The sequence below is a fragment of the Delphinus delphis genome, chromosome 16 (assembly GCF_949987515.2).
Source record: "Delphinus delphis chromosome 16, mDelDel1.2, whole genome shotgun sequence".
Lineage (NCBI taxonomy): Eukaryota > Metazoa > Chordata > Mammalia > Artiodactyla > Delphinidae > Delphinus > Delphinus delphis.
In genome coordinates, this window is record NC_082698.1 from 55,233,361 (window position 1) to 55,518,686 (window position 285,326).

The 285,326-nt window shown below is 49.3% G+C and overlaps 2 protein-coding genes across 19 annotated transcripts in view; both read left to right on the forward strand.

The window, feature by feature from the left end:
- The first annotated feature begins 3,735 nt into the window (after positions 1-3,735).
- Positions 3,736-124,234, forward strand: DLG5 (discs large MAGUK scaffold protein 5). Its single transcript, XM_060034717.1, has 32 exons — positions 3,736-4,365; positions 49,091-49,159; positions 61,511-61,673; positions 63,493-63,636; positions 64,276-64,459; positions 83,026-83,285; positions 84,526-84,838; positions 88,734-88,918; positions 90,596-90,721; positions 93,093-93,225; positions 93,707-93,834; positions 94,831-95,006; positions 95,357-95,460; positions 97,115-97,207; positions 98,611-99,630; positions 100,452-100,575; positions 100,900-101,044; positions 102,345-102,457; positions 103,098-103,187; positions 103,438-103,588; positions 106,537-106,699; positions 106,818-106,951; positions 107,643-107,789; positions 109,187-109,370; positions 109,960-110,108; positions 111,014-111,184; positions 112,094-112,290; positions 118,252-118,395; positions 118,658-118,785; positions 120,084-120,193; positions 120,902-121,011; positions 122,499-124,234. Exons 1-32 carry the CDS (start codon positions 4,062-4,064, stop codon positions 122,600-122,602), a joined length of 5,766 nt encoding a protein of 1,921 aa, XP_059890700.1. The 5' UTR covers positions 3,736-4,061; the 3' UTR covers positions 122,603-124,234.
- Positions 124,235-226,330: 102,096 nt separating this feature from the next.
- The window catches only part of KCNMA1 (potassium calcium-activated channel subfamily M alpha 1), a 739,336-nt gene continuing 680,340 nt past the window's right edge, over positions 226,331-285,326 (forward strand). For all 18 annotated transcript variants that reach the window (XR_009522457.1, XM_060034718.1, XM_060034719.1 and 15 more), the window contains exon 1: positions 226,331-227,041. Coding sequence is in view for 17 of the 18 variants with exons in the window: in XM_060034718.1 (XP_059890701.1) it covers positions 226,670-227,041 (372 nt within the window). In the remaining variant the exon portion in view is untranslated. The remainder of the gene's footprint in view (positions 227,042-285,326) is intronic.

A 285,326-nucleotide genomic window follows, 5' to 3' on the forward strand; every position in this document is an offset into this window, starting at 1 on the left:
ATATGCCTGCCACATACTGGGCATTGAGCGAGGGCTTTGTATAAATCCTATCCCTGAATCCTCCTAGTAACCCCACCAAAGGGTGATGCTTATTCCCAGTGTTGAGATGCAGAAATGGAGGCTCAGAAAAGTTAAGTAACTAGCTCAGGGATACCTAGGGAGTGAGTGTCAGCATTGGGATCTGAGCTCATGTCTGTCCTGCTCCAAAGTGATTACCCTTTAAAAGGGAGGGAGTGTGGGCGGAGAAGAGGGGTGAAGAGCCACTGTGGAGAGGAAGGAGCCAGTGGGGGAGAGAGAAGATGTTCTCAGGGTGGGGTGAAGCAGAGCAGGGTGGAAGACGCTGGAGGAGGTGTGAAGGAAAGGCCTTGAGCTGGCAACAGGAGGTTTAAGGGAGGGGAAAGCAGTTTTCTAGGGGGAGTTGTTTTCGGAAGGCAGATTGCAAAGCACCAACCACGGGCTATGAGGTCCACGAGCATCTGGAGGTTCTGGTGCCAGGCACTGGTTCTTTCCTGAGGACATGAGAGAGGGAAAGGGGGCCTTTGAGAATGGGGAGATGCAGGCCTGTTTTTTGGCAAAGGGGACGGAGGCCTGAGCCATAGCACAGAGGGAGACCGTGTGTGTGTGTGTGTGTGTGTGTGTGTGTGTGTGTGTGTGTGTGTGTGTGTGTGTGTGGCTATGTACATGGAGGGGGTGCAAAGATTCTATCCATAGGACGGAGGGCTGTTCTGAAGGTGGAGAGGTGCTGTTTCTCTAAGATCGGAAGGAGGAAAGGTACGTAAATCTACAGAGAAATTCTTAGGCAATAGAAGAGTGAGGTGACAGGGTGATTCGTAAAATGGGGACACCCGTCTTTGTCCATTGTGACGAGACTGTATTAGTTTCCTGGGGCTACCTTAACAAATTACCACAAACTGGGGCAGCTTAAAATGACAGAAACCTACTAGCTCACAGTTCTGGAGGCTGGAGGTCAGAAATTAGGGTGCTGGCAGAATTGGTTCCTTCTGGGAGGCTCTGTGGGAGAGTCTCTTCCAGGCCTCTTTCCCCAGCTTCTGGAGGTTGCTGGCAGTCCTTGGCGTTTCTTGGCCTGTAGATGCATCATTCCAACTTCTGTGCCTGTCTTCACAGGGTAGTCTCCCCTGTGTGTGTGTCTGTGTCCAAATTCCCCTCTTCTGTAAGGACACTAGATGTTGGATTAGGGCCCACCTAATCCAATATGACCTTGTTTTAATTTGATTGCATCTGCAAAGAACTTATTTCCAAATCAGGTCACGTTCACAGGTGCTGGGAGTCAGGGCTTGAACGTATCTTTTGGCAGGGACGCAATTCAACGTAGAACAGGGCACAAAGGAGATAGTATGAGAAAAGGTGCCCTGAAGGATATAAAATGGTACAGAAACACAAGGTCATATCAAGGTCACTGGCTAAAGGGCACTTAAGGTCGAATATGTTTATAAAGTAAACAATTTCCTCCAGAATTTATGTTTTGCATAAAACCCCAGAGTTTCCAATAAAGAGTTTGCTGAAAGTAGTCATCTATCAATCTGCAGCCCCTGAGAGAAAGCACTCTTAGCAAATGGACTTCCTCACTGCTTCCCAGGAAGGCTTCCCTGGGCAAAACATCCATGCTCCCCACCACTCTTTTAGGGGTCACTGGGAGATGACGCGTTCCTCCTGCCCTCTCCTATCTCAGGCACCATTTGGACCTAGGAGTTAGTCACAATTTGTTTTAACTACAAACCAAATTCGTCTCCAACTTCCCTTCTGTTCCACCTTCCTCCCACCCCTAGATTTCTAGTTAATCCAGTTAAGAACAGAGGTCCAAGTGCGTACTGAAGAGTGGATGCTTTTGTAGGTGATTTAGGATGTAGGGGAACAGGTGGCCAGAAGGGGGAACCAACTCTCAGGGGCAGGAGTGGGAGGGACAGCAAGGGAGCCTATCTAGACCCCTGGCACTGTGCAATAGCCAGCCTTCCCCTCCCCTAGAACCTCACTCAGCCATAGAAGCCCAGACTACCTAAGCAGGGAGATCTCTGAAAAAAGTTGAGTTCCACCATTTTGGAGTCCATTTTGGGTCATGGAGGCCTTAAAGAATTTGATTAAAGCTATGGACTTCCATCCCAGAAAAATACATACATGTCTACAGAAAAGTGCAGATAATTTCAAAAGCTTCACTGACACCCTCGAGCTTATTCATAACCCCTGGTGGAATACACTCTCCCCACCCTATTTTCCTGAGAAAACTGAGAACAGCCAGGGTAATTGATTTGTTCCCACATTGTGTAGCTATTTAAAGGGAAATCCAAACTGAAGTGCAAACTGCTACTTTTGTTCTAACCACTATATATAGAGTTTGTTTCCACTAAATAAAAAAAAGACTCCTCCCCTTACAGAAGCAGACTCCAAGAAAACTTCTTTAGCGGGGAGGACTGGAAGTTGTGGGGTGGGAGTGACAGCAGAAAAAGCACCTGTGGTCCCCAGTGTTTGTAATTGAGCATCATTCAATGGAACACAGACATTTGCAATGGCCTTGGGATTTCCACTCTACACTGGCGAGGTGGGGTTATTGGGAGTCATCAGCTGGGATTCCAGCTTTTAAGGACCTCCTCCTGCAGTCAGGAGGTAAGTGGTTATGTGTCCACAAAGGGCTACAATGGAAGGCAGGAGGCATTCTTGGACTTGGAGCCCAACTGTAGATCCTCATTGAGGGTATCAGGGGAGCAAGCCCATTGATTTACCTTCTCCTGAGACTAGAATCTGGGATGACATCTAGGGAGGAGAGCACTTCTCTTGCCAAAAAAAATGAACTGGCTCCACTGCAGACCCCACGGCTCTCTTCCTCCTCCAGTAACACATCCCCTCCCCCTCTCCCCAACATCCAAGCCTCTTTAGACACTGGGAACCACCCCATCTAAAATGGGGGTGAGGGGAAAGATCCTGATTAATCGAGTCTCGGGATTATACTGGGACATTTTCTATATAATAGCTCCTTGGAGTGGGGAAATCTTACAGATTTGGGGAAGGTCTAAATTTGGAGATGGCCAAGTTTAGGGGACGTCCTCTCTATTGTCTCCAGGCCTGATTTTGGAGTTCTCAGATTAGAAGACCCTGGATGGGGGCGGGGCAGGGTTTTGTTTGAGAGGGTCTCCAATAGCTCGGGGTCTGGCCGTGTGCCTGGCCGAGGGGGCTGGGGGTGCGGGCTGCTTCCCGCGAGGCCCCTGACTCCCAATCCCCCACCGCCGGTTCCGCCTGGGCCTCGGAGACCCGGAGAGCCAGCGCGCGCGATGTCCCCGCCTCCGAGGCGGGCCCGGGGCGGGGAGGTGGGGACCCCTCCCCTTCGCCCATCCCCTCGGGGCCGGCCGCCCGGGCGCTTGAAAGGCCGGCCGGGGGAAGGGAGGGGAGGGGAGAGAGAGGAGAGGAGAAGAGAAGAGGGCGGAGGGACAGACCGGCGGCGGCGACGCCGGGGCGCGGGCGAGGCGGAGCCGGCGGCGGCCGCGGGGCCCCAGTGAGCCGAGCCGGGGCGAGGCGGCTCCCGAGCCGTCGGGGGGCCTGGCGAAGACGGCCGGGCCACTTTCCTTTCCGAGTTGTAATCGTGTTCGGGGGGCGGCGCCGGGGCCGGCGTTTCGGGGAGAGTTTTCTCGCGGGGCGGGCGGGGGAGCGGCGCGCGCCGAGGGGGAGGGGAGGGGGAGCATGCCCGGCTGGAGCCGGGCCTCGGGGCGCGCCCCGGCCGCCGTCCCCACCTCCGCCTCCTCCTTCTCCTCCTCCGTCTCCTCCTCCTCCTCCTCTTCCAGTCCCGCCGCCGCCGCAACCAACATGGCTGCGCTACTGAGCCCGGGAGGCGGCCGCTGCTGAGCGCCGCTCGCCGCCCGGGCCCCCAGCCCGCCCAGGCCCCGGCCCATGGCCCCCGCGGCCTCGCGGCCCCCGGCGCTCTAGGGCTGCCGCCACCGCTCGCCGCCCCGAGGCGCCCGGGGCCCGTCGCCACCCGCCTGCCTGCCCGCCCGCCTGCGCGCCCGCCGGCCTCCGGGAGTCCGGTAGCCGTCCGGCGGGGCGGGGCGGCCGCCACCATGGAGCCCCAGCGCCGGGAGCTGCTCGCTCAGTGTCAGCAGAGCCTGGCCCAGGCCATGACAGAGGTGGAGGCGGTGCTCGGGCTGCTCGAGGCCGCAGGAGCGCTGAGCCCCGGCGAGCGGCGGCAGCTGGACGAGGAGGCGGGAGGCGCTAAGGCGGAGCTGCTGCTCAAGCTGCTCCTGGCCAAGGAGCGGGACCACTTCCAGGACCTGCGGGCGGCGCTGGAGAAGACGCAGCCTCACCTGCTGCCCATTCTCTACCTGAACGGCGTCGTCGGGCCGCCGCAGCCCGCCGAGGGCGCCGGTGAGTGTGAGACCCCCACCCGGCCTTTCGGATCCGCCTTCCACGACTTCTCTCTCCGGTTCTCCGAGGGGGAAGTCGCGAGGGCCATTCATCTACCTGGCGCCTGCCGCGAGGAGAACCTTCCTTCCTTCAGCCTGCCTGGGGAGGGCCCGGTGCGCGGACCCCCACTTCACACCTCCTCCCCCAATCCCACCCTTGCTGTGAACAATGCCCCGCACTGCAGGCCTTGATCCTCCAGGTACCGCGGCAGCGGGGCCCTCCCGAGACCGCCAGGTCTAGCCGCGGGGCGATCTCGGAGGGATGTTCGTCAGCCCCTTTTCTGAGACTCTTAACCATCCACCAGTCCTTTGAGAGCCTCTGCTAGCCTTCAATCAGTGATAAGGTCTAGAAGAATAGAACCTGGGCCAGGGCCGGTACTTCTGAATTTTGGTCCCTGGCACCCCGTTTCGGGACCACTGGTGCCTTTTCACTTTTTGATTTTCTCAGCTCCCTCTGCCCAAAGCTCAGTCTGTTTGTTCGCCCAGGCTTGTGGTTGATTATGCACAATGCCTGCTAGGTTTCTTTGGAAACTGTGGGCCGGGAAAAGTTGGGGAAGTTGCATTGCACCATGGGAAAATCCTGGTAGTAGCTGCTGGGGCTCAGTTCCCTCCCTAAGGGTGCCGAGCTGCCTGAGGAGGGAAGGCTGATGACGGGTTCCCTTGGGTGGTGGTGATGGATTTGTGAGTATTCGTGTGTGTGTGTGTGTGTGTGTGTGTGTGTTTTGGGGGGGGTTACTGCTGGGAGTTTGTGGCAAGTGGTAGGCTTGGTGTGGCCTGGTTGGGGAGTGTGGAAAGCCAGGCTTTTAGACAAGGAAGCTGAAGAAGAAGGCATAGCACTGAGGAAGGAAGAGCCAGCATTTATTGGGCACCTACTGTTGTGGCAGGCACTCTGCTGTATCACGTTCGTTTACCACTCTCTGGGCTATTATTCCTACTTTGCCAGAGAGAAAACTCCAGCTTGGAGTGGTTAAATTGCTCAAAGTATTGGGCACCAGGAGTTTTCAATTATGACCCATTGTTTTATTTAACCCATTTGGAACCAGGGAGCAACAAGTGCTGCTTTTCTATGTCTTGTCCGTGTTTTAAAAGTGAACAGAGAGGGCTGATGAACTGCCTTTAACAACTTGTAGGCCACAGGCTGATGAAACGTGTTTATTTGGCCGTTAAAAGCCTCACTTATTAAGGAGATGGTTTTATAAGCTCTTCCTGGTAACAGCTCCATTGGATATTGGCCACCTTTTTTTTGGTAGTGAAGGCAACTGGCATACAGAGAGACTAAGCTGCTGGCCACACAGCATATCATTTCATTGATGGCCCTTCTGTCTCCACTTTGGGTTTCTGACTCTTCAGCATTTCTGTTCCTCAAACCTACGCTGTCCCCCAGTTATGATCGTGTCTGAGTTGCTGGGCAGCCCGGTCCTCTCCTGGGATGATGCTAAGAGCTGTCAGATGTGCCCTTGAGGATAATGTCAGAGGGAAATCTCTTCGGGGTAACTTTTTTTTCTTCTTAGTTGCCTTTTTGTCTACCTAGCTCTCTGTGCTTGAAGGAGGAGGTTGATCAAGGAAGCGCAGAAGTTGAGTGCAGACTTAAGTCTTCAATGGGATGTGTTTGAATCAGCGCTAGCTTTAATCTCTGGAATAGATAGATGAATTGCCATTAATTAGGGCCCTCCCTTTTCCATGCTTGGTAGAGAAGGTGGGGCCTCACAGAGCTGAAGTTCTGGAAGCTGGTCCTGACATCTAAGGGAAAGATAAAATAGGGTTTGGATTTTATCCTCAAGGGCAGGATTTCAAACCCTAGTTTTACCACAATGCAGAGCTGTGTAGGTTTTCAAGGGAAGTTAAGTTCATTTCAGTTAATACTTTAGGAAAAAATTAGGATAGCATTTGGTCTGGCAAGATGCCATGTAGAGCTTCTGGGGATGAGGGGGTGACACGGTGTGCAAGGGAACCACAGAGCGTTGGGATCTTTTAAAGGATGAATTACTGTGCAGTGGTTGGCAGCCTTTTTTCTGTTAGCCAGGGAGCCCCTTTTATGGCGCAAAGCTCAGTGACTAAAAGGACTGCTCGGGTTGAAGGAATGGAAGCACCCGTTTCATCCCTGAGGAGCCGAAGTCAGGGAAACTCAGCCCTGTGTCCTGGTCTTTGCTCTCCCAGCAGGTTCCACTCCTCACACAGGTGCACACCTCTGCCTGTAAGTCAGCCTTAGTGCAAGCGTCTTGTGGGAGCCCCAGAGAGGAACCGGTTGGCTTCCCAAGGATCCGTAGTCTCAAGGGGAGGCCCCTTTGTCACTGTTTCTACATCGGAGGTGCTGCCATCACCCAGTTAGGGGCTCCTTTGATGGATTCCACATCCCATGTGGGCCCCTGGGCTAGAATGCCCGTCCCATGGCTGGCACTTGTGTGCTGTGGGAGTTTGTTGTGCTGCACGCAGATGATGTCTGGCCGCTCCCCACGTGGGGCCTGGAACTGGGAGGAAACTGGCCTAGGTGGTACGGGGCAGTAAGCAAACCAAGCTCATCTCTTCTGCTCAGGCTCAGTTAGAGCCCCAGACGTTTATAACTCACCATGCTCAGGCCTGGGGTATGAGGGTGAGTAAGAAGACACAGAGTTGTTTTATTTTGGGGGCAGGGGGACTTCTCTACCAGAATTGATAGTACATCGCTATTGAGCCTTTCTATCTTATTGCATACTTGAATGTCTCACTTAGTTCTGCGGCACCTAGTGCCTTTTCTGCGTGACGCTGGGTTCCGTTCCCGCCATCTGTGAGGTCTGAGGACAGGCCAGGAGCTGCAGGGCAGAAAGGAGCTGGAGTCAGGCGAAGTGCAGTGCTCCTGATTCCATGTTGGGGGTGGTTTTTCCTGTTACCTGGTTTGGCCCTCCCATTACAGTTTTAGGCCGTTGCCTGCATTGGGGAACTCTGGAATTTTGTAGCCTTTCCTTGTCCCAATTCATGCATCTGTAGGGAAGGAGTGAGCCCCTTTGTCCCCACTGGTGGTAGAGAGAGGAGAGAACTGTTCTCCTCTGACTGGCTCAGGTCTCTCGAGTTTCTTCCATGGTAGTACCAGGATCTTGTTTGCTCACTCGGATCCCACGAGGTCCTTTGTTTTTTCTCTTTGATTCAGTTGCTGACATCTGGGTTTTCTCACTTGCAGCTCCTCAACCGCCTGCCCCTGGAGTGAGGGGCCCCTTCCTGGCGCTGAGCCTCAGCGTCCTCATCTGTGAGATGGGGCTGGGGGTGCTGCATGGCCTGTCTCAGCCACTGGGAGGCAAAATGAGATTGGGGAGGCCTGAGGTGCCTGGTCCTGTTCTTGGTGCACGTGGGGCCGGGGTGCATAGGATGTAATTCCAGCCTGCAGCTGCCTAGTTGGGGGAATGGGACACTCAGGAGAGTGACATTATGAGACAGATCAATTGAGTGATACAAATACAAACAGGCTTTTTCCTCCTTTTGAAGCGCCACTACATGCTTTCCGCAAATACTCTCATCCACCCCTAGTGGCTCTAATTACCATCTAAGTGTGGAGGGCTCCCCAGACCATTTTCACAACAGGCCTCTCTCGTGGAGCAGAAGTGGCAGAACACGGTGACTGCTGGTGGCACTCTCTACTGCGTGCTCAGAGCTGAGTTTCTCCTCCTCGTCCCCTCTGTGCCTCCTCTTTAGTTTCCTGGAGAGCTGGCTGACTTGGCTTCGCTACAGTTAAGAGGATGGAGACGGTAGTGTTTGCTGGAGAAGCCAAGGAAGGCTTCGAGGAGGGACTGGGGCTTGAGCTGGGTGTTGAAGGGGTACTCTGAGTGTGCAGAGGAAAAGGAGGATGTTCTGCGTGGGAGATGCAAGAACAAACTCCTAGCTATGAGAGGAGCAGTGTGTTTTCAGGTTGCAGAAATTAGACCAGCCTGAGTGAGCAGGGCATTGGCTCTGGGTGGGTGGAGATGCAGAGGTAATCTGAAGGACCGTGATGGCTAGGCGGAGCAAGGGGTTTATACACCACCTGGGGCTGAACTTGTCAGAAGTTAAAGCTGTAGGAATTTTTTAAAAAGAATAACCCCAGGCGTTTCCGGTGGGATGAGTGCAGTTGGCTGCTGATCGTCAGGTGTGGATTATCTATTATTCATTAGAGGTTACCTGGGCCTTTTGTTCTCTCCCTGCTCTCTTCAGGTACCAGCCACCTTTTCTTCATCCACTCTGTCCTTGATGGTCAGAAGTAAAAGCTCCAGCCATTGTGGTTTTTCTTTTGGTTGTTAATTGTGTTGAGAAGGAAGCAGTGGAGGAACTTGAAAGTGATGGTTGAAAAGAGGTTTCTAAGAGAAAGGCAGATTTTATTTATCCCTCTGTGCATTAGTTCAGGCACCCTTATTGCAGGTGACAGAAACTTAGCTCAAACTGTATTAGTCAGAAAAGAGAAACTTATTGTATAATATTCCAAAACCTTGGGATGAATTGGAGTAACTGGCCTTGGGATGATTGATCCTGAATGCCACGGGCTTTTCCCGTGGGCCTGGAACATGACCTCAGGCCCCTCTTGGCTTCATCTCCACAGCCCCTGACCAGAGAATAAAGGGAGCCGTATCCAGAAAACCAGGCAGAAGAATCTCATGGGAGGATTCTGATTGGCCTGACTAGGGTCACACGTCCGTGTGAGACCCAGTCACCGTGGCTGGGGCTAAAGGACTAAGATGGGCCCAGCAGTGGACCCAACCAATAGGGTAGGGTGATTGGCAGCTCGTACCAGTACCATGTGGTTCTTTAGAATGGGGAGAAGCAGTTCTCCAAAAAAAGAAGAGCAGAAACGATGTCGTGCAGGTAAAGCAGCAGGTGAATGTCCAGGATGTGGTCTCATCTTGGTGTGATGATGCAGTTAGCAGATGAGGTCATTGCTGGAGTGGGGTGGTTGAAGGTTGTCAGATTTCACTACGTTTTAGACCTTGAGCAAGGCATTTAACCTTTCTGAACTTATCTCCCTCTCTACAAAATAATGAAAACAGTAACTACTTCACTCTGCTATTTGACAATGCATGGTAGGAGAAAAGGAGCATTTGTTAGTGTGGTGAGTAATGCAGCCTGGAACCAGCCTTAGGACCAGAAGCCTGGGATTCTCCTGGTCTGAGGGTTATGGGAGAGCTCCTGGTAAACTGCTGAACAGATGTCAGGGTTGCTTTTACTGTGGCTGTGGGTCATCAAGAGTAGAATGTAGTCTCCATGAGCCAAATTCGCTGTTGTATTCCCGATGCCTAGAATAGAGCCTGCCCCAACATGGGCGTTCAGTAAATTTCTGTTGGATGGATGACTAGTCAGCTGTGTGGCGAATGAGTGGTGTGTCCCTGCGTAAGTCCAGATTCTCTTCAGAAATAAGTGCAGATTCTTAAGTGGTGACTTCACAGTGACAGAAGGCTGTGGGAGTGCAGGAAGGCTAGGGTGAGTTCCAGCGGCACACACGGATGTCCCCACCCACAGTATGTCTGTGATGGAAGCAGGTGGTGTGACATTGGTGTCTGAAGTCTCCATGGTCACCCCTCAGGTACCAGCATTGTGAGACTGGCTGCCAGGAGCCACGCGGAGCGACCACACTGCCTGTGTAGGATTGGAGAGCCCTTCACTTTTTGCACTTAGAATTTGAAAGTCAGCTTGGTGTCCTCGAAAGAGTTTTGGATGGGGATCTGCTCCTAACTGTACAACATCTTGACCTTGGATGAGCCTCTTAACTACCTGGGGCTTGTTTTTTTCCAAGTAGAAGGCTGGAAGAAGTAAAGCTGGAAGAAGTGCAGTGTTGACTGAGGACTTCCTCAGTCCTGTAGGGTTCTCAGTACTTGCAGGGTGGCCTTAGGTCCAAGGAAGCTTGGTGATGGGGTTGGAGTAGATTTCTAAGACGTTTCTTCCAGGTCTCTACCATGATTACTATTTTTTAAAATGAATTAACTAATTTATTTTGGGCTGCGTTGGGTCTTCGTTGCTACGTGTGGACTTTCTCTTGTTGCGGCGAGCGGGGGCCACTCTTCGTTGCGGTGCGCGGGCTTCTCATTGCGGTGGCTTCTCTTGTTGCGGAGCATGGGCTCTAGGCGCACGGGCTCAGTAGTTGTGGCTCGTGGGCTCTAGAGTGCAGGCTCAGTAGTTGTGGCACACGGGTTTAGTTGCTCTGCGGCACGTGGGATCTTCCCAGAGCAGGGCTCGAACCCGTGTCCCCTGCATTGGTAGGCGGATTCTTAACCACTGCGCCACCAGGTAAGTCATGATTACTATTTTTTGATTTAGTGTTAGTGTTAAGTGATTTTCGTACTCTGGCTTTCTATTTCCTGAAAAAGTAAGCAACGTAGGAGTTGTCTTAATTTTTTGTTCCACCTTATTCCAACCACCTATACATTCTGCAGGCCATTTCGAGGGGGTTCTTTATTAATTTCCTGTAACCTTGGGAAGATGTGAGCCACGGAAATAGTGGGCATAAGGCAAGAGGACTGAACTCCCTATCAGTCTGTGCAGTAGGGATGCCGAACATGTTCAGCAGAGAAGAATTTTAAACGGGATTGAGTTGGGGAGATATTGCATTTTTTTTCACCTTTTCCCTGGGGCAGATTGCATATCTCTGAGTTGTGTGTGTCTGTTGATCTTTTTGAGACAGAGCTCCACGAAAGTGCTACAGAACTATTTTAAATTAAACAGATGTTTGGAGTGTTCCATGTTGGCCGTCCAGTTGTAAACCCTTGGTGGGTAATTGTGAGGTGACTGTTGACCTTGATGTTGCTTTTTTTAATACTGTGGTAAGATATACATAGCATAACATTTACCATTTGAACCATTTTTTTCTATTTTTTTAATTGTGGTAAAATATGCATAACATTACAATTACTGTTTTATTTATTTTTAAGTGTACAGTTCAGTGGTATTAAGTACATTCACATTGTTGTGCAACCATCCCTACTATCCATCTCTAGAACTTTTTCTTTTTTTTTTTTTTTTTTTTTTTTTTTGGCTACGCTGGGTCTTCGTTGCTGCACTCGGGCTTTCTCTAGTTGCGGTGAGCAGGGGCTACTCTTCCTCACAGACCCCAGAGCGCACGGGCTTCAGTAATTGTGGCTCGCAGGCTCTAGAGCTCAGGCTCGGTAGTTGTGGCGCACATGGGCTTAGTTGTCCTGTGGCATGTGGGATCTTCCCGGACCAGGGATCGAACCCGTGTCCCCTGCACTGGCAGGCGGATTCTTAACCACTGGACCACCAGGGAAGTCCCTCTAGAACTTTTTCATCTTTCGAACCTGAAACTCTACCAATTAAACAATAACTCTCCATTTTCCCCTTCTCCCAGCCCCTAGCAACCACCATTCTACTTTCTGTCTCTGTGAATTTGACTGCTCTAGGTATCGCATATAAAAATGGAGTCATATAGTATTTGTTATTTTGTGACTGGCTTGTCTTCACTCGGCATAATGTCTTTATGGTTCATCCATGTTATAGCATGTGTCAAAATTTCCTTCCTTTATTTAAGAATTTTTAATTGTAGTAAAGAACACAAAATATAAAATTCACCATCTTAACCATTTTAAGTGTACAGTTCAGTAGTGCTAAGTATATTCACATTGTTGTGTAAGAGATCTCCAGAACTTTTTCATCTTGTAAAACCAAAACTCTGTCTCCATTAAACAATAACTCCTCATTCCTCCCTCCCCCACCTCTGGGAACCACCATTCTCCTTTCTGTTTCTATGAATTTGTTTACTTTAGATGCCCCGTATAAGTGGAATCACACAGTAGTTGTCTTCTTCTGACTGACTTATTTCACTTAGGGTAATGTCCTCAAGGTTTATCCGTGTTGTGGCATGTGACAGGATTTCTTTCCTTTTTAAGGCTGAATAATATTCCAGTGTATGTATGTACCACATTTTGTTTATCCACTCATCCACCAGTGTACTTTTGGGTTCCTTTCATCTCTTGGCTATTGTGAATAAAACTGCTAGGAACATTGGTGCAGAAATATCTCTTTGAGGCCCTACTTTCAGTTCTTTTGATTATATATCCAGGAGTAGAATTACGGATCGTGTGGTAATCCTGTGTTTATTTTTTGAGGAATTTCCATACTGTTTGCTTTGAGTTTTAATTAAGGAAATCCCTACTGTCCACAGCACCTTGACTCAGGGGTGAGTGGCCTGGCTGGAGTCCTAGTTCAACATTTTATTGTTTTCTTCTAAAAATTGTGTATTTTCCCCCCAGACTCATTTTGGAAAGCCTTAGCACAATTCCTTTGGACCAGAAATGAAGATTTTAGTTTCAGTAGTCATCTGTGGCTCTTTTGAGGGCAGAAGTTGTTGACCATAGAATCCCGGCAGCATTCATATCTGGCAGCCAGGGGGTGTTCACACATTTTCTTCGTGTTTGCAGTAGTACTAGTATCTCCATCCCCAAAGGCCTCCATGTATGTTAGTTATTTCCACTTTGTAGACACTCGCTCCTTACCCCATTCAGGGTTGGTTTGGTTACATAGACTTGAATCCAGGGTTAACTGGCTATCAAGATTTTCTTTAGAAAAACCTAGATCAGCATTTCCCAAGGAAATATCTTCTAAACAGTAGTTTGGTGGGATGTCAATGGTGTTATCTGTAAAAAGGTTCTCTGGTCAAGTACATTTGAGCAGTGTTGGTTTGAGCAGGTCACACAGGCTCCTTTACTGGGAGCCTCTCAAGCACCAGTAAGCCAGTGTGCTTTGGGACTTTACTGGAGGGGTTCACTATGCAGCGTTTCCCAAACTGATTTGACCACAAAACCCTTTTTCACTGAGCATCTTGCAACATCAGGGTTCTGAGAGGTGCGCTCTTGGGAAACTTCAGCATTAGTGCAGGGAACTGGAACATCAATGTATACCGTCGTTTTTCGAATTTTCCCCCAGCTCTTTCATTCAAGGAACCAAAACGTTAAACGTTCCCATTCTTTTGAGTTCTGATACCAGCTGAAATGGGCGTATGTGATTCTGGGGCTAGTAGATTTTTTTGGATATGTTGACAATTCAGATGTGTAGTGGATTCTGGGACCAGTAGATGTTTTTGGTGTGTGATCTTGCAAGATGTTTGCAAGATGTTTGACCTCTGGGCCTCAGTTTCCCCAGTGTGGCTTAACAAGAATGAAGTCTTGTTCGTGATGGTTATTCTTTGAGATGGTTAAACCTCTTGCGGTCTTCTCTAGAGCTGGGCTTTGGTCCACAGTTGGGGTTTCCAGGGGCACCTTGGAAGGATGGATAGAGACCTGTTCAGGGGTTTGGTGACTGCGGGTCCAGGACAGGTTAGCTCTTGGACAGATCTCTTCTGAGCCCTGGGGAGTTGTTGGGCTGGAGAGCTGGAAGATGGCCTGGAGAGTGATAAGTTATTTCTGGGAAGGTAGGTGATACAGATGGACGACCCGGGTGGCCTGAGCATCATCGCTGTGCTTTGGAGCCCGGGAGTAAGGACACAGAGAGACAGCTGAGTGTCATGAACCCAGACTTGGGGACCCCCACAACTTTAAATCTTGGCTCTTTAATCTTAGTCTGTGTGACTGTAACAAGGCACTTAACCTCTCTGGGTTTTCTTTTTCGTTATCTATAAAAGGGCTAATATTCTCCTCCTAGGGCTTTGGTGAGGATCGAGGTGATTAATGTGAGGCGAGGGCAAGCTGTTGCTACTGCTTCTGCTCTTGGGGGTAGCCTGCCCTTGAGTAGAGAGCCAATCCCCTTCTCGTCCTTGGAATCAGGAGGTGTCACAGGGTACAGAGAGATGCTCAAGGGAGAGTCGAGAGTGTGCATGGACCAGGAAGCCCACATTCCTGAGGCTGCTCAGAACACACTTTCACAGTGCTCTGGTCCTGGAGCCTGCCATTAAGGAGGGCACCGCCGTGAGCTGTGAGGAGCTCCGCTCCAGAAGGACCTTGGGAGGAGTTATTTTAAAGGAAAGGAGACTTAGAGGGGCTTGGATGCTTGTTTTCAGATGGACATGGGCAGGTGATGAGACCTGATTCTTTCTGACCCCAGAGAGATGACTGGTAGAAGATACTGGGAGGTAGAATTGAGCTCAAGATAAGGAAGAGGGCTTCCCTGGTGGCGCATGGGTTAAGAATCCGCCTGCCACTGCAGGGGACACGGGTTCGAGCCCTAGTCCGGGAAATTCCCACCTGCCGCGGAGCAGCTAAGCCCGTGCACCACCACTACTGAGCCTGCGCTCTAGAGCCCGCGAGCCACAACTACCGAAGCCCGCGCGCCTAGAGCCCGTGCTCCACAACAGGAGAGGCCACCGCAGTGAGAAGCCCGCGCACCGCAAGAGTAGCCCCCGCTCAATGCAACTAGAGAAAGCCGCGCGCAGCAACAAAGACCCTACGCAGCCAAAAATAAATAAATATATTTAAAAAAAGATAAGGAAGAACCGTTCTCCCTTCCTCCTTGCCTTAATTTTATACTATATATTATAAAAAATTTACACATATGCAGAGATGGAGAGGATAATATAATGAATACCCAGCTCTCCTAATAACTTCTGTTTTCTGTAATTTTTTTAAAAAATTATTTGTTTATTTTTGGCTGCGTTGGGTCTTCGTTGCTGCACGAGCTTTCTCTAGTCGTGGCAAGCGGGACCTAGTCTTCGTTGCGGTGCACGGGCTTCTCATTGCGGTGGCTTCTCGTTGCGGAGCACAGGCTCTAGGCACACAGGCTTCAGCAGTTGTGGCACGCAGGCTCAGGAGTTGTGGCTCGCGGGCTGTAGAGCGCAGGCTCAGTAGTTGTGGCGCACGGGCTTAGTTGCTCTGTGGCATGTGGGATCTTCCCGGACCACGGCTCGAACCCATGTCCCCTGCGTTAGCAGGCAGATTCTTAACCACTGCGCCACCAGGGAAGTCCCATTTTCTGTAATATTTTGAAACAAATCCCAGACAGCCTATCACTTCCTCCATAAATACTTGAGGAGGTATCTCTAAGAGATAAGGCCTTTAGAAAAAAAATATAACCGGAAGACCAGTTTTACACCCAACAATCTTTTTTTTTTTAACATCTTTATTGGAGTATAATTGCTTTACAACGTTGTGTTACTTTCTGCTGTATAACAAAGTGAATCAGCTATACATATACATATATCCCCATATCCCCTCCCTCTTGCCTCTCCCTCCCACCCTTCCTATCCCAACAACCAACAATATTAATAATTTCTTAATGTCATCTCATATCCAGTTGATACTCAGTTTTCCTTGTTGCAGAAATGCCTCTTTATAGATGGTTTGTTCAAATCAGGATTTTCATAAGGTCCACACGTTGCCTTTAGTTGATGCTGCTTTCTGAGTCTCTTTTAGAATCCCCAGCAGCCCCCGCTTCCCTGGGCCTTTTGTTCAATGTAGAACTTGTTTTAATGGTCTGTGCTATCCAGCTATGGAGTGGACTGTTGTAGGTGGTGACGTCCCTTCCCCGAGAGTCCACATAGATGGTGGGTGAGCATGGGATGGTTACGTTAGAGAATGGGTTGTGGAGTCTGATCGTAAACCCCTTTATTTAGCCTCAGTTTTCTCACAGGGCTGTTGGGAACGATTAAATGAAATAACATATGTGAAATGTAACTGTTCTTTATGAGTTAAATTTCTTTATTTTTGCCTTTTTTTTTTTTTTTTTAAGCTGTGGGATTCTTTTCATTAACCGGACTCTTACATGAAAGCCAGATATATAAGATAGACAGTTGCTGTGGTGAACAGGTATGGAGGCCTGGAGCTTGCCCTTTTCCCCATGGACTCCCTGCGGTGCCTCCGCACAGTTCCCTCGGGTTCTCCAGAGTTCTGTGGAACAGGGTTTGAAAACCAGTGTGCTTGGATGCTTTTGTTTTAAGCTGCTCTCCATGAAGAGGGAGGTGAAGAGCTACCCAAAGCCTCACCTTCCTTTGCCTGAGCTGAGCTGGGTTGGTGAGTCACAGCTGGACCCAGAGGCTGCTGCCAGTGGCAGCTGTGCTTCCACCAGATACTCTTGTCTTTGTCTGCTTCCTCTGTTTACCTTTGTAGGTTTCCTTTCAGGATAAACCATGCTGTCAAAAATGACAAGTGACCACAGTGCAGCTAATAAAAAAACCATTCTCTGCTACACAAGACAGTGATTGGGAAGGAGCAGAGTGAAATCCCATCAGATGGGGTCAGGTGGGAAGTGGTTACCTTTTCTGAAAACTTCTTCTATTTTTTTTTTTTTTAATAATATCACTGACTGGCCCTACCCCTACATTGCATAAGAGAATTGTTAGTTGTTGTTGCATAGATAAGCCCCTTCCGATATGCAGCCTGCAGGTGGGATTTGTGGAGCTGCCTGTGTGGGAAGCCAGCAGAGATGATCGCTTGTGACTCTGAGCTGCAGCCTCGGTGGCCGTCTCAAGCCAGGGTGTGTTTTTTCTACCCACAGTGTATTTCTAGGTATGGCCTGTCTCTCCCAGGTGGCTCTCAGGCCTCTTTCTGAGTCAACTTCAGGTTACTTGTCTGGATGGTAACCGTCAGACTCCTTAAGATGGCCTGGGACTCCCAAACGAATATTCTTGTATATCATTTTGACCACTGCAAATCTGCTGTCCAAATGTGGTGAAAAATCTGTCCAGCCAATAGTGAGTGATGGGATAACAAACACATGGGAAGAAACTTAATTGTATTTTTATTTTTATTTTTTTATTTTTTTTATTTTTTTCTTAATTGTATTTTTATATTCTGATGTAAGAAGTCATACTTTAAAGAAGTATAATGACCTTTTCAATACTCACGATAACCTCTATTCGTCTTGCTCAGGGTAACCTCTCTTTCTTCTCATCTGGCCAGAATTTTCATTTCCTGTTTATGTTTCTTAAGCAGCTTAAGATTGTCGAGTATTGGGGCTGGAAGGGATCTGAGAGACCACTTTGCCCAGACTGCTGATTTTATAAATGAGAAATAGCAGAGTCCAAAGACACAAAGGGACTCCACCAGGCTCTCATAGCATGCCTCGGTGCAGCTGGACGCAGGATCCAGGTTTCTTCCCAGGCCGGGGCTCCTTCCAAGGCATCTCCACCAGCCACAGACTGGGCGGGGAGTCTCAGGAGCCTTGACTGGTTTTTCCTGATCCAGGCCTGGCTTTGCAGGCACCAGCCTTTCCAGCATGTAACAGGGCATCGCAGTTCATGGAGTTGTGCTGTAGCTCTCCTTCCTGACCATTGAGAAAAAATCTTTTATCAGACCATGCAGTTGGTATTTATGTTCCACAAATGGGCAGAGTAGGCCAAGAGAGGTTTGTCACCTTGCTCAGGGCCTCCAGCTGCTGAGAGGCTGGGCAGGCTTTGGAGTCTTGGTCAGTTTCTTTACAGAATCTGCATTTGTTCTGTATTCTGGGCCATCCTGTGAAGGTCCCCAGTGACATTTCTGTGTCCTGAGCCTTGGACACCCCTCCTCTTCTTCGTGACAGGGTTCATTCATTGAGCAGACATGTTCTGAGCACCTGTCACACAGGGGGTACTCTCTGAATGCAAACATAGGACGTGACGTCTAAATTTAGTGCTGAGTCAGAGAATGGGTGTGATGTTGGCAGGAGGTACCTCCTTGTCTCATTCTTTTTATGACACAGCAAAAACTTCTAGGACTGACTGTGTGGTTTCTTATTGCTTAGTCACGGGACAGAGTTCAAAAAGCAAAATGACGCCACTGAGCCTCTTGCCCCAGAGGAAAAAACCTTTAATAAAGATAAGAGGGTAAAGGCCCTGTGGACACTGAGCCGGCCACCCCCATGGCCAGCCTCGGTGGGAACTGGATCCAGGAAAAAGCAAGAGAATAACAAACCGAAAATGTGCTGGCTCTGGGTCCTTCTCCTGGAAAAAATATAGCTGAACCTGAAGCAGCTTAGAATTTCGGGCCCGTGTGTGAGAGTTTATTATATACGACCGTCTCCTCCGTAAGATGTTAGGGAAAAACCCGAACGAGCTTTTTGGCCAATCCAACATTAAGACTTCCCATGTGAAAATTCAGCAGAGGTGGTCACTGTCTTCTTGCATGAGATCACTCAGCCTTTAGGGTGGAGACCAGGCTGCGTCAGGTCCAAGTTTTATCTGGCCAACTGCCTGTCCGTCTGCCCATCCATCATCCATCCAGTGTGAACCTGGTCAGTGCTCCGACCAGGCGCTGCTGAGTGCTGAGCACGCAGAGGTGAGAAAGACATTAGCCTCGCTCATGAACGACGCCACAGTCCCGTACTGGGCGCCCCGACTTGGGTTTGCTCTTTTAGATGGAAGGTATATCCTATTCTTCCTCAAAGGTTTTCAGTTTTGGTTGCGCTGCCTATTCTGGAGCTTTTAGAAATGCTGGAAGGTCATCAGCTTAGCTTGTAGACTTGCTTCTCCTCACCTTCCATTTTGTGGTTTATAGCAGATGACAAGTGTATTTGCAGAAATCTGTAAGATTCTCAAAAGGGTGACAAAGAAGATGACTCCTGCCCACCAGGAGTTTATTGTCTCATTGGAAAGCCCAAGCCCGAGGGAGCAGGTGTCCAGCAGAACAGGTCATGCAGCACAGAGGAGGCCATCTAAAGATCAGTGCACTGTGAGCTGGGTGAGGGTGGGCGGCTGGCAGGCTGGGTGGGCGCTGGACGGGGACAAGGAGGAAGGCAGGCCTGATGAGACAGCGTGCAGAGCAGGGGCAGGAGGCTTGGGAGAAAATCCATTCTGTGAATAGTGGGTCTTCACAGGAATTTGGGGCTTCTGTTTAGGGCATGTACTCAGCAGGCCCTGGGAAAATAGGGTGAGGCCAGCCAGCCCCCGGAAGGCACAGGGCAAGCCTGGCTGTTGGCGTCCAGTCATTCTCCCTGCATCGGTTCTCTGTGAGGCTGCTTCAGCCCGAGCCTGCCTAGAGGAATAGGTGGGGTTGGCATGGGCTAGAGGGTGGTCGGTAGAATGTGGGAGAGGGCACTGTGGCCAGAGGAGGGTGGTGTAAGGGGGTGTAGACAGACTAGCCTTCTCGGAATCCCCAGAGGTGCCTCGTTGGCTTTCTGTGAGCCCTTAGATGGATTGGAAGGCCTTCTTTTTTCTCCTAAGTTTCAAGTCTGAGAATTACAGCTGGTGTGTTTAGAAATCAGGGTCCCTGAGTCCTCCAGGGAACTTGAAGCCCATTCCCATCTGCTGGCCTTCTCTTTGGGGAGGAGAAGGGAGCAGTTGAGGAGTGAGGTGGCTGAGGAGAAATAAGTGACCATTGCCCTCTAGCTGTGTCCCCGTGGCCACCTCACGTAGCCTCACCAAGCCTTATCCTTCTCTCTGTGATGGGACCTGTGACGCCACTGCCTTCCGAGCTGGCGTGAAAGTAGGTGGATGGTGCAGGGAGACGGTGCCATGCACGTAGATCGCTGTGCACTGCGCAGATGGTAGGTGTTTTTATTGCACGGGGTACTTTGTCTGTTACTTTTGTATTTCCTCATTTGACCTCAGCAACCCTTTGGGGGTCCTTACTCCACCTTACAGTGAGGGAACAGGTGGGGAGGGGTCAGGTCACTCAGGAATCCGCTTAGTCGAGTGGTTAAGAGCCTGCGTCCGAGTCAAGAACTGGGTTCAAATCTTGGATCTGCTACTTACTGTGACCGTGGGCAAGTCACTCTCCTTCTGTGCCTTGGTTTCCTCATCTGTGAAATGAGAATAATAGTAAGACCTTGTCTTGTAAGGGTTAAAGGAGTTACTAGTTTTGCAGTGTTGAGAGCAGCCCCTGGCACCCAGGGAGCACTGCGGGAGCATCGGCTAATATTCGTATCATCATTACAATGAAGCGCCACCTTACGCTGTGCCTTCCAGGGCAGGGTGGTTGGTTTGTTCCCCGCTCTGTCCCACACTCAGTGTGGTCTACAAACCAGCGCTGGTCTGCAGACTCTGGGCTCCTGATCCGTGATGAAGTTAGCACAGAGACTGGAATCAGCGTTTAGCAATCTTTAGAGCAATTTGACCTTGCTGGGACGCATTGAACAGGTAAAGACTGCTTCAGGTGCTGTCAGATCACATGGGGCGTCACATGTGGTATGAGCTGTGCATAATAGTCCTTGGTGGTGGCGCTGTGTGATTGCACATAAAGAAGCGAAGTCGGCGGAGAGCCCATCGCTGCCCATTCCTGAGCAGTCGGCTTCCTTGGGAGGCTCCTCCACTGACCACAGCAGGTGGGATCCAGGGCATTTTGCAAGGTGGTGCCTGGTGTTTGTGCTCTAGCAGTCTGTGACAGCTCCAGGGAGTGAGGTTTCCCAGTGGAGATTTTTATTAATGAGCAATTGTTTCCATCAGCGCTACTGACGCTTACTGTAGCAGATGCCTTTCTCGCTGCTCTCCTAGGAGGCATGGTTCTGGCAGGTTTGGTAAGAATCCACAGTGAACCCTCTCCTTTCCCACCTCCTAGGCTGGCAGAAACTAGAAAGCTAGATGATGTCCGTGGACAGCGGGGTGTGGGGATGTGGGAACTCACCCCTGCTGGTGCAGTCGTCCTGGAGCCTCTGGCAGGGCAGCCGCCAAGCCCTGACCCTGCAGCCCCTCTCCTGAGTGTGAATGCCCCAGGCTCCCTCACAAGTTCCCGGAGGGAGGTGAAGGTTCACTGCAGTGCTCCGTGGGTGGCATCCATCCCTGGGAGAGCTGACAGTGCAGTGGTTCCAAGTGACTGATGAGACACACACATGGCAATGGGATGGAGCTTAAAGCATGGTGCTCCTTGAAAAAGAAGTAGAGTGAGATGGATACTGCAGCGCTGTTATGTAAATTAACAATACAAAACAATGCCCATTTTTCAAGAACACACACAAAAAGATAGACAAAACAATGGTCGCCTAAGTGCCTGGGGGAGTAGAATTGGAAGGGAAATGGGAATAAAAGGGAATAAATAAGAGAGGGAGGAAAGAAGCATCACTTTTCTGTGGGCTGCTGTCCTTGAGGGAAGGGGCTTCTGCCTGCTCCGGATGGCCGGCTTCTGGTGGTGCGGCGTCTGTGTGTCTTGGCTGAGCTAGCAACCTCAGGCAGATTGCTCACCTGCCAAAAATGGTCTTGGTGAAGAGTTGCCCATGCTGTCGTGGGGCTGTCGCAGTCACCAGCGGGGGAGGGCCAGCTGTAGTGTGTGGAACAGCTGACTCAGTAGGGATGTTTGTAATACTCATCTAGGTGATTGTGGGGGGGTGACCAGCACTCTGTTTAAACATGGCATTGGGAACACGCGTCAGCAGTGCCTGCCAAAACCCGCATTGACATCTTGGCTGTAGTGGGCAGATACGGGTAGTCACCCTTTAAGTCAGTTGATTAGAAAAATAGCTCTGTTCTGTGTATTTATTGCACTTTTGATGTCATGTGCTGCACGAGAGATGGGGATTTTAGCTTCAGGAAGGTAGAGTCGTGCTCAGACTAAGGAGCAACTTTTTAATTGCCAGCAACCACTGCTTTAGGAAAGGAAATGAGCTCCTGACTGCTGGAAGTATTCAAGCAGAACCTCGGCGTGGCAGGGAAGGTGTTCCTTCTGTCACGTTCATGGTTGAACTGGATGCCACCTGCAGTCCTTCCTCCTCCAGTTGAACTGGGCTTCATGCTTTAGATCTGATGCCAGTAATTAAAACAAAATGATTCCTTGGTTTTAACATGTAATTCACCATGCTTATGGTAGAGAGTTTAAAAAATGCAGGCAATCAAAAGAATAAGTTGCAGGTGCCTTTACTAACGGGTGGTAACTACTAGGGAGCGTTTTTTAAAAGAGTGAACCAAGGAATCCCTTTTTATGGGTGTACGGTATTGCCATATCAAGATGTATGTCACCGGGTCCCCTGATTGGAGGTTTAGAAATGTCCCACTTTTCAGTGTAAGTCATGTCGCTCTGAGGATCTGTGTACTTCTTCATCTCCTCGGGATAAATACCTGGAAGTGGGGCTACTGGGTCAAAGGGTATGGACGATTTTAAGGCTGGTGTTACAAACTGGCAGGCAGATGGCTTTGATTCTGAGTCACTCCTAGGTCTCTCCAGGTGTAGTTTTTGGATCCTTGTCTTCAGAATCCCCTGGGAAGCTTCTGAAAAGTGAAGACTCCCCGCCCCCTCCCTAGGTCTCCTGAAACAGAACCTGGGTGTGGGCTGGTCTCATCTGCAGTTTTACCAGCAGCCGGAAGAGCCTTCGACTCGCTGCCTGGTGCTTCCTCAGGGTCCGAGCCTGCCCAGGGAAGGGAAGCAGAGGAGCTTGTCTGTTCTGTCTCACTTGAGGGAGAGCTGTGATGTACTTGCGGGTCAGGGGGGCAGCAGAGTGGGGAGAGCGCTGTTTAGGGACCTACCTCTAGGTGCCGTTTTCCTTGTCTGTGAAGTGGGAGTCTCAGTGGTTGTTTTTTTTTTAGATTTATTTTTTGGCTGTGTTGGGTCTTCGTTGCTGCGCCTGGGCTTTCTCTAGTTGTGGCGAGCGGGGGCTACTCTTCATTGTGGTGTGCGGGCCCCCCATTGCGGTGGCTTCCCCCGTTGCGGAGCACGGGCTTCTAGGCACGCAGGCTTCAGTAGTTGCAGCACGTGGGCTTCAGTAGTTGTGGCTCACGGGCTCTAGAGCGCAGCCTCAGTAGTTGTGGCACATGGGCTTAGTTGCTCCGCGGCGTGTGGGATCTTCCCGGACCAGGGATTGAACCTGTGTCCTCTGCATCGGCAGGCGGATTCTTAACCACTGCGCCACCAGGGAAGCCCCGACTCAGTGGTTTTGATGAGCTGAAAGTCTTCTGTCTATGACTACGTATGTGAGTGTTTCTCTCACTGACGTCACAAGGTGAGAAGGAACTCGCAGGGCCGGGCCGGGTCTGGGAAGGGAGCTCTGGGAAAAGTGGGTCAGGACGGAGAGCTCATCTTTCCTTCTCTTCCCCACGGCGACCCAGGGCTGATAAACTGTTGGAGCGGGGTGCTGTTGGCCGAGGCCCCCTCCAGGCCCAGGCGTCCTTCTGTCCAGGTCAGCAAGAGGCGCTGCTTCTGCCCCTGGATTGCTGCTTCCTGTGTGTAGGAGTGAGCCCTGTGTGGGGCTCCCTGCCAGTGTGGGGGCGTGGAGAAGGCCCAGATGTCCCTCCTCAGCACTGTGGCTCCCAGAAGTCACCGATGCTGCCTTTTGCCACAGCTTCACCGTTTGGATGTGCTGCTTCCTCTGTGGAGTTGGTAGTCCCGACGAACTTGCTCAGGTGTACCCACCCGAGGAGGAGCTCTTTGCCAGGTGTAACCTCCAGGAGGCTACTCTAGGTGGGCTGTTTACCACTTGTCCCTGCAAAGGTCAGGGCTCTGACTATCCTCTGTTTCCTGGTCTGTAAGTCTAGAAGGGACATCATTCATTCACGTATTCAAGCAAACACACTGAGCTGTGGTGGTATCAAGATGAGTGATGTACGTTAGCGAGCAGACAGCAGCGCTGCTGGCTTGGGGACTGGTAAGTCATGCTCTAATGTGGGTAGAGACAAAGTGCCTGGGAAGCACGTCCAAGGAAGGGATTGGTTTTGTCTCATGGAAGGGGGAGCTGGGCTGAGGGTTGGTCTCATGGAGGAGGAAACTTGAGGGCTTTGCGGGTTGAGTAGAAGTCGTCAGGTGATGGGTAGGTAAGTTCCAGGCAGGGGGAGAGAAGCCTGGGGAAGAGCAGCGAGGCAGGAGGCGAGCGTGCTGGGTGACTGTGGGCCCTGTGGTGGCTGGATGGTGGTGTGGTCAGGGAGGGACTGGAGCAGAAGAGCAGGAGAACGAAGCAGGAGCTGGGCCATGGACCTGGCCTCCAGGTCTGCTTTTGGTGCTTCTGAGCCACGTGGCTTAGGCGAGGCTTAATGTTTTGGAACCTCGCCTTCCTCCCCTGTGAGATGCAGTAATAAGACCAGCCTTAGAGGGAGTTTTTAAGAGGTGTAATACATATAAAGTATGTAGCCGAGACCTTGGCACAGAATCGGGTACACAGCAAGCGCTGAGTACCTGATTTCCTTCTTTTCAATGCTGGGGTGAGGCTTTTTGACTTGATCCTAATAGGCCGAAGGGAGCCATGGAAGGTTGTAGAGCATGGAATTGACAAGATTATATCTGTTTGCTCAGGTGTCTGTGTGTTTTTAAGGCAGCTTTGGTGATCTGGTGGGGATACTTTTGGGGGTCTGTGGTGGTGAGGCTAGAGACTTGGGCCAAGACTAGGAGGGGTGAGGAGAATCTTCCCTGTCATGGTCTGTTTCCTGCTGCATTTCTTGTGTGCTGGCTCCACCGGGCTGCTAGGATGGCCTGCCTGAGCTCTGGGCAGAGGTTTGGGGGAGGGGCTAGGGTTTGAAATGTGTCCCCTGAGACAGCTACCCCTAAGGGAGGCTGTAGAACTGGACACTTGCCAAGCGCAAGTCTGGCCTTGAGAAAGTGGGCTGAGTGTCAGGAGAGGGACGGAGCCTGGGCCGGGACAGAGCTTGTGGAAACAGGCCTGCTACAGCAGTGTGGTAGATGGTAGGGATTGCAGATGTTTATTGGCCACTTACAGTGTGTGCCAGGGAGCTTACATGGGTGTCTCATGGGTCATCCCAGCAACCCGAAGGTGAGGGGTTTTTATTTTCCCCATTTTACAGATGAGGGGACTGAGGCCCAGAGAGGGCAAGCTACTTGCCCAGAGTCCCAGCTGATGAGTCAGGATTTCACTTCTGGTGGTTGGGATCCAGAGGGCACACACACTGAGCTGCGGTGGGAAATGGGAGCAGCCTTTGGGGCCGCTAGATTTGTGTGGCGTTTTGGCTGCCAGTTCCTGGTGGCAGATTTCAGTTGCCCACAAGGAAGAGCACTGCGCACGGAGAGCCGGTCCGCGATGGGACGGCTGCCTTAGGAGGTGGTGCGCCCGAGGCTGGGAGGGCCTGCAGGGGTACCTGTCAGGTGCTGCCGGAGCTGGAGGAGACGTGCTGTGTGCCACCCGGCCCTGCCGGCCTTGAGACTTCTTGGCTGGTGCCCAGCGCCCCACATCTTCTCTCCTCACACCCCCGGGAGCTGCGGTTTTGAACTGGGGCTGGAGGTGCGGGTGGGATTTGGATGTTCGCAGAGGCAGGCGCCGATACAGCCCCTGGCGTGGAGGTGGGGACAAGCCCACTGCGTCTCAGAGAACGTTGCTTCTGTATCCTGGGTGACTGCAGGGGCCTCAGACATCAGCCCTGGAGGTGGGCACGTAACTGCAGGCTGGTCCACGCGTCGTCAGAGTGCGCGGCGTGGAGCAGGCCGGCGCTCACTTGCTCACTTGCCTCGCTCATCTGCCCGGCATGCTGTGCTTGCCCAGGGCCACAGAATTCCTCTCGCCCAGAATTCCAGGCAGCCTGCCACAGCCAGTTGAGCTGTTCCTGAGCTGCAAATCTCTTTGCCACATCTGGGTAGAAGGAAGATCCTAGGGTTGCTGCCTCTTCCTGGAATGATGCCAGCCTGCCCAGTGACTTGGGGCCAGTGACTTCCCTTCTCAGGTCTTTGCATTTGGTGATTCTGCCCGGCACGGCAGCTTTCTCCACGTCCTCAGCTGCTGCCTCGCCCTCCTAGGCGTGCGCTGGCCTGTCGGGAGCCAGGCCTCGGTGGGGCAGGGGCCTGCGCTTCCTGGGGATCACAGGGCAAGTCCCAGCCTGAAGGGACAGACCGGGGCCAGCCTCATGACTCGTGTGCCCTCAGAAGCTGCTCCTGTGCTGGTGCCAGATGGTGTCATCCGGGGGTTGGATTAAAAGGTAACTCTGTTGGCAGGAAGAGCGGCCCTTTCCTGGCTTTAGTAAGCAGGCCGGTGGTGGGCTCTGTGCAGGTCTCCTAGCCCCCGCTCTTGGGTGCCTCTGCCTCTCCTCTCGCTCCCCTCCGGTCCTCTTTCTCCCCCTGCCGGGACAGCCCTCCTCAGATGCGCCTGCACCTCTGTCTCCCTCACTTTGTCGCCAGCCTCCCCTCTCTGGACAGGTTTCAGGATCTTAACGAGCAATTCAGCAGGGTTTGCTTTGCCTTTTCTTCCCCGTCTCTGACAACAGGTCACTCCCCGGCGTGGAAGTGTGGTGGGGCAGGGGGAGATCAGGAGACCGAGCCCAGGCCTTTGGGGAGGTCAAGTGGATGTGGGGAGTGCAGGGCCACCTTGGCCGAAGCGTGGGGGCCGGCTGTGAGCCGTGTGTCTTTTAGAACTGATGGAGGGGCCGTTCTGGTGCCTCGAGGAGACACGAGTCCCGGGAAGAAGGTGCTGTTTTGAAGCTGGCGGGGTCATGGGTGTTTTGGGGGTTGGGGGTGGCAGTCCCACACTCCTGGACCTGCGTAGGCAATCACAGGACTTTTGAGGACCTCTGGGGAACCCCAGAGGGCTGTACTATCTGTGGGTAGTGGAGATGGTGGGAGAGCCCTGCCTGAAAGTTCTACCACCATCAGCTGACCCAGAGGCAAGGGGTTCAGAATATTTTGGTAGAATATTTCTCAGACTTCGTCCCCATGTCTCCCTGTCTTCGGACAGGCCCTCGTTTTGGGAATCACATACTTAAAAAAGTTCCTTCTACTGTTAAGAAATGGTACAGTAGACTTTCTCCTTTATTATTCTTTATTTGCCTAAAGTATTAGTTTATTAAGAGACAAAAAATCCTTTTAGAGTATTTTCCCCCTTGGGTAGAATTACAGCATTATATATGCACACATACAGCATCACTCACCTATTTTTAAATCAGCAGCTAAACAGCAATCATTTAGAAAAATTATTTAGGCAGTGGGATTATGAGCCATTTTATCTTTCTTCAAGCTTTTCTGTTTTAAACAAATTTCAAATGGTACTATTTTTTTTTCTGATATTCTGTTTTGTAAATGTTCAGGTATACAAAAAAGTTGAAAGATTAGTACATTAAACATTTGTGTAGTCTTCACCTAGTTTCACCACTGAGTAACAGCCTGGCATGTTTGTTTTCTTTTCATTGTCACTCCATATTTAATTCACAAAATATTTTTCCTGATTCATTTGGAAAAAGTGGTGGATATCGGAAAACTTCACCCCTCAACACTGAAGCGTGCATCACCTGTGAACCAGAACATGCCCCTACATAACTCACCATCATTATCACACCCAGGAATTCAGTGCTGATACAGTAACATTGTCTAAGAGGCAGTGCATTTCAGTCTCCCTGATTGTCCTACATATACTTTTTTTTTTTTTTTTTTTGCGGTACGCGGGCCTCTCACTGTTGTGGCCTCTCCCGTTGCGGAGCATAGGCTCCGGACGCGCAGGCTCGGCGGCCATGGCTCACGGTCCCAGCTGCTCTGCAGCATGTGGAATCTTCCCGGACCGGGGCATGAACCCGTGTCCCGTGCATCAGCAGGCGGATTCTCAACCACTGAGCCACCAGGGAAGCCCCTACATATACTTCTTATAGATTTTTAAATTCTAATAGACATGTGTTTGGTTGTTATGCTCATGCTCTTTAAAAAAAAACTTGGATTATAAGCTTGATTATCAGCGACTGTCACACCTTTGTTAGAACACATTGTTATAATATAGACGAGTGTACACACACTATGATTGATATCCCTTAGGCAATCTTGGAGTTCTTTTATCTTGGGAGGGGCTTGGGAGATCTGTTCTTTTCTCTTTACAGAATCTGTGGTCTGAACAGTTGAGAGACCTTTCCGGTGTCCCAGTGTGGAGGTCTGCATATGTGTTCTGAAGTTCTTTGGTTTATGAAATCTGACACGTCCAAGTCTGGACATTTTAAACTGTCCTGCTAAATTCTTCTAAGTACCCAGGGCTCAAATGTACCGTTGCCTGGGGTGTTGTAGATAATTCGACATAAAACAGAAAAACCAGAGGCATCTTGTACAGAGCTCAAAACCCCCCGTGGGGTCACTGGCGTTCTCAGCTCTGGGCACCCTCAGAAGGTCTGACTGCTGCAGTGGGGCTGCTGAGGACCAAAGCCCAGCCAGCGGAGAGGAAGGAGGAGAGGTGTGAGCAGTGGGAGGCGAAGGGCAGGGGGAGGTGCCGCAGGGGCCAGTGCAGTTCTGCCCCATGGAGCCAGGCCGCTCAGCTGGCCCTGGGGTCTGTTGGCTGAGGGCCTGCCTGTACCTCCCGTGGGAAGCAGCTCTGTATTGGGAATGAGCCCTGGAATGGAGCTGGTCAGATGGGCTTTCATCCAGCTGCAGGACTGGCTCATTACTTCCCGTCCCTGAACCCCTGGCCCACTCGTGGGGTTGGAGTGAGGAACCAAGAAGAGAGGTCTGGCGAGTGCTTTGAAATTGTAGAGCAAGCAGGTGGCCCAGCCCTCAAGGTCGTCCGTCTGGGGGGTTGGCAGGCTTCTCACCACTGGGACTGTCAGATTGGCACGAGGCAGGCTGGCTCTGGGGTGGGCAAGCTCCGGATGGGGAGGGTGAAAGGAAAGGTGATGTTCCCAAGGAGGAAGGTTGCAGTGTGGGCCCACAGGGAGGGCTTCTTGGACGAGGTCAGGCTTGAGTCCTACTGGATGGGCAGGGTGGAGAACAGGCATAGCACAGGTCAGGGAGCAGAAGAGTCTGGGGCCGCTCTGGCCAGTAGGGGTTCCCTGCCCCAAAGGGGATCTCCCATAACAGACCGGCAGTGAGAGGGCTGCTACAGTTCTGCGTGTTTGGAGGAAAGTGTGACTTAGGATACTGATTTGTTCTTCCTACCTTATCTCAAAAAAACAAAAACAAAAACTTTATTCTTTGCTGATAGTAAAGCATGTACATTCATGTAGAATATTCAGTTAATGAAGAAGAAAAAAGAAAAGCACACCAAAAATCCCAGAGGCAACCCTATTAACATTGTGCTGGGGGAAGATGGAGCTTTTATTGTATGCCAAGTATTGTGCCAGATGTTATCTCATTTCATCCTCACAAAAACCCTGGGAGGTGGGTATTTTTATTATCGTTCTTTTATGGGTGAGGCAAGCAAGGCACAGAGAGGTTAAGGAAGGTGCCCTGAGTCACACAGAATGTGTGTGAGCTCGGATTCCCAGCAGGCAGGCGGGCTCCAGAGCTCATACGTTAACGCCTCTGGGATACTGATCGCCCTCGCAGATATCTGACGCGTCTGTGTGCACACAGAGGCTAGGATTCAGCCTCTGAGTGGGAGGTAGAGACCCCAGCCGCCATGCAGTTGGTACGGATAGACGTGGCGGTCCTGCACATCTTCTTCCCCAGAGCTCCCTGTATGAAAGCCGCAGTCAGTGGCCTCGGGTTTAGAAACAGGTTTTGTCTACTTGCTCTGGTTACCTGAGGAATAGAGAGGTCAGCCCATCTGTGGGAGGGACCCAAGATAGCCATGTTGGGAAGAGGAGACAGTGGGGAGTGGAGGACGGGATGTCCCAGCTCAGGTCCAGGGGGGCAGGGGGGGCCTGAAACTGCCCTCCCGCTCCCTCCACCTGCCGTTAACCATGTTTCCTCCAGGGAGAATCGGAAAACTAGGTAATGGTGTCTGTAGTGACTTCTAGGCCGTAGGCTATGGGTATTTTTTTGGTTATTTCTTACTTGGTCATCTGGGCTGCCTTGGACTTCTGTCCAAGGCATGCAACAGTCTACAGCTGATGCTTCCCTGTGGCATCCAGGGACTGGCTGTGGACGTAGCAGGTCACAGACAGGAGTTGCTGCCCAGCTAGATGTGGGATTGGCGGGGGTTGCTGTCTGAGGGGCAGACACTCCTGGAACCCTTTCTTGCCCCCGCCCTGGCCCGGGGCAGTTATCAGAGCCCTAGCGAGCACCTGGGTTTTCAGGGGGCACTGCAAGAGCTGGCACAGCCTCTCGGGACCTTGTTTTCCCATCCGTACGGCGGGGCTGATGGTGTCTGTTCTCTCTGGGGAGAGTAAGTGTTAGGCTTAGGGGAGAATAAGTGGACTGGTGGCTGAGGGAGATGTGGGTTATTGGGGATCTCTGTTCCACTCGTGTGTTGTATTCAGTCCCTTCTTGCTCAGATACTGGCAGGTAGGCAAGGTGAGATTTCTTTGTTCTCCAGCTGATAAGGGCAGAAACCGAGGTTCAGAGAGGGCAGCTCCTGTGGTCACGTGGCCTGCACGCCTGTGTCAGAGGCAGGGCTGAAAACAGGTCTGACCCCCAGGCCGGTATCCTAGCCTGGCAGCGTACAGCATACGGGTCTTGCCATCCTCGTGTTCCTTCACTCAGTTATGCAGCACCGACTGCATTCACTCTGAGAAAAGAGCAGGAAGGTGGCGACACAGGAAGCCAGGGCTCCAGATTCAGCTTTGTTTGCCCTGACTGTGTGGCTTCAGGATGTCTCTGTGGGTCTTTTGTTTGTTCAGCAGTTGTTTATTGAGTACGTATGGTTGCCAGGCCCTGTGAGAGATGCTGGAATTACAGAGGTGGAAGAGGTAACACCGTGGTCTCAGGGAACTCACAGTGGGGTGTGGGAGGTGGCTTGTGAACAGCTAGTGCTAATACAGTGCACAGGTGCAGTGTCCAAGTGGAGCATGGTGGGGCTCTACGAGCTCAGAGGTAGGCAGTCCTGACCCTGCTGGAGCCTCAGTTTCCTCATCTGTCAAATGGGTGTGTTGGATTACTTGATCTTTGGGCTTCCCTTGTGTCTTTTTTTTTTTTTTTAATTGAAGTATAGTTGATTTACAGTGTTTTTAGTTTCTGGTGTACAGCAGTGATTCGGTTATACATATATATATTTTTCATGTTCTTTTTCATTATAGGTTAATACAAGATACTGAATATAGTTCCCTGTGTTATATAGTAGCACCTTATTGTTTATCTGCCTTCTGTCTTTTACATTCTGTGATTCTTCATGAAAACAGTGTTATCTTGAGGGCTAAAACACACCTAGCGTCAACCGAAATTTTATGTTTAAAGTGGTCCCGGGTCAGACGGACAGGGAGGAGTCTGTTGTGTTCTGTATCTGTCTTTTCACAAATGATTATTCGTTCTCTGATGTGTCAGATACGTTTGTATGGCCCGGGAGTGCTTTTCGCACAAGCTGGCTTGGCTTATGGCTGTGTGCCAGTGCCAGCAGGCTTCTTGTGGGTCACGGGGTAGGGGGTGGATTGAGGGCACGTGTCAGATGTGCTCCTGCAGATCTGAGCCAGTACTGAGTGTGAGTCCATTAGCTTGGCGGGGGTGGGGTGGGGTGTGTCCCTTCCCTGAGGAAGTGGCTGCCATCCCTGTTCCCTAAGGCCACGTCTGGCCTGCGGGTGTGTCTGGTGTCTTCCTGAGTCCGGTGGTTGTGGGCACCACAAATACGGACTGTGAGAGCGGGGTAAAGTGGTCACCGCGGGGCCCTAGCCACCCAGCCAGGCTGCAGAAAGGGGCGGGGCTGGAGCCAGGTCTGAAGGAGGGGCAGGGAGGGGGTGGGGAAGGCTGGAGAGGGCCTGTCCACAAGTCCCCCTTTCCGGGCCTCATGGGCAAGGTTGTACAGGCAGTGAGTGGCAGAGCCGGGATGACTCGTGAATCAGTGTCCTGCATCTTAAAGCTCTGCAGGGAGTGAGCTGTTCAGCAAACCCGTGTGTCATTAAGATGCTGCATTTTAAGGACTTTTTTCATGGTGTCCTGTGGAGTGCTGTGTAGTGGGGATGGGAGGGGAGTGTGGGTGTTGGGCATGATCTGAGGTGGATTGCAGCTCCGTGCTCTGTCCTGTGTGTGAGCGTGGTGGTGGTGGGGAAGGAAGGAAGGGAGAAAGGTGAGCCCCTCACATATGGACGAATCGCCCGAGGTGGCAGACACCCCTAGACTCTCATCTCCTTTCCTCCTCCTGTGAGTCCCTGCTGTGTAACAGGCCCCACTGTGCACTGCTGCAGGGAATGCAGAGATAAATAAAAGCCTCTTCCTTGGGGAGTTCTCAGCAGGACTGGATACTTCATGTGCAGCCCAGTGCACAGTGAAAATGCAGGACCCCTGGCTCGTAAATCATTAACAGATTTAAGACGACAACAGCAGAGCATGAAGCCACGCTCAGGGCCTCGTGACTGTGCAAGCCACGCACCTGTGATGGCCAGCCCTGGGCCCCAGTCTCACAGGTACAGCCAGGCCTGCTAGATGTTGGTTAGAACCATAAGGAGGTATAAGCAGGCTGATAGCAGAACAGGTAGTTTCCAGGTGGAGGGATCTGGGAAGGCTCCTTGGAGAGGTCCCACTTAAAGCTGGGCCTGGAGAGATGGCTAGGACCTTGGTACAGGTGGTGGTCATGGTGGAAGTGGGAATGTGTGGGCATAGGCAGGGAGTGATGAGCACATGGCCCATTAGCCTGGCCAGAGGCCTGCATGGTGGGGAGAGCAATGGGAGGGGGGTGCAGACAGGCTGGGCCTAGCCCTTGAGGAACACCCTTGAATGCCAGCCTCAAGGCAGGCTTTCTTCTGTAGCCAGGGATTCCTGGGAGCTTGGAGATGGTGCAGAGCTGGGCCCTGGGAAACGCTCTCGGGAGGTGGTGCTCGCTGGTTTTCCAGTAGCTCGGAATGACTCTGATGTTAAGACGCTTGACATTTGTTATTCACTTAATCCTCCCGAACCATTGTGGGTGAGGAAGCGAGGTACAGAGAGGTATCATGTACCTCCTCCATAGTGGCAGGTGGCAGAGCTGGGACCCTGGAGACTCGAGGTGAGTCGGGAGGTGGAAGAAGCAGTTGAGCTGGGAGAGGTGTCCCCAGGATGGTGGCAGTAGCAAGAAGTGAAGACATCTGTAGTCCTGGTGGGTGGCCATCCTGCTGCAGCTCAGTGTCAGCAGTGATGGGAGCACCCCACTCTAAGAAGCTGCTTGCCTTTTCTATGGGTAAATCCAGCCACTTTGTACCTTTTGGTGTTTTGGCCTTAAACGGTCTCTGAGTTTTCCCTTTTTCTCATCATCACCGTTTGGCCATGTAAAGATGGTAGTCTGTTCCTCCAGACCTTGTACTGCTTCCTTCTTGCAACTCTTGGTTCTTTCCCACCTCCCTCATTTGTTGTGGTTTTCTGCCAAATACCGTGGTTCAGGTATGGTTAGAACAGCCAAGATAGATGGAACCGACTTTCAGCGTGTCTAGTGGATGCTATTGGGTTTTGGATTTTCCTGCACTTTTAAGATGTTCGTTATCTTTGGCCCCCACCCAGTGGCGGTCAGTAGTGCCCCTCCCCATCGTATGTCCACTGAACCATGTTCCCAGATTTACAAATACCTCCTTGGAGGGCTGTCTTCCTGTATCCTGTGCTCTAAGACCTCATGTGACAAGTTCTAAATTCCTTGTGACCACCTTTCTTCTCCCGCCCCCCACCCCCCGGGGTCAGAGGAAACAATGCTTAGTTTCTGTCCCTCCATTTTTCTAGAGGGACAGAAACGGAGATGAATTAGGCTGCAGCTGACCCTGCCTGACCCCTTCCTGGGTCTGCAAGCCGAATCCTACAGTCTCCCAGCCTGGTAGGTGACCTGCCAGAACTTGGTAACTCAACACTACCTTGCTAATTGTCTGCTGAGGTCAGAGCAGCCCTTGTCATCACCCATCCACCAGAACCACAGTCCGCGACTGGGCCAACTGGTTGAGCCACTGTTCTGGGCACTCATGGGAAACAAGTGGCCTTTGTGGTGAGCCAGTGGACAGAGTGGCCATCAGTATGGGGGAGGTGGCTGCACACGCAGGCTACAGGGCTGGGCGGGGCCCTGAGCTGGGAGGCCTACAACAGGCTCCAGTTCTCTTTTTTCTTCTTTTTTTTCTTTTTGCAGTACGCGGGCCTCTCACTGTTGTGGCCTCTCCCGTTGCGGAGCACAGGCTCAGCGGCCATGGCTCTCGGGCCCAGAAGCTCCGTGGCATGTGGGATCTTCCCGGACCGGGGCACGAACCCGTGTCCCCTGCATCAGCAGGCGGACTCTCAACCACTGCGCCATCAGGGTAGCCCGGCTCCAGTTTTCTTGATGGTGCAGGGGGCGGAGTTGCAGGGACTGCTTCTCTCCCTTTCTGGTTGCTGTTAAAGGCGGTGTTTCCTGGTGTTTTTATCGTGCCTGTATCAAGAGCCTTCACTGATTCTTCTGCCTGGCCTAGGCCCAGGCCCAGGAGGTCATGATCCTTGAGGGGTTGTGATCCTTCTTCTTGGCTAGGTTTTCATCCTGTCTCCTTGAGATGCAAACACAGAGGGGAAACGAGACTTTGGAAGATTGAAATATTTCAATTTTGGCAATTCTTCCTCAGTTATCTTGAGGGAATCTCTCCATCACTCCCCACCAAACACAAACCCCAAACACACATCTCAGAGGAACTTGGTCAGTATTAGGTGACTTGGTTTAATGAGGTTTAGTGCATCAAACTTGAGAGGAAGATGATGTAGTAACAGGGGCTGGAATGGTTCTTACGGATGTCCTCGCCTCAGAATTTCATCTGCTTGAAGCACACCGATGGTGTAAAGGTGGATTTGGGCACAAGCCTGTCGTTTGAGAGTATTTAAGGAGGCTCCAGTGAATGATCTCAGAATGAAAAAGCTACTGGCTCTTTAAAGTCGTTCCAGAAGAATCGTTAACTAAAACTGTGTCCAACAGCTTTGCCCATGAGTATTAGTAATACTTTTAACCCACTCATCTGATCCTATTCATATGGGAATATGGGAATTGTGCTTTCACTGTTGGCATAGGGGCCCTCCACTGCACATTTTTTTTTTTTCTTTTGCATATTCTGTCATGTCATTTCCCTCTCCACGACCTTGTAGATCATCTGGAGGGAAACTGCTAACGCTGACTGGGGCATCTACGCAGGAGCTGCAGAAGGGGGGAGCGCTCTTCCCACGTGGACCCAGCCCTGTCATTTGTCTGTGATTGACAGCCAGGGGCAGAGCGAAGAGGCTCTTGCTGCATTTCACCGGCTGGTAATGCAGTTGGCTCTTCCTGCACTTTGTATGTGCTCTGTTATCTGGTGCCCCCGACAGCCCTCCCCACCCGCCTCGCTCATCTTTGATGTTGTTGCCATGGACCAAAAGCTTGGAAAATGAAAGAACAGGTTGTAGACCCAGAATGTTTGCCCCCAAGGAAAGCGCATGTTTGCACAAAATCCTGTCTGACAGTTTCCATTTAAACTAAGAAGTTGGGGGCCCAGCAGGCCCTTGGAAATATGAAAATTGGCACTTTGTTGGGCTGCACGCTGATGGTAGCTCTGTATCTGAGCTCCATCTGTCACTGGAGATTCGCATTTTTCAGATGAAAATCGCTGGCTGGCCACAGGCGACCTCGCCGCTGCTGTAAGCGTGCGTGCTGCGTGTCGCTTCGGAGCCTGCTTGTCTGCCCCTCAAGGTCTCCTCTTTGTTTTTCTGAAATGTGATGAAACGGAACATGCCTTTAAAAATAGATATTTTCTGGAGATGGCCTGACTGGGATTATTGGCCGTGGCGGTCTTATTTCTGCCCCATGAGTCCCTTATCTCATCTTGGCTGATGGGACGCTGGCAAGGGCTGCTTGCATTTTTTTTTTTTCTTTTTATTCTTAATTGTGTTTCCAAAGATATCCCTTTTGATCATTCATTTATTTGTGCACAGGCAAATGAATTCTATAGAATTCATTAACTTAACTTTTAAAGAATTTTTTTTCTGAGTATCAAAGCAGTACTCATTTAAAAAAGAAAAAGAAAGAAAAGATTCCAAAAGTATTCATGGTAGAAAGTGGAGTTCCCTTAAGTATCTGCTGGAGGCCTGAGGGTGGGGAGGAAGGCGGTGGTCTCACACAGTGGTCCTCCGGAGGGGCAGGGACACTCGGGTCATACTGGGGCTGCTGAGTGGGTGGGGGACAGGCAGAGGGAACAGGGTTCGGCTTAGAGGCAGCTCAGGGGGTAGTTAAAGGTCTCAGAGGGCTCAGAGGTCGGTACCTCTGGTTCCAAGTCTGGCTGAATAATCTAGGGCGAGTTCCTTCATCTTTCTGAGCTTCAGGGTCCTTGTCTGTAAATTGAGACTGATAGCAGTACCTCTTTCCTGGAGTGCTGTGAATTTTAAGTAGGATAGCATATTCATTTGACGGTTTTCCACGGCTCTCACTGTGGATGATGTCTGTATTGGAAAGGGCTGTACAGAGCCTGGCACGGTAGCAACTGGATTAGTGTGGTAGGGCTGCCGTAACGAAGTACCACAGACTGGGGCGCTCAACTGACAGCCATCTATTGTCTCACAGTCCTGGAGGCTAGAAGTCCCTGATCAAGGTGTCGGCAGGGTTGGTTTCTCCTGAGACCTGTCTCTCTCCTTGGTTTGTAGATGGCTGTCTTCTCTCTGTGTCCTCACAGGGTCTCTGTGTGTGTGTGCCTGTCTGTGTCCAAATTGGCTCTTCTTAGAAGGATTAGGGCCCACCCTACTGACCTCGTATTAATTTATTAATTACCTCTTTGAAGACCCTTTCTCCAAATACAGTCACATGCTGAGATTCTGGGGGGTTGGGACTTCGACATGTGAATTTTGGAGAGGACACGGTTCAGCCCTTCACAGCAATTATCTCTATTATGCACGGTTCTGTAGTGATGAGGGGCCCTGAAGCTGGCCTTGGCACTGTCTTCAGCTTGCCACGTGACCTGGCTCGGCGTGTCTCCTCTGGACATCTGCAGAACATCAAGGCTGGGCGGTATAGGGGCCCCGTAAGCTCTGAGGAGTCTGGAGTGTAACTGAAAACGGGGATCCAGTACTTACTCTTCAAGCTTTAACTAAGCACGGGCCTTGTGCACGGCAGGTACAGTGATACCGGTGCCGGGGTTTCCTGTGGACGGGAGGACACTGGGCGTGTGCGCTGTCAGGGCTACCTGCAGGTGGCCAGTGCTCCAGGAGCTGGTGCGCTTTGCTTTCGTTTGCTACACTCTGTGATTAGGGATGTGGATTTTATTTATTTTTTCTCCTTGAACAAAATAGTGAACTATCTTCTCTTGTTATCAAGATCAACTTTCTCTCCTGAGGAATGCCTGTGTGTGAAAGATAGCCCGCATTTGTGCATTTGAAATACTTCTCTGATCGTCTCCCGCATTTCCCGGGGCTGAGTGGGGACAATTTGAAGACAGTGTGTGACCAGATTTTGCCTGAGATGGGGTGTGAGGGAGAGCTCTTCTTTCTGCATTTGAGGAAAGAGTGGCCGTAGGCCCGTTTTCTGAGCGGTGGAGTAGACGACTGGTTATGCACTCAAGCTTAAGGTAAGTGTGAGCACTGGATTTGCTGAAAGAATAGGTGTGAAACTGAAACATGGTGGACGGCTCTGTTGTGGGGGGTTTAGCGAGAAGGATGCTGGTGATGTTTCATCTTTATCTGGTGGGGTAGGGTGGCTGGCAAAAGGAACACTCACTGCTTGAGTGTGTTGGTGCAGTGGGTCTGTTGCCCAAGGCCCTCGCTCGTGCTCTGGGTGTGACAGCATTTGATACCTGAGTGGATTTCTGCAGGTGAGTGCGTGCAGCTGTCCTTTCTGTAAAACACTGTAAAAGGTGCCTGTGATTTCAGGAATGGACTCTTTTTCACCGGCTTCTGAAGGTCACCTTTTCAAAATCCACAAAAGCATTGTGTAAATAAGGTTGAACCCTTCTGGTGATGTCACCTTATCCAAGAGGAAGGGTGCATAAAAGTGTCCCAGGGCTCTTCTTGGTTGGGAAAATTATCTGCTTGGGGCTGGGCCTCTGAGAGCCTCCCTGAAGGGCCAAACTCTTCTTTACACTGTCTTTCTCAGGGCCTCAGAAGAAGAATAGATGGGAAGAGATCACTGTCTTTTTATTTTTCGTGAGGGCCCTTCTGGTCCTGCCTGTTTAAAGAATGTTAGAGAAACCGGTTGGGTTTTAGAGTTAGTTCTGATCAGTAATCAGTTACAGTAAGCTTGCCAAGGGCTGGGCGCCGTGAAATAGTGCTTCTGTCCGTGGGCTGGCCCTCAGGAGCCACCCAGACCAGGAGTGATGCATGCCTCCTCGTCTTGCCCTCGGCACACATCGCTGGTCCATCCCGGGCTCCCTTCCTGGTGAGCACAGGTGTGGCCTCACACTCCTTAAACACAGCAGGCAGTTGTCACTAGACATAGCAGTCCATTCATGCTGAACCTCTTTCCTTTCCTGGTCTAATCCAAGCCCTGCAATTCTGGTGGAGAAACGACAGCCAATCAATGGCCTTACTTAATTAGCAGAGCATCACTGACTTTTGCCTTCTGTGTCCTGTTGCAGCATTTGGTGTGGCAGAACAGCCCCTCTGACCACTCTCTACCCCATTGCCTTCTAGAAGACTTAATTCTCTTATTCCTCCTGTCTCCCTGAGTGGGCTTTGTGTGTCTCTTGCTGAAATTCGTATTCCTTCTCCTGTCCTCACAGGTCGCACGTCCTAGGATTTTATCCTGTATATGCTTAGAGCAATACTTACTGCGTGGGTGCTGTTCAGGAAGTCCTAGATCTGGCCCTCCCCTTCCCCTCACCTTTTTCTTACCCATGGGCTTCACATTGCCAGTGAGCCGCTCTGGGCTTGTCACTCACATCCTCCAGGCTCTGTGGGGTGAAGTCCCAAGTGGACTGGGTTAGCCTGAACCTTGCTCCCTAGCTCCAGACTCCAGTTTCCGACCGTCAGCAGGCCACCTGCCCAGAGATATCCTTTAGCACCTTCAGCCTGAGCCTCAGCAGTGTCTCCTAATTTCTCTTCAGCAGCCTTCTTCAGTTCTGCACCTCCTTAACTGCAGTACCTTCCGCACACCCCAACCCAGCATCCTCCTCCCGTCCTCCCCACCCCTGCTGTCTCTTGTGTCACCGCTCAGCTTGCACCCCTGACCACTGGTTCAGGGGAGCCCTTGTGGGAGCATCCCAACTGTTTTCTTTACTTCCAGGTCTTCCCTCTTTCCACCTTTCCTATTCACATGCTGGAGACAGTTCCCTGAAGCTCATGCCTGCTCTCTTATTCCTGTGCTCAAAAATCCCAGGCATTTCTGAGTCCCAGGGCTCAGGAGCTGGGGCTTTACCTGATCAAAGTCGTTGTAGGATTGTGTGAAGCTCGGTGAGGTTTGGATCACTCTGAAGGCCCAAAGATTTTGGATTACTTTAATGGCAAGAGGGAGGGAGATAAAGCCCTTGCCTCTCCTCCCACTGCCCCACTGTTGGGTATTTTTTTCCCTCCCAATTGTTTTTTGTGGTAAAATAAACATAAAATTTACCATCTTAACCTTTTTTTTTTTTTTTTTTTTTAGTCCTGCCACATGGTTTGTGGGATCTTAGTCCCCGACCAGGGATCGAACCCGGGATCTGGCAGTGAAAAAGCTGAGTCCTAACCACTGGACCACCAGGGAAGTCCCAGTCTTAACCATTTTGAGTATACAGTTCAGTGGTTTTAAAAACATTCATAGTGTGCTACCATCACCAGCATCCATCTCCAGAACTCTTTTCATCTTGCAAAACTGAAACTATACCCATTAAATGGTAACTCCCCATCTCCCCTCCCCACTGCAGCTTCTGGCAACCACTCTTCTACTTTCTCTCTCTAGGATTTTGTCTGCTCTAAGTACGTCATGTAAATGGAATCAAACAGTTTTTGTGTCTCTGTGACTGGCTTATTTCACTTAACATAATGTCTTCAAAATTCATCCACGTTATAGATACATGTCCAAATTTCCTACCGTTTTAAGGCTGAATAATATTTTATTGTATGTAGATATCACGTTTTGCTTATCTTTCCATCTATCAGTGGACAGCTGTGTGACTTATACATTTTAGATATTGTGAATGATGCTGCTAAGAACATGGGTATAGGATTATCTCTTTGAGACTCTCCTTTCAGTTTCTTGGGGTATATGCCCAGAAGTGGATGTATTGGATCGTATAGTAATGCTGTTTTTGATTTTTTGAGAAACTGCTGTACTAGTTTCCACGGTGGCTGTACCATTTTACATTCCCACCAGTAGTGCCCAAGGGTTCCAATTTTTCCACGTCCTCACCAACACTTAACTATTTTCTGGCTTTTTGCCAGTAGCCATCCTGCGTGGTATGAGGTAGCATCTTGTGGGTTTTTTTAAATTTAATTTATTTATTTTATTTATTTTATTTTTGGCTGCATTGGGTCTTCATTGCTGTGTGTGGGCTTTCTCTAGTTGTGGAGAGCAGGGGGCTACTTTTTGTTGTGGTGCACGGGCTTCTCATTGCAGTGGCTTCTCTTGTTGTGGAGCATGGGCTCAGTAGTTGTGGCACATGGGCTCAGTAGTTGTGGCTCATGGGCTCTAGAGCACAGGCTCAGTAGTTGTGGCACAAGGGCTTAGTTGCTCTGTGGCATGTGGGATCTTCCCGGACCAGGGCTCGAACCCGTGTCCCCTGCATTGGCAGGCGGATTCTTAACCACTGCGCCACCAGGGAAGTCCAGTTCTGTAGTTATAGCTTTTATCTTTAAGACTTTGATTCCTTTTGAGTTAATTTTTGTATGTGGTGTTAGATAAGTGTCCAAATACATCCTTTTGCATGTGGATATCTGCTTTTCCCAGCACAATTTCTTGAAAAGACTGTTCTTTCCTCATTGGATAGTCTTAGCACCTGTCAAAAATTATTTGGCCATTATGCAAAGGTTTGTTTCTGGGCTCTCTGTTCTGTTCCTTTGGTCTTATGTCTGCCTTTAAGCCAGTACCACACTGTTTTGATTAGTGCAGCTTTGTCACCAGTCAGGAAGTATGAGTCCTCCAGCTTTATTCTTCTTTTCCAAGATTGTTTTGGCTATTTGGAGTTCCTTAGTATGTGGCCAGACGAGGGAGAGCCCAGGCCCATCCAGTTTCTGATCCTGTGCCCTTTCACTGTACAGTCACTTTGTACCTCCCACCCCTTGGCAGGGGTCTTAGTAGGTTTAAACTCGGCACGGATATTGGGGCGGGGGAGGTAAGCGGTTCTCTGTGACCTCAGAGTCCTGGGGACACAGACTGAGTTGCCTTGGTGGTGAGTAATAGTCAGGACACCACACGGACCATGTAAGGGGGCGGTGCTGCTGCTGTTGAGGGAAGAGGGGGCAGAACAGCAGCATATTGCTGATGAAGGCAAGACCTCTCCTTTGCAGTGGCCCTCTTTGGCCTTTGTGGACTGGATGTCCCCGTCCTGTCCAGCCTGGGGTGTCACGTCCTCGCCTACTTTCCGGTCTGACCCCGGTGCCTTTGCACTTGCTGTTTTTCTGCCTGGAACAGTCCTCCTCCAGCACTTTGCTTCCTCCAGACTCCTTCAGGTCTCTCTTCAGATGTGGCCTACCAGAGAGACCTCCCCTGGCCCTTGTAGCACAGTAGCCACCTCTCCACCCCGCCCCACTCACCCTGCATTTTACTCGGCTGTAGTGTTCTTCACAGCACTTACTACCTGATGCATTTTGCATTTGTGTATTGGTTTATTTCTCTCCCACCTGCACTCCTCTGAGCTCCATGAGGGCAGGGACTCTGTCTTGTTCTCTGCTGCATCCCTAGTTTGTTCACTAAGCATTTGGTGGCAGAATGGGCTTTGTGTTCCCAGGGCAGACGTGCCTACCGAGGGGTGGTGTCTTGTGCAGAGCGCTGTCAACTTCATCTTTCTTGAAGGGCTGACCCATGCCCATGTTATGTGCAGGTGGCGGTGAGGGTCATGAGAGGGTTGGGGCGTGGCCTGGTGTTATCCCAGCACACAGTGAGCACTCTGGCTTGTTCTGTTTGAATCAGAGAACAAGAGACCCGGAAGAGAGGTGGGCTGGCTTGGAATTGGCCGTGGCCAGGCAGAATGGTGGAAGGGGAGGGGAGGCCTCCCTATCCTGAGTGGAAGAAAACAAAGGCATAGCAAGGCTGGATTCAGGTATTGGGCAGGGACACTCATGGTTGAGGGTCAGATAACAAGAACAAGAGCTAGCGTTTATGGAGCGCTTGTCCGTGTGCCTGGCTCGGTCCTCATTCAGTCCTCATAGCCCACCCTTCCTATTTCATAGACCAGGAAATGAGGCGCAGAAAGTGGAAGCAACTTGCTCAAGGTCACGCAGCTGTTGGTGGCAGGCCTGAGCCCAGGTGGTGTGGCCCAGAGCCTGCACTGGTACCAACACCTGTGATGGTGGAGGGCAGCACATGCTGCTTGGTCACAGTCCGTGCAGGAGGAGGTAGCCTTTTCTCCCTTTACTGAGTCGTGGAGAGGGAGTCCAGATGGAGAGCAGGAGGGAGCCGGTCTGCTGTGACTCCTGGTGCTGGTCAGAAGTTTATTCCAGGGCACATGCGCCCACCGGGGGATGTCTGGCTGCAGGATTAATGGAAGCGTGGCTGCCTGTGCTGCGCTGTTTCTGTCCCATCTCGGTGTGTCCTCTTTGCTGCTGTGCTTGCGTCATGAGCTCTCGTGAGGGTAGCAGGGCAGTGACACTGCGGCCGGTCCCTCCTGCACTGTCATATGTTTTGGGGGTGCCTGTCAGGTGTGGCTGTGTTCATTGATGATGAACATGCCCCCCTACATCATTGCATATTAGTAGGAGACTCTTGAAGTCTGTCCCAGTCTCCTCCCCACCCTCTAGGGCATACATGACGGCCGCCCAGCCTCCCTCCCGTGGAGCCCTACAGACCCTGCTTCGGGCCACCTCCTGGGCCTTCTAGGGCAGGTGACAACTGTCCCCCAGCCTAGCCAGGAGGCATCAGCCTCCCTGTGCATGTCAGGGGGAGGATGCTTTCCCACCCTGAGGTGGGCGTGTCAGCTGCTTGAAGCAGGCCTTTCTCGACTGACGCAGCAGGCTTCGTGGCTGCTCCATTCCAGGGCCACGGAATTTCACCCCCTGCTTCCTGAGTATCGGGGGGCTTGTCAGCTTCCAACTGTGGGTCTCAGTGTCCACAGTCTGGGGCCATGTTGTTAAAGGGGAGGAAGCTGAGGCCCTAGGGAGGGGCCTGGCTGCACTGAACCGTGATTCTGTAAGAGGGCTTCCCAGCAGCCAAAGGAGCCACCCTCCCAGCACCTCCCGAGATCCGCAGAAGCCGGGGAGGTGAGCTCAGCACATAGCACTTTCCACCCTCTTGCCTCCTTCTCATGTCTGTGGCTCACGGAGTCGAGTGCCTCTGTACCCAGCACGGTCATGGGCGTTGGGGTGGGCAGGAAGTAGCAGCATGTGTCAGGGCCATAACGCCATGGCTCACACCTCTTTCTTTCTTCCCACTTTTAGTCCCCAAGCCCCACTCAGCTCACAGCGTCGGTTGAGTGTCTCGGTGTGGGGAGGAGCACGGGGAGGGGGAAAGCCTATGCTGGGGGCTCCAGGTTGGGAGGCTCTGGGCAGGGGTGGCCCTGCTCTAATACTTCTCACTTGCACAGGTGGATGGGTTCTGCCTACATCTCCTCCAGGCTGATCTGGCTTCTTGGTGCTTGTCCAAGTCCACCATCCTCCAGGGCCAGCTCCAGGCCCCTTCCTCCGTGAAGTCCCCCCGGACTGCTAGACCTTTAGAGCTGGGCAGCAGTGTTGTGTATAGGGTTCAGGAGCACAGGCTTTGGGCTGGACTGCCTGGGTTTGTATCCTGTTCGCCCCCTTAGTGGCTCTACCATGACCTTAAGCAAGTTACTTGATTTTTCTAACCCTTAGTTTCCTCCTCTGCACAACCGGCGTAATGACAGCCTCAGGGTTGGTGTGGGAATTAACTGAGACAACATATGCAGAGTCTAGTACATCCTGGCACTTAGTAGGGCTCAGTGCCTATCAGCTGCTGCTATTATTATTTCTGGTATTGTTGTTGTTAGTGCCATACGGTCTAGCAGTTTGTCATTGTGGACTATGCAGCCTCGTCACTCTGGTGGACAGCTTTCTGAAAGACAGCTTTCAATTTGGGTAACCAAAGGATTGAGGACGGCAGTGTTGGAAGGTCTGGTTTGACTGTAGGAGCAGCAGCTAACACTTTGAGCACTGGCTCTGTCAGGTGCTGTGTCAAGCCCTTTTCGTATTAACTCAGTTGATCCTCCGTGGGGTTAGTACTCCTGTTGTCCCATTTTGCAGATAAGCATATGGAGGCAGGGAGAGGCTGAGTGACTCACCCGAGGGTACACAGCTGCTAAGTGGCAGAGTTGAGAGTTGAACCCAGGCAGGCTGGCAACCTGTTAGTATTCTAGTCACTGCTGCCTCGATTTGCAGACGAGGGCCGTGGGCTCAGAGAGGGAAAGGGACGTCCACAGAGTCTCACAGCAGGTCAGTAGCCTCCTGAGCCCCTGGCTTGTCTTCTTTATACAGCTCGCACGGCTCAGCCACGTGCCAGGACCCCGATGGACACGTGTGGGTGCTAGAGTGACTGGGCACCCTCAGCCGTCCGAGGGTGGTCAGCTCTGAGCTGGAGGATGGTTCCAGGGTGGGACAGGTGGCCTGGTGGTGACTGCTCGCCCCCCCCCCCCCACTGCCCAGGCAGCACCTCCCTGCCCAGTCTCACAGCCCCCACTGCCCAGGCAGCACCTCCCTGCCCAGTCTCACAGCCCCCAGGGAAGAGTGGCTTGCTTCTCCCTCCTTCCCCGGTGCTCGCGGGAGGTGCATGTCCTCCCAGCGCCCAGAGCTGTCTCAGGGCAGCGCCACGGGCTGGAGCACAGAGAGGACTCTGCATGCTGGCTGGAGGCTGGAACAAGCCCCTTGAGCATCGCGGTTTCATGGGGAGGAAGTGTGAGTCACTGGGGCCTTTACAAGCCCAGGTGAATGGAGGGGTGTGTTAGGGGCCCCGCAGCCGCGGGAGGGGGCCTTGGAGGGCTGGGCGTTCTGTTATCGCCTGGGTGATTTTACTGGAAGTTCTTTGAAGTGGTCTCCATGACCCAGTGGGGCTGAGTCACCGAGTAAACACAATTAGCAGGGGGCAGCCTTTTGGGAATAACACAGACAATGCTTGTGGCCCAGGCCAATCCCAGAGAGTCTGCCAGCTCTCTCCCAGGGCTTCTGCCATGACTTCCATGTACATGCCACCTGCTGGCTCGGGTCAGCCTTGGTACCTTGCTTTCAGTCCCTGCTGTGGGCTTGTTGGAAATGCGGAGTCTCAGGCCCCACCCTAATCTGCCTAGTCAGAACCTGCACCTTGACCGGGGCCTCAGGTTATTGCTATGGTGGAGAACCCCCTGTATCATCACTCTGCTTCACATGGCCACGAAGACCTGGGCTCCTGCTCTGCTCTCTTTTTCTTTTTCTTTTTTTTTTTTTCATATTTATTTATTTGGCTGCACTGGGTCTTAGTTGCAGCGTGCGGGATCTTTTTGTTGAGGCACGCGGGACCTAGTTCCCTGACCAGGGATTGAACCCGGGCCCCTTGCATCAGGAGTGTGGAGTCTTAACCACTGGACCACCAGGGAAGTCCCTCTGCCCTCATTTTCTGGAAACGTTTCCCAATCATATGACTTTCTCTGGGTCCTCTCTGGACCTCTGCACAGGCTTGTCTGAGTTTGTGGTGACGGTCCTGAGTGGCAGTACCCTGCTGCCCTGTGGGGCTTGGGGGGAGGCAGTGGGAGCAGAGGAGGTCGGCCCTCGTTCACCCAGGCCTCTGTGTGTGTGATGTGCAGGGTGTGCATTAGGGCCCGGGTCGCAGTGCAGGTGCCTTCAGGGGAGCTCCCACATGGTCAAGGGTGAGGGGCTGTGCGGGGCAGGAGAGCGTGCGCAGTGAGATGGGACCTCTGTCAGGCTCCAGATTGGATTGTGAAATCCCAGGGGTAGATGACGACCGTCCCACCTCTCAGAAGCCATCGCTTTGAAAGGATACTGCGTGACTTCGGAGGAAAGCGACTCCTTTTGCCTTTTCCCGACAGTCCTGACCACACAGGCTTTTTAAGACAACAATAGCTGCAGAGACAAAGCATAACCAAGACAGCCTCGTCTTCGGGGCTTTTTTTCCCCCGAATGACGTCTAAGGCCCTGGGAACATCGTAGAAACTGGGCCTTGTCCAATTTTAACCGTTCCCTGGCACCGCTTCCCCCCCTGGCTCCCAGGAGCCCTGCCAGCCGACTCGGGGGAGGTGATGCCCAGAGATGCGGATAGAGATGTCACACCGCCCCCGGGTCAGGCCCAGAGCCCTGTCAGGATGTGGGGGACAGGGAAGGGGACCAGCACGTGTCAGTTGGCCAGTTGACTCCTCCCAGCCAGGGGGGAGGTGGGAGGAGAGAGAGAAGGGTGTCTGCCAAGTTTAATTAACAGTGGAAACTTGCCGTGGGGGAGGAGAGAGATGATTTGAAGGGGAGGGGCGGTTTACTGGAAGATGGGGCGCTGCTGATGCCAGTAGCGAGAAAGAGGCGAGGCGTTGTGCAGGGAGCATCCGCCAGAGTGCTGGCTGTGGTGTTGCCAGCAGGGCTGGGCTGAGCTCACATCTCAGAGGTGTGAGTGGGACAGTGTATTTGTGCCCACTTTCAAAAACAAGCCACCGACACACCAGCCGGCTAGTCTTCCTTGCCCTCACATAACAACAATGAAAAATTATTAAGAAAATGGCTGTTGAGTTTAGAACATAGGCATTGTGTTACATTCTTGTGTTTTGGAGATACCGATGGATTGGCTGAATTGCACCTGACTTTATTTCATGGATCTTTATGCAGTGCTTAATGTTCATGATATGGGAAGAGAGATGCTTTGAGAAGTTTGTGATGCTCACGGTTGAGACAAAAACACAGAGATGTGGAAGGGGCAGCAAGATGAGTAGCGTGGATTGAACTTAAATACAGGCGATATCTCACTGAACACTGCTTACTTATTTTTTAGTAGGGTCAAGGACTTTAAGGGCTGCACGGGGTTTTCTGGTTCCGTCTCCTTTCAGGTGATGTGCAGGTGCCACCTCTGATATCTCTGCCAGGTGTGCGTGGAGTGAATGCATATGTCGTGGGAGCCCCCCGCCACCCAGGTCTTCTCAGACCAAGGCAGCACTGACCGTTAGGCCCCCTTCCTGACCTGCACCCACCAGCTGTGTCAGGGCTGCTGCCGTAGGCCAGTAGAACAAGTTGCATCCCTTTGGACGGTCCTGCCCACTCCCCGAGCCTTCCTCTTCCATCCACGCCAGACACCCAGAGGTTCTTGGAAAATGTGATAATGAGGCCACTGGCCATTCCTGGCCACTGTCCCACTTCTTGCCATTACCAAAGTCCCTTTTTCTGGTTTTCTTTTTTCTCCTCTCACCTTTCATCTCTCTGCCTGTCTGGTGGGTACACCAGCTAGCTCCCCTGCATGCCGACTCTTATGCCAGGGCTGTGTGTTTCCCTTGCCTCTGTGTGGTCTTCATCTTTCCCCCGACACCTTCCCCTTCCCTTCGGGGTCTCCCCTGTCCCCTGGTGCACTGCTCCCTCCCCCCGTCCATGAGTTTCCCTCCTCCTCTCCCTCTCCCCTGCTTACCCCTTCTCTTTATCTCTTTTCTTTCTTTTTTTCCTTCTGAGGGTGTGCAGGTGTAGGGTAGCTAGTCAAGAGTTGACATTGGAGAGAGCCCCTTAAATTTGACCCCGCATTTCTGGTCCTGGAGCCCAAGGTCTCGTTAGTTCTCGGCTGCTTTCTGACACCAAAGCCCTAAGTCTCATTCAAAGGCTTTATTGCAAAAATCTCATCTCTGGCTCACTCACTCTGCCCAGTACACACACACCTTCATTGTACAGTTCTTTCGGTTCTAAGAGCAAAACATTGCCTTCTTCCCATTGTCTTGTTTTATTTGACCCACCATCTCTGCATGTTGTGCTTTTTTCGACTCCTATTCAGCCTCTGGGTTGGGGTTCGCCTGCCCTCTTAACTTTTGTGTCATCTGTAGTCTTGATAAGCAAAGCACAGCTTTGTTTCCATTAATCATGGAAAATGTCATCTCTGAAATGGGACAGGGGAAAGGACCTTGTAAGCCATCTGGTTGAACCCCTTCATGTTACAGACTGAGAAACAGAGATCCAGAAAACTGAGGCCACTGGCCAGCTACTCGCACGTGGGCGAGAACTGCACTCAGAGCTGGGTTTCTTGACCCAGAGGTTTTTCCTGATGCCGGGCAGGAAACATCCTGGCTTTGAAGATATTTGAATGCAAACCAAACCTGCAAACCAAACCGTGGTGGTTGTGTGGCTGCCACCAGGAGTTAATAACGAGTGTCAACACCTCCCCCACCAAAACAAAACAAAACAAAACGAAACATAGGGCTTCCCTGGTGGCGCAGTGGTTAAGAATCCTCCTGCCAATGCAGGGAACACGGGTTTGATCCCTGGTCCGGGAAGATCCCACATGCCACGGAGCAACAAAGCCCGCGCGCCATTACTACTGGAGCCCGCGCGCCTAGAGCCCGTGCTCTGCAACAAGAGAAGCCACCGCAATGAGAAGCCCACACACCATAACGAAGAGTAGCCCCCGCTCGCTGCAACTAGAGAAAGCCTGCACACAGAAATGAAGACCCAACGCAGCCAAAAATAAATAAATAAATATTTAAAAACGAAAAACAAAACATGTTACTCCCTAGCTTTGGTGACAGTGTGATTGCTTATAATTCTATCAGTAACTTTTAATAAGGGAGCAGCCACTGACTAAATTATTAAGGACTGAGCTTGAATACAGTTAGAACCTAAGAGCAGAACAGCTAGGCACAAGGAACGAAGAGTTCACAGATGTTTAACTTAGGCTCTGTTACCCTCTATATGGAAGCCAGAATCACACTGATACAAATCTGTAGGAAATCCCCAGACCCCTTGTTGCCCTGGGGCATGTTGCTCCCTTGCTGAGCCCTTCCCCAGATGTCCCAATAAGAAGCCAGCTGGCTGACTCCAGGCTCCCCTCTGCCCGTGCGGAGGGGGGCCGAAGGTGAGGCGGAAGCACCAAAGACCAGGCCCTGCTGACAGCACCTCCCCTGCCCAGCCTGTGGTTCTGATGTCTGGTACCCCAGGTGGTGCTGCTTCTCAGCCTGGCGCCGACTGAAGTCATTTGGTCTGACAGTGGTTTGGGGCATAAGATGAGAAATCCCTTTGGGGTTAGTAACAAATGGCCTCTCTTTCTGTCTCCAGGCTCCACGTACAGTGTCTTGTCCATCATGCCCTCAGACTCGGAGAGCAGCAGCTCCCTCAGCAGTGTGGGTGAGTACCACCTTCCTGGGCACCCCTCCTTCCTGGAGGACACCGGCCAGTCGGGGGTCTGGGTATGAGCTGGGGTGGCGCTGGGTGCATGGGGTGGGCAAGTTGGCCCACACCTGTCAGATCATTCATGGAGTCATCTTCTGTTGGTTCCATTCACATTTCCTCTCATCAGCACGTCCTCTTAATGGAGGAGGGCAGAACGCTGTTCGTGGTGTTAGGAGGGAGGTGCATGACACAGAGGCTCCTGTGTCACCATGTTTTCACTTTGTCAGGGCACAGCGCTTCTCAGAGAGCCCTTTGCCTCCAACCCCCAGGCCTCGTAGTACACAGTGACCACTATCCAAGAGACTGGCCCCTTTGGGGGCTGTTGTTTGTGAGCAGGACTGGCCCACTGGGAGTGTTGTCTTGGGCGTAGGAGTGGCCAGTCCATGCCGAATTCGGTGTGTCTCTGGATGTGGGTCCCAGGAGCCCATAGAGGGAGGCTGGCCCTGCTGTCACTTCACTGAAGACGTCCCAGAGGAAGGTTGTCATAGTCTCGCAGTCTTCCCGTGCCTCTGTGGCCCATCTTTTGTGTCACATGCCCTCTATTTAATGCCCTAGTGTAGCTCTGTGTCCTGGTTTGACCTTGATGGATGGGTACACCTTCAGTGGTGTGGTGAGTCCTGGAGTTTTTGAGTTGGAAGGGCTCACAGAGGTCATCTGGTCCAATTCTTCCTGTTTCCTCCAGTAGACAGATGGGGAAATGGACACTCAGAGAAGGTAAGTCTCGTGCCTGAGCTTCTAGAACCTGCCCGGGGCAGGCCTCTTATGCGTTAAGTTGACTCATACGGAACACCTCCAGGGGGCCAGAAGTGGGCTTGTGATATAGTGGTGAATAGGCAGACCTGGTCCCTGTGCTCCTGGATCTTAGGGTCTCCTGGGGAGACAGATGAGTAGATACAGTAAGTGAGGTCAGAGTGGTGAGAGGGGTACCAGTAGGGGGCACTGTATTTGTTTGCTAGGGCTGCCCTAGCAAAGTGCCGTAAACTGAGTGACTTACGCAGTAGAGGTTTATTCTCTCACAGTTCTGGAGGCCAGAGTCTAAGATCATTGTGCCCTGAAGGCACCCAGGAGCGGGTCTTTTCCAGGCCTCTTCTCCTGGTTGTGTGCCGGCAACCTCTGACGTTCCTCGGCTTGTAGGTGCATCACCCCAGTCTCTGCCTTCATTTTCACGTGGTGTTCTCTCTGTGTGTGTCTCCAAATTTCCTTTTTTAAACAGGACACCATTCACATTGGTTTAGGGGCCCGCCCTACTCCAGTATGACCTCATCTTAACTTGATCATCTCTAAAGACCGAATTTCCAAATAAGGTCACATTCACATTTACTGGGGATTAGGACTTCATCGTCTGTTTTGTGGGGCACAATTCAGCCCCTCGCAGGTCCCCTCGTCCCGTCTAGGGTTCAGGGAGGACTCTGATGGGACCACAGTTCACTTTGTCCTGCCTGCTTGGGTTGGTGAGACACAGGGATTGAATGATGGGGCTGCTGGGATTTTGAACACGGGGCTGGCTTTCAGGAAGTGCATGAGCCGGGCAGGCAGTCAGGATGTGTGGAACGGTAATGTGGGGTTTTGTAAAACGGAGCTGGTTGAGCTCTGAGGGCACCTGTCTTGGCCTCACCCTTTTCCGGCTCCATATTCCGCTTGGGAGCGAGGTACAATGATCTGATATCTGACAAACTCATTCACATTGACCCTTCAAGGCTTAAAGTGTTACCTTTCCTAGGAGCATTTGCATTTTAAAAGGAGAGTCTAGAGAAAGATAATTGTTTAAACCACAACAAGTATTGTTAATGGTGGAATTGCAGGCCTGAGTAAGAAGGTATTTTTTTGTGCAGCTGGACCTTCGTATACTTTGGAAGAGCACAGTGTCAGTGACCCACCCTTTGGCCCTTGGGATGAAGGGGTCACCAGTGTCCCCGGATACGTGTTGGCAGGCAGGCTGCGAGCAGAGCTCTACTGTACTTCACTGTCTGGGCCCCTATCTTGGATGCTCAAAGACCTGGTTGCATCCCTTCAGGTCAAAACCTCTCCAGTTCACTGGTAGCCAAGTTTTCCTTCTCTTGCTTTTCTGTGTAGAGTTGACGTTGACCTTGGGGTGAGTAGCCCCATTTTTCTGCAGGCTGACTTGAATATCCCCGTGGCTGTATTGGCCAGAAGGCCTTTGGCTGCAGCAGTAGGGAATACCTACTCATACTGCCTTAGATAGCAGAGGAATGTGTGATCTCACATGGTAACTGTGCTGAGGGTGGGCTGAGTACATCGGGTGTGGCTTTGCGGGCCTCTGTGTGGTGTCTTCCCTTGGGCTGATGGCAGAGGTCAGCCATCACATCTAGACCTGACAGTGTCCAGGGCTACAGTGTTCGTGGTGGGAGCCTCTAGCCACACGTGGCTATTTAAATTCCAGTGAATTAACGTGAAATAAAATTTAAATCACTAGTTTCAGTAGTTACACTAGCCACATTTCAAGTGTTCTGTAGCAGGGGTCCCCAACACCCAGGCCACGGACCAGTACCAGTCCGCGGCCTGTTAGGAACCGGGCCGCACAGCAGGAGGTGAGCAGTGGGCAAGTGAAGCTTCATCTGTATTTACAGCCACTCCCCATTGCTTGCATTACCGCCTGAGCTCCGTCTTCTGTCACATCAGCGGTGGCATTAGATTGTCACAGAAGCGCGAACCCTACTGTGAACTGCGCATGTGCGGGATCTAGGTTGTGCGCTCCTTATGAGAATCTAATGCCTGATCTGAAATGGAGCTGAGGTGGTGATGCTAGTGCTGGGGAGCGGCTGCAAATACAGATTATCGTTAGCAGAGAGGTTTGACTGCACAGAGACCATAGTAAATCAATTGCTTGCAGACTCATATCAGAACCCTAGGGCTTCCCTGGTGGCACAGTGGTTGAGAGTCCGCCTGCCGATGCAGGGGACACGGGTTCATGCCCCGGTCCGGGAAGATCCCACATGCCGCGGAGCGGCTGGGCCCGTGAGCCATGGCCGCTGAGCCTGCGCGTCCGGAGCCTGTGTTCCGCAGCGGGAGAGGCCACAACGGTGAGAGACCTGCGTATCGCAAAAAAAATAAATAAATAAAAATAAAAAAATAAAACCCTATCAGTGGGTCTTCCCTGGTGGCGCAGTGGTTAAGAATCCGCCTGCCAGTGCAGGGTACAGGGGTTCGAGCCCTGGTCCGGGAAGATCCCACATGCCACGGAGCAACTAAGCCCGTGTGCCACAACTACCTAGTCTGTGCAACACAACTACTGAAGCCTGCGCACCTAGAACCCATGCTCTGCAACAAGAGAAGCCACTGCAGTGAGAAGCCTGCGCACCACAATGAAGAGTAGCCCCCGCTCGCCGCAACTAGAGAAAGCCCACGCACAGCAACAAACACCCAACACAGCCATAATTAATAAACAAAACAAAACAAAACAAAAAAACCTCTCAGTGAGTGGCAAGTGAAAACAGGTTCAGGGCTCCCACTAATTCTGCATTATGGTGAGTTGTATAGTTACTTCATTATATATTACAGTGTAATAATAATAGAAATAAAGTGCACAATAAATGTAATGAGCTTGAACCATCCCCGAAACCATTTCCCACCCCCTGCCACCACCGGTCCGTGGAAAAATTGTCCTCCACTAAGCCGGTCCCTGGTGCCAAAAAGGTTGGGGACCACGGTCTGTAGCAGCTGTGGCTAGTGGCTACCATATTGGACAGATCAGATAAAAGAACATCTCCGTCATCACAAATGGTCCAGAGGATGAAGGAGGCTGTCTCCTCTCGTGTCTCCTGATGAGCAAAGAAGCCTTCTCCAGCAGGTCCTCAGCACAGTCCCCAGTCCCCTGTCACTTGTCTGTGCCCAAACCATGGCTCATGCAGTGCGGTCCCTGGACCAGCAGCACCCAGGTACTTGATAGAAATGTAGGTTTCCAGGCTCCAGAAGCTCTGAGGATGGGGCCCAGCATCCATTTTAACAGTCTTCCTGGTTGGAGGTGAGTTGACCTAACCTAGTCCCCGGCAAAAGCACTGGAATGTCTGTGGCTGGCTTGGACCAGCCCCTTGGAGTGGAATGAATGGAGGGTCGTCCATGGCCCACTGCAGCACCTCCTGGAGGAATCCCTCCTGGCTCAGCCTCACCTAATCACGGGCAGAACACTTCTTTTCCTGGCCATCTCAGGCACACCCCCCGACCGAGGGGCTGATGAGTCAGATGGAGACTGGCTGTTTCTGTTGATTAGGTCTTTCTCCATGAACCTAAGGAAAGGCAAGGTCTTATAATAAAAACATCACCTCCACTTTCCCACTTATGTCTCCCTAACCAAGAATGTTTGGCCAAAGAACAGCAAGTTATATTTAGCATAAGAGAAAATTGGTAGGTGGAGCCTTGGGTATGGTATTTTCTCTGCAACAGCTGGTACCTGGTTGCCCCTCCCCTCTTCCCGGCTGGCATTAGGTCCTCAGGTGGTCTGCCCATTTCACCTCTTCAGCCTGACCCTCCTAACAACAGGCCGACAGCCTTAAAGTTTGCTGTGTCTTTCCAGGCAATTTTCATCAGCCAAGCACGTGTGGCTGCTTTGAGGCTTCCCCCCACCCCGTGTGGCCTGTTATTTGAGTAACCTGCCTGTGGGTAGGCACCATGGATCTGCCCAGGGGAGGCACACTCATTTCAGGCAATCGATGTTTTTTTCCTCCCCCGTTCATCCTGATCTAATTGCCCAGGTACCTTTTTTTTTTTCTCAACTTGGATAACTGGGGAAGTTTTAAGAAGAGGAGACATTCTTGGGCAGCATTTATAAAATGAGCCTTAAATTTCATGCAGATTGAAGTAACAGGAGAGCTTTCTTATTAAGGAGAGAGATCTGGTTTTGTTAGCAGAAGGATCTGGAGGGCTTCCTTCCTATCCCAGCAAAGATTCCTTGAAGGTGCAGCTTCTAGTTGTTAGAGGATGGTGGGGTGAATGAGCATGGAGGCAAGGCTGCACCCTGACCCCTTGCCGTCTGACCCTTCCTTCTCTGATCCTTTTGGATCCGGGGCCTGTTTTCTCTCAGTGCATCAGATGGACGGGAGCACCTTGTCCTCTTGGAACCCGTGCTCGGCACTCTTAGGGATCACAGGGGGGCCTGGCTCCAGGCCTTACAGGCTAACCAGGTGTCTTAGTCTGTCCAGGCTGCTATCACAGAACACCACAGACTTGGCAGTTCAGAAACAACACACATTTATTTCTCACAGTTCTGGAAGCTTGGAATTCCAAGATCAAGGCAGCGTCGGTGTCTTGGGGGGCCCGCTTCCTGGTTCATAGATGGTGCCTTCCCGTTGTAACCTCACATGGCAGGAGGGGGAAGAGCTCTCTAGGGTCCCTGTTAGAAGGCCACTGATCCCATTCATGTGGGCTCCACCTTCATGACCTGATCACCTCCCAGAGGCCCCACCTCCTAATTCCACACGGGGTTGGGGGGGTAGGACCTCAACATAGGAATTTGGTGGGGTACACCAACATTCAGACCAGAGCACCAGAGAGAGAAGCGACTGGCCGTTTTGCCTTGTGTAAAACAAGGAGACAGAGGGGAAGGAGCAGCTTTTTCTAACGAGGGGTGTCCAGGAAGCTTCAGGGAGGAGGTGGCCCTCAAGTGGGGTCTTCCAGGAATGGCGCTCTGGATGTAGGAGCAGCTTGGAAGCGACAGGCCATCGTCACCTGTCTTGGTTTGGGTTTCGGCAAACTGACCCTGAGTCAAGGATTCGAGAGCAAGTAGCTTATCTGGAAGGAGATCTGGGAGCTGGGCAAGGCTGCAGCTGCTGCGCTGGAGTCTAACCTCCTTCCAGTCCAAGTCCAGGAGGAGCCCCGCTGCAGTCCTGTGCCGACCAAGTAGGGCATCCCCTGGGCATCAGTGGGCGATGCTTTTAAATGTAGTGGGTATTGGACAGCCGAAAAAACAAGGGATTGATAAGCCACTCTGGCCAGACAGTGCGACTTTGGTCCAGACCAGAGGTTCTCAAACTTTATCAGTGATCAGACTCACCTGGAGGGGAGTGCTGGCTTCTCCCCCAGGGTTCCTGATTCGGTAGGTCTGAGTGGGGCGTGACCTGTGCATTTCCAGTGAAGCTAAGGTGCTTTTGGAAGCACTGGTTCAGGACGTGGGATTGTATCTCCCCCCGATGGCTCTGGCTCTCCTGGGCTGGAGGCGAGGATGGCTTGGTTTTGCTTGCTGCGGCCTGTGATGACCATGTTCTGCTGTTTTGCTTCTCTCCTGACAGCCAGGGCCTGGAGGAGGCCAGGAAGTTTACCTGGGCATCCCTGCTCCACCCACCTGCCCACTTTGGGCCAGTGCCCATTTTCTCCTTGGCCTCTGGTACCACAGGCCCACAGGGCTCTGAAGCAGAGCTGTGACCTCTCTAGCTGTAAATAAGACTTGGTGGGGGAGTGGCCTTCAGGGTCAGCTGGAGTGTGGTGTGACAAGGGGGCTAAGGACAAAGGGCCTTACAGCCAAGAAGACTGCCAAGCTGCCGGGCTCTGGCTGAGCCTCAGTGGTCTACAGGAAGGCTGCACTTGCATCGGCCAGGGTGTCCGGGAGGAGGAGCCAAGACTCGTGATGGCGAAGGGGCTCTGCTCCCCTTGGCTGCAGTTTTCCTCTTACACCAAGGCCCAGAGGAGTGAGAGCTCTTTATCCAAACTCCAGGGCCTGTGCCAGCTCTCCTGGCATCTTCCAGCACTCATTTTGGGGCCATTTTAGTCCAGTCCAAATCCCTTAACCCTGGAATCCCATCCTGAACATAAAAATGAAAAAAAAGAAAATCTTTCTTTTCTTAAGTTTTTCTTTTTATTAACTAATTTATTTATTTATTTATTTATTTGTTTATTTATTTATTTATTTATTTATGGCTGTGCTGCATGGCTTGTGGGATTTCAGTTCCTCAACCAGGGATTGAACCCAGGCCACAGCAATGAAAGTGCTGAATCCTAACCACTGGACCACCAGGGAACTCCCCTGCCTTCTTTTCAAGTGGGTTCCAGATTTGGGAAAGGGAAGGAGTGAAGTGGGGGAGAGTGGAACTCCCCTGCCTTCTTTTCAAGTGGGTTCCAGATTTGGGAAGGGGAAGGAGTGAAGTGGGGGGAGAGTGGACAGTTTTGCATTTGAGTCCCAAAGAACAACTGCACAAAGATAGAATTTGAGGCTTCTGTGGACAACTCACTTGACGTTAGTTTTGATTTTGCTTGTTCTTGAAAAGGTTTACTATAAACACAGTGACTGGTCGGGGGTGACAAGCCACACCTCTTCGTTGGTCACACCTGTCCTGGGATGGTCACTTCAGTTTAGGGCACCACAGTGTTGTTGTTTTTTATTTTTTTTAACTTCAGAATTTTTTAAAAGTCATGTTCCGTGAGGTACGAATTACGTACAGTAACATTTATCCTTTTTGGTGTATAGTTCGATGAGTTTTGATGAGCACATTGGTTATTTAACCACTTCCACAATTAAGGTATAGAGCAAATCCTCCACCCTGAAGAATTCCCGTCTGTGACTTTGTAGTCAGCCTTTCTTCCCTCCACCCACAGGCCCTGGCAACCACGGATCTCTCTTCTGCCTCTGTAGTTTTGCCTTTTCCCAAATGTCGTGTAAATGGAAACATATGGCATGTGGCCTTTTGAGTCTGGTTTCTTGCACTCAGCATAGTGCATTCGCGAGTCCCTGTTCCCCTTGCCCTCGTGTGTACCAGTAGTTTGTATGATAGTGCCTTTTTGTTGCTGAGAAGTATTCCGTTGTATGAATATAACACTGTCGTTTATCCATTCAACAGCTGCTATAAACAGTTGTGTGCTAGCTTTTGTGTGAACGTAAATTTTCATTTCTTTTGTGTAAATATCCAGGAGTGGGATTACTGGGTAGTATGGTAAGTGCATGTTTAACTTTATAAAAGACTGTCAAAGTGTTTTCTGCAGTGGCTGTATGATTTCATATTCCCACCAGTAGTGTTTGAGAATTCCAGTTTCTCTGCATCCTTGCCAGCATTTGGTGTTGTCACTTTTTTTTTACTTTAGGTCTTCTGGTAGTGATAAAGGGACTTGGCAGTTGTCTTCAAATACTTGCATGTCTGTTGTTTAGAAGAAGAATTACAGGTGTACCTTGTGGCCTTTGTTTTTTTGTTGTTGTTTTTTTTTTGGGCTGCGTCGGGTCTTCGTTGCTGCGCTTGGGCTTTCTCTAGTTGTAGTGAGCGGGGGCTACTCTTCGTTGCAGTGTGTGGGCTTCTCATTGCGGTGGCTTCTCATTGTGGATCACGGGCTCTAGGCACGTGGGCTTCACTAGTTGCAGCACGTGGGCTCAGTAGTTGTGGCTCGCAGGCTCAGTAGTTGTGGTGCACGGGCTAAGTTGCTCTGCGGCCTGTGGGATGTTCCGGGATCAGGGATTGAACCTGTGTCCCCTGCTTCGGCAGGCGGATTCTCAACCACTGCACCACCAGGGAAGTCCCTACCTCATGGTCTTGGGTGGGTAGATAGATCTAGGGTCAGTGGGAGAAATACAGATTTTAACTCAGTACGTAGAATAATTACCTGGGGAGAGATGAGATGGGCTCTGCTGTGAAGTAGTGAGCTCCCTCCCTGTGCAGGAGTTCAGACCATCTTGGTAGCTGTTTAGGGGATTCTGGCAACCATTTTCTTGAAAGGACTGCATCATCTTCAAAATGTTTTTCAACCCTGAGATGCAAGTGAAACTTTATTTTTAATTGAATGGGTATGGAAAGGGTTTTCTGCAACACTTGCTGTTATTTTGGAACTTCCTGGCTTAGCACATCTTGGGATTTTTCTTGAGGCCCCCTGTGGCCCTCCTCTGCCCTCTGCCCTCCTTATTGTGAAAGGACAGGGGTATCCAGGCAGCAGTTTCCCTAAGTCAACCTGCTATTTGATGGATTCACAGGCCTGGACGGCCTCACTTTTTGTGTGTTTCGTGTATGCTCAAGCCTTTGGGGCAGGGGAAGGGAAACAGGAGGCCACTCCCGTCGGGAGGCCGTGCAGGGTAGTGGACGAGGCCCTGGGTCTGGAGGTGAAGCCGGATTTGCGTGGGTATCCTCCGGTTTCCCAGCTGTGCAGTTTTGCTAGACGTCAGTTTCTCACTCGGTGATCACAGCACGTACCTGGGAGGGTACTGTGGGTATTGATGAAGCGAGAGCCCAGGTGCGTTTAGCACAGAACCCAGCGCGTAGGCTGTGCTCAGCAAATGACAGCGCTCACGTCCCTGTGTGTGTGATCGGCTGCCCCCAGGTCCTACCAGCTGCAGAGCCAGTGGCCTCATCCTGCTGGAGACAGACAGGGGGCGGTGGCTGTATGTGGTGACAGGTCTGATGACCCCTACTTCTGTCCTGCTGCTGCTTCTCTCTCCAGCCTCCGCGGAAGCCAAGGGCTACATCTTTCTGTTGCTTCATTTTTAAAATGGGGTGGAAATTCTTCATCTCCCTGGAGGCAGATTGCTGGGCCTGGTGGTGCTTTTCAGTTCTGAAATTGAGATCTGATGTTTCTCTGATACTTATTGAACTTGACCGCAGGTCAAGTCGTTCTCAAAGCATGGTCTGGTGTCCCTGAGTTCCTTTCATGGAGCCAGTGAGGTCAGAACTGTTTTCATAATGGTCCTGAGGTGACACTTGCTTTTTGCACTCTCGTCCTCACACAGACTCGGCTGTAGAGTGGAGTTTCCTACAGGTTCCATCCAAGGCGTGTGATGTTGCACGGATGTGAGACTGGCTGTCTTTATTAAGCCCGATGTCAAACAGCATTACGCAGATGCAAAGCCATGCTATTCTTCTCGCTGTGTTTTCTGTTTTGCGGTAGAGAGTGTAGTTAATTTTTCATGAAAAGCCTTAATGTGAATATGTAACGGGTTTGGTTATTTTAAAATTAGTAAATATTTTACAATACCTTTTTAGTTTTAATTTCTAATCTGGTAGATATTGTTAGATATAACCCCTATCAGCAAAAGCTCTTTGGAGTCCTCAGTCCTTTTTAAGAGTGTAAAGAGGCCCTAAAATCAAACCATTTGAAAACTTTTAGGTTGAGGCCTCGGGCACGTGGGGTCAGGCAGAAGGCACTCCATACGCCATGCTGTCATTTACTGGCTTGGTGACCTGGACCCATTATTTAAGCTTGATAAGGTTTTGTTTGCTGATCTGTAAAATGGGGATAGCAGCAGTATCTTCCTTAAGGGGATGGAATGGGATAATGTATGAAAAGCATCTCGTAAACCGCCAGGCATGGAGTGAGTGCTACTCATGGTTGTCTTTGGGAGGCCGCAAGGCACAGCAGCAGAGAGCACGTGCTCCGAATCCGGGTGCCTGGGCTCTCGTCCAGGGCGCCACTTGCTGTCTGTGGAAGTTTAAGTTGATTCCTTAAGCTTGCTGCGCCTCAGTTTTCTCACCTGTAAAATGGAGATGATAATATTCTTACCACCTGTGGGATCGTTGGGAAGGTTAAATTAATGCCCGGGGCGTGTGTGTTGTGTGCTGTTGTGTGGTTGGTTGCGACGTTTACATTGAAATCCTTCTTTTCCGGGTGCTTGTTGGGTCTGTTCATGCCACTGTCTTGGGTTTGTCAGTCCTCCACAGATCGTGTCCCCCCCACCGGGCCCCCCAGGGGCTGGTTAGATGCCGAGTTTTAGTTGTAGGCCTCTCCAGAAGGGGGTGTCAGGCACGTGTCCAGAGGAGGCCCCACATGTCAGACAGCCAGGTAAGTGAGTGCAAATCAGATGGCCGTCGTCGAACTAGAGCTCATAGAAGTGCCTTCATTTGCCAAAGAGGAAGACGTTACACAGCCGCACAGAGCTGTAACCAGCCTGTTTTCCAGAACTCCTGGGGGCAGGGGTAAGGATCCAGGGTCTTTGGGGAAGGGCGAGGGAAGGCTTCTCAGGCTGTGGACTAGAACCCATGGACGGAGGGAGATGCTCAGGGGAAATGGTGATCCTGGGCCTCACCTTAAAGAACATTTTGGCCGCAGAGGTCTGGCCTGAGCATAAGAATCCTGGCTGTTACGGAGGTGCTGGCTTTAAAATAACATGTGTTTCGAGGGGTACTGGATTCAGTGGTTGGCATACCGACATTGGATAACACTGAGCTGGGAGCTCGAGTCTCCTGCCTCAGACCATGGTCTAGCTTGTCACCCACAGTGTCGAATTCTCCATCCTCCCTGCCACTCCTGGAAGATGCAAGGCCACACCTGAGTGCCTGTCTTGGGGGACACTCGGTTTGCACAAGAAAATCAGCCAACAGCGGTCTGCTGGGGGGCAGCGGTCAGGATGACACAGAGTCAGAAGACATTCGTCTTGCCTTTTACACGTTACAGGGCTACTGGGGAGACAGATACTGTGTCCCTGGGGTGAGTCCGCCTCTGGATCACATCCATAAACTGGGATGACTTCTGTGGGTTACTCGGACCCCACTGAGGATCTCTGAGGCTTAGAGGGCTCAGGGGAGCACATGGACGGAGTTAACTATAAAAGCACCATGGATCTGTCTCTTTTTCTGGGACATTTGAGTGAGGTGCATACTTCCTAGAAGCAGATTGGGATCTCGTCAGAGGTGCTGGTGGTGGCCACTGTTCCTTGGTAATAGCATAAGGCATGCGATTCCCTTCAGGACATGTCTAGTCCTAGGGACAAGTGACGAGGGCCTGGTGTGGGCTGGGCAGTCAGAGGTCCTGGGACTTACCTGCACCCCGTCCCACTTACCTTGGCCATGGGCGGCTCTCCCTGTAGCTCCTCCAAGCTGCACACCTGGGCTGGTTGAGCAGGTGCTTTAGGCAGTCGGGCGGCATGGAGGAGGGAACTGTGTCCAGCCCTGATCAGGGGAAGGCAGGACACGGCCCTTGGGCCCGGCTTTGGAGCTGGCTCCCTCTGTCCTCTGCCAGCTTCTCTGGGAAGCTGTAACTGTGTCTTCCTCTTCGGGCCGTGCCTTCCACCTTGCTCAGGCTGGCCTCTCTGTGCCCAGGGGTGGGTGACAGCTGGTGTTAGCAGAGCAGGCAAGGATGCAAAGATCAGGGCCAAAAACAGTTCCATCCTGGAGGTGCCAAAGCTAGGTTGGAGGGAGAGAGGGGGACCTCGCTCAGGGTCCTCAGCCAGGGCCCAGGTAGTGGATGCTGGAGCCAGACCGCCTGGGCTGTGGTCCCAGCTGTGCCTCTTACACTCTGACTTGGCGGTGTCCTCTGGGAAAGGGGGATGTAACAGGACCCACCGGTAGGGTGGTCGTGAGGAGCGAATGCAAGCTGAGAGCCCAGAACAGCGCCCGGCTGCTGGTGGGAGCCGTGTGAACACGAGTTCTCTTTGTCACCGTCCTCCTGCAGGCACCACTGGGAAGGCGCCGTCCCCACCGCCGCTGCTCACTGACCGGCAAGTGAATGAGAAGGTGGAGAACCTCTCCATTCAGCTGCGGCTGATGACCCGGGAGAGGAATGAGCTGCGGAAGCGCCTGGCCTTCGCCACCCACGGGACCACCTTCGACAAGAGGTGGTGACCGTGCCCCTCCCCCACCGGCCCGATGGACAGGGTCACCACCCTGATGCCATGGCACCCCCTGCCCCGAGGCGTACCCTTAGCTCCTGAGAGCCCTGCTGCCTGCCCGAGTGTCCTTCCCGCCACCCGCCCGTGTAGGCCTGGATGCGGGGAGCGGGGCGGAGGCTTGTTATGCTTCCTCCAGTTCAAAATCGGAGTCTGTGGCCTGAATCACACAACTTGGGGATTGAGAAGTGTGCGTGGGTGTGTCCATCCTACACTTGGCTCCTGGCACTGGTGTGCTCTTGCTTGCATGTGTGTGCGCGCGTGTGTGTGTGGACCGGCCTCACCGCCTTTCTACTGGCCTTGCCGATGGTCATTTGGTGGGTGGTCTGGGCAGCAGCTGGAGGCTCCTGGTCCCACTTGGGTGCCTCCTCGCTGGTTGGTTGGATGGCCCTGACCTTGTCACCAGCCCTATCCTAGGCCTCTCTGCCTTCCAGCCCTGGAGACAATATGCTTCTCTCTCTGTCCCCTGTTTGCTGCTGTGTGCAGCCCCTGCCCTAATAGAGATAGTCAGTCACCCTGTTGCTGAGCCTTTGACTGGTCTGTCCGTGGGCAAGGGCACTGCTGTCTCCTGGATACCCCGGCCCACTTCATTGCTGAGTGGATCTTTATGTGGTTTGTAAACACGTTAGTTGTTTCCTGCCACGTGTTTGTTTTAGAAAGAGTTGGTCCCACCTGGCTTTTTTGTTATTTTGAAGAAAACCTTTGACCACTTCTTTTGTTGGGATTGAGAGGTAGACGCCAGGGAAGGGTTGGGGCGGTGCTGGCAGGGGTTCCGAGGGGAGCAGCAGCAGGGCTGGTTTAAGCTTTCCTTCAGGAGCATGGGGGGTGTGCGCCTCATCCTGGGGAGGATTTTTCTGGGGTGATGTGGGGGCTCAAAGCCTGCTCCTAGAGGTTGCTTTTATGAGGATGTGTCTCTCAGACAGACAGCTTGAGGGCAGGGCAAGTGAAGACAGTGTGCGAGTGTGTGCCGTCCACATCTGCTTTCATGCCACCGAGGCAGAGTAGTGGCTGCACAGAGATTGGCCCTTTACAGGGAAAGGTTTCTGATGCCTGCTCTAGGGCAGGGGTTCCCAGGCTTGAGCTCGCACCAGGGTCACCTGCAGGGCTTGTTAGAGCACAGATGGCTGGCCATTCCTCCCTCCCTCCTGAGTGTCCGATTTCGGAGGTTGGGGGCTGGCCTGAGAATTTGCATTTCTAACAAGTTCCCAGGTGACTACGGTGCTGCAGGTCTGGGGACTCCTGGTCCTGGCCACTTTTCTCAATCTTGGCTGCACGTTGGAATCCCTTGGGGAGCTGAAAAATCCCCATGTCTGAGTCCTACCCTGAGGGATGCTGACGTAATTGGTCTGGGCCTTGTCTATTCGTTATGTACCCAAGATTGAGACTCACCGCTCTCAGGAGAGGAGGAGCTTCATCCCAGGGACTGCTGGGCCCCCTGTGCGTGCAGGCCTGGCGTGTGGCCTCCGGGGGGCTCCCAGAGCACAGGAGCACCTTCCCAGCTCTCCCGGCCCACGCAGGGAGTTCAGCAATCAAGGCCCCCCGTCCTGGGGATTCGGATTCTGTTGGTCTGGCTGCGGCCAGGACACCCGGGCTTAGCAGGCATTTGTGGGGGGCGGAGGGGGGGCGTTGGTGTTGGTGGTATGCAGGAGACCAGTGTTCGGGAACTGCTGGGCTGGAGTGACCTAGGACGTGGCTTCCCAGGGAAAGACATTCTTGTCGTTGTGATCCCGGGGCCAGTGTTCACTGGGCTGTTTGCCGTCTGGGCCAGGCCCTACCACAGGCTGAATCCGGACTACGAGAGGCTGAAGATCCAGTGTGTGCGGGCCATGTCAGACCTGCAGAGCCTGCAGAACCAGCACACCAACGCCCTGAAGAGGTGCGAGGAGGTGGCCAAGGAGACCGACTTCTACCAGTGAGTGGGGCCTGCCTGGCCAGGGTTCCCAGCGTGCAAGGAACTGCTGCCTCTTGCCAGTCTTCAGTTGTGGACCTGGAGCCTGGGGTTCTGGTCCCATCCTGCCTCTGCCACATAGCAAGCGGTGGGCCTTAAGCACGTGCGTTTGTGGCTTTGGGCCTCAGTTTTCCATACCATCCATTGCCAGCTTCAGAAGCACGGTTGGTAGGAAAGTGGTCGAATGTGTGAGACAGTAGGCCAGGCAGATCACTGTGGACCTCTGGGTCCCTGCTGGGGCTCTACTGCCGCAGGAGAGGCAGATGGGGCATGTTCCCCTTTGGTCTCCTGGTGCCCCTCTGAGGGCATTTGCCTGCCCACCTGCTGACATTTGCCAGGCCTCGGCACTTGGAGGTGCCAGGTCCATGCCAGGTAGGGGCTTATCTCCTTTCCTTGGCCTTCACATGTGTGCCATTGTGGTGTCAGGCTCTTAAAAAAATAGTTTGGGTCTTTCTGGCATGTGGCTGACAGCAAGCTTTGGCCTGCCTCTGCACGCTGCTGACCTGTCTGGTGTGTTGGGGGTACTAGGACCTGGAGGGGGTGCTGGTGCCTCGGGTGGGAGTTGGAGGCTGGCTGGGCTCACTGTGCCGTGTGGGATTTCAGCACGCTCCACAGCCGGCTCCTGAGCGACCAGACCCAGCTGAAGGATGATGTGGACATGCTGAGGCGGGAGAACGGACAGCTGCTACGGGAACGTAACCTGCTCCAGCAGTCGTGGGAGGACATGAAGCGGCTCCACGAGGAGGACCAGAAGGAGATCGGTGACCTCCGGGCCCAGCAGCAGCAGGTAGAACCGCGCTGGGCGGTGGGGGGCGGACCAGACCCAGGTCAGGCATTCACCCACTCACCATCCATTTACCAACCCCCCGCCCCCCCCAACACACACCTACCATCTCATCTAGCCACCCACCCACCCACCTACCCACTCACCTACCTACCTACCTACCGTCTACCTGCCTACCACCCGCCATCCATCCATGCATCTCTCCCCTTATCCACCTACTCATCTGCCACCCATCCATTCCCCAACCCACTGTCCGTCTACCTGCTGACCTACGCACACCCATCTTATCCACCCACCCGTGTGTCCATGTGATTACTTAGCAAGTATTTTTGGTGTCAGCCTCCTGTGAGGCATCGGGCCATCTGTGAGCAAACACTCAACCCTTGTTTTCCTGGACTCTGCAATCCAAGGGGGGATACAGATGTTAATCAAATAACCACACACATTTTGTATTGTTATGAATATCACAAGGGCTACCAAGGAGGAGGTTCTGTGTGGTATGTGTGCTGTGTCACAGGAATTCGACTTAGTCTGGGAGCTTTGGACATCTGTAGCTTCTTTCCTTTGTATGGATTGTGTGAGATTACAGATGGAAAGAAACTTGCAAATATTAAAATTCTGTGCAAATACAAGATGGTAACAGTTACCATCGTTATTTTGGGGTGAGAGTATGTCCTGCTGCCCTTGCTCCTCTCTGCGTTCGAAGTTAGTTTCTTCACTTTGCTCAGCTCCTGTTTCACAATGACAGTAGTGCATGAGGAGCAGGCCAGTCAGAACACCGCTTCCTGTGAATGATGTAGGCCAGTGCCTCTTCTCTCGTAGCTTATGGTCTGGAACTGCCTGGGCTGCCCAGGGACGTGGCAGGGACTAATGATGCTCTGTGTCCACAGATGGTTGGACGTTTGGGGTTGGAAGACAGTCCCAGGCAGAGGCAGAGTGTCCTGCTAGCATTGCAGCATGGGTCCGATTAAGCAGAGCCCCTTCCCCATCAGAAACATTTATGGTTCCCCAGTTAAAGCAGGACCGTTGGGGCTTGATTGACACAAAGCCAGTATATAACAATCTGAACTCATCTGGTAATTTAGGATGACGTTGCCTTTGTTGCTTTTGTTTTCATTTACAGTTAAAATTTTTTAAATTGTGAGATTATTGCAAACTTACAGAAGAGTTGCAAATACAGTACAAAGAATTTTTCTCCTGTATCACTCAAGAATAAGTTGCCAACCTGGTGCCTCGTCACCCCTGAACATGTAAATGTGTACTTCTTGCAAACAGGGATATTCTCCTGTATAACAGTGACAGTGACACATCAGGAATTAAGGTTGACATGTACTACTGTCTAATCGTCAGACCCGGGTCAGGTTTTGCCAGTTGTCTCAATAATGTCTTTAATAGGAAAAGGATCCCATTCAGAATAACGCACTGCATTTAGTTGTCCAGTCTCTTTGGTCTCCTTCAGTCTGGAACAGTTCCTCAGGCTGTGACCTGCATGACCTTGACGTTTTGGAAGATTACAGGCTAGTTATTTTCTAGGTTGTCCCTCAACCTGGATTTGTTGGATCCCCATGGTTGGGTGAGTTTTTGCATCTTAGGCAGGAATGTCACAGAAGTGATGCTGCCTTTTTCTCATTGCATCCCGTTGATTGAGACTTGGCTGGATACGACTTATTACTGACGATGTTCACTTTGATCATTTGACTAAGGTGGTGTCTCTAGGCTTCTTCTCCAGTGTAGTGATACTTGTTTTCCCTGTATACACCCCCACACATACACACACACTCATGGTTTCCTGTTTCACTCAGTGGGTTGTATACCACTGTGGCCACGGGGAGCCCCTTCAAGCTTGCTTGTCTGTCTTTTTGACATGTCCCCTCATTCTTTGAGCACTTTCTTGATTTCTGGCACAAGAAGATGTTCCAGGTTCATTTGCTAACTTCCCTGCCCTAGTCCTGGAAATCAAACATTTCTCCTAGGAGTCCTCATTCCTTTTAGTGGAAAATGGTATTTAGAAGCATGATCTGAGTGCTGGGTGTAGTTGATGTGCTCATTGCTCCTGGGTGTAATCGCTCCAGGCCCTCTCAGTGGACAGAATAAGGAATATCTGAGTACACCGCCGCCCCCCCCAGCCCCCCCCACCACACACACTCACTCATACCTGTTTCCATGTGTCTCTCTCCCTCTTCCTAGTATATTTATACCTTCAATATGTAATATGTATATTGGAAACCATGAGTTCACACTGACATTTCCGGTTCCAGTCCAGTACTACAATATAACAGGGTTCGTTCTTGTTTTCTTCCTTTGCATTTTTGTAACTGCATTTCCTGGTAGTGAGAAACCTGGTTCTGATTATTCTTAATCTGTTTACTTGGTCCGTCTCCCGGGAGTACCTGCCTGCCTTTCCCTCTGCCACCTCCCTCCCACGCCATCCCTGCTTCTGACCCGTTGTGGGACCCCCATGCGCCTATGCAGGGCCCCTCCTCATCCCATGCAGGCTCCGATGGCCACTCTGGGGCACCCCTTGCCCAATGGAGCCTCCTGCCCTACTCTGCCTTACCAAATGGCTGTAAGGTTAAATAGTTCAAAACGGGGAAGGGCAGCGCTTTCTTCATGTTTTTATACTATTTTTTAAATTGCAAAATTAATATGCATTTTGTGAAGATGGTGGAGTAGAAGGATGTGCTCTCACTCCGTCTTGTGAGAACACCAGAATCACAACTAACTGCTGAACAGTCATCGACAGGAAGATACTGGAACTCACCAAAAAAGATACCCCACATCCAAAGACAAAGGAGAAGCCACAATGAGACTGTAGGAGGGGCGCAGTCACAATAAAATCAAATCAATAACTGCTGGGTGGGTGACTCACAAACTGGAGAACACTTACAGCACAGAAGTCCACCCACTGGAGTGAAGGTTCTGAGCCCCACATCAGGCTTCCGAACCTGGGGATATGGCAACAGGAGGAGGAATTCCTAGAGAATCAGACTTTGAAGGCTAGCGGGATTTGATTGCAGGAGTTTGACAGGACTGGGGGAAACAGAGACTCCGCTCTCGGAGGTCTCACACAAAGTAGTGTGTGCATCGGGGCCCAGGGGAAGGAGCAGTGACCCCAGGGGAGACTGAACCAGACCTACCTGCTAGTGTTGGAGGGTCTCCTGCAGAGGTGGTGGGCGGGGGTGGATGGCTCTGTCTCACCATGAGGACAAGGACACTGGCAGCAGAACTTCTGGGAAGTTCTCCTTGGCCTGAGCCCTCCCAGAGTCTGCCATTAGCCCCCCCCAAAGAGCCCAGGTAGGCGCCATTAGCCGCCCCCAAAGAGCCCAGGTAGGCGCCAGTGTTGGGTTGCCTCAGGCCAAACAACCAACAGGGAGGGAACCCAGCCCCACCCATCAGCAGTCAAGGAGATTAAAGTTTTACTGAGCTCCGCCCACCAGAGCCACAGTCAGCTCTACCCACCACCAGTCCCTCCCATCAAGCCTCTTAGATAGCCTCATCCACCAGAGGGAAGACAGCAGAAGCAAGAGGAGCTACAATCCTGCAGCCCGTGGAACACAAACCACATTCACAGAAAGACAGACAAGATGAAAAGGCAGAGGGCTATGTACCAGATGAAGGAACAAGATAAAACCCCAGAAAAACAACTGAATGAAGTGGAGATAGGCAACCTTCCAGAAAAAGAATTCAGAATAATGCTAGTGAAGATGATCCAGGACCTCGGAAAAAGAATGGAGGCAAAGATAGAGAAGATGCAAGAAATGTTTAGCAGGGCTTCCCTGGTGGCGCAGTGGTTGAGTCTGCCTGCTGATGCACGGGACACGGGTTCATGCCCCGGTCCGGGAAGATCCCACATGCCACGGAGTGGCTGGGCCCATGAGCCATGGCCGCTGAGCCTGCGCGTCTGGAGCCTGTGCTCCGCAACGGGACAGGCCACAGAGGTGAGAGGGCCGTGTACGGCAAAAAAAAAAAAAAGAAAAGAAAAAAAAAAGTTTAACAAAGGCCTAGAAGAATTAAAGAACAAACAGAGATGAACAATACAATAACTGAAATGAAAACTACACTAGAAGGAATCAATAGCAGAATAACTGAGGCAGAAGAACATATAAGTGACCTGGAAGACAGAATGGTGGAATTCACTGCTGCGGAACAGAATAAAGAAAAAAGAATGAAGAGAAATGAAGACAGCCTAAGAGACCTCTGGGACAACATTAATTTCACCAACATTTGCATTATAGGGGTCCCAGCAGGAGAAGAGAGAGAGAAAGGACCCGAGAAAATATTTGAAGAGATTATAGTCGAAAACTTCCCTAACATGGGAAAGGAAATTGCCACCCAAGTCCAGGAAGCACAGAGAGTCCCATACAGGATAAACCCAAGGAGAAACACGCCGAGACACATAGTGATCAAATTGGCAAAAGTTAAAGACAAAAATTATTGAAAGCAGCAAGGGAGAAACGGTAAATAACATACAAGGGAACTCCTATAAGGTTAACAGCTGATTTCTCAGCAGAAACTGTACAAGCCAGAAGGGAGTGGCACCATATACTTAAAGTGATGAAAGGGAAGAACCTACAACCAAGATTACTCTACCTGGCAAGGATCTCATTCAGATTCGATGGAGAAATCAAAAGCTTTACAGACAAGCAAAAGCTAAGAGAATTCAGCACCACCAAACCAGCTCTACAACAAATGCTAAAGGAACTTCTCTAAGTGGGAAAAGGAGCTACAAAAACAAACCCCAAACAATTAAGAAAATGGTCATAGGAACATAACATGTCAATAATTACCTTAAACGTGAATGGATTAAATGCTCCCACCAAAAGACATAGGCTTGCTGAATGGATACAAAAACAAGACCCATATATATGCTGTCTACGAGAGACCCACTTCAGACCTAGGGACACATACAGACTGAAAGTGAGGGGATGGAAAAAGATATTCCATGCAAACGGAAATCAGAAGAAAGCTGAAGTAGCAATACTCATATCAGATAAAATAAACTTTAAAATAAAGACTGTTACAAGAGACAAGGAAGGACACTACAATAATGATCAAGGGATCAATCCAAGAAGAAGATATAACAATTATAAGTATATATGCACCCAACATAGGAGCACCTCAATACATAAGACAAGAGCTAACAGCTATAAAAGAGGAAATGGACAGTAACACAGTGCTAGTGGGGGACTTTTAACACCTCACGTACACCAATGGACAGATCACCCAAACAGAAAATTAGTAAGGAAACACAAGCTTTAAATGACACAATAGACCGATAGATTTAATTGATATTTATAGGATATTCCATCCAAAAACAGCAGATTACACTTTCTTCTCAAGTGCCCAGGGAACATTCTCCAGGATAGATCACATCTTGGGTCACAAATCAAGCCTGAGTAAATTTAAGAAAATTGAAATCATATCAAGCATCTTTTCTGACCACAATGCTATGGGATTAGAAATGAATTACAGGGGAAAAAAACCATAAAGAAACACAAACACATGGAGGCGAAACAATACATTACTAAATAAACAATAGATCACTGAAGAAAGCAAAGAGGAAATCAAAAAATACATAGAGACAAATGACAAAACACGACGATCCAAAACTTAAGGGATGCAGCAAAAGCAGTTCTAAGAGGGAAGTTTACAGCTATACAAGCCTACCTCAAGAAACAAGAAAAATCTCAAACAATCTAACCTTACACCTAAAGGAACTAGAGAAAGAAGAACAAACAAAACCCAAAGTTAGCAGAAGGAAAGAAATCATAAAGATCAGAGCAGAAATAAATGAAACAGAAACAAAGAAAACAGTAGCAAAGATCAATAAAACTAAAAGCTCGTTCTGTGAGAAGGTAAACAAAATTGATAAATCATTAGCCAGACTCGTCAAGAAACAGAGGGAGAGGACTCAAATCAATAAAATTAGAAATGAAAAAAAAGTTATACCAGACACTGCAGAAATACAGAGCATCCTAAGAGACTACTACAAGCAACTCTGTGCCAATAAAATGGACAACCTGGAAGAAATGGACAAATTCTTAGGAAGGTATAACCTTCCACGACTGAACCAGGAAGAAATCGAAAATATGAACAGACCAATCACAAGTAATGAAATTGAAACTGTGATTAAAAATCTTCCAAGAAACAAAAGTCCAGGACCAGGTGGCTTCACAGGTGAATTCTATCAAACATTCAGAGAAGAGCTAACACCCATCCTTCTCAAACTCTTCCAAAGAATTGCAGAGGAAGGAGCACTCCCAAACTCATTCTATGAGGCCACCATCACCCTGATACCAAAACCAGACAAAGATACTAGAAAAAAAGAAAATTACAGACCAATATCATTGATGAATATAGATGCAAAAATCCTCAACAAACTATTAGCAAACAGAATCCTACAACACATTAAAAGGATCATACACCATGATGAAGTGGGATTTACCCCAGGGATGCAAGGATTCTTTAGTATATGCAAATCAATCAATGTGATACACCATATTAACAAACTGAAGGATAAGAACCATACGATCATCTCAATAGATGCAGAAAAAGCTTTTGACAAAATTCAACACCCATTTTATGATAAAATCTCTCCAGAGGGAGAGTTCCCTTCACAGAGGGAACCTACCTTAACATAATAAAGGCCATATATGACAAACCCACAGCCAACGTCGTTGTCAGTGGTGAAAAACTGAAACCATTTCCTCTAAGATCAGGAACAAGAGAAGGATGTCCACTCTCGCCACTATTATTCAACATAGTTTTGGAAGTCCTAGCCATGGCACTCAGAGAAGAAGAAAAAGAAATAAAAGTGATACAAATGGGAAAAGAAGAAGTAAAACTGTTTGCAGGTGACATGATACTATACATACAGAATCCTAAAGATGCTACCAGAAAACTACTAGAGCTAATCAATGAATTTGGTAAAATTGCAGGATACAAAATTAATGCACAGAAATCTCTTGCATTCCTGTATACAAAATGATGAAAAATCTGTAAGCGAAATTAAGGAAACTCCCATTTACCATTGCAACAAAAAGAATAAAATACCTAGTATTAAACCTACTTAGGCAGGTAAAAGACCTTTATGCAGAAAACTGAGACACTGATGGAAGAAATTAAAGATGATACCAACAGTTGGAGAGATACACTGTGTTCTTGGATTGGAAGAATCAATATTGTGCAAATGACTATCTTACCCAAAGCAATCTACAGATTCAGTGCAATCTCTATCAAATTACCAATGACATTTTTGACAGAACTAGAACAAAAAATCTTAAAATTTGTATGGAGACACAAAAGACCCCAAATAGCCAAAGTAGTCTTGAGGGAAAAAAGCAGAGCTGGAGGAATCAGACTCTGTGACTTCAGACTATACTACAAAGCTACAGTAATCAAGACGATGTGGTACTGGCACAAAAACAGAAATACAGATCAATGAAACAGGATAGAAAGCCCAGAGGTAAACCCAGTCACCTATGGTCAACTAATCTATTGACAAAGGAGGCAAAGATATACAATGGAGAAAAGACAGCCTCTTCAGTAAGTGATGCTGGGAAAACTGGACAGCTACATGTAAAAGAATGGAATTAGAACACTCCCTGACACCATACACAGAAATAAATGCAAAATGGATTAGAGACCTAAATGTAAGACCGGACACTATAAAAAAAAAACTCTTAGAGGAAAACATAGGAAGAACACCCTTTGACATAAATCACAGCAATATCTTTTTTGATCCACCTCCTAGAGTAATGGAAATAACAACAAAAATAAACAAATGGGACCAAATGAAACTTAAAAGCTTTTGCACAGCAAAGGAAACCATAAACAAGACGAAAAGACACCCCTCAGAATGGGGGAAACTATTTGCAAACGAATCAATGGACAAGGGATTAATCTCCAAAATATAAACAGCTCTTGCAGCTCAATTTTAAAAAAACCAAACAACCCAATCCAAAAATGGGCAGAAGACCTAAATAGACATTTCTCCAAAGAAGACATACACATGGCCAAGAAACACATGAAAAGCTGCTCAACATCACTAATAATTAGAGAAATGCAAATCAAAACTACAATGAGGTATCACCTCACATGGGTCAGAATGGCCAGCATCAAAAAATCTACAAACAACAAATGCTGGAGAGGGTGTGGAGAAAAGGCAACCCTCTTGTACTGTTGGTGGGAATGTAAATTGATACAGCCCCTATGGAGAACAGTATGGAGGTTCCTTAAAAAACTAAAAGTAGAATTTCCATATGACCCAGCAATCCCACTACTGGGCATATATCTGGAGAAAACCATAATTCAAAAGGACACATGCACCCCCATTGTTCATTGCAGCACTGTTTACAATAGCCAGGTCATGGAAGCAACCTAAATGCAACCTAAATCAACAGACCAATGGATAAAGAAGATGTGGTACATATACACAATGGAATATTACTCAGCCATAAAAAGGAACGGAATTGGGTCATTTGTAGAGACGTGGATGGATCTAGAGACTGTCATACAGAGTGAAGTAAGTCAGAAAGAGAAAAACTAATGTCGTATATTAACGCATATATGTGTAACCTAGAAAAATGGTACAGATGAACCGGTTCATCACAGTGTTTGGCAGAAATTGAGACACAGATGTAGAGAACAAACGTATGGACATCAAGGGGGGAAAGCGGCAGCAGGTGGGGGTGGTGGTGTGATGAATTGGGCGATTGGGATCAACATGTATATACACTGATGTATATAAAATGGCTGAGTAAGAACGTGCTGTATAAAGAAATAAATAAAATTCAAAAATTCAATAAAATTATGCATTTTGTAACACAATAAAAGAATCAAGCAATAGAGACATTTAAAAGATAAAAGAATATTCGTGTAGTCTCACTCCACGGAAATAACTAACCATAGCTATGTTACTTTGAAAAGTTTGAGATTTATATCTGTACACATAGAACCCTTTATATCTTGTTAACGTATTTGAGAAAATGGAATCGCACCGTTCCTTTTGTTGCTAACATTGTTTTTTTGCTGAATGTGTCACATGCATCTTTCTATTTCAATACAGATTCTCCTTCCTTGTTTTTAACGGCTGCAGAGTATTGAGTTACATAGGAGCATCATCATTGATTTAACCAGTCTCTTATTGACTGACCCTTGGACTAGTTTCAGTATTTTCCCATTATAAACTATGTTCTGTTGAAAAATGTGTTTCTGTGCCTTATTTTGTTTCTCTGATATTTGTTGAAGCCTTATGTGGAGTACACAGTCCAGGCTCCGTGCAGTCCGCTAAACTGGATATACTTGGAGATAGCTGGCGTCTTGTCCACAAGCCTCTGAGTAGGGGGTTTGGTTGTGTGGGGGAAGTCTGGTGGTGGGCGTGGGTAGGCCTGGCCCAGCGGTGGTAACGGGAAGGTTCCTGGAAGGGGAGGTGAGTGCAGGCCAGGGCAGCAGGAGTCCAGCTGGGGCAGAAAGCCCCGCAGCACAGCAGGGGCGTCCGCAGCCCACCTGCTGCACCATCTCAGAGAAGCAACTCTCACTCCCCACCTTCCTCTGCTCCGCCCTTTAACCTTCCGGCCCTGGAGGGGGCGGGGCGGGGCGGGGCGGTGCTCTGGGAGCGTTGCTTGAAGGATGAAGTGAGGCACCAAGGAGAAAGTGCTGGACCTGCGTTTCTTCTGGGGGTGGTGGGAATGTTCTGCGGTTAGACAGCGGCAGTTGCCGCACAGCTTTGTGGATTCACGACCTTGTGAATATTCCAAAACCCATAGAATTGTGCACTTTAAAGGGTGAATTATATGGTATGTGATTTATATCTCAAAATAAAAGGCTCCAGTTACCACTTGGTCATAAAAAACCAAAAACCTGCCCTCTTGAGGCATGATGTTTTATTGCCTCCCATTCTCTGACTTCCCTCAGGACCCAAACAGCTCGTATGCGCATCCAGGCCAAGATGATGGCCTCCTGTCCCCCGCTTCCCGTCCCCCGACAAGTGACCTGGGAAGGCTTTCTCCCCGATGCTTCCATCTCACATCACTCCTCTTCTCCTTTTCCTATAGCGCTGACCCTTGGGGGGGGTAGTTGATTACAGTGGTCAGTGACTTTCCCCGGTTCTCTTCAGCTGGACCAGTGCCCCTTAGCAAGTGGCCTGCGGGCCACCTCAGGGCCCCCCCGCCCAGGAGAGGAGGGCCCAGTGCCTCGGGTGGGTGTGAGGGGTGAGGGGTGTGTCTGAGCTGCCAGGCCACCTGCTCTCCCCAGCCAGCGCCGTAGCATTTTCACCAGGTCTAGGACGGGTGCTGGGCTGTGAAAAGCTCAGGTCTTGGATAGGCCAACAGCCGAGAAAGCAGGGCACATGGGGGTGGCCACAGGTCTCCTCCCTGCAGGCCCTGGGGCCAAAGGTTGACCTCACTGGACAAGGCTGGTTTTGTTGCCTGGTTCCTCCCACGCCTTGTTAACTTGAAGAGGCCCTTGCGGGGGTAAATGGTGCTGTTTGACTTGCATGTTTGCTTGAGGGATTTGTGGGCTCCCAGCCTTCTACATGATTTATCTCAGAGGAAATGAGGCAGCTGTGTGGGAGGGCACCATGGGCCTGGGGCCTGGGACCTCTCCCTCTCCAGAGCAGCAGACAGGTGGTTTTTCTCATGTGTTTGCATGTGTGCGAGCATGCGTGCGTGCGTGTGTGTGTGTGTGTGTGTGTGTGGCCAGGGGGAGCACGGTATGGCAGTTCCATCTCCAGGGGACCGCAGTCAGAATGCACCATCTGGATGCCCAAGTGTTCCGGGGCAGAGATGGCCAAGCCTTGGTCGGGGAGCAACGTAGAGGGTAGTTTTGCATCTCCTTTCTTTACAATAATGCATATTCTTTGGTTAAAAAACAACTTCAACGACAGTGAAGTCACCCACCCCCACCTCAGCCCTGGTGTCACTTCCTGGAGGTGACTGACCTCTCTGAACCACTTGGGATATTTCCTTGTGGACATTTGCTATGTCATACTTAACACACAAAGTTTTGTTTTTATTTTCTGCCACCTGCCTTTTTTTTTTTTTTTAACTGTGCAGTATATCATGGGTCTCCTTGTATTTTCTGTAAATTTGGAGCATACAACAAGATATTTCATAGTTTAGTTGTCAGTAATTTATTAACTCCATTCTGTGTGTGTTGGGAACCTTGGTAGTCTGCACTTTTTCCCATTACAAATTACTTTTTGATGGGCACCCTTACATATGTCCTTATGTTCCTTTGTGCATGTTTTTCTGAAGTTTGTTTCTTAAAAGGTACAATTGTCAGGTTCAGAGCAGTGCTTTTCTTTTTTTAAAAAAATAGGTTCTGCCAATTTATTGGGGAAACTTAAGGCTCCAGGAAAGTTCCCTCTCCTCCTTCTGGCCTTGTCAGGTGACAAAAAGAGTAAATATACTCTTTTCTTTGGTGATTCATTTCTTTGGTGATTCATGAAAGTTAACTTCTTTTCTCAGATAACCCAAGAAAGGGGTTTCTTAGTCTTCAAAGAGCTTGGCTCTCAGAGAAGCCCAGAGTGTTTCTGACCAGTGTGGAGCAGGATATAAGGACAGCTGTGTTCTTGGCCTCTCTGAGGGGAGCAGCTCAGGCTGTGGCTGTCTTGGTGTGTGGATGGGACCAAACCCTGGGTTTGTGCCTCCCCTGGGTCACTTTCACCCCCTCCTCACAGGCCGGAGGAGAGTCATCTCTAAAGACTGCTGCCTGCATGAGCTGAGAAGTGTATCACCTTTTTCATTTTAGAATTCTGTCTATTATATTATATATTATATAATAGATATATATATATAATATATATATAATATATATATAAATTATATATATTATATATATAATATATAATATATTATATATTATAACTATTCTGTCTCTCAGAGTACTGTTAGCCTCAGCTGGGAAGCTGAACATTTGACTGTTAGTGTGTGTGCGCCTAACTGTCTACCAAGAACATAATCGTGTAATAGTAAAAAGGAAAAATTGTAGACTGATAGGGGAGTTTTTCAAATCCTCTGGAGTTAACTGTGACTGCGGTTTTCCCAGATTTCTTCAGAGGCTTTTGATTACATTAGCACAGGCGTGATTCTCAGCCCTGCTTGTAGAGAAAAGTTGAGAAGTGTTAGGGGCCCCATGAGCCTCTGAATATCCGGGTGCTGTCGTATGGGAAAGAGACTGTTCTTGTGACTCCAGGGCTACGACGAGAGGTTAGGAGTTGAGGAAAATGGGTAGCTCATAAAAAGCGAGGCCTTCTCATGCAGAGCTTTCACCTGTGGAATGGGCAGCTGAGACAGCACAGGGTATCAGTCTGATCTCCCTAGGGTCGCCTCTCCTGATCCCGGATCCTACTGCGTTAGCAGGGCTGGGTTGGGCATCAGAAAGGATCCCAACCTTTCTGATTTTGTTTCTGGGTTTGTTCTGGGATTTTCTCTGATTGACCCTGTCTCACTGGAAAATTGTGACCCATCCTGGCAGCAGATTCACTCTGCCCTCAGTTGCCTCTGGATTGTCATACAGACCCCATCCAAGCACCTCACGGTTGGGGCATTTGGGGGCTACTTCCCAGTGAAGAGAGGCCAAACCGCAGTGTTGACTGTTGTGGACCAGTACACGTGGGCTCTGCTGGGCCAGTGCCCAGAACAGGGTTTTTCTTTGCATTGTTTCAAGGCAGTCTTTAAAATTAGGTTTTATTTTATTAACATGTGGGGTGATATTTAATTTATATTTTATTAAATTTTTTAAAAAATTGAAGTATAACTGACATGTAACTTTGTATTAGTTTCAGGTGTACTATATTACGATTTGATATTTGTATACATTGTGAAATGATCACCACAGTAAGTCCAGTTAATATACATCAACTTATATAGTTACACATTTTTTTTCTTGTGATGAGAACTAATTTGTTTCTTGTTCTTCTTTTTTCTTCTTTTTTTTTAAAATATTTATTTATTTATTTGGCTGCGCCGGGCCGGGTTTTAGTTGCGGCATGCGGGATCAAACCCAGGCCCCCCTGAACTGGGAGCATGGAGTCTTAACCCCTGGACCACCAGGGAAGTCCCAGAGCTAGTTTGTTCCTTGAATGAAGCTTGGAAGGCTGGACAACTGTGGGAGTGCATTTGGCTGTCTACTCAGGCCTGCTACCTTGTGGGAAACTCTGGGAATGGCAGCAGTGCTTTTGTTCTGTAGTAAACCACAGGGGGCTCTTTTGGAGCCTTGGGCTTCTCACCTGGCTTGGAGATGTTTAGAGAATAAAACATTTGGAGTGATTTTTAATTGGAATGTTTGAGGTACTGCCCACAAGACAGGGCAGTCTGGTCTAGAAGCTGGTTCTTTTCCAGCTGTGACCCTGAAGGCAGGAGAGCTCTCCACTGGCGCTCTGTGTCCTGGGCATGTGTGGGCACGTCCTTGTGGGATGCCCTTCTCATCTCTCAGTGGTGGGCACTGTGTCAGCTGATGTCCTTGCTGTCCTCCAACCCTCATTGTCTGCACCTGGACAAATTCAGTGGTCCTCAGTTTGTACTGCACTTGGGGACCCAGTTCTCCTTTGTCTAGTAATTTATGGAAAAGAATAATGTTGTATCTCTATCTTGCAACATATACAAAAATATATTCCAGTAGTTTAAATAAATAGTTTAAAGATTTAAATGTGAAAAGTAAAACTAACACTTTTTAAGAAAACTAATGAGAGAGAGTATCCTCATGATCTCAAGGTAGGAAAGAAAGAATTTCTTAAGTAAAACAACCAAACCACAAACCATAAAGGAAATGATTGATAGATTTTACCACATTAAAACGTGAAATTTTAGTAAAAAAGGGCACTCAAGAAGATTTAAAAGCCACATACTGGGAAAAGATATTTGTAATGAATATAACTGGAAAAGGATCAGTACCTGGAATTTAGAAATAAGTTCTGCAGAAAGAAAGGAAGGGAGAGGAAGGGGGAGGGGGGGAGGAAGGGGCAGGTGGGGAAGGAAGGAGGAAAGGAAAATAAAGGATATGGACAGGCAATTCATAGAAGAGAAAGTGTGTGTAGTCAATAAACATAAGGAGAGTTGCTCTGTCTTTCTAGTAATCAGGAAAAGCAAGTTTTTAAAAAAAGAGATCTTATTTTTTGTCCGTGAGATTGGCAGTACTTAAAAAAGAAGTCTGATTGTTTCACGATAGCCAAGAGGTGGAAACATCCCAAGTATCCTTTGACGAATGAATGGATGAGCAAAATGCAGTACATATAAACAATGGAATATTTTTCATCTTTAAGAAGGAAGGAAATTCTGTCACATACTGCAGCCTGGATGAACCTTGAGGACATTATGCTAAATGAAGTCAGTCAGTCACAAAAAGATAAATACTGTAGGATTCCTTTTATATGATTCTATTTATAAATACTGTATATACCTCTAGATTAGTTGGATTCATAGAAAACAAAGTAGGAGGCTGGCTGCCAGGGGCTGGGGGAGGGGGAACAGCTAATTGTTTAGTGGGGACAGAGTTTCAGTTTTGCAAGATGAAAAAGTTCTGGAAGTTGGTTGCACAACGATGTGAATACACATCACGCTACAGAAATGTATACTTCAGAGGTTGAAGAAGGCTAAGACGGTTATGTGTATTTTATCACAAGTAAAAACTAAAAGAAGAACCTGACCGTATGAAACCTTGGTGAGGATGTGTTGATGATGGTAACTTTCAGAATTCCTGCCCACAGGTGGTGGGATATAAATTGGGATAGCCACCCTGGAGAGCAATTTGCTATCGTCCAATCAGTGGGGAAAAGTCCGTATTCTGATCCTTAGCTCTACTTCAAGGTGTCCACCCTAGAGGGGAATCTCACCGGTGTGGGAGAGGAGACGTGTACAGGGTTCACAAGAGTGTCATTTATAACAGCAAAAAAAATGGAGATGAGGTAAACGTCTATCCATCAGACTGAGAATGTGTGATGCAGGCATAGAGAACAGACTTGGGGCTGCTAAGGGGGAGGGGGGTGTGGGGGGGGTGGATTGGGAGTTTGGGACTAGCAGATGCAAACTATTACATATGGAATGGATAAACAACAAGGTCCTACTGTGTAGCACAGGGAACTATATTCAGTATCCTGTGATAAACCATAAAGGAAAACAATGTAAAAAAGAATATATATGTATGGCTGAATCACTCTGTTTGTATAGCAGAAGTTAACAGAATGTTGTAAATCAACTAGACTTCAATTTAAAAAGATCTATCCACAATACAAAATAGATAACCAACAACGATCTACTGTATAGCACAGGGAACTATACTCAATATCTTATAATAACCTATAATGGGAAATAATCTAAAAAAGATATATATATATATGTAAAACTGAATCACTTTGCTGTACACCTGAAACTAACACAACATTGTAAATCAAATATATTTCAATAAAATTTTTTTAAAAATCTAAAAAAAAAAACCCGTGTGATGTACTCCTACAGTGAAGCACTACCTGCACCACTGACTGCACCTCAAAAGCAGCATTGACTAGAAGGAAGCACATGGAACACCATTAGGAACTTTCATGAGTACAGAAGTAGTATAGGTAGAATATTGTGCATGGTGATGGTTGACAGCAAATTTAGGAGAGCAATTCTGGAGGGGAGGAGAGGGGTACTAGATAAGAGAAGGGTGTACTGGGGGCTTTGGCTAAGCACTTGTACTATTTTATATCTTTGGAAAGCAATTTGAGACATACGACAAGGTAGAGTCGGCCCTCTATATCCGTGGGTTCCACATCTGAGGATTCAACCAACCAGGAATTGGGAAAAAAAAAAAATCCCAGAAAGTTTGAAAGAGCAAACCTTGAATTTGCCTTGCTGACAGCTATATTTACATAGCGTTTTTGTTGTGTTGGGTATTATAAGTAATCTAGAGATGATTTAATGTATAGGGAGGATGTGCGTAGTTCGTATGTAAATACTACACCATGTTATATGAGGGATGTGAGCATTCATGGATTTTGGTATCCGTGAGGCGTCCTGGAACCAGTCCTTAAGATGAGAGCTAAGTGGTGGGTACTTAAAATTCTGTTACCTTATTTGCTGTGCTTTGCTGTATGTTTGGAAGATACTGCATTGTGTCTTTAAGAAGACTTTAAATGATCGAGTGAGGCTAAGTCAGTGGTTTTCTGACTATTTCTCAGCATGCAGTCCTGATCTGCAACAGTGACACATTTTTATAAAATGGTGAAGATTTTAACCGCCCGAGGAAGCTGTGTACCTATTTTTAAAGTGAGTTTTGTAGTTTGGTGTCCTCGTAAGATTTCCTTTGAAGGAAGGAGTTTTGCTTTAAAAATAAAAAAAAGAAAAGGAAAAAGACTAAAAGCCCTGAATGAGCTGATTTCTGAGATTCCCTTTTTCCCCATTAATCTGTAGTCCTAGGAGCTAATGTCTCAGAGGAATGAACTCACTTTCCTTGCCTCTAAAAGATTCTGACATTTGAATTAGCTCTTTCCTGTTAATCGTATTTATTGAGGGCTCACCCTCCCTCCACAGGGAATATTCAGTAGTTCCAGGTTCTGGTTCTCTGGGCTGCAAAGATCTTCTGATAACTCAGGGTCCATGTTGGATGAGCCAGGTGATTCCTGGACTGTTGGACCTGGAACGGTTAAGCAAGCCTTTCTGGCTCAGTCGTGTCATGGGGTGGGGGGGCTGCGGGGGTGCTCCGGAGATATGAGCCCTCAGCCCAAGGGCTCACTCAGATCCCCTGAGGTGCTTAGCAGAAGTCAGCCGGCCCTGACCACCTCTTAACACATCTTGTATTTTGTTCTGTAGAGCAGCACCCTGGGTGAGCGTTAGTACCCCCTGTAATTCAGAGTAGAAAGCTCTCTTGCTTAAACCCTCCCATGGTTCCCATCTCACTCAGGATACAGTCTTTGCTGTGAGCCTTGAAACTGTGCCGACTTCTCTGGCCTTTTTATTTTTATTTTTTTAAATCTGCACTCTTAATCTTATACTTTTTTTTTTTTTTTTTCCGGTACGCGGGCCTCTCACTGTTGTGGCCTCTCCCGTTGCGGAGCACAAGCTCCGGACGCACAGGCTCAGCGGCCATGGCTCACGGGCCCAGCCGCTCCGCGGCACGTGGGATCTTCCCGGACCGGGGCACGAACCCGTGTCCCATGCATCGGCAGGCGGACTCTCAACCACTGCACCACCAGGGAAGCCCTAACCTTATACGTTTTAAAAAGTATATATTTATTTATTAATTTGGTTGTGCCAGGTCTTAGTTGCGGCAGGCGGGCTCCTTAGTTGCGGCATGCGTGTGGGATCTAATTCCCTGACCAGCGATTGAACCCGGGCCCCCTGCATTGGGAGCGCGGAGCCTTAACCACTGCCTTCTGGCCATTTTTTTGAATCCACTTCTCCTTGTTCACTGGGTTCCAGTCACTCCTCCCTGCCCTCCTGTTTGTGCCTAGGACATGGCTGGTGATTCCTGCCTCAGGGCCTTTGCACTTTCTCACTCTCTGCCTCATGTGCTCTTGGCTGCTGGTCTTCATTTGCACCCAGGCTCGGAAGTCACCTTCTTAGAAAGACCTCCTCAGGCTGTGGACTCTCTCACAAGCTACTCTGCTGCCCAGAAGTCTCTCTCCAGCTCGTTATCCTGTTTTATTTTTTATTTCCTCGACAGCCCTTATTATGCTCTCAAGTTATTTTATTTGAGAACTGATCTCTGTCTACCGATCTCGGTCTCTGTGTGTTTGTATCGGCCCATCAGGATAAGCGGTCCACAGGCCACCGTCACTGTGTCTGTTCGGCATCACCAGCATTTAGAACAGGGCTAGAAGGTATTAGGTACTTGTGTCAGGGATCCTCAGCATCGCCCTCAGGTTTGGTGATTTGCTAGAAGAACTCACAGGACGTAGCGTATAATCCTACTCACAGCTAAAATCTATTTCAGCCAAAGGGCACAAAGCAAAATCAGCAAAGGGAAGATCGGTGCATGGTGTGAAGTCCAGAGGCAATCAGGTGCTAGGTTCCAAGAGTCCTCCCGCTGTGGAGTCTCACAGGACAGACTTAGTTCCCCCAGTACCGAATCGTGACAACACGTGTGAAATGTAGCCAGGGAAGCCCATGAGATGCTCTCTGCCCGGGGCTTTTACTGGGAGCTGGCCACGTAGGAACCCCCTGCTTAGCATGCTCTGAAATTTCAGACTCCCAGAAGAAAGCAGGAGCTGAGCCGGAAGCACACTGTTCGTCCAGTCCAGGCGTGGGGAGCCCTTCCTGTCACTCGGGAAAGTTTTGTATCAGTCCAGGGAACTGCTTACAGTTCACGTTCCCAGACGCCAGCTAAGGGTCAACTTGCAAGCAGGCCTTTCTAAGGATGGAAGTCTCAGGCCTGCTATGGTGACTCTTTCCTGTATACTACTTAAGAAATGTTTGTGAACGAATGAATCAACTCAGCGGGGCCTGTGGAATCAGATCTCAAGACCCCTGAAAGCCAGAGGGTGTGACCTCCCCTCCCTTGTCAACAATCCTTCCCCCAGACAGACGGAGGCGAGTTTGTCCTTCCTCCTGCCCTCAGACCTTTGGTAATCGTGGCTCTGTGGTCCCCAGGTGTTGAAGCACAACGGGTCATCAGAAATTCTCAACAAGCTGTATGACACGGCCATGGACAAGCTGGAGGTGGTTAAGAAGGACTATGACGCCCTGCGGAAGAGGTATAGCGAGAAAGTCGCCGTCCACAGCTCGGACCTGAGCCGCCTGGAGCAGCTAGAGGAGGAGAACCAGCGCCTTCTGAAGCAGACGGAGATGCTGACCCAGCAGAGGGACACGGCCATCCAGCTGCAGCACCAGTGCGCCCTCTCCCTGAGGAGGTAGGAGCCTAGGCCGTCAAGGAGGGGAGCGAGCGAGCTGGCCTGTCTCTTGCACTCAGAGAATGGCCAGAGGGCCGAAGCATCCTCTCTGCCGGGGGCCACTCTCCTCTGTGGGCTTGTGGTTACCTATCTGCAAGGCTCTCCGCCACTTTCTGGGGGGGTAAAAAAAAAAAAAAATAAGCAATTGAACCTTTTCAATCAAAAATTACTTACGTCCAGGAAACATTTTCCTGACACTGTCTTGGCACTTGTGCTCCTTCCTTTCTTCTTCATCTGAGCGACTCGGGCGTGTTCTGACCGTCCTGTTTCTCAGGTCACCCCACAAGCCTCTCCCCTCTGTGTCAGTCACCCACCTGGCAGATAGGAAAGTTAATTGTCCTAGGCATTGTTCTTCTAAAGTTGCACTTTCTGTTAAGGTAGATAATCTGTAGGGATGTGACCCCTGCCCTGCAACAGTGTTTCTTAAGGTACGTTCCTGCAGAATACCTGTTCTCTGGGGTGCTTATCAGGTTTATATGAAAAGCGTTCTCTGGCTTTAAAAGGGTTTGGGAATTGCCGGGTTGCACACAAACAGGTGTCTGTGCTGCAGGACTTCTCAGAACCTTTACTCCGATACTGTGCGCTAGAATCTCCGAAGAGGGAACAGAATGCAGTGTTTTTCCCAAACATCAGTCATCAGAGAGCACACTTTTTTTAAATGGAGCTCTGTGCAGGATTGGTTTCTAAGGAACCCACACTCAGAAATGCTGCTCTAGAGCTGCAGGCTGTAATTTGCAGGGCCGCCTGCATGGCAGGTACTTCCTGGCCTGGAAGGACCGAGCGGTGCTCTCACGCTAACCTGGAGGTGTTGGGCCAGGCACCTGTGTCTCGAGGCCTTATCCCCTGTATCTGTAAAATGAGGTGCTCAGACTCAACGATTGTTCAGGCCACTTTTGTCTTTCATGGGCTGTGATTCTAGCTTTGTTTTGTTCTTATTTTTAAAGGTAACGTAGCCTGACTGTGGAAGAAGTAACACTGTTTTTTCCAGTAGAGCAGAGGGCATGAAATTCTCAGTCCATCTTCCAGTATTTGTAAAAGGCTGAGAAAAATTCCCGGTCCAGGGGTCCTGGTCCTTCATCACTTTTCTCTCTTGGGGGTGTGGAGAATGACCGCGTTCAAAACTTCACGCTCGATTGTCCGGCGCGGCAGAGCTGGCTGGGCAGGTCCCCACGCCCTCGTCCTGGCTGCCTCTCTCCGCCAGGTTCGAGGCCATCCACCACGAGCTGAACAAGGCCACGGCCCAGAACAAGGACCTGCAGTGGGAGATGGAGCTGCTGCAGTCGGAGCTGACGGAGTTGAGGACCACACAGGCGAAAACTGCCAAGGAGTCAGAGAAGTACAAGGAGGAGCGGGATGCGGTGTACAGCGAGTACAAGCTCATCATGAGCGAGCGCGACCAGGTCATCTCCGAGCTGGACAAGCTGCAGACCGAGGTGGAGCTGGCTGAGTCCAAGCTCAAGAGCAGCACGTCTGAGAAGCAGGCGGCCAGCGAGGAGATGGAGGCGCTGCGACAGGTAGGAAGGTGGCGAGGGAAAGAGGGCTGTGACGCCCAGGTGTCCAGAGGAGCAGGGAGCAGCCTTCAGCCTGCTGCTGCCTGGGCTATTGGATGCCTCCTGGGTAACTGCTGAGCTCACACTCGGTGCCGAGCTCTATTCGGGCTGCAGGGGACACAGGTGAGGTTCAGCTGTGGTCCTGGGTGTCCGGAGCTGACAGCTGATGTGATGGTAGATCAGTCTTTTGCTGGAAGTCAGCTCAAGGGCTTGCTCCTTAAGAGGCAAGATCCCAGGGCCACGTTCCCAAAGCCATAGGTACCTTTGGCCTTGTGAGTCCAGAAGGGCACAGTCAGTGTTCCTTCACCCCAACACCTGAGGAGTCTGCTCTTTAGAGGGGTGGTCTGGGCTCCTGGGAAGCTGTTCTACTAGGTTGAGCCCAGTACTCTTCTCAAGCCTTGCTCCCTGGGGGCGGGGGGGGGGGGGCGTGCCTCCAGGGTCAGGGGAGTGGCGCTCAGCAGCATCGGAATTGAGGCACTGAGCTTGGCTCCCGAGTGATCAGTGGGGATTCTCTGCATCTTTCCTACCTGACCAGCCAGGCCTCATCAGTGACGCTGCTTACCCCCAAGACCAGGTGTGCCCTGCTGGGGCTTGGACAGGCCTGTGGACTCCCCTCTTTGAGACTGCCTTCCCATTCGGTTAGTTTGTGTGTGGCTCTGTTTCGAGCTGCTGAACTTGATCAGAGCAGACTTTCTTCCCATCGGAATAGTTCTCTGTTCATACCGCTCCGTTCTACTTGGTGCAGGTCAGTTAGAATGAAGGCTTTAAAACTGGCCTGTGAGAAGTGAAAAGCAAGGTGTTAAAGGTCCGGCAGCTTAGTAAGGGACAGTGTGTGCGTGGATTGTTGAAGCTAGGGCCCTCTGGACCGAGCATGAGGCAGGGCTGATGCCCGAGGGGCGGCCAGGGCCTCGTGGGCCTCTCTGCGGACTGTGATGCTGCCTGATGCCCAGGCCGTGCTGGGGACTGTGTTTGGAGTGTGGACCTCGTCAGCCATGTGACCTCTTACCTCTCCTAGCTCTCTGGGCCTCAGTCTCCTTACCTACAAACTGGAAATGATGACAGCATCTGCTTCACAGTGTGGTCATGATGATCAGATGGTTTAACATTGAAAACACACTTAGGATAATATCTGCATAAAGTAGGAATGATTTGAGTCTTTATTATTAGGATTATTTTTATGCCCATCTGAACCTTCCTACCCTGTTAGGATTAGGGTGCATCCTATAAGATTGTTTTCATAGGCAAAAATGGGCCAAACAGCAATAATTTCATACAAAGGGAGTGAGACTTCTCCAGACCATCAAGGTGAAAGCCATTGTGAAAAGGAATATTTTCTTTGATGCAATTTTTAAAAGACTGGAATGAAGAAATTCTTAATGAGCAAATATAATGCGTTAGGACTTGGTAATTGCCCTGGAGAAAATGTCACCTCACTTTCACATTCTGGTTTGAGAGCTTAATTGTTGGGGAAAATGTTGATACCAAATAACGAAAACAAAATGATGAAGAATAAAACATTAAAAATGCCTGAGTCGGTCAGTAAGCTAAAAAGTCGAGGACAGTGTGTTAAACCCGTAGAAGGTGGTGAGCCTGTGATAGGCCAGCAGCCCCCTGGAGGGGGCTGAGATGATGGATGCCCCCCAGGGAGCAAGGGGGGCAAAGAGCAGTCGTGCTCTTTGTAGGAATGTGGAAGCACAGAGGAGGAGGAAGACCCCCGACTGCCCCGTGGTGCCAGATCTGGTGGCCTGTGTCACCCCCCTCATGTGACATGTGTGCCTCCCGCCTGGAGCCTGGTTCCCGGGCCTCGGCAGGAGTGCCCTGGCAGCGTGTGAAGTCTGCCTGTCAGCTGAGGCAGGAGTCTTCTCTGGGCACCCATCCCAGTCAGCAGGCAAGAGAGGACAGCCCCAGCCCCCCACCCCTGCAGCTTCCAGAACTGAAACCCTCGGCTCCTTCTTTTTTTTTTTTCCCCCCAATTTTTTATTTCTAGAGGAAACTCTACCAACATCAAACCACCTCTGGCCAATATCATCTGCTGATATCATCAGCAAATCGTACTAATATAATTCCTGAATTCCAAGATGTACTTTCTCCGCCAATGCACACACATTTCAACATTTCTGAAACCGGTTGATACCTTCTATCTGACGGGTACATTCCATGTGGTCGCTCTTTTTCCTTTTTTTCCTCGGCTCCTTCTTGAGTTTATCTGGCTTCTGGGGCACGACCACTCCCCGCCTGGCCGGAGTAGGCCAGGCCTGTGACCTGGGCCATCCTGGCTCTGAGGTGTGGGCAGGAGGGTCTGATCTCCCCGTGGCCTGCGAGACCCCTGGGGATTGATCCCGCCCCTCTCCAGCAGCCACTTCTTGGTGGTGGTGGCAGCGGGGGGGGGGGGGGTTGGCTGAGGTGGTCCTTCAGCCAGGCTAGCTTCCTGGTCTCAGAACTGTCCTCGTTCCGCTCAGCCGGGGCGGTGGTTCTTTTTCCCTCTGACCCGTGGTGGCTTCCTACACTGTCCTCCCTTCTCTCTGTACCTCGCTTTTTATTTACCCTCTTTTCTCTGCCACTGCCCTCCCTGTCCCTGCTTCTCCAGAGTGGGTTGTGCAAAGAGGGGGCAGTCGGGGGGGCCTGTCAGGGTCTTTGCCTTACTCTGGACACCAGGTCAGCTCTGACCCCTCTCTTCCCTGCTTCCCACCTTTCCAAGTGGGCACATCTAGGGGCTTCCTTCACAAGGGCCGGTGTCCAGACTCTGACCACGGGCAGGCCAAGTCCACTGAAGGTTCGCCGGCGTCAGGAGGACGTGGTTACCGTCCGGGGCGGCTGGTCCCCCACAGGGAAGCTGTGGGGCGCTGCTGTGTGTCACGGAGGTCCTTCCAGATACCAGGTCGCTTCCCAAGACAGACCCTCTGACAGAGCCGCTGTCCCCTAGAAAGCCCAGCTTGGTCACTTGGACGGGCCGGTCTTTCTGCTGCCCCTGAATGCACTTGCATCTCCTATGCCCAGTCCTGCTTGGGGAGCTGAATTTGCTAGAAAGTGGGGGAGCTCTGTGCGAGGGAGGAAGTACTGCGAGAGGTGGAGGCTGAGCAGAGGCGCGTTCTCGTGTTGCCTGTATTTTGCTTCTTCAGGAAGCCTTTGAGCCGGACTAGGAGTTACTCTTGCAGTAGATGCTCACTTTGTCATTTGTCACATTCTTCATTTTTCTGAGGATTATAGAGGCACAGAGGGAGCTTTCTGTATGAGTGCTTCAAAGAGTTTGATTTGAAATTTTAATGGAGCGTGTAACGCTTTGGGGGGGGTCCAGGTGCAAATCCTTTAGATCTCAGCTTTTTAAAGGAACTGAAACACATGGGACTTCACCAGCAAACGTAGTGGTGTGTTTTCAGATTGAGAAATAACTCCATATGCTGGAGTGTAAAAACTGTATTGTAGACGCAGCGGGTGGGGAGCATGGTGACCAGTGCTGCACCCTTCACTGCAGTGGGGCCTCATGTCACGTTTGTCACGAGAGCTCTTTAGGGAGAGGTAGTGGGCTCTCGGCAAAACGTATACCACGTGAGTGGCAGGGCAGGGTCTGGCAGGAGCCCTCCAGGGGCATTCCACCTGGGCCCTTGGTCCTGGCTCTGTGTGGCGCTGTGAGAGTTTGGGCGGACCCTAATATAGCATCGCTAGGGGTCTGAACGTGGCTGTGGAACACGTAGTCATGGGGGGCGGGGGCCGGTGTCGGAACGGGCTCTGGCTGAGACCCTAGTGTTTCCCTCCGTCCAGCTCCCGAGAGTCCAGCCCCAGCTCCTATACCAGTCGGAGGGCACTTCTGGGCCAGAAGGCCTGGTAACCTTCCCCTCTGCCTGCCCCTCACCCCCGCCAGATCAAAGACACGGTGACAATGGACGTGGGGAGAGCCAACAAGGAGGCTGAAATCCTTCGAAAGCAGTGCAAGGCTCTGTGCCAGGAGCTGAAGGAAGCCCTCCAGGAGGCGGATGTGGCCAAGTGCCGGCGGGACTGGGCCTTCCAGGAGCGGGACAAGATCGTGGCGGAGCGGGACAGCATCCGGTATGGGGCGCCCCGGGGCCGCATGGGCTCAGCTCTCCCCGCGGTGCCCTGGGTCTGTGGGAGGGTCGGAGTCATAACCACTTCCTTCCAGGTAAGGTGGACGTGACCTGGGTCGTCCCTCCTCACCCTAGGTGATGCCCCAGCCTCGCCTCATAGTGAGAATTTTAGCATTTTCCATCATGTCTCGACTTCCCATTTCCCTTAACCCTAGAGGTCCGAGCACATGCTGTGTCCACAGCATGGACCCCCGTGAAGTGGTATGAGGCCAGGCTTTTTTCTTAGGGGGTTTCTGTTGCAACTGACATTTCAAAAATGTGTTCTTTCAGCCAGTATTCATTGGTCACCTACCGTGTGCCAGGATCTTAGGTCCCTTGAGCAAGGAGACCCTGGGAGAGAAACAACCTTTGAGGCTCCTGGGCACGTGTGATGCCCGTGAGGGGCCGGCACCGCGGGGGCTACAGGCAGCTTCGTGGGACAGGGTGGTCGGGGGGAGGGAGGTGCGTGAACAGTGAATTCGTGGGGGCATGAAGGGAACTGGGGGACGGGTAGGGAGGTCTCCCCAGAAAGCATGGCGTTCATGCTAGAACTAAAGCTCGAGTGGCACTTTTCCAGGTGGAGAAGGGGGGATGGGCGTTGCAGCCTGAGGGACCATCATGAACAAAGGTGTATGGTGAGCTCAGGGCAGAGCTGGGACTGGTTGTGGCATGAGTGGGGTGCGCACTTGGTGAGTCACAGGAGAAGCGGCTGGCAGGGCTCCTGAGGGCAGGTGGTGAGGGCCTGTGAAGGGGAGCCCTGGAGTGTAGACTTGGCCCTTGGCCTGGAGTAAAGCCAGGAGAGGCCCTGCTGGTGGTGGTGGTGGTGATGATGATGATGATGGCGATAAGTGAGGACTTGGTCATTGAGAGTTTCTGCAAGATCCCCTGTGGTTGTTTGGAGAGACTGATGTCCACCTGGGCTGGTCAGGAGATGAAGGTTCCGGATTGGAGGAGGTTTGGGGCCATGGAGAAGTGGGGACCAGCCCTCAGGGTCCATCGAGTGGCAGGGTGCCGTTCTGCCGGTGGCACAGAGCACAGCACAGACTCTCCTGCTACCTGGTCACCTGTCCCCACCACCTCTCTGAGTGACTGAGCTGATCCTGGGAGCCCAGAGGCCACACGTCTGTTAGTAGAGAGCTGTTAAGCCTGCACCCCACCTGCACAGGGCTCCGGGCTGCAGAGATGCCTAGGACATGATTTCTGTCCAAGTGGGGGCTCAGTCTAGTTGTGGGGTGGAGGGCATCTCTAGAAAAGCCTGCACGTGGGTAGTGGTGCAGTGTCTGGTCGGTGCTGGGGCACAGGGGCTTGCCAGGTGGGCTGTGCGGGTGGGAGCGTGGTCGTTAACCCCAGACACACTGAGGCTGAACCTGTGGGATGAACACTGTACGTTCAGAAGCGGATGCTCGTTGCCTGGTAACCGTGGGGGTGTCTCCTCTGCCAGGTCCCCAGTGTCCTCTCTGTCCCTGTGTGGGATTGGCCTGGGTAGCCTTGCCTCCAAACTCTCAAGCGCTCCATCTGTGCATCTGGGAGTGAGGCAAGCACCTGGGGTGTTCGGGAGCATGGGCTGCAGGCCTCACTGCAAGCTGTGAGTCCTCTGTCCCCTGCCCCTCACAGTGACCTAGCCCTCTGCCCCCTCTGCCAGGACGCTCTGTGACAACCTGAGGCGGGAGCGGGACCGGGCGGTGAGCGAACTGGCTGAGGCCCTGCGCAGCCTGGATGACACTCGCAAACAGAAGAACGACGTCAGCCGGGAGCTGAAGGAGCTCAAGTACGCTGGGGTGGGCGCCTGCTGGGAGAGCTGGCGCCCGGGAGCGTGGTGTCCACTTCCGTCAGGTCAGGGCAGCCCCATGAGCAGGGCCTGCAGTCTGTCCCTTCACTCTGCCTTACTCGGTCAGTCCGTAAAATGTGTCCGAGTGTGGCCTCTCTGTTGAGAGTTAATTAGAAATCCTTAGATCAGCACAGAGTGTGGCAGCGGCCCTTTGGTGAGCGAGTCGGGGTGGGCAGGCACTGCGTGCCAAGGCTCATCGGAAGGAAGGTCCCTGCGCCGGGCGGTCCACGGGGGGACAGGTAGGCATGTGTCGTCCATTCATTCCCTCCCTCCCTCCCTCCCTCCCTCATTCATTCGGCAACTCCACAAGGATTTGCCAGGTGCCTGCTGCGTGGGGGCCAGGCCCCGGGGGAGGCACAAGCCGCCGGGTCCCTGCCCTGTGGGGCTCATAATACACGGAGACAGACCAAAGGCAGGGCCATCCGAGAGACCAGCACGCAGTCGAACAGAATGATGACAGGTTCTGATGCAGCATTTTTGAAGGCGGTTGTGACTACCGCTCAGCAGTCTGTGCTGTTTGGGGTGTCAGACAGCGTCCCCTCAGTTACAGCGCTGCTCCCAGGGGTGTTACTTCAGACTTGGTGGCCCCTAGCAGTGTACTGAAAATACAGGGATCCAAGCTGAAGAACAGAAATCGGCAGATGCCAATTGGCAGTGCAGTCCAGAGCCAGACCGGGTAGTTGAGAAGCAGCGGCCGTCCGCTTGCTCGTGAGGCTTCCTGAACCGATAGGGTGGTTGGAAGCTGGTGAGCGTGCAAGCCTCGCACACTCGGGGGACGCCTTCCGGAAGTGGGTGACAGCTTCCCCTTCTTCCCCGTTCAACAGAACCTCCTAACGTAAGGCAAAGAGCTTCATTGACTCCGTGAAAACCCAGAAGCCCTGGGGCTTGAGCACTCTAAGAAAATCCCGGGGGTTAAGCGGCAGAGGGACAGCTTCTCTCCAGGCACCCAGTTAGGGTCTGGCAGGTGGTGGAATCAAATTAAGGCAAAGCCTGGCGCCTCGGGGGCTTGAGCACGGGAGGAGGTTTTGCGCGTTAATTGAGCTGGAGTTGCCTGGAACTTCTAAGAAATGTCAAGTTCTGTTTGTTTGTTCATTCAGCATGTTTGTATTTGCACCTTCTCTGAGCTAAGTTCTCTAACCAGTGGGATGCAGGGGAGGGAGTCCTTGCCGCTGCCAGGGAAGCCCCCCGTCTGCAGAAGCAACAGATGTATGTGCCTAGTGGGTGAGAGGTGAGCCGCGTGCGGTGAGCATGAAGTGCAGAGCTGCTTCTCTGTCGGGGAAGAAAGCTTGGAGAAGGACTACCCGTGGGCTGCGTGGCCTCCTAGAGCTGGCCACACATTCTTGAGCACGGTTCAGGCAAAGGTGTGGACATGGGAGCGCGTCCAGTCGAGCAGGAAACAACAGTAGTGAGGGGTGTGCCAGGAACCCACTGGGCAGTGCTGAGGAATTGGAGAGGTCATCTGGGCCCAGGTTCTAGGAAGAAGGATGTTACTGGGGCATGTTAACAGGTTTCTGAGTCTTTTTTTGTCCTCCTCACTGGGTCTTTCTGAGAACTAAAGCTTTTTATTTTGATCGAATCCGATTTGCTGATTTTTATTTTTTTACTTTTAATGGATTGTGTTATGTCTAAGAACCCTTAATCCAGTCCTAGATCTCAAAGATTTTTCTCCTATACTTGCCTTCTAGAAGTTTTTTAGTTTTATATTTAAATCTGTGATAGGTCTTGTGTTAATTTTTATATAAGGTATGGGGTTTAGGTTGAGAGTCTGTTGCCAGGATGTCCTCTTGCTCCAGCATCATTCGTTGAAGACCATCCTTCCTCTACTGAACCACTTCTGCACCTTTTGTACTTTGTGGGGCTATTTCTGGGTCCTCTGCTCTGTTCCGTTGATCCATGTGTCTGTCTTCCTGGCAGTTCCACATGGTCCTGATTTCTGTAGCCGTATAATAAGTCTTGAAATCAAGTAGAATGATTCCTCCCATTTTATTCTTCATTTTCAAAATGGGTTTCACTGTTCTAATTCCTTTGCCTTTCTGTGTATATTTTAGAATAGTCTTATCCCTGTCTACAGAAAGTCTTGCTGGTATTTCTGTAAGAATTGCATTAAACCCCTAGATAAATTAGGGGCAATTTTCTGAGACTTAAAAAAAACTATGAAAACTCACTGGTACCCAAGAAGCCTTGGGTTTATGAGGCAGCTGGTGTGAAGTATGAGGGGGGAGGGGAATGGTCCACCTCATTTCCGAGTGGACTTTGGTGGGATGCTTTGCCTCCCAGAGGGCCGTTGCCATGGCTCTCTCTTTGTTCACAGGGAGCAGATGGAATCCCAGTTGGAAAAGGAGGCCCGGTTCCGGCAGCTGATGGCCCATAGCTCCCACGACTCGGCCATTGACACAGACTCCATGGAGTGGGAAACAGAAGTCGTGGAGTTTGAAAGGGAGACGGTAAACCGCCCTTGTGTCTTCTCTTCCCAGCTCTCCTCAACGTGACGGCTTTGGATGGGGGAGGGAAAGGATGGCCCTCTTGCAGGGCCCCCAACTTCATGGCTGCTAGTTGGGAGGTCAGCTTTTTCTCCCAGGGTGTGGATGCATCCTTTCCCTGCACTTGTCCAAGCCCCATGCAGTAGCAGCTTGGTCTCCTGTGTTACCCGGCGGATGCTTGCAGTGCATGGAAAGCAGAGGCAAGAGCAGAGCGCCAGGGGGCTGAGAGAGAGAGAGAGAGAGAGAGAGAGAGAGGGAGAGAGTGTGTTTCCAGTGGTGGAAAGGGGATCACAGCCGCTCAGAGGTTTTATCTTGGGGACCACGTGTCCCGTCGGGGTGAAGGGACAGCACCCGCCTCGGAGTGAGTGTCTTGGGGGCGGGTGTAAGAGCCAAATGTTTCTCATCACTGCTGTAAAGTGAGCTGTTGCCACTCTTCTTTTGCCAGGAGGATATTGACTTGAAGGCACTTGGTTTCGATATGGCAGAGGGTGTGAATGAGCCTTGTTTGCCGGGGGACTGTGGCATATTTGTCACTAAAGTGGACAAAGGAAGCATCGCTGATGGCCGCTTACGGTGAGTGTAGTGGGCTCCAGGCTTTGGAGGGAAGGTGGCAGTTTCCCTCTGACCTAATGCAGAGGGCCTGGAGAGCCAGGTGGCGTTTAAATGAACGCATCCCAGGACCTGGGGGCCTCACAGAGGCTGTTGAGGCTTTCAGGCTTAACTGCTAACATTGTTCTTAAAGGCTGCTCGGACTCCGAATCGCCTCTGAATCTGATCTTTCTCCCATCACCAGGTGCTGCCTTTTGCTTCTCTGTGTAGTAAGGGGCTCAGGTGAAGTGTGTGAGAGTCTGGAATGTGCATTGCCTGCTCATCCCATGAAATAGTGATGATAATAATTAGCACCTACATAGTGCTTGGTATTTGCTAAGTTTAAGTACTTCATATAATTCATTAATCTTTACAATCCCATGAGGTAGGTGCTTCTGTTGCCCCCATTTTACAAATGAGGGCACTGAGGCCCAGAGGGACTACGTCATGCCGCTAGTAAGTGGTAGAGCTAGGGTTTGAAACCAGGCTCCAACCCTTGCCAGCTTAACCACTCCACCTTCCTAGAAGAGGAAACCTTTTTCTTTTCTTTCTTTCTTTCTTTTTTTTAAAAATAAATTTATTTATTTGTTTGTTTTTATTTTTGGCTGTGCTGGGTCTTCGTTGCTGCGCGCGGGCTTTCTCTAGTTGCCGTGAGCGGGGGCTACTCTTCGTTGCGGAGCACGGGCTCTAGGCGCGCGGGCTTCAGCAGTTGTGGCACGTGGGCTCAGTAGTTGTGGCGCACGGGCTTAGTTGCTCCGCGGCATGTGGGATCTTCCCGGACCAGGGCTCGAACCCGTGTCCCCTGCATTGGCAGGCGGATTCGTAACCACCGTGTACCAGGGAAGCCCCGAGGAAACCTTTCTGAATGTGTTTGTGGGGTACCTGCTTTCTGGTGTTCTGCTCCCCGAATGGGAGCAACAGGGGCCGGCCCCCTGGTCCCAAGGCCTCCGCTGGCAGTGACCTGGCTGTCCCCCTCCTCAGGGTCAATGACTGGCTGTTGAGAATCAACGACGTGGACCTCATCAATAAGGACAAGAAGCAGGCCATGAAGGCGCTCCTCAACGGGGAGGGGGCCATCAACATGGTCGTGCGTCGGAGGAAGTCCCTGGGCGGGAAGGTGGTCACACCGCTGCACATCAACCTGAGCGGGCATAAAGGTAGGGGCTGGGGAGGTGGGCAGGGCACCCTTTTCTCGTACAGAGAGATCGCATGTGTTTTCGGGCACCCCTCATTCCCAGAACTAGGCGTTGATGTGGTTTCAGTGCAGCCCGTGTGCTTCACGCTACGGGGCCGTCTGGGTCCTGGGTCTTGCTTGTCTCTGATTGTTTGATTCGCCAGACCAGACCTGACCCGGTCCCTGGGTGGTGTGACCTGGGCGGGGTGCTGGGATGGACAGGTTGCAGTCTGCCAACATCCTTTTTAAAAGTTTATCTCGTAAAGTCAAGATGAGACAACCAGAGGGCCATGCAACCCGGGCAGGGGTTAACCGGGGACCTCTGGTTTGCAGACAGCGGCATCAGCCTGGAGAATGGAGTGTATGCTGCCGCCGTGGTGCCCGGAAGCCCGGCTGCCAAAGAGGGGTCCCTCGCTGTGGGAGACAGGATTGTGGCTGTAAGTCTCAGGGAACCCTTCCTCTGGTTCTAGACTCCCCATCTCCCAGTTCCCATCCTAAGGGCAACTACTTTTAACAGTTCATTGTGTTTTCTCCCCCAAACGTTCAAAACTTATATCTCCCACTTTTTTTTTTTTTTTTAAACTTAGATGTGATCATAGTATACTGTGCTGCTGCTAACCTTGCTTTCTGTTTCTAACAGCGTGCCTTGAGGTTCTTCCAGATTCACATCTTTAGATCTGTCTGAGTCATTTCAGTAACTGCATGTTCCTTAGTGGCCTTTGGGCCGGTCTCCTGATGGACAGTCAGGACATTTTTTGCCATTGTAATAGTGCTTCATGGCCACTGCTGTGTCCCGCCACGGGATAGAGTCCCGGGTGGGGGAATTGCTGGATCAGAGGGCATAAGCATTCAACACGTGATGTGATGTCCCTCCTTGTGCTTCAGAGAAGTCCCACCTGCCGTGTTTGGGGGAGCTCGTTACTTCACATCTTTGCCAGTGTTTTTCAGATTTGGGGGCGAGCTAGAGTTTGAAAGCAATATGGCCAATACGAAAAACTCTTAAGATGTGGGGAAGTTATAAAGAAAAACAAAACCAACCAAATTAATCTACCACCCCAAGATAATCACTCTGAACATATATATTTTTTTAACTTTCAATTTTGAAATAATTACAGAAATAATTATAATTCAGTTATGATGTTAAACAATATTAAAAAGTGAAGTGGCAAAGATAGTACAGAAAGGTCCTACGTACCCGTCATCCAGTTAACATCTAATGGTTACATCTTACGTAACTATGAAATCTGTTATCACATTTTAGGTTAAAAAACAGGGCTGTCCACCACCACAAAGATCTCCCTCGTGTCACTCCTTTCTGTTAACCCCCGCAGTCCTAAGCATGCCCCCTCCCCGCCATCATAAGCCCTGGCAACTAATCTGTTCCCCAGCTCTATAATTCTGTCATTTGGAGGATATTGTGTAAGTAGAGTCTGCAGTACTTGCCCGTTTGAGATGGCCTTTCCCACCTGGCTTCGTGCTGTGAGCTCCATCACGTGGTTGGATGTGCTGATGCCGTGGTCCTTCTCGAAGCCGGGTAGGACTCCATGGTATGGGTGCACCCCAGTCTCACCGTTCACCTATTGCACATACACTTTTAAAAAGCACTGGAACGTGTCTGAGAGGGGTGCGGACAGAGACTCAGGCGTGAGGGGCTGTAGGAGTCTTTGCGATGATACTTCATGTCACGTGGGTCCAGCCTCCCACATCATGATCTTGTTTTCAGTCTCCTCGCGCCCCTGGGGGGGCGTCCGTGTTTGTTTTCCTTTTTGCTCTTGAAGGAGTTCTGAGCCGTGGTCCAGCATCACGCAGCAGGAAGCGGCGGGTCCGGGATGTCCCTCTGGGACCCGTGGTGTTCTGGTCCCAGTCAGTCAAAGTCACTTCCCCAGAGTGCTTTCAAGGCTGTGTGTTTCATTTGCCTCAGAAGCCCCATAACTGGACTTTGAGGGCCTTAACTGGGGAGGGGCTTTCTCTCCTTTGCCAGCTCCAGACGGGGGCACCTTACAGAACAAGGCCCACTGTCCAGCGTGGGTCAGCAGCTAGGCAGAACCCCTATCCTGGTGGTGGGCCTGACGGGCTCTCTGTTGGCCCTAGATCAATGGCATTGCACTGGACAACAAGTCTCTGAATGAGTGTGAATCTCTGCTGCGGAGCTGCCAGGACTCCCTGACCCTCTCCCTCCTGAAGGTAAGGGCCCCCGCCCTGCACTGGCTCTGCTCTCGCCCTCTTTGGGGCAGGCAGAACCCCAGCTCCTTGTACCCAAGCCACTTCTCCACATCACTGGGATCCTTGGAAAAAAGGTCTTGATTTATAAGTGCAAGGTATGCGTGAACCCTGACTGGATCCTGGTTTCAAAACCAAAACCAAAACCAAAAACCCAGAAACAAAAAAACCTAGCTATGAAGGACATTTTGGAGATGGGGGGTACATTTGGATCTGGACTGGATAATGAGATGATCTTAGGGAATTGTTACTTTTCCTGGGTATAATGATGGTATTGGGGTCATACAGGAGAATGGCCTTATTTGGGAGAAGTGCGTGCTAAAGCTGTTCGGGTGAAATGTCATAATATTTGTAACTTGTTTTCGAATGATCTGCAGTATAAATAGATACAGACAATTGGGCAAAATATTGTTGAATCTAAATGGGTTTAAGGGCGTTTATTGTACTTCTTATCAGCTTTTCCAAGAAGGTTGGAAAAAGGCTCATCTACTTCATTAAGAGATGTTTTTAAAAATTATTTTAAAATTAATAGCCTTTTTGGGGAACAGATTTACGTTTACAGAAAAGTTGAGTTAGTACAGAGTTCTCATATCTTCCGCTCTGTGATATCGATGAGCCAATGTTAATACATTAGTATTAACTAATGTATTAATTAATTAATTAAGTATTAATTAAAGTCTGTAGTTAACGTGAGGATCCACTCTTGGGGTTGTACATTCTACGGGTTTAGACAAATGTATAATGACACGTATCCGCTGTTACAGTATCCTGCAGAGTGATTTCAGTGCCCTGAAGAGCCTCTGGGCTTCACCTGTTCATCCCTTCCTCCCCCTCAGCCCCCGGCAAACGCTGATCTTTTGACTCTCTCTGTAGTTTTGCCTTTTCCAGAACGTCATATAGCTGGACTCACATAGCATGCAGCCTTTTCAGATTGGCTTCTTCCACTTAGTCCTGTGCATTTAAGGTTCCTGCATGTCTTTTCATGGCTTGATAGGTTGTTTCTTTTTATCACTGAATAATATTCCATTGTCTAGGTGTACTGTAAGATGCCTTTAATAGTGAATTTTTTATATTTACATTTAATAATTTTAAAAAATAGGCAGGACACAGTGCAGGTGATTTCAGAAAATGCTCAAAGTCAAGGGAACTTTGTGTCTTTCCTGTGGGTTCCCAGTGGCCTGGCTGTGAGCAAGCGTCACCTGTTGGCGAGGTGTACATGCCTGCACGTCTGTCCATCTGTCCAACTTTGGGGTGTGTGTGGCCCATTCCTGACCATCGCTCTACCTCCAGGGGTGGTTTTTGGTGGCAGCTCCAGGTCGTGCGGTCTCACCGGCTCTCTTCCTCCCTCCTCTGCAACCCCTACTTAGGTGTTCCCTCAGAGCGCGTCGTGGAGCGGCCAGAACATCTTTGAAAACATCAAGGACTCTGATAAGATGCTGAGCTTCCGAGCCCACGGCCCGGAGGTCCAGGCTCAGAATAAACGGAATTTGATGCAGCACAACAACTCCACGCAGACGGACATCTTCTACGCCGACAGGCTGGAGGACAAGAAGGAGTCTGGCCCCCCAGGAGGCAGCAGCTCCTTCCTGCACAAGCCGTTCCCCGGGGGAACCTTCCCCGGCTCCCCCCAGGCCTGTCCCAGCGCCTCCGAGCGTAGCCTGAGCCCCTTTCGCTCGGACGCCTCGGGGGAGCGTGGCTCTGGGCCGGTGGACGTGCGTAGCCGGCGGCCACTGCTGCCCTTCGAGACTGAGGTGGGCCCCTGTGGGGAGGCAGAGGCCCGCCTGGACAAGGCAGAGCCCGAGAATGCCAACAGCGGCGGGACCTGGCCCAAGGCTGTGCTCAGCTCCGCGGCAGGACCCGAGAAGCTCTCCGTTTACAAGAAGCCAAAGCAAAGAAAGTCTATCTTTGACCCAAACACTTTCAAACGCCCCCAGACGCCCCCCAAAATAGACTACCTGCTCCCAGGCCCTGGGCCTGCTTACTCCCCCCTGCCCTCCAAGAGGGTGGGACCTCTGACGCCCCCAAAACCTCCCAGGAGGGGTGACTCTATTAAGTTCCAGCACAAACTGGAAACCAGTTCTGAGTCAGAGGCCACTCTAGTGGGCAGCTCCCCATCCACCAGCCCCCCGAGTGCCCTGCCCCCCGACATGGACCCCGGGGAGCCCATGCACGCCTCGCCCCCTCGCAAGGCCAGGGTCCGCATTGCTTCCAGCTACTACCCTGAAGGGGACGGGGACTCCTCCTACCTGCCGGCCAAGAAGTCCTGTGACGAGGACCTCACCTCCCAGAAGATGGACGAGCTGGGGCAGAAGCGCCGCCGGCCAAAGTCTGCTCCCAGCTTTCGGCCCAAGCTCGCTCCAGTAGTGATCTCTGCTCAGTTCCTGGAGGTAGAGCTCAGCCCTGGAGTGGGTCAGGGGGAGGTGGAGGTGGGGCGGGCCACACAGGGACCTGCGCCCGCCCGCACTGGCATCCCCTAGCTCAGGCTTAGCCCTGGCTCCTTTGCCTCTGCTCTCAGCACCTGCCCGGGAGAAGGGGAGGGGATGGCAGGTGAGTGCCCGCAGGAAGCAGTCTCCCTTTAGGAGATTAGAAAGCAGCCTGGGGTGTGCGTGATAGCGGTAATAGGACACCAAGAGGGCAACGCTTCCTTGGGTCTGGGGTTTGATTTGCTTATTGAGCAAGAAGCTTTTGAACTTGTATTGCAATAAACCCAAGTGGCAAGGACCCACCTCAAAGGATTTAGGGAGTCAAGATAGCACGTGTGAATCTGTTAGCTGGCAGCAGGACAGGCCGGCTTGTTTTTGTGGGTGCTGTGGTCATTTCCAGACGGGAGAGATTGCTGTGAGCAGGAGAACAAATCCCTGCTACTTTCAGCAGACACGGAGCTTCACACGGCTGGGCAGGTTGTGTGGAGTTGCTGCATACGTGTGCCCGATGCACCCATGTGTTCCACCCTCTCTACACACAAAAGCTGTTTATTCGAAAGAACAGATTCTTGCTGTGTGGTTTTCTTCCAAAGTATTTTTGAAGGAAGTTCTTCTCTTCCAGATGTGTAAGGCAACGTGAATGAATAAACGAGTTAACGATCTCTCCCAAATGTCACGTCATGTGTCTGAGTGGGAGAAGCTAGGGCGTAAGGGATAGAAATCGCTTGCAAATGCCTGTGTGTTTCCCTGTTTCCAGCCACTGCCTCTTGCCTTTGGTTCTGCAGGAGCAGAAGAGCGTCCCGGCCAGTGGAGAGCTCTCCCCAGATCTCCAGGAGTGGTCCCCTTACTCGCCAGGGCATTCCAGCCGGCACAGCAACCCCCCCTTCTACCCCAGCAGGGCGTCTGTGGGTGAGCTGGCAGGGCAGGGCCGGGGAGGAGGGTCGATGCGGGCTCCCAGGGCCGCCCAGTCCCAGGGAGAGTGGAGACTGTCATTGCAGGAAGCTGCTGTGCGTCCTCAAAGATCTAGCCACTACTGACCTGTCTGGAGTGTTCAGTCTTCTATCAGTGACATTTTTTAGCTTTTCAGAGTGCTTTCTCCCCATAGCAGCCTGGGAAATGGGAAGCACTGAAGAGGGTTCTCCTGCCTTACAGGTGGAGCAGGGCCAGAAGCTTGCATAGATCTGGGGCTGGCTGGATGCTTTGGGGCCACTGTCTCACCCTGCCCATTTGCAGGCACTGTTCCCCGCAGTATGACCCCGAGCACCACTGTGAGCTCCGTCCTGAGGAACCCCATCTACACCGTGCGCAGCCACAGGGTCGGCCCTTGCAGCTCTCCGCCTGTCCCCAGAGAGGCTGGCCCCCAGGGTTTGCATCCCAGGTATGTGAAGCCACCTGTGCTTCCCTGTACCCCAGCCATCCAAGCCCACCTGGGCATAAGGCCACTGTGTATAGAGGGGTTCCCTTGCCTAGCTGGGAAGAGGCCGGGTAGAGCAGCGCTGGGGCCCCGGGGAAAGGAAACTTTAAGGTCGCTCTCTTTATTTACCAGCGTGGAGCTTGAAAAGGTATTTGTAGGACGATGGTAGAGAAGGCAGCTGATAGCTGAGCGCTCACATGCCAGGTACTGTCCTCAGACCTTTATAAGCGTCATCTCACTTGGTCACCAGAGCCACCCTACTATTACTGTCTCTGGTTGATAGATGAGGAACTGAGCCTTAAGAAAATGAATGGATTGGCTCAAGGTCACTCATTCATTCGATTACTTGACAGGTTTTAATAGAGCACAGACTACATGCCGTGGACTGCTATAGTTCTAGAGGGCTACAGTGAAAAATTAAGTAGACAGACTTCATCTCCTGTGGCATTTGTGTTCAAGTGGCCGGGGCCGAGGTGGGGAGTGGGGAACGACCAAAAAAGAGAACAGAGTGATACCAGATGGTGCTGAATGGCCCTAAAGACCCTAAAGTGTTGACAAGCTAGGCTGTGACTTGGAAGAGGGTGGCAAGTTATATTGGGCGGTGGAGAGGGCCCCGTGCAGGGGGATGCTGCCGTGACTAGAAGGCTGAGAAGAGGCCAGTTGTACGACTTGGGGAGGAGCCTCCAGGAAGGAGGGCTGTAGGTCTGCAGCCCGGGCATCTGAGAATGGTGCAGTGGGCTCCAGGGAGAGAGTAGGGGAGCTTGGCAAAGAGACGGTGAGTCAGGAGGAAGGCCCACGTCATAGGGCACAAACCCAGAGTTTGGGTTTTATTTTGAGTACAGTGAAGACCCCTGGAAGGCCCTAAGCAGGCAAGAGATGTAGTCTCACAGCTAGAAGAGGTCATCGTCGGGCCTGAATGCGGGCCAGCCCGACGTGGGCAACGCGGGCTCCCCGCCCTCAGCTCTCCCGTTTCCAGGGACGGGCTCCTCTAGGGAGAGCCTCGGTGCCGTCCTGCCCCTCCGTGCCCGCCCAGGAGGCAGAGCCTCTGTTCGTCCCTGCAGAAAGCCCTCTGTCCCAGTGAGCTTGGTCCTGGCCTGGCGCTTGCAGGGCCCTCTGAGCGTGGCTGCAGGCAGTCGCCGTCCTCGGCCGACTGGGAGCCGCTTCTGGGCCTCCCTGAGCTGGCAGAGGGCCTCAGGGTGGCCAGCCACTTGTTATCCTGACCTGGTCCTTCTCCCGAGCCCCTCACTTGTCTGCTTTTCGACAGTGTCCAGCACCAGGGCCGCCTGAGCCTGGATCTGAGCCCCAGGGCCTGCAGCGACTGCTCTGAGATGAGAGCCTCCCACGGGTGCAACTCCCTGCCCTCCAGCGCCCGCCTCGGTAACTGAGCCACTGGCGCCTTCTCGCCAGAGCAGGCAGCAGTCTTTCTTCATCTCCACCCGCATCCTCATGCCCAGACCTCCTGGCGGCCCACACACACAGCCCCTCTCCCGAGGCCGGCTCCATGCTGCACCCAGAGCCCTTTCCTGTGGCCTTCCTGCAGCTTCCCACGGTGGCCGTATAGTTGTTCTGGTGACCCCTGGCCCAGGAGCCTTGCTCCCTGACCCTGAGGTCATTCTGGGGGATGTCATGTTGCCGATCACTTACGGAAAACGCACCCCAGAGTCGAGGCTAGCAGTTGTCTCAAAGAGACTCTGGTGGAGCTGCTTCCGGCGTTGTGGACACAAGGCCGGCAGTCGTGCCTGTCGCGTGGGGTGCTGTCTCTGTTCGGGGCTGGAAGCGAGACTTGTGGGATGCTGTTCTGAAGCAGCCTAGCCCTGCACGGTTTATTCACGTACTGGGGCTAGGCCTCTGCTTTCCCTGACTGTTCCACGTTGAGACCCCCTTGGGGATAAATGGCAGGGCCCACTTTCATTCTGTCATAACCGTGTATGTTTCCTGACTGCTAGGATGGTGGTGAGGGAGTGAGGGGTGCTGTTTAATTGCAGGCCTAAAGTTTTGTCCCCTTGTGGAACCACAGGGTCTTCGAGCAACTTGCAGTTTAAGGCAGAACGCATTAAAATCCCATCAACGCCAAGATATCCGCGGTCTGTCATGGGCTCTGACAGAGGTGAGAACTTCTCAGTGGCCCTTCCCCGTGCTGACCCCCTCCGTCCTCAGGGTGGGGTGTCTGGGCACCGCTCACAGTTCACTCCCGGTCTCAGCCATCAGTTATGCTGGCGGGGCCAGGACCCGGGCCCTGGCGGGAGATGCAGGGGGGAGTGTGAGGCACGAGGCACAAGGCACCCGCACGCATGGCCGTGCGTCCGGGCTGCGGGAGCGGAGGTGCAGGCCCGGCCCTCACCCACCCCTCTCGGCAGGCTCGCTGTCCCACTCGGAGTGCAGCACTCCCCCGCAGTCTCCTCTGAATGTCGAAGGCCTGTCCTCCTGTAGCCCATCCCAGACCTCAGCCGCCACATTGCCCAGGATTGCCGTCAACCCCGCGGCCCTCGGGGAGCGCAGAAAGGACAGGTGAGTGGGCACAGGGGAGGATGGCGCGCTGCTGTAGCGGGCCAGCGCTCGGCCGCGCCCTCGGCCCCGGGCGTGGTGCGGTTTGGGGAGTTCCGACAGAGTTGACCTCCGGCGAGGCTGCAGGCGTTTGGGTCGCCTAGCATCCCCTGGTGTCTTGCTCCAGGACGTCACGAGGAAGTCCTGTGGACACGTGATGCAGGAGGAGGGGCGCACGTGGATGGCCAGTTGGAGGAGCAGGGTGAGCTCCTTCCACTGAGTGCCCACGGGAGGAGGGGGGCTCCAGCACGTGATGCTGGGGACGACCTGACAGTGACCGTGATGAAGTGATGCCGTTCACTGCTCCCCAGGCCCTTGCTTAAGCACGTTCCACGTAATAAGTCGTGAAGTCCTCACATAACCCTGTGATCAGCGGCATCGTCATCGGCCCCATTTTAAAGATGAGGAAACTGAGGCCAGAAAGTTGGAGTGGTCTGTCTGTGGTCACATGGTTAGTGACTGGCCTATACTAATTAGAATCAGGACTTTTTTTTTTTTTTTTTTTTTTTTTGAACTTTTGGCTGCACCACGCAACATGCGGGATCTTAGTTCCCCAACCAGGAATCAAACCCCTGCCCCCTGCAGTGGAAGAGTGGAGTCTTAACCACTGGACCACCAGGGAAGTCCCAGGACTCCTTCTTACCCTTTTCTTTTTGGCCCCAGAACACAGCTGTATCGCTTGCTCCCTCCCCCCGCCCCCCAAACTTTTTATTGTGAGATAAAATACACACAGGAAGAGAGTGTGTGAAGCATACATGTACAGCTTAGCCGTTTATTGGTTCATTTTGAAATGCAGGCCGATCTCAGCTGTCAGTCCAGACATGCCTCCTCTCAGGGCTGGTCCCTTCCTGCACAAGCTCTGCACGTTCCTCATCCACCTCTGGTGTTCTTCAGAGTGAGATTTACCAGATCGTATCTATCTATTTAAAGGGTTCTGTCTAGATCCTAGTGGGAGATTGGATTAAACTTGAACTTACCTGTATCTAATCACTTAGGATCTAGGACTAGAGCTACTCTCCTCCACTTACATCCAGAAAGCTGAGGACCCTTGTAGCTGCAAGCCATGGGAGAGACGCTGCTGGTGGGCCCATAGTTAAGAAAATCTCATTTACGATCTGAACCTGTAAGACAGCACACCTGGCAAGTGTAAACTGGAGAACAGAGCGTACCCATAACCGCCAAGGCGCCTGGGCCCCCAGGGGAGTCAGCACAGTTCGCGTGGACGTGTTCATGATGGCCTCACCTGCATCGTGCAGACAGGAGCACAAACCGGCCCTGGGGGTGTGAGGTTTTACCGAACCCCCAGCTCAGGTCACTGAGAGAACAAGACTTTCCCCCCACTGAAGGGGGCTCCTTAGAAGCAGAAGGGGCCTTATCACATGTGGTTCAGACATCCCCTTAGCTTTCTCCGCGGTGCACAGAGAACCGGTGTGTGTGTGTGAGCGAGTGTGTGCGTCAGTGTCGGTGATTCCTGCCTTCACAGCGCTTAGGTGACATAAACTTTAACGTGTGTGACCTGACTGAAGAATGGGTTACTTACTAAAAATAGTCCCTCTTTTGCTCAGTCTCAAGTTAACTATCGTTATAGAAAACTGGGAAAACTAGAAAAGTAGAAAGAAAAAAGTCACATAATCTCATCAACCCGAGGTTCAGTTGCTGTTATTTCACCTTCTGAGGTGTGTGTGTGTATATATACAGTTTAAATACATGCCTTATTTATGTTGTTTTACATACATAAACTTCCTCCTTAATGTTATGTTTTAAGCTGTTTGTAGTGTTAAGTATACTTTATGAACTTCTTTTACAAAGCAGCCTTATTGTTCTGACAAAACTCTTGTGCATATTATAAAAATTTTAAATCATTCGGGAGATTAAAAAGTAAGGATTCCCTCCCAAAGGGCCCCCCTCTGCCTGCCTGCCCTTCAGCACGTGGACCACCCCCCCACCCCCCCACCCCTCCCTGACATGTGCTCTGGAGGAGGGAGCCCTCGGGGGTGGCGCTCTGCTTGTCCCCTCCCCTGGCCTTTGGCTGCAGTCTTGTCCTGAGGAGGAGCTCGGGCAGCATGCAGCGGGGGTCCTGGCGGCTCGGGGTCACTTAACTGTCTGTCTGTCTGTCTGTCTGTCACGTTCCAGGCGTCTGTGGTTGTCTTCCTCCTCCGATCACCCCCGCTCTGCTTTCTAACCTTTTGCACCTTCCAGATGCCTCCACCACCACAGATCCCTCCTGAGACTGCCTGTGGCTGCCAGGCCCAGGTCCTCCTCCCTGAGGAGCGTGAGGTTGGCCCGACAGGAGGTCCCCACCCCAGCCCCCCCGCGCCCCTTATCCCCCGCGGTGCGGTGGGCGGCTCCCCGGGGCCAGTGGGTGCATGGTGCCGCCTTGCTCCCAGCCTCCCCGCTCCCTTTTTAGTGCCTCCGGTTTGCAGCAGCTTAATCTCATGATCATTTTGCATCCTCCTGTGTCCTGGTAAATATAAAAACTGATATTTAATGTTGCCCCTTCTTGGGTGAATATCACCCCAGAAAGCAGTCCTTTTGCCCCAAGGGCGTCTTGAGACCCCATTGGAGGTTTGTACGTTGCACATTGTGAGGCCACTCCTCTCCTGTTAGGGAAACCTGCGTGCCTTTTCCCCGCGCATATCAGTGTTTATAGTTCACACAGACCCTTCTTGGTGTCTTTGGGACTGGGTGCTTCTGTGTCCATCCGCGGGTGGGGGGTCGTGTCTGTATTGCATGGGGTTGTGTATCACCGTCGTACAAAGGTGGACTTCATCGTGTTCCCATCCAGCTGTGTCATCATAGGAGCGTCTGTGCCCCCTGGCCCTTTCTGCGTAGTGATTGCATGCCTGACCTCAGATCTTCCCCAGACCTTTCCTTTGAGCCTGAGTCCCCAAAACTGTTGGCTCTCTTCCAAGGCCCTACGTGGAGGAGCCACGCCATGTGAAGCTGCAGAAGGGCTCGGAGCCGCTGGGCATCTCCATCGTGAGCGGGGAGAAGGGCGGTGTCTACGTCTCCAAGGTGACCGGGGGGAGCATCGCTCACCAGGCCGGCCTTGAGTACGGGGACCAGTTACTTGAGGTGAGCGGGAGCTGCCGTCCTCTCCCTCCTCTCCTCTCCTCTCCTCCCTTCCTGAGTCCCCAGGCCCTCCTCCACGCCCTCCTCTGCCATCACTGAGCCCGCTCCTGGTGTCTCCTAGTTCAATGGCATAAACCTGCGGAGCGCCACGGAGCAGCAGGCCCGGCTCATCATCGGGCAGCAGTGCGACACCATCACCATCCTGGCCCAGTACAACCCACACATGCACCAGCTGAGCGGCCACTCCCGGTCCAGGTGAGGCCCTGGCCTCCTAGGGGGCATGGGGGCCGCAGGGAGAGAGACGGGTGCGGCAGGTGCGTGGCTCGCTGTGGGGAGACCTACGTGCCAGCTGCAAGTTCTGGGGATTCTGCTGCCATGAGAGAGGAGTTGACCAGCCCTGGGTTTTGGAGAAGGGACATATGGAGGGATGGTTTTCCCTCCTGAAATAGGGTGTGGAAACGGGTGGCTGGGTCCCGCGTGCAGCAGGAAGCCCCGGCATGGGTATGTGGAGCAGGCAGGAGCTGCAGCCCCGGGCGGATGCTCCCACAGAGTGGTCTGGCCCCACTCCACGAGCAGACACTGGACACCTGCCCCCGTCTGCCTCTGTGCTGTGGGTGGCAGGACAGGTGAGGAAAGGGTGAGACGTGCCCCTGCCATGCAGCGCCTGTGAAGGGAAGGGCTGAAATGCACATGCAGAGGAAAAGAGAACAGTGAATTCACGGGTCGCCAGGCTGACCCCTTTGCAGAGGATCCCCGAGTTGAGGACAGGCAGATCCTGCAGCTGGGTGACCGAGTCCAGGCTCCTGAGGCGCCTGCTCTCCTCAGGGTTCGGGTCACAGAGCTGCGTGACCTGGTCCTGTTCACGTCCCAGACCTGGTCGCCACCAGAGATGGGGTGGCTCCGGCCGGCTGCATGCTACTCCTCACTCTTCCTGTCCTGTCCCCAGCTCCCACCTGGACCCTGTCAGTCCCCACTCCACTCTCCAGGGCAGCAGTGCCACCACCCCGGAGCATCCCTCTGTCATTGACCCACTGATGGAGCAGGACGAGGGCCCTGGCACACCCCCGGCCAAGCAGAGCACCCCCGGCTCCAGGTCAGCAGATGCATGCCACAAGCCTTCCATCCGTGCACTTGGCTGAGCGGGGTGGGTCCGGGGGGCCATTGTTGGGGCCCAAGCACATCCTCTGGGGGACGTGGGTCCCAGCGCCGCCCTGCGCTGCAGACGGCACACCAGCTTGTCAGAATTTGGGGTGGGGAGCATGCCAGTCCTTTTTTCCTCCCTCCGTCCTGCCCTCTCTCCCTTTTTTTCTCTTCGTTTTCTCACTTGACTTACTCTTAGTTCTGCCTTTTTTCTTTCTCTCCTCCTTTTCTCACTCACTTGTTTTCTGGTTCTGTCCTTAGACAGAATCCCACGGTCATCCCCCAGCCAGGCCCCGGGCTCTGGCCATCAACAGCGGTGTTGCCCCCAAGGAGCTCTAGGTTTCAGGGTGGCAGACCAGTGTCCAGGCATGTGCAGCACGGCCGGAGTGCTGGGAGGGGCGCCAGGGGCCGCAATGGAACAGTCATGAGGAGCATGGCAGGGCAGTGACAGCTAAGTCACAGCTCATCACGGGATGAGCAGGGGTTAGCCGTGCAAAGGGCGGGCGTGAAGAGATGTCCGGAGGAGGGAGCGGCATTAGTGTGGGCAGGAGCTGGCGGGGAGGTGGGGGAGGGTCACACAGGCTGGGTCCTGAGGCAGTCACTCTTCAGTCTTGGACAGAGCCCTTTCTCGGGTTCGACTTTAATGAACTGTTCACAGAAGTTTGAGGCTGGAAGCTGGGACATCTTCAGGGCTTTCCTACTTGTGACCGTTCACTGTGCCCATTATGGCTACACTTACCTGCAGCAAAATTTTCGTCACCAGCTGGCTCCCCCGCTGAGGTCCTGCTCATTCGGTTCTGTTGCTGTCCCGTCTCCTTCACTCAGTTTGTTTGCCAGCCTTTCAGTGTCCCTGTGCTGTGAGTTCCTTGAGGCAAGGGGCCCTGCTTCTTGGTTTAGTGCCATCTGGGCCATAGAAGCTGCTCAGTAAACATTTGCTGGATGAGTTGTGCCCTGGCTGGTGAGCCTGGCTCTGCAGTTCTCTGCAGAAGAATAGAGTTAGGAAAACAAGTGCAGTCCAGGTGGGCAAGACATAGCCCATGGTGTGTGATGGACAGCTGGGCTGGAAAGCAGGGGTGTTGATGTCCACTCTGTTCCCAAGTGGCTTTGTGACCCAGGGTCACGTGTTCACCTCTACCAAACCTCAGCATCCTGCCTACAAACCGGGTCACTAGAACTAGAGGCTGTGTCGGCCCGCCTCCCGGCTCCTGTGGTTCTGAGAGCTCGTGAGACCGTGGCGGGGTTGGGGGGGGGGCAGCAGAAAACAGTTAGGGCGTCACCACTGTTTCATCTTTCTCATGTCTTCCTCCCTCCCTGTGCACAATTGAAGAGCTTCATTTTCCTCCCCATAAGGATGGTGGGAGATGCCACCAAGAAGACCCCAGAACCACGAGTTGTTTTCATCAAGAAGTCCCAGCTGGAGCTTGGCGTGCACTTATGTGGTGGGAACCTGCATGGGGTGTTCGTGGCCGAGGTGGAGGACGACAGTCCTGCCAAGGGCCCCGACGGCCTAGTGCCTGGGGACCTCGTCCTTGAGGTGAGTTCTGCGCCCTCTGAGCAGCAGCCGGGCTGCTCTCCGCCCGCACGTCGGGCTTGCCGCCGTCTCAGTTGGCACAGGAGGTGGAGGAGCACAGCCTCTGCTGGCGACCGCTGTGTGTGGGTGTTGGATGCTGCCCAGACCCCTACTGGGTAGATCATGGGGAAGCGGGCAGGGGGGCCCCGGCTTGGGCACTGGTGTCCGGAGGGGAGATGCTCTGCTGTTGTCAGTGGGAGGACTCAGGACTGGTCTGATGGCGAGGGCCATCTCCCGCTCATTGGGTCTCCTGTTGGGTGGGGGAGGTGGGTCGTAGGTACTCAAAGATAGCAAGGAGCATAAGCAAGGTGAAGGGCTGTGTTTCCAATAAGGCTTACTTGCGGGGGGACTAGAACAGGGTTTCTCCTGGGAGCAGCTGTTGAGGGTAGAGCAGACACTCAACAGAGGACTCAGCCTTACCTGCGGAGGTGGGGCAGATGGATGCCCAGTGAACGGGATGCTGAGTCTCACCCTTACCCTACACCTGGCCTCTCGCGGGTACCCAAGATGCCCAGCTTCTGCCCTCTGACCCCAGTCCTCCGTCTCTGGGTAGTACGGTAGTCTGGACGTGCGCAACAAGACAGTGGAGGAGGTCTATGTGGAGATGCTGAAGCCCAAGGACAGTGTCCGCCTGAAGGTGCAGTACCGCCCTGAGGAGTTCACCAAGGTCAAGGGCCTGCCTGGCGACAGCTTCTATATCAGGTACCAGTGGCCAGGGTTGCCGGGGACTTGGGGCTAGGGGAGGGGCTTTTGGTGAAGGCTGTTCCCTGTGAATGTCCCCATGTTTCTTGCCCCCAAAGGGTGGGGCCGTGAGCATTATTACTTGGGCCCCAAATTGGAAGCTCACGACGAGATGCTTATGACTTAGAAAAACCCTCGAAAGCTCCCAGGGCCAGATGGGCTCCCTCTTTAGGGTTTAGGGCCTGGTGGGGAAGTTTGAGACCACAGAGCCTCACTTTCCTGTGGGCTAGGCTCCTCTCCCGGTCTCCTCTGACCCAGGTCTGCAGATCCCTCTGCAGCATGTGTGGGTGTCAAGGCATCCACGGTACCCCGAAGTACTATATGTAGTGTGTGTCTGAGGCAGGCTTCGGGCGTTTTCCGGGAGGTGCTCAGCTTTCTTCATGTCCCCTAAGATCTGAGGCCACACGAGAATGGAAAGCACTGATCGACCGTGTACCGTGAGGTGGGGGGGGGGGGTCCCTGTCTCTAGGGAACCCCTCCTCAGTTGAGGATGGCATGTTTCCCTTCCGGGAAGTTTCTAGTCTGTAGGAACCGTCAGCCTTGCCTCAGGGGAGGGACGCCAATGGGAAAGGCCCATCTGGAATGGAGATAACGGCCTTGGTCCTTGGCAAGAAGTCTTTTATGTGATGGGCATGAGGCAGCCCTTGTCTCCAGGGAGCCTGGTCTCAGGGGAGGAAAGGGCAGTCTCTGTCCTGTCATGTAGAGCCTGGGCTCCCCTCTTTGGGAACCACTGCTAGGCTGGGGCGAGGCTGGACCTGATCAGCCTCTGGGGTCTGGGGAAAGTTCAGAGCAGGAGAGCGGCTCTAGGAGAATGGCTGCAAAGGGCAGCCAGCGGCCTGACCTGCCCTCTCCACTGCCCGGTCCAGGGCCCTCTATGAGCGGCAGGCAGAGGTGGAGCATGAGCTGAGCTTTAAGAAAGATGACATCCTCTACGTGGATGACACCTTGCCCCAGGGCTCATTTGGGTCCTGGATGGCCTGGCAGCTGGATGAGAATGCCCAGAAGATCCAGCGCGGGCAGATCCCCAGCAAATACGTGTGAGTGTTCTCGAGTCTGGGCCTGGGGCTGGGGCGGGCGGCACCTGCGGGGACGCCCCATGGGATGCGGACTGGGGCTCATGGGGGTTTATACTGATGCCCGTATCAGCTTCTGGTCTGTACGTTTTGCCACGATTGCTTGTCCAAAAAGCAATTTTGGTCCTAGTGTAGGTCAGTGCTGTACTTAAGTCAGTGCTATACAGAAGCACAGGGGCAACTTAGGAGACAGCACTTTTTTGTTTTGAACAGGTTTGTTGAGACATGATTCACATACCATACAATTTACCCAGAGTGTACAGTTCACTGGCTTTTAGTATTTTCACAGATGTGCAGCCATCACCGTAGTCGATTTGAGAACATTTTCGTCACCTCAGGAAGAAGCCCCGTTAGCTGCCCCGCCTTGTCTTTCTGTCTGCCCTGCCCCCTCCTGTCAACCCTGAGCGACCACTGATCCTTCTGTCTCTGTAGACTTCCCTGTCTGGACTTTCACGTGAATGGAGTCATATAGCACGTGGTCTTTTGTGACTGGCTCCTTGTCCTTGGCGTGATGTTTTTCAAGGTTTTTCCTGTGTTACAGTGTCTATCTGTGCTTCGTTCCTCTTGGTGGCAGGAGGCATAACTTGTAGCGGTCACGCGTGAAGGCTGTCTTAGCAGCTCCTTCTGACCCTCGTCTGACTCTAGGAGGTGGCCCTGTATTCTGAGAGCTTGCCCAGCACTGGTGTGTGTGTATCACCCTCACAGCAGTGGCACCATGGCGTCCTCAGTAGCGTGGGTGGTGAAGCGGCCAGGAAACCTGTAGAGAATGTGGGAGGAGCCTGGAGCCCCAGCTCTGGCTCTCCTCGCGGCTGGGCATGCGGGGAGGTGATGGTCCCTGGGCCCTCCGCAGCGCTGCTGTACTCTTGTCCACAGGATGGACCAAGAATTCTCCCGGAGGCTCAGCATGTCTGAAGTCAAGGATGACAACACCACCGCAAAGACGCTCTCGGCGGCTGCACGCAGGTCCTTCTTTCGAAGGAAACATAAGCATAAACGCAGCGGGTCCAAAGATGGGAGAGACCTCCTTGCCTTGGACACCTTTTCCAACGACTCCATTCCACTCTTTGAAGGCAAGTGGCTGGGCTGGCTTTCTCCAGCAGGCTCGCAGGATGACGTGTGCTGTTGACCACAGGAGCCTCACCACAGTGACTTAAACAAGATAGAAGTTTGCTTTGCTTTCACACATAACTGATCCAGGGATGTGTGTCTGGGTTGGGATGGCGGTGCTACTGTCTTCAGAGTGTCTACCACCTGTAGGGTGTGGCTTCCATCCTCAAGGTCTTCCCATGGTCATTGCAGCTTCTGCCATCACGTCCACGTTCAGGCAGCAGGGAGGAGGAAGGGGCACGGCAAAAGTGTGCCTCTTTAAACAGCTTACCTGGAAACCCCACCCTTGGTCTCCCACTTATTCCTCATTGGCCGCTCAGTCTGCGAGGGAGGCTGAGAAGGCAGGACTTTCACTGGTGACCTGCTGGCTTCAGTAATGCAGGTTCTGTTAGTAAGGAATAAAGGAAAGATGGGTATTGGGTGCGCAAAATGCAGTCTCTGCCCAGTGCATTGCTTCCAGTTTGTTTTGGGGTTATTACTGGCTGCTTGCTGGTGACCAAGGGCCACTGTGCAGATCTTTGGCCGTGTTTGGCCTTACTCCTGTGTGTGTCCATTCTTTTTTTCTTATTTTTTTGGCCGTGTTGGGTCTTCGTTGCGGCGCACGGGCTTTCTCTAGTTGCGGCGCGTGGGCTTCTCACGGCGGTGGCTTCTCTTGTTGCGGAGCACAGGCTCTAGGCGTGCAGGCTTCAGTAGTTGCGGTGCGTGGGCTCAGTAGTTGTAGCTTACGGGCTCTTGAGCACAGGCTTGGTAGTTGTGGCGCACGGGCTTAGTTGCTCTGTGGCATGTGGGACCTTCCCGGTCCAGGGATCCGACCTGCGTCCCCTGCATTGGCAGGCAGATACTTAACCACGGCGCCACCAGGGAAGTCCCCTCCTGTGTCCATTCTTCCAAGATCCTCCCAGGGCCAGGTGCTGACCCAGTCCTGGAGTTGCGTATTAGGCAGCATCAGACATCCTTTGGCAGGTTGCCCCGTGGAAGGGTTCATTTGTCCTGTGAAGCAGGAGCCTCCTGTGAATGCTGCTCCGAGGACCCCCGTGTGTGTCCACTGTCCCAGAAGGTGTGCCCTCCCTGCTGGCAGGGTGTGGAGGTGGCAGTGGGCCTCAGAAGGTGGGACAGCTGGTTTCCTCCTCCTCTCCTTCCTTATTTATTGTTTCAGTTAGGGCCTTAGTCACAGTGAGTTGAGTGAGTCCCACCTTTGTTCATGGCCCACAGGTCACTGTCAGTGAGGACAGGGGTTGGCAAGCCATAGCCTGTGGGTCAAGCCTGGCTGTTTTTATATGGCCTTCGAGCTAAGAGTAGGTTTTTACATTTTTAAATGTAAAATAGACTCTTCACCTTTTGGCAGTAATAGTTGCTTGATTCTCCCTTCCCTTTTCTTCCGTAGACACCACCTCTGGTGTATTTGGTGTATGTCTAGTGGATGTCTTTGGAAAACAGCCGTATGTCTAGTCTTCCTTTCAGTTCTGCAGTGGGTGGTTTGTTTTTTTTTTCTTTCATTACGTATTTTGAAGTGGTCTTTAAATTGTTATTTCTAAATTGTTATATCTTACTGTTAACTTGACTCTTATCATTATGTCCTTCTTTGTGTGTAGGAATGTTTCTGGCCTTAAGGTCTATTTTGTTTAAGTGCTGCTAGCCGTCAGCTTTCTCTTGGTTGTGTTGCATGGTTTTTGCCTTTTTCCGTCCTTTATCCTTTCCTGTAGCTTTATATTTACGTGGCTCTGCAGGCAGCATGTGGGGTTTTTTCCACCCACTGTGATACTTCATCTTTTTTTCATTTTATTGAGATATAAATATGTATAGAGAAGCGCACATACATCTACAGAAAAGTGTACATCCCGAGGCGTTTTCACAATTTGAACACATCTGTGACAATCTTTCTCGTTTAATCAGAGTATTTAATCACTGATTAAATCATGACTGATATATTTACCGTCTTCCAGTTTTTTTTCTGTTGTCCTGCCTGTTTTATGTTCCCTTCACTTCCTTTTCTTCCTTTTGGATTAATCAAGCATTTTTATTATTCTGTCCCCCCATCTGTTAGTTTTTAGGTAATCATTTTGTTTTACTGTGTGGTGGTGGCGGGGGGGTAGATTCCAGCAACCCTCATGATATATATCTCTGACCTACTGCTAATATGAATCATTGCTTTGACCGCTTCTCTATTAATTCTAAAACATCAGAGCACTGTGACGACTTCTTTACCTCCCCCCACACCTTTTGCATTATCATTTTCATTTTACGTATATTTTAAATCCAACAGTGTTACTGATTTGCATGTCAGTTATTCACTTATATTTATCCTCTCCATTATTCTTCATTCCTTCCTGCAATTCTCTTTCCTTCTGATCTTTTCTTTCAGCTGAACACTCCCTTCAGCATTTTTTTTCCATCTTAATTGAGATATAACTGGCACATAATATTCTGTGAGTTTAAGGTGTACAGGATGATAATTTGATAGGTGTATATGTTGCAAATGGTTTACCACAATAAGGTTAGTTTAACACATCCTTTACCTCATATAACTACCATTTTCTCGATGTTATGGTGACCTTCAGCATTTCTTGTAATGCAGGTTTGTTGGTGACAAATTCTCTATTTTTTTGTTTTTTTGGTCTATTTTCCCATCATTTTGGAGATTTTTCACTGGATATAGAATTTTAGATCGGTAGATATTTTATTTACGCATTTTAAAGATATAATTCATTGTCTTCTGCTTTCATTGTGTATCTGTTTCCTGGGGCTGCTGTAACAAATGTCACAAGCTTTGTGGTCAGCGCAGCATACATTGATTCTCTCACAGTTCTGGAAGCCAGAAGTCCAAAATCAGTACCACTGGGCCAAGATCAAGGTGCTGGCAGGTCCACACTCCCGTGGAGGCTCTAGGGGGGAATCCGTTAGGTCCGTTGGTCTGTAGTGTTGTTCAAGTGCTGTTTCCTTATTGATCTTCTGTCTGGTTGTGCTATCCATAACTGAAAGTGGGGTATTGAAGTCCCCTGCTAATACTGTGTTGGTGTCTGTTTCTCCCTTCAGTTTCATCAGTGTTCACTTCACTTATCTGGGAAGTCTGATGTTGGGTGCATATATGTTTATGATCGTTATATCTGTCTGGAGAAGTGACCCTTTTATCATGCTATAATGTCCTTCTTTGTCTCTTGTGGCAGTTTTCGTCTTAAAATCTATTTTGTCTGATACAGCTGTGGTCACCCCTGCTCTCTTTAGGTGCCCGTTTGCATGAATTATTTTTTTTCCTGTCCTTTCACTTTTAGCCTATGAATGACCTTAGAGCTTAGGTGAGTCTCTTGTAGACAGCATATAGTTGGATCTTTTTTATTTATGCATTCAGCCAGTCTACGTCATTTAATTGGGGCATTTAATCCACTTATATTTAAAGTAATTACTGATATGGAAGGACTTACTATTGCCATTTTGTTAGTTGTTTTCTCTATGTCTTGTTGCTTTTTTGTCTATCTTTTCCTCCTTGGCTGCCGCCTTCTGTATTTCATTGATTTTTTAAAAATTTTTATAGTGACATGTTTTGATTCCCTTCTCGTTTCCCTTTGTGTATATTTTATAGATACTTTATTTTTGGTTACCACTGCAGTTACATAAAACATCTTAAGGTTATAACAATTCATTGTAAACTGATGGTAACTTAATTTCAATCCTGTATAAAAACTCTACTTTACATCTCTGGGATCCCGACCCCCCCACCCCCTTTATGTTATGGATGATACCAATTACATCCTTTTTACATTATGTGAACATTAGCGTAGTTTTATTATTACCTTTATGCTTTTGGTTTTAATATCTATACCAGTTTTAAAAGCAGTTTTCATAACTACATTAGGTTACTTCCAGATTGTCTATTTGTCTGTGTATTTACCCTTCCCAGGGAGTTTTTTATTTTCTCTGGACCTCTGACTCTTGTTGGATTTAGTGCTTGCGAGATGCTCTGTAGCCCCCCTATGATTCTGTAACTATGAGGACTTCCGACAGAGCAGATTATTCGGGGAGGAAAAGGAATCTTCTAAATTGGTGCCCCTCAGTGTGGAATGTTAATAATCATTAGGGGAGGAGATGATTCTGTTCAAGTTAAGTTGAAGACATAGTGACTTAGTGTCCGTACACAGGGAAATGGATAAATAGGTGCAGGGCATCCATCCCGTAGGGTGTTCAGAAGGAGTTAGGGAGATCAATGTGCATCACCAGGGACGCGGTTCGGAAGCATAAGACTGAGTAGAAGAGGGAGTTGCGGAATGTTGCATGTGTCCTGTATTTTTGCATGTATCATGATACAAAAATGTATCTTGTCATTTTTGTTGAGCACGTGGACCTACATAAACATAGTTTCTAGGTGTTTTGAGCCTGTAAAAGTCAACATGTGAGAATGACACCTGGAAGAGGATGTACTTTATATCCTTATAACCAACTGTGACGGTGGTTATGAGGAAACTGTTGATGACCAGGACTGGAGAAGAGGTGTTGGAGAGGATGCCTGGCTTTATCTGTAATGTTCGAAGTTTTAAAAGACGGGGTGTTTTTAATCTCTTCCTGGAGGAAGTTCTTTGCCCTGGGACTCCACAGAGCCTTCAGTCACAAGTATGCGGGGGGTCTTGGACAGTGAATGTGATCACCAAGCCCTCCCCCTGCTTTAATACGGATCACCTGGTCACCAGGTTGAGAAATGCTGTATAGGAAGCGATATAGACGTGCCTGGATAATCATCAGACCAAAAAAATGTGTGCGCTTCTGCCTGTGAGCTCGGCGTTTGTGGAGCCGAGCACCGCCCTGTGTGTTCACCTCTAAAGCTCTGCCATCTGGTCCGTCTTCCTTCATCTCCTAGTCACGGGCCTTCCGGGCCGGACCTCTCGTTGACCCTTCCTCACAAGCCCACCTCAGGCGACCCTCCCCTCAGCTCTGCCCCTCCTCATTGCCACTCCCACCCCCCGAGGGTGAGGCTTCTTGTCCCGCTGCCTGGAGCTGGCAGGCAACTCTTGTATGGTTGTCTTGTTTCTTACCTGTTGCCGTCGGTGAGCCTGGTTAGAGCATGAGCTCTGCAGTGGCAGGGACTGTGCTTTCTACTCTTTTTAAAAGTGTTTCCGAGATGCCGGCACAGCGATTGGTACAGGGGAGGTGCCAAGAAGATATTTGCTTGCTGGTTTTTAGGAGGTCACTTCCTGCAAGGATTTTTTTATTCATTTGGTGGAAGGGGAGGTTTTTACTACATGTATCAACTAGGATATTGGTTTGACTGCTGTAACTGAGGCCAGACAACAATGGCTGAAGTGTGATAAGAAGCTTATTTCCCTGCCACATAAAAGTCTGAGCTGGTGGGGGGAATCCCTGGGAGGCAGCTCTGTTTTGGGGATCATAAGGGAGCCAGGACCCTTCTGTCCTGTGGCTCTGTCATTTCCTGAGGGTTGTTCTCATCTGCAGGATCAGAGCTGGCTCACTGCACCCGGTCCTGTCCATTTCAGCTCACGGGAAGGGGGAGAGTTTGCTCACCCCACGGGGCAGGCCTGGGTCACATGACCACACCTACCTCAGGGGAGGTTGCCTCTCTAGAGAGCAGAGAATATATACTAGGGGTGAGGGGAGGGTGCATTGGACACACACGGAAGCATTTGAGTGGGATGAAGTGCTGCAGTGTCTTGGGTGTCCGTGGAGCAGGGACACTCTGCTGGACTCCAGGAGCGGCCGGGCCCCGGTGTGCCCAGGGTATGGGACTCTCAGTGCTACAACTGGGCAAGTCCCAGACAAACCAGGGTGAGCTGGGTAGCTGGCTCCGGATTTGTGGAGTGAAGGAGGTGGGCCTCCCTGGGGTAAAAGCAAGGTCAGGGGAGCCGTGGGTCCCCAGCCCCTCCCCTTCCTCCCTCTGCTCCAGGTGGGTGTCCGTGACACTGCTCCCCTCTCTCCCTCAGATTCGGTGAGCCTTGCCTATCAGCGGGTCCAGAAGGTGGACTGCACCTCCCTGAGGCCCGTCTTGATCCTGGGGCCTTTACTGGATGTGGTGAAAGAAATGCTCGTGAACGAGGTGCCCGGCAAGTTCTGCAGATGCCCCCTTGGTAAGGGATGCCCATGTGCCTGCTGGGCTGTGTCTGTCCCTGTGTTTGTGTTCCTCCCCCTGTTCCCGGGCATGGATCCCAGGATGTTTCAGCGTCCCCTGGACTTGGCTCAGATCAGTGTGCAGCCTCTGGTTCTTTGTGCGGGAGCGAGGACAGCAGGGCTGGGTTCCTAAAGTCTCTTCTGCGCAGCGTTCTTCCTGGCACGTGCAGTGACGGCTCATGGTACCAGGGCATTCCTGATTCCTGTGTCTGTGCTTTGCAGAGGTGATGAAGGCCTCCCAGCAGGCCATCGAGCGGGGCGTCAAAGACTGCCTGTTTGTCGACTATAAGCGGAGGAGTGGCCACTTTGATGTGACCACAGTGGCTTCCATAAAGGAGATCACAGAAAAGGTACCTGTTGCTTCAGACCAAGGGATGGGAGCGCCTCTCTGAGTCCGGGGTTTGGACCCCAGTGCGTGTCCGGGCCCTGTACCTTTGCACATCTGCCCTGCATGTCTCTCGGACCTTCATGAGCTCGCCTGTGTCCCGTTAGTCTGAGTTAACCTACAGGGGGCTGGCCCCCGTTGCTTCTTGTGCTTCCGCTTTCGTGAGTAGGAAGCTAGTCCTGGGCAGAAGTCGCCCTGTACGTGTGTCACCTCTCCCTCTCTGAGGGGCTCTGACGAGAGCTTTGAACTCTAGGAAAGGCCCCTCGCAGGGGTTTCTACAACAGGGTCCCAGAATGCCTCTGCTGAGCTTGTGTGCTGAGCTGATGTGCCTCATTCTAGGGACAGGGGCACGGCTTCTGTCAGGGCCACGACCCTGCAAGGATAAGAGCCGTTGCCACGTGCCTTTAGGCTTGTGAACACGCTGGGGTCTGTTTGCCAGGTAGTATGAGGGGAAGTGGGGAAATCTTTTGGAAAAGCGTCCCTCACAAGCCTGAGGATGTGGGCGCTTTCTGGGCTGCATCCTTCCTGGGTGGTCAGTTTACCCCGCCAGGCTCTGGATCCCTCCTGTTACGTGAGGGAGTTGACTTCTTACAGCTGTCAGTGCAGACTGCCCAGTTAAAGTGGACGAGCCCCAGTCAGGGGTGCCCCGGGACGTCAGGAAGCCTGCCAAAGGGTGGACCCCCTCAGTGGAGCTTTCGGGGTGCCCGTGGCCTGCCTTTGGCTCGTACTCTGCCTGGAGGCTCGTACTCTGCCTGGAGGCTCAGGGGATTCATGGGATGCATTTCAGTCACAGCCATGCAAAGACCCACACTCCCCCTCCCCTGCTTCAGCCCCCCGCCGAGTCTCCGCATCTTCTTTTGCCTGGACTGGCGGAAGTGAGGTTTCTGGGGCCAGGTGGGGTAGCGCTTTAGGAAGCGCTTTCCTATATCTGGGTGAAGGCAGGAAAGGGAGTTTGGAGTAGGGTCGTCCAGACCCCGCTTGGCCCTGGTTCCCAGCCTGGACCATCATCACAGCTGACGGCTTGTGGGGAGAGATTTTCCCAGATGAGGTTTCCCCTCCATGTATCATGTGTGGTCTTAACGAAAGACCGGTTTTGCTGCCTCGTTCGTTGGTAGAACCTTGTATGTTCACTTACAGGGCAAGGCAGGGCAGTGTCAGGGGAGGGGTGGGGCCCATCGGTGGCAGAGGAAGGCTGGAGTGTCCAGTGCTCCCGAGGCCCCGGCCACGCACCTGCCCAGGTGTTCACTCTCTCCCTCCCCCCAGAACCGGCACTGTCTCCTGGACGTCGCCCCCCACGCCATTGAGCGGCTGCACCACATGCACATCTACCCCATCGTCATCTTCATCCACTACAAGAGCGCCAAACACATCAAGTAGGTGACAGGCTCCTCGGGGGCTTGGCTTGGGGCCTTGGTGGGGAGGCGCTGCTGGCTCAAAGCCGTGGGGTGGGGGGCCCCTTGGCCTTGAAATAGGCATCCCATGTCGGAGCGGCCTTCCCCCTCGAGCCCCCATCTCACACTGAGCCAGGCATGTGAACCCAGCACAGCCCTCCCTCCACACCACTCTCCGCGCCGTTCGGATGCTGCCGCCGCTCCCTGAGTAGGTCCAGCTTTTCTGTCTCCCCTCCTGACTCCCAGCCCCTTTCCCCTTCTCCTGCCTCTCAGCTGGGCACTCACAACAGCACAGGAACTGGGTGGCCTGGCCTGGGTCCAGCTCTGCCAGGAGCTGCCTCGTGATGTGGACGGGCCTTTGCTCCCACTGGGCTTGAGTTTCTGTGCAGGTTGGGCTAACGGCTTGCCGAGGTCCTCCTCCACTTTGCCTTTCTGTGCTTCCGGGCTTCTGATACCTGCACTCGGGTGCCAGCTGAGGTGTCTGGTCTCTGTGTGCACACACTGGGGTTCCCACCTTGCCCCTCTCTGCCCGGAGCTCCCCGTGGAGCCTGCAGGCTGTGCTTTACCAGGGGGAGCCCATGGGGGCCCTGTGGTGGTGGAGACCCCTGTTACTCTGGGCAGAGAAGCAAAGAGGTGGGAGGGCCGGGGGGAGGTGAGAAGCTCAGCCTGGTTCCCTGGATGTCCCAACAGGGAGCAGAGAGACCCCATCTACCTGAAGGACAAGGTGACTCAGAGGCATTCCAAAGAGCAGTTTGAGACGGCTCAGAAGATTGAGCAGGAGTACAGCAGGTTCTTCACAGGTAGGTGTGCGTCAGGCCTGCAGAGGAGGAGCAGGCGGCGGGGACGGATGCAGGCTTCCCAAGGACGTCTTCCTAGAAGTGGTAACAGCCCGCACTTCCGGGGTGCCCGGTGGATGCTGGCACAGTGAGCACTTTCATCACAGCTGGTCTGATGGCAGGCCCAGGGCAGCTTCAGGAAGTTGCAGGTCCAAAGGTAAAGTGCACTAATTCTGGCCTTGGGTCACAGTCTGGCCCTGTGTGGCGGCTGCACAGGCGCCCTGTAGCACAGCTCCAGCGTTCCCTGGGCGGCTAGCACGGCGGTGGTGGCCGTGACCATCTGTCCCCAGCGCCTTCCAGGTCAGGCCAGTTTTGCAGTGAAGTTTGAAGATAAGCTGCACCTTCACTATCTCTGGTCTTTGAAACAAAGCAAACCAGGAGAAGCAGGGTTCCAGTTGACCAACTGCCATTTCACTTTGTGACTTTCAACCTCTTCCATGAAAGCAGTCATTTGTAGGGGGCATAATAACACCGTGGCCACCGAGAGGTGGAGACAGTGATTTTAATTAACTTGCGGAGAGTGTTGTGATCTAGTTCGGTGCTTCTCATGCAACATTTGGCCTCAAAACCCAGCCTTGGTGCTTCTGTCTACGTATGTGTCATGTGTGTTTGTGTTTTAATTTCCAGTCCATTACAGACCAGTATTTCAGTCAGATACATTAACAAGTACTAGAGGAGAGAACATTAAAAACTCCAAAACTTAACAAAATAAAAGCCTTGACTTTTTGTAAGATTCAACAGATGTAAAATTACTCTGTCACATTTCCATAGCAGTTTCTAAACCCTCGCTGTCCATTTCTGTGGCAAGCAGCCAGCGCTCGGCGCTGTTCCGTGGATCCCGCAGAGAGCCCTGGTCTAGTGTCTGCCGGGCTGTGGTGCTGAAAGCCTGCAGAGCAGGCCTGAGCCAGAGCTGGAGACATTCCATCATCTTTGCTGGGAATCTTCTCTGGGCCATGGGATGCCCAGCTTCCGAGACCCAACCTTGTCACCTGTAGAATCCTGCTGCCGATCGGACCATCACAACACAGCCCAGACTGCCTTCCAGTGTGCTGGGACTCCCCATTGCATGACTAGGCAAAGCAGCCCAGAGCATCATTGCAGTGGGGCCTGGCCATTCATGTGTGTGGTCAGATCCTGTCATCCCTGTTACAGGGACCAGGGCAGCCTGGCAAAATGGGACACCAGCCTTCATTTGAGCGTAAAATTTTAACATCCTATGGAACAGTTGCCGAGAGGGATAGGTAAAAAGCCGAAGTGATTTGCACTCAACTCTTTATTTTTCCTTTTCCAATTTCTCACTGATGGAAGAGAGTGAGAGGCGGGCGTGGGGCAGGAGGGCCAGGTAGCTCAAAACAGGCAGAAGGCCAGGAAGAGTAAAATGCGTTTATTTGCCTTCACCCTGGGGTCTTCCTCTGGGCCAATGACGTGTGTGTTTGGGGGCTCTCTTGCAGGGGTCGTCCAGGGAGGAGCCCTGTCGAGCATTTGCGCTCAGATCTTGGCAATGGTCAACCAAGAGCAGAATAAAGTCCTGTGGATCCCAGCCAGCCCTCTCTAGAACTCGGTGCTGGGGACGGCTGCAGCTTGGCCGCCGGCGTGACTGCCGGGCTCAGCTCTCTTTAGCGACTAAAGATAGACGCCTCTGTATATAAACGCGAAGGGGAAGGATCCATGAAGCAGGACTCCAGAAGCACCTCCTTTGTAGACAGAGGGCCGCAGACTCTGTTCCTCTCACTCGTGCGCTGTAAGACAGAAGACTCTGTAGAGGGGCTCGACACCAACCTTTCTCGTAGCCAGCTCATCAGAGATGCTGCAAAGAGAACCTTTCAGATCACAAGTTTACAAGCCTTTTCTAAGTATTCGGTTGTTTATGTTTACTTGAACGGCTCCATGTTGTCGCTGCCCAGCCCCTGCCCTTTTCCTCACTGTCGCTTTGGTGTTGGTTTTGTGCCTGTTTTCAGCGAGACGACTCTGGAGCCTCGCTGGGGGCCGCTTTGCTTTGGGAGGTTCTTGTCAGTGGGACCAGAGCTTTGACAAACTTCATGCTCCTTGGTGGTACCTCTCCTGGAAGGACCTGCGAGTGCGGATGCTTCGACCGTCGGCGGGCGCGGAACCAGTGCCTTTGTGGGGCAGACTCTCCGGCGGCAGTGTATTCCCCTCCTGCACAGAGGAGGGCGACTTGGGCCCGTCTCGCGGACGCGCCCCTCAGACTTCGTCTCCAGCCCTCTGCGTCCTCTTCTCGTCCACCTGCATCCATGATTCCAGCGTTCTCTCTGGTCCTCGGAGCTTCACGGGTTCACTGTGACACAGCCGGTTCCAGGCAGGGGGTTAGGCTGGGGCTGATGCATGCCACTGGGTCCTCTTTAGGTTCTGTGAACAGTGACAGCCTTTACCAGTGCAGACTTTGCAGGGTAATTCCTAAGCGCTCTAGAGTGGGGCGGGCACATCAGCTCTACTTGATATAAAAACATTCGTGTTTCAGACTTTGAGCAGAGAACCCTTACGGAAGCTTAAGGATTAGTGCAGTCACTGTCAAAACTCAAAAAAAGAGAAACCCGGATCTATCTAGTTTTGGCTCCAGCGCTTACAGCATGAGCAGTGCTCCATGGGGATGGCTTTGTTTGGGGTTTGTGTGGTTTTTTTTTTTTTTTTCTACCGCTTCTGACGCTGGATGTTTCTGGCTGAAGGTTTGATCTGGTTCCTCCTTAAACTGTGCGTCCTCTTAATAATAGGTACTGTACGGGGCTCCGGGTAAGTGTCACTGGGGTAGGACCTCTATTTTAATACTGTTCCTAACATTTCATTTTACTAGCAAGAAATCGCTGATTTCATTTTATTCTTTGTAATTCTAGACACTAGATTATAGTTTAGCCATAGTGACATTTTTTTAAAAAAGGGATATATTTTCTTGCACAGTTGTTCGAAAAGAGACACATTTCAGTCCTCAGTGCTGCCCTTCGTTTCACAGGTACACGCGTTCTGGCTCAGACAACTGGGACCCCCTGCAGGCTGTCGAGGGGTCTCACTGGCGCCCAGCGGGGCTGCTGCTCTGGGCGGCGGGGGTGGGACGGTGATGGTACAGTGTGCACAGGTACTGTTCGGACAGACTGGGATTTTCTGTACTAAAACCTTCCTTTGTATCGAAAGTTAAACAGACTTTAGTACAATAAATAAAGGTCAATTTCTGTAACTTGTTGTGGTGAGGAGACCTGCATTCATTGAGTTTCCACCTTTCCCGCCTCCTGCCCTCTCTCTGTTGCTAAGTTTGAGGCCGCCTTCCTCCCCTGCGGCAGGTGGCTGGAATCGCCGCCACGTGAGGTTCTCGCCAGCTCTCACGATGGCCAGGAGCCCCTCTTAGCTGTGGCCTCAGCCCCTCTGACTCCCTCCTTCCCTCCCATGTGTCCCTCTGTCCAGCAGAGCTGTGGGTAGTGCGTGCGGCCAGGCAGCTGATTTGTGCAAGATTCAGATCCTGCCCTGGGGGCTCCCATTCAGATATGCAGGTTTGGGCTGGGCCGAGAAAAGCAAAGGGGGTTTGAAGGACGCCAGTGTCCCCTCGTGTTCTCAGTCAAGTCCCTGTCTGCCAGGGGGTGAGGCCCAGACCGGGCCCCCGGGGTGAAGAAGGCCGAGCCTGGCCCAGGGGCTGTAGTGCGAGACCACCCACGGCTCTCCTGGGTAGCCACTCTGGGCCTGAAAGTCTGTTCCAGGGTGGCAGGAAGGCTGGGAGAAGTGGCCAGGAGGCCCAGGTCAGAGCAGAGCCCTCCTCCTCTGCTCTGTTTGCTCGGAGGAGCTTGAGGGCAGACTCTCCTGGAAAAGCCTCACGCCGCGCCAGAGGCTGGGCCAGCAGGGGCCGACTCGGCGCCAGTGCCTCCCTGGTCATGGCCCACGGGTGCAGCTCCACTGTGGACCCTGCAGTTCTCACCTGCTGGTCCCTCTGGCCTTGCCTGCAGCCACAGGAGTCGCCGAGCTGCGTCGGACTGTGGCCGTGGAGAGGAGGGGAGGGCCTGTGCAGCCGGCCGGGTCCCAAGCCCGCCGCTCCTCGGCCTGCGTGAAGCCAGCCATAGGGTCGCCTACATCTTCTTGACAAACTCAGCACTGACCTTGGGGGAGGAGGGCGTGCGCCACGGCCTGGATCCTGTGACCCACCCAACAAATGCTCGTTTGAGGACATGGTTTCTTTTAAAAGAGGTCCATGAGGATGCCAAAGCCACGGCAGCCCACACTTGTTGCGTTATGAGTGATTTTTATTTTCTTCTTTAGACTTTTCTGTACTTTCCAAGTTTTCTGCGGGAAACGTGGTTTTCTTTTACAATCGCAGGGTAAAACCGCTACGCCTCTTCAAACGGAGGGCAGTTAGGTCGCTGAGCTCATAGACTGCTTGTTTCTGGATGCACTGAGGCCTTGCAGGGCTGCCCCTGGGACACCGCTGAGTGGCACTGGGTTGGGCGGGTGTGCAGTTGTGTTTGTCTCTAAACCGTGCAGAGCCCAGGCAGGGGCTGGAGGTGCGCAGCCTTTGCCCCCAGTTGGTGTCTGTCGTACACAGGCTCAGATCCTTCTGGAAAGGCACAGCTGACTTTCATCTCCAGCCTTGAGGCCTTGGACAGATCTCGCCTGGGCCTCCAAAGACAGTGCAGACGAGATGACCTCTGAGGCCCCCTCCCATGCTGACACCTGAGTTAGGGGCGCGGAGTGGGACTTCCCTCCTGGCCTTGCAGAGCCTGAGCAAAACCCCAGCTCTGGGAGCCTCGGCACACGTGACTTTCTGAGACTGGAGGAGTCCTTGACGCCTAATGTGCAGGAGCAGAAGCCGAAGGGGTCTGGACCGGGAGCCAAACACTGGCCCAAAGTCCTGGGCCTCTCTGGCCGGAACAAGGCTCTGAGGCTGACCAAAGTGGCTGGACAACTGGAGTTTGGGGCTGGGAAGCTGAGCTGCCGCCCCTCTCGGGGTTGACAGGGCAGAGGGCCACCCGGGTCACGGATGCCAAGGACGGACGGAGAGAAATAACGAGGAATTGCCGGGTGGGGCGCAGAGCAAGCGTGATCTCACAGCTGGGAGTGTGGCTGGCATGGAGGCGATCATCTTCTTGCAGGGGATGGGGCTCCGAGGCCCGAGCCTGGACAGCCAGGCCTTCTCCCCTGCACCCTTCTGCTGCTCTTCTCCCTGTGGCTTTCCTGGACCTTATTTCAATCATGCATGCTCTTTTTTTCATGTGCTCATACCTTCCAGAATGTAGTCTCTGGCTTCTTGATGGTTTTCCCCTTCAGGTCTCCTTGCTATTATGAGTTTATATCATTTTTTTCAACCGTGAAATGTGTCATACATACGGAAGAGCATATACAGTATAAATATACGGTCTAAAGAACAATAAAATGGACAGTGCGTCCACTGTTAAGGAACACTACCACTACTGTAGAAGCCATCTTAACACCCAACAGTAGCTGAATTCTCCACCTTTTCCCCCAAAGTGAGCACTGTACTGACTTGTGGTTTAATGATTTCCTTGCTTTTTTCTATTTTCACCCCCAGTGGAGGTGTTTTGAAACAATGTCGTGTGTGGTTTTGAAAACACTGGGCCTCAAGCACACACTGAGCTGTGAGGGCACAGGGCAGCACTGCCACTGTTTGATGACATTCGCCAGACAATATAATGCGCTCTCTGGGGCAGGGCGAGCCTCCGCTTCCCTGGGAACTTTGAAGAGCCCTTTCCCCTTGGGGAAGTCAGTGAGCAGGGACTTGAATGAGTCCTGGGGCGTGTGGCCGTGCCGTGTCTGGCAGAAATATGGTCAGAGGGCGTGGACCGCTGACTGCAGTTTTCAGGCTCATCACAGCCATCCTCTGGATTTCAGCAGTAAGCCAAAGCTGAGCACGTCTGTGGGAGGAAATGCTGGTTCCTCTTGCTGATCTGGAGAGCAGGAAGGTCTCCAGCGCATGTCGATAAAAGCCTAGGAGAAATAAGACCCGGGGCCGGGATCACCTTAACGTTCTGTTCTTAGCCGAGCCCTATGAAACGAGCAGAGGCTTTGGTGCTAACAGCTCTGGACGTTTCTGTCTTGAGTCCCTGCTCCAGACCAGACTTCTTGTCCTCTTGGTCTGGTGCCAGCCCTCGTCCTGGTACCTCCTCTACTTTCCTGAGAATTTCCTGGGAGTTTGCTTGATTTCTTTCTTTGACTTTCCTCTCCTCTCTTTTGATGGATCTCCTGTTTCTTGTGCTGCTTGTGAGGAGAAAGGATTAACCCCTGATCCGAATTCTTTCTTCAGAGGAAGATGACTCCACTTACCTTCTCTTAGGATTGTTTTCTAGAGAAGTTCTGGATTAAGAAAAAGGCAAGGTCTGTATCCACCATGGCCTGCTGATCGGCGCGTCTGGGTTGGGAGGCCTGAGGGTCAAAGTAAACTGACAGATAAACTTGCTGTCGGGTTTCCTCCTCGTCCTCCCTCCTTTCTGGAGCTTCCATTATTTATACGTTGCACACCCTGGACAGAGTCCCTCAATTTCTGACCTCCTATTGGCATCGTTTCGTCATTTTGCTCTTTTTTGGAGGGGATTCACTCAGCTGTATCTTTCGAGCCTTTCTGTTGAGTTGTTCAGCTTTTGCTATCCGGTTTTTGATTTCCAAGAACTCTTTCTGAATGTCATTTTTTTATATCATTCTATGCTTGTTTCTTGGATATAATATCTTCTGACACCTGAAGACAGATATTTTTTCTTCTCACGTAATTCTAATTCCTCCAAGGTTTAAGGTTTTTTTATTTGCTGGTAGCTTATTTATTTATTTATTTATTTTGTGGTCTGGGGGATACCAGGACTGGGGATACCTTGTCTTGTATATTAGCGCTTTAACCTCAGGTATCAGGTAATCCTTTTGTGTCAGCTAATGATTAATCATGGGCATTTAATTTAATGGTCCAGAACAAATGGGGAGGTGTGTAGTCTGAGTTTCTCTAGAGTGGCCTGGTTGGGCTGCTCACTGGGGAATCCTAGTGATGGTCTCCTTAGGTCTGCCTTCCGATTCCCCACAGGAGTCCTTCCACTCCTGATGGGATGGGTCGGCCTGGCAGCATCCCTGAGCCCACTGGGGAAGAAGGCGGGGAGACTCTGCATTCAGGAGTCAGTACGGCAGCATCCAGTCCCTTAGTCCTTTTCTCTTCAGTATGGTACCAGTTCTCTGATCTGTGCGCGGTGTCCCTAGTCCAGGAATCCTTTCTTACATTCTCCAGGCAAAAAAAACTCCCGGCTTCTTCAGCGTTGAGGGCAATGCGGTAGCCCTGTAGCTTGGATTGAATCATGCCTGCCCAGATTATCCAGGGTGCTCCCTTACTCTCTTCTTTTAAATTTATTTATTTTTTGGCTGTGTTGAGTCTTCGTTGCTGTGCACACGGGCTTTCTCTAGTTGTGGCGAGCGGGGCTACTCTTCGTTGCGGTGCGCAGGCTTCTCATTGCGGTGGCTTCTCTTGTTGCGGAGCACGGGCTGTAGGCACACGGGCTTCAGTAGTTGTGGCACGCGGGCTCAGTAGTTGTGGCTCGTGGGCTCTAGAGCGCAAGCTCAGTAGTTGTGGCACACAGGCTTAGTTGCTCCACGGCATGTGGGATCTTCCCGGACCAGGGCTCCAACCCATGTCCCTTGCATTGCCAGGTGGATTCTTTTTTTTTTTTTTTTTAAAGAAGGTGTTGGGCGTAGAGTTTATTAATTAATTAATTAATTTTTGCTGTGTTGGGTCTTCGTTTCTGTGCGAGGGCTTTCTCTAGTTGTGGCAAGCGGGGGCCACTCTTCATCGCGGTTCACAGGCCTCTCACTGTCGCGGCCTCTCTTGCTGCGGAGCACAGGCTCCAGACGCGCAGGCTCAGTAGTTGTGGCTTACGGGCCCAGTTGCTCCGCGGCATGTGGGATCCTCCCAGGCCAGGGCTTGAACCCGTGTCCCCTGCATTGGCAGGTAGATTCTCAACCATTGCGCCACCAGGGAAGCCCCCAGGCGGATTCTTAATCACTGCGCCACCAGGGAAGCCCAGCCCTTACTCTTAATGTTGACTGATCGGGGCTTTAATCACATCTGCAAAATGCCTTCACGGTAACACACAGCTCAGTGTTTAACTGAATAACAGGACTGTGGCCTTGTCAAACTGACACACCAAAAGAACTGTCCCAGTGGGTTTACCAATAACTTACCTAACCAGTTCCCAACAAATGGGCATTCAGATTAAGTTTACTGTTGTTGTGTTTGTATATAGACTCACTTAACTTGATAGAAGCTTCTCTGTTGGGTTTATGGCTTACAGATAGGACATCAAGGCTTTGGGCAAGTTATAGGAGATTGCCTCAGCCCTTTCTTTTTGCCACGTTGCCTTTGGGATAAAAGCAGACTTGTGCTTAGTTTGGAGATGATCTTAGCTTCTCACAGATGCTACCTGCTCTGAGGAAGTTAACCATCTAAGAAGCTGCTTTATGCCTACTTGTCAAAGATGGACAGAGATGCCCTGAGGACTAAGCGACTGTGGAACTAAGAAGAGGGGCTGGCCGGCCCAGATGCCCACATGCAGACTCGACTGGAGGCTTCTGTGGGGCCAGGCTGCCCCCGAGCACGTCATGGGGTGTGCATCTCAGGACACACAATGATAATGAACAGAATCAAACAAAACCTGCTTTGAGCCCAGCAACGGTGTGTGCTGGTGTTGGTTCTGCATGGAAATAAAAATGATAAATCTAAACTTGCAAGACATTTTGCTAGAAATGACAGTGGCTATTTTTGACCAACAGCTTATTTTTATTAAGATGATCTGCTCATAATTAGAGTGAAGCTAATATATGTTTAATTTGGGCATTTTACAAGTTTACATTTTCCTTGAAGTACAGTAAGTTGTTTTTACATTTTTGTGTTTGAAATACGTTAAATACTTCTGATAACATTTTATGATTTCTAAACAACTCCCTTGTTCCTAAAAACCAGCGTATTTTTTAAAGTTAGCTTTTGTGACATCCTGTGTCATCTCTTGTTTCTGTGTGTTGCAGGGTCTAGACTAAGCGAGTGACTCTCTAGGATGCTACTGCTTGAGGTCATCTTCATTTATGGGAAGTACAATTGATTAAAACCAAAAATCTCAGAGTTGAATCTGAAAGGCGTGTGTCTGTACACGAAGGTCCTTGTTTCAGGTCACAGCCCAGGTAATTGGCCCTTAAAAATGCAGAACATGGGATGGAAGCCCATCAGAAGAGCTTCTCTGGGTCCCTCGCAGGCTGCACACTCGTTTCCCCAACAGTCCAAGGTTGAGGGCCCAGGGATTGGGGAACTCTAGACTATTGGCCTCCGTGCCAGAGCAGGGCTTCATCCTTCAGTCCTGTAATAGCAGGCTTGACCTCCTGTGGGTTATATGGGTTATATGACGCTCTTGACGCTGCTGGTATCCCCAAGAGGTCAGGCATTACTGCTTACTATCCGACGACCCAGTCAGCAAGAGGCGGAGCGACAGCCTTAGCGTCTCATGCCCGTCTCTGGGGTCTGCGCTTTTAGCCGCGGCTCGCGCCCGTCTCTGGAGCTCCGTGAAGCAGCGTTCTTAATCCCCTCTCCTCGCGCACCAGGAAACAAAGAGGGAAGAAAAAGTCTCTTGCTTCTTCGGCAGGTCCAGACTTTTCCCCGGACTCCCTCCCGGCTAGCCGTGGTGCACTAACCCCCTGCTGGCTGTGTTCACGCCGCCAACCCCAGTCCTCTCCTTGCGCTCCGACCGAAGCCGGAGCCTCAACTCCCAGCCCCGCCCGCCCCGGCGGGGGAGCAGACAAGCCTCTCAGGCTGGTGAGTGCCGGTTGGCCCTGATCCTCTGTGTTGGAATCTCTCCGCTTTGCCCTCCGCACCCCTGTTGCTGCGCTCTCCTCCGCGGCTGCGAAGCTCCCCCCTTCCGCCTCCCGCAGTCTCCGCCCGCGAAGGGGCTTCCTAGTGTGTGGACACTTTTCCTCCTTCACAGCTCCCTCCCGCTGGTGCAGGACCCGTCCCTATCCTTTTGTCTCTGTTTATTCTTTTTTCTTTTGCCCTACCCAGGTACGTGGGGAGTTTCTTGCCTTTTGGGAGGTCTGAGGTCTTCTGCCAGCATTCAGTAGGTGTTCTGTAGGAGTTGTTCCACGTGTAGATGTATTTCTGGTGTATCTGTGGGGAAGAAGGTGATCCCCGCGTCTTACTCTTCCGCCATCTTCCCGGAAGTTCCTGTGCTCCTTTTGAGGCCAGGTGCGGGCTTCTTATCCCTTGTCAGCCCTTCCACCCCGAGACAGAAATAAGTGTAGGAGAGGTGAGATCCTTGGTAAGGGCAAGTGAGTCTCTCTGATCTCTAGGTATCCAGTCAGAAGCTCTCCTAGTTGTACGGCACAGCCATGGGCAACTAGATGGATGAAGAGCTAAGATGTCCTGAGGAAGCAGTAATAATAGCAATGAAGGCAGTTATGTGGGCCTTATCATGTGCCAGGTACTTCCCTAAGTAGTTCATATGTATTCACCTCCAACCCTATTTGGTAGGTACTATTATCCCCATTTACAGATGAGGAAACTGAGGAACACAGAAGCTGAGTAACTTGCTTAACTGACCAGTGGCAATGCCAGAGTCTGTGTTCTTAACTTCTCTTTTGGAACACCTGCCAGGCAATTGAGAAGGTGGTCATTCCCAACCCAGACCCGGGTGCCTGGGCCAGGCCCGGGAGGAGGTCCCGAGAAGTAGGTGGTTGTGCTAATCCAGCAAAGGACAAAGCTTGGCCAAGGGAAGTGGGAGCCGGAGGAAACAGCAACCAAGCAGGAGCGGGAGGCTATCCTCAAACTCAGCTGGTCCTGCTCCAAAGTCATGCTTAACTGTGGGGCATGTGATTCCCCGGGGCAGTTCTCTGCTGGCTGGCTGATGCCATGGCTGGAGGCCTGAGATAGCCAGCCTTGCCAATGTCCACCTCCAACATGGAAGCAGGCTCGGCATTGGTCATTAGGGAAGGGCCAGAGAGGCTGTGACCCCATGCCCTGGTCATTGTGGCCCAATCTGCGGACAGAAGTATCTGTTCAGTTAGGACAGTGACACCAGTACTTAAAATGTCATCTCATGAGAGGACCTCAGCTTTTGAAACTTGCCAAGCTTGATGGCCTCTTCCCTCCCACTCCTCTGGCCCTCGCCCCCCGTGGACAATTAGGAAGTAGAGGTGATCCATTTCCAGAGTGGACACCATTGACTGTGAAAGAGGTAGGCTCCTTAAAAATCCTTTTAAGGAATTATTTTCAAGAAATTCTTTTTTTAAGAATTTAACTAGAAGGGACTGCTAGAAATATACCATCAGTTGCCTAGTGGAGTATATGTATTTTTCAAATGTTTTATCAACAAAGCTGCAATTTTCAGGTGACCTGCTACTGCTGTGTGTAGGTGGGAGCCCAAGTTAGGATCTTTGCTTGGGGGAAAACCTCCCAAGAAGCCCCTCTTAGCTGTGTCCATGTGAGATCAGTGGCAGCCTTGCCTCTGTGTGTATAAAAGGTCTCGAACAAAACTTCCAGGCTTCCAGGGACCAGGTGCTTCAATGTGCATTCCTCTGGGGAAGCAAGTTACTTGGATTTGCCCTTAGCCTTAAGCCTCTGCAGCAGAAAGTCACTGTGAAGAAAGGCTCTCCAGGGAGATGATGTCATGATGAGGGCTCTGGCTGGCCCCAAGGACAAGCTGAGGACACGACAGAGCCGCTGAGGGTACATGGGATCTTGGTATCTGCTTGTGACCTTGGTGGAGATCTGAAGCGTCAGGAACACCATCTTATTTGTGGGCAAGAGTGTCTTACTGTTCGGGGTCAGTGGTCAGAGGCAACAGTGTATAGAAGCAGCAGAAGTCATGGAAGCTAAAAATGGCAGCTGATTCCTGATTCTCGCCCCCAGGAGGCTGGGGAAAACAGGCTGAGCAACCTCGGGATTCTTGGGCAACTTTAGGGTGGTAGTTGGAAGAGATCCTGGGCAGGCCTACTAATCTGGAAAGCAAAAGGTCAGGCGTAGGTCTACATAAAAATGCTACAATAAAATGTACTGCCACCCTGATTTCATAGAGCAAGCCAAATGCTCACACAGAGGTAAGAGTCAGGTTCCCCGAGTCCCTGGGCTATCCTCTGAAGACTTTGCACGGTTCAGCCCTACAGCAAACCCTGATGATGAATCCTAAGACTTTTTAGGGAGACATGATGCTGGGCTTCAAACATCTGAAGGACCATTAGAACCGGGCCCAAGGAGAGAAGTTCCCAGAGGGAGAGGAGATTTCTGCTCAGCGTGGGGAAGAGCTTCCCGGCCACCGCACCTGTTTCATGGTGCAGCGCAGCGCTGAGACCCCAGGCCGGGTGATGGCTGGCCTGTGAATCAGCTAGGCCACGTGCTCCCAATACTGCCGGCCTCACCCTGGGCCCATTCCTGGCTGGGTTTTCAGGTTGCCACTCCCAGCCTGTACACAAAAGTAGCCTGGGGAATCACAACAGCTCCAGACCCCATTCCCCAGATGTTCCTCCATGACTCCTTTCAGGTGGAAGGACCCCATGTCCAGGATGACATGGGACCCTTCTGTCTGCTCTCTGGGCTCCCCAGTCCCCAGGGCAGGACTGCTTCCATCAAAGGAAACCCAAGATGAGGCAGACTTCAAATTCTCTTCCTGCATTGACTCTTGGGAATGCATGTTTGGGTCCCTGAAGATAAACCCTGTTGGGAGAGGCTGAGAACACAGCCTAGGATGACCAGTTAGTGCCTACTTCTTAAAAATGACTTAATGAAGTCTTAATGACACTCCTTGGAAGTAAGAGAAAAGCAGCAAAGAGGATTGTTCGTGTGTTTCCACCCGAGGCTGCCTTCTAGAGAGAGATTCAAAGAATGACTGACACCTGCTGTCCTGGCTTCCTTAATAAGCCTGACCAAACTACTCGTATGAAATTAGTGGGAATTCTGACGTAGCTTAAGGTATGTATATTGAGTAAATCATTTGAATTTTCTCTTTTGTATGAAGCATTGAAATATTGCTGAAAACAGACATCCCTCGTAGATGCCAGAACTTACTCTTTCTTTCAAGCCAAGGGAGTTGGTGTTAAAAAGGGTTCTGCCTCTGAATCAGTGTGACCTTGATAAAGTCACCCCAGTTCTTTGGGTCTCGGTTTTCCCATCTGTAAAAATAGAGTTTGGGGAAAGGGAACATGGAAGACTCCCCCTAAGTGAGCAGTCAGCCTCGTGAGGAGTCCTTGACGATGTGGAGTCTGGGGAGGAGCCCGTCGCCAAACTGATGCCGATTGCCTACCGGCTCAGGGGCTGCTCGCCCTTTGGATAGGGTGGCTGGCACTCTGTGTGATGGTAGTGATGCCTGTTGGCCTGGACTGAGATGGGTTGAGTTGGGGTCATGGAGAAAGTCGTTCGGGGTTGAGCTGGGTCTCAGAATAGGGTCTGCCTGTAGCAGCTGCACTCTGACTAGGGCTGGGCCTCCCTCCTGCATCCCCTGTGCTTGGCTCCAGAGTCTTAGAGCAGAGCTGGCACTCCACTCTCTCCCTTCCCAAGGCCTTATTGCAGTAGGGGCGAGTCTTCCACTTCACTGGCTAATTTCCTCCTAAGGTCCAGTGGGCTGAATGAGAGTCTGATTATGACTCCTACACTTTTTCACGACTTAAGACACAATTTTGTGAAAATAAAAGCACTTCCCTGCCCAAGTTATACTGACCGGCAAAAAATTATTTCTGATCCATGATACATTTTGAGTTAAACATTACCCCTCTGAACTTATAACAATATGGCCTGAGTGAGCTTCAATTTCTGATTCTTTTTGAAATTGGATTTTTTTTTAAATCACAGAGATAATATATGCTTACTGTGGAGCATTCAAATAACACAAAAGAGTATAGTGTGAAGAAGCAAAGTCTCCCTTTGTTTCCAGAACCTTCCAGGATGGCTGGGCCCGTGAGCCATGGCCGCTGAGCCTGCACGTCCGGAGCCTGTGCTCCGCAACGGTGAGAGGCCCGTGTACCGGAAAAAAAAAAAAAAAAAAAAAAAGCTTTTATCAGAACGCCGATATAAAAATTATATGTGCCTCCGTTATAGAAAAAAGGAGAAATTGTCATTTAATGGGGTTTTTGCGACATTGCCACTCCATGTCCTAAAGCGCTATGTGATGTTCTTACCATCCCTCTTGATGTCTCCTCTGTACGCCCTGCTGGTTAAGTGCAGAGCCTCCAGGTCTCATTCTCTGATGGCCCGGACCCCGCTTGGAACACCTGTCCCTTCACACTGTTTCCAGAGCACCTCACCCGTTATCTCTGTGATGGCTAGTGATGGTTCAGATCTGTTTGAATTTTTTTATACCATTACTTTAATTTAAAAAAAAGCTTAGGATCCCTAGTTTATATCTTAGTTGAGAATATTTAACAACACCTCATCTGTATAAAGATTCTTTTACCTAGCAACCTCAGTTGTCTGAAACAGTCAAAAAAAGGAAAAGGAAAAAAGCAGTGAAAACAGATGCCAAAAGCCCATGCAGTAAACTTCATGACATTGCATTAAAAAATCCCAAACCCTTCCAGGCAGAAGTGTGTTTGAAATAGGCCTTGACCTGTGGGCATAGCATCTAGTAAAATGACAGGAAATGCGAAGAAGTGTCTGGGGGTGACTGTCAGAAGCCCAGGTCTCTAGACTGTTCCATCTCTTAGACAGCCAGTCTTCACGCTGGGCTGGGTGGACCGGGTTGTTATTCATCGCCTAAATCCGCATTGCCTCTTCCATCCAGAGACCCACTCAGCCCTGGCTGATGGTGCAGATTTGGATTAGAGAATCCTTCCTTGTCATGTCCCACCCTCCCTGGTTCCTAACTGGCCCTTCCAAGTGCCAGTCATTGCTCTTATTCATTGAACACCTGCATGTGCTGGGCACAGGGGAACAAAGGTGAATAAGACATGGTCCCTGTCCCGAGGAGCTCGCAGCCTTGTGGGGAGAGAGGCCTGCCACGCAGCTATGCGTGGATGCCTGAATGCCGTGGTAGAGCTCTGTTGAGGATTGTTCCCATTCAGGGATTTTCTAGCTGTCCTGTTCATGCTGGATATGGGACAAGGGCGGGCCCTAGGGCCACGATGGCTCCTACAGGTAGGATCCCTGAGTGCTTCTGGGCAGAGGTTCTGTCACAAGACGAGTGATAAGCAGGAGATGGGGTGGGCAGCTCCTGGAACCAAGGGCCTGTGAGGCAGTGGGCAAGTGTTGTAGCCCATCTCTGCAGAGAGAGCCCCTCCTTGCCAGCATTATTTGAGGTGCTGGGGGCCATGGTAGTTGAAAGAATACAGAAATGGGGCAGGATGATGGATTGCTTGTCTGGGGAAAGGGATTCCTGTGAGTTGGGTGAGTTTTGGTCAAATATAATGAGCCATTAAGAATAGTAAGAACTCGAGATGAAGAGCCCAAGGGCCCATGCTTAACCCCAACAGACATTCTCTACAGATGAGATCAACTTTCTTGCTCAAAAATGTGCCCGTGCACTTTGGCAGAGATTGGCTGTGGGGTTTGGAGCACATAGCCACATGCATACCACCCCTACAAAGCAGGAAGGTAGTTTAGATGCCAGCATTTGGGGTTGACTCTTGGGTTTTTGTTTTCGTTTTTTTTTGGTTGGCAAACAATATTCTTTTTTTTTTTGGCTGCGTTGGGTCTTCGTTGCTGCGCGCGGGCTTTCTGTAGTTGGGGCGAGCGCGGGCTACTCTTCGTTGCAGTGCGCGGGCTTCTCATTGCGGTGGCTTCTCTTGTTGCGGAGCATGGGCTCTAGGCACGCGGGCTCCAGTAGTTGTGGCGTGTGGGCTCAGCAGTGGTGGCTTGCGGGTTCTAGAGCGCAGGCTCAGTAGTTGTGGAGCACGGGCTTAGTTGCTCTGCGGCATCTTCCTGGACCATGGCTTGAACCTTTGTCCCCTGCATCGGCAGGTGGGTTCTTAACCACTGCGCCACCAGGTAAGGCTGGCAAACAATATTCTAAGGACAAAGAATTGGAATGGCTGTAAGGAAAGGTTTTCTAATAGAAATGTTTGAAAATGGTGCAGGATTCCTTGAGAGGTACTGAGCTTTCTATCCCTGTAGGGATTTAGGTGTAGTCAAACAGTGGATGGGAAGAGTAGGGCAATTAATAAGTTTGAGCTTCCCCACCAAACTTAGATCTAAAATTAAAATCCTATATACAGCCTTGAGAGGACACTCTAATTTCCCTACTGTTAGAAAGGATTCCTTTTCAGGATTAAGCATGGGAAGCAAACACATTGTTGAGATAATAAAGGATTCTCTACCTGACATGCAGGAGACTTCTTGTTCTAGGAGTTACTTCCTAAAATAACCAACTTGGAATATTTGTTCATCTAGTAAAGTAGTATCCTTATCAAATAATATTTATAAATAAAAAGTGCTGTGCTTGCTGTTACATAGAAAGGAATATCTGCCTTCTAGAAGCTTGTGTTTTAAAACAAACTTTTTTGAAGACTGGAAATGTTTTCTTTTTTTTTTCAAGTTCAAATGTGTACCAGAAGGCTACTTTTGGACTTGGGCTTCTGAAAGATTGAGCACGTGGCTCAAACCCCGGTGAGGGTTCTCTCTTCTCCTTCTCCTACCTGCCTGCCTTGAACGTGGACTTACAGAGCTGGGAAACTGAAGGTTATACTGGGCTGGGGGAGCGGGTGTCACTCCACTGCTTCTGGATGGACCTTTCTGTGTTGCCTGGGTAACGCATCATCCAGCTGACATTTTGATGGAGCACCGACTATGCCAGCCTCTCTTCCGAGTACTCAGGAGGCAAGGGCCCTGGCTTTACGATCCTGGAAGCTATCTGAGGCTGGTGATGCCAGAGGGTCCATCACCATACACAGAGTCATGGTGGACACTCAGCCAATCCATGGCATTTTTCTCTTGAGGTTGGGGAAGAGTATCTTCAGATAAAACTCCAGTTTAGGTTGTCTAATCAGGAGATTAGGAGGAGTGCAGAAGACAACTAGATGCCTAGCTGAATGCATCTGCTTTTCTCCTCTAGGTCTGAGACATGTATCAGGAGCTGAATAGGGCCTCAACCCAGATCCAAGTCTTGGGGCAGGATATGGAGCTACTGACATTTGTATAAAAGGACCTGAGATCCAATCTGGGCAAGACCCATCGAAGAGAAGGAGAAATTATAAGGGAAAGGGGGTTGTCTTTTGAGAGTGGAGTTCAGATATCCCTGGCAATGCCCCTGCACCCTAAAGAGTGAGTGGAATAGCATCAGCCAGCAGAGGTCTGGGTACCATCGTGAACAGCAACGTCTGTGAGACTGAAATCCATGGAGAGGGGAAGGAGAGTTTAAGATGGGTAGATGGGACGTCTTCGGGCAGAGGGGGCTTTTAGCTTTCTTTTGCTTTGTACAAGAAAGTCACTTGAGGCACTCAATGAACCTTCACTGAGGGGAGTCGAGGCAACTGGCTTTGTGCTCGGGTGGAAGGAGCTAGGATACAAAGATGAACAAGGCGTAGTCTCTGCCCGAGCCCATTGGTGAGGCAGGCATTACAAAACATGGGAAAATGGCTACACTCGAGCCCTGTGAGAGAGAAACTTGCAGAGAAAGCCTAGCAAAGCCTCACATTTAAGCTCAAACTTAAACACAGTCAAATTGGCCAGGCAGAGTGGGGATGGGCCAGTGGAACAGCTGGTACACAGATCTGTTCTCATGGAGGAGCAAGGTGCCTTGAAGAATTATGTCTAGAGAGCTGGAACCAAGAGCCCAGGAGAGAGGGGAAGAGAGGGGTAGACATAGGGACAAGGTTTGGAAGTGCATTCCATAGGCTATCATTTGGAAAACTATTGCAGTTTTAAAATGAGCATGGCAGGATTAGATTTTTTTTTGGGGGGGGTGTCTTCCCAATGGATTAGAGATGAGTGACGCTGGGTCAGAGGGAGGAACCAGTTAGGAAGCTACTGGTAAGACAAGAATAAATTGAGTGTTCCTAATGATGACACCTCGGTGATGAATCTATTTAGAAATGCAATATCTTATGGATTCGGGGTGGCTGGCAAACTTTTTCTTCCTTCCCTGTGGTTTCCTGGCAGTTCTTCCTTTCTGACCTTTTTTCTTATTTTCTCTTAGTTTTTCCTGATACATAAGCATTAAGAACAAAGATTTTCGGGCTTCCCTGGTGGCGCAGTGGTTGGGGGTCCGCCTGCCAAGGCAGGGGGCACGGGTTGGTGCCCCGGTCCGGGGGGATCCTGCGTGCCACGGGGCGCCTGGCCCCGTGGGCCATGGCCGCTGGGCCTGTGCGTCCGGAGCCTGTGTTCTGCGGTGGGAGAGGCCACGGTGGTGAGAGGCCTGCGTACCGCAAAGGAAAGGAAAAAAGAAAAAAAGGAGGGGAAAGAAACCCCAAAAAACCAAAGAATTTTCCTCTGAGAAATCCTGCTTTCAACCCATTGAAATATATAGTGATTCTACTCTCAGAGTAGTTGCTCATTATAGTCTTGATTTTGTTTGCTGCTTGAGAAGAGACTTTTAGACTTCTGTTTTCTTGTCATGTATCTTGTTTTAGTGTTGTTGAGACTTCAGTTATTTATGACTAGGTCTGTAATTATAGCCTCAAAAGATTGTTGCATTTTGGAATTTGCGATTTTCTGTGGTCTGATATTTAGTTCTTGAGTCCTTTTTAACAGTATTGCGTGCATATGGTCAAAACCCAAACATTCTGAAGAACATCCAGTTCAGATATGCCTCCCTTGCTCACTCTTGGGACTCAGCCCCCAGTCCTGTCCCCTTCCCCACAGGCCGCCATGTCTCAATGAGAACTGCTTATGTTTCCAGGGAATTATTCAAGAGAGAGTACATGCAAGTAGCAACAAGCAGATGTGTGCCCGAATTCCTTGGTTACCTAACTGGCGTTTTTGTTTGTTTCAGTTGCTGATGTCTATCCTGCCTTCACACCTGAGTGGGCCCTCTGGGCCCCGGGCTCCAGGAGGTCAGACAAAGGCAAACTCCTTCCTGGGAGATAGGAAGTGGTGGTTGGAAGAGGTCAGGTAGACTTCCCAGCTAAAGTATGTTTGAAATAGGCCTTGACCTGTGGGCATAGCATCTAGTAAAATGACAGGAAATGCGAAGAAGTGTCTGGGGGCCCAGCTCTCTCTGTTCCATCTCTTAGACAGCCAGTCTTCACGCTGGGCTGGGTGGACCGGGTTGTTATTCATCGCCTAAATCCGCATTGCCTCTTCCATCCAGAGACCCCCTCAGCCCTGGCTGATGGTGCAGATTTGGATTAGAGAATCCTTCCTTGTCATGTCCCACCCTCCCTGGTTCCTAACTGGCCCTTCCAAGTGCCAGTCATTGCTCTTATTCATTGAACACCTGCATGTGCTGGGCACAGGGGAACAAAGGTGAATAAGACATGGTCCCTGTCCCGAGGAGCTCGCAGCCTTGTGGGGAGAGAGGGCTGCCACGCAGCTATGCGTGGATGCCTGAGTGCCGTGGTAGAGCTCTGTTGAGGATTGTTCCCATTCAGGGATTTTCCAGCTGTCCTGTTTATGCTGGATATGGGACAAGGGCGGGCCCTAGGGCCACGATGGCTCCTACAGGCAGGATCCCTGAGTGCTTCTGGGCAGAGGTTCTGTCACAAGATGAGTGACAACCAGGAGATAGGCAGTGGGCAAGTGTTGTAGCCCATCTCTGCAGAGAGAGCCCCTCCTTGCCAGCATTATTTGAGCTGGTGGGGCCCATGGTAGTTGAAAGAAGGTAGAAATGGGGCAAGGTGGTGAATTGCTTGTCTGGGGAAAGGGATTCCTGTGAGTTGAGTGAATTTTGGTCAAAGACACCCCTTTGAGACAGGTAATTCTGCTGTGATGCCCTAGTCGGTGCGGGGGGTGGGGGGTGTCTCCCAAGGGCTCACCGGCCTTATTGGTTTGTGTCTTTTCTTCTCTTTTTAAAAGTCACTTTTGGGACCCCAAAGGACAAGGACCATCAAAAGGGGACACTGACTGTGATGACAGAAAATTACTTCCATCTGACTGAGCCAGTTTTAGAAGTTTTCAGAGGGAAGCTAAAACTTCCTGGATGACAAATGAGACAAGTGAGAAGGGTTTGCTGCACCAACAGTGAGGCTGGGCGGGAGGGGTAGTGAGGGGAGGGCAGTGCAGGTAGAAAGGCCCGGAGGGCCAGGGCGTTGATGGGGTCAGGAAGGAGCCCAGCTTTAAGGATGGTGGGACAAAAGCATGTAGAAGGGAGAAAGTGGGATAATTAACGGTGACAGACAGAAATGTGGCATTTTCCCTAGGAGTCGAAGAATTTCACGGCGATGAGTGAGGGGACTTATACAATCACATTTGTGTTTCAGAAAAGCTCATGCCAGGTTAGAGCTAATGTTTGTCTATTTCAGAACTCAAAATGCTCCTTCCTGGAACTCCCTGCTTCCTCCCTTCTCTTCCTGGCCTCCATATCTGTAAACATTGTTTTGAAAGGCTACGCACAGTGTGCTATTTGGGCTCAAGGGGCCAAGTCCAGCGGCAGGAGGAACATCACTTCAGAGACTCCGCAGGAGACAAGGTATGATAATAACAGAAGAGACGGGGTCTGTGGTGCCCCTTCAAGGTTGGGGTAGCAGCCGGGGCAGGCACTCTGCCATTAGCATTTGGAGTGGGAAGAGGCCTTGAACCCGAGCTGATACCGCCTAGCTGCATTTCAACTCCTTCAGGCTGTCACTTTCTAGAGGCCCTGTGCTCTGGGCTTAGCTCTCCAAGCACATAGCATCATCAGCTCAGTCATGGCAAAAACCTTCATGGAAACCACAGTGGATCAGGGTGGGAAAAGGCTGCATGGGAAAAACAGTTGGTATCATAGGGTAACTTGTAGCTGACAAGTGTGGGGAGAAAACATAAGCCAAGGGGTGGGGACCTGTGAGCCCTGAGAAGGGGTGCTGCCATCAGTGCCATGCCCATTTCGGGGTCTCGGTGGCTGTGGGTAGAGGGTTCAGAGCCTGCCCCATCTCAGGGCTCTCTCTTCTCCTCCTCCCACATGGCTGCCTTGAACGTGGACTTGCAGAGTCGGGGATTTGTAGGTTATGCTGGGCCGGGGGAGCGGCTGTCACTCCATTGCCTCTGGATGGACCCTGCTGTGTTGTCGCCCAGGTCATACATCCTCCAGTTGGCTTTCTGATGGAGCACTGACAGTGTGCCAGGGTCTTTTCTAAGAGCTGAAGATACAAGGGCCCATGAATCAGACACGAGCCTGCCCTTGAGTTGCTGACAGCTCCCTGGTGATCCCGGTGCTAGGAGGGTTCATCACCCTCACACAGAGAGTCACGGGGAGCGCTCAGCCTCTGTCGAGACCGGAATGTGCACTTCATTTAGAGATGAGCTCCCAGCAAAAACAGGCCTTTTCCAGAGCATCACTGTCATCTTCTGTAAGCTTGAGATTGCAGACACATGTATATGTTATTTATGGGATCACTCAGTGTAGGTTAAAATGATGCATGGGAATTAGCAGGGATTTAGTGGTTACTCTCAGGGAGGGAGGGACTAGACTAGGGGAGGGGCACACAGTTCTTAATTCTGCTGCATAACAGGAGCAGTTGGTACCCCACAGCAGGGGCATCTTGTAGCTGAAAAAAGTGGGGGAAGGTATAAGCCAAGGGGTAGATTGTTCCTTTCAGTGTATCACCGCCTGGGCTTGAGCTCATCTTTAACAGGGCTTTATCTGTGGGATCCTTGTGAGGCCTAGCTTGTGGGTGGGTCCTGTACAGAGAGATTTCATTTGCTTCTGCCGGGTAACCTAGGGACATCATCGGCTCAGTGTCAATTTTTTGAGTTCCCCAGATATGAGGGGAGTGGGTATTTCAACTCCAAAGTCTGAGTCCTAGACCTTGGTTAAGAATTCTCTGGGGACTGTCTTCCCGTGTGAACTTTTCTAATTTCCCCTTTATCTGAGAGTAAGTATTGCTTTTAGAGAGTCCCAATTTTCTGTGTCTGTGTGAGGAGGGTCTTGGTCCCAGCACGCCCTGGCAAGGCCAGAGGCTCTGTCTCCTCTCCCTGCATGGGCACTGAAGGTCAAGCTTCCTAAAACAGCCCTTCCTACCACATTCTCCCACCTTAGGCAGCTACATACGGCAGCTGCTCATGGTCAGCGCTCTGGAATTCTGTTCCCTTGGTGCTCCAGCCCCTGGAGGTGTTTCCCTTACCTTCTTGCAAGCTCAGCTATGCATTAAAATTAAGTTTTCTAAATTACACCCAACATTTTCTAGGTGTTTTGTTACAGAAAGCTCTTCTGGTTATCGTGTTTGCCCTCACGCCAGAATAGAAGCCTCATGGGCACCGGCATCTTACTTTAAAAAAAAAAAAAAGATCTGAACCATAAGAGTAAAATAGTTGGGTCTGCTAGAGTTAGGTAGGGGTGTGTGGGCATTCATACTCAGTATTTTTCAGTTTGTTAAAACATTTCCTACTCAGTAAACAAAGGGATCCTACTTCATATCGAAGGCCCCTTTCTGTTTCCAATTAGGAAGAGCTTTAAGTCTGTGAGCAAGCTTCCCCCTGCAGCAGGAACGGTAGGATTCTTTGGTGTGAGCAGTGTTTCAAGGCTCAGGACAAGAAGCTTGGCTTTGTGGATACAGGGCAATAGAAGTTACAGGCAAAGTCACCAGGACCTTAGCCCCTTATCTCTGGCTGAAGGCGTGGGAGCTGATTCAGCACGCATCACCGGGTATACATTCAACTGTCCAAGAAGTAACCAGCTCTTCTTGTCATATGGGCCATCTCTCCATCAATATGGGGTGTGACCATTTGGGGAAATGACGGCAAACCCTCATCCTACTCGCAGCTTCAGCATCAGAGTGTACCCTGGTGGCCAGGTGGGAATAAGTGGCAAAATTAATTTGATTGCTACTTCCTTCCTTCTTCTGATCCCTCCTGTCTTCACTTTATTCAGGGCAGGTAAATAAAACTCCTAAAGAGACTAAAGGCATCCAAGGAGACACAGAGTCAGGATAGTTAGATGTGGCATCTCTGGGAATACTACCATCTCTCAGGTATGTTTGGGAGGTCTGCAGTGAATCACCTTTTTTCTTAAAACTGTGAGGACACACTGCTTGACTAGCAATTAAGAGGCAAATCAAGCCCTGTTGATTCCAGATTGCCCTCTAAGTGGCTGCTTTTAAATGTATGTGTTATACACATTCCCATAAAAAGTTCAGGAAAGGGTATCATGAACAAGGGAAATTGAAACACATACTTCAGTGATAGAAGTTAAAAAAAAAACCATGCAGGAGATCATCTCTATTCATTTTAAATGACTGCAAAAACAGCTCTGGTGAGCTCACTGCTAAGAAAACGTCTTCAAGGTTGAATTTGGGAGTTTCAATTCACTTAAATATCTTGGAATTGTTGCCCATTCCTCCCGGGACCTTGTTGCTCCTGTCTGCCCACCTCTGGTCCTCGTTTCCCCTTCTTCGTTTCCCATGTTTTCTTCTTGGTGAAGCCTTTCCAGACAGAGGGAGCAGCATGTGGAAAGTCAGGAGAGCTTCCCCGTGGTCTCACATCACCTTCCTAGGGGACGTCTTCTGTGTTTTAACACAGCTGCCATTGGGAAGACTGTTTCCTCCTCCTAGTGGCTGAGGTTTGGGGGTTGAAGACGATTTCCCAAATATCAGGTTGCTTTCTAGCAGATGGCAATTGGCACTTATCTCGTAGGGCCAGGTCTGCCCTCCCCCTCCTTCCATTCCACTGAAGCCAGCCCCTCAATCACTTAGGACTCAGATCCAGTCCGACCTTCTCCAGGGTCCAGGAGCATTGCCCCCAGCTGTGGCTCCTCTCATAGGGATTTCACCGTTCTGAGAAGTGGCATCGCTTTTATTGTCTGCACCACTCATTTTACTCAAGGGACCCTTGACCGGAGGACAGTTGTGGCCTCTGGGAACACTGTTCTCTTCAGACAAGTCTGCCATTTGGGGAGGAACATGAGTGGAGTGGAGGAGAAGTAAGGGGATATCCACATGACAGCGAGTCACTCGAGCAGAATACTTTCTAGAGAACAACACAGTGACAAATGTCACAGCCAGCCCCCCACCCGCACCTCCGGGTTGCTCATTTGTAGACACAACAGACCCTGCCTTACTCAACTAGTTTCACCTCTGTCTCTTCTCTCTTGAGATCCTAAATTTAATTCTTCAGAGGGAGGGAACACTTTCATCTTTTACATTCCTTTGACACCTAACACAGGGTTGGGTGTGCCAGAGGTTACCAACAAATGCATCCTGAATGAATGAATGAATGAATGAGAGCTCTGTGTACCAATGAAGACCTGTATTCCTCAATTCCCAGGCATCAGGTGACCATCTCAACATCCATAGTTTTTTTTTTAATCACCTCAAATCCAGGATGTCTCAAATTCTCCTCTTCTGTTTTTCTCCTTCGAATCTGCCCTCCTTCCTGACTTTCCCAGAAGAACCCTCAGTCATTTTGGAATCCTTCCTCTCTTGGTACCTAAATCACCAAAGCGCATCGAGTTGATTATTTTCTTTTGCTTCCATACAGCCACAGCCTAGGCTCAGGCTTTTATCACCCAAGCCCGGACTCTTGTAAAAAGGTTTCTGTTTCATTGCCTTGTACAATTCAACTGGGCTGATCTTCCTAAAACATTTCTTTATGCAAGTTACTCAACCACATTTAAAAAATAAAAACATTGACGGCTCCCATAACCAGCGAAATGCCATTCAGATGCCTAAGCCTGCACTCAAGGCCTCCCCAGTCTGACTAGCTGGTTCCTAGCGTCTCTCTCTCTACCTTTACTTTGCAAAAGTTCCTGTCTGGCTGCACTGGTTTGCTCACTGGCTCCCCCAGCAGGTCTCTGGCATTCTTACATCTCTTTCTTACATCTCATCCTGCCACACCGCCCTTTTTGTTGGGTCTTTCCAAAGGCTGCCCGGGTCAAGGCTCAGCAAGTTCAGGTCCCATCTCTTTAACCCCTTTAGCGCCTACCACTTGCAAAGACCACAGGCTATTTACCCTTGAAGTTTTTGAAGCTTAACCTTCAGGACCCCACACTCCCAAGCTCTGGGCCTTATTTTATATTTGTAATCTTACGTTTTCTTAGAGAAGATCTCCCAATTTTATAAACTTCCAGCCTCCACCAAACCCACACCCATCTCTGCTCCTGACCATGGGAAACTCATTTGCTGTGTAACTGATCACAGCAAATAAGGAACTGTGGGGCTGAGTTTGCTTACAAGTGTCTTATTACAATAGGACTGGAACTTCTGGAAGCTCAGAGCTCACAGTCTCCTATTTCTTTTACTTCCCTTTGGATCAAAGCCCCAAGAGTGTGTTGACATATATTTTGTGCAAAATTTAAGAGCTCCTGGATGGAGCAGAGACATGGACGATTTTGCCCTTGGCAACAAGGGACATATTGTTGGGAAGATTAAGTACACATGATTATGAAAGGAGGAGGGAAGGTAAGTACCATAAGAGAACTACACAGAGTGCACTCCCGGGCCTGGTGTTGTACCCGCAGTATCCTCACACCCCAGCAGGGCATCCTGGATATGCTGGGAGGGGGCAGATCAGCAGCCAGGCCTCAAGACTGACAGTAAGGTAGTCGGGGGAGGCTGAGCTACTTCCTGGTGCTGGGCCCACCACCCTCCAACCCTGGACCCCTCCACAGTAGCTCATGAGGTCCTGTGTCCCTGGCCTTGCCAGCCAGCTCCTTCCTGGCTTCCCCAGCAACTCGTGGTCGAGGTCAAAGTGTTTCCCAGGCTAACTTGCCAACGTGCCGGGCTTTTAGGAGAGCACTTACTGCTTTTGCTTTTGCTTCTCAATCCCGTTCTGTGCCCATGCATCGATTTGGGTTTGTAAAATCAGTGAAACCAAAACACCAAATCTCTACAGTTTTCGTTGGACAGACAGAAAAAGGGGAGAGAACTTGGGGAGAGGCCCTATGTGTGTGGGGTTTTGAAGTTAAGCTTCATTAGCTTCAAGGCTGTAGCCTCTAGTCAACCTCGTTCTTCCTCCTGAGCTAAACTGTTCCTCTTTTTCCTTGATTTGAAACCCCTCACTATCATCTCTTTGAAGAGTTCCCTTTGCTACAGATGCTGAATCCCCATTTCAAGTGGAAAGAAATATAAGGAGAAGCTGTGGCTTGCTGTCTTGCTTGGGAGTCAGGAAATCAGTTTCCTTTCCTGAAAAATTGGTGCTTATGCTGCCTTCTGCTAGGGAAGTGGAAGTCTGATGTCACCCATCAGCTCCTTTCTCTGCTTGCACTGCCAAGAAGCTCAGAGCTGCATTTTGTGCGGTTAGTTAACTCCAGTCCCCTGAGGCTAATTCTTTGGGATTTTACTTCTCTACTCCCTCTCTACCACCTGGCTCCCCCGGCACTGCCCCCCCCCCCATTTTGTGTTAACAGGCTTTGGTTCTGTTATATTTTAATAGGTTTATATAGGTCAGTTTGAAGCTTTTGCTGAATCCTTATTTCACCATTCCCCATGCCTTTTCATATACTCCCTTTATGAGAAACCTGGGCCCACCCCCAGCTGGGGACCCATGGTGGCATAGCTTTCTTCCCTTCAGGACTGAGGAGGGTTTTCTCCTCGGCAGTGGCTTCTCATGGTGGCTCCTTCCATGCCTGACAGCAGCTCTGAGGCCTTCTTCCGACCCAGCTTCTGTAAAACAGCTTTAGGAGGCTTTTGCGTTTGTAGGACCCATGTTAGGCCCTGGCTCCCTAAACCCTTGAAAGGACTGCCTGTTTCCCTTTCTCCCCATCTCCCAGCCTCTTTCCTGCCTTGAGGCGGAGAAGAGCACCGTGAGGGCTTCTTTGTAAGCCCTTCTTCCTTGCCTTCCTCTCTCTACTGGTGACTTGGGCCTGGGAGGCGGGGCCAGTCTCAGCAGGCCTGGTTACCGTGGCAACCTGGGTGGGGCTAAAGCCTACCAATGGTTGAGAGTTATTCAAAAACTTTCAGTTGGTCCGCACCGGTTAGAAAGGTTGCCAGGGCAGCAACTCTAACTGCATTTCACAGATGAGGGGCGTGGCTTGATCAGAGTCGTTCAAGCTGGGATTAAAATGAAGAGAGTGTATCACACTATCTGCCATGATAGCTCCAGTATCACCTCCTGCTGTAAATTGGAAATGCCAGGCCTGAGTAAATCTCAGATTTGCGCTTACCAGATGGCCAAACATGCCCTTATTCTGATCCAGGAGAAAAATCTAATGCCACAGTCCACTTAGGACAAGTCTTCCAAGGTGTGGACTTGAGGTTGCCTGAGTCAGAATTATCTAGAATGCTTGTTTCAAATGTCAAGTCCCAGGCCCCCTACCTACTCCTGGGAATGGGCCTGGGAAGATGAGTTTTTAAACAATCCTCCCAGGTGACTGCTGTTTTGAGGACCACAGATTTGGGGGATGATATATCTGCATATATAGATATGCAGGGATGAACAGAAGATTATAATATTTACAGTTACTTTTTAAAGATCAATTTTATTGAGGTCTGATTTACATACAATAAAATATGACTATTTAAAATGTACAGTTTGAAGGGCTTTGACAGATGTTTCCACTTTTGTAACCAGCATCACAATCCAGGTAGAGGACTTTTCCCTCGTTCAGTCATTCCCCACCATTCACCCCCAGCCCTAGACCCACTGATCTGCTCTCCGGTCCAACGAATTAGCTTTACCCTTTCTAGAGCTTCCTATAAGTAGAATTATGCAGTGTGTCCTCTTTTGTGTCTGACTTCTTTTTTTTTTTTTTGCGGTACGCGGGCCTCTCACTGCTGTGGCCCCTCCCATTGCGGAGCACAGGCTCCGGACGCGCAGGCTCAGCAGCCATGGCACACGTGCCCAGCCGCTCCGCGGCATGTGGGATCTTCCCAGACCAGGGCACGAACCCGCGTCCCCTGCATCGGCAGGCAGACTCTCAACCACTGCGCCACCAGGGAAGCCCGTGTCTAACTTCTTTGCTTAGCATGATGTTTTTGAGATTCATTCTTTTGTTGAATTTGGCAATAGTTTGTTCCTTTTTATGGCTGAGTGATAGTCCATTGTTTGGATATACAAGACTCTGTTTATACATTCACTTGATTTGGTTTGGGTTGTTTCCAAATATTGGCTATTATGAATAGTTGTTATAACCATTCTGCAGTCCATCCAAAGTCAATTTTTGTGTATGGTATGAGGAAAGGATTGAGTTTCCCTTTTTTTCCCCTCAACTAGTAAAGGTGTATAGTTGTTCCTGCACCATTTATTGAAAACACTCTCCTTTCCCCCATTGAAAGTCAATTGACCATATTTGAATGGAGTCCATTTCTGAACTTTATGTTCCGTCAATCACATGACTTACCCTTAAGCCAATCCCCCACATTGTTTTGTATTTTCTTAAATAATTTACTTATTTTTGGCTGCGTTGGGTCTTGGTTGCTGCGTGCGTGCTTTCTCTAGTTGCGGCGAGCGGGGGCAACTCTTCGTTGTGGTGCGCGGGCTTCTCATGACGGGGGTTTCTCTTGTTGCGGAGCACGGGCTCTAGGCGCACGCGCTGGCTCAGTAGTTGTGGCACGTGGGCTCAGTTGCTCCGCAGCACGTGGGATCTTCCCGGACCAGGGCTTGAACCTGTGTTCCCTGCATTGGCAGGCGGATTCTTAACCACTGCGCCACCAGGGAAGTCCACCCCCCACCCCCACCCCCACATTGTTGATTATGTAGCTTTATAATAAAACTTAAAATAAGGTACTGTGAGTCCTTCAAATTCTATTTTAGATTCTTTGCATTTCCATGTAAATTTTAGAGTCAGTTTATCAGTTTCTACAAAAAGGCTGCTGAGATGTTGATAGTGATTACATTGAATCTGTAGATCAATTTGGGGAAAATTGACATTTGGTAATATCAAGTCTTTTAATCCATAAATATGGTATATCTATTTATTCAAGTCTTTTTAAATTTTAGGATTGCTTTGTAGGTTTTCAATGTGCAAATCTTGCGTATATAGTTTTGGCTGTTCTTATATCATTTTCCAGTTGTTTGTTGCTGGTATTAGTATATGGAAATACTATTGATTTTTGTTTATTGACCTTGTATCCTGCGACCTTGCTAAACCCTTATTAATTCCAGTAGCTTTGTGATATTTTGAGACCAATAAAATATCTCCTTTTTTTCATACTTTTAGCATCCATTGAAAGGTTTTGCCAGCAATAATTATTACCATGGTATTTCCCAAATGATTTTCTATTTTCATTTCTTCTACATGTATAAATTGGAATTTTACTGAAAGGAAGAGCTAGCCCTTCTCCTTCATGTATTCATTATAACAGTGTGGACTCATGGATATTTATTTCATTCTATGGGTTATAATCCATTATTACTATTATATTTTGTTATTTAAAATATCCCTGACCTGACCTTTGGGTGCTCCTTTAATTTGCCTCCTGACAACTTGACATGCTCCCATCATATATGTGATTTGGATTTTTCTTTTCACTAACTGATTTTCCCCCTGGTTATGGGTAGCACTTTCTTTCTTCTTCATATGCCTAATTTTTTATTGTGTATGACATTTTAAATCTTGTGTTTAGTAGTGCTTTATTTTGTTGCATTACTTTAAAGAGTGTTTGGTTTTGTTGTAGCAGGCAGTTAAGATGGTTCATATCAATCCTTTTCAAGCTTATTCTTTAAGTTTTAAAGGGCAGGTCTAGATTTTCCTGTACTGTAGGGTTATTTTAGCCACACTATTAGGACATGACACTTATGTGATTTCTACTAAATCCCCTATGTATTCAACAAAGTTCCTCCACCTATTGTAGGAGTTAAAATGATTCCCAGCCTTGTGTGAGGTCTGAGAATTGTTTGGCTTAGAGCTCCCTGGAAAATTGTCTTTCCTTGTTAGTTGTTTTCTACCAACCTCATTGAGTTTTACCCTATGCATGCTCAGATTTGTACTCAGCCAAAGATTTAGACTCCTCTGCAGATTTTTGGAGCTCTTTCTCTGCAAAGCTCTCTCCTCTCCAGGACTCTGCCTTGCAAATTCTAACTGCTTCAGCCTGTCCATGTAGTAAAAGCTCATTATGGTCTTCATTTGCATTTCTTTGATGGCTAATGATGTTCAACATCTTTTTATGTGCTTATTTGTCATCTTTATATGTTCTTTGCTGCAACATTTCTTCATGTCTTTTGCCAATTTTCTAATGGGATTATTTGGCTTTTTTATTGTTGAACTTTGAGCATTCTTTATCTATTTAGAGATGAGTCCTTTGTCAGATATGTGATTTACAAAAGTTTCTCCCAGTCTATAGCTTATCTTTTCATCCCTTTATCAAAAGTTTTTCATTTTGTTAAGTCCTGTTTATGAATTTTTTTCTTTTGTGAATTGTCATGTCTAAGGACTCTTTTTTGGTGTTATGTCTAAGAAGTCTTCACCAAGCTCCAAGTGCTGAAGATTTTCTTCTGTTTTCTTCTAGAAGTCTTATAGTCTTACATTTAAATCTATGACCCATTTTGAGTTACTTTGCACATAAGATGTGAGGTTTAGGTCAAGGTTCATTTTTTTTTTCCTATGGGTGTCTTTTAGTTGCTCCAGCACCATTTGTTGAAAAGACCATCCTTCCTGCATTAGATTGCTTTGACATTGAAAAAAAGCATTTGGCTGTACTTGTATGGAGTTATTTCTGGGAGCTCTATTCTGTTCCATTGATCTTTGTGTCTATTACTCCAACAATATCACACAGTCTTGATTACTGAGCTATGTAATCAGTCTTGAAATTGGGCAGAGTTATTTCTCCCACTTCATTCATCATTTCCAAAACTGTTTTAGCCATTCTAATTCCTTGGCCTTTCCATATACATTTTAGAATAACTTGTCTATATCTGAAAAAAATCTTCCTGAGATCTGGATAGGAATTTCTCTCTATCTATCTATCTATCTATCTCAACACTGTGTTGAATGTACTGATCCATGAACATGCTATGTCTATTTATTTAGAACGTTCTTAATTTTTTTCATCAGCATTTTCTGTTTTATATTCAGTCCTGTATGTTCGTTACAGTTACACTCAAGCATTTAATTTTTTTTTTTTTTTTTTTTTTTTGCGGTACGCGGGCCTCTCTCTGTTGTGGCCTCTCCCGTTGCAGAGCACAGGCTCCGGACGCGCAGGCTCAGTGGCCATGGCTCACAGGCCCAGCCGCTCCGCGACATGTGGGATTTTCCCGGACCAGGGCACGAACCCGTGTCCCCTGCATCGGCAGGCGGACTCTCAACCACTGCGCCACCAGGGAAGCCCTACAATTGATTTTTATAAGTTGAACTTGTATCTTACAATCTTACTATTAGCTCTAGGAGATGGGTGTTGTTTTTTGTTGGTTTTGCTTTGGTATATTGCCTAGGTTTTCTATGTAGATTATTATGTCATCTGCAGATGTTCTGTTTTTCAGCTTTATTACAGTATAATCTCAAATTAAAATTGTATATATTTAAAGTGCATGATGTGATGATTTGACATACTTATACTTTGTGAAATGGTTACCACAATCAAGTCAACACAGCCATTACCTCATATGGTTACCTTTGTTGCTGTTGTGAGAATGCTAAAAGTTTACTCTCTTAGCAGATTTTAAGTACACAGTGTAGTGTTGTTAAATGTATTCACCATGCTGTACCATGCTCAGATCCCTAGAGTTTATTCATCGTATAATGGCAGGCTTGTATCCTTTGACCAGCATCTTTCCATCTGCCCCTGGTAACCACTATTCTACTCTGTTTTTATGAGTGCAACTTTTTTTTAAAGTTTTCATGTATAAGAGAAATCATATGGTATTTGTCTTTCTCTGTCTTACTTATTTCACTTAGCATAGTGCCATTGAGGTTCATCCATGTTGCCACAAATGGCAACATTTCATTCCTTTTTTATGGATGAGTAATTTTCCGTTGTATATGTTATACCACAATTTCTTTATTCACTTATCCATCGATGGACACTTAGGTTGTTTGCATGTCTTGGCTATTGTAAATAATGCTGCAAAGAACATGGGACACGTACATCTTTTCAAGTTAGTATTTTTTTCTCTTTGGATAAATACCCAGAAGTGGAATTGCTGGATTATATGGTAGTAATTCTATTTTAAATTTTTTGAGAAAACTCCATACTGTGTTTCATAGTGGCTGCAGCAGTTTACCTTCCCACCAACAATACTCAAGGTTCCCTTTTCTCCACATCCTCACGAACACTTATGTCATGTCTTTTTGATGATAACCATTGTGACAGGGGTGAGGTGTTATCTCATTGTGGTTTTGAGTTCCCTCATGATTAATGTTGTTGAGCATCTTTTCATGTATTTGTTGGCCATCTGTGTCTTTTTTGGAAGAAAGTCTATTCAGATCTTCTGCCCATTTTAAAATCAGATTGTTTGCTTTTTACGACTGAATTGTATGAGTTCTTTATATATTTTAGATATTAGCTTCGTATCAGATATGTGATTTGCAAATATTTTCTCCCATTCAGTAGGTTGCCTTTTCATTGTATTGATGGATTCCTTTGCTGTGAAGAAGCATTTTAGCTTGATGTAGTCCTACCTGTTTATTTTTGCATTTATTGCTCATGCTTTTGGTGTGACATCCAAAAGATCATTGCCAAGACCATTGTCAAGGAGTTTTGTCCTTATGTTTTCTTCTAGGAGTTTTGTGGTTTCAGTATTATGTTTAAATCTTTAATCCATTTTGAATTAATTCTTGTGAGTAATGTAAGATAGGGGTCCAATTTTATTCTTCAGCATGTGGTTATCCAGTTTTCCCAATGTCATTTATTGAAGAGCTTCTCCTTTCCCCATTGAGTATTCTTGGCTCTCTTGTCAAATATTAGTTGACCATATATGTAAGGGTTTATTTCTGAGCTCTTGATTTTGTTCCATTTGTCTTTGTATCTATTGTGATGCCAGTGCCACACTGTTTTGATTACTATAGCTTTGTAATATAGTTTGAAATTAGAAAGTGTGTTGTTCTTTTTCCTCAAGATATTTTGGTTATTTGTGGTCTTTTGTGATTCCACACAAATTTTTGGATTTTTTTCCATTTCTGTGAAAAATGCCATCGAAATTTTGTTAGGGGTTACATAAATCTATAGATGGCTTTAGGTAGTAGGGAAATTTTAACAATATTAATTCTTCTGATTAATGAACATGGGATATCTTTCCATTTGTTTGTGTCTTCAATTTCTTTCACCAAAGTCTTGTTGTTTTCAGTGTACAGATCTTTTACCTCCTTGGTTGAATTTATTCCTATCTTATTGCTTTTGATATGACTATGAATGGGATTGCTTTCTTTATTTCTTTCTCAGATATTTCATTGTTAGTGTACAGAAATGAAACTGATTTCTGTATGTTGATTTTGTATCCTGCAGCTTTACTGGATTCATGTATTCTTTGTCTTTTTTGGTGGGGTCTTTAGGGTTTTTTATAAATAAGATCATATCACCTGCAAACAGAGACAATTTTACCCCCTTCTTTCTGATTTGGATACATTTTATTTCTTTTTCTTGCCTAATTGTTCTGACTAGGACTTCCAGTACTATGTTGACGTGAAGTGGTAATTGTGGGCATCCTTGTCTTGTTCCTGATCTCGGAGGAAAATCTTTCAACTTTTTGCCATTGAGTGTGATGTTAGCTGTGGACTTGTGATATATGGCCTTTATTATGTTGAGGTATGTTCCTTCCATACCCAATTTGTTGAGGGTTTTTATAATGGAAGGATATTGAATATTGTCAGATGCTTTTTCTGCATCTATTGAGATGATCATATGATTTTACGTATTTTATTAGTTGGTGTATCACATTTATTGATTTGCATGTGTTGAGCCATCCTTGCATCCCAGGGATAAATCCAGCTTGATCATGGCATATGATCCTTTTAATGTGCTATTGAATTTGATTTGTCAATATTTTGTTGAGAACTTTTGTACCTATATTTATCAGGGATGTTGGTCTCTAGTTTTTTTTTTTCTTTGTAGTATCCTTATATGGCTTGGTATCAGATTTCATTCTGGCTTCATAAAATGAGTTTGGGAGTGTTCCCTTCTATTCAGTTTTCTTGGAAGAGTTTGAGAAGCATTGGCATTAATTTTTCTTCAGATGTTTGGTAGAATTTGCCAGTGAAACCATCTGGTCCTGAGCTTTTCTTTGTTGGGAGGTTTGTGATTACTGATTAGATCTTCTAACTCATTATTGGTCTGTTCATATATTCTGTTTCTTCATTATTCACCCTTAGAAGGTTGCATATTTCTGGAAAGTATTCCACCTTTCTAGGTTTTCCAATTCATTGGTATATAATTGTTCATAGTAGTCTTAGGATCATTAGTATTTCCATGGTACCAGTTGTAATGTCTCCTGTTTCATTTCTGATTTTATTTATGTGCATCTTTTCTCTTTTTTCTTAGTCTAGCTAAAGGTTTGTTAATTTTATCATTTCCAAAAAAAAAGCAGCACCCCAGTTCTTTATTAAGAAGTTCCCCTTGGACTTCCCTGGCGCTCCAGTGGTTAAGACTCCCGTGCAGGGGGCACGGGTTCGATCCCTGGTTGGGGAACTAAGATCCTACATGCTGCAGGGCATGGCCAGAAAAAAAAGAAAGGGCTCAATAAATGTTAGCTGTTACTATTTTTTAAAAAACGAAGTTCCGGCGCAGTTGAGAGTCTGCCTGCCGATGCAGGGGACGTGGGTTCATGCCCCGGTCCAGGAAGATCCCACATGCCACGGAGTAGCTAGGTCCGTGAGCCATGGCCGCTGAGCCTGCGTGTCCAGAGCCTGTGCTCCGCAACGGGAGAGGCCACAACAGTGAGAGGCCCGCGTACTGCAAAAAAAAAAAAAAAAAAAAAAATGTTCCCTTCTGTTCTTAGTATTCTGAGAGTTTTTATCATGAATGAGTATTGAATTTTGTCAAATGCTTTTTCTGCACCAGTAGATCTGATCATATAGTTTTTCTTCTTTAGCCTGTCAGTATGGTAGATTGCATTGACTTTCAAATATTGAGCCAGCTTTGCATCCCCGGAATAAACCCTACTTGGTCATGGTGTATAATTTTTTTAACATATTATTGAATTCCCTTTGTTCATATTTTGTTAAGGATTTTTGAAGGATATTGATCTTTTTTTTGGCAATGTGTTTGTTTTGTTTTGGCATCAGAATAATACTAACTTGATAAAATGAAGTTGGATCTTGAAGCGCTATATGCACCCCTCTATTCATTGTAGTATTATTTACAATAGCCAAGATATGGAAACAAACTAAATGTCCATTGTTGGATGAATGGATAAAAAAATTATATTTATATATACAATGGAATATTATTCAGCTATAAAAAAGAAATCCTGCCATTTGCAACAACGTGGATCAGCCTGGAGGATGTTATGCTAAATGAAATCATCCAGACACAAAAAGACAAATATTGCATCATCTCATTTATATGTGGATTTTAAGAAAGTAGAACTAATAGAAGCAGAACGTAGAATGATAGTTGTCAGGGACTGGGGGCTTAAGGAAATGGGGAGATGTTGGTCAGAGGATACAAACTTTCAGTTATGAGATGAAATAAGTTCTGAGGATCTAATGTACAGCACGGTGACCATAGTTAACAATACTCTATTGTATACTTGAAATATGCTAAAAGAGTAGACCTTAAGTGTTCTTACCGACACACACACCAAAGGTAACTGTGTAAGGTGATGGGTGTGTTAATTAAATTGGTTGTGGTAATCATTTCACTGTGTATGCATGTATCAAATTATCATGTTGTACACTTTGAATATATACAATTTTTATTTGTCAATTATACCTTAGTAAAGCTGGAAAAAATGAATTGGCAAGTTTCCTCATCTTCTCTTTTCTGGAAGAGATTGTGTAGAACTGGTGTTAATTCTTAAGTGTTTGGCGGAATTCAGTGGTGAAGCCATCTGTGCCTGGAAATTTGTTTTTGGGAGTTTTAAAATTATGAGTTCAATTTCCTTAATAGTTACAGGGCTATTCAAATTATCTGTACTGTATTGGGTGACTTGTGGTAGTTTGTGCTTTTCAAGGAATTGGTCCATTTCATCTAAGTTGTCAAATTCATGTGTGTAGAGTTGTTTGTAGTATTTCCTTATTATTTTCTGATGTCTGCTGAGTCTGTAGTGATATCGTCTGTTTCATTCCTGATATGGATAATATATGTCTTCTCTCTTTTTTTCTTTGTCAGTATTGCTAGATGTTTGTTGATTTTTATTGAGCTTTTCAAAGAGCCAGGTTTTGTGTCATTGATTTTCTATGTTTTTTGTTTTCAATTTCATTTATTTCTGCTATTATTATTATTATTTTCTTCCTTCTGCTTGCGTTTGGTTTACTTGGCTCTTCTATTTTTAGTTTCTTATTATGGGACATTAAACTATTGATTTGAGGCTTTTCCTAAATGTAGACGTTTTATTTAGTGCTGTAAATTTTTCTATCAGCACCAGTTTAGCTGCATCTCACAAATTTGGGTTATATTGTATTTCCACTGTCATTCAGTCTAGTGTTCATCCTTTGGGCCAAGGGTCAGTAAACCTCAGTATAGGGACAGATAGTAAATACCTTAGGGTTTGTGGGACTATGATCTATGTCACTCCTACTCGTCTTTTTCTTTTCCTTATAACATTTAAAAACATAAACTTATTTTTTAGAGCGGTTTTAGGCTCACAGCAAAGTTGAGAGAAGGGTACAGAGATTTCCCATATACCTCCTGCCCCCACATCATCAACATCCCTGACCAGAGTGGTACATTTGCTACAATTGGTGGGCCTACACTGACACATCATTATCATCCAGAGTTCATAGTTTACAGGAGGGTTCAGTCTTGGCTTTGTATATTCTATGGGCTTGGACAAATGTATAATGACGTGTATTATAGTATTAAACAGAGTAGTTTCACTGCCCTAAAAATCCCCTGTGCTCTACCTACTCTTCGCTCCCTCCCCTCAACCCTGGCAACCATGAATACTTTTATTGTCTCCATAGCATTGCTTCTTCCAGAATGTCATACAGTTAGAATCATATAGTATGTAGCCTTTTCAGATTGGCTTCTTTCACTTGGTAATTAATATATGTTTAAGATACGTCCTTGTCTTTTCGCAGCTTGATAGTCCATTTCTTTTTGGCTGAGTGACATTCAGTTTTCAGATATACCAGGCAGTTTATTTGTCCAGGTACTCAGGGGCAACTTGGTTGCTTCCAGGTTTTAGCAATTATGAATAACGTTTCTATAAACATCTGTGTGCAGGTTTTTGTGTGGACACAAGTATTCAGTTCCTTTCAGTAGGAACATAATTGCTGGATCACGTGGTGAAGTATAATTAGTTTTGTTAGGAACTGCCAAACTGTCTTCCAAGGTGTCTGTCTCATCATTCTACGTTCCCAGCAGCAGTGAATGAGAGTTCCTGTTGCTCCACATCCTCACCAATGTTTGGTGTTGTCAGTGTTCTTGATTTTGGCCATTCTAATAAGTGTATAACGTTTTAAAACTGTAAAACAATTCTTAGCTTGCACACTATACAAAAACTGGCTTGTGGAGCTATAGTTTGCCAGCCTCTGCTTTAGACCCGTTTCCCACCATTCACTTCCTGAGTATGTCTATAGCCTAGAATGCTACATGTCCTGGCTGCGCTTTTTTACTACTACTACTACTACTACTACACACACACACACACACACACACACACACACACACAGTTAATGCCTTACTTGGCTGCGCTTTTTTACTACTACTGCTACTACTACTACACACACACACACACACACACACACAGTTAATGCCTTACTTCTTCCAATTTCTCTACAACTTTCTCTTTTTCCAGGACTCATTTCAATTCTTACCACGGCTTTCATGAAATTTGTTCTGTCTGATTCATTCTACACCTGACTCTCTTTCAGAAAACTTACTGCGTATACTTTTCCTAACATTATTTTATGCTCAGTGCATACTGCCATGATGTAGCACTTTACTGTTCCAGGTATCTTAATTTATTCCTGCAACTAGATTGTAGGTCCCTGGAGAGCTAAGATTTGTCCTAGCAACTGCAATGATAACAATGCTTTGTTTTAAGACAACCCTTTCTGGTTTATAAAGTGTTCTTGTGGCCTTTTTCTTTTTAGTTCATCAGGAGAACCTTATGAAGCAGTCTGGGCAAGGACTTTTATCTCTAGTTGACAAATGAAGAAACTAAGGCTCTGACAGTTGACATTGTCCAAGGCTCACGACTGGTAAATGACAGATGTAGAGTCCAGTGTCGGCCACTTGCTGCGTCAGCACCCTGACACCCAGCAGGGAACGGGCACCCGAGTACCCTTGGCCCAGCCTGTTGAACGAATGCCTGATGCTGAGAGTCTTTGCCCATTTCCCTGGCGGTGTCATCGAGTCCCCCGCATCCATACCTCTACTTCCTCCACGCTTCCCCTGCTCTGTTTTCTGCTACTATTATTTTACAGAGAATTTGGGCTGTCACCCTCTAGGAAGAGATTCTCAAAGTAGGAACCTCGGTCCTTTCATGTTTGGAAAATTTTTCTCCAGAGAAAGAGGATTCAGCCTGAAGCGTGCTCATTACCGGGAACTGTTCTTGGCTAGAGGAAGGCCACATTCCAGGGGAAGCCTTATGCCCCCGGGATGTTTTACAGCTGCCCCGAGGGGAGACCTTCCCCACTGTCACCACGTCCTCCATGGGAGCCTACAGAGGGTGGGGGGCTGGGCCTGTTGGGCTCTGGCACAGGAAACTGCCTCTTTCATAGTATGCTCTCTGCACTAACAGAGGAGATGTTGGTGGAAAAACTAGGGATGGGGTTTTCACAGCGTCAGCAAGCAATTTGGCCAACACGGGAGTGAAGGCAGGCCTGATCACCTCTGCTCTGCAGCAAACACCCTGTACCTGTCCCCACAGTGAGCCCGAATGCCTTACACTTAGAAGAAGGTCTTCAGCTTGCGCCTGGGGTTTCAGAATGACCATTTTCCCTCTGGACGCCCTAAGCCCAGGCCTGGACCTGCCTGGTGAGGGGGCAGCGGCCTTGCTCTTTCCATGCAGGCATGGCTCCCATAGGCTTGCCCACCTCCACCCCAACCCCGGAGCCAGAGGACAGCCTGGGCAAGATAACCGGCCCTGCTGGCTGTAAGTCCAGCTCCCAAAGGTAGGACTTTAAAAGGAGAAGCTTGGGGAGTTCCCTGATGGTCCAGTGGTTAGGACTCGGTACTTTCACTGCCATGGCCCTGGATTCAGTCCCCTGTTGGGGAACTAAGATCCCACAAGCTGCGTGGCGTGGCCAAAAAAAATAAAAGGAGAAGCTTGTCTGGACTCAGGCAAGGAGGCTCCCTGGAGCACATGACAGACATACTCAGGTCCTGGGGGGCCCTTTCTTTGGGGCTCAGCAGTTATATATATATATATATTTTTTAATTTAATTTTTATTTTTGGCTGCATTGGGTCTTCATTGCTGCGTGCGGTCTTTCTCTAGTGGCGAGTGGGGGCTACTCTTCCTTGCGGTGCGAGGGCTTCTCCTTGCGGTGGCTTCTCTTGCTGCAGAGCACGGGCTCTAGGTGCACGGGCTTCAGTAGTTGTGGCATGTGGGCTCAGTAGTTGTGGCTCACGGGCTCTAGAGCGCAGGCTCCGTAGTTGTGGTGCAGGGGCTTCGTTGCTCTGCGGCATGTGGGATCTTCCCGGAGCAGGGCTCGAACCCGTGTCCCCTGCATTGGCAGGCGGACTCCCAACCACTGTGCCACCAGGGAAGTCCTCAGCAGTTATATTAATTCAAAGAGAACACAGCGTCCTGCCTGGAGAAACTCATTTTCCTTTAAGGTCTCTTCCTTTGTTCAATCCTCTACAATCCATTGTTTCACTCATTCGAGTCTTCCTGACTACCTCCTCCTGGAAGTCTCTGAGGGCTGAAGACTTCGGGGGGAATAAATAATAAACGACGCTGCTGAGTGCTGAGTGCAGGCGACACCGTTCTAGGTGCCTACCTCGCATTAACTCAACCCTCACGACAACATCCTGAGGCAGACACTCCACTTAATCTGGAATTTTCGGAGGAGCGCTGCCTGCCTACCAAAGCACGCAGTAGGGCAGGAGCCTGGAGTGGAGCTCAGGCCTGTGCTCCGGACCCCCACCTTCTACCGTGCCTCCAATTTGTATGTCAGTCGGGGAGACTAGGTGCAGATAGAGAAACCAAGCCTGGCTGGGATAATCATCGAATGGATTTCTGAAGGCTAAGGGGGGCTCGTGAAATCTCTGAGAGGGTGGACTCTGGCTGGATCTGATCCCATTTCTGCCCCTAAGCGCTCGGGAAGACAATGTTTCTCAGCCTACCTTTCAGTTAGGCCAGTGGAAGATGGCGGGAAATGATGTACAGCACTTCCAGGCCTGGTCCTAAAAGTTCTCGCCAGATCTTTGGCTTTCACTCTCCTGTGAGAGGGAGTCTGGGACAGGAAGCCACACTGTAGAAGCAGCTGGGCCCTGAGTCACCGCTGGGTCAAGTGCTGCCCCGTGAGCTGCCCAGCCTGCATGGACCTGCATGTGATTGGGAAATAAACTCATTGCGTGAGCTGCTGAGAGGTCAGGGTTTGTTTTCTGGAATGACCTAGCCTATTCTGACCAATAAAGCTAGAAGACTAGGCTTGGGGCCTTCATACTCAGACACAATGCCCTAAATCATATTCCAGAGCTGCTGCCGTGGAGATATCAATGCTACCGCTGCCGGCGTAGATAGACTGACTTACATGACCGTCACTGGGACACCAACCAGTGGACACTGTGGATGGTGCCTCTGCTGGGCCGCGTCTGGAGAGCGGGGGCTGCCCCCCACCTGCTCGAGTAGTGGAGTCTGCACAGCCTAGATGATTATGATGTGGTAGTCCTGCCCTCAAAGGCCTAACTGTCCAGTTGGAGGAGTGAGAACTCATAAAAGGCCACTGTAACAGAAAAGGAGGTGGTGAGTCTGTGAGAGAAGAGAGATGCTGGACTCTGATTCCTGCAAAGAGAGAAGCTTTTAGGTCAGGATGCGTGACATATGTGCTCTTGGGTTTCTGGGATATTGTCTAAATCTGTGTCAAATTAAGTCACTATCTTCTGTAATTTAAGAACCTAAGGAAAAATATTGAAGATAAAAATGGGCACAGGAGTTATATTTATTAACAACAACAGAAAGTCCCTACAGCCCCAAACTCGGTGTGTGTATAGATATGGATGTACGCACTTCACCCTGCTCTCTAAGTTCATCGTTAACTTCCTCCCCTTCCGGACAGCCTTATTTGGCAGAGTGAAGTGAAAGGCAACTTTGTTTGTTGTTGTGACTCATTGCATTTTTTCAGGTCTTTTATTAATGAACCCAAAGTGCTACTCTTTTTCTATCAGTACTTTCATTAATGACACAATAACAACAACATCATCAGTGGCTCTACTACTATTCTTGATCGTCACTTATTGCGTTCAGTGTCTGTTAAGAGTTCTGAAAAAAAAATTCCATGTTGTTAAAATGCTCTTTCAGACAGGTTTAATGGCTAAGACGGAGGGCTGTTAACATTGACTTCCCCACACACATTCTTGTTTTTTCGTACCCACTAATCATTCATTCTGAGGTCTATTTCCCTGGTTAATAACATAAAACATTGCATTCATTAGTAACCATTCAAAATATAATCCCTGACACAATTATCACCATATTAATTTCATACTTTTGTAATATGCTTGTGTTCCCAAATCTTCCTGGGTCCCTTGAAGGTTGCTATTCTGCAGATCTTAAGAAAGCACAGCAAAAGGTTGGAAACCAGTTTTATGGAGCCTAAATAAATTATGGTACATCTCCCAGTGGAATACTACATATTTGTAGAAAATAGTGAGTGGATGGTTCATGTTCTGGTACGGAATGATCTCCAAGATATATTAAGAAAGAGCCAAGCACAGAACAGAGTACAGAGAATGCTCCCATTTCTGGTGTAAAGGAGGTGTTAGAACATGTGTTAGCTTGCAAAAGCATGAAATACCTCTGGGTGGATGCATACAAGAATGAGGAAACATTTATTGCCTGTTGGGGCAGGGGGAACTTGTGTGGCTGAGAGGCTGGGTTGAGGGGGAGAATTTTCAAAGTATCTGCTTTATTTTTACACCCTAAATACTTCAGTGTTTATTTGCTAAGTGTGAGACCTTCTCTTATGTAACCACCATGCAGTGATAAAAATCTGGAAGTTTAGCATGAATATACTATCATCCAATCCACAGTCCATATTTTGGTAATTTCAGCCGTCTCAATAATGACTTAATAGCCATTTTTTCCCGAGTCTAAGACTCAACTCAGGAGCATATGTTGCATTTAATGTCCTTTAATGTGTATGCTAGTTTCCTTTAATTTGGAGGGCTTCCTATGCCATTCTTTTTTGTCAACAGCGGCAGTGGTTAAGCCTCTTTAAGCAGCTTCTCAGGAATGCTGAGACATTGCCTAGATGGAGGCAAGTGGGAGCTAGAATAGCAGAGCCTGAGGGATGGCTGTCAGCGTCAGCCTAGTTTGTGGCCTAATATGTGGAACCCTTTTGAGGACTCCTTGGAATAGTGGAGTTGTTCTGGAGAGGGTGAGAATATGCTCCTGGTGCACAGGGATGGGTGAGTGGGCTTCGGTCCTCATAAATTGGGTCCAAGTGGAAATTTAACCTTATTCTGAGGGCACAGGCTGGTGAGGCTAGGTGACATTCAGATTACATTCTTAGGTACATTTATAAGGGGAGGTTGTCTATACTTCTCATTAGAATATTTTTTAGGCTTTTTATTATGTGACATTTTAAACACATATAAAAGCAGAGAAAACAGCTTAATGAACCCCCACGTACGTACTCATCACCTGGCTTCGACAATTATCCTTCTTCCATTGAGCTCTCCTTCTCCTTTTTTCCCATGAAAAATTTTAAGTAAAATCCCCCATACGTCTTACCTTCTTACCTTCAAATACTTCAGAATATATTTCCAACAGATAAAGGATTTTTTTCAAAACAGGACATGCTACCATTTCATTACCACATCTAGTGAATTAATAATATTGTCTTAATAAAATCTAGTATCAATGCACATTCCATTTACAATCTCTCATGAATGTCTTTTTGCAGTTGGTTTATTTGTACTGAGATCTGAATAAGAAGCCATTCTTATGTGGTCCTACAGGACAGCAGTGGAGGAAAATACTCCCACTGGGTAGAACTTCACCCAGTGCAACTGGCTACTATTTGCCTGAAATGAGAGGTGACCAGAGGTATGGATCTACTCTGATTCATGGGCAGTGGCTAATGGTTCGGCTGGCTGGTCAGGGACTTGGAAAGGACACAGTTAAATGATCACAGTGGGGAGGTTCTGGGGAAGAGGTGTGTGAATAGATATCTTTGAATGACCACAGAATGTGAAGGTCTGTGTCCCCATAGTCGCCTAAGAGTAATTATACAAGAGAAATGCTTTGATAATCAGGTGGATAAAATCATCTGTTCTCTGGATGTTAGTTAGTTTCTTTCCCCAGCAACCTCTGTCCTTACAAAGGCCTCATGATCAAAGTGGCCAAGGCAGCAGTGATGGAGACGACTGTCCACCTCCTAAAGTCTCTGTCTACAGTCACTGCTGAGAGGCCAACCCGCCAACAGCAAAGACCAACACTGAGCCCCCAACATAGCACCATTCTTCGGGTGAATCAGTGAGCAACCTCCTCCATGTAAGGGGTGGTATTTTAATCTCATTGACACAGACACCTACTTTTTTTTTTTTTTTTTGCGGTACGCGGGCCTCTCACTGTTGTGGCCTCTCCCGTTGCGGAGCTCAGGCTCCGGACGCGCAGGCCCAGCGGCCGTGGCTCACGGGCCCAGACGCTCCGCGGCATGTGGGATCCTCGCGGACCGGGGCACGAACCCGCGTCCCCGGCATCGGCTGGCGGACTCCGAACCACTGCACTACCAGGGAAGCCCCAGACACCTACTTTTGATATAGATTTGCTTTTCCTGCCTGCAATATTTTTTTCCCAAACTGGTATCCATGCACTGACAAAATACCTTATTCACCAAGATGTTATTCCACCTTGCATTACTTGTGACCGAGGAACTCATTTTACAGCCAATGAAGTACAGCACTGAGCTCACGTTCATGGAAGTCACTGGTCTACGCATCGTCTTGATTACCGTAGCTTTATAGGAAGACTTGAAAATCTAGGAAGACTTGAAAATCAGGTAGTGTAAGTCGTCCTACTTTGTTCTTCCCTTAAATAGTTTTCTAGCTATTCTAGATTCTTTGCATTTTCTTATAACTTTTAAAATAAACTTGTCAATTTCTACCCAAAAAAACCCTGCTGGGATTTGAATGGGATTATGTTGAATCTGTAGGTGAATTTTGAGCGAACCGACATCTTAACAATACTGAGTCTTCCAACCCATGCACAGGGCATAGCCCTCTATTTATTTGTCGTCTTTACTTTCTCTTAGCAATGTATTGCAGTTTTTTGGTATACAAGGTCTTGTGCACCCATTCTGTTAAATTCATTCCTAATTATTGTATGGTTTGTGATGCTACTGTGGCTTCGGGCTGGGCTTCCAGAAGGGCTATGACTTCTACTTGGACTGATGCTGGGGCTGCTTTGACTCTGGCTCCTGGCCGACTGCCGCTGTGTCCAGGCTCTTTTGCTTCCTCCATCACTTTATTGTTCGGTTCCTTAGACAAGTTTCCTCTCCTCTTACAGATATGTTACTTTCGCCATCGCCTTCAATATAGTCTGGTTCAATAGTAGCTTCATCAGTTTCTCTAGTTAAGTCGGAGGAAGGTCAAGAGGAGTGGCTTAGCTGGGGTTAGGCTGGACAGCATTCCTGCCAATTTGCCCATTACTCTGCACATTTTCAATCTGTGTCTGGTGGGTTAAGAATATGTATTATGTAATGTATTGCTACTTGATTCTTTGTCGTTCCTTGCTTCTAAGATGTGCTTCTCATGATCCTTATAAGGATTTTTATCTACAGATTTTGTCTCTTCACTTGAGCATTTAGTGTCATAAGTGGCTTGTGATCATAAATTTTTTAATTTTTATTTATTTTTTTTTGTTTGCGGTACGCGGGCCTCTCACTGTTGCGGCGGCCCCTCCCGTTGCGGAGCACAGGCGCCAGACGCGCAGGCTCAGCGGCCATGGCTCACGGGCCCAGCCGCTCCGCGGCATGTGGGATCTTCCCGGACCGGGGCACGAACCCGTGTCCCCTGCATCGGCAGGCGGACTCTCAACCACTGCACCACCAGGGAAGCCTGTGATCATGAATTTTTTTTTGTCTCCTGTGGGAATAGAAATACTTTTTGGGGGAATGTTCTATTCTTTTTTAGGCAACTCTTTCTCCTCCCTCAGCTTATTTTTCTGTTGATATGCAGGAGCTATAGGGTTTTGTTCTTTTTTTAATAGATTGAGAAAGTTTCCTTCTATTCCAATATTTTGCTGAGAGTGTTTTTTTAAATCATAAACAGTTGTTTAATTTTGTTAAGTTTTGTTCGTGTCTCTGTTGGTAATCATGATTTTTGTCTTTTATTCTGTTAATTTCTCTTGTTAAATTCTGTTAATTTTTCTCTTTCATTCTGTTTTTCTCCTTTATTCTGTTATTCTGTTTTATTCTGTTAATTACACTGATTTTTTTTCAAATGTTAAGTCAACTCTGGATTCCTGGGATAAACCCCACTAAGTCACGTGTAGTATCCTTGTTATATTTTGCTGGATTCAATTTGCTAATGTTTTGTTAAGGATTTATGGTCATGAGAGATATTAGCCTGGAGTTTACTTTTCTTATAATAACTTTTTTTCTTATCAGGATAATGTTGGCATCATAAAATGGATGTGGGAAGTACACCCTTCACCTCTTTTATGAAAGTGATAGTGTAAGATTGGTGTTATTTCCTTAAATGTTTGATAGATTTCACCAGGGAAGCCATCTGGGCTATTTTTTTTTTTTCCTTTTTCAAAAGAATTCAATTTTTTCGTAGACATAGTATCATTTAGATGCTCTCTCTTAAGTCAGTTTTTATAATTTGCCCCTTTGAAGGAATAGGTAATTTCATTATGTTGATGAATTTGGGGGGCATAAATTTGTTTATATTATTCATTTTTATCATGCTAATGTTTGTAGGACCTGTAGTTTTGACTCCTCTTTAACTTCTGATTTTGGGTTTTTCCTTGGTAAGTCTAGAGGTTTATGAATTTTATCACTTTTTTTTTTTTTTTTTTTGCGGTACGCGGGCCTCTCACTGTTGTGGTCTCTCCCGCTGCAGAGCGCAGGCTCCGGACGTGCAGGCTCAGCGGCCATGGCTTACGGGCCCAGCCGCTCCGCAGTATGTGGGATCCTCCCGGACCGGGGCAGAAACCCGTGTCCCCTGCATAGACAGGCGGACTCTCAACCACTGCGCCACCAGGGAAGCCCTATCACATTTTTTAAAGACCGCTTTTGGTTTAATTGGTTTATGCTACTGATTGTGAATTTTCTATTTCATTATTCTTATTCTTGCCTTCATTTTCTACTTTATTTATTTTGGGCTTAAGCTGCTCTTTTCTTTCTACTCCCTTACTATGGAAGCCTAGATGGTTGCTTTTAGACCTTCTTCCTTCTAAGCACGGCTTCACCTATTCTACAATTTCTTTTTCTTTTACAGTCCTACTTGTGTCTGTTCCTGGGAGGGCACTGAGGAATTTCAAAACCTGAGCAGCTGTAGCCCCCTCCATTGTGTCTCTTCATCAGATGTTAAAAACGGTTTTGTGACCGTAAAGTTTTGGACTATTTAAAACCAATTAAGTGTGGATTTTTAGGTAATTTCTTACTGAATCTACCAATTGTGTCCTTCTCCATAATAAGACCTCGAGCAGTTGACAGTGTTCTGGAGGAAGAAGGTTTGTGTTTCAGATTTTGTCTTCTCTCTCCTGCATCAGAAAAGTTGTTGCTCAAAAGGGCCTCTCATGTCAGCCTCCTTTTTCTCTTCTAGTTTTCTTCATGTGAAATAGCATAAACTCTAGCTGTACCCAGGTTTTTTTGGTGTGCCTTAAGGAAACTATCTCTTCATACTCATCAGTTTTGTTAGAGAAGTGGGCTTCTGGATTTGGTTCCAATTCAGCAGGATTAAGAAGTGGAAATATATTGAAATGAGGATAAAGGGCATTTAAAATGATATCAGAAATCCTATTTGGTGAAATAAGGGCAAATTAGTTTCTTCTCCATTTCCCCCACATCCCATTTTAAAACAGGTGGCCTTTTAAAGACAGATGTTTTTGTGGCAATGGGCATTTGATACATTAGCCTTCCTGGACTTTCTCAGCCGGGATACAAACCTCGCCAAGTGACCTGGGGGTGTTTCCCCTGAGTCAATTTAGCAATTAAATATGGAGAGGAGATGGATAATCTTATAGTCTACAGATGTCAGAGGCTTCCTTCTCACCCTTTCTCTCTGTATTTTCAGTTTACAAGTCTTTTTGAAAAACGTTTGGTCTTCCATTTCCAGGATATAGAAATTTGCAAGAGATCATTACTGTCTTTGTGACAATGCAAGTAATCTGGATGAACTGCAAAATCTTAGTTGTTAAAAATCCACCAGAATTTAAAATGAACTAAACTCCAGAGTGGAAAGAGCCCTTGCTGGGAGAGTGAGACATGAGGCTGCTTACATCAAAGCGGTATGACGGATAGAAGAGCAGACCCACCATAGACAGGGGATTTTTGAATGTGCATTGAGAAACTAGCTGAACAAGCTAAAATTTCCATGAGCTGGCATGATGTATTAAAATCCCACCCCCAAACTTAGATGCTAAATGGCATCTATCTGCCAATCCTTATCTGTAGGGCTTCACTAACTGCATGACTGTGGCCTGGTGAAGGTGAAGGACAGGAAATGAGGGTGGACAGATTTCTTTTGGAGCACTCACCTATTGTCTCCTTCTAAGTCTTCACTGAGTACAAAACAGCAGGGACAGGAAGGAAGATAGGGGGAGAAACCCTCAAGGCACACATGCCCACCAATTCTTTACCAGTGAGCACACAGTCGAAGGTAGAAGACATGTGAAAAAGCAGGAAGATGTGACCCATAATCAAGAGGAAAGAATAGCCAATTGCAACAGAACCAGGAATGACCCAGATGTTGGAATCAGCAGACAAAATCTTCAAGTATTGTAACTGTGTTGAAGTATTTACTGGAAAAGATGGGCAAAATGAATGAAAAAATGGGAAGATTCCACAGAGAATCTGAAGCCCTATAAAAGAATGAAATGGAAATTCTAGAACTGAAATGAAAATTTTAATTGAAGGTCTTACCAGCAGACTAGATACAAAAGAAGAAAAGATCAGAAACTTGAAGACAGGTTTATAAAATTCATCCAAACTAATGCATAAGGAGAGAAAAAGTAAATTGAATTTAAATTAAATTTTAAATTATAGCAGAGTTTCAGAGAACAGTAGGACAACATAAAACACGATAGTATATACATATTTGGAGTCCTTCAAAGAGAGAACAGAGAAAACGGGGCAGAGGGAATATCTGAAGGGATTGTGCTTGAGAATTTTTAAAAATTAATGAGAAATACTAATATATTAATTTGCAGATTTTAGAAGCCCATGAAAACCTAAGTAGAATAAATATAAGGAGGGACTTCCTCGGTGGCTCAGTGGTTAAGAATCTGCCTGCCAATGCAGGGGACACAGGTTCGAGCCCTGGTCCAGGAAGATCCCACATGCCGCGGAGCAACTAAGCCTGTGCAACACAACTACTGAGCCTGCGCACTAGAGCCCACGAGCCACAGCTACTGAGTACACACGCCTATGGCCTGTGCTTCACAGCAAGACAAGCCACCATAAGGAGAAGCCCGTGCATGGCAACGAAGAGTAGCCCCCGCTCAGCCGCAACTAGAGAAAGCCCACGCGCAGCAACAAAGACCCAACGCAGCCAAAAATATAATTAATTAATTAATTAATTAAAAAAAAATAATAAGTATAAGGAAAACCACACCAAGGCTCATCATAGTCAAACTGCTGAAGACCAAAATTAAAGAGAATATCTTTTTTTTTTTTTCTTTTTTTTTTGCGTTACGTGGGCCTCTCACTGTTGTGGTCTCTCCCGTTGCGGAGCACAGGCTCCGGACATGCAGGCCCAGCAGCCATGGCTCGCGGGCCCAGCCGCTCCGTGGCATGTGGGATCTTCCCGGACCGGGGCACGAACCCGTGTCCCCTGCATCGGCAGGCGGACTCTCAACCACTGCGCCACCAGGGAAGCCCAAGAGAATATCTTAAGCACAGAGAAATAGGACACATACATTTAAGAATACAATAATAATCATGGCTGACATCTAATAAAAAAAGCAGTAGAATCCAAGAAGACATTGGAATAGCTTCTTTAAAATGCTGAAAGAAAAAAATCATTCAAAACACATACTTCAGAAATGAAAAAACAGGGTTTCCCTGGTGGCGCAGTGGTTGAGAGTCTGCCTGCCGATGCAGGGGACACGGGTTCGTGCCCCGGTCCGGGAAGATCCCACATGCTGCGGAGCGGCTGGACCCATGAGCCATGGCCACTGAGCCTGCACGCCCGGAGCCTGTGCTCCGCAACGGGAGAGGCCACAGCAGTGAGAGGACCGCGTACCGCACAAAAAAAAAAAAAAATGAAAAAACAGTTAAAGACATTTTCCCACATAAAAAAGCTGAGAGAACTTGGCTGTAGTAGACTTTTATTACAAGAAATCATGAAGTTCTCAGGCTAAAGGGAAATGATTTTTACAGGAAGCACAATTTTTCCTCATTATTACAGTATGATTGGCATCTTTGCATATACTTATTTGTCTGGACTGCTGAATATTTTCCTAGGATTTATACTCTAAAGTGGAATTACTAAGGACAAAGAATATGATTAGAAATGTTATGTTACAATAACAGGAACTACTAGTAAGCTGATCTATCTCTTTGCCAATTTTTCCTCAGTACAGTCAGGGCTAATGTCAGTCTGAACTCACTGTGAGTTATAAGTTTAAGGAAGCTTATAATTGCAAATAAAGTGTATCAGTCTTATTTCCTTTACCACTTCAGAAGAGTCTTCAACTGAGTAGGCAGGTACAGACAACACTTTAAGACAATGGTCCTCAACTCCCTTTGCACATTACCATCTCCTATTTCATAGGAGTATTATTAATTCTTAATACATGAATGTTTTAATGTGAATTAATATGAGTTCAGTTTAATATGAATCCTCAGGGACAGTCATGGGCATCTATATATCTATATTTTAAAAAATTCTCAGCTGGGCTTCCCTGGTGGCGCAGTGGTTGAGAGTCCGCCTGCCGATGCAGGGGACGTGGGTTCGTGCCCTGGTCCGGGAAGATCCCACATGCTGCAGAGCAGCTGGGCCCGTGAACTATGGCCGCTGAGCCTGCGTGTCCGGAGCCTGTGCTCCACAACGGGAGAGGCCACAACAGTGAGAGGCCCGCGTACCACAAAAAAAAAAAAAAAAAAAAAAAAATTGTCAGCTAATTCCAATGTGTAGCCAGGCTTAAAGGACCACTGTTTTAAAATTTTAAAATGTTTGGTCAGTGTCTAGTAGCCAAATGAATTTTAACTGTTGACCTGTTAAGTACCTTTGATCTTTGCTTTCTTAGGACTTGGATTTACTTCTGATCATGGTTATACTTCAAAACTAAGGTTGACGGATAAAATATAAGATGCTCAGTTCAATTTGAATTTCAGATAAACAGCCAATCATTTTTTAGAGAAAGTAAATCCCGTGTATTGCAGGTGATATGCTTATCCTAAAAATTACTGGTTGTTTATCTGAAATGCAAATTTAACTGGATATTTTGTATTTTTATTTGCTAAATCTGGCTGTGCTTATCATAGTTATACTTCAGGATAAAACCTGATTTTCTGTGGCATTCCCCTGCTCTTATCGAGGGCTGGTGTTGGGACTCTCTGTTTTCTGAAGAGGTTTGTGTTTATAATAAGTTTCAGCTTCAGATTCTCTCTGCCCAGGACAGAAAACTACATTCATCAGCCTTCTGAAATCAGTCCACAGAGAAACTTTCCACACACTCCATGAGGCCTTGGCGGCCCCTTGGCTTGGCCTAATGTCTGTGTGGGAAGCTTTTACTTGGTGGAGGAGAGGGTTCCTAATGGCCATTAGGTATGCAATCCCCTCTTTAGACATAGAGAAAGAATCTTCTAGCACTTCTGCCTGCCAGTGAGCAGAACATGTGCTATGGAGTAGGCTTTTGTTCAGACAGCAGTCCCTGGAACCCGTTAGCTAGGAGTAGGTAAGGGGAGCTGATGCCCATTACCCCAGGAAAAGGGTACAACAGGGCATGTTGTTTGTTTTGCTTTGTTTTTGAGTGTGTGTGTGTGTGTTTAGAAAATGCTTCTTTTCCCTCTAGTAGTAAATCGCAGAGGGGGTAGACCAAATTGTACGAGCTGCCCCGGGGTAGGCGGGGGGTGGTGGGGCTCCTGTGTGTAGGGTATTTAGACCTTAAGTTCAGTGGCTCCCTGAAACTTGAAGTTAGGGGGACCTGGTGAGGTCAAATGACACGGTCCTGGCCACGGCATTCTGGTAGGGAGGAACCCCAAGGGATCCAAAAAGAGACCAGCCAGAAAGGAAAGGGGAGTCTGGAAGCCCTGTTGGATTCAGAGGCCCCCACCCCCAGAGTGATTTGATGAATGATATCTAAGTGCGTGGATGAGAGCTACAGAAGTGAAGTCCCAGAGCCCGTAAGAGCACCAGCAGACCCAGCCTTGTAGGATTGACTTTCAATAGCGACACCTTGTGGCGGCCTCTAGCAATGGCAGCAGAGAGCTGAGCTTTTTTCCTTGTCCACCTAGTGCCAGGAAGCAGCACCCAAGGAGTAGGATTCTTAGTGCAGGCGAGGAGGGAGGGCTCCAGAGGGAGAGCCTGGACTTCCGGTAGAGAAGGGTAGGCGGGTGCTTAGGCAGTTATGGCAGGTGGTATACTGGGTCCACATCCTAGTTCTGCCTCTGTGAGGAGTTGGCCAGTTACTGCATCTCTTTCTGCCAGTTTGTTTATCTGCAGAACGAGGATGATAATAGTACCTATCTCCTGAGGTTGCTGTGAGGGTTCAATGAGTTAATGCATTTAACTAATGCTAGAATAGTGCCTGGCACATAGTGAGTGCTCAGGAAATTGTGCAGGCTGATGATATTGTTGTTAGGAGAGATACAAAGAGATGAGATGAAACTGGTGCCCAGGTGAGCTGACGCCATAACAAGGTCAGAGGCAGAAGCCTGGATTCTCACTTCACAGATGATGCAGCTGACGTTCAGAGAACGAAAGTGACTTACTTGTTGAAGAGGCTGTCGCATGATTTGATGGACATGATTTGAACTCTGGTCCTCTGATCTGACCTGTGTTTCCTGAAAGCTTGAAATTACCTACCCTAAACACCAGGTCTCTGCGATTCTTCAGGCATGATTGGAGTCAGATCCAAAGCTATTTTAATGGCAAATGAACCTGAAGCTGAAGTGAACCACACAGAAGAAAAAAAGCCCCATTTATATCACCTCTGATTTTTTTCCCCTTGATCCATTGTTTCTATTCCATCTTCAGTGCTTCTGCCTTAGTGTAACCCTCATCTCTCACCTGGACGCTGTAGTCATCTCCTAACTGGTTTTCCTCCTCCTGGCCCTTCTCCCCTCCACACATCTAGAAGGGTGGTCTTTCTAAACTGTACCCCCCTCTCGAGGCTTCCAGTGTCTGCACACCTCCTCTGAGACTGTCCAGACTGTTGAACTGTGTGCAATCAAACCCCAGTCTCCTCAGCTTCTTTTCCTGCTACTGTCGCAAGAGCAGGTTCTCTTTCTTTCTGTAACCAAAGCATTTGGACCCTTCTACAGTACCACTCACTGTGTTATATTTTCACTGTTGTTTGCGCTCAGTGGTTCCAGGAGACTGTGAATTCATTGATGGCAGAGATCATATGTTATCTGCTGGTGTCCCTCAGTGGCGGGCACGGCACCAGGTTAGGAAGTGTTGATGAACGGGACACGTCACCCTTGGGCTCATTTAGGATACAGAGGTGGCCACTCCTTGAGTTTAGGGTCAAACGCAGCTCTTCAGTGCATCATGAGTAGTATGAAAGGGATGGGAAGAAAATAAGTGACCCTTATATACTATATTGATGTGCCAATTCTGTATATTTTAAGAAACCTAAAACATTGCAGTTCGGTCTATATAAGAGCTCTCTAGTCAACAAGCAAAACAAACAAAAAATCTATCATTGCCAGAATTTACTGAGGTACTTGGTGGTGATATCAGCAACAGTTCAAGTTGGAAAGCTTAGGCAGGTCCCAAATGGCAGTGAGAAGCCAGAACCCTGGGGTACCCTGAGGGTTTCTCTGGGCATGCTGGGGTGCCCGTAGCAACCCAGCAAGTCTGCTAACCAGACTACCTGGCTTCAATCCAAGCTTAGTTGCACCAGCTGTGTGACTTTGGACAACGTCCTCAGCCTCTCTGCGACAATTTACTTAGCTATAAAATGGGGATGATAATAGCACCCCTCTTAGTGTTATTGTGAGGTGTTAACATCTACAAAGTTCTCAGAACAATGTCTGGCAAGTAGTAAGCGCTACACACATGTTAGCTCTTATTACTGCCAGCCCGGGAAGCTCAGTGCTGTTTTTCTGAAAACTGGGTATCGTAAGATCAGACCTGTCCCCTGATGGACTAGTTCATGAGTAAATGTGCCCCCTTTTCTCGGTCTGTCCCTTGCCTCACCACCTTTGCTTCTCGTGGTGTAGCTGAGAGTGCTTTGGGTTTTAAGACAGGAGGGGACCCTGGTTGTCACCGATCAACTGTGTGAACTTGAGCAGTTCTTTCGTCTCTTGGGGCCCAGGGTCTTCTGCTAAATGAGATGGTTGGACTCAGGTGATTGCTAAGGATTTCCAGCTTGGGATTCTTCGATGCTTCAGCTCTTCCCTCCACTGCTGCCTCAGAGCTGACCATTCATCAACCCCTTAAAGAGAGCGGCAGGGGGACCCCCCCATCTGCTGCGGCCGAGGGAGCCTCAAGAGTGCCAGGCTCCACATCACACCGTAGAGATGTGATCCCAGATGCTCAGCCTGTGCGTCCTGCCTCCCAGTGTGGGTTCTGCTGGTGCAGAGGATCCAAGGGTTCCTAATGCGTTAGGTGATGATCGCTCCTCGGGTGTCCAGTGTGGGACTGGGGGATCTCGTCCAGTTGCCAGCTAAGCAACATTTCAGCAAGACTAATGTTGCTTAACTGGTAACTGATGGCAGCCCGTACGGGACTGAGACTGGCCTCTTGCTTGACGTGCGCTCCTCAGATGTATAGCACAGGGCTGGGTGCACTGTAAATGTTCACTAAGTAGTTTTGAATAGTGGTAATAAGCCAGAGGTAGGATGTGGCTGCTGAGAAACCTAGTGTTAATAGAAGCATGTTAATAGAAGCATGTTAAGTAGAATGGGGGAGGTGATAACCTCACTGTTGCATGCTGTAGAGACCTTATCTGTCGAGCTAAGTTTCGTTTTGATTACCCACTAAGGCTGCATGAGAGCTGGTGCTTGCCTTTTTTGCTACTGTGTTGCCAATAAGAACATTGCACCTGTCAGATACCAGGCTTGCAATAAATCTGTTGCCTGCCGGACAGGGGGGACATCTTGTTCTCCTTCAAGATTGCAAGGAGGGTTGCCGGCCTCATGAAGCGCAGCAGAAGTAATTCGTGGACATCTAACCCACCTACACAGCAAACCCTGAGAATCTTCCCCAAATATCCGAATAATGCACATCTGTGTTTTCTCCTGCCTAGCTGACATCCATTCCCCCTTTTAGTCACAGTATCCTGACTTTATTTGGGGAATCCCATTGAGGACAACCCTGTGGGACTAGTTGATTCCGTTGAGTACAGCCTTGGTGGGACCATTTCTCAAGGAGCCCTGGGCTCCCGTCTCAGAGTGACACACAACTCGGGCTAGGGTTTTCCAGAGCGATGGCTCTCACAGCATGGATTCCGGACCAGCAGCACCAGCCCTGCTTAGGAGCTTATTAGACATGCAAAATTCTGGAGTCCTACCTCAGAATCAGACACTTTGGGTGTAGAGCCCAGCAACCTGTGTTTTAGCAAGCCCTGCAGGGCGTTCTGATGTTAAAGTGGGTCTTATCGTTATCTGAGGGTTGACTCTTGATTCCACCCAAACGCTGAAATCAGTTGGCACCACGTTTTCCACCGGTGGGGAGGGGGGTCTAGGGGCTTGGGGGTGTGTGACCCTCAAGACACTGCCCAAAGGCAGAAATAGAGACCCAGATGTGGAGGACAAACGTATGGACACCAAGAGGGGAAAGCGGCGGGGGATGGTGGTGGTGGGATGAACTGGGAGATTGGGATTGACATACATACACTGATGTGGATAAAATGGATGACTAATAAGAACCTGCTGTATAAAAGATAAATTTAAAAAGACACTGCCCAGGGGTTTTTGCTCCTAAGATCTCTGGAACCTGTCCTGTCAGGGACCCAAGTCTTCAGATTTTCTTCAATTCTATGAGCTTCCCCATCACCAAATAAGTTCTTTAATTCCTTTCTTTTTTAACAAAAATGTGCTTCTAGTTAGCTAGAGTCAATTTCTGTTTCTTAGAATCAAAGAGCCCACTGATACTGGATGGGAAAGATTTGGTCAGATGACTCATGGGTCCCTTCCAGCCTGGCACATGCTGAATGAATGAGTCAATAAATGACGGATTGATGGAATTGAACCAGATCTCCTCTAGTCTGAGCTCCAAGAGAAAGTAAAATTAAGGCAGGGGAAAAAAAAAAAAAAAAGAAGGTGAAGAGTGTGACTCGGTACAGATTCCAACCAGAATCAGAAGTGTCTTGCCTAGACCAGGATTTTCGAAAAAGCACTGGGAAACCTGCCCCACCGAGAGCTTGTTTGTTGACTGGCCAGTGACCTTAGGAAAGTCGTGTAACCTCCCTAGGTCCCATTTTTCTCTCTCTGAAGGAGAGGATTATTCTGTGCTCTTTGCTCATCCCTCTTCTGTAGCTAAATTAAAATGCCTGTGTGACTAAGAGCAGCCTTGGGGAGGCCCACGTGGATGCTGCCTGTTGGGCTGTGAGCGATTTGACGAAGCAGCCTCCATCTTGGTAACCAGGGCCAGATGCTTCAGTGCAGACCCTGCTGACTCATGAACAGCCCTACCTTCCCGAGGGCTGGGCTGGGGTCAGCTCTGAGCCAGTACCATCTGCCTTCCCAGAAGCGCCCTGCTGGGGTGGTGCGGTGGAGTGTAGGCAGGAGGAATAGATATTTAGGGAGAGCACACAGGGGTTCTGAAGGATGGGGAGTTTTTGTAGCTGGTGTGAAAATTTATTGGAAGTGAGACTTTTCTAAGGAGAAATTGGATAAATGAGTGTCTACACATGGAATTCAGAAGGGTTGCGAAACTCACAGACATTTGGAACAGGAAGTGTTCAAAAGCGCCAGTTCACGATGTTTTCATGGCTGTTTGGGGGCCGTCTGGGGGCTGGAGAACCAACCAAAGTCAGGAACCTGACAGCACTGGGGTTTGGAAGGATGGGCTAACAGCTCTCCTATCTTTGTGCCCTTTGGTGCTCCGTCCGCCTCTCTCACCTTCTCTTTGCCTCTCTGTCATTCTTCCTGGCCTCCCAGCCTTCCGGTTTCAGCTTCTTGTTTCTGCGTGCTGCCTTCTCTGCAAGAACCCATTTTGGTTGCGAATGACTGACACCCAATCATAACAACTTGGGGACCCAGAGAGGCTTTATTGGCTCTTGGAATCAAGTCCTAAATTTGAACAACCAAATCTTCCAAAGGGGAGGATGCAGCTAGACTTCAGGAATGGCTGGAACCAGGGCTTGAATCTGCTGGCAGTCTCATCGTTGCTTTTCTCTGTGTGATGGTTTCACTGTCTCTCGGCACTGACTAGCTTCTGCCACGTTGTGCATGGGAGATATGGCTGCCAGCAGGGCCCTTGGCTCCTCTTTTGCAGGTCCCACTACTGGAGAGGGGCAACTTTTACTTTCTGGATCCCAAGTTGAATTAAATAGGAAACTCAACTGACTAAAAATCATAGCTTAAAATCATGACTGTCCTAGCTCTGCCAGTGACCGCTGTGTGACCTTGCAAAATTTACTTTGCCTCTCTGAACAGCAGTTTTCTTATCTGAGGAATGGGGATGAACACAGTTCCCAGATCAGAGGCAGTTATCGCCTAGTAGTTGGGAGCAGAGAGGCTCTGGGGCCAGACTGCCCTGCTCCAATCCTAGTTTTCCTACTTAGAAGCAGTGTGACCTTGGGCTGGTCCCTCAACCTCTGGGTGCCCTAGCTTCCTTATCTCTAAATAGGGACAAAAATAGCACTTACTCGTGGGGATGTTTGAGGATTAAATGAGTTCGTGCACCTAAAGAATGTGGAGTAACGAGTGCATCTCCCAAGCCGTCAGTGCTGCCATCTGTTCCTTGCTGCCTCCCTCCCTAGCTCCTGATGACATTTTTGCCGGGTCTTTCCATGGCTGCTGCTTAAGTGGAATAGACGGTGACTGGTGAGCCATCCTCTCCTCCGCTGGTTGCCACTCTACTCCTCTCTCTGCTACTCAAGAACATGAGTAAGAACCAAGATGTTCTTACAGGAATAAATTAGAATCTTCTAATTTACATTTTAAAAGTAATCATTCTTGAGCCTTGGTTCCCTACTATTTTTATTTATTTATTTTTTTGCGGTATGCGGGCCTCTCACCGTTGTGGCCTCTCCCGTTACGGAGCACAGGTTCCGGACGCGCAGGCTCAGCAGCCATGGTTCACGGGCCCAGCCGCTCCGCGGTATGTGGGATCTTCCCGGACCGGGGCACGAACCCGTGTGCCCTGCATCGGCAGGCGGACTCTCAACCACTGCGCCACCAGGGAAGCCCTCCCTATTATTAACGGATTGCTTTTAAGGATGGATTCTGAGCACTGTGTCAAGTGCTCCACATCCATTATTTAATTTAATTGTCACAACAACACAGCAAGGCAGGTGTTCTTAACCCTCTTTTACAGATTCAGAAAATGCACCTCAGAGAAGAACAGTAACTTGCTAGGGGTCACACGTCTGGCTTAACGGAGAAGCTGAGATTCAAACCTCCTTGTCCAGCTCCAAAGCCCATGTGTATGCTCAGCTCCTGTCTTAGACGCACCTTCTGCTGGAGGCTGAGCCAGGCCCTGCCATCAGCCTGTCTCTCCTCTCTACTCTGAGTCGCAGTCCTTGTTTGCACATAAGCTGATCCTCTGCTGGCTGGGGCTTCGTCTTGTTCACCTTTGCCCTCCTTTGGCCTGACAGCTTTCCCCAACTAGATGATAGACGTTGCGTGCCGTACGTTGTGCCTTCAATCTCCATCCCCCTCACATCCCTCCCAGAGGTCAGGGGGCATGGCAAGGGCTCTGAAAAAGCCCCCTGACTCTGGAGACTTGGGTGGAGGAGGCAGATGAAAAGGAGCGTGTCAGTCCCGCTCCCCTCCAGGCGATGGCGCCAGTCTGCAGGCCAGGCCTGGTCCCGGAGCCGCTGTCCCTGGCTTGGAGCGGGCAGCACAGCCCCAAGCCTCCTCAGGGCCCCCATCTGGAGAAGCACCAGTTATTGGCATTATCCGTGGGATGAGCGGCAAGGAGAGAGACCCAGGGGAGCAGCAAGACAGTAGCATGGAGTGCGACCCTTCGTGAGCCCCACCCTGAAGTGCAGCGAGGGCTCAGGGCTCCTGCTTTCTTGGGGACAGCCAGGATGGCTGTGCAGCCCCAGCCCTGCCGTACTCGGGGAGCTGGGCCACTCTGGCCTGGGCGTCAGGACTTTTCTAAGCCTGAGATGCTCTGAGCACAGCCTGCACCCTGAACGCAGATAGTAAGAAACAATAACTGAGGCATATCCCAGCCCGGGGCTGGGGATGTGCAGAGGGTGGGATGGGGGGAGGACCCTTGGACCCAGGCCCCCAATCACAAAGGGCCACAGATTAGGCTTGAGACATAACCTCCAAATCAGAGCATGTGTGCGATGAGGGAGCTCCCCTGACAGGGTACATGACAGGCCAAAACAAGTCCAGTTGTTAAATATGAACACTTACGATGGACCATCATTTTTGTAAGGCAGTTATCACATGTCTTCATGTTTGTGCATGCCAGAGACCTCAGAATGGAAGAGGCCTGGGCCTCCACCTGCCTCTCAAAGCCCAGGGCGCTCAGTGTCCCCTCCCCCGCCTTCGTTCTGCACAGGCAAACCTGAGGCCCTGGGCCCTTGCCCGATTGGTCTTCCCTCACATGGCAGGAGGGAACTATGTAACTCCAAGGTCCCCTGTATCTCTATTTCCTTAAAAAATAAAATGCAGAACCCTTCTCAGAGATGTGGGGCTTCTGAGAGTCACCTAAGTTAGGACTACTATTCATCCATTCACTCATTCGGGAATGACTGGTCACTGCCATGTGCCAGGCCCCCTGTCAGGGGCTGAACCCGACAGATACTGCTTCAGTGAGATCTGAGGTTTAGTGGGGGAAACAGACAATTGAGAAGGCAATCGCCACACGGTATGAGAAGTGCTCCAATGGGGGAAGTACACATGGAATATCAAGGAGAGCTTCCTGGAGGAGGAGGCACCTAAGGTGAGGGGAAATTAGCCAGGCTTGAGAAGTGAGGGGTGGAGTTGGACAGAGGACTTCAGAGCCTCCTTGTTTAGCTGGGGCAAGGCCTGCCTCTTTCTCCTCCCTTCTTGGCCACTCTCATTGCAGGGACCCATGACCTGGGACGGCAGGAAGTCTGTTTCCATCTGTCCATGTCACTGCAGTGTCTTGTGCAGAAGGGTCAAGAATCTTATAAAAGCTGTCGGCCCTCTCCACAGGAAAAATATATCCCTATGAGTCCACCCCCAACTCGGCGCGCACTGCAGGGGTCTGCGGTGCACACGCTATGAAGGTAGGAGATAGTAATAGCTACCAGTAACAACAATAGCTACCAGTAATAACGATAGCTACCGCTTATCAACGCTTGCCATGCCAGCTTGGACTTTCCATACATGAACCATGCACGTGGGTTATATGTGTGAGCCTTTGTGAGCCATCTACATATGGAAGAGCACGTGGCTACTGAGGGGAGGGGACGAACGCTGTCATGGGCTCCCCAGACCTAGCTGAGCCCCAAAGCAACCTCAGGCCTCCTGTGCAACCCTGGACTGAGTTCATGTCCTCTCTGGTCCTCAGTGTTTGTCAGTGAGGAGGCTGGGCCAGACCACCCCTAAGGGTCCATCCAGCGAAACAGTCTGCAGAGATGCAGAGGGCAGAGAAAAAAAGGAGGAGAGCAAGGTTAGTGATGACGGGGGAAGATGGGGACCTGGTCCAAGATCTGACTCCTTAAGGGACCCAAATCCCACTAATCCTCTTCAGCAATGATTCTCAGCCCCAAGGAGAGTGTGGTCCTTAGTGGCAGTGACTCAAAATCACTGAGGGCCTTTTGCAAACGAGCACACTCTCCGCCACTCAATGGTAGGGATGCTCCTTCTTGGGGGGTCAGCCGCAGGTATCACAAACAATAAAGGTGGACTCCAGCCCCAGGCTCTGTGAAATCCTGGAAGGACCCTTAAATCTAATCGAAAACCTTACTGAACACCTTGCCTGCCCAAACCTAGGTCTGGTGACCATTGTTCACTGTTTGCAATGTTATTAATATTCACAAAATGCCCCGCAATCCTCCCCACCCACAATTTCATCTTCCTTCCCTTTGCAATATTTCCCATCTCCTGCCCTTCTCCCCGACCCAAGGCAAGTAAAAATAAGAGCCTTCATTTAATGAGCACCCACTGTGCGCCAGGCACTGTGTTAAGTGCGCATCGTCTCATTGAAGGGCTCTGTGAGGCTGTGTCATCATCATCGCAGTAATCTGAGACACAGGAAGTTTAAGTAGCTGGCCTGAGGTCACACTTAAGGAGTGGCAGAGCCCAGATGCAAAGCCAAGGCTGTGAGACTCTACTGGAGAGATTTCTTTTGGTTTTTACTGTCCCTTGTGTTGATCTGACATGGCTAGTGTTCTGCTTCTGACTTAAGGTTGGTGGTGATGTCTTCCCCAGGAGACTGGATGGTCCACATTTTGTTCCTCTTGCGCTTGCCCTTCTGCCTAATAAAGCTGGGGGAGCCCAAACATCCCCAAGAGAACCACAGGCAAGTCAACTGCTTGTAGCCTCCACCTTTGGCTCAGGGCCAGCCCCTCCCAGGCACAGCAGGACTCAGAAGTTGGGATGAAGGAGACTGAGAACAGTGGGTGGAAATGGACATGTTTCTTCCTGTTGGCATTGTTCCCTGGGTGTGGGGAGGACTGAGGAGGAAAGGTAGGAGGGGAAGGAGTGTGTCCTCCGAGCATCAGACTAGCTCAGCGAACTTGTCTGTGTCTTCTCCAGGCCCATAATGATGGCCCTGTACCTGTCAGACAAGAGAGAAGCCCAGCGACACCCAGGGAGCAGGTGTTCCTGGGTCCATGGAGTCCTTACCTTCCTTTTGGGGATCCTTCCTATCTTGATCAAGACTCGCTCTCCCTGTCTTTTAGGAAGGGAGTGATAACCCATTCACGACACAGAACAAGTGGTAGTCAATGCCTAACAGCTCGCTGCTCCCCAGGGGTGCGGAGGGGCAAGGGGGAGTTGCATTTCAACTCCAAAGTTAAGGGAATGGCCTCCACGGGTGGAATATCAAGTGTCAGTGAGTGGCTTGGGGGAGGGTTATCCTGCGGCTGAACGCTCTTGCTGCTGATGTTCTCAAAATATGTTTATTTAGGGCTTCCCTGGTGGCGCAGTGGTTGAGAGTCCGCCTGCCCATGCAGGGGACGCGGGTTCGTGCCCCGGTCCGGGAAGGTCCCACATGCCGCAGAGCAGCTGGGCCCGTGAGCCATGGCCGCTGAGCCTGCGCGTCCGGAGCCTGTGCTCCGCAACGGGAGAGGCCACAGCAGTGAGAGGCCCGTGTACCGCAAAAAAAAAAAATATATATATATATATGTATATGTATATGTGTGTGTGTGTGTGTGTGTGTGTGTGTGTGTTTATTTAGCTTTTAGGTTTAATTTACAAATGCCTACCTTCAGGCCCGTACTCAGTGGATTCTCACCAGACTCTCCCAATCTCCTTGATCACTGACTTCTGGTATCCCTGTGCTCTGGAAACCCCTCCCTGGCTCCTCCACGGGAGGAGTAAGTAAGTAATGATCTTAGCAAGTAAGATCCCCATCCAAATCTCCATTGTTGGGGGCTTGGTTCTGGGGGCCACCCAGTCCGAGATCCCAGGCCCAACAGGGACAGAGGGGTGTGACTTGGGGAGACCACGACCACTGCCCTTTTCTGATGTCAGCCCCAAAGCCTTGGTTTCATCCCTAGTATGTTGTCTGTAGTATGGACCACCCCTCCAGGTCATCAGAACACCTTCTGCTTGGCAATCCACACAGGCAGTGTGCTCCACTGGAAAGAGCACTGAACTCAGAGTAAGGAAACCTGGGTTTGGGTCTCATCCCTGTCCACCATCTTTCTATCATGTGACCTTGAGCAAGTTCTTTTACATTTTGGACTCTCAATCTCTGCTCTTGACCCACTTTGAGAGAATCAAATGAGATAATAAAAGTAAAAGTACTTTCAAACTGAATAGGGCTTATGTTGGCTAGGATGCTTTCACTGACCAAGTAAAAGAAAGCAAAATTCAAACTGGCTTACATAATAAAGGAGATATATTGGCTCCTATAATTGGGAAGTCCAAAGACTGGGCGGGTGTTGGCACTATGGCTTCTCTGTGCTTCTCTCAGCTCTGTCCTCCCCCTGGTGCTGGCTTCATCCTGAGGCTCGGACTGAGGCGGCTGCAGGAAGCCTTGTTCTCACTACAGCCACAGATAAAGAGATCCTTGAGGAGGGAAAAGTTTCCCCAAGTCATCCACCACCTGCCCTTGTAGATCCCAGGTCTGAATGGGGTCATGTGCCTGTAATGGTCTCTGGGGAGGCCCCCCAGCAAGTAGCACTCCTTATCTCCATCTGAGTCATTCAAATTTTGATATATAAAACAAAAGAGTGGGACTTCCCTGGTGGCGCAGTGGTTAAGAATCCGCCTGCCAATGCAGGGGACACGGGTTCGAGCCCTGGTCCAGGAAGATCCCACATGCTGCGGAGCAGCTAAGTCCATGCGCCACAACTACTGAGCCTGCGCTCTAGAGCCTGTGAGGCACAACTATTGAGCATATGTGCCACAACTACTGAAGCCCACACGCCTGGAGCCCTGCTCTGTAATGAGAAGCCAATGCAATGAGAAACCCGAGCACTGCAATGAAGAGTAGCCCCTGCTCGACATAACTAGAAAAACCCGGCGCGCAACAATGAAGTCCCAACACAGCCATAAGTAAATAAACAAATAAATAAATAAAATAAATCATCCTTCTTAAAAAAAAAAAGAACAAACAAAAAACCCAAAAGAGTAAAATGCTACCTTTAGTCCTATATTCTTGGAGGCTATAACCTAGTGTAAGAGCATAGCGGACCTGCTTCCAGAGCTGCTGTGCCCTTCCCTGGGATTCCCAGGTCATGGCTGAAGCTCCAGTAGCCATATTGTGGCCTTGAGGGTAGAAGCCACCTTCCAAGGATGGCAGAACAGAAGGACTGAAGGAGCCTGAGCCTCTGATCATTTCAAGGAACTGCCACACCAGCTTGAGCTGTCTGTCTCTGACTTCTTTTATGTAGAAGAATAAAACATTAGTCTATTTAAGCCACTGGGCTTAAAAAACTACATACCCCTGGGCACATTTTTAAGTTGACATTCCAGAATTTTTGATACGTTTAAATAGTTGCAAAGGATGTAATTCTGACTTATTGAAACTGTTAACATTCTAAAACTGTCACATCACTTTAAAATGTATTTAAAGACATTAAATTTCATAGTAATCTGATATCATCATCTATTTAAAAATACATGAACAAACTCTATGTATCTTACAGAATTTCTTTCTAACATTTTTTATGCTTGAAAGTCTTATAGATTACATCTTGTGTCTCTGCAATAAAATTAAACACACACACGAATTAAAATATTTTTTATTTCTTGTGATCATATATCTCCAAAGATTGAATATGTGACCTGGATTGAGCCATATTATAAATTTTTAAATTAATTAATTTATGGATGCATTGGGTCTTCATTGCTGCGCGTGGGCTTTCTCTAGCTGCGGCGAGCGGGGGGCTACTCATCGTTGCGGTGCGTGGGCTTCTCATTGCGGTGGCTTCTCTTGTTGCAGAGCACGGACTCTAGGCACGCGGGCTTCAGTAGTTGTTATTACAATTTTAATGAATATACAATTGAGCAAAACAATATTAGTGGGACTTCCCTGGTGGCGCAGTGGTTAAGAATCCGCCTGCCGACGCAAGGGACACGGGTTTGATCCCTGGTCTGGGAAGCTCCCACATGCTGTGGAGCAACTAAGCCCGCGCGCCACACTACTGAGCTTGCGTGCCTCAACTAGAGAGCCTGTGTGCCACAAACTACAGAGCCCATGCGCCCTGAAGCCTGCACGCCACAACCAGAGAGAGAAAACCCGCACACCACAACTAGAGAGAAGCCCACGTGTTGCAAGAAAGATCCCGCATGCCTCAACAAAGATCCCACGTGCCGCAAGTAAGACCTGATGCAGCCAAAAATAAATAAGTTAAATAAATAAATAATAAGTAAATCTTAAAAAAAAGAGGTAAGCACTAGGAAGCTTTGCTCACATAAGCAAGTAAATAGGAATGGACATATTTTATTATAAAGTTGTCATACATATAATTCTTTGAACTTTTTATGAGTTACATGCTTAAAAATCACTTGATAGATCATCAAAAACCATTTTTAACATTACGTCAGCTAATAGTTTGACTAAGTCCTCAAGTTTTGTTGAAAGCGAAGAATTAGGAATCATTGATTTGCAAAGGATTTGCAACCCAATCATTAGAGTAATTCATGTTCTCAATTCCTGGGAATTATATCAAAAAGGCTATGTACCAAGACCTATCAAATGACTATAAATTACCGTCTCATTCCTTTACAGAGGGACATTTGTTTAAACTGATATTCACAAAAAGAGCTGGGAAATATCCAAACATAAGTTTCAGTTTACCTTTATCATCATAATATTTTTGATGAAATGCTTTTGTCTCAGTGAAAGCTTTAAACATATTTTCATCTAAACCTTGGAAAAGGTTCATCAGATATCCTAGGTGGCAAAGCTAGTTCTCATTGCCAAACCAATTAACCAAGTCAAGTTTACTTATTTTGAAATATGACACACATTCAGAGAAGTTCACTACATAAAACTTTATGGGTCAATAAACAACAAACAAGCAAACACACGTAATTATTGCTCTTTGCCATCATCCTGGAAGCCCCCCTCATGCTTCTTCCGACTCACACTGCCCTCCCTTTGTCCTAGTGGATTCCACTATCCTGACTTTATGGTAACCATGCTTTTCTTTTTTATAATTTTTCCATGTACATACTCACCCTTGAACAATACAGTATTGCTTAATTCTGATTTTTTATAAATAGAACCTTACTGTATGTTTTTTAAAAATGTGTGTCTTAACATTATGTTTGAGAAATTCATGCATATATTTATATGCCATGGTGGTCTGCTACATTTTCATTTTGGTATAGTTGTCCATTGTACGAAGTTATCACAATATATTTATCCATTCTGCTGTTAATGAACATTTGAGTAATTTCCATTTGGGGATTACAAGAATCATGTTTCTATGAATAGGCATTTTGTTCCAGCTAGGAATAGGATTGCTGAGTTCTAGCGTATGCCTATCTTCAGTTACAGTATGTAGTGCCAACCTGTTTTCCAGAGTGGTCGCACCAGAATTATACCCCTACTCTCATTATGAGAGTTCCTGTTGCTTCACATCCTCACCCACACTTGGATTCATCAGTTCAAGCCGTACACATTCATACATTTTTGTATCTCTTGTATATTTGTCATTCTTCGTACTTTTGCACTTCTTGTACATTCTGTTGGGTATATAGTGATGTCGCAGTGATTTTAATTTGCATCTCTCTGATATTGAATGGGGCTGAGCTCCTCCTGTGAATTTCTTGTTCAAGACTCTTGCCATTTTTCTACTGGAATGTTTGTTTCTTGCCGTTTTGTAGGAGTTGTTTTTGTATTTTGGATATGATCCTATCATCAGTTGTATGTGTTGCAAAGATCTTCTCCCTCTCGGTGGTTTGCCTTTCCAACTTTTTTTTTTTTTTTTTTTTTGCGGTACGCGGCCCTCTCACTGTTGTGGCCTCTTGCATTGCGGAGCACAGGCTCCGGATGCGCAGGCTCAGCGGCCATGGTTCACGGGCCCAGCCACTCCGCGGCACGTGGGATCTTCCCGGACCGGGGCACGAACCTGTGTCCCCTGCATCGGCAGGCGGACTCTCAATCATTGCGCCACTAGGGAAGCCCCTTTCCAACTTTTAAATGGTGGGTTTTGGTGAAAATGTTCTTAATTTAACGGGGTCTGAATAGCGATCTTTCCCTTATCTGTTACTGCTTTTCGTGCCCCGATAAGGAAATTTTCTCCTACACTGGATCCATGAAGACAGTCTCCCATATTATCTTCTAGAAGCTTTATTGTTTTCTTTTACATTCAGGTATAGAATACATCTGGAGTTGATTTTTGTATGAAGTGTGAAGTAAGTGTTGTTTAACACCCCCCTCCTGTACAGATATCCAATATTCCAGTTTTATTTATCAAAATATTGTCCCTTTCCCACTCTTTTATAGAGCCACATTTGTTAAATTGTGTGTGCGTGTCTCTGTGTGTATGTGTGTGTGTGTGTGCACATTGCAAGGTATATGGATTCTCTGTTCTATTCTTTGGATCTATTTGTTCAAACCTGTGTCAAACACTGTTTTAATTACTGTGCTTTTATAACAAATCTTGATGTTAAGTAGAGTGTGTTCCCCCAACTTCTTCTTGAACATCTTGGCTATTGTGTTAATTTAGGTTCTCCAAGAAGGTATTAAAAATTAATAAATAACTTTTATTAAGGGAAATGTTTATATGAGAGAAAATAGGGAGGGAGCTTGCTAAGGCTGGGAGAACGGTCAGACTATGACACAAGTCTGATTCCAAGCAAAGCGAAGAGAAGATTGGGAGGAATCTTTCTAGGCTACTGTGCAGTCAAAGAAAGTCTTGACCAGATTATTGGGGATTCCTAGAGCCAAAGGTGTGCCTCAGAAGGGTCCTGTGTCTCCCAAGAATAGGTCTGCTTTGGTATCCCTGAATGCATTCACTGATTGGCTGGGACAAGCCCACGAGAGGTGTGGCCTCAGCACAAACTTGGTGATGAATCTCCAAACAGTAGCTGGGGCCTTTGGTCAATTACTCTCCCTATAGTTGGAGGTCTCTAAGATACAGTCATGACTAATACAGTCTACCCTTGTGGTGGGCAGATCTACTTCTCCAGCCGGGTTTAGAAAACAGCTCCTATAAGTTTCCCTATTAAGATTTGATCAAGATTACATTAAATCTGTGGATCAGTTTGGGAAGAATTATCTTTCAAATATAGGTCTCCCAATTCATGAACCTGGTATACAGCTTTGTTGATTTGCATCTTCATATATTTATCTTCGTAGTGTTTCATCGTGTTCTGCAAGGTCTTTTAGTTTGTTAGATTAATTCCTAGATATTTGATTTTTTCCCCTATTTGTTTCTAGTATATACAAATGCAATTGATTCTTGTATATTGATCTTTTATTGAGCAACTTTGCTAACAACTCATTATTAATTCTGACCATTTATTTGCACATTATTTTGGATTTTCTCTGTATACAATCAAATAATCTGTTCCTGTTTTTTTTTATCTCTTCTCTTTTAATCATTATGCCTCTTATTTCTTCTTCTTGCCTTATTGCACTGGCTACTTCCTGTACAGTGTTGAATAGAAATGGACATATTTGTCTTGTTCTGAATCTCAAAAGGCCAACTTTCCACATTTTACTAGTAAATTACATTATGTTGTATACTTTTTGTTTACTTCCCCAGATTCATTCTCCACACTTTTCCCTCTGCATTGTGCCCTGGGAGGCAACTTACAGAGAATCAATGGTCTCCATTGCCCTTTTGCTTTAGATTGGTTGTGGCCAATCTAAAGACACTGATGTGAGATAGGGTAGGGAGGGAGGAGAACTGAATTGTGGTATTTATACCCCATACTACCTCACTTCCATGTCATGTAGATTAGGTGTGTCCTACCAAAGGCCACAGCTTATATCATGTAGCCTTCTCCCTACAGCCACTTTTTCCATTTTATTTATTTATTTATTTTTGCGATACGTGGGCCTCTCACTGTTGTGGCCTCTCCCGTTGCGGAGCACAGGCTCCAGACGCGCAGGCTCAGCGGCCATGGCTCACGGGCCCAGCCGCTCTGCGGCATGTGGGCTCTTTCCGGACCGGGGCACGAACCCATGTCCCCTGAATCGGCAGGCGGACTCTCAACCACTGTGCCACCAGGGAAGTCCCCACTTTTTCCATTTTATAGTAATTGCTCTGTTCTCTTCCCTCTTCAGGTCCTTTCACCCATTTACTAGCCCGGGATGATACATTATCCATTGTTAGTTTGTTTAAATTCTATGCCACCTATGTAAACAGTTACTGTATAAAACACTCTTCAGGACTTCCCTGACGGTCCAGTGGTTAAGATTCTGTGTTTCTGCTGCAGGGTACATGGGTTCAGTCCCTGGTCGGGGAACTGAGATCCTGCATGCCTAGAGGTGTGACCAAAAAAAAAAAAAAAAAAAACACCAACTCTTCAAGTCACCCCATCCAAGGGTGCCGTTTGCTTTCTGCTGGGTGTCCAGAGCAATTGAAGTTTACTGTACATTGTTATGTAGGTTGCCTTTATCAGATAAGGGAGTTTCCTTCTATTTCTTTTTGGTTGAGGTTTTTTTTTATAATGTGTGAATCAATGTTGGATCTTCTCAAATGCTTCTTGTGAATCTATTGAGATGATAACAAGATTTTTATCCTTTTTTTTCTTAATGTAGTATATGGCACAATATTAAATCATCTTCGTATTCTCAGAATAAACTCAATGTGGTCATGGTATATTATCCTTTTTATATACTGTTGAAATTAACTTGCTAATATTTTATTAATGAATGTTGCATTAATATAATATTCAATCTCAAGAACAAGATTTGGCCTGTAGTTTTCCTTTCTCATACTGTTTTTTGGTCAGTTTTGATATCAATATTTTATAGGCCTCATAATATGAGTTAGATTATGTTTCTTTTTTTCTAATATCTGGAAAAATGTGTAAAGATCAGTGTTATTTCTTTCTTTTTAAAAATTTTTATTTTGTTGTTGTTTATTTATTTATTTATTGGCCATGCCATGCAGCTTGTGGGATCTTTTTTTTTTTTTTTTTTTTTTTGTGGTACGCGGGCCTCTCACTGTTGTGGCCTCTCCTGTTGCGGAGCACAGGCTCCGGACGCGCAGGCTCAGCGGCCATGGCTCACGGGCCCAGCCGCTCCGCGGCATGTGGGATCTTCCCGGACTGGGGCACGAACCCGTGTCCCCTGCATCGGCAGGCGGACTCCCAACCACTGCACCACCAGGGAAGCCCAGCTTGTGGGATCTTAGTTCCCTGATCAGGGATGGAACCTGGGCCCTCGGCAGTGAAAGCGCGGAGTCGTAACCACTGGACCACCAGGGAATTCCCCAGCATTATTTCTTTTTAAATCGTTAGTTAAACTCTACGTGGAAGGCAAATGAACCAGAAAACTAAGCAGTTCAAATTTATTTGCACTTAATAACATAGCCTCAGATAAATAAGTTAAAAATTGACAAAAAGGGAAAAAATGACAAAGACATTACTGTATTTCTCTAATAGATATGGACTTTTAAAGAAAAGCATAGCTGTGAAATCATCATACCCAGCTATACTAACCCTAGTTCCTTATTGTCATCTACTACCTTGTCCAATTTAAGCTAATTGTCGTTTGTCTTGGTTTTATCATCATCTGCCTGAACTTTTCACTTGGTTGTTGAACTAAGTAAGAAGGGGCTACAGTGGGTGCAAACGACCCTTAAGGCTCCATCTTAATACCAGTTGCCTAAATTGGCTAAGGTTCCCCTTCACAGGCTGGTCTCAGCCCCTTTTCTTGCCTCTAGACCCTTCACGTGAGTGACACTCCCCCGCAAATGACAACTCTCGTGAGACATAGTAATTCTCACCTGGGGAAGACAGGCACAGCCCAGCAGGGGTGGGAGAGGAAGAGGACCTGGGAGGATCAGACGGGGACCTCCCTCCACCCCCTCCCCACCCCTAGGAAATCACTGCTCGACCCAGCCTTTCCCAGAGTGTGGACTGAGTGACACAGGTAGTACACAAGATGGTTCTAGATGGGACACAGGCATGGCCCTGATAATAGCGTCTCACAGCGCGAGATAGTTATTCCCCTTTCCACTCTCCTCAGTACTTCTGAACACAGTAAGAAGAAAGTCTCATTTGGTGTTTATAAGTTTTCAAAACTGCTCTAACCTTTGTTCATCTCTGTCTCTGGCAAAGAGAAAACTGGGCTTCAGGCAGGCAGTGTCTGGTTAATAATATTTAATAAATTGTTTGATTTTCTTTGTGCTTGTTTTTCCAGTTATCTCCTAAGTAGCAGCTAACACCAACTTACAAGCATTGTTGTGAATTGATCCTCACCAACAACCCTATGAGAGAGGTTCTAGGCCCCCATTTTTCAGTTACAGAAACTGCAGTTCGGAGAATTTTAGTAAATACCCAGAGAGTCACAGGGAGGAAAGGGCCGAGCTTGAATTCAATCCAGAATCCATGTTCTTAGCAGCTACTCCATACCATCTCCTTTGGGACAGTGATGCTGTTCCCTTTAAAAATTCTTCAAGTTAAAGTGAACCAATTTAAATATTAATTCTTAAGTAAAGAGTTAAAAAGTAGAGGTACTAGTTGAATAGGGCAAAAATTGAGACAGAAGTCCTGGGAAGATCCAAGTTTGGGAAACACCAGCTTAGCCCAGGCTCCACCATCCTGTCCCAAGGGCTACAAGTCTCTGGCTCTGGTCTGGGTCACAGCCAGGACTCAGTGCAGAGCTGGCTGGGCTGCAGGGAGAAAGCAGGGGCCCATTCTGGTCCCCATTTAAAAGCTGTTGCAGGGTAGCCCATCCTGGATACGGGCTGGCATATCCTTTTATCTCTTTTGTATTTTTCACCATGAAATTGAATAATATGATGGGATATGATGTGACACTATGTGATAATATAATACAATAACATAAACCAGGGCTTTTCCTAGCAAACCTAGCCTAATGTTGATTGTGAGGCTGAATGAGTTAATACATGTCAAGCATTTAGAACAGGGCCTGGCACTACATATGTGCACTTAGAAGGATGTTTGGCGGGAGGATGGTGAAAGGAGGATGAGAATGGGCTGAGGGCTGGGGACTAGGGGCTCTCTGGGTCCCAGAGGAAGCAAATCCTTAATGAGCTCCTACCGGTGGCAGCTCCACAATTGATCTGTCTGATGTGTTTCAGGACTTGCTTGGTTTCAGGTGGTTGCACAGACCTGCAAGGGCCAGCTGGGGAAATGCCGAAACAGTCTGCCCTGGCGCCTGAAGAAGCAGCGTCTGATGGGGCTGCCACGCACCACCAGAGGCAGGATTCCACCTCCAGAGGAGTGGAACATGAATGGGTTCCTGTATCAACATTCATCAGATGCCTATCCTGTGTTGAGAGCTGCACTAAGCTGGCTGCCCAATCAAGGAGTATGTGTCGTTTCTAGAGATGGGTACCATCCGGCAGAAGTGGTCTCTTAAAGCTGGAAGAGGGACTTCCCTGGTGGCACAGTGGTTAAGAATCTGCCTGGCAATGCAGGGTTCAATCCCTGGTCCGGGAAGATCCCACATGCCGCAGAGCAACTAAGCCCGTGCGCCACAACTACTAAGCCTGGGCTCTAGAGCTGCGCGCCACAACTATTGAGCCCATGAGCCACAACTACTGAGCCCGTGAGCTACAACTACTGAGCCCACGTGCCACAACTACTGAAGCCCGTGCACCTAGAGCCTGTGCTCCGCAACAAGAGAAGCCACTGCAATGAAAAGCCCACGCACCGTGACGAAGAGTAGCCCCCGCTCGCCGCAACTAGAGAAAGCCCGCATGCAGCAACGAAGACCCAACACAACCAAAAATAAAAAGGAAATTAAAAAAAAAAAAAAAAGGCAGGAAGAGATGGATTCTTCTATACCTCTGAATGAGTCAGCCTAAGACCAAGAGGACGGAATTAGGCAGGAGCCCAGGCTGCCCAGTAAGACCAGGTGCTGGGAGGTGGGATGTGTTTCCATTCACCTGCTGGGCCCTTATCTTCTGCAGAGCTCTGCAGGGTGCCCACAGACCTGCCAGTGGTTCAAGAGCAAGGCCTTGCATAGAATGAACATGGGCATGGCACTTACTAGTTATCTGACTCTGCACAAATCATTTATCCCTCTGGGCCTCAGCTTCCCCATCTGTAAAATGCAGTTTGTTATAGTACCTCCCTTCCAGGGTGGCTGTGTGGACCAAATTAGATAAGGCAGGAAGTGCCTGGCACTGAGCAGGTGATCAGTCAGTGACAGAGTCATCTGTTATCAGATCACTGCTATCAGCAGTGTCATCTCTGCTGTACTGAGGGCAGGGCAGGGCTCTAGAGCTTATTGGACAGGTTACCCCAGGACACAGGCTGCTAAAGGACAGAGCCCTTTTCAAGCCCCAGTGCCCCCTACACTAGGTACTATGTTCCAGGTATGAGGTGATGTCCAACCTAGGGGTCCTCTGAACTGACCACAAAATGAGACAAAGAAGTTCAGGACCCAGAGGGTAGCCTGGGACCCCTGTATGCTCAGATAGACAAGGATTTGTTTTGTTTGTTTTATGTCACCCCTATGGACAAAAATGTGGCCAAGGCGTTCATTTGGGCGTGGGCAGGGGTTTAGTAAATTGATGAAGAGGGACTTTGCACCTTCGTGGCTAAAGGTAATCATATAGGTTTTAAATGAGGTGTTCCTTGAATTTCCATATGTGTGTTAGATGCACAGAGGCTCAGGAAAAAGTCTTTTATAGGGTGAGACCTACACTGACAGTTCAGCATGAGGCTCTGGAATCGCACTGCCTGGGTTCAAATCCTGGCTCCACCACCTACGAGCCAAGCTGGGTGGCTTTCTGGCAGGCATCAGCCTCCTCATGTGTAAGACGGTGATGATAGCGCGTCTGTTTCACAAGCCTCTTCAATTCAGACGAGGCTTAATTGAGGCTGTGCTGTATAATGCGCTCAGCACAGGGGCTGGCAAACGGGAGCTGCTCCATAACGATCGCTATGACCATGTTTAAGACACAGAGTCTCACTTAAACTCATAAGGTATTATCTTTGCAGGCCAAATATCAACAACTTGTTCTCTCCGGTTGTGGACGTGACTGATAGCTCAGTCTGGAGCCCTGGTGTCTAAGCTCCTAGATGCCTATTACCTTCTAGAACCCAGCCCCTGCTGCTGTGTGTCTTTATATCCCCCAGTCTCCACCCCCTCCCATTCCTGCCCCAGGCCCAGTGCTTAGCACAGTGGGCGTCTCCATAATGCCTGCTCTCTAGAGCTGAGTATGCCATCCATCAACTGGGGGAGGTGTTCCAGAGGACCAGCACAGTGACAATGCCTGAGTCTGGGGCCAAGGAAAATGAAGCCAAGGAGGACCCTGTCAGACAGACACCTGGCTGTGACTTCAGCAGTGCCCTTTGCTGATTAAAAGTGGTGCTTTCAGGGAACTTACCAGGCACGTCCCATAATTGATGGCATGCGAATAGCACACAGGAAGACTTAATACAGCTGACATGGGTAGGTCATTCAGTCCCTTCTGACTCAATTCTCATCTCAAAAAAATAAGAATAAAAAATACCCGCCCCTTTAAGGTTTTGTAAAGACTCTCTCTCTCTCTCTCTCTCTCTGTCTCTCTCTCTCTCTCTGTCTCTCTCTGGTTCTCTCTCTCTCTCTCTGTCTCTGTTTCTCTCTGTCTCTCTCTGTCTCTCTCTCTCTGTCTCTCTCTCTGTCTCTGTTTCTCTCTCTCTCTCTGTCTCTGTTTCTCTCTGTCTCTCTCTCTCTGTCTCTCTTTGTTTCTCTCTTTCTCTCTCTCTCTCTCTGTCTCTCTCTCTCTCTCTGTCTCTCTCTGTTTCTCTCTCTGTCTCTGTCTCTGTTTCTCTCTGTCTCTCTCTGTCTCTCTCTGTTTCTCTCTCTGTCTCTGTTTCTCTCTGTCTCTGTTTCTCTCTCTGTCTCTCTCTGTCTCTCTGTCTCTCTCTGTCTGTCTCTCACGCGCGCACGTGTGCACACGGTTTACTAGCGATGAATTTTCCATCTTCCATCCTGACAGGCTGGTGGGATATAGGAGAGCCCAGAAGTCCCTTTTCCCTATGTTAATTCGATCGTGTAAAGCTCCCCTCTTGACCGCAGCCTCCAGAAAGAAGGGGTCGGCATGCTGCTTGCTGGGCGAAAGGAGATGGCTCATTACGTATGGTGGTGATGATCCTAGTGATGTCAGGAACGTGGGAGATTCATGGGCTAAAGGTAATCCCTCTCTAAGGGCAAACACCTCAGAGGCAAATGCAGAACGCAGCTCAGGTGCTTGCTGTGAGAAAGAAGGGCCTGCTCATGACTCCATCCTCCCACTCCTGTGGGGTCTGGACAGCTCTAGCTCGGCTCTGATTCGTCAGGACTCTGCTGTCCTCTGGGCTTCTGGCTCCAGTTTCTAGCCTTGTCATTTACAGAGCTGTGTCACAGGGACTTCCCTGGTGGCGCAGTGGGTAAGACTCCGAGCTCTCAATGCAGGGGGCCCAGGTTCGATCCCTGGTCAGGGAACTAGATCCCACATGCATGCCTCAACTAAGAGTTCGCATGCCACAACTAAGGAGCCTGCGAGTTGCCAGGATGGAATGAAAGACTCTCTGTGTGAAACCGTGTTTACATGTTTAAAGTGTCAGAATGGACTAGAATATTGTCATTGTTAGACCAGAGTTCGTCCCCTTCAGAAAGAAGTTTGTCCTCTCTAAGTTGGGCCTTCAGCGTCTCTGGCATCTTGCGGAGACTCCCGGAGCTTTTCCATCTTCCAGGTCTGTCCTTACCCCCAGCTCTAAGGCTTTTCTCTCCCTCTGCGATGTGAGGGAAGTGAGACTACACCTCAGAATGGGGAGATTCAGAACTTTCTGCCCTTGGTCGTCTCGCTGCTCTGTGTGACCTTGGGTGAGTCCCTTACCCATTCTTTCCAAAAACACCTTTGTCTCTGATGTGAAGGTCGCCCTGCCCTGCCGGCCACAGGGCTGGGAGGATCTGGGAGAGCCTATGTGTCACAGAACCTGATTCAGTCACCCGATGTCAGGAGCTCTGCAGCCACAGTGACTGACGACAGCACAGACGCAGAACAATTTCCTTCGCTGAGAATGTTCTGTTGGACAGCACTGCTTCCGAGTTTAATATTTGTTTACAGTTATTATTCTTTTGAGTAAAAACTTGCATACATTGAATCTTATCACTCCAGAACGTTCCCTCGTGTCCCATCCCAGTTACTCCACCCCCAACCCCAGAGGTAACTGCTGTTTTTTTTTAAAAATTAATTTTGTTTTTGGCTGCACTGGGTTTTCGTTGCTGTGCGTGGGCTTTCTCTAGTTGCAGCAAGCAGGGGCTACTCTTTGTTGCGGTGCGTGGACTTCTCATTGCAGTGGCTTGTCTTGTTGCGGAGCACAGGTTCTAGGCACGCAGGCTTCAGTAGTTGTGGCTCGTGGGCTCTAGAGCGCAAGCTCAGTAGTTGTGGTGCATGGGCTTAGTTGCTCCGTGGCATATGGGATCTTCCTGGATCAGGGCTCGAACCCGTGTCCCCTGCATTGGCAGGCGGATTCTTAACCACTGCGCCACCAGGGATGCCCTCAATTCTCTTTTTCTTTCTAAAGTTTTTCAGTTTAATTGGATATATAATCATATCATCTGCATATCATATTATATCTGCTTCCTCCTTTCTCATATATGTGCCTCTTATTTTTCTCCTTATGTAAGTGCACTGGCTTGTACTTCTGGGACGACGTTCAACAATGATGTTGTTGGCAAGAATCTGCCAACCAATAGGAGGGGGTCTTTCGTCCTCCCTTGGCTGCCATCAGACTCTCTCAGGGGAAGGGAGTTGGCAGTGGGAGGCGTCTGCGGACAGGCAGTTCTGCTGCAAAGGCCCTCCCTGACCACGCCCTACACACCAGTAACCCCACCCTCCTCAGCTCCCTAAGCCCCACCTGCTCCACCCCTCATAGCCCTGCTCGCATGGCATAGGACATATTCACTGTGTCTCTCCTCCAAGAGAATGGAGGCTCTTCGAAGGGCAGAAACAGGTCCTTTGTTTTCCTCCAGCCTAGTGCCCTGCCTGTCACATAGGAAGCACATAATCTGTACGTGGAAGGCAGATAGCCTTAGGCTGTCTCCTGTAAAAAATGTCCTTCCAAACAACCACCCCTCCCATTTTTTACAGCCCTTTCTGGTAACAAAGCCCTTTCATATACATTATCTTGCTTTAGCCTCTCACTGAAAACCCTGCCAATTTTTCCTTCTTAATTCTCTTTTTTGCAGATATGGAAAAAGAGGCTCAGAGAAGTTAAGCGACTGGCTCAAGGTTGCTCAGCCAATACATGGCAGAGCAGGATCCTGTCATAGCCTTCTGGTTCTTTCCATTGAGCTGTTCTGCTGCTTAGTTGACCGTCCCTTGGGAAGCAGCTCTGGAGATCTTCCGTCTTGATAATGAAACGTGACTTTTAAAAAAGCTGTCAGCACAGGGGGAAGAAGGGAGTGAGTGAGGGAAGTTGTGCCCCCCCGCCAGAAGTTGCTGCTGATTTTGCCCCTACCAGCAAAGGGTAGGTTGTGTGGGTGTCTGGGAATGTGGGGTAGGGCTGGGGGTGGTGAGGCTGGTGGGTGAGAGGGGTGGCAGCCTGGGCAGTTCTCAACTCATTACCCAGATGAACTGCCATGTCTTGGAGCCCGGAGAGCGATGCTACGTTGGCCCCTTGGGTTGGTGGTTCTATGGAGGGTAATGCAGACCTCTGGGCGCTGGCCACCAGCCCACCCTGCACACACAGTCCTGTTCTAGCCCCGCTGGGATGGCGCAGAGGAGAGAGGAAGTGCACCCAATTCTTACTCTCAGGGGCCCATGTTCTGAAGAGAGGGAAATAACGTAGCGCCTACTATGTGCCCGGCCAGAGGCGGGCCACCTCACCTCCACCACATTTCACTTAGTCCTCGCCGCAAATCAGGAGTGAGCTGTAAGGATGTCCATGAACAGAGTCTCAGGGAGTGAGGGTTACAAGTTCCCCCCGCACACCAGTGTCAGAGCTGGAATTCCAGCCCTGGGTCTGCAGCGCCCGTGCTCTTTCGTGGCACCTTGCTGAGTTCGCTAATGCAGACAGAGAAATCCACGGTGGCAGCGCTGGGTCCCACCGGGGGACGGAATCAGGGAGGTTTGTCCGGAAGGCGAACTGGAGGAGCATGCATGGCCTTGGGGAAAGGCAGAAAGGAGGCTGCAGCAGGCTCTGAGCAGGATGGGTAAACAGTTTGGTCTGGCAGGAAAGGAGAGCTGAGAGGGATTAAGCCCAGGCTCTGTGTTAGAGGGTGACTTCTGAGTCAGCAATCCTGAAGGCCACGTTCCCTGAATGCCGACCTTGGCAAAATGGTTAATTAGCTACTTTTTCATCCCCTTCCTGGGCCCAGACTGGCTTCGGATCCCATGAGGCCTTTGTCCTGCCCCGGTGCTGACTTGGAGACAGCGCTGCTGGTGGCTTTTTCCTTCCCTGGCCTGGTACAAGGCCTCCTGGTGTCATTGACTCCCCCCTAACCGCGCAAAGTAGGGCAGCGATCCCGAGTGGTGGCCCGCCTTTGGGCGACTCGATTTCACTATCAGGATGGAAAATCTTCAGGCGTTATTATTTTCCAAAGGGCTGGCCACCTCCCGCCCCCATCTCCATTAGTGGCTCCCTAAACGCCATCCAATATCCTGGTGAAGATTGCTTTGAAACCAAATCTGGTGTCCCCCCGCCTCGCCTTAATCCCTGTAAGCCTCCTGCCCATCGCTGAGAGCTGACCCAGCACTGGCCCCCTGCGGCTAGATCCTAAAATGACTTGGCTTGGGAGGTGGGGCAGAATGAAAGTGGAGGCTCACACTTATGGGATGAACAAAGAGGGATGAAATCTGAGGCTACTGCCCTTAGGGATTTGGCTCTCCTTAAGCTGTACGGAACAAGTGATCCGCAACTATGGACGCCCTCAGCAAGCATGAAGAGCACCCCGTCAAGGGTGAAACTGATACAGAAGAGTCCTGCCGAATTGGAAGATGGGGTTCTAAGCTATAAAACAAGATTGCAGGAGCCAGTTCCCCTTAAGCTTTCCTGAGGGCAAGGGCCTCATTAGCTTCCTAGCCCCTGTCCGTTTTACCCCCAACTCTTTAATCTACCCCAGAGAACGAGGACATCAGAGTAGCGCCATGGAGACCTGTCGCGTTTCTCATCAAGATTTACACACGCGTCCTCCTCTCTCTCTCTCATCCCTTCTCTTTCCCTCTGCTCACAGAAGACCATCCTCCCTGCTTCTACCCCCTGCCTGACCCATTCCTCTAGGCTAAACCCAATGTCTACTTCTCCCCTAGGTCTCCCCCGATGCACTCTCCCTTCTGTTCTCAGAACGCCAGGGACATTTGGAATATGATTTTACCCTCCTGCTCTCCTGCTGCTGCCACTCTTTTTGCTCCTTGTTCTGTGGGCACTGAGCATTTCTCTCTAACTCAATTACAAACTCCATGAGGACATGTGTTCTCCTTCTCTGTTATCCCCCTGTGCCTACGTCAGGCTTGGCACTTGATTGAGAATTTTGAACACTTGATTGAGAATACTTGGTACACTGAATACTTGATTGAGAATTTTGGCTTCCTATCTCAAGAAATCATTCCTAGTTGCTTAAAAAAAACAAACAGACCCAAAGAAGGCGAAATAGAAGGAATGTAATCAGGAAGCGTTTAGATATTTTTCACGAGATGTCCTAAGCGTGCCTGCCTCTGTGTGCGTGTGGGCGTGCTTGCCCTCGAAGATATACGTGCTGTTCTCTGGATCCAAGGCAAAATTAGGCTCATGAAGAAGATGCTTGCTGACCACCTGCATACGGATGCGCCCTCACAGTCCTGAAACTGTCCTCACTTGAGATGCTTTTCTTTGCAGGTGTAACAAGCTCACAGTAACGACAGGGGGCTGAGGCTGGAATGCATAATGAGCTGAGGATTAAGAAACGAAGTGATAGCATCTCGCAGATTGTAATGAACACACGGCCTCTATTATGTCCTATCAGAGCCTAGTCTTCTTGCTGACAAGTAATTCCCCCAAATAATCACTCGTCTTTCAACATCGTGATGCGAGGACTAATTGTGAAGAACTCTCGCCTAGAAAGGCTACTGGAGCAATTTAGGGGCAATTACATGGGGCCCGTGGCTGCTGGGCACAATTACCTGGACTTGAATACGTGGTGAGTGAGACCAAGCAAGGGGAATGAGGCCTTGGCCAGGCATTAAGATGGCATCTTCCCAAAGCTGCTGGCTTCCTAGTGGGTTTTCTCAGAATTAACGTGATGCCCTAGAGTAGAAGAATCAGGCTCTCATCAGGAGGATTTGAAAGGACTTGAATCATTTTTTTTTTCTTAGATGATAGTAGTCTGTAGAAAAATTAGAAAATATAAACAACAAAACCACTACCAACATCTTGGTTAGTGTACTCATCATCATCACCAGTACCACCACGACCATCATCTTCATTGTCATCAAAGTTGTTACCATTTAAAAAAAAAAAAAGGGCTTCCCTGGTGGCGCAGTGGTTGAGAGTCCGCCTGCCGATGCAGGGGACGCGGGTTCATGCCCCGGTCCGGGAAGATCCCATGTGCCGCGGAGCGGCTAGGCCCGTGAGCCATGGCCGCTGAGCCTGCGCGTCCGGAGCCTGTGCTCTGCAACGGGAGAGGCCACAACAGTGAGAGGCCCGCGTACTGCAAAAAAAAAAAAAAAAAAATTAAAGTTGTTACCATTTAAGAGCTTATACTCCATTCCACATACTTTGTGTAGCAGCTTAAATATGTTATCTCTAGATCTAACAATAATCTTACAAGGGGGGTAGTTACAGTCCCATTTTATAGATGGGAAAACTGAGACTCACACCTGTCCCCGCTCACACAGAGCAATTAGAGGTGAAATTTCAGTTCAGGTCTCTGTGTCTAAAATTTGTGTTGGCATGCTTGTTTTTGTCCTCATGTTTAAGGTGGGATAAGGACCGTTTCTCTTCTAAGTAGTTGTGAGACTTGAAGAAGATGCTGAATGTGGAAGCTTTGCAAACTGTAAAGCCTTGAATAGATTCAGGGCTTGTTAGGCAGTGCCTGGCATCCATCCAGGTACCATACCCAGCTGCCGAGTAAATAAGCAATATTCACTGAATGTGTTTAATTGGGTCTCACTGAGAAGCTGAGCATGGGAAGGTCTGTGCAGTGTTCTTCTGGGTAAGGGGAAGGAAGGGAGAGGAGAAAAGCTAAGTCCATGGCATGGACATCGTGAGTTGAGAGGAAAGAGAAGGACTCAACCAACTGGAGTGGCAATTGCTGGGCAGTGTGAGTACCCTGATCATGCCTGAGTCACCCCCACGAAGTATTTATTCAACATCAAGGGACTGTGCTTAATAAGCCACTGTGGCCTCAAAACGGTTCCCTAGTTCCTCTTCCAACCAGATTCTCAACTTCTTATATAAAAATTCTAGAGCCACCGTGGGTGCTGGGGAACAGGAGGGCTGTAAGTCTGAAGTGTGGAGTGAGCACAGTTAAGGGTCTAAGTGTGAGAGAGAGACCGGAGCCAAACTGGAAGTGATGTTCTCTCTGCTTCCGTGTCTGCTTTCCTCACTGCCTCTCTCGCCTTCCTTTCATTCTGCCTCTTGACTTAGGAAGTATGTGGAATTCAAAAGCTTTTTCCCTCTCGTGTGTGTATGAGTGTTGGAATCAGGAATTGGTTCTAGTATTGAAAGGCAGAGGTAAAGAGGCCCCGATATCCTAAATGTCTACCTAGTACGCCAGCCAGGTGACCCGCCAGGCTTGGACGCTGAGCTCTGCTCCCATGTTGGAGATCCTGATGGCAACTTGAGAAATTAATTGAAGTTCTGTTAGGCAACTCTCTGCCAGGGCACCTCTCCAGCCTCCTGTGGCTTCTGCATTTGTCTTGGAAGATCACCAAGCCAGGAGTGGAGTTTGACCAAAAGTAGGTGGAGTTGACTCATAAGGGCTAACTCAGGCAGTCACTACCATCCAAAACAGAAAAGAGAAGGTGGATGGGGAGAAAAATTAGGCAGAATCAATAAAGGTGGTACATTGCTGGGAAGCACTTACGGTCACAGCCTGGGGAGGGCAAGGCTGGCTCTGTGCAGCAACGCCTATCCTCCACCCGGGGCCACGGAACCTGAACTTGACCTCCACGTCCATCCACTGTGTAGGAGAATCCTCCAGGCCCCAGTGCCGAGCCACCTGGATCTGTCCCGGCATACACAAGTAACCCAGCTGGTGATGTCATGGGGACTGTTCACACCGACCAGGTGTCTTGCAACTGGCTGCACGACCCTGTGGTTAGTGAACTGGGAGAAGCAGGGAGCCGCTGATGGCTATTCTGCTCACAGGTGTTCGGTGACACCCTTAGAGGAGACACCAGGGGCCATGAACTTTCTTGGTGCTGTGTTCTGTGTGTCAAAGAGCACTTCTGCCTTCATTCTTGAAATTGTTGCTGGGCTTAATAGAGAAGGGAGTGTTTGTGGGCATTTGCTCTAGGGAGGTTTTTAGAAGAGTGATGTGAGGAGGGAGGATAATGGATGGAGGAGGTTTTCTCCATGGGAAGGAATGAATGAAGGTTTAGGAAATTAAGCTGCTGAGTTGCAGTAGTGAACACATACTTGGATAATTTGAGCTGCAGAATCACATGGGACAAAAAAAAAAATGTGTGTAGACATATAATCTAATTGGAGTTCAGCGCCAGGGATCTGCCAACCTGTTAACCACTGTTGATTGGTAGATCTTAATGCTGGTGCTGTGATGTGCCCACAGGTCGTGGAGGCTGCAGGGGTTTCCAGGGGAAGGAGGAAAGCTGTACTCAGTGTCTCCTCCCTGCTCTGTGGCACTTTGTTCCAATACTCTGTCCCGTCCTGCAAACAGGTTATCACAGGAGAGAGAGGTCTCTTCTGGTCAAAGTGGGACTTGGCCCCTGGAACGTGAAATTCAAAGTTATCATACCCCAGCTTAATTCTCCACCTAAAGATAGAGAGGGTGGCTCGCTAATATCCCACTTAGATGGGCTCACATGAGGTGAACCTCAGAAGTAGCACACTTAAATAACAGAATCTCCGGGGATTCGGCCGTGGAACACTATCAAGCCCTGGTCCAGGGCTGACCAGCCAAGAGTCCAGCGTTGGTACCCTCATGGGTCTCCACTCTGGAGTGAGACGTCAGGAACCATTTCTTTGAGCCTCTGACCCAGGGAGTCCCTCACTTTTCATCCTGTTCCCTCAGCCTTTGTGTCCATCAAGCTCTACCTGTTCCTCAGCTGTGTTCCATCTCTATGTTTCACGGGACAGGAACCACTCTCTCCTTGCCTCCGTTCTTCCAATCTGTCAAAACACTTGATGAGGCTCTAGAAACCGAGTTTTATGAAGGATGTGTGCAGAATGATGGCACGTTCCAACTGGAGAAGAGGAGATGCCAGAAAGAACCATCATCACTCTCTTCAACCCACTGGTAGGTGGTGTGTATACCTGGAAGGGTAGTCAGATTTTGTGCGGCTCAAGAGGTAGAACTAAGATCCGTGGGTGGGAGCTGGAGGGGGACAGGTTCCAGGTCAGAATAAGGAAGTTAGCAGCTACAATAGATAGGAGCTGAGCCATGGTTCAAGCAGCTGCTACTGGAGGAAGCTTGTCCATGATTTACATTATCATCGTCTTCATCATCTATATCATCGTCACCATTTACTGAGCACGTACTGGGCGCCAGACCCTCTGCTAAGCACTTCACCTGCATGGTCTCAGTTAGCGTCCCTTCTATGTACTGTCACCTCCTTTTCTCTCCCTATCCCCTAACCCCTCTGGCTTGTAGTTTTGGAGAGGTTTGGAGATTGGAACAAGGAATCTGGACAAGGCTGGAGAGTCTGGGGAGAGGTTGGTCCTGGTAGGGAGGTGCTTACAGAACTGTAGGGCTTAGGAAACAAAGTATTTGCCTGTTGCAAAACTAGATTCACCCTTCTGTATCTGATAACCAGGCCTTGCCCTTAGTGGAGTGAGCAGATAAATGTGTCCTTGGCCTCAGCCTTCCCTTTCTGATCCTCTTAGCTGCACATGCCATGAGATACACCATCATCACTCCCCTTTCCAGCATCCTGCACCCCAACCCGCATGGCAAGCTGCACATAGAAATGAGTTACGCACCAGTTTATGTGTAAGTTTAAGATTATCGTTTCCTCTTCCAGGGCAGTTTTTTTCTGCCAAGCTGATTTCTCATAATACGATGAAAATCTCTGTTCCGTTATTACTGAAAGAATGTTATGGTTCTGAGAGCAAATGGGAGTATTTCAGGGGGCTTGGCAGGGGGCTTGGTTCCCTTCAAACCATGCTACATGGATAAGTGCCAGGACAGGATAAGGATGGATAGAAGGAGGAATGGGGCGTTATCGTTTAATGGGTACAGAGCTTCAGTGATGATGAACGAATTCTGGAGATGGACAGTAGTGTTGGTTGCATGACATTTTGAATGTACTTAATGCCACTGAATTGTACATTTACAATGGTTAAAATGGTAAAAGTACAGAAACCCATGGAAACATGGGGTGGGTAGCTAGCAGAAGAGACAGTGAAAGTGTTCAAAGGGAATGTTTCTTTGTAAAAATCTTGTCCATTGCGGGAGGAGGTGCAAAATGGTACAGTCCTGATGGGGAGCAATTGGCAACATGGATCAGAATCACAGATGCTCGTGCCCTTTGATCTCATTGCTATTTATTCTGTTTGTTCTAAGAGCGTGCCTGCTCTTGTACAAAATGACAGTGGACGAGGGTCTTCACTGTAGCAGTGTCGGGAGTAATGGAAGGCTGGCCTTGGGAACAGCCCACGTGTCCACCCAGAAGGGGCTGGTTAAAGAAACTTGGATAGAGTCACACCATGGAATACAGTTTAGTTGTAGGATCTGTCCATAGTAAAGATTTATCGTAAGGTAAAAACATCAAAGAATAGAATAGTGTAAATAGAATGCTACCTTTGTGTAAGAGAAGGGAAAATACCTGAATACATGCATATTGTGTGTGCATAAAGGAACACTGGAGGGAATTCCCCAGCGGTCCAGTGGTTGGGACTGCGCTTTCACTGCCGAAGGCCCGGGTTTAAAAGACAAAACAAAACAAAACAAAACAAAACAAAGAAAGGAACACTGGAGGATACATAAGAAGCTAAAGAAAGTGGTTGCCTGAAGGAGCAGCAGTGAGGAAGGGAGTGGGCAGACAGACACAGGTGGGCACTAGACTCTCATTGTGTATTTGTATATTGTTTTGAATTTTTAATTGCATGAATAAATTACCTAGTTTTCCGGAAAAAAGGATGATTAGGAAGGCCCTTTGCAAACTCTAAAACACTTACAGATATAAGAAGTTAATATGAGAAAATAATTATGATAATAATGCTTTAACAGCTACTATTTCTAGGTGCTGTGCTACTTTATGATCTTCTTTGTTCCTTACGCAATGTTCTTCATTTTTATAGATGGGAAACTGGCCATCAGAGGAGTTAATTAGATTGTCCAAGGCCACACTTTTAGAAAGGTGCAGAGCTGGGATTTGAACCCAGATCTGTCTGCTGCCACACGTGGCTCTTGACGGTGCCATACTTCCCATCATGCCATTGCCCCATGGTAGATTTTCTTACACGAGAGCTTTCTTTATTTTCCACACTGCCAGCGCTTCTCCTGGCGTTGACAGGGCCATTTTCCAAGTAAAGCTCAACCCTTAGTAGTCTTCTTCTATGTGCCATTCTTGGAAAAACCCAACACCTTGACGCTGCCAGACGGCCCCAGGCCATGTAGTCATTCTGTCTTCAGGAGGTATTTTGGGTCGCAGTTTTCCTACAGTATCCGGACGGGTGCCATGATTAGGCATAACAGTTCTTCGCGGTTGCTCCTCAGCTTCCTGAAATATCCAGCCAGGACCATGCTGGCTCCACCGCCTAGGATGGAGCCCAGAAGCAGGTTTTTATGGAACACGTCTTTAAAGCGGTTAACGATTTAGGAATGACTTAGCAATGAAGACATTATGCACACATATGCACAACAAAACCTTTTCCTGTGTTCAGACAGCCTCAGAGCCGTGCACTTAAACCTGCAAATAGGGCTGAGTGATGACATAGTCTCAGAGGAGGCCGAACAGTCAAGTGAAAATTTGGTTGTAAAAATAATTAGATCACAGGATATTTAAAAATAGGGTCCAGCGGTAGAGCGGCAGGCTGCATCCTCAAATGACTTCACGGAAGGGACCCTACGTTAAGAGTAAGTTGAGATGCAAAAGCCCTGGTGTTTGGCAGATGGAAATTCCAGGCTACATTTCCCAGGGCACAGGTCTGCTGCTGGTGGGATTGCCAGAGGGAAGGAGAAACCTTTTCAAAAGATTCCATCAGGGAAGTTTGCAGCCTGCGAATCCCTGGCATGTTTCCATAAATGGACCCCAAACCACCCTTTCCCCAGCACCGTGCTTGATGACCTGTGTCTGCCACAACAGTTTATACATTTTTTAAGTTAATGGTGCTCTGTGCCCAGAGAGCGAGGCAACTGACGTGCAAGTGCTTCCTTGGAGGGGTGAGTTATGTGATGTCTTGTGGAAACTGAAGGACCAGTTTGTTTCAGGATAAATGGCCTTATTGTGTTCTCTTTTTCTTGTCTCAGCTGATTTCCCACAGCCAGACTAGCAGGTTTGGGCGTAGCATTGGGGTAGGAAAAAGAAAAAGTATTGTTTTGTTTTGTTTTGTATTTGGCCACAACTGTCAGCCAAGGTATCTCAGAATATCATCTCCCCTCAGGCCATCTCGTCCACCCAGGCTCCGAGCACAGGGTAACAGTTCAAGGCTTCCTGGCTAAACCGGCGTTTCTAGACCTCTTCCTGGTAAAGTTTGTTGGTGGTGGCCTGGCTTTTCCTCTCAGTGATGGGTATGTTGAAAGCCCATGATACTTCCTACAAAGATGTCTAGGGTGGCCCGTGCTTGGATGGGGAGAGAGAACTCTGATAAACAAGTCCCTGAAAGTAGATAGGATACTCTGTCTGACCATCTCGGTGGGGGGTTGCATCAGAAACTTCTGAGGCGCTGGCTCCCGTGTCGCTCTCGGGCACAGCTGTGGGCTGTTAGTGAGGCCCGGAGGTCTCCCCTGGTTGGTGACAGTTGGTAGTGGTCGCCCCCATTGGCCTATGCTGGGAGGAGTTTCTCTTTCCTGTAGCAACTTTCAGTAAACACCTCAGTGAGACGCTGCTTCTGCAATTTTGTGGATCTTTCATAGAGTTCCCAGCCTGCTTCCTGGCAGCTCCTATTTTAAATTGAAGTATAGTTGATTTACAATATTGTGCTCGTTCCAGGGATACAGCATAGTGATTGAGTTAATTTTTTTCAGATTATGTTCCATTATAGGTTATTACAGGATATTGAATACAGTTCCCTGTGCTATGCAGTAAATCCTTGTTGCTTATCTATTTTATGTATCATAGTTTGAATCTGTTAATCCCATACTCATAATTTACCCCTTCCCCCCTCCTTTTCCCCTTTGGTGACCATACGTTTATTTTCTATGTCTGTGAGTCTGTTTCTGTTTTGTATATAGATTCATTTGTACTATTTTGTAGATTCCACATATAAGTGATATAGTATTTGCCTTTCTCTGTCTGACTTAACTAAACATAATATTCTATAGGTCCATCCATGTTGCTGCAAATGGCAGTATTTCATTCTTTTTTATGGATAATATTCCATATATATATATATATATATATATATATATATATACACACACACCCCACATCTTCTTAAGCCAGTTGTCTGTTGATGGGCACTTAGGTTGCTTCCATGTCTTGGCTCTTGTACATAGTGCTGCTATGAATATTGGGGTGCATGTATCTTTTTGAATTAGAGTTTTTGGGTTCTTTTTCCAGATCTGTGCCCAGGAGTGGGATCTCTGGATCATCTGGTAACTCTACTTTTAGTCTGTTAAGGAACCTCCATACTGTTTTCCATAGTGGCTGCACCAATTTACATTCCCACTAACAGTGAATGAGGGTTCCCTTTTCTCCACACCCTCTCCAGCATTTATTATTTGTAGACTTTGTGATGGTGGCCATTCTGACCAGTGTGAGGTGATACCTCATTGTGGTTTTGATTTGCATTTCCTGACAGCTCTTTTGAGGAAAGTGTTTCCGTATTCCTAGAGTTGGGAACTCACTGTAGAGACAGTTACACCTGGAGCTTCTTTCTCCCGAAGGAAATGTTCCCGGGTTTGCAGAGGGAATTCCGCAGTCCTTGGTGATCATGTCTGATCCCAGATGGCCCTTGGGAATAGCTCCAATTCTCCTTCTTGTGTCCCACTGTGGGCTAACCAGGCAAAGCAAATCCTGTGGATAAACCGGGTGACCTGCTGCTCCCTGGGATGGGTGTACAAATCGTCTCCATCATGGCCCCCAGGTTGCTTTCTGTTGGTACAGCAGAGTCTTGTTCAACAAACACAACTGAGGTATGAGTGCAGATGTCAAACTGGCTCCTAGAATTTATTTATACTTCCACTCTCCAGATTAGACCTCTCCCACTCTTTTCTTCTGCTGATGTGGTACAGGTCTTGTATCTCTGCTTTAGGGAAGGCAGGTCTGATGGCAGCAGCTCCCCAGATACAGGAATATTGGTTTCCCACAGGTGGCCGCTCTCCTATTCACACTCCATCCTCCAAGGCAGGCTTCTCAACACTATTGGCATTGTGGACCAGATAATTCTTTGTTGTTGGAGGCTGTTCTGTGCATTGAGGTATGTTTAGCGGCTGTCCTGGGTTCTACCAACGAGGTACCAGTAACAACACCCCTCCCCACTAGATGTGACAACTACAAATGTCTCCAGACATTGCTAAATGTCCCTGGCGGGGGCTTGGGAGTGGCATGGTGAAATCACCCTGGTGGAGAACCACAGCTCTAGTGATGCCTGCTCAGGGCTCCCAGCACAGGTCACTCCACCTGTGTGTGGGTCTTTGCTCAAGTTCCTACCAGCAGGGATGCTTCTCTCCTCCCCAGAGAAGAAGCCACCTGATCCTCTTTCCATTGAAACTTTCTCTCCCAGGAATCCTTCCCTTACCTCCCACTCCTGCCAGCGTTCACACAGGACCTCTGCACGTTTCTGTGGTAGCTTTGACTGTGTTAGAGTGGCCATTGCTTACGCATCTGTCTGAGCTCCTAGGGATCCAGGACAGGGTCCCTAGTCTAGTTTGTAGCCCCCGTGGCCAGCGGAGTACTTGGACATAGCAGGCGCTCAGCTGAGAAGGAGCCATGTAGCCGACCGCAGACTCTGGGGTGTATCCTCACTTGAGGGTTGGCACATCCTGGTCACTTAAGACGGTCACATATGAATCGGGCCCATGCTTTTGAAGCTGATTAAATAGCGTGCAGTACTGTTTCTTGGGGGTAATAAAGTCCTCTTCTACTCTTGCCAAGGCAGTTCTTAACCCCCTTAATTCATGAAGTGCATTCTTCATGAATGTACTTCAGGGGACCTGCAGAGCCACTGAAAGTTTTGTGTATAAGTGCAAACAGGCATTGATTTTTTTCCCCCCCTGGGGGTGGGATCCCATAGTTTTCATCAATCTTCCAGATTTATCCATGAGTTAAAAACTGTTACAAAAAAAACCTGTTACAGATAATTGCTTTAGCCAAAGAACCTAGAGCTAACAGTCTAAATACCTACTACTGGCTCAGCTGAGGGCTGTGGGAGACACAGGGTCACCCTAGACTCAGACTAGCTATGAAACAATGAGAGATGGTTTCAGGGCTGAACTGCACAGTACAGATTATCAGTGCAAAGGGGTTCTAGACAGGAGGATCAATTATGATGCCAAGTTCACTGGTGTCTGTGGAAGACACTGGGAAGGCCCATATGCTGTGGGGTTGTTGGCTTTCGGGTTCTTTGTTCCAAAACTTTTAGTGACTAGGGAGAAAAGTGGTTAATTATCATTATTTGTGATGGCTTCTTTAACATCGATTCATGTATATCTAGAGAACTTGCTGTATACAAAGTTCTGTGTCTATTACTTGGAGAAAAAGTACAGCTTTTTTAGAGGAAAAAAGGCTTGGTTTCCCATTGGCTCTGCCATGTGGGAGCTTGGGGCTTTGGACAAATACTTCGCCTCTGAGTCTCAGAATTTCATTTGTAAAATGATGATAATAAAATCTAGTCTTGTAGAACCCATCCTTGTGTCAGTCCCCTTCTATCAGAGAAATGCCCCTTCCCTACATCGGTCATGAGGTTTTAATTGGGGGTCTTGATTGTAATACCCCACGTCCCAGGCTAGGTAGACACTTGACCGATGCTGTCACATCACAGTGGCCTGTCCTCCTGAGCCCACTCGTGGGCTGGGAGTGGGGCTGTGACTCAAGGGCCAGGCAGAGCCCTTCCATGGGTTTTTTTTTTCCAGTAGGAGCTCCATCTCGGTCCTTACTTTCCACTTAGACTGATTTAAATTGAGGTGGTTTTCTGTAACAAAGTACCTACATTGTGAGGTTTATCAAAGAAATAGAAATAATATATATAGAGCAGTTAACAAGGTGCCTGGCATCTAGATACTAAAAATATACATTTAAAAAAATAACAGGGGCTTCCCTGGTGGCGCAGTGGTTGGGAGTCCACCTGCCGATGCGGGGGACGCGGGTTCGTGCCCTGGTCTGGGAGGATCCCACGTGCCGCGGAGCGGCTGGGCCCGTGAGCCATGGCCGCTGAGCCTGCGCGTCCGGAGCCTGTGCTCCGTGACGGGAGAGGCCGCGACGGCAAGAGGCCCACGTTTGAATTTGGGCTCCTAAAATGTGTTAGGTACACCCTTCTTTTGTGTCTTTGCTCACACAGTGTTCTCTGCTTGCAATGGCTGCCCCTCTTCACCCACTGAGACACTTATGTCAGTTCTACTTATTCTTACCTTAAAGTCTATTTTGCCTGATAATAAAACAGCCAGACTGCTTTCTTTTGGTTAGAATTTGTCTGCTGCAACTTCCCCCAGTCCTTTACTTTCAGCTTTTCTGGATCTTCAAATTATAGATGTGTTTCTGGGAAATAGCACATTCCTAAAGAATTTAAACCCACACAGGTGATTGTTTCTTTTAATTGGTGGGTTGAATCTATTTACACTTACTGAAATTTCAGATCTGTTTGAATACATTCTATCATTTTCTTTGATTATTTCTGTTTATCTTACCTTATGCTGCTCCCCCCACCCCCTTTTCTGCTTTCTTTACTTGCCTTTCATCCCTCTTTGATTTGGGAGCGATCCATTCCATTTTTATTCTTTCAGTGGTTACTCCTAAAATTTTAACACGTTCACTTGACTTAATCTCCACTTGATTCATACCTCTAACCCTCTTACAGACAAATCTAAGTACCCTGATATGGTCAACCCTGCTGCACACTCCCTAACATGTTACTGGGTCTGGTATTTTGGTTCCATCTTGTTTGGTCCTGCCCAAATTGGTCATTAATATTGCTGTGGTTGTTTTAGAAATTAGTGTGTGCAGACTGTTACCCATGTGGTAGTCAATATCTCTGCTCATCAGCGTTTCTTCTTCTTTCCTCCCTTCTGTGTTCCGTTTCTTGCCCCCCATGAAGTTCATCCTTCAGAAATTCAGGGAGAGTCTGTTGGTGACAGATGCTTTCGGTTTTCATTTGTCTAAAAACATTTTATTTCAGCCTCACGATTGAGTCACAGTGTAGTTGTGCATAGTGTTCTAGGTTGACAGTTATTTTCATTCAGTCCTTTGAAGATACTGTTCTGCTGTCCCTGGGTTCAGTTTTGCTGTTGAGAAGTCTGCCAAGTGTCATTCCTCCAGAGGTAATTTCTCTTTTCTCTCTTGTTGATTTTCATATTTTACTCTTTGACTTTGGTGAATTATGGTTTCTCTACAAAGCATCTATAGGGTTTGGTTTTTTATTTATCCTGACCAGAACTTGTGCTTCCTGAATTTATGAAGTCTTGTTTTTCATCAGTTCTCAGCCATTATCTCTTTGAATATTATCTCTCCTTATTCTCCATGATCGTTTTCTGGAACTCCCACTAGATACCATATGATAGACATTCTCCTTCTATCTGCTCTGCCCTCCAAGTCAGTGCTCTTATTTCTATCTTTTTCTTTTTGTGTACTGCATTCTGGGTGTGTTTCTCAGGTCTATTTTCATTTGCCTAATTCTTATAGTCCAACCGAGTCTAGTTTGCTATTTATCCTAATCACTGAGTTTTAAAATTTCAGTGGCTATTAAATTTTTTTTCCATAAATTCTTTTTGGTTCTTTTCCAAATCTGCTTGCTTTTGGTTCCATTGCATTTTTTCAGTTTTTCTATTTCCTTCTTTTATACCTTTAATAATTTTTAAAATTAATTTTTATTGGAGTATTGTTGCTTTACAATGTTGTGTTAGTTTCTGCTGTACAGCAAACTGAATCAGCTATATGTATACATATATCCGCTCGTTTTTGGATTTCCTTCCCATTTAGGTCACACCATGGAGCATAGAGTAGATTTCCCTGTGCTATACAGTAGATTCTCATTAGTTATCTATTTTATACATAGTAGTGTATATATGTCAATCCCAATCTCCCAATTCATTCCACCACCACTTCCTCCCTTGGTATCCATACATTTGTTCTCTACGTCTGTGTCTCTATTTCTGCTTTTCACGTAAGTTCATCTGTACCATTTATACCTTTAATAATTTAAAATAACTAATTTTATATTCTCTCTTATTCATTTACCGGAAGTTCTTGACAGCCCTAGCTGATCTTGCTTTCATTTTATCTGTTGACATTTGCCTCTGATGTGATTGTTTATTCATGGGTTTTGAGATTTTGGATTGTGAATTCCTATTCAATGAAGCTTTATCTTTCGGAATCCTTCTCATTTTGAGTTGAGGATGTGTATCTTCTTTTACAAATTTTTTTATTCTGGCCAGTTAGTAAGCTTTAATGTGTATACCAGATGCCCAACAAAGTCTTGTCTTTGTTGATGATATGGACAACTTACAAAAAGATAAATAAATCTCCTTACCGCCCCCCTCCTTTTACTGGGAGCAGACCTGTTCCTCTTCCACATTCCTTCTAAGCATTTTTGCTTATGAATCTGAGATTTTCACTGTTGTTGAGACATACATTCGTGGGACAAGAGAATGTGGCTGGCTTCAGGAGAAGAGAAATGAGCAAAAGTTCTGGAAAGGGGGAAAAGAGGATGGAACAATCCTTCAGTCGCAGGAAGAGAGAAAACATTGAGCAGGAAACAGAGGAGTTAACAAGACTACCATCATCTCTGGGTTGAGAGAGGGGAGCAAAGACAAGGGTAGTGTGCTAACGCATATATATGGAATCTAAAAACAAATGGTTCTGATGAACCTAGGGGCAGGACAGGAATAAAGACGCAGACGTACAGAACGGACTTGAGGACACGGGGGAAAGGGTAAGCTGGGACAAAGTGAGAGGGTAGCATGGACATATATACACTACCAAATGTAAAATAGATAGCTAGTGGGAAGCAGCCGCATAGCACAGGGAGGTCAGCTCGGTGCTTTGTGACCACCTAGAGGGGTGGGATAGGGAATGTGGGAGAGAGACGCAAAAGGGAGGGGGTATGGGGATGTATGTATACATATAGCTGATTCACTTTGTTATACAGCAGAAACTAACACAACATTGTAAAGCAATTATACTCCAGTGAAGACGTTAAGAAAAAAAAAAGACAAGGGTAACATGGCAAGGGACCAAAGAGGGGGGCAGGTATCTCATTGTGTGGAGGATAAGAACTTGGAGAAAGTGGGAAGAGCTATATACGCATGTTTCTCCTTTTATTAATGATAGCAGAGCACAGCGAAAAGCCAAGAGTTAACCGTGTGCCAGGGACTGTGCTAAGAGCATTATCTGGGTTCTTTCCTTTGATCCTCACAGCAACTCACTGAGGAGGCACTTCTGTTCTCCCTAACACACAGATGAGGACACTGAAATTCAAGGAGCTAAGAGGCGTAACCCACACCCCACAGCCAGAGAGAGGAGCAGAGCTGAAATTTGAACCCAGCTCTGTCCAACTCCAGAGCAGGAACACGTAGGCACTTACATTTGTTCTCTACGTCGTTTTATTTATTTATTTATTAAATATTTATTAAATATTATTAAGTGCTAGCACTTGCACTGGGTTATGATTCAGAATACTTTAATATAGGTGGAGCTCCTCCAGGGAACCCACATGCGGTGGCAGGGAGAGCTGCTGCGGATGGGGAGACCCCGTTTATGGAAATTGTCAAGAGCACAAAGCACATGGCACGTGGTGGGTGCTTAATAAATATTTGCCCAATAAACAACCAGGTTTTTTTCTTTGTAGAATTGGGGAGCTGAGTCCTGGGGCAGTGGAATAGGATGTGTTAGGTTGAGATGCTTTCCTGCCCGGCTCCTCCCTTGGCTTTAAAGTCCTCTTCAGTCCCCTGGGGAGAACAGTGTCCTGGTCATTTTTCCTGGTGAGGAGGCTGGGCTGGATGGGATTTTTTTTTTTTTTTTCGGTGCGCAGGCCTCTCACTGCTGTGGCCTCTCCTGTTGCGGAGCACAGGCTCCGGACGTGCAGGCTCAGCGGCCATGGCTCACGGGCCCAGCCGCTCCGCGGCATGTGGGACCTTCCCGGACCGCGGCACAAACCCGTGTCCCCTGCATCGGCAGGAGGACTCTCAACCACTGCGCCACCAGGGTAGCCCTGGATAGGATTTTTGAGAAGCATGTCATACTGCACCTGACACGGTGATGAGAAGCTGCTACCTGGCAGTTTGGACACTCTCTCGGCTGGGTGACAGTTTCTAGATATCCATCGTGCTGAGTCCTGTGATTATCAGTCTCCATCTTGGTGACGAGAAGAGACCACATAATGAAGGGATTCCTCCCTTGTCCCCATCTCCTGCACACACAGCCCAGGCTCAGCCCCAACCAGTGCAGACCCCGGGTCCTTCGGGTTGGAATGTCCAAGCTGTAGGGTCTCCCCAGACATGTGCTTTGCAGGTAGGCCCAGCATCTCAAGTATTTATTCTTCTGGGAAAGGAGAAAACCCAGAGTGATGGGAATTAGGAGGGTGGGGGATAGCGGGAAGGTGCACTGCCAGGAATTTGCCACCGGGATTCTGTGTCTTTCCTTTAGAAGGGAAACGATTTGTTTCTTACTGCAGAAGCTTCGGAGCCCCCTTATACTACAGCTGCAAGCTGTCTGCTTTGCCAGGGAAGCGGAGCACCCAGAAGAGGGCACCAACTGGGCAACTGTGTGTCCCTTTGTCTGCCTTGTATCTCTGGTCTCCTTATTGTCCTTCCTTCCTCCCTCCCTCCCTCCCTCCCTCCCTCTTTGCGTCTTTCTCTCTCTCTGTTCCCATCTCTCTCCTTCTCCTTCCTTTAACTCTTCCTGTTGTCTCTCCCTCTCCTTCTCTGCTCTCCCAGGCCCTCTCCCATGCCTCACACTTTGCTTTCTGTGAACTTTTCCATTGCTCCGTCCACCTCCGCACGCCTTCTTTCTCTCCAAAGGCACATCACGGTGCCAAGTCCTCCCTCCTCCCTCACCCTACCATGCCCTGAGAAGGTCCTGGCTTGCCTGAAGCCCCAGGGCTCAGACCACAGAGGTCCTTCAAAGCTCCCTTCTGTTTTACATTTGGTAGTGTATATATGTCCATGCCAGTGTCTCACTTTGTCACAGCTTACCCTTCCCCAGCCGCATAGCACAGGGAGATCAGCTTGGTGCTTTGTGACCACCTAGAGGGGTGGGATAGGGAGGGTGGGAGGGAGGGAGACGCAAGAGGGAAGAGATATGGGAACATATGTATATGTATAACTGATTCACTTTGTTATAAAGCAGAAACTGACACACCATTGTAAAGCAATTATACTCCAATAAAGATTTAAAAAAAAAAAAACAATGGAAAAAAACCCCCAAAAGCTCCCTTCTGGGCTTCAGGCTGCATCCGGGTTCCAGGGAGAGGCCAAGGAGCTGGGCTGCCAGATGTACCTGCTGAGTTTAAAGTCCTCCACTGGGGAGCGTTTCCTGGGCTACCTTGGATGCCTGGCCCCTGCAGGGTGCCCAGAGGCCCCGATACTGTGGGGACAAACTCCCTGGGGGCCTGCTATCAGCCCAGGGGACTTCCGAGGCCCTCTGTGCTGACCCACCGCGGGGGCTCCCTTGGCAGTGGGCTCCCAATGGAGCAAAGGGCCCCATGGGGCTCAGAGACCCAGATCAGCATTTTAAAGAAAGGTCAGCCAGAAGGGATTTCTGAGACCTGCTGGGAACAGAGGGGATGATGGCCTGGGAAGTTCACCAGCCCCAGGCCCCCAGCAGGCCCATCTGCTGCCCAGGTGGCATTTGAGAGGGCAGGAAAGGCACAGATAAGAACGGGGGAGAGTTGGACTCCAACTTCAGCTCACTCACTGGTGAGCAAAGATTTGGGCAGGTTATATAATATTTCCAAGCTTCACTTTCCTCCCTTTCAAAAGAGAAAGTCAGAGAAAATGATCTCTAGTAGAGTCCTTCCAGCTCTAGAGTTAGGATGGTCCCAGGAGGGGCTGAGGGCTGGTTGACCACGAGGCTGACGTTGTCCACTGACCCCAGGAAGGCTTTGGAGCAAATACCAGCTCTGTGTGTGACTCTGGATGAGGCGGGTACATAACCTATTTGAGCCTCAGTTTCTACATCTGTATAGTGAGGGTAATACCTACTTACGGGATCCTGTTAGAATTAAACCAAGAAGGAAAACACAGCATTTCTCGAAGGGTGAGCTGTGAGCCTCAGGTGGTATACAGGCTGACTTAGCTCATCCTGCATCCTGGCACTCAGTGACAAAGTCAGGCCCTGCTCAATCCTTTCTCAAACCCAGTTGTCACAGAGACAGTGGGAGTGACTGCAGCACATCGATATCACTCGCCAGTTTCTCCGTTTAGCAAAGGGAGTCCAGGCCTCAGGGTAAGGGCTGGCTGTTGACAACGTCAAGTTCTGACTTGATGACATCGTTTTTATTTATTATGTCTGTTTTTACACTTTCTGTCTATTTATTATTTATTTCTGTTTGTATTTCATCTTATTTATTTTAATTTTATTTATTATTTATTTACCTTCTGTGCATAGCAATGCTGGTTTTCCACGAAGGTAGCGTTATAGAATATCCTTTTGCTATAAATTTGAGTAAGTAAAAGCAATCCATTGGAGACAAATATTAAGTAATAGTACAGGCAGCATGATGATGTGGTAAAGGTTGTGAAGGCGATATGAAGAATTGGGGGAAATGTTTGCCTTAAATCTGGGGACATGTCAAGTGCTTCCTGTGGTACCTGACCTCTTTAGTGGGTAATCATGACTATTCCTGCCCTTGAAGGAAGGGCATGTACTGCCACATGCCATTTCTCTGCCTGTCACCTCAGCTCCCAGGTAGTGCTGATGACACCGTCTCCCCAGAGGGAGCCTTCTGGGCGTTGCAGCGTGGGGATAAATCCTGTTCAGTCTTTAGGCTGGTTCTGATTCAAATGGTCTCTCCCACTGAGTTGAATGGGAAGTCATTTCAATGGGCCACCAGATTATGAACCATGGAATTTCTACACTAATGATAAAGGGGTTGGAATTCCCACTTGAGCCATTGTACTTTAACCAGAACATGGATTACCTTCGGAAGGAGTTGCCAGTCATGCATATCAGCCAGTATGTCTCAGTATAGTGTCACCAAGACAGATCTTGGCAGGAGCGTCAGGAGCAAGTGAGATCAAAAGCTGTTCAGTCCATGACTATCCATCACCCAGGGAGTTCCCAGAATGGTTAGGACAACGTGTGCGTTACTTTGTTCAACTCACAGCTTTCAATTTTGTTACAAGGAGGGAAGAACAAAGTGAGGTTTACAGATAAGCAAAGGGATGTTTCTGTAAGCCTGCAGTCCAGCACAGCGACCTGCAGGGAATGCAGTTAGCACAGCATCCTGGGGGTCCCCGGGGCTTTCTGAATGCAAAGACTCAGCCATGTGCCCCCGGGGTGTCTGCCTCTAACAGCCTGCTCTGTCCCAGCTGCATAGTGCAAGGGAGGCATACTTTGTGCGTAGTGCATACTTTCTAGAAGTATCTAAAGTATCCAAAGTTTGTGCTCATATAAGCCTATGTCAGAGGCCCCCAGGGAGGAAGAGCTGGTGGGGCACTCAGCGGGTGCCGCCAAACAGCGTCAGCACCTGGAGGAACCAGAGGTCACTGCTCTCTGTGTCTGGACTTGTAGGCACTGGCACAGCACCCTCTCTGGATGAGTAGGACAACTGGGCAGAACTCCCCTTGGTGGCAGGACTCAAGGACTCAGCTTGAAACATGGCAGCTCCTTCCATAAAGACTTGTAATGAACTTTCCTCTTGAACTCAGCCACCAGTCTTTGGAGCTGTGTTTCCTCAATGGCTTATTCTTCTGCGACTCCCAGGATATTGCTGGATTGGAATTTTGTCTTATTTTGTTTGTTTTCACAAAAATATTGCACAAGCAGAATTTCTTGGTTTCACGCAGGTAGCCTTAACTCATTAAAATACCGTGGTTTATAATTTGTCAAGCCATTAAATTATTATCTCATCTTTGGGAAGCAGGAAGCTTGGCAACTGTGGGATAGATACTAAAGTTAAAGAAGGGGTGTGACTTCAAGGGGGGGCCAGTTGTCAGTGTGAAACAAAGTGATTCTGCTCTGGATAAAGTTACGCCAAAAGCAGACACCAACAGTGTAAGTCAAAATTAGAAGTCAGTGAAACCCACAGAGACGTCTGACTTTTGACTCATCTCTCCTTATTCTCAAGAGGGTTTGTAAGTGGGAAGGGTGGCCTCAGCATTGTCCTGTTTTGCAAAAGTGGCGAGAGCTTCTAGGCAGAGGCGGGATTAAACCCCTTGATTCATCTGCACAGTCCATCCCGTTTACTTTTATATTTTTTTTCTTTTCTTATTTTTTTCTTTTGGCTGCACCGCACAGCATGCGGGATCTTAGTTCCCCGACCAGGGATCGAACCCATGTCCCCTCCAGCGGAAGCACAGTCTTAACTACAGGACCGCCAGGGAAGTCCCTCCATCCCTTTTATAATGTAGTCAGTCGAGGACCTTGGAGTGCGAGGGATGAAGAGTTGAGTTCTAGACTGCCCAGATCTTGAACCAGAGCTTTCGCAAAGATCAAATTGGGGACCTTCTAAGAAAAGGATGAGAAAGTCTATTGGTCTGGGTGTCAGAAGAACCAGTGAGGAGTAGCGAGGAGGACCTCTTTCCTTTGGTGCCTTCTTTTCCCACCGTGGAAATGGGTGGATGAAGTTTTGCCCTGCCTACCTCCCAGAGGCAAGGTCCACAGTACCGATGTCCTGATGGGGTGACATTGCTCATAGAGATGAAAGGGAGGCGGGAATTTCCAGAAGTCTGATGGGATGGAAGTGGAAGACAAATTCTAAGCAGGGCATGGTCCATGAGTTGGGCCTACTTTGACCCAGCCATGGATGTATCAGTAGTTTAGGGAAATGAAGGCTACATTCTTTCAGTTTGTATCTTGGCTGGCATTGGGAACAATGACTGAGAAAGATATGGTGGGACCACAGACACTATTTTCCCCAGAACCGTTGGCTTTCACGTGTGAGAAAAGGGGAGAATTTTCTGTGGGTGCCACGTCCTGGCTCCCAAATTCTTCACTTGGAATTGGCTGATATGAGGTCCCTGATATAGGGCAAGGCTGGGAAGTAGCCCACAGGCAGGTTGGCTTGGACATGCACGCTCTGTAGAAGACAGGTGCTGGGGCTAGGAGTAAGAATGTCTGTGGAAATCTTCAGGGCATCTTTTTGACTAGTATAAATCACTGACACAGGTTTGGGACTTATTTAACAAGTTTTGGAATAACCTAAGTGTCAGCAGTACGCCATCTAATAGAATATTATTCAATTATTATTATTATACGGTACGCGGGCCTCTCACTGCCGTGGCCTCTCCCGTTGCAGAGCACAGGCTCCGGAAGCGCAGACTCAGCGGCCATGGCTCACGGGCCCAGCTGCTCTGCGGCATGTGGGATCTTCCCGGACCGGGGCACGAACCCATGTCTCCTGCATCGGCAGGCAGACTCTCAACCACTGCGCCACCAGGGAAGCCCTATTCAATTATTAAAAAAAAAGTATCTATGATATTTAATGACATGGAGGAAAATGCTTACAGTGTAATGTGAAGGGAAAATAGAATAAAAATTAGATGTTCAGTCTAACCCTAATTTTGCAAAAATACACACTCAAGAAAACACACGAAAGAAATATATAAAAATATCAATAATGGTGGGAGTTCCCTGGTGGCTCAGTGGTTAAGAATCCACCTGCCAATGCAGGGGACACAGGTTTGATCCCTGGTCCGGGAAGATCCCACATGCCTGTGCGCCACAACTACGGAGCCTGGGCTCTAGAGCCCGTGCTCTGCAACAGGAGAAGCCACCCTAATGAGAAGCCCTCGCACCGCAAGGAAGAGTAGCCCTTGCTCGCTGCAACTAGAGAAAGTCCATGAGCAGCAATGAAGACCCAACGCAGCCAAAAATAAATAAATAAATAAATTTATAAAAAAATATTAATAATGGTTATCTGTTAATGGTGAGATTCTGGGTGACTTTTTTTTTTTAAACAACTGAAAATAATAAGTTCCTTTATTAAGAAATATACTTTGGCTGCTGTTCCAAACCAGAATATAACAGTGACAAAGTGAGAGTGTTTTCCCCTCTCACTTAATAGGGTGAACTAAACAACCGTGGGCTGACGTCCTAGCTCTTTGGCGTTTGGGGGACCAGACTCCTTCTATTTGTTGCGTGCTAAAGAGGCAATTATTCAACCTCATGAACTAAGATCACATCCATATTCCAGCCAGTGGGGAGAAGAGACAGGAAATAGAGGGAAAGTCTCTTCTTTATAACCGTGCAACCTATAGAGTGCATGTAGCATCTGCTCAGATTCCACTGGCTAACATGTAGTCGCGTGGTCCACACCCACTGCAAGGGAAACAGAAATATAGGGGTTTTTTTTTCAAATCAAAGATGGGTTGATAAGGGTATAAGGTCAACAGATAAAAGGCAATTATATTTGTATATATCTACGTGATTTTTATACTCTTTTATGAAACTTTATGAGTCTGAATTATTCTTTTTTTTTTTTTTTTTTTTTCCGGTACGCGGGCCTCTCACTGTTGTGGCCTCTCCCGTTGCGGAGCACAGGCTCCGGAAGCGCAGGCTCAGCGGCCATGGCTCACGGGCCCAGCCGCTCCGCGGCATGTGGGGTCTTCCCGGACCGGGGCACGAACCCATGTCCCCTGCATCGGCAGGCAGACTCTCAACCACTGCGCCACCAGGGAAGCCCTGAATTATTCTTATAAGTAGAAAAAGATATTTATAGTAAACAAACCCCTCAAAGCTTGCTCTCTGAGTCCCTCTCTCCATCCTGGGGACCAGTGCTCCCTTCTGGTACTCAAAGGCCCTAGAGCATGGTTTCAAGGGATGTGCTGCAATGGTCTTCTTCTTTTGTTATAAATCACAAAGAGATAAATTTCTCCAAAGGTACAGTCTCTCGTGAAAACTCGACAGATCTAAGCCTCAGTTTCCTTGCCAGTAAATTGGAGAATAGCTACTGCCCTTTCTGACACTACAAAGAGATTATAAAGACTAGGGTGAGGGAAGTGGGAGTACTATTAGCTGTTCAGAAGATAACACAGTGGTAATTTAAGGAGTGTTAGGTTACCAATAGTAGTTATAGCTTAGAAGATCTGACATCAAATCATGGTAACAACGTGAACCCTGTTAGTGCCTTTATCACAACAGTGTATATGCTAGTAGGACTGACAACTGGATAATTAATATTATTGTGGTTGTAGGTTTCTACAGCAGAGTTTTCTCTTTGGAATTTTCATATCTCAAATTTCTGTTTTAATAAGCCCCTTTTTTGAATTCACAAAATAATGTCATGTGCCAAGAAGAACCACCAGAGGGCGCTAAATCACTTACAGAGTTCACCTGGCTTCTTTAGAGCAGAATCACCCAGATTTATGTCAAGAGTATGGGAAGCAGATCCAGGCCTGAAAAAAAATGAAACTGTATACGTTAATTGTGATGTTGGGCCGACATTTAAGTAAATAAGCTTCTTTGTTCTCCTTGGCTATTACTTCAGTCTCTCTGCCTTTTTAGTTTGTGTGTTCATGCACTTTTATTTCTTTCTTTTAAATCGGTTGGGATTGTTCAGAGTAGAATAATTTAGAAACGGGAAACCCCAGTTTGCTGTGATGGCTGCCATAGGCACATGTTGACATGATAAAGAGGCTGCCCTCCTCACTGAGAAGCTTATAAATGTGACTAGAAATAAATAAGTGGCTTGTATTGTTTTCAGAACGGGGGAGGTTGGAATTTGTACTTTCGTAAAGACTTTCAGTTCTTGTGCAATGGCTCTCAATTCCCAGCCTGCAGACACACCTACAAGAGGTGAAATGCACTGGGGCAATTTGTAGGTGCTTCTCTATAGCCTTCACATTCCCAAGGCCATACCAGGGGGTGGGAAGGTGGGGAGTGGGCGTGGGTGTCAGTGTTCTGAGGGCCCACCGGCCTGGAGCGGCTCTGTAGCGCCCTAGAGTCTGTCCACACCCAGCTGTCTGTGGGTCCATATGGCCTGCTGTGTAACGGCTGCGGCAGAAGGCAGAGGCACTGTGCTTCCGTTCTCATCCCAACTGAGGGGCCTCATGGGGTGCAGGACAGCAGTGTGGGTCCGGGAGTGACAGTCTTGCCTGTACCCATCTCCCCCGCTACACAAACACGGGGACTGGCTTGTGTGTGTGGGTGGTCAGAAGCTCTGATCTGTGTTTGGCTGGTTATTTTTGGGTCACAGTAATTACAAAGAAGATCTGTATGTTTTTTCAACCTTACAAACAATCCTTTGAGGTGGGCAGGGCAGTTCTTATTTTAATTCCAATTTACAGATGAGAAAGCACAATGAATGAAGTGGTACCTAAGGTTCCCTTTAAGTTTGAGGCCTAAATTGGTGAGGTCAGGTGCCAGGCTTTCTGAAGTCTGTGGTTAGTAAGGAAGTAGAGGGAGAGCTGGGCCATGGCCTGATGAGGTCTATTTCTGGTGGGTGGCGGTGAATGGTGGCCACTGTCTCATTTGGTGCCCACCAGTCAGGGGGTGGTAAGGACTGGGGATTGTAGGAATAGTAGTTTCTTGACTTTGATGGTGAGGGTCTCTGAGGATCCTAAGCCTCGTTTGTTTTTTTTTTTTTTTTTTGTGGTACACGGGCCTCTCACTGTTGTGGCCTCTCCCGTTGCGGAGCACAGGTTCCGGACGCGCAGGCTCAGCGGCCATGGCTCACGGGCCCAGCCGCTCCGCGGCATGTGGGATCTTCCCAGACCGGGGCACGAACCTGCGTCCCCTGCATGGGCAGGCGGACTCTCAACCACTGTGCCACCAGGGAAGCCCTAAGCCTCGTTTTTGTGTAACACAGAAGTTGCTACAAGCTCCAGTCAGCACAGGGACGAGTGATGAACAAAGCAGAGGAGATGATGTCTCAGGGGCCTCCCAGAACCTCTGGAAGAATGATGAGATGATGAAGGTGATGATGGAGGAGAAACACAGCTGGGGATGCTGCAGTTGGGGTGATAGAAGTCACAGCAGTCAGTGGCCTCTAGCTACTAGCCCCCGGACTGGTGTCTGAAGGGAACCCAGGCTGTGGGGAGAGTCCAGGAAAGCCTGGAGGGCATTCATTGGTTTGTGGAAGCTCAATTATATGGGGGGAGGGAATCCATTCTGGGGGTTTCATATCCCACCGGGGAGGCAGTCGTATCCTTTGCTGCTCTTTTCGGGTTACGGGTGTTTTGTATTTAAATTTCAAATCTAAACTGTAAGGAAAGTCCTTAACTTTCCTGGCATAGGCTGAGGCCCAAAGGCAGCAAAGTACAGCCATTTAGAAGGCTAATAAATCCAGGAACCACAGGGCCTCAGCCACCTTCTTGCACTTCCCCTGAGCGCTTCTGGGGCTGATCCCCCCAAGCCAGTGCTGGAAAGGACCCAGGGCCTCTGCATGAATGGGGCCGATGCGGCAGGGATGTGCTCGGAGTGGTTTCTGAACGTGGAGGACCAGGCTGCGGGTACCATGTGGGTGAGAGACAATTTCACTTTCTGGAGAATATTGTCTGGAGCTCCCTTTTACATACTGCTTTTGAGGACCAAACACTTAAGCACTCTTACCTCATTCCATTTCCCCTTTGCCTTTGTCCTTGACTGTACTAATGGATGTGTGTCCTGAGCGCAGTGAATGTACTCTGAATCAGACAGGAGGAGGAAGCTTCACACATCCCCTTGAGCCTCTCTGCCCAGCTTGGCCTCCCTTGCCCCATCCTCCCCTGCATCCTAGGGCCTCCAAGGGCAAGGGGAGGGGCTGAACTGTGGCTCAGGCAGAAACAGCACAGGCCTATACAGTGAAGGATGCTAACTTGGCCTTCACCACAGAGAGGCCTGAAAGCAACCCGAGAATTCCAATTAGGCTTAAACTAATGAGCTGGAAACTTTGGGGAAACCCCTGTGGGCAATGAGGGGAGAATGTGATCATCTTCCTTTTAATTAGTGCTGGAAAAACTTGTGGTCCAGCTGGTAGCATAAGGAAGGGCAGTGTCCAGAGGGAGCAAAGGTTGAGAGTATCAGAAGGGGGATTTCCCCTGGTGGTTAGGGAGAGGCTGCTGAACAAACGCAGACACCTTCTTCACCTCTAAGTGGGGAGGACAGAAGACCCTAAATGGGGAAAGGCGGGCTTTAATGGAGCTTGGAGCTGCCCTTCTCACACGATGGAGTCTGAGGCTGAATAAAAGGGGAGTGACATTAGGGAACTCTGTTGTCTATAGGAGCTTTCACTGTCCCTGAGGTCAGGTCGGCCCTGCCCATCTTTGCCTACTCTCTTAGGCAGCCTCTGTCGCTTAATAAGGAAGAGGCAGAAAAACCACCTGCTGCTGTCAAAGGCCACAGACCACCTGCCAGGCCCCTGCATGGCCCTGCTTTCCAGAACACAGGGGGCACTGGGGCACCTAGGAAGGCGACAGGGAAGAGCGACAGGGGCTGGTAGGGGTCGAACGAGGGTGTGTATCCTGGAGAAGGGTCCTCCTCACTCCCGAAGCCCGAGGAGCTTGGGGCGTCCGGCCTGTGCAAGCAACAGCTGGTCACTTCTCCCCTCCCCACTGGGGGCTCCTTTGGGAAAAATGGCCTGCCACGGGCACCCGGCCATCCTCCTCGGGTCCCCCAGGGCGCTCGGCTGGGGGCGCAGCACCTTGGAGAGAGGTGTCGGGTCCCGCGCCTGGATTTGGGGCTCTCTACCTTTCGCACTGCGGCTCAGGGGTGCGTGCCAGGCCGTCGCCAAGGGGTCTGCCGGCCCCCTGCCCAGCTCGGGGCCGAGGCGAGCCAGCGCGGCGAACCTCCTCCCCTCCCGTTCGGGCGGCCTGAGCCCGCGCCCGCTCCAGTTGCTGCAGCTGCTGTTGCTGGCGGCTGCGGGGAGCGCGGGGCGCGCGCAGGAGAGGCTCGGGCGGCGACGAGGAGGAGCCTGAGGAAGCGGGGAGGAAGATCGAGCGAAGGCCGAGGAGGCTCAGCGGCGTGGCGGCGCGGCTCGGGGATCCCGGGAACATGGGCTAGCGGCGGCGGCGGCAGCGGCGGCGGGCCGGGCGCGGTGAACCTGCCGGGGCCCGGCGCACACCGGGGCGGCGAGCGGGAGCCGAGCGCAGCCGGGAGAGGAGGGCTGGCGCGGGGGCGCCCGGGAGGGGGCTGATGAGGCATTATTAACGAGTCGCCGCCTAATAAGCCCAGAGCGGCGGGCTAGCTGCGCGGGCTGCGTGCGGGGAGGGGTCCCGGGCCGGAGCGCGGCGCAAACGCGTGGCGCACCGCGGACGGGCGGCGCGGAGCGGCGCGACGCGACGCGGAGGGCAACCGGGCCGGCGAGCAGAGCCGGGGCGGGCCCGGGGGCGGACCGCAGCGCCTCCTCGTTCTCGGCGCTCTGGGCCCGCGCAGCCCGGGGTTAGCGGGGCTCGGGCCGGGGAGGGGAGCTGCCCGCGCGCTCCGTCCCCCTCCCCCCTGGGCGGGCGGGCCGGCGGCCGGGGGGAGGGCGGGCGGCGGCGTCGGCCCGCTGTATATATCTCCGCGCACCCCGCCAGGTCGCGCACAGCTCCCCGAGACCAGGCGCCTCCCCGCCCCCTCCCCGCGCTCCGCGGCGGCGGCGGCGGCAGCAGTAGCAGCAATATGGCTGTTGATGGGTGTTCGGGGTGGCGCTGGCGGCGGGAGGAGCTCCCCCGAGCCCCTGCGCCGGCTGCCCGTTGCTAGCTATGGCAAATGGTGGCGGCGGCGGCGGCAGCAGCGGCGGCGGCGGCGGCGGCGGCGGAGGCAGCACTCTTAGAATGAGTAGCAATATCCACGCGAACCTTCTCAGCCTAGACGCGTCCTCCTCCTCCTCCTCTTCCTCCTCCTCTTCTTCCTCCTCCTCTTCCTCCTCGTCCTCGGTCCACGAGCCCAAGATGGATGCGCTCATCATCCCAGTGACCATGGAGGTGCCGTGCGACAGCCGGGGCCAGCGCATGTGGTGGGCTTTCCTGGCCTCCTCCATGGTGACTTTCTTCGGGGGCCTCTTCATCATCTTGCTCTGGCGGACGCTCAAGTACCTGTGGACCGTTTGCTGCCACTGCGGGGGCAAGACGAAGGTAACGCGCGCCCCGGCGCCTCCCCCCTGCGCCAGCCCCGCCGCTTCTCGGCGTCCCCTGCAGCCCACCTCCTCGCTTCTCACAGCGCCGTGCCTCCCTCCATCCCTGCCTGCCTTCCCCTCGCCGCCTTCCCTTCCCTCCGCTCTCCTGGCGCCCGCCTGTTGGGGCTTCGGGCGGCGCGCCGGGGGTGAGGAGTTGCCCCCAACCGGTGCGCTCCGGGACGCGGACGCCAAATCCCGTCCCCTTGTTTATTGTAGGGTTGTTTGTGGCTGCGGCTGGGGCCGGGATGGGAGGTAGGGAGAGCCGACTCGGCGGGCACCGAGCAAGCTGGGGGCCGCTCGGTGCGTGTTCCGCGCGGCTCACCTGCCCGGGCTCGGCTCCTTGTGGTGGGCGAGGGGGAGCGCGTCAGCCCGCACGTTAGAAACCTGTTGGGGAGATGAGTTCGTAAAATCAGAAGGGCAGGAAAATCCTTTGAGAAAGGGAGAACATCTTTTGGACTAGGGAATCCCAGGGGAGGAACATGACCAGAGGACGTGCGGGGGACCTGGAGGGGCGAGAGAAAGTTGGGGAGATGCATCCCAGTTTTGGAGGCAACCCGCGGATGCTGCCACTTTAGGAATGTGGCGAGGTCGCAAAACTGATGTCCCCTCCCTCTCCTACTGTTGGAGCAGACCCCCACCCCCACCGCAAGTTCTTCGGCATCTGCATTCTCGCCCCCCTGCCACCGCCTTCAGGTCCCCGGAAATGCCCCCGGCAGCGTGGAGCTAGAGCGGGAGGTCCGCCCGAGAGCCCGCCGAGGCCGAGGTTTTCACGCGAGCCTCCTCCCCGACGCTTTTGAGGTGGCTGGATGTCGGCTTTAAACTATTCCTGGCGCAGAGACGCCCACCAGCACCGAGGCTCACTACACCTTATGTATGGTTGCTAGGCTGACTGCCTGGTTTGTCGCCGTCGTGTCCCTAGAGATGTCCTCTTCCCCCCCCCCCCCCCACTGGCTGAAGGTGAGAGGTGGCGGGCAGTTTTTCATAGAACTGCAGGATAAAAAAGAAAGAACTGGAAAAAAGAGTGACCAAGCTGTTTTCTGTTTGACTAATTTTTAACCTAGGGGACTAACCAGCGCCAGCATTTTCAGAGGGAGGGAAGCTCAAAGCGGGATAGGGAACAGTGCAAGGCCGTGGCACATCTCGGTGGGAATGCTCACACCTTTTCTAATAAAGTTAATCCGAGGACACCTCAAACTTCCACGGGGCACAGCAACTTGTGGCAGCCTCCTTAATTGCTACGGGGAGGGAGTAGGTAAGATGGGGGCTATGGGTGACACACAAGGGTGAAAGGAAGCTCCCTCTCTCTCTCTCTCTCTCTCTCTCTCTCTCTCTCTCCTGATCATTAATTATACATTGTGTTGGGTGCTGGAGCTCAGCTGTGTTTTGTGGTAGCACATTTGTGTTTTGGAAAATACTGGTGTGTTGGAAATAAGGGAGAACAATAAAAGCCATCATTCTCTTCCTCTTCCTCCTACTTCTCCGGAGACCTCCAGATGTTAGTCCGTCAGTTTTCTCTGGAGTTACCTTCTTGGCCATAGCAGTTTCTCCTTACTTGTCAAGGTGCAAAACCACCCACATTCCAGAGAAGCCATTAGGTTAAGCAAAATCCTAACCCCGAGACCCCCTAGACCCAGCCCCTTGCCTAGCCCTCCTGATCAGTGCTTATTCATATAGCCTTCTTATTCACACATTCCCTCTCCTCTGCCTCCCCACCAGTCTTTAGTCTGTGAGTGTTTTTCCTTTACTGAGATTCCGTGCTACCCTTAGAGGTAGAACTTGTAGTTGCATGCATCTCAGACGTTTTCTACACTGAGTGATTTTGGGGAACTTTTTAACGATCTCCTTATCCTTCAGGAACTGGGCAGGCTAGATCATAATGAAAACTTTTTTTTCAGTGAGTCAAAATAAGTTTCAGTGTTTTTGTGATCCTGGGGTTTTAAACACAGCTTCTAAAGCCTTTCTGCTCTAGGGGGTACATCAGTGCTACTGCATTGCTTCTGATGAAATGCTGATTGGATCGTTCACATAAAGAGTCTCTTTCTTAAATGATGACCAAGCATAACCTCTGTAAGTTTTCTCAAGAAAATACGTTTTTGGCAATGATCATTAGAAAAAAAAACAACCCCTAGATATTAGGCTATATTTTGTAGCTCCAAGACATGCCGAGTTGACTAAACTGGAACTTTCTACAAAGAATCATCTGGGATGAGAGATGCTTGCAGTTGGTTGGGAAGATGTGAGGCCAGTATAAAATGAGATCACGTCACTTTTGGTACCATTAGAGTCCCCTTTAAAACATGCCCAGAATCTCTTAATACTTGCCCCTTGATTTGCTCAATTAAACAGTGTGTGTAGCCATCTCATTTTGACCAGTAGTAGTTACTTGGGCCTTTTATAAGCTTTTCTTTCTACTCTTGAGATCTGTATTTTTTACTGCAATCATTCTTTTTTTTTTTTGTCTTTCATTCTTTTTGCTTTCCAAGTATTTGGTAGTCATCAAGACACTGTTCAGAAGAATGCATTTGGCTTCAGTTTGGAATCATTATTTTAGTGTTGGGTTTCTCAAGCAAACTAAGGCTGCTTTTCTTTAGTATTCTACCAGCCCTCAGATATATTCACCCTGATCCTGGTTCAGCCCCAAGATGGTTTGACCCGGAGCTAGGGTCCAGAGGAAGGCTGGTCTTTTTAGCATCTGAAATTCTAGGGGAATAAGTTTCAGCAGGAGCTCCAGCATCACAAGCATTTGGCCTCTGGGACTGCACCATCCTTTCTGATTAAAGGAACCTGACACTGGATGTACCTCATGAGGCATCTCATCCTTAGTTCCTCTGGCCTCCGAATCTCAAATCGTGAATGACTTTACTATTCTGAAAAGAATAGTTATGTGGATTTCTTTAGGAAATAAAGAAGAAGGAGAATCCCATTTTCCCCCAGTTGGGAATTTGGGCACAGTCATTCCAGTACTATATTCTTTGCTGTACTTTTTCACATCATTTTTCTTTCTCTGTTGGGTTTCATCAGAGCCTTCTCTTTACTTGGCCGTGACGTTTCAAGGTCTAAGCCAGTCGTAGACTGTAGTGAACAAGGAGCGGCTCTGGCAGCCTGAAGAAGGTTGTGACCTTGAAGAAGTAGATTAACCTCTCTGGTCTCTTTCCTGGTGTGCAAAATGTGGGATTGAATTCTGTGAGTGCTAATGTCCCTTCCTGCTCTGGGACTCAGTGGAAGCCGGTAGAAGGAGTTGGTGATCTGTGGGTAAAGTTTCTAGCTCAGAACATGTTCTGTAACTCTCCAGCCTCGGAGTGCTTATGTGTCTTTATTCCCATCTTCTGCTCTTCCTCCAGCCCACAGTCTGCTTTTCTTTAAATGCCTGGGGAAGCTGAGGCCAGCTTCCTATGGAGCTGTGGTTTGCTGTGGGTCATAGACTCATCCTGCTCTCAGGTGGAGCTGTCCTCCCTGTAGAAGTTTGGAATTGATTAAGGTTGGTCTGCATATAATGAATTATGGAGGTTTGTCTCCACGGCTGTGTCTGAGAAAACAACACGTTTTCTCTGTTAGACTCGTGACTAATATAAACATCAGATCCCATTACGGCTTGGTAATTACCCAGGGTCTGGCCTGACGCATCATCCAATCAGGGCTGGAAACTTCAGTGCCTCAGAATTCTTGATTCCAGATTGGCCCTGGTGCCTCATCTCATCCTGGAGATAGTCTGCATCGGACGAACTACAGATGTTCCTTCGGATCACTTAGGGGGGGCCTTGGAGAAGTGCTCAGGTCCCAGGCACAGGGGAGTTCCAGGTGACCTTCCCTTGTCCTGAGAACTTTTGCTTCTTGTTCCTGGCTCCCCCTGTGGAAATGCACGCTTCCGTAGAGATGCTGCAGTCAGACAGACCCGAGTGCAAATCATGGATTACATACTTGTTAGCTGGGCATCTGTGGCTGGCAGCCCTGTTAAGCATGGTTTCTTCACATGTAAGAAAAGCTAACGATGCTTACTTTGTAGAATTCTTTTTTTTTTTTTTTTTTTCCAGTACGCGGGCCTCTCACTGTTGTGGCCTCTCCCGTTGCGGAGCACAGGCTCCGGACGCGCAGGCTCAGCGGCCATGGCTCACGGGCCCAGCCGCTCCGCGGCATGTGGGATCTTCCCGGACCGGGGCACGAACCCATGTCCCCTGCATCGGCAGGCGGACTCAACCACTGCGCCACCAGGGAAGCCCCTGTAGAATTCTTATAAGGAGTGACGATGCTGGGTATACAGCACCCGGGAAATGCCTGGCACTTAGCAGGCCTGTAAATGGGAGCTATCATAGCTCCACAAAGTGGCAGGTTTTAAACTTTCTCCTTGATTCCTTGAACTTTTGGCCCTGGAAGGGCACAGACTACAACAAATAGAACTTTTGAACCGAAAGGGACCTCTAGGCCCTGGAGTCGGTTGTCCTTGGGTCAGACAACCAGCTAGGGTCAGATTGAGATGTGGGCTCATAGCTCTTGGCTGTTGCGAGGCTGGCAGGTCGGGGAGGGGCAGCCTCGGAAGGCCCCACGGCTGAGGGCTTGGCAGGATGGCTAGTGCTCTGATGGCGGGCAGGTCAGCGGTGAGCATTGTCGTCGTGGGGCTCCAGGAGCTGCAGACCTAGCAGAAGTGGAAGGTTTTGTGGGCAGGTGTGGCTGTCGAATGTCCCTTGAGAAAGGATGAATTCCACCCCTGTTCTCCCCAGTCCAGAGCCCACAGACCTGTTCCCCTGACAATGGAACAGTTTCCCCGCCAGGGTGCTCTCTACTCAGACCAGCTTTACCCTGATCGCCTCCAGAGTAGTATTTCCCCAAGTGTGTTCTGTGGAGCACTTGCCCTTGCAGTTACCTTGTGAAACAAAATTGTAAGTCAGGGCATATCTGCAACCCCCACCTTGGAGAGTCACGTCATGTTCTGGGAGAAGTCCCAAGGGAGAGGAATTGGTTAAACTGCCCTTGGCCGTGCTCACTTTGAGCAGCAGGGCCTAGGTGTCACGCTCGCCATGTAGCACCCAGAAGTCAGCCTGTGACCTTGGGCAAGGACGTCACCGCTTTGTGCCTCAGTCTCCTCATCTGTAAACCGGGGGTCCTCGTAGAGCTCAGCCCTTTGGGGTAGGTACCCGCAGGGACCCCACTCTATAGCATTTCCTAGGAGGATACTGGTGACTGCAAGCCACGCGCTGGCTCTATTTCCGGGTGCCCAGGGTCCTTGTCCAAACGTGCATCAGGAGGAAAGCAAGAGCTGCCCTTGTGTTTGGCCTGGGGGAGGAAGGATTCCAAGGGCAAGGCTCACCGCTATCTTCTTCCCTGGATGGGGACATTCGCTGTGTGCCTGGTACAGAGAGTGCTTGCTGTGGGTATCTCTTTCTGACCAGGGCAAAAGGAGCCTGCTGCTGAAGCAGTCAGGTTGGTGTTGGATTCCGACGCCAGGACCTCCTTCCCAGTGCGGGCAGCCGCGGTGTCCCAGCTCACAGTGGCAGTGACCGTGCTAGCCTGCGGATCACAGCGGCCAGCCCCACCTTCCTGGGACTTCAGAGCTGTGGAGCCCCTGCAAGGACACCTCTGTGGTTCCGGTGAGAAGGGCGGTGTTTGTGCCGTGATGCCGCAGCTCCTGGAGCCCTGCGGGGAGCATTGGTCTCCATGAGACCTGCTTGGGGGGCAGGCAAGGTTAGCGTCCCCCAGGACCTCTGAAGTCACACAGCCTTTCTGTGCACAGCAGAGAGCAGATCAAGAGAGTGCCCTTTTTTTGAGATGCTTCTGAGTGGGTGGAACCCTGGCCCTGGGCACACGGAGAAGGAAGCTCGGGGGCCCCAGCCTGAGAGGCAGGGGTGTCCCAGCACTCCGGGGAGAAGGCTCAAGGGATGTTCAGTTGGGGTGTTAGATCTCTCCCTCCCATGGCCAGAGAGCATCTTAGTCCATCTACTTCTGGGGCCTCTCGCACGTTTACATGTGCACGAATCACCTGGAGAGCCATTAAAATGCAGATTCTGATTCAGAAGGTCCAGGGTGGGGCCTGAGACTCTGCATTTCTGACAAGCCACAGGTGATGTCGATGCTGAGCAGACCATGCTTTGAGAAGCAAGGATCTGGTCCCAGCCTCAGTCTCCAGGCGGTCTCTCTCTGAAGACAGGGCTATTTTTAAATATGGAAAGTCTCAGCTCTTCAGCAGTGGGAAGGGATGAGAAGAGGAAGGTTCTCTGTGCCAGGACAGCCAGGTGGAGAAAACTCGGCTCAGGCCTCTCCGTGTTGCTGCCGTTCAGTCTGGGTGCTCCCCGCTAAAGCTGATTGTCCGGGTGTCTGCTCCCTAGGGACCCACAGCGCTGTTGGTTTGGGGCTGGGTTGTGGTGACCAGGGCAGCATCCTGCAGATCTATGGGGGTGTGGTCTGTGCGTCGCCCATCAGGCTGTGGGCTCTCCCTCATGCCGGTGGGTCACACTGCCAGGGGACTTTCCGCAGTCCCGGATGGCAACTCAGCCAAACCACCTTCTTGCAAAATTAGAGGCTCGTGGTGGAGCCAGGGCTGCACTGTGGCGATGCTCCGGGAAGCCAGCTGTTGGCCGCTGCCTCCGGGGTGTTTGAAGTCAGCAGGCAGTAAAACTGCCAGCCTGATTTTCCATAGGGACCTCGGTGGGCTTTTCCAAGCGGAGGGATGTGAAAGGATTGGGCTCAAGACCTGATCACGGAGTGGGGAGAGACGTGCGGCACTGTGCTGTGCCACCCTCCAGTGGTACTTCTCGAGAATCCCAGCAGATGAAGCTAGAAGTAGCTCCTTTTCTCAACATACTGTCAGGGTTTTCACAGCTCATACCGTCAGGGGCTTTTTCCTGGAGATGTGCATTTTGGGTTGTTCCATCGTCAAAGGGGAGAACCTGGAATAAACATTTATCGTGAGCATCGTCAGCCTAAATGAAGGACTCAGCATGATGCCCGGCACACAGTAGGTCCTCAGATACATCTTGTGGTTATTAGTGTTGTTGTTTTGGCTTTTATTACATAGGGAGTTCATCCTCTGTTCCAGGAACCAAGCTAGGTGCTAGGGATAAAAATAAGACCCAGTTTGTTTGATGGAAGGATGGAAAAATTCAGTTATCTTCTCATGTCTGGTCTCCAAGTTGCCTGCAAACCCCCTGAGGGCAGGAACTGAGTCATGTAAATACAAGCACAGATATATGTTGGGAGGGCCCTTCCACAGTGATCTGTGGGAGGCTGCGCGGGAATGTTGTAGGTGCAAATACATTTTGCTGCTCTTTTGGGTAATTTGTTAGACGCTATGGAGAAACTCTGGGTGAAAGGGATGGATGTGCTTGAGTCATTTCTGGATTTTAATTATTCATGCCACCCCGGTCTCCCCTGACCGGTGGGTAAGAAGAATTTGTTCACGATGAGCACTTGTCCATGAGGTGGATGACTCAGGCAGGGAGCAGAAGGACAGCTTCGAAAGAATGGCTGCTTGAAGACGGAATTTGCTTTGTTTTTGGCATTATTTGGGGCATTATGTCTAATTGCCAATTTGGAAATGTAATTGGCACTCCAGGTCCAGAAGGGGTATACTTCACGTTGTCAAGCCGAGCCTCTGAATCGTCTCCCTATAAGATCTCATTACCTGTATGACTAATGCTTCTTTACATGGCCAAAAGCGAAATTATTTAAAACATCTCATTTACTTGGTATTCTTTATGCTGTTTCATTGGCCTCCCTACCAGGTTTTCCAGGGGACGAGATCCGGTTGACGCTGGGCATTTCAAAGGTAATTAACAGAAACGCTGTGTCCCTTCCTTCACTCTTTATCCTTTCCTTGATTTCCTTTCTTTCTTGGTGATTCCCGCCAAGTCCAGGAGCAGAGGGACTGAAGTTTGCAGGTTAGTGGACAACAAATAGAGGCTTGATCTCGCAAGCTGAGAGGCACGTGGAGTTGTGACATCATACGGGTAGAAAGGTGCTTTGGCGTCCTCCCCAGCGCCAGTGCTGGGAGCCCTCGGCCCCATCTCCAGAGGGGACTGGGGTGTTCACGGCCTTCCGAGGCCACCATTCCATGGGGCACAAACCCGCCTAAGCATGAATGGAAAGGTCTTTCTCCTTGCACTAACCCCTCTTTGCTTCTCGGCTGTTTCTAGGACACACAGAACATGTCTTGGTAGGTGATAGATTTCAAATTCTAAATCCGGCCCAAGAAGGCCCAGAGCTGGGTGGGTTTAAGTGTCAGCAATGTTCTTGAGATGTAGAACGCCCTTAACTTTTGTCGCTACCGTGCAAGCCACCTTCTTTTTCTCTCTCGTCACTGCCCGATGTCCTCCTTCCCCGGAGGCGGTGAGGTTTCTCCATGCCCTCTTCCCCAGGGTTTACACAGCAGCCCATCCTGGCTCTTGGTTCTGGTGGTTTGTCCTGTGCAATGTGTCAGGTCTTGTCAGAAGCTGTGGGTGAGGATTTGGCCATCCCTGAGCTATTGGGTCGCCTCTTTGTCACTGGAATGTGCCCAGTGATTCCAAAGTTCAGCTTCTTTCAGAGTTCAGTGCTGGGCTTGGCCGAGAGCAGATGTGATTTGGGGGCAGTACCAGGGATCCAGATGTATGTAGAGTACAGATCCTTTGTTAAGAAGCCTGCATTGGACTCTGCTTTCTAGGTGTTGGCTCTTCCCAAGAGAGAGAGAACAGACAGTGATCGTGAGTTTCTTTTTGGATCATTTAAATACAGCTGCTCCTAGAGTTGAAGATTATTCCTCTCCAACTGCTCATCTTATCTCTTCTCCTTTGGGCTTCTATACACTACTGCTGCCATTTCTCCTATTTTGCTGAGCGGAAAGAAACCAGAAAAGAAAGAGAACATACAAGAGGGGAGGGTGAGGGAGGGCAGGGGGGAGAGGGAAATGTTGACACAAAGAAAAGTAGAATTTCTCGTCTGGGAGCTGGAGGCTGGATAAATACGTAATTGGATGGATTTTGTTTTTAGTCCCTTCCCCTTTGTCTTAATGAATAAATCATGACAAGTGACCTCATGCCCGGGGTGTGCAGCATTAGCATTATATAAAGACCAGTGGGAAGAGTGCTTTCCCTTTTGGAAGAGTTTAGCTTTTCAAGTGAGTTCCCTCTAATGAACTGCTAGCGTGGGGCTTGTGTGGCCCTGTGGCCCAGACACCAGGGGTTATAAGGTTTCTGGGGGCTCTTCCTCTTTGTGTACATGTTTATGCAGGAGCAGAATTCTTCTCTTTGGGAGAAATTGCCGCATGAGTTTGTTTTCCCTTTACATGACTTTGGAAAGTAGACTTTTTGTGGCTCTGGAAGGGGAAAAAGTAGATGGGCAATGAGTAGCCAATGGAGAACTCAGAGATAAGGGCCCTTAAGGCTCGGAGGAAAGATTTGGAAGATGAAAGAAAGGGTTTATCTGAGGGCCGGGGATTTTCATGACCCACATTAGCTGGCCACTGCTTAATACACTGTTTCTCTTCTTTGTGCACCTGGGAGCACTTTCCTCCCAGTGCTTAGAGGAATTGCTTTAGCTACCCATAAATTACGGCCGTTTCCCTCATAGATTGTGGCAGCCACAGCTGACCAGGTGGTAAGACTCTTGAAGAGTATAGGAATGGTGTCTCGAGCTGAACCCGTAATACTTTGCCTGTCTTAAAAAAGAAACTGGGCTTCCCTGGTGGCGCAGTGGTTGAGAGTCCGCCTGCCGATGCAGGGGACACGGGTTCGTGCCCCGGTCCGGGAAGATCCCACATGCCGCGGAGCACCTGGGCCCGTGAGCCATGGCTGCTGAGCCTGCGCGTCCGGAGCCTGTGCTCTGCAATGGGAGAGGCCACAACAGTGAGAGGCCCGCGTACCGCAAAAAAAATATATATATATTTGGTGCTAACTTTGTCTATAAAAAATAATAGAAATGAATAAATCAATCAAGTAAATACAAAAAAAAAAAGAAACCCATTTCTTAAGTTCGTGTACAACCCTATTTTCCCTGTAAGATCTCTTTTTCAATTTGTGTTTTACACTTTTGTCCTTAGTCCTAAGTGTATATATATTCACTGTAGAAAATGTAGGCAAGACAGAGAGGTGCTTAAAGAAAAAAAGGACACCTCACACCCACCAGGATGGCTACTACCTCAAAACCCAGAAAGCAGCACGTGTTGACGAGGATGTGAAGGAATTGGAAGCCTGGTGCGCTGTGTGTGGGAATGCACCATGATGCAGCTACTGGGGGAAGCAGTATGGTGGTTTGTCAAAAAAACTGAACATAGAACTACCATATGACCCAGCAATTCCACGGCTGGGTACATATCCAAAAGAAGATACCTGCACATCCCTGTTCATAGCAGCATTATTCGTAATAGCCAAAAGGTGGAAGCAGCCCAAATGTCCATCGATGGATAAATGGATAAACAAATGTGGTGTTTACCTGCGGTGGAATATTATCCATTTGGAAAAAGGAAGGAAATTCCGACGTGTGCTACAACATGGATGCCCCTGGAGGACATTATGCTAGGTGAGCTAAGCCAGTCACAAAAGGACACATACTGTGTGATCCTACAATACTTACATGAGGCACCTAGTTGCACAGACACAGAAGTAGAATGGTGGTTACCAGGGGCTGGGGGAGACGGGGGGCGGTTGTTTAATGGATAGAGAATTTCAGTTTTGTAAGACGAAAAGGTTCTGCACAATAATATGAGTATACTTAATACTACTGAACTGTACACTTAAAATGGTTAAGATGGTAAGTTTTATGGTACGTCTATTTTACCACAATTACAATTTTTTAAAAAAGGAAAGAAAGTCCCTCTAAACCCCACTTCCTGGAGATGGATTTTCATTATCTTCAGACACATTCTTCACCGTGGTGCTTGTTTGATTTAGATGTACCCACAGTGAGAGCAGAACAGATCGAACGGCGTTTCTGCCCATCAAGTCTGGTTTGATGGTGTGTGAAGTTAAGGGACCACTGGATTTTTGATTTTGACATATGAGTAGTTACGGTATCTTAGGCAAGTGATGGTCTCTGGGCCCCAGTTTTGTCATATGTAACGTGCTCTCTGATTCAGTGATTTCAATATACAGCCATTTCTTCAATCAGATTTCAGAGCTATCATTTTTACCTGATAAAGAACCCGAGACTAACTTACTCAAGGCAGTGGGCCCAGGGAGTAGTTCTGGTGCCTCTGAATCCCAAGAGTGAAATCTGATTGACATGTCCCCAAAACTTCCGTACTGATTTCGATGAGGTGGCATATTTAAGAATTACAGTCTGGGGACAGGGGCCCCATTGGAGGTACAGTCACACTTGTCATTAAGAAAAAAAAAAACAACTCAAATAGTTTTCTGTGACTGTGCTACTACTTTTTAAAAAAATAAATTTATTTATTTATTTATTTATTTGGCTGTCTTTGGTCTTCGTTGCTGTGCACGGGCTTTCTGTAGTTGCGGTGAGCGGGGGCTACTCTTCGTCGCGGTGCGCGGGCTTCTCGTTGTGGTGGCTTCTCTTGCTGTAGAGCACGGGCTCTAGGCACGTGGGCTTCAGTAGTTGTGGCATGTGGGCTCAGTAGTTGTGGCTCACGGGCTCTAGAGAGTAGGCTCAGTAGTTGTGACATCAGTAGTTGTGGCTCACGGGCTTCGTTGCTCCGCGGCATGTGGGATCTTCCCGGACCAGGGCTCGAACCCGTGTCCCCCGCGTTGGCAGGTGGATTCTTAACCACTGCGCCACCAGGGAAGTCCCTGTACTATTACTTCTAATGACATGGCCACACCACTATTGAGGTTTTAATTTTAATTTCTGGTTTGGGGGAAAGGTTGAAAAGGTCTTGGATTATAGACTAGACTATAAACAGTACACTATGATAGGTTGGCTTTGTTGAGGTTGGGAATAAAAAGAAACATCTGATTAAAGAGGAGGTCATGCAAATCCACTTACTTTCGTGCTTTTCCTTAACTCGCCCCAAAAGGCAACCCCAGAGCGAGAATGTTCATCACAGCCCTGTTCCACGAAGCACTCCAGCTGCCAAAATCAGCAATAAGATGACCACAGTTTCTGTGGCAAAGGAGAGGGTATCTGATGGGGTCAGTAACTTCTGAAATACCTGCCTCTCCTGTAAATCGTAAGCAGCTAGCACATCAGACCTGCTGAATAGTCTCTTAGGTTATATAACATTAATCAGATTATGCTACTGGAGCCATGTATTAAATTTCAACTTGTCACAGCTACATTACGTTAACACTTCACAGATCCACAGAGTGCCAGGTAGTTTTTGGGTGTTATTGAGCAAACTGACGATGATGGTAGGACTTGACGAGGCCCAGACAAAAAATACTTCCTTAGATTTTCTATATTGTAGTTTAATTCTTATTGGAGGATGAAGACATCCTGCAAGTATTCCTTACCAAATGAACTAAAATTTTAAGACCGTAGTTTTTGTATCTGCAGGACCAAACAGTTTATTTATGGCCATGAACCAGATAGGACAGAGATTTTTGAAAACTCTGGGAAGCTTTTCATTTTCCAGCGACAGGCAATGCAAGCACTCTGTTCTTAATTGGTCCCTTCTTTAAGTCAGGAGCTGAAATGTCATCATGCAGATCTCTCCTGAGTTGCATGGAAACTAATAAAATCACGAAGGTTTCTATTTGTACTCTATGAACACAGACTGTAATGAAACTGAAACAGCTATCTCCAGGGATGATGCTATTTTAAATGCCAGGCAAGGCTTGACAGCAATTTTAATGGTGAAAAGAGAAGCCAGCAAGTGAGCGCTTCCGTTCTTTCTGACCTGCCCCACCAGTGACTTTTCATCCCTGCTTCTCTTTGCTTCCTGACCTCTGAAAGAATTCGCTTAAAACAGAGACCTGTAGGGCTTCCCTGGTGGCGCAGTGGTTAAGAATCTGGCTGTCAGTGCAGGGGACACAGGTTTGAGCCCTGGTCCGGGAAGATCCCACATGCCATGGAGCAACTAAGCCCGCGTTCTAGAGCCCACAAGCCACAACTACTGAGTCCGCGCACCACAACTACTGAAGCCTGCGTACCTAGAGCCCGTGCTCCACAACGAGAGGAGCCACCGCAATGAGAAGCCTGCGCACTGCAACAAAGAGTAGACCCCACTCGCCACAACTAGCGAAAGCCCATGTGCAGCAGTGAAGACCCAACGCAGCCAAAAATAAATAAGTGAAATAAATAAATTTATATAAAAAAGAGAGCTGTAATTGCTAGTACAGCCTGTCTACCACCTGTTTTATTTTATTTTATTTTTTAAAAATATTTATTCGGCTGCACTGGGTCTTAGTTGTGGCATGCAGGATCTTTAGTTGCAGCATGCGAACTCTTAGTTGCAGCATGCGGAATCTAGTTCCCTGACCAGAGATCAAACCTGGGCCCCCTGCATTGGGAGCACAGAGTCTTAGCCACTGGACCACCAGGGGAGTCCCTACCACCTGTTTTAGAAAACAGCACCTGATTCTCAAACATTCTCTCTTGGCCTTTTCTCTCCCTCTTCAGACATTGCATTGATCTCCACACTTACTGGCACTTTTGTTTTGCTGAGTCTTTCTATGTGAACTGGAGTAACTGGCTTTTTAGGGAAAAAAATTAATAAACTCTTGAAAGTAGTTACTATGCATGAAGCACTCTTTTAAAACTTCTTATGTTTATTATGGTGTTTAAACCTCACACTCCTGTGGAGTGAACACCTTTATGATTCCCAGTTTACAGATTAGAAGACTGAGGCATACATAATACTTTTTTTTTTGGATAAAAAACTTTGAGTGTTTACTGTGGTTCTTGTAGTTTCTAAGCTCTTTATATTATTTAGTCCTCACAACAACCCAGTGAAATAGGTGGTATCATCATCCTCCCTTTACAGGACAGAGGCGTGGAGAAGTTGAGTGACTTGCGCAGGGTCGCACACTAGTGAGGGAAGAGCCAGGTGTAAATCCAGGCAGGTGGGCAGTGGAGCTCAGGTGTCTTAACCCCTGCACTGTTCACCTACAGTCATACGTCACACCTCCTGTAGTGGTAGGTGGGCTCTGCTCAGCTCATCCCTGCCACGGAGTGAAGGAAACTGTGAAGACATAGGACTGAGGAGAGGAGTCGTTGTGTGGAGACTCAGGCAGCCATCCCTAGGTGAGATGTGAGATCCCTTGGACAAGTTCAGAGAGTTCTATACTATCCAGATAGAAACGAACCTTAAAGGTTATCTAGTCCTTTTACTCTCTCTATGCCTTGGTTTCCCTTGCTGGAAAGTAGGTTAATTCACCTTTTCTCTACCTGGTAGGCAGGTGTGCTGTGTGCAGTTGTGCAGGTTGCTCACTGCACAACTATAGGGCTGCCATGAGATTCACATCAAATAATACATGATTGCACTTTATGAACCAGGGCACATATACCATATCCCTGTGCTGGGGGGTAGGTGGAGGCACAGAATACATATTCGGGCATTTTTCTGAGTATCAGTCTTCCTAGAAGTTTTGGATAAAAACATAGTTTTAATATTCACACATATATGGAAGAAATTAGCAGAGTAGGATGCAGAATTCACGCGTATTTTAAAAACCTTGAGAGGTACGTGTGGGGCTACGGGGACACTCCTATGCAGAAGAGCGCAGAGTAGTGAAATAGTTTGACACCCACCAGCAAAGGCTTATCAGTAAACTCTGAACCAAGCATCCTAATGTGGAATAGATGTCTTATTATTCCCACATGCTATTTGCTCATACCTCAAGCTCCAAAACTGTGTTATTAAAATAATGGAAATTCTATGAAAAGCAAATAAATATCTCTGAATTCCCTGGTCTGCTATAAATAAAGTGCATTTTGAATGTCGGTGGGACAGAGAATTTAATCTGCACACTGAGAAGGAGGTAGTGGTAGCTTACTCAGTGGTTATGAATCTTTCCCTTAGAAAGATCGATTCCTTGCCCCTCTCCACCTCCACGGCCTGGAAATACATTATTGTATCACATTATGGATTTCTTTCTAGACCATTGGGCATTGTGGCCTTGTGCCTGCCAACCCCCATGCACAGACTATTTGGTAGCGGAGACGAACGGGTCGGTCCACAAATCTTTATTAGCATGGCTGTCCTTTTTCCACGGACACAGGGTTGTGTAAGACGTTATTCCCTCCTTGGCAACACCAGTAGCCACACTGCATTATTCCAGGGGCACCATTCACATCACAGCCATGAATGATGCCCCTGGAATTGTGCAGTGTGCAGCTCGCACGTCCATACACGTGACTTTTCTAGGCATCTGGCTGGGTGGGTATAATACACTCACACGAGAAATTGAAAATACAGTGCGAGGCCCGTAGTTCTTAACGGCCAAACAAGTAAGAGAAACATCAAGAACCTGAGATTCAGGAAGGGTGGAGAACACTGAGAATTGGTCCGAGTGGGGTGGCCAGAGAGAGCCCACTGGGGGTGGGGGTGTGTGTGTGAAAGTGGACCCAGCCTGCCCATCCCTAGGCCCAGGCCCCAGGGCAGGCTGTTTCCATGACTTCTGAGCACTGTGACATAGGAGGCCTCCCTGGCCCCTATGCTTGTTCTTAGCCTGAGCCTTTGAGAAGGGTGAAAGCTCGGGTGCCAGCCCACGAGTGTTCCTAAGGTCCGTGAACAACGAATAACAAGACCCCGAGGATTTGGAGAAGTCCTCAGTTGCTAGCTGTGCTATTTTTAGCTCCTTCCCACGGCCCCTGCTGTCCCCAGGTGTTTGTCAGCAGAGCATCCTGTGCCTGCCCAGAGAGTGGTAGTGGGAGCCCGGGCCGGCCTGCTAGGCTGCAGCAGTCCAGCCGCCAGGCCTAGTGGCCGGGCTGGATCTCGGAGGCTGGCAGGCTGCTGCTGGTTCTGGGTGAGGAGGCCTAGCCCGAGTAACCAGGGCCACAGTTCACCGCTCCTCCCCGGACCCTGGTGCGTTGGACAGACTCACGGGCCTGGTGATGGGCTGGCACGGGCGGGTGCTGCTTCTGCTCTGGAGCTGCCTGACCATGGCTGCAGGGTGCCCAGGCCTGGGCAACATGCCTGGACTGGGAAATGTGGACACGGTCTGGCCTGTTCCGTGGCTGGTCCAGACGTGGTAGAAGGCTGGTAACGACCTCACGGGTGGCCCGTTCCTTCCCTCCCAGCTCTGCGCTCTGCCTCCCACGTCCTTCAAGGCTGGCTCATGTGCTGGGAAGGTTCGCTTGCTGGGAAGCCTTCTCTGCTCCCCTGAGTCAGGGCTCACCCTCTCCTCTGATACGCCCACCTTGTCCTCTCCATCGGTGTGAGCATCGTCCATCAAATGCTCTCTGTGGACAGGGCTGGTGGTTTTCCTTTTCTGAGCTCCTGTGCCTCCCCCAGGTAGTCCTGCGGAGTGGGCAGTGCCTGCTGGCTGATCAGTAGCAGTGTGGCCTTCTCTTGTCTTCAGAGCAGGCCCCCAGTGAACCGTGAGTCCTGGTGTTCATGCTCTTGGGTAGTGCTTCCTTTTGAATCAGGGCTGGCTCCGTAATTTGCTCATAATCAATAGAACGTGGCGGCAATGATCCTGCAACTTCCAAGACTAGGTCAGAAGAACCCTTGCAGCTTCCCTCTTGGCCTCTTGGAACACTGGCTTAGGAGAAGCCAGCTGCCATATGAAGAAGTCTGACTACCCTGAGAGCACCACGTTGTGAGAAGTCCAGGTCACTTGGAGAGGCCTGGAGGATGTGCTGCCTTGTGGGGGGAGAGGGAGACTCTCCAAGGAGCACCAAGGCACCGGACATGGTGGGAAGAGTCCATCTGGAAAGTGAATTGTCCAGCCCCAGCTGACGTGAATCAGAGCTGAGCCAGCCAGCGCATCCCCCCCTGAATTCCTAAAGAGCATTAACAAAATGAATGATTGTTTCAAGCCACTGCATTTTGAGGTGATTTGTTATGCAGCAGTAGATGATTAGAACAAATAACTACTATTAAAGGGGTGGTCCTCTCTCTGGGTTCCTCTTAGACTTTCTTCCCAAGCTCCCTGCACCCGGCCATATAGGACTTTCTTCACTTCATTAAACTTTTTGTTTCTATGCTTCTGGGCCTTCACACATGCCATCCACTCTAGCTGGAATTCTCTTTCCTTACCCTCTGTCTCCTGTACCACTTAGCTGACTCCTGTTTATCCAATGATGTGCTGGTAAGCGTTTAATCTCGAGGAGGGAAGCCCCGATTTGTAGCATTCGTCAGTTCCCATGGTGTAAATACTCTCACCGTGGCTGCTTTTAAGATATCAGCATGATGGCACAGAACATGGAGGCAGGTGTGTTATCTACCTTATGTGGAGGCTGAAGCTCACGGAGGTTTACTTTCTTCTGTAAATCATGGGCAGGTATGGATTCTGGTCTGCTTGGCCTCATGCTCTTTCCACTCTCCTTTGTTCTCATGAAGGACCTGGAGCCTACCATGAGCAAAGGTGACACCACTGCTGGGCTGTCTCGTTTCTTCTAGACTAGTGGTCCTTCCATTGCTTCTCTTGAGTTGCTGCTGGCGCTTCCTCGTGCTTTCCACACCTAACCAGTCACAGATGCTAATTTCTCTATTGGACCACATTGTGGTGTCTAGATTCTTCTGTGGTGCATGCAGCAGTCACGGAAGCAGTGAGCTAAGAGGGGCCTATGAGTCTACTTTGAGGCTTGATTAACTGTGTGTATTAGGCTAGGCCAGCTGCTGTAATAAGCAACCCCACCTGTCGAGGACTTAATACAGAACTTTATGTATTGCTCGTATAAAGTACCATTGATAGTGTATGTGGAGGTTTGGGGGGATGGGGTAGGGACTTGCTCCAAGCAGTCATTCAGGGTTGGCTCCTTATACCCGTAGACCTGCCATTTCTAGGGGGCCCTGAAGGTCTCTGCTGAATCCCCTGCATCCATCTGACAGATGCGGAATGAGAAGTAAGGATCATCAGGTATGGTTTTGTGAAAGTAGTCCTGGAAGTCATTCACATCACTTCTGCCCACACAGTCCAGTGGTCAGAACTCTCACATGGTACCTTAGCTGCAAGGCATCCTGGGGAATGTAGTGTACCCAGGAGGAGTAGGAAATGGGGCTCCAGAGTGCCACTGGGTGAGGGCTTTTGCCGTCCATAGCTGGCTCTGCATTAACTAACGATGACCAGATGACCGTGGCCCAGGGGTAACTCTGGATGTTAATACTGAATATCAATATTCGGTGTTAGAGTGGAATATTTAGAATATAATACCGAATATTAACACAGCGTGCTATAAGGCATCACACACGCTGTTGAACACTCTACGTGCTTTATCTCACGTAATCCTCTCAAAAAGCCTGTGTTGTAGATATTATTACCATTATCCTCATTTTATAGCTGAGCAAACGCTGTGGCTTGCAGTGGGTATAGCATGTGTCCAAGGGATATCACTTAGTAAGTGGCAGGACTCCATTCAAACTCAGAATTTTCTGGCTTCAGAGTGTTACCTCTTAGCCACTTCCTCGCTGCTCTGGGGTTCCCTCAACTCTCCCCATTCTTGTCCCTTCCTTCAGCTTGTAAGCTATTCTGCTTCCTAAACACCTTCAGAAACAAAGGGACCAAGGGGCTTAAATGCCTCCTCCCTCCACATCCCAAGGAGAACAAAGAGAGAGCCGTCTTGGCTGTCACCAGGTGACGTTGGCCCTTGTTCTCCACCAGGGTAAGGGGTGGTGTGAATTGACATACTCCCTATGATGTGAAAGGACTGTCCTCCCCTCAGCTGTCTCCCGCTTTGAGTATTACCTTGAGGGGCTCTTTGCCTGCAACGTCAAAGGGGGATGAACGTCAGAGGCTGGTTCCCAGGTCCTTTGCCTTCCCCCACCGTGGCGAAGTGCTTCACCCTTGGAAACTTCCCTTTAGCCCATTCCATCCAGTTCATATGTCATGTTCTAGCAGAGTGAGTTCAGGAGTTCACTGCTGAGACAGTGAACAGACAGTTCAATATCAGGGGATATTGAACGTGAGTAATAACGTGAGTGATGTGGCTGCTCTTTTAAAACCCAATGGAGGGAATCCTCTTGCACTGTTGGTGGGAATGTAAACTGATACAGCCACTATGGAGAACAGTATGGAGGGTCCTTAAAAAACTGAAAATAGAATGACCATATGACCCAGCAATCCCACTACTGGGCATATACCCAGAGAAAACCAGACACATGCACCCCAATATTCATTGAAGCACTATTTCCAATAGCCAGGTCATGGAAGCAACCTAAATGCCCATCGACAGACAAGTGGATAAGGAATATGTGGTACATATATACAATGGAATATTACTCAGCCATCAAAAGAAACGAAATTGAGTTATTTGTAGTGAGGTGGACGGACCTAGAGTCTGTCATACAGAGTGAAGTAAGTCAGAGAGAGAAAAACAAATACCGTATGCTAACACATATATGGAATCTAAAAAAAAAAAAAAAAAGGTCATGAAGAACCTAGGGGCAGGACGGGAATAAAGACGCAGACCTACTAGAGAATGGACTTGAGGAAACAGGGAGGGGGAAGGGTAAGCTGGGACAAAGTGAGAGAGTGGCATGGACATATATACACTACCAAATGTAAAATAGATAGCTAGTGGGAAGCAGCTGCGTAGCACAGGGAGATCAGCTTGGTGCTTTGTGACCACCTAGAGGGGTGGGATAGGGAGGGTGGGAGGGAGGGAGACACAAGAGGGAAGAGATGTGGGGATATATATATATGTATAACTGATTCACTTTGTTGTAAAGCAGAAAGTAACACACCAGTGTAAAGCAATTAAACTCCAATAAAGATGTTAAAAAAACCCAAAAAAAAACCCAGTGGACTGGAACGTACGTGTCCAAATGGACAGCATCTCTCATTCCAGTCAGCTCGATGTAGTTAGCAAGAGCATGCCCTCTGGAGCCAGACTTTGTGGACTCAAATCATAGTTCACTACTTGCTGACTTTTAGACCTTTTATGAATTGCCTAAACTCTCAGAGCCTCAGTTTACTCACCTGGAAAGTGGGACTAGTATTAGTAATCACTTCATGGGGTTGTTGGGAGGATAATGTGTGTTAATTACTTAGAGTAGCATCTGGTACATCACAAGTGCTAGGTAAGTGTTAGTTATTATTGTTATTTCACTTTGGTCGCCTTTGGGAGACTGACTCTCCCTAACATGGACCATGACAGTCACCTCCTAGGTGGTCACTCTGTTTTCCAGAGGGATGGCTGGCGTGTCTGTCCCCCTGCTGGGATGTAGCCTTCCTGAAGTCTGGGACTCTATGCTGTCCATCTTTGCATCTGTGGTGCTTGAGATTGGAGGTCCTATGCAAGAGTTGCCTGAAGTATTGTCCCCATGTTGAGGGCTCCAAGATGACAGGGACCTTTTTATCTCTGTTTCATTAGCAACCCACAGCAGTATCCAGCATCACAAAATTCTTCTCGAATAAATGTAGGACTGAACGAACAAATGGTTACATCCTTACGTGGAAAATGAAGGTCTCCCCTTGGGAACAGGTTGGTGATAGCATCGGTGCATTCTTTTGAATGTTGCTGGGGTGACATCTCTCAGCATTTGAAAGTCAATTTGATTTTAGAAAACTGTCCAAGGGAGTTTGCAGGCAAGTATAATGATCAAGAGAGGAAGCCAGTGTGGGTAAGGTATTTCTGGTCTCTCAAATGTATAATTATGATTGCACATAAGAATCTGAAAGTTCTGGGTGGTGTGTAAATTACCTCTGTAGGCGATTTCCAAAGAAAAGTTCTGGAAATGCTTTGAGTTTTGGCAGCATTGGAGCAAATGTGTCATTGCCCCTCCCCACTCCCCATTGCAGAGGGGCAGCACTCGTTTTTTGTTTGTTTTTTTTTGCTGTACGCGGGCCTCTCACTGTTGTGGCCTCTCCCGTTGTGGAGCACAGGCTCCGGACGCGCAGGCTCAGCGGCCATGGCTCACGGGCCCAGCCGCTCCGGGGCATGTGGGATCTTCCCAGACCGGGGCACGAACCCGCGTCCCCTGCTTTGACAGGCAGATTCTTAACCACTGTGCCACCAGGGAAGCCCGCAGCACTCGTTTTGAATGTTAACCTTTGGCCTCTTTAAATTCAGGCTTGTGAACTTTATAGCCTAGCCTTGGAGTTGGACAAAGGTGGGCTTAAATCCCAGCTCTGCCTTGCACTGGCCTGGTAGCTGTGGACAATTAACCTTGGCAAGCTCACTCTCTTCATCAGTACAATGTGAGTATTGAAAATACCTGCCACGTAGGGTTTTTGTGCAGGTTAAATGAGGTGATCACCTTGAGCACTTAGTGCCTCCTAGGTGCTTAATAGTTGGCTCCTGTTATGATAAGATGGAATGTTACTTTGACCCCTCTCCTCTATCCGTAGCCATGGGTGGAGATGCCACTGAGGAGGAAGAGACCATTTGAGGGTGCGTGGTAGCCAGGGGCCAGCAGTGAGTACCAAATGAGGGCTGGATGAGACCGTTCTGAGGGTCCCCGGTGTTTCTGTAAGGATTTTGGTTTTGCCTCTATGTGTTCTGCCCTGCGCCACCTCTTCCCTCAACCTCAGCAGATGGAGATAATAGCAGAGGGATAAAAGGGATGGAAAGTGTTGGAGGGCCCAGAAGGTGCTTCTGCCAGAAGGCTGAGGGTCTGCGAAGAGGCTTTTGAGTCTGGTGGGCTCATCTGTCTTCTCTCCTGGGCAACCTTTCCATCCTGTGAATGCCCACAGGGGCCCAGTGAGCTGTGAATGGACCAGGGAACCTTTGGGGCTCTAAGGGCCAAGAAGAAGGCCCTTCTCCAGCCTCAGCCTTCCTGCCGGGGTTACTTGTTATTTGAGTTTCCCCCATTGAGGAGCATATGTTACTGCTGCACTGAGGCAGGCCAGGTGCCTGATGTAAGGTTTATATAACCTCTAGTGTTTGTCCTCAGACTTTTTCCTCCATTGGGGATTCTGTGTTCTGAGGCACCAAAAGCATCTTTCTGTACACGAGCTCCTCCAGGAAGGCTTCCGGGTCGTCTTTCTTTCCCCTCCCATGCCCTCTTATCCCAAGCGTATCCTGCCGCAGTCACTCAGTTAAGCAAATAGTTTGTTTTTCGGCAACTTGTCCTACACTGGGGTGGGCTCTGAAGAGGATCCCCCGGGCATCACTACTGATGATGCTTCCTTGGGGGAGCCCACAGTTGATTTGGGGCTGAGCGGGGGACGGACATGGGCGTTCTTTCTTCCGCCTCTGCAGTGAGGTGGGAAGGGTGTGGGATTTGGGCGCCAGAACATGGGCTCAGCTCTTGCCTTCCCCACTGATGGGCTGTGTGGTCTTGGGCAAGTTGTCTGCTTTCCCCAAGCCTCAGCTTCCTTTGCTTGTAAGATGAAGACCACAGAGGAAGTTCTACCTAGCACGTGAGAACTAGTCAATAGATAGTGGCCACCATGTTGATTATGGGTCCAGGTGTAATGATGTCATTTATCAGAAGCAAATGTATTCAAGCCACCATGAGTTGCCTTGGACAAAGCACTGTGTTAGGTGGGGGATGGAGACCAGCCCCAGAGAATGCCACACTGCTTCACTTGCCCAGCCCTCTGGCTAGATTTTAAGCTCCTAACTCTTGCCTCTGTATCCCCAGAACCAAGCACGCGGCCTGACACAAGGTGGGCACTTGGTGGAAACTGGCGAATGAATGAACGAATGGGCCTTCAACAAACTCCTCCTGATGGGTTGACTAATAGTGCGCACTGGTTACATGTATATTTAGGGCACTGAGTCTCTTTCTTGTCTGTGGCTTCTTGAGCACGGAGGGTATTTCATTCCCTCTTGAAGCTGAGGTGGAACCTTTCAGGACACCTCCACCAAGAGGAGACAGGCGTTTGTCCAGGCCTGGGTGGTGGCAGGGGGTGGGCGCCTGCGGTGAGCCTTCAAAGGTAGTCTCTCCCCACCCCACTTGCCCGTGGCCTGGCCCCGGGTCCTGAAGTGTCTCACGCCCGGCTTCCCCAGAAGAAAGGGTATTTTGTGTGCTCTGTGTGTGTGTCAGACAGCGGCTTCCCTTCCACAGACAGCCTTTGCCTGTGTTTGCTAAAATGACAAACTCGTTCTTTTCTCCCCCTCCTCAACCATCTCCTTCTTTCATTCCCCGCGTGAAGGGGCCTCTGTCAGGCCAGCCACCAGCTCTGGTGAGGGGAACCGAGCTCCTCGTCACACTGTGCTGAGCAGAATTACCGCAAATGGGACGGAGAAGGCAATTTTAGCTCGAATGCAAACATCCTGTCAGAGAACAGAGCAATTATCATTTTTGTTTTGGGGGGGGTGGGAATGACCTCACAGAGGAGAATCAAGGCATCTGTTTATGCTAATAAACCCCTAGGTGGGCACTTATGCTGCGTGAGCCAAGCCAGCCTGCAGCCTGAGCCACCTCCCCTAAGGAAGGCCCCTTGGAACCCAGGGGGTTCCCAGGCCCAGATGCCTCCATGGGTTTCCTGATTTACTGTTACCCCCATTGGGTCTGATTTTAAGAGGTTTCTTTCTTTAATTATTTGGCTGCGTTGGGTGTTTGTTGCTGCACGCAGGCTTTCTCTAGTTGTGGCGACCGGGGGCTACTCTTCGTTGCGTTGCGCGGGCTTCCCATTGTGGTGGCTTCTCTTGTTGTGGAGCGCGGGCTCTAGGTGTGTGGGCTTCAGTAGTTGTGGCACGTGGGCTCAGTAGTTGTGGAGCACGGGCTTACTTGCTCCGCGGCATGTGGGATCTTCCCGGACCAGGGCTCAAACCCGTGTCCCCTGCATTGGCAGGCGGATTCTTTTTTTTTTTTTTGTGGTACGCGGGCCTCTCACTGCTGTGGCCTCTCCCGCTGCGGAGCACAGTCTCCAGATGCACAGGCTCAGCGGCCATGGCTCACAGGCCCAGCCACTCCGCGGCACGTGGGATCCTCCCCGACTGGTGCACGAACCCATGTCCCCTGCATCGGCAGGTGGACTCCCCACCACTGTGCCACCAGGGAAGCCCGGCAGGCGGATTCTTAACCACTGTGCCACCAGGGAAGTCCCGGGTCTGATTTTAGACAAAAGCATTGTTTCCAGCCTGATTGGCTTTGAGTTCTTTAAGGAGGCACAGTGTGTATTGAAGAGAGGCACAGAGCACCCGGGGTGGGGCCGCTCAGTTCCGGTCAAACAGGGTTTATTGGGCTCCTGGGAAGTTTTAAACCCTGTTCTGTGACTAGGGGAAGGTTGGGGCAGGGGAGTTGGCATTTCTTGAGAGCTTAAAATGTGTCGTCTTCTGAGCTGGCTGCCTTGCAGCTTAGCTGGTAAAATTTTCATAGCAACACTGAAGGGCAGGTGCTGTTCAGGAGCTTAGACTCAGAGAGGTTAAGTCATCACTCCAGGGTCACACAGATGTCCCAGGAGGTGGAAGAGAGACCTTGAGAACTTCCAGCCCTAGTGTGTGGGAAAGAGTTCCAGACCGTTTGTAGTTTATTCCCACAAATAAACAGTTATTGTATGCCTCTGCCTGGTGCAGGGGATCCAGAAATGAATCAGCCCCAGCTTTGTCTTCCTGGGAGCAAACAGCCTCTAGAGGAATCTTCACTTTCATTGTTTCCTTGGGGGCCGGGAGCTGTGTCAGGGATGTGTGCGGGGCAAGGCGAGGAGGTAGGGACTCTTTCTCAGTGGTGAGAGAGGAAGGCTCCTCCTCAGAATGTCATATTTGAGACATGCCTTGAAGGATGAGAAGGAATCTGCCAGTCTTTCGAGTTTCGTTTTTAAAATTGAGGTCGAAATTCACACAGGGCATGCACAGATCTTAAGTATTGAGGTGAGTGAATTTTCAGCTATGTATGTACCTGTGTAACCTCCAGTTTTTGGAGGCAAGAACGCCGCATTGCGTTGTGTTCAGGCAGAATGATGAGACGCCTGACCGTGAATTCCTCGGAGGAATTCAGAGGAAATGGAGCTGGATGATCCTCCACAAATCTGGTTTCCATCATAAGGGAAAGGCAGATGAATATTCATGGATCTTGATCTCTTTCTGTATCATTTACATTTTGTTTTCTCTGGATTGGAGGCTCCCCACCTGCCCCTGGGTTCTGAAGAATAATTGTTTCACGCACCACATTCTTCCTGCATTGGGAGGAGAAGGGGAGAAGAAAAGAAATGAGGGGAAGAGAAATTGACTGGACTCCTTGAATAGTTGAGTCAGCTTTGTGCACACGTCTAAGGATGTGCTGGTCTCTGGCCACGTACATGGAATGTGTACGTTGTCTTTGGGGTTTGTGGGAACGAGGCCTGGTACTGAGCCTGATGTGCTGTTTCCTCCATACGTTCTCAGCAGGAGTGTGTTTCGATCTGGTCCATGAGTGGAACCAGAGGGAACCAACCAGGAGAAACCAGAAAGCCACCAGGACTCCCATCTCTTTCTTCCTTGAACCCTTTTAGCTTTCAATATAGAATCACTTAAATCATGTAAGGAGGCAACTGTATCCCTGACTGTTTTGCAGACCTCAATCTCCTCTGTTGGGTTATGATCACATGCCTTGTTCTTTTCTCATTCTCCTCCCCCTGCTCTCCTGGTCTTGTCTGAGCACACAGGAAACCACCCCACAAGTGCTTGTCGTGTGCACTGATTTTAGTGTCTTTGGTGAAGTTGTCTGTGGTTTGCCATCACAGGGACATGGAATTGGATTATAAGGTGATAAGCTGATATCTAGTTACAAGCCAATAGTATTCATCTCTAGACATCTGGGTGAACATTGACCCTGGTGAAGAGCATAGGACAAGTTTAGAAAAAAAAAATCGTAAGATGGACTTCCCTGGTGGCGCAGTGGTTGAGAGTCCGCCTGCCGATGCAGGGGACACGGGTTCGTGCCCCGGTCCGGGAAGATCCCACATGCCGCCGAGCGGCTGGGCCCGTGAGCCATGGCCGCTGAGCCTGCGCATCTGGAGCCTGTGCTCCGCAACGGGAGAGGCCACAACAGTGAGAGGCCCGTGTACCGCAAAAAAAAAAAAAAAAAAAAAAAAAAATCGTAAGAGCTCACGCTTTTGAGAAATTGCTATGTACCAGGCCCAGAATGAAGGAGTTTATGTAGCTGAATCAGTTATGATGCTTTTGATTGCAGGTAGCAGAAATGATGCCTTTAATTGGCTTAAACATTTAAAGGACTTCATTGGCTCAAACATTTAAAGGACTTCATTGGCTTAAACATTTAATGGACTTCATTGGCTCATATAATTAAAACGTTGGGTGACTTCATGTGAGGGTTCATCTAGAGGTTCAATGATGTCTCCAAGGACCCAGTTTCTTTCTGTCTCTCCAATCTACTTTCCTTAAAGGTGGCCTCATCTTGAGGCTGCTTTGCCCTGGGTTCCAATATGGCTGGCACAGCTCCGGAGGGTACGTGTTATGTTCGTGCATGGCAGGAAATAGAGCACCTTTATTCCAGCATACCTTGCACAGGTCCTGAGGGTCACTCTAATCAGATAGGCTGAGGCCAGGGGGTACGGTCAGAGTCTTCAGAACATTAAAGATCCCTGAATGGAAAATAGGGTCTGCAAGGAAAGGGGAAGATGGACGTTTGGAAAGCAGTCACCCAAAGTCCCCTACACATCAGGGTCAAATATAATCTTCACAGCACTCTCTCGAGGTGGGCACAGTTACTACTCCCGTTTACAGATAGGGAAACTGAGGTACAGTGAGGCCAAGTAATTTGCCTGCGTTCACACAGCTCGTGGCTTGAGCCAGGAGTTGAGCCTGCAATTCTGACCGCTTCTGCCTCTGCCTCTGCCTCTGCCTCTGACTTCTGACCCTGAGCCTGCAATTCTGACCGCTTCATGGCATTTTTCTTTTCTTTTTTTAACGGAGATAAAATTCAGCCTTCTAACGTGCACAATTTCAGTAGTTCTTAGTATATTTGCAAAGTTGTGCAACCATCACCATCATCTAATTCCAGTTTCATCACTCCGAAAGGAAGCCCTGTACCCATCAGGCCGTCACTCCCCATTGCCCCTCCTCCCAGCCTCTGGCTAATCTACTTTCTATCTCTGTGGATGGGCCTAATCTGGACTTTTCATATAAATGGAATCACATAATATGTGGCCTTCTGTGTCTGAGTCCTTTCACTTAGCCAGCAAGCTGTTTTTGACTGGAATCTGCTGTGCCTGACCTCAAGATTCTTCGTTCCCATCTTACCCATCATGAAACGGACAGTGCTGCTGGTGGGCTGGGGAAGAAAGAGGTTCTGTGCTAGAGAGAGCCAGAGAGAGGGAGAGAGGCTCCACAGATGGGCTCTCTGTTTATTTTTGGGGAGCCACCAGGCTGGGGCTCTGTGAGGGGGGTCTCTGTACCCCAGTATCTTCCAGAGGTACACAGTGAGCGATCATTCTGCTTTCTCGAGCACCCCCATACTCCAGGCACTGTTGGAAGCCCTGGGAGAACAGTAAGGAAAAGGGCTGGGGTGGGAGCAGGGGTGCGGTAGGGGTCACGTAATCAACAACCCATCAGTAAATGGATGAGATAGTTTCCAGTGGCACAACAGAGAGGACGGGGGGATGGGATCAGGGTGCTTGACAGGCTGCCTTGGTGGTGGCCAGGGAAGGCCTTTCTGAGGAGGTGTCATTGAGCTGAGACCTGCTTGAGGATGGAGGCGGCCGGGCAGAATTCGGGGGTGGCACGTGCTCCAGGTCGGGCCCTGGTGTGGGCCCCGAGAGTGGGGACTGGGGGATTGGGGGTGGAGGTGATGCTGACTCTGCTACCTTGTTTCCGCTTTTCCCGAGTGGTACCTCCCTCCCTGGGACCTTCTTTTATCTGCATCTACTGTTCTGAAAGGGTTTGACCACTGCCTGAAGGTCATGGTGAGATTCCTCCCTGAAGGCTTTGGCATCTGTCTGGGGCTTTGTCTCTCTGTGTTTTGACACTCAAGCCCAGACTTCCTCCTGTTTCTGACTCAGCCCCGAGGGTGCCCATCAGCTGTTGGTTTATTTATTTATTTGTGTTTTAAAGAAAAATGTGATCATTCAAAGACTTTCATGCTCTTTCTCTTTAAATGTGTTGTCGTCCAAATTCCAGGGACTGTCGGCCTAGTCTAGATGAACACCCGATGTCACGCGCCCCTGGGAGCTCTGTAGGCTAATGTCTTGAGTCCGCTCTGTTGGTAAGTGGAGACAGAGAGGAAGATGAGGTTCCTGCCTTTAGGGAGTCTGTATAGTCGGGAGGAAGGACCTGGCACACAACGTAAAACCCATACCCCAGCAGTCCTGGGATGGCGTGTTCTGGCAGAGGTTCCAGGCAGGGGGCATCGGGAACGTGCCCACCACGGGTGGGAGTGGATTCAGGAGTGAACGAGATATCCACCATCCCTGGCTCCAGGGCCAAGTAATCCCGTTGTCAGGGCCTGATGGAACAGGTAAGCTCCCTCTTATACAGACATGTGCATGCATGGGCTGGAAGCTGCAAGGATGGGGAGGACTTAGAGAGGCGGGTGGCAGCGTATTCCAGGCCACAGGGACCCTAGGAGGGGAGATGGAGGAGAGATGAGAAAAACCAGAAGCTCTAGGAGAGCAGGGACGGGTCTCTGTTGCTCGTGGCTTGACCTCCAGTGGCTAGTATGGTGCTGAGCCTGGAGAAAGCGCCCTCCTTCCCTCCTCAGGTGGACTGGGTGTGTGTATTAGTTTCCTATCACCGCGATGACAAATGACCATACGCTTAGTGGCTTTAGACACCACAAATTATTCTCCTCCAGTTCTGCAGATCAGAAGTCTGTAATCGATTTCACTGGCTGAAGTCAAGGCATCTGCAGGGCTGCTTCCTCCTGGAGGCTCTGAGGGGAGCATCCTTTCTTTGCCTTTTGCAGCTTCCATCAGCCTCCGGCGTTCCTTGCCCTGTGGCTCCTTCCTCCAGTTGCCAAGCGCATCACTGCGGTCTCCGTTTCCACCATCATATCTCCCACGTTCTCTTCTGTAGTCAAATCTCCTCTGCCTCCCTCTTGTCAGGACCCTTGTGAGCACACTTAGGGATCATCCAGGCTACTCCCCCCACCTCAACAGCCTTCAGTTCATCACATCTGCAGAGCCCCCTTTGCCATGTAAGAAGCCTTCTCACGTTCTGGGGATTAGGGCATGGACGTGGTGGCGGGGCATGCCGACCACAGCGTGTAAAGGAATGATGTTTTTAAGGGAAGGAGAGGGTAGGGGACTCCAGGAAGCACGTGCAGCAGGGGAATATTCCCCTCTCCAGGACCCCACCCAGCTTACAGCCCAGGGACATGGGATTGCAAGGTCCTCCGAGGACCGAGCAGCACCTTGAAGACAGAGGTAAGGAGACCAGCCCTCCCCTTGCCTGCAACACTGCTTTCCTCCTCCCGGGCTGCCCCGCCTCTCCCCATTCTCACTGCTGAGTGAGACTAGGTTGCTTCTTCCGTCTCAGAAGCATCCCACTCACACCCAATTCTGACATTCAGCTCTTTGCCCGACTCCAGAATTCTTCTTCCTGTCTTGTTTCCCTTTCTATCTGATAAATCCCTGTAAGTATTTGCAAAAGGTTGCCTAAAGATCTCGCCCTGGAGGTGTCCTAAGTACAGTGCCGCATGCCCTGTCGGGTCAGGTGAGTCAGACTCCAAGCTGGCCAGGGTGATTTATTGGAGACAAACGGTCACAGGGAGGGAGAATGGGGCAAGGCCACTGCCGTGGCCGGCTGCAGGTGAGAGCGAGGGTCCTTGGGAAGGTCAGCATCCCCAAAGTTCTCATAGGGTCTTCCCCGTGGTCAGTGTGCCCAAGGCGGCACCGGGACCATCAGGATGGCTCTTTGCAAGAGTTTGTTGTCTGAACATGGTAAATTGCGGATGGCTCTGCCTGCTTTAGAAAGGGAGGGCCTCAGGTCACCAAGGGGGCCCAGTGATGGAGTGGTGCTGTCTGCTCCTTTCCTCTCGACTTGGGGCCCCAGAAGAGACTCAGGAAGAAGGGAACTGCCGGAGCAGACGTGTCTTTCTTGACTCTAAGGAGGGGGTGCCATGTCAAGGGCCTTTGGGGTCTGCGCGTTCCTCTGGAGGAGGGGCTGGTACCTGACTGTCTCATCTTTTCTTTACTGACAGTGGGGGTGGGACACAGGGCAGGGTGACCCTAAAGTTAGAGCCAGTCTGGCCTTTTAGCAGTTTTAGCTGCAAAGGGATGAGGGCAGAGGAGGCCAGGGGTTATGGGGAAGGGTGGAGGGTGGAACCTGAGGAGGAGACCCAGGCCACAGCTGTTGCGCTGTGGCTGGAAAATGATACAAGTGGACACATCTGTGGCTGTGTCCCCAGAGGTGGAGTGGCGTTGCGGGGAGCGTGGATTCAGCCCTGGCCCTGCTACTGGCAGCTGCGCGACCTTGGACAAGCTGTGTATCTGTACATGTTGGTTTTCTGTAAGATGGGCCTCTCCCTCGTAGACTGTGCGCCCGTGCAGTGAGCTGATACCGGGGAAGCAGGCGGCATTTAGGAAGCACCCTAAGTATGAGCTGCTTCTGTTAACATTGTCATGTTTCTGCGGCCCCATGGCCTGCAGGCCTTTCTGGCCTCCAGAAAGGGGAGTGGGAGATGGTGCCCACCCCCTCCCCCAGCCATGGCAGAGTATGGGGAGGCTGTTCAGGCTCAGTCCCCTGAGACACTGCTGGGGGCCAGACATTGCCCCAGAAGCCCACATGCCCCGTGTGTGTGGGGCACTTAGCAGAGGGCTGACGGGCTGCCAAACCCCATCACCCGGCCTCTCCAGGGGCCGTCAAGGAAGAGGGACGTGGGCAAAGCCCATGTTTGGAGACAGACCTGGCTTGGAGCCCAGTGCAGTCCCTTCCTAGTTCTGTAACTTCTCTGAGCCTCAGTTTCCCCATCTGTAAGGTGGGAATCATGCCCAACTTGCTGGGGTGCTTTTAGGCTTAGGAAAGATGAGGGTGCTGTTCACGGAGTCCTTCCTGGCAGCAGGCAGGGTGCCAGCTCTTTCCTGCGTTGTCTGCTTGCCCTCCTTGCAGGAAGGCCTCCCGTGCAGCCCATGGCAGCCAGTGAGCACCCAGTGAGGGACCTCTTCTCCCAGGTGGCCTCAGAGGACCTTGCAATCCCATGTCCCTGGCAGCAGCTGGATGGGGTCCTGGGGAGGGAACATCCCTCTGTGGCTTCCTTGCTCCACATGCTGCGGTGGCTGCTGTTAGAACTGCACGTTTTTATGGCTGTTTCCTTGTGTTCAGCCTCCAGGCTGTTTTATGGGTCACTGTGTTCTTAGAGCCACACGTCAGGTGGGGCCAGTCCTCTGGGATGTCCCAGAGCCTCTATGGGCCAGTGGCATATGGTGGCCACCCCGAGCTGCCCGTGAAAGGAAGGGGCTGAGGGAGGACCAAGGCCATAAAGCCAGGACCTAGGGTTTCCGGTCACCCTGAGGCCCTCAGAGAAAAGTGTTGGATTTCCGGGCACCCACCTCTGAAAAGAGCCATCTGCTAATCTTTAGGAAGGGCGTGACTGCGCGGTTTGTTGCTCTGACATCAGGTAAACTCAAAGGACCTGAAGGGGAGAATTGGATAACTTTTAAAAGCTAATAAATGCCATTCCTGCCAATTGTTTTTTTGAAGAGGCTTATTTTATTTTAGTTTTTTCAATTCCTGTTTCTCTGTTCCTCACTGTCCTTGACAAGAAAGGCTTTTTGTGCGTCCACTGTGGTTTTACAGGGGGCAGTTCAGTGGAGGGTTAAAGGCATGGGTTTAGGGTCAGACAAATTGTGGTTTGAACCCTGTCCTCCCTGCTCAACAACGGCTTTGACCGTCACCCGGCCTAGAGGAGCATTTACTTGGTTGTGAGCAATTACTTCCTAGGAGCCAGGAAGAGTCAATGTCCTGCCGTGTGTGGGGTAGCCCCGGACAAACAAGAATTGCCCAGCGCCCAGTGCTGGCAGCTTTCTTAGAGAGACACTGTTAGCTGGTCCCCAGTAACATCTGGCGTTCCTTGCACACTTTTATGTGTTGGGCACTTTTCTAAGAGCTTCAGATTAACCCTGTGAAGTAGGAAGCGTTTTATCCTCCTTTTAGAGATGGAGAACTGAGGTTCAGTACCTCGTCCAAGGTCACCCTGCTAAGAAGGGGTAGAGCTGGGATTGGAAGCCAGGCAGTCCGACGCAAGGTCTGCACTCCTGTTGCCAAGCTGTATTGCTCTGAGGCTGTTCTCTCTCCAAGAGACTGCTGTTCTGCATGAGTATCGGGCAGCCCTGGGAGTAGGGGTCTGCGGAAGGGGCAAGAGGGGGTCCTTCCTGCTGTGTAGCGGGAGAGGGTGGGTGTGAGCTCAGGACTACATATTGCCCCAGCTGTTTTCCACCCGCCCACTTTTGACTCCTTCCCCTAAGCAATGGCCAGGACCCCAGAGGGTAGGGGTGGGATGTCCAATCATTGAATGGATCTGCATCCCATCCCCCAACCCCAGCCCCACTAATATAGATGCTCAGTTGAGCATCTACATGTTTGATTCTCAAGCTCTGGACCACATCCTTGCAGTGGGACATCTGTCCCAGCCTCCTGATCAGTGGAAACGTTTTTTTCAGTCCTGGACCCTGGCTGCCCTCCTGGTGCTGTGGAAATCTATGCTGAAGTGGTGGAGAAAGGGAGGCAAGCATGATCGAAGGAAGCCCAGAGGGAGGCTGGCCCTGCAGGGAGTCCTGAGAACTCCAGCATCACAAATACCAGGGCCTGTTGCTTTATTTTTAGCAGTTTGAGGGGCCCTGAGGGTAACGGGGGGATGGGGGAATCCTATTTTTTGCTCTGTCTTGCTAATGGAACCTCTAGCAGTTTTTAATGCCTGGTTTGTTTTGCTCTGAAGTCTGTCCTGCCTCCAGCCCCACACTGTATTTTTCCTTCGACACAGCTTGAAGGAACATGAATGATGATGTCACCGTTCGGGCTTGAGGTCTCCCTTCCTACCAGCTCCCGCTTCTCCTGGGAGGAAAGTGGCCGTCTCTCTGATTTCATGCTCTCCCCCATCCTGGGCTCCAGCAAAAGCAGCCAGCTTTTCTACCAGATGAATGAATATTTCCAGAGGTGTTTCCTGGGACTGCTCTGAGAATGTTCCCATGCCTGCCTCGGTTGCTGAGAACCCTTGAGTCCGTGGCAGGGATGAGGGCTGTCGCTTGGCAGGAGGGGCCTGCTGAGGGCTGGACAGGTGAAGGTCAGCATGTGGGGTGCTGGTCCCACAGCTTTAGGACTGCTCGGAGTGCTCAGGAGATGGGGACCCAGTGCAACGGTAGGGTGTGAAGCAGGGAAGCGCTTCCTAACTTAGTACACTCATTTTTCCCCTCTCCACCATCAACGTTAAAAAAAACACACACGGCTTTATTGAGACATCACTTATAGACCATAAAGTTTACCCATTTAAAATGGTTTCTAGGGCTTCCCTGGTGGCGCAGTGGTTGAGAGTCCGCCTGACGATGCAGGGGACACGGGTTCGTGCCCCGGTCCGGGAAGATCCCACGTCCCGCGGAGTGGCTGGGCCCGTGAACTATGGCCGCTGAGCCTGCGCATCTGGAGCCTGTGCTCCGTAACGGGAGAGGCCACAACAGTGAGAGGCCTGCCTACCGCTAAAGAAAAAAATAAAATAAAATAAAATGGTTTCTAGTATATTCACAGAGATCTGCATCCATCACCACTATCTAATTCCAGACCATTTTTATCCCCCCGCCAAAAGAAACCCCTTATCCCTGGGCAGTCACTCCCCATTCCCCCCCTTTTCCCAGCCTGGCAGCCGTCTCTATAATTTGCCAGTTCTGGCCATTTCATCTAAATAGGATCATACAGTGTCTGACCTCTCTGATCTCTGTGTCATGCTGCAAGAGGGAGCCTCATGTCCTTTTCTCTGAGCACTTCTGTCTACAGTAGACACGAGAGTCATCAGAACCTGAAAAGTTAGTATCATAAGGACATCTTTCTCTCCTACCCCAGGCTTTAGTGCCCTGGTGGAGATGGGAGATGCCATCAGATTTTGCTGTCATGCATTGGTGAGTTTCATGTGCCTCGCAAGTTGGAATAAATTCAGAAGGCCGTCAACCAACTGGAATGGTGAAACGTATAAAGGACGGTCCCATTCTCAATGCCCCTTAGTGTGGTATAGTTTTGGTGAGAAGCAAGGTTAGTTTCTTAGGTGACATGGATCGTCTTGCAAACGAAGGAGCAAGGGCTGGGCATCTACTATTCATTGCTTGGAACTCAGTGCTCCCTGGATGTAAACATTAGCCTGGTCTGTGCCATCTGCTTTGGCTCTTGGTCCAAATAGCTGGCTACATCTCTTGACCAGCTTGACTTTGGCCATGTTCTCAAAGGCCAAGAAATTGCCTTGAGGTCCACATGGTTTCTGGTTGAGGCACTGGCCAATGAAGCGGCCTTGTTGCTTACCAGGGCCTGTGGGGAGGGGAGGCACCATGGTGATGACCTCTGACAATAAACATACCTTTGGAGCTAGACTCTGGCCTCCGAATGCAGGAGCTGCTTCATCCTGGGGCTGGTGGGAATGAGCTACCAATAGATACTTTGCTTCCTAGATTATATAAGAGGTGCAAATGTGTACTCCAAGGGTTTAAAGGTCCGAGTCTAAGGTGGTGGCATCATTTGTGTTTGATTGGCCAAACCATGGGCTGGCTGCTTCCTTATCCACGTCACCAAACAGTTACGGAGTACCTGTCACCCACTCATCCCTGCCACTAACTTGGCTTTGAACATAGGTTTAGTTGTTGCTGCTTTTTTTTTTTCTTTTTTTTTCTTTTGCCGTACGCGAGACTGTCACTGCTGTGGCCTCTCCCGTTGCGGAGCACAGGCTCCGGACGCGCAGGCTCAGCGGCCATGGCTCACGGGCCCAGCCGCTCCGCGGCATGTGGGATCTTCCCGGACCGGGGCACGAACCCGTGTCCCCTGCATCGGCAGGCGGACTCTCAACCACTGCGCCACCAGGGAAGCCCCTGTTGCTGCTTTTTGATGAAATGTTTGCGATTGTCCTTTCTTTTCACGCACAAGGCCTTGGTGGGGATGAAGATCAGGATGGTCCCTGGTGTCCCGGGATGTGAATGTGTTGGTGCAGCCGTGGGAACTTGGGCAGACCCTTCATATGTGAGCCTCAGTGAGCCTCTCTGTCAAGAGCTGTGAAGCTCAGATGTGATCATGTTTCTGAATATATTTTGGAAAGGTGGAAAGGGCTGGCCGTAAAGCCACGTGGTCAGACCTCCTGTGCATGAAGGGCCAGGATGAAGTCTCTCCTTTGCTTGGCAGAGGAGAAAATTGCCTTTGCTCAGTGGGAGGGACCTTTGACCATCTCAGTCTGGGGAGAATCATTAAGTGCCCATTAGATGGCTGTCGCTGTGTTAGGCAGCTTAACAAGCGGTTTCATGCCCTGTAGCAGGAGGCAGAGTGGTGGCATGGAGGGGGCGTAAGGCCAGGAGCAGAGGCCCTTGTGCATACCTGGCTCTGTCACCTTGAACACGTGTGTGTGTGTGTGTGTGTGTGTGTGTGTGTGTGTGTATGGTAGCAACGTCTCTATGTATCCTAATACCTAAAAGGGCTCTTGTGAGGACTGAGGAAATGTGTATAAAGTGCTTGGAAATGCTCAATAAATCCTGCTCCGGCTCCTCCTTTTCCTTTTGACTACCCTCATTTCACAGGTGGGGAGACCCTGGGCCACTCTTCATCTCGTGTAACAATATCGTGGGGGGGCATTCCCACCTCTGCTTAAATACCCCCGGGAGTGGGGAGCTTACTCCCCACCGTGGCATCCTGTTCCAGGTGGGAACAGCTTCATGTGAACCTTGGATTATGCCGCGGTGGGTGGTGAAGTGTTTACATTAACATAATGGGCTGCTCATCTTGAGAAAATGCTGTGATTGGCCCCCTTCCCACAAGTGTGGGATGATGTTTCATGACGTAGAGATGGGTTGACAGTCAACTTTGTCTTGACTTGATGTCCCCTTCATAACAGGTGAAGGCCTGGGGCAATGTAGGGACTGGTGAGCGTTCGGGATGGAGGTGGGGGAGATTAGCTTTTAGGGAGTTGTAGGGTTGAAGAGAGAAGGCGGCCATCAGGAGAGCACTGGAGCCGAGGTAGGATGACATCATCATGACTAGGGTCACAGGCTTGCACGTGACCATGAAAAATCAGCATTGGGTTGGGGTGTCCAGTGCTGTGCAGGCCTCTCTTCAAACACATTAAGGACCTATGTATAGCACAGGGAGCTATACTCAGTATTTTGTAATAAGTTTTTTATAGGAAGAGAATGTGAAAAAGAATATTTATCTATCTATCATCTATCTAACTGAATCACTGTGCTGTACACCTGAAACTAACATGATATTGTAAATCAACTATACATCAGTTAAAGCAAAAAACAAAAAAACACATTAACGGGGAGACAACCATGTGATGATCTCTTCAATTGCTGAAAAAGCATTCCAATACAATCCAGTTGACACTTCATGAGAAAACATGGCAAATTCGGCAAAGAGAACTTCCTTAATTTGGTGATGGATAGCTACTAGAATCTGTAGCCAATGTTATTCTTAATAGATAAACTTGGGACAAATTTCCTTCAACTTAAGAATAAGACAGGAACGCCCACTATTACCTGTTTGACGTTGGACTGTAGGTCTGAGCCAGTGCGGTAAGACAGGAGAAAGACAAGAGAGACACGAGGCATGGACAGGAGGAGATAAAAGTGTCATTATTTGCTGGTGATCTGATCATCTGGCTAGAGGAAATCCTAGACTCTGAATCTATAAATTATTAGAAGCAACAGAGTTCAGCCAGGTGGCCAAAGGTCAAGTATGAAAACACATGCCTTTCTCGTAGAGCAACGGCAAGTAACTGGAAAACAGAGTAGAGGAAGCCAGGGCTCTGTGTAGTGAGGGGTTTTGCCATTATCCACGTGGCATCCGTGGTGGCGATTGTCTCCTTACTTGTCTGTGTGCAGTGCGATAGAAGACAGATACCTTTATTTTGATTTTCACAGGGGAGGAACCTGTGGCTCTGAGAGGTTAAAGTGACCTTGCCCAAGGTCCCGCTGTGCCTAGGAGGCAGCGCTGGGACCCGGCTTCGCAGGGAGATCAGCGCTCCTTCCCCTGTGCTACTCTCCACCACCCTCTTGAGACCTCACCTTCTCTACCAGTTGGTCTCGTCCTCCGTTGCCCATCTCTAATAGAGGCAGAGCTGGGCGGGGACGATGGCCCAGAAGCGTTTATACTCGGGTTAGAATGTACTCTCTGATTTCTTTTATGAGCAACAGCTTGTCCTTCCTAATGTGCTTATGGGTGAGATGCTGGGTGGGATTGGCTTTGAGGGTGCCTGGCCTGAGATGGGAGGAGGGAGGAGAGAGGCCAGCGGTTGTTGGGCGTGCTCTGGGTTCCGTCTCTCTCCATTTTGACTTGCCTGCTTTCCACTGCTTCCTCTTAATCCGATTTACATCTTTGCTTTCTTATTTCCTTAAATGCCTCTTCAACAATTACAACAATAACATACACTCACTGCAACTGGTGGAATAATAACACAGGAGAAAAGGTAGTCCTGTTTCTTCTTTGACAGCTCTCTGCTGCAGCTTCACCTGCTGGTGGTAAAAGCCTTATACACATCCTCCCAGTCATTTCTCCTGGTGCAAACAGGTTTTCCATTCCTTCAGTGGGAATTGACAGGCGCTGTGCTAGATGCTGGGGATACTATAGTGAGCAAGAGACAAAAATCCCTGCCCTCATGGAGTTTACCGTCTAGAAGGTGGAAATATCTAATAGTGAAATGCCTAAAGTGTCAGCCAGTGGTAAGTTCTGTGGAGAAAAATAAAGCTGACCCCCCCCCCCACCTTGTAATTTTGAATGAAGAGGTTAGGGTAGAATTTACTGAGAAGGCAAATTTTGTACAGAGACCTAAAGGACGTGTGGGAGACATGAAGATCTCTGGGGAGGAACAGTGAGGCTGAGGGTAAGTGCAAAGGCCCTGTGGCCAGATTGTGCCTGGTAACGCACTCTGTCAACTGGAGCAGAGTGTGTGACAGGAAAAGAGGTAGGAAATGAAGTCACAGGGAGAGGGGGTAGGAATTGGAGGAGGGAAGACTGTGCAGGGCCTTGTGGGCAAAAAGGGTATCTTATCACGCTATTTTCCCTCACAACTTGCTTTTCTTATTTAATAATGCATCACAGACATCCCTCCAGGTCCACAGATAAAGATCTCATTTTTAGAAACAATTACCAGATATTCATGTACCATAATCGATTCAGCCATTCTCTTAAAATTTTTTTTTTACTAATTTTTATTATTTTTATTTTATCTTATCTTTTTATTGAGGTATAGTTGATTTACAATATTCTATTAGATTTAGGTATACAACATAGATTCAAAACTTTTATAACTTATACTCCATTTAAAGTTATTAGAAAATATTGGCTATATTTCCTGTGTTGTACAATGTATCTTTGTAGCTTATTTATTTTATCCATAGTATTTTGTTCCTCTTAATCCCCTACCCCTGTCTTGCCCCTCCCCTCTTGCCTCTCCCCACTGTCAGCCGTTCTCTTTTAATGGGCTTTCAGGTTGTTTCTTTCCCCACTAAGGCAGTGCTGTAATAAATATCTTCGTACATGTTGCCTTCCATTCTGGTGCTTTCATGCTACATGTTGGAGTGTGGGATTTCTAGGTCAGGGACACGTGTATATTTAATTTTAATAGATAGTGTTAGATTTCTCTCCAGAAAGGCTGTAACTGCTTTCTATGATAGAACTGTTCCTAAGTCTCAGATGGCTCACTTTGTACACAAGTTGCTAAATAGCTACTCTGAAAAGAGGGGCAATCACACCTACAAAACAAAGGACAGCCCTGGAATCCTTCTTCTGGTGGGAAGCTGTGTGGCCTTTTGGAGTGTGCTGCTGGGAATAATATCATTTGCTCCTTTGGGGAGCTTGTATTTGATGGTTGTGACGTCAGGATAGCCGAGAAGATGAAAACACAGCTGTTGCTGTGTTGTTTGCGTTATGGCTAATTTTCCATATGCTGAAAATAAGCACAACAGCGAGGACAGCATGGCCACAGATTCACACCTTGTCATGGGATACCGATTCACACCTTGTCATGGGATACCGACTCCTGTTCCTGTAGCATCTTAAGGGTAAGGCTTCTTCCTAGTGTCCCATCTCGTGCGCCTGTGAATGCTGGTAGAATGGCGGTGGGCGTGTGCTTGCTCCCCGCCCCCATGCCCCCCAGCATTCCCAGTGGGATCTCGTAAACTTTGAAGCCGACTCCTCATCCGCTTCATAGCTGTATGTACTTGGATGATTTGTACTGTTGGACATTCAGGCCGTTTCCTGTCTGTTGCAATTCAAACAATGAATAATCTTGTGCATGAGTCTTTTGGCGCATGCATGAGGGTATCTGTTGGGTAGATTTCTAGAAATAGAACTGCTGAATCAAAAGGGATTTGCCGCTTGTGTGTTGATAGATATTACGAAATTGACTTCCCTCTGGAGCGGGACCGGTGTCCCCATCCGAGGGTGCTGTCGGCCACATGGGGTCTTGTCACACGTTTTAATTTTGCCAATCTGATGTGTGAGATGTATCTCATTGCCGTTTCATTTTGTATCTATTTCTCAGGAGTCGGGACAAACATTTCATCAGACGGTCAAGAGATATTTCTGTGTTATGTTTGTGAACCGTCTTTCAGATCCTTTGTCCTTCTTATTTTCCTGGTGGATTCTTAGTCCCTTATCTGGCCCCTTCCAGCATGGTCTGTCCACATTATGAGGACATGTAACCCTCTGATTAGATAACCTGATCTGTCTGACTAGTTAGAGGTCGATCCACATCGTCTTTATCGTCAGGAGTGAAAACCTAGGTGTTGGAGAAAAAGAGGTACGTCTCAACAACAAACTCAATCATGGTTGCCTTTGGACAAGTGTGTGTACTGACTGTCCCTCAAATAGCTTAACCCAGACATAACAGAGAACTCTTTGACCCTGACATCCGTCAGACTGGGAACATCTTTCATGTGATCTCATTTTTATCCTATCACAGGTTTGAGGAACTCTGAGGAAACTTGGTTGTTTGTTACTATAACTATTTTCTCCATTTGCTTGAATTTACAAGTAACTCCCTTGCTGGAGTTTTTGAAGCAGTGACTCCACTGCGTCACTCTGCCAGTCCAGGTGGCTTACCTGCTATCGCCAACGACCCCCAACTTCAGTAACTTAACACAATAAAGGGCATCTTCCACCTCTATGATATTTATTATTAACACCATGTGAGTGTTCCTGATGGGGCAACCCCCCAGGTGTCCGGTCAGGGATCCAGGCTCCTTCTGTCTGTGGCTCTGCCCTTTCTAGGTCCCCAGAGGCTGCCTCTGGGTCCCCAGCTGCCAGAGGGGAAAAGAGAGAAGAGGACTGTGTGTGGGAAGGTTTCATGGGTCAGATGCTCTGCCCACACGCCACTGGCCAGAACTCAGTCTTGTGTCCTGATTAACCAGAGAGAGGCTGGGCAGTGGAGGCCAGCGTGTGCCCCAGGTGGTCAGTCCTGACCCCAGGTGCCTGGTGTGCCACGATCTCTGAGCGCCATGTGGGACTTGAAAGTTTCCAAAGTGTCTTCTCAAGTGTGATCTCGCTCCATCCTTTGACAGTTCTGTAAGGGAGAGGTAAAATGGATGTTTTTAACCCCTATTCAGAGCCGAGGAGGCCACGGCCCAGGGAGGTTGGTATCCTACACAAGGTGGGGCATTTAGGTATGGACACAGGTGCAGGGAGAGTGGGCTCCAGAACAAAGCTCTCATCTGGCTGGCCCTTTCCGACATGACACCAAGCAGTCGCCTACTCTGGGCAAGCCTGAGCCAACATTTGTGCGTGGGAGAACGGGGCCGTTTGTCAAGGGGACAGTGGAGGCTGGCCCGAGCGTATCCTCTACCCTGGTGTGTGGTGAGAGGGGAAGGTGTCTCTTACCCTTTGGACGTACCAGCCAAATGGCGAGGGGTGACAGCACTGCTACTGGTAGGAAGGCTTGGCCAAGGTGGCCCACGTAGGACAGAACCGCAGTAAACCTGGCACCTGCAGGGGAGCTGTCCCTCACCTTGACGTTGTCCACCGTCCCTTTCTTATCATTTGCCTGGGACAGTAGCGTGGAAATTGGGGCTCTCCTCTTCACACTCCCATTTCCTTTTATTTAATTATTTTGCAACATCCGATGCTGCAGTGAGATCAGCATGTGAGCTGTGATATCTCATCTGTTCTGTTTGGAGCAGCAGGGAAGCAAATGTGGGATGATGCCGTCACCTCCCCTTTGAGTAAGGACTATGCCTCCAAGGGTCTACTGGGTGGACTGAGCACACATTGGATGCTTTCTTCTTCAGGGTGGACGCTTGGGTTTCCTTGTAGGGTGAAGGACCTTGAACTAACCTGGTCAAAGCCTATAGGGACAGAATCATAGGTGGATGCATGGATCATTGAGGTAGCAAAGACATCACCGAGCTACAGAAAGTAGATGAGGTGTCAAGAGGCCACTGTGCAGGGCTTGGCACTGTCAGGCCTAGCTGAATGGGACTAGAAAGCCACTGAACTTGGTTTTCTCATCTGTGCAAAAGAAATAGCATCTTTCCCATCATTCTCACTGGTTCTTTTGAGGATCACATGAGATAGTGTGTATAAAAGTGCTTTGTAAATGGTAAAGCATGCTGCAATATAAGGTATTATATTAATAGTAGCAACTGTCATTTACAATGGTGGTGATTCATTTGGGGTCAGAGCTCTCATCATTGTTACCGTTACTGCCCCACATCGTACTTCAAAGCTGCAATTACCATGTGCAATTTCGTTTGATACTTAATGATCATGGAATGTTAGTACTAGAAAGAATCTTGGGGATTAACTCGTCCAGCCTTATCACTTGTATGTCGTGAAACATCTGTGGAGGGGAGGGACTTGTCTGAGGTCCCTGGAGCCCGAGACTCAGACTTTCAGTGCTACAGAGTGGGCTGTTTTGCTTTTTTGGGTCAACGATACCCTGTGCTTTCTGAAGACGCTGGAAACCAGGAGCTTTGGGTGGGATATTTATCCTTAGTCATTAGGTGGAGTTGCTGCTCTGACTCATGTCTGCTTGCTCACACTGACCCCACTGGGAGCTCCACTGCTTGAGCTTCTGGGCGAATTTGGACAGTGCTCTGAGGAGAGGCTCAGATGCTGAGAGAGCTGGGCATAGGGGCCAAGAAAGAAGGGATAGGAACTGAAGTGGTTTGCCAGCAAGGAAAGGAGACCAGGGCAATTCCAGAGCAAGGCAGGCAGAGGTGCCCCAGCTCCTGCCTTCGGTCCTTATCAGACCCCACCCTCCTCGTGACTCTCTGTCTGCCCTCCCTGGGGGGCACCAGCCACTGGGGCACTGGCAGGAGGCATAGCTGTAGGATGGGGAGGCCCCCTCTGGAGAGAAGACTGAGGGATGCTTTAAGTATTCAGAGGGCAGTCAGGCTTACTTTAGATAGACTGGGGACCAGTGGGAGGAGGTTCTGGCAAAGCTGACTCTGGCCTCGTATTCATTATTCATTCACCCCTTAGTTGAACCCTTTACTGCTTCCAGGTCTTGCTCCCATGTCACCTTCTAGACGAGGCCTACAGGAACCCTGCTGTTCCAGCATGTGACTTGCACCCCCATGCTTTGACCTCTCTTTCTGAACTGGATTCACCATCCAAAATGTACTGAAAAATTGCAAGTTCGTACAGAGAGCTCCTGTCTACCCTTCACCCAGTTTCCCCTGATGTTCACATCTTAAAGACCACAGAGGGAGCAAGGTTGGAAACCAAGCACTGAACGTTGGTATAATGCTACTCTCTTAATACAGACCTTCTTCGAATGTCACCAGTTTGTCCACTCACGCCCTTTTTCCTTTGCAGGGTCTGATCCAGGATCCCACTTTGCCTCTCCCTGACACATCTCCTTAGTCTCCTCTAATCTGTGACACGGCTTCATCTTTTGTGACTTTGACATTTGTGAAGAGCCCTGCTTAGTCATTTTTGTAGACTGTCCTCCAATTTGGGTTTGTCTTCTTGTGGTTAATACGTACTGGTTTTATTTACCGTTTATTGGGTCTCTCCCTGAACTGGACTGTTGGCTCCCCCAGAACAAGCATCCTGGCCTATTTGGTTCGCTGATGTACCCCAACCCCCGCCGGAGTGCCTGGCACACGTTCCGCACGCGTTGATATTGGCCAAGTGAAGGATGAGGTGGTGAACTCCCCAGCTTTAGCCGAGCACCTGACCTGGAGCGAGGGAAACCCAGAGCAGCTGGGTGCTGGCAGAGCCTTGGTAGGTGGCTGGGCTGGGTGGGCCCTGAGGCCTCTTCCAACATTCAGATTCTGTGATTTTATAATCAGATTAGCTCAGGTTCATAAAATTCCACAGGTGTTAGCTGAACAGGTGCTGGCTGCGGAACCCTGTGCTGGGCACCTAGGATCCAGGCTGTGAAGTGCATTTATATTCCCTGTGGGCCAAGAGCCCAGGGAAATGCATGAGAAGGACCAGTGGCCATGATGCAGACAGTTAATGGTCTAGAGTCTGGACTCTACGTGAGTGGCTCCCAAATTCCAGCCTGGTTCAGAATCATCCAGCAGACTCTGTGAAAACACAGATTTCTGGGTCTTACCTGCGGAGTTTCTAATTCACTTGGTCTGATGTGGGGCCTGAGAACTTGCATTCCCAACAAGTTTCCAGGTGATGCTGATCCTGTTGGTCCAGGGACCCCACTTTGAGAGCCGCTGCTCTAGATGTTCAGAGGAGAAATAGGCCACTGCCAGCGAGCAAGGACCAGGAAGGCTTCACGGAGGAGGAGGTGAGGCTGGAGTGGGGTGGGATTTACACTGGTGAGGGTGGGGCTTCAGCCACACACAGCAATCACATGCAAACCGTGGGTGCCTTTTGCCTACCTTTGCCCTATTGGCCTCTGGCCTCACTGTGGCCTTGTCTGGCCTTCTCCGTACCATGAGCAGTCTTGGCCAGGGGATCTGAGGCCCCAGAAGAGGAGTCTGACTAAGCCTTTGACAAGAGTTGACCTTGGCTGGCTTGGATGGAGTCACTCTAAGGCCTGGATGCGCCCCGTATTGCACAGGATGTCTGGATGTGTTTATTTGCCTGGGCCGTGCCCGCTGCCTGCTGGCACCGTCAGAGGTGTTGCTGTTGGTCTTCGTGGCTCTATTTCTGTTTTCCTGTCTGGTACCAGCTCAGCGGGGGCAGATGAGGTGTGTGGCCACCCTTGCTTTCTTTCTGGCTCCATGTTCTTCTTAAGGCTGGCCCTTGGTCAGGTAGAACATTTCAGTCTCACTAGAGTATCTGCTGTGGAAGCAGGTGGGTTCTTTTCGGGAGAGAGAAATTCTGAAGGAGGAAGAAAGCCTTCAGGGAGATAAATAATTAAATTATGTTTGGACTTAACACACAGTGATGATAGGAATGTTTACGTGTGTGTGTGTGTGTGTGTGTGTGTGTGTGTGTGTGTGCCTTTAAACTTCCAGAATCATTTAGGACTTTTAATTCCTTTAAGTGACATTCAAAAAGTGGTGTTAGAGGTGAGGGGAAGCATCAACAAGCTTGGGGAGGCCATACTGCTTGTGCTGTTGGAACACCCTGGGCAGGAAGGCAGCGTGTTATCCAAATCATAGAACCGCCGTTGGGACAAGAGGGACGTCAGGGTGCTTCTGATTCAACCCCATCATTTTAACCAAGATCTTGAAAGCCTAGCTCTGCTCAGATGTCACCTCCTCAACTATCCCTGGGCAGACCAAATGGCTCTCTCTTTCTTCTGTGGACCAAGGTTGCTTTATAACAGACTTCTCTTATACGTAGTTGTGTATGGGATCAGGGATCAGCAAATTACAGCCTGCAGATCCAATCCAGCCCACTGCCTATTTTTGTAAATAAAGTTTTATTGAAACACAGTTGTGCCCATTTGTTTATGTATTGGCCATGGCTGCTTTTGCACTACAGTGGCAGAGGTGAGTAGTTGCTACAGAGACCCGATAGCCTGCATTTTGACTGTCTTGGCCCTTTATAGAGAAAGTTTGCCAGCTCCGGCACCAGAAAGTGAGCTCCTGGAGGGCAGGAATGGAGTTTCATTTACCTTTGCATCTTCTGTTCCTCACTCATAGTAGGTGCTCAATAAATATATGTTGACTGGGCTTGAAAGGCAGTGGGTCACTTGGTCAGTGGTTGAGTGTGCAGGGCTGGAGCCAGCCCCTGGCTTCCCCAGGCTTCATCCCACTGTTGGACCACTCTGCACCCCAGTTTTCTGTTTGGAGAAAGAGGATAATATTGTCTGCCTCGCTGAGTTCATTGATTTACAGTGAGGATAGAGCAGAATACTAGAAGACAATTCTAGTAAGAACTGCAGGCCTAGCTTCCAGTCTTTCTGATGATTCTAACGTAGCTCAGCACTGGATTTCTCTTTCCGAAACTCTTGCACCCCGGGCACCAACCTCTCAGTGGCTTCCTTTTGCCTACAGGCAAAAGTACACACTGAGCCTTTTGTTCATTACCCTCCTGTTTTTCTTTTTTTTTTTTTGTGCTCTTTTTAAAAAGTTTTATTTTATACCTGAGTACAGTTGATTAGCAATGTTGTATTAGTTTCAGGTGTACAGCAAAGTGATTCAGTTATACATTTACATGTATCTATTCTCTTTCAAGTTTTGTTCCCGTTTAGGTTACTACAAAATATTGAGCAGAGTCCCCTGTGCTGTACAGTAGGCATTCATGACCCTTCTTATTTTGACCTTGACCTGCCTGTCTTGATCTGTCACTCCTCCAGTGCCACCTGCTGCATCCAGAATTTTCTGCATATTTATTGTTCCTTTACCTGGGACCCTCCCCCCTCTCCCCTTCCTGCTTCTCTGTTCTCTGGTCTTGCAGGTCCCCCTTATGCTGACCCTGCTAGAGTCCTCTGACCTTGACCAGCATGACCATTGACCATTGCCACCCAGTGTAGTGTTTTTTGTTGCTGTTTTTTAATCCCTGTTGATGCTTGTTAAAAAAAAAAAGAAACAGAAGCCCAGACCCCAGACCCATGGACGTAAATCTCCAAGGGTGGGATCCAGGCTTCTTTTTTTTTAAACAAACTCCTAGTATGGTTATGATTGTGACTGAAGTTTGAGGAATGCTAAGTTAAAACAGAGTGCTTTGCAGTAGTCATCTTTTTATGGGTCTCTTTGTTTTCTCTTCAAATAAACTGGAAACACCTTGACGGCAGAGCTGGGTCTTATTGTTTTTTTTCAGAGTAGCACATTTATATGGAGATTAGGGCTGGGACGTGGTTTGTTGGTGAGATTACCTCCTGCATCAGGCCCTGCATCTGGGAGACGCTCTGTAAATGTTTGCTTGTTGATCAAGACAAGATAGGAAGATGCCCGGGAAAGCAAAACAGGCTCTGCAAAGCAGGGCATTATCCTCAGAAGCAGGCCTGATGTATACCTTCTACTCATTCTGGAGAAGATGGCCTCAGAGCCCTGGGTGCCTGGCAGCCCAGACCCAGAAACTCAGCCCCCCTGAGAACGCTTACCAAGCAGAATCCCGTGCGTCTCCCTAGCTTTGTTCTCTTTACTTTGATCTCCATAGGCTGATGCGAAAAGGCCCTTTTTTCCACCCCCTTTGATTTATCCCAATAACGCAAAGCCATAGAAGTGCATGCTGCCGGGGAAAAGTTTGCTTGGACGTTTAAGAATGTAGAAGAGGGTTTAGCTTGTATAATGAGTTTTGCTTTCCCATTTAAAATGCTCAGAGAGAAGTGCAAATGTTTCATCTCTGCTCAGCAAGTTCTACTGCCTGTTTACACAAGCCTGCCCTCTGCGGCCTCAGAAAGGGCTTCTTGCCTTCTTCAGGGTGTGACAGCACAACCTGGGAGCTGGGTCTCCAGGCAGACACAGTGTTCACGTCTTCTTTGCAGATATGTGGCAGGAAGGTGATATTTCAGAACAAATAATCAAACAGTGCTTTGTTTAGAATCATTGTGTCAGGTTATTTAGAACACGATGTTGCCTTCGTACTGTGAGAAGACAGTGGTTTATAGACCACCCATCAGGGTTGTAAACCTGCATCCTGGGTAGGGCTCTGTCTAACTGGAGTAGACAATTCTTAGTCTGTAGTGGAAAGAGATAAAACAATACAAACCAATTAAATAAAGACACGACGAGGACTCAACAGTGAGGGCCGATTTAGGAGAATTCTCTGTACTTCCTTAGACATGTACAACCATCTAAGCATATATGGGAACCTTGACTTTGGCAGGTAAGTTCTTTGATGGCATGTGGATAAAAACTTCTTTCTCCAGTTGTTTCATGGTCAGCATGTTTTATGTGGGGGAAAAAATGTAGGTTCTAGAACTGGCTCCCCTCCTCGCTCATGATTTTGCTCCATTAATAGTAGGTTCAATCGTTCCAATTTATTATATTAGAGGCTTATTGCTTAATTTAAAAAAATTGAATGGATTATTAGCTTTTTAATAAACAATAACATTTACTGTCTACTGATGAGGGCGCAAATCATTTAATTTATTACTGCATCCCTGTTTGTTCAAGAAACGGAGCACAAACTATTACCTATCAGAAACTGGGCTTGTTGGCTGTGCTCCTATGAAAGTGGACAGCAGGGGAGGGGTGGTCTGTGTAGGATCCAGGATATGTTTCATGTGGAGCACAAGACGAGGCTGTCAAACCTGGGACACTACAGTCTGTGTCTAAATGCTAAAATCAGTTTTTCTCTGTCGTCACCAGAACCAAGAGCACAGGTGGGTGACATTCAAAAAGTGGTGTTAGAGGTGTTCCACATGGTGTTTCATTGAAGACAGATCTGGCATGGAATCTCTCCAATGATGGCTGTGAACTGACTAGTTTCAGAGTTGCCAGTGGAGAGTGTTAACATGTCGATTTCAGAAAAATGTTGCGTGAAAATTGGAGCCTTTTAGTATATAGAGGGGACAGAAAATGTGTGTTGATAAACACATTGTTTGATCTGGACATTCAATTTCATGGTGATAGAAAGTGTGCTTGGTCAAATTGGCTTCTATTTTTGACAAAAATGAGGGTCTGGAAGGCCAGTCTGGCTCACACGCTGTGAGAAAGAGGTTTCAGAAGGGAGTTTTGGTGTGTTTTCCCCCAGAAACAGCGCTGCTCTAATCATTTGATCACTGGGGACTTGGTGCTGGAGAATGAAAGCATGAGTGAACTCAGCCTTTGTCCTCGAAGGGCATGTAGTCTGATGGGACATACAGCACACCTGCAAAGAAGGGTGTTACCAACGGTGGTGAGGACCTGGGTTCTTGGTTGCCAAAGACCTCTGAAGACAGGACAGGAAAGCCATTCATCCAGAGACTCATGAAGCATGTAAGCTGACTTACGGAGGTGGCATCTGAGCCCATCCTTGATGAATATACATTTTATAAACAAACAGAGATGGAAGAGGTAAAGGGAACAGAAAAAAGTGATCATGTGCACAGCTTGTTCAATGCAGGTTAATGAGTATTTTTGGAGAGACTGTTATGTGCATAGAGCTCCATTCAAGTGAAAAGAATGAGATAAGAGCTTGGTATAAAACCAAGCAATATTCCCTGTACTTATCTTCACTTCTTACAGAAACTATTGAGAATAATAAGTGTTGTCTTTAATTGCGTTAATTTATTTGATCATGACAGCAGCCCGTTGCCATAAGAATCATAATTGTTCATAAATTTTTGAAGAGGAAGATGAGATGCTTGCAGTTAAGTGACTTGCTTAGGTTCACGCAGCTGGTGTGTCATGAAGCCAGGACTCACAGGTGCTAGCCTGACCCTGGAGCTTGTGCGCTTGGCCACGGCCCCATGCACTGCCACTTCTCACCCCGAGGTACAGCGATTCACTTGTCTACCAGAGCGTGAGCCGCTTGCGGGCAGGGATGCGGTTCACTCCTCTCGGTCCCCCTGTCGTCCAGCAGACTGTTCCGCGTGGCCGCCCGCTTGGTAAATGCAGGCTGAGTGCAAACGATGTGCTATGGAGATTTTAAGGAGCACGCTTCTGGGTTTGTTTAGAGGCGCAGCTCAGAGAAGGTTAGGGAGGGCGCTTCTGGGTAAGAGAAGAACACGAACAAAGGGCCAGAGTGGGTAAGTGACAGGGCAGTGCACGGAATGAAGGAGGCTGGTGTCCCCTGGGCAGGAGCATGGGGTACATATAGGGAGCTGGAGGGGTTGCTGGAGAGGTAGCTGGAGGCTGTGGTGGGCCCTAAGGACCAGAGAGTGCTGGCTTTTCTGGGAATTTCTCAGGGTCTGAAGGATGGGGTTAAATCTCCAACCTCTGAGGTGACAGCAGATGGCCAAACCCTTCCTCAACTCACTCGTTGGTGTCTCCATCAGACACAGAGGCTGGGACTGAGTGACCCACAGCCTGGCTTCCAGGGAGCATTTTCTTGGTTACAGACATTTATTGAACAACCTAAATGTACCACATTCTGTGGCTAGAGAGGCAATGAGGATTGCTCACAGACTCGTGCTCTTATCACATATATATTGGTGCTTGTTGCTGAGGGAAGACTTGGTGGGTGGTGGGGACCAAGGCTGGCCCAAGGCATTCAGGGGGCTATAAAAGAACCAGCTCGCAGACTGACAGCAGTTCTCTGATCTTGAGTTGCTGACTGGTACGGTACCAAAGATCTGCTCTCTGGGTTTTTGTAACTGAGCTAATCACCTGAAGAAATCAGCCAGTTGTCACCAAGTCACGTCCTTGGTAAAGGATGATAAAATATGACAAAAGAAAGAGGAAACAAGTTAATCATCCTATCCCATAAATCAAGCCCCTGCAATGTGTCATTTGTGAATGAGACTTTAGTTTTCAGAAATGGAAAATCCCTTTGAAATCTGCACCTCCTCAGTGTCTCCTACCTGTATGTGGTCATGACTGAGGGTTGGAGACCAGGCCTTTAGGAAGTGGGGTTGGATGTGTTGGCCTTTCCTGTCGAGCCAGTGCTGAGGCTGAACTTGGAAGGTGGGTGACAAGGATGGGCTGTCTCTGGGAGAACCCCAAAGAGCAAAGAGGCAACACCCCTGTCTTCTGCCACAGAGCCAAGGAGGTTACCCCAAAACTCAGGACTCACCTTGACCCTGCTCTGCCTGTGTGGAAAGTTAAGTCACTGATCAGAGAATGGTGGACCGGTTTCTCTCAAAGATGGTTTCTTTGTCATGAGACTGATGATTGTGTTACAGATTTCAGATCTTAGAAACTTAGAGCAGCATGGGCTCCAAGGCCAAAACTTTTATTATCATCTCTTCTTGGGATTAGAACCTCCAGGTATCAGACCGGTCCCCGGAGATCCTGCCTTCTACACTGGTGTCCCTGTGTGAGAAATGGTACCCACCCAGGCTCTTTTAAGGACCTGGATTCCAGTGCCATCTGGGTCCCCATCCATCTTCCTGTGAAACTTGGCCAGTGATATACATGAATTTCTCTCCAATTGCTCAGAATGGAGTCAGCTGTGGTCAGGCCCCGATGGGGCTGAAAGGAAGAAACCCCTCCCGGGAGTCCAGGGAACAGAAGCAAAGGGTCAGGACCAAGGCGGAGTGGGCAGAACTGCAAGGGCCCGGCTCTGAGTGGTCAGAGGTCAGCCAGAACAGCCCTGCTCATGAGTTTGGCATGGAGATGCCCATTAACCGTGACTGTCCTGGACCCGTGAGTGAGATTTGTAGCCAAAGGAAGGTCGGAGGCCCACAGTGCTGCTGAGTAGAGCAGGAGGGGATGGAGATGCTGGAATTCTGTCACCTCGCCAGAGTCAACTCGGCCTTGAAAATTGGCAGATGGGGCCGGTGGCCAGGCATGGGTGCCGGCGAAGCACACAGGAAGTGGGGCCTCCCCTGCTGGCCGCTTGCCCCGTGCCTTGGGGCCATGCCCCTAGCTAAGCAGTCACATGTCTGTTAAATAAAGTTGGCTGAGAGGCTCATCTTAGCTAGATGGAACCAAACACCTGGGTGTCTGCCAAGACTTCAACCACTCAGGTCAAGAAGGCCCCCCAGAGGGGCGTGGCTCTGAGAGCTGCCCTCGTGGGCGTCCTGGCAGGGGCAGGTGCTTCCTTGCAGTTGGTCAAGAGAGGGCAATACTGCCTCCTTGTCTTGGGGATTCCAGATGGGAGTGATGTAGGGTGTGGCAAAGCAGAGCCTGCTTCCTGGCGTGTGTGCAGCTCCTGAATTCCAGCTTGAAGTTAATGATATTAATACTAATCACTGGCAATTGTTAGGCTCTCATTCCACGTATATTAACACGTTTACGCCTCACAACAACCCTGTGTGGTGGGCCTGGTTGTTTCTGTTTTACAGAACAGGAGGAAGCTGAGGAACTAGGAGGCTAAGTGACTTGCCGAGGGCACTCGGCTAGTGAGTGTCAAGGCGGGGGGACAACAGTGGAGGGTAGGGTTGGATTCAACCCCAGGCCCACTAGCTCCAGAGCCGTGCACCAGGTTCAGTGTCAGTGTCGATGACCTTGAGGATGGGCTCTGCTTTGGCCCTGGTGGGGCTGCGTTGAGGCGCGTTTGTTCTTGCTGGAGAAATTGCCAATCTTCTCAACCCATGAAAAACGTGAGAAGTGGAACCTCAGCGCCATATCCCAAGGGCATGTTTCCTGGTTTGCTGAATTTTTAAAAAGAGGTTTTACTTTCTCATTCTTGCCTGGTTACAGGAGGCGGATGAAGGCTTGTAGAACCGGTCTTTATCCTGGCTCTCTCGCACCCCTCCTAAAACTCAGATGCCCTTTGAAGTTCTCCCTTCACCTGTCTAGGGGTGTGTGCACCTGTAGTCAGAGCCAGAGAGCAGGGCTGGACTGGACAGGGCAGGTGGTCCTTCCAAGGCCGTCCTCCATGTGACCCCGGTGAAGCACTCCCAGTCACCAGCCCAAGGTCGCTATGGAATAAATGGGGATGGCCACGTGAGGAGGGATGCCTGCTCCCCACGGAAGGAGAGAGTGGTGGAAGGAGGCAATTTGGGCTCAGGGCTGATTGGCCCAGGCCACTGAGCCTTTGTTCAGACTGGGGTGTCAGATGGATCCTGGTGTCTGTGCTGGCTTTGCCTTCTAGAAGCCCGGAATCAAGTAGGTACTTCACAGATGTAATTTCTAACTATGCGTGGTTGGGCAGGCAGGTGTTAGAGTCCAATGCCCGGGGTCACTAGTGAGCCATGTGACCCGAGCCACTTGCCTGTCAGCAGGACCAGCTACATAACTTACAAGGGCCAGAGCAGGGTGAAAATGCGAGCCCCTTGTTCAAAAACTATTAAGATGGTGACTTAAACCAAGCATGGGGCCTTTCTAGGTGCAGGGACCTGTGTGACTACACAGATGGTACTCAGTTTTCCTCCTTTGTAAAATGGGGGTAGTTGTATATCCTTCATGGGCTTGTTGTGAGGTTTATAAAAGATAATAGTGCACGCAGAGCATTAGGCCACAGGGTGAAAGGTGGGTGCGTGTCAGTGCACTTTGATAAGTGCAGTGTGAGAAATGTACAGCCTCTTTTTGAGCAAAGGACTGTGGAAGGTGAAGGGAACCTCGGTAATGACACATGAAAATTATGAGAAATTCAAATTTCAACGTCCGTAAATAAAGTTTTATTGGAACACAGCCATGCACATTCAGTTTTGTATCTTCTATGGCAGAGTTGAGTAATTGCACAGGTGGTTACAGAAAAGTTTGCTGACCCCTGAGGTGTAGGATAAAATTAGGCTTCTCGGCACAGCACCTAAGGCCTCTGTCACTGCCACCAGCCGCCAGCCTGCCTCCCCACCCCTACCTCACTTCTTTTGCCCTTTATGCTCTTAAGAACCCCCAACCCTTTCGAGGTCCCCTGCATGGGCCATTTTCACCTCTGTGCTCGGTCCCTTCTTTTCTCTCCATCTTTGCCCTTCCTTGGCTAGACGTCACTGACTCATCCCTGCAGAAATCATCTCCTTCAGGAGGCCTTCCTGACCTGCGTCACTGGTTTAGTGACACCCTGCTCTGGGACTCACTGTTTGGAAAGGAAAATATAGAGAAGGCCGAGGGCTTGGGGGTAGGGAGCTCAGCACAAGGGAAGCAGCACAGGGGGCGGAAATGACTCACCCAGTGAGCAGATGTGGGTGGGGTGGGACACACCATGCCCTTGAGGGGTGGACACATAGACTCACAGACTGTGGCTCTGTCCCCGTGGGGCTTCCATTCCAGTGGGCGAGACAATGAACGGGGACATTAACACACATGTGAGGAAGAGTTTCCAGTCCTCATTCGTGCTCTGGAAGAGGGGTAGGATTGGTGGAGGGGCGGGTGGTCTAGATGAGGAAGCCAGGAAGGCCTCCAGGAGGTGACGTCCAAGTCCTGAATGAGGCAGCGCACTGGGCAGACAGGAGCTCTGGAGGGAGGGGAAGAGGATGTCTCTTCTAATGCCATCCCTCCCCTTCTGCTCTTCAGCCCAAGGAGATGGTGAGAGGCGGGGAGTGCTTCTCTCCTCCCCAGGCCCAGAGCGTCAGCAGCCTGAGGAGTCATGCCAGGCTCCCAGGTCAGAGCCCTCCCTTGGGGGTGGGCCGCTCCTTCCATTAGACCCCTCCCCAGAGGCTCCTGGCATCAATCTGAACCCCGGGACTTAACCGGCAGCCCCTTTTTGAGATCTGGGGAACGACTCTAGGAACTTCAGCCGCAGACTCGGTGCTACTTCAAGAGGCAACACTGAAACCCAGAGAAGTTGGGTCCCTTGGTCACTGGGCTGATCAGAAGCAGAGCCAGCACCAGTATCCTGGGCTCCTGACCCTCAGAAAAAAGAGATCACTCATCTTTTGATTTTACTGGGGGGAATACCAGGAGAAATCAGTCCCCAGGGTGGAGATAGGCCAGTAGAGGCCATTGGGAAACCTTTCGGATCGACACACATTACAAGAGAGAGGCCCACTGGCCAAGACAGGCTGCTTCCTTGAAGAGAACCCTCCCGCGTGTCACCGGTGCTCTTGGCTGGAGGTGGCCCGAGGCACTGTCCGAAACTGTTGGCCTCTCATCCCACTGGTTTAATTTAGCTCCGGTCCTGTGGAAAGCTGTGCTAATTATAGCCCACTGGCCGTGCAGGGAGCTATAAAAAGGGTGGGAAACACCTGTTTGGTTATTAGTAGGCATTTATCAAGGTACCTACAAAGGCTTCAGGCTTTGGGCTGGGCCTGGCGTGGGCACAGAAAGCACCTAGAGCCCTTGAACCTTGCTCTCAATATGTAGGGGAGTCAGAGGAAGCCAGTGTGAACAGTGCGGGCGGGGGCAGGTCTAGAGCGTGCTTTGGGCACCAGACTGTGAGAGCTCAAATCCTGGCTCTTCACAGCTGTGAGACCTTGGAGAAGTTACTCAAACTCTCTGTCCTTCCGTTTTTTTCATCTATAAAATAAAGTCTTAATAATATGTACACAATAAGGATGCTGTACCATTAAATAAGTGTATGTGTAATATATTGTACATATAGATTTATATAAGTATTTACTCCTTATAATACATAATTATTCTATTATATAATCTAATTATATAGTTATGTATAAATAATGTATGCATATATATGTATATATATTTAGAAAAGCCTGGTATCTTCGGTATAAGAAAATTATTTATTGTTTATTACTGTTTGAAATGGCATGCGGATAGTTATACACCACCTGCCCAGGAGTGACCATCTTGTGCGGAAACCTTGATCTTGGAAGAGTGCTGAGTCTAGGGCCCTCCCAGCTTTTGATGACAGGGTGCTGTGTGACAGTTAAGAGTATACGTTAAATTTCAGTTCTGTTACTGCCCATTAGGCATGTTACTTCCCATCTGTAAGTCTCCATTCTTCATCAGTGAAACGGGGCGCCATAATAATGAGCATTTCATGGAGTTTTGGCAGGATTAAATGAGATGATACCTGTAGAGCACTTAGCACAATGCCTAGTACACAATGTCTGTTAAACAGTGTAATTCGTTATTGTTGATTCTCCTCTTCTCTTATGACTTTGGCTATGACAGCATCTCCAGGCTAATGTATTTATGTCCCCTGGACAATGGGGCCAATACCTCAGTGGGCAGAGGGCAGCAGTCCTAAGATGCCCCAGCCTGAAGATGGGAGGCCGGGTCGTCTTCCTTTGCAGTGCTCTTATCCAGCTGTTAGCACCTCTCCTCCTGGGCCCGGGGGCACCCTCTCTTAACAATGCTGTTTGCTTCTGGTGTCTCTATCCTTGTGCCCCAGCTGGGTTCTGAGTGCCTAGCCCTGGACACAGCATGGGGTGGGAAGCATGTCCCAGCGGAGAGCTGTGTTTGTCGTGACAGAGGAAGAAGAGTTCAAGGGACGGGGACTGTTTGCTTTGTATGGAGAGAGGCAAGGGGTGGAGGTAGGGACAAGATACCTGGGAGCTCTCCTGGGAGAGGGACCCTATTCGTTTCATCCTGTGCCTCAGAGCAAGGATATCAGGTGGAAGTGTCAAGGAGGCTGAGTTCCATTACGAAAAGGGCAAGTTGCTGGGCCCTGGGCCTGCTTGAAGGAAGAGGCCTGAGTGGAGCTCCGACCCGGGATTTAGGCAAGCTAGTCAAGGCATGCAGCATGGGTCTCACCCCACACCTGCCGAGCCCCCATCTGATTTTTTTTTAATGTACAAAAGACTTTATATATATATATATATATATAGCTACACATATACATATATCCCCATATCTCCTCCCTCTTGCGTCTCCCTCCCGCCCTCCCTATCCCACCCCTCTAGGTGGTCACAAAGCACCGAGCTGATCTCCCTGTGCTCTGCGGCTACTTCCCACTAGCTATCGATTTTACATTTGGTAGTGTATATATGTCCAGGCCACTCTCTCACTTCGTCCCAGCTTCCCCTTCCCCTTCCCCGTGTCCTCCAGTCCATTCTCTATGTCTGCGTCTTTATTCCTGTCCTGCCCCTAGGTTCTTCAGAACCATTTTTTTTTTTTTTAGATTCCATATATATGTGTTAGCATACGGTATTTGTTTTTCTCTTTCTGACTTACTTCACTCTGTATGACAGACTCTAGGTCTATCCACCTCACTACAAATAACTCAATTTCATTTCTTTTTATGGCTGAGTAATATTCCATTGTACATATGTGCCACATCTTCTTTATCCATTCATCTGTCGATGGACACTTAGGTTGCTTCCATGTCCTGGCTATTGTAAATAGTGCTGCAATGAACATTGTGGTACATGACTCTTTTTGAATTATGGTTTCTCAGGTTATATGCCCAGTAGTGGGATTGCTGGGTCATATGGTAGTTCTATTTTTAGTTTTTTAAGGAACCTCCATACTGTTCTCCATAGTGGCTGTATCAATTTACATTCCCACCAACAGTGCAGGAAGGTTCCCTTTTCTCCACATCCTCTCCAGCATTTATTGTTTGTAGATTTTTTGATAATGGCCATTCTGACCGGTGTGAGGTGATACCTCACTGTAGTTTTGATTTGCATTTCTCTGATGGTTAGTGATGTTGAGCATCTTTCATGTGTTTGTTGGCAATCTGTATATCTTCTTTGGAGAAATGTCTGTTTAGGTCTTCTGCCCATTTTTGGATTGGGTTGTTTGTTTTTTTGATATTGAGCTGCATGAGCCGCAGCTCTCTTTTTTTAGAGATTAATCCTTTGTCAGTTGCTTCATTTGCAAATATTTTCTCCCATTCTGAGGGTTGTCTTTTCGTCTTGTTTATGTTTTCCTTTGCTGTGCAAAAGCTTTTCAGTGTCATTTGGTCCCATTTGTTTATTTTTGTTTTTATTTCCATTTCTCTAGGAGGTGGGTCAAAAAGGATCTTGCTGTGATTTCTGTCATAGAGTGTTCTGCCTATGTTTTCCTCTAAGAGTTTTATAGTGCCTGGCCTTACATTTAGGTCTTTAATCCATTTTGAGTTTATTTTTGTGTATGGTGTTAGGGAGTGTTCTAATTTCATTCTTTTACATGTAGCTGTCCAGTTTTTCCAGCAACACTTATTGAAGAGGCTGTCTCTTCTCCGTTGTATATCCTTGCCTCCTTTATCAAAGATAAGGTGACCATATGTGCATGGGTTTATCTCTGGGCTTTCTATCCTGTTCCATTGATCTATGTTTCTGTTTTTGTGCCAGTACCATATTGTCTTGATCACTATAGCTTTGTAGTATATTCTGAAGTCAGGGAACCTGATTCCTCCAGGTCAGTTTTTCTTTCTCAAGATTGCTTTGGCTGTTTGGGATCTTTTGTGTTTCCATACAGGTTATGAAACTTTTTGTTCTAGTTCTGTGAAAAATGTTATTGGTAGTTTGATGGGGATTGCATTGAATCTGTAGATTGCTTTGGGTAGTAGAGTCATTTTCACAATATTCATTCTTCCAATCCAAGAACATGGTATATCTCTCCATCTGTTTGTATCATCTTTAATTTCTTTCATCAGTATCTTATAGTTTTCTGCATACAGGTCTTTTGTCTCCTTAGGTAGGTTTATTCCTAGGTATTTTTTTCTTTTTGTTGCAGTGGTAAATGGGAGTGTTTCCTTAATTTCACTTTCAGATTTTTCATCCTTAATTTATAGGAATGCAAGAGATTTCTGTGCATTAATTTTGTATCCTGCTACTTTACCAGCTTCATTGATTAGCTCTAGTAGTTTTCTGGTAGCATCTTTAGGATTCTCTATGTATAGTATCATGTCATCTGCAAACAGTGACAGTTTTACTTCTTTTCCGATTTGTATTCCTTTTATTTCTTTTTCTTCTCTGATTGCTGTGGCTAAAACTTCCAAAACTATGTTGAATAATAGTGGTGAGAGTGGGCAACCGTGTCTTGTTCCTGATCTTAGTGGAAATGGTTTTGGTTTTTCACCATTGAGAACAATGTTGGCTGTGGGTTTGTCATATATGGCCTTTATTATGTTGAGGAAAGTTCCCTCTATGCCTACTTTCTGCAGGGTTTTTATCATAAATGGGTGTTGAATTTTGTTGAAAGCTTTTTCTGCATCATATGGTTTTTATCCTTCAGTATGCTAATACGGTGTATCACATTGATTGATTTGCATATACTGAAGAATCCTTGCATTCCTGGGATAAACCCCACTTGATCATAGTGTATGATCCTTTTCATGTGCTGTTGGATTCTGTTTGTGAGTATTTTGTTGAGATTTTTGCATCTATGTTCATCAGGGATATTGGCCTGTAGTTTTCTTTTTTTGTAACATCTTTGTCTGGTTTTGGTATCAGGGTGATGGTGGCCTTGTAGGATGAGTTTGGGAATGTTCCTCCCTCTGCTGTATTTTGGAAGAGTTTGAGAAGGATAGGTGTTAGCTCTTCTCTAAATGTTTGATAGAATTGGCCTGTGAAGCCATCTGGTCCTGGGCTTTTGTTTGTTGGAAGATTTTTTTTTTTTTTT

What these genes read in the sequence shown, in the direction of transcription:
- DLG5 (XM_060034717.1), top strand. Translation starts at nt 4,062, where the DNA reads ATGGAGCCCCAGCGCCGGGAGCTGCTCGCTCAGTGTCAGCAGAGCCTG. An exon ending in GCAGCCCGCCGAGGGCGCCG is followed by an intron (nt 4,366 to 49,090) that starts GTGAGTGTGAGA and finishes TTCTGTCTCCAG; the next exon opens with GCTCCACGTACAGTGTCTTG. An exon ending in CAGAGCACCCCCGGCTCCAG is followed by an intron (nt 107,790 to 109,186) that starts GTCAGCAGATGC and finishes CCTCCCCATAAG; the next exon opens with GATGGTGGGAGATGCCACCA.